General features: G+C 45.6%; 38 protein-coding genes across 50 annotated transcripts; 18 read left to right on the top strand and 20 right to left on the bottom strand.

Annotated features, from left to right (window-relative positions):
* Positions 1-9,839: 9,839 nt before the first annotated feature.
* Positions 9,840-10,389, top strand: LOC108099505. The gene has a single exon (XM_017203068.2). It carries the CDS (start codon positions 9,846-9,848, stop codon positions 10,047-10,049), a length of 204 nt encoding a protein of 67 aa, XP_017058557.1. The 5' UTR covers positions 9,840-9,845; the 3' UTR covers positions 10,050-10,389.
* Positions 10,390-12,547: 2,158 nt separating this feature from the next.
* On the bottom strand, positions 12,548-14,807 carry LOC108099502 (transmembrane protein 135). The gene is made up of 4 exons (XM_017203063.2): positions 14,696-14,807; positions 14,193-14,617; positions 13,153-13,929; positions 12,548-13,056 (listed from the first exon to the last, which is right to left on the bottom strand). The coding sequence occupies exons 2-4, from the start codon at positions 14,343-14,345 to the stop codon at positions 12,619-12,621; spliced, it is 1,368 nt and encodes a 455-aa protein (XP_017058552.1). The 5' UTR covers positions 14,346-14,617; positions 14,696-14,807; the 3' UTR covers positions 12,548-12,618.
* Positions 14,808-15,143: 336 nt separating this feature from the next.
* LOC108099503 (transmembrane protein 135) lies at positions 15,144-16,955 on the bottom strand. 2 transcript variants are annotated; one of them, XM_017203065.2, is made up of 4 exons: positions 16,832-16,955; positions 16,526-16,783; positions 15,688-16,464; positions 15,144-15,628 (listed from the first exon to the last, which is right to left on the bottom strand). In XM_017203065.2, exons 2-4 carry the CDS (start codon positions 16,676-16,678, stop codon positions 15,191-15,193), a joined length of 1,368 nt encoding a protein of 455 aa, XP_017058554.1. In that variant the 5' UTR covers positions 16,679-16,783; positions 16,832-16,955; the 3' UTR covers positions 15,144-15,190. The 2 variants fall into 2 exon arrangements, with proteins under 2 accessions (XP_017058554.1, XP_017058555.1); XM_017203066.2 differs by having other exon boundaries at positions 16,526-16,714.
* A 300-nt stretch (positions 16,956-17,255) lies between these two features.
* On the bottom strand, positions 17,256-20,675 carry LOC108099501 (transmembrane protein 135). Of its 2 annotated transcripts, none has more exons than XM_017203061.2 (5): positions 20,167-20,675; positions 18,085-19,028; positions 17,888-18,028; positions 17,658-17,824; positions 17,256-17,597 (listed from the first exon to the last, which is right to left on the bottom strand). In XM_017203061.2, the coding sequence occupies exons 2-5, from the start codon at positions 19,012-19,014 to the stop codon at positions 17,468-17,470; spliced, it is 1,368 nt and encodes a 455-aa protein (XP_017058550.1). In that variant the 5' UTR covers positions 19,015-19,028; positions 20,167-20,675; the 3' UTR covers positions 17,256-17,467. The 2 variants fall into 2 exon arrangements, with proteins under 2 accessions (XP_017058550.1, XP_017058551.1); XM_017203062.2 differs by lacking the exon at positions 20,167-20,675 and adding an exon at positions 19,324-19,460.
* A 4,431-nt stretch (positions 20,676-25,106) lies between these two features.
* Positions 25,107-26,393, top strand: LOC108099504 (odorant receptor 85c). Its single transcript, XM_017203067.1, has 3 exons — positions 25,107-26,063; positions 26,120-26,275; positions 26,337-26,393. Exons 1-3 carry the CDS (start codon positions 25,107-25,109, stop codon positions 26,391-26,393), a joined length of 1,170 nt encoding a protein of 389 aa, XP_017058556.1.
* A 327-nt stretch (positions 26,394-26,720) lies between these two features.
* LOC108099252 (odorant receptor 85b-like) lies at positions 26,721-27,996 on the top strand. The gene is made up of 3 exons (XM_017202623.2): positions 26,721-27,680; positions 27,728-27,883; positions 27,940-27,996. Exons 1-3 carry the CDS (start codon positions 26,721-26,723, stop codon positions 27,994-27,996), a joined length of 1,173 nt encoding a protein of 390 aa, XP_017058112.2.
* Positions 27,997-28,637: 641 nt separating this feature from the next.
* Positions 28,638-29,908, top strand: LOC108099253 (odorant receptor 85b-like). The gene is made up of 3 exons (XM_017202624.2): positions 28,638-29,591; positions 29,640-29,795; positions 29,852-29,908. The coding sequence occupies exons 1-3, from the start codon at positions 28,638-28,640 to the stop codon at positions 29,906-29,908; spliced, it is 1,167 nt and encodes a 388-aa protein (XP_017058113.2).
* Positions 29,909-64,296: 34,388 nt separating this feature from the next.
* Positions 64,297-179,709, top strand: LOC108097521 (irregular chiasm C-roughest protein). Its single transcript, XM_043209067.1, is given in 18 exon segments — positions 64,297-64,531; positions 78,490-78,545; positions 102,275-103,581; positions 136,427-136,554; positions 143,151-143,391; positions 143,499-143,642; positions 144,022-144,216; positions 144,666-144,814; positions 144,965-145,076; positions 145,151-145,271; positions 147,901-148,064; positions 149,484-149,642; positions 150,824-150,997; positions 151,551-151,664; positions 152,942-152,975; positions 154,189-154,429; positions 177,511-177,597; positions 177,600-179,709. Coding segments are annotated over 16 exon segments (3,513 nt in total). The 5' UTR covers positions 64,297-64,531; positions 78,490-78,545; positions 102,275-103,442; the 3' UTR covers positions 178,911-179,709.
* Positions 127,049-128,213, top strand: LOC108097523. Its single transcript, XM_043209183.1, has 3 exons — positions 127,049-127,059; positions 127,408-127,555; positions 127,615-128,213. The coding sequence occupies exons 1-3, from the start codon at positions 127,049-127,051 to the stop codon at positions 127,993-127,995; spliced, it is 540 nt and encodes a 179-aa protein (XP_043065118.1). The 3' UTR covers positions 127,996-128,213.
* Positions 179,710-179,789: 80 nt separating the features above from the next.
* On the bottom strand, positions 179,790-181,798 carry LOC108097522 (angiopoietin-4-like). The gene is made up of 4 exons (XM_017199854.2): positions 181,671-181,798; positions 180,688-181,608; positions 179,980-180,582; positions 179,790-179,921 (listed from the first exon to the last, which is right to left on the bottom strand). Exons 2-4 carry the CDS (start codon positions 180,792-180,794, stop codon positions 179,792-179,794), a joined length of 840 nt encoding a protein of 279 aa, XP_017055343.1. The 5' UTR covers positions 180,795-181,608; positions 181,671-181,798; the 3' UTR covers positions 179,790-179,791.
* On the bottom strand, positions 180,943-181,761 carry LOC108097403 (zinc finger protein 470). Its single transcript, XM_017199657.1, has 2 exons — positions 181,702-181,761; positions 180,943-181,608 (listed from the first exon to the last, which is right to left on the bottom strand). The coding sequence occupies exons 1-2, from the start codon at positions 181,759-181,761 to the stop codon at positions 180,943-180,945; spliced, it is 726 nt and encodes a 241-aa protein (XP_017055146.1).
* Positions 181,799-182,154: 356 nt separating the features above from the next.
* Positions 182,155-185,286, top strand: LOC108097718. Its single transcript, XM_017200210.1, has 6 exons — positions 182,155-182,278; positions 182,348-182,899; positions 183,132-184,550; positions 184,605-184,783; positions 184,848-185,050; positions 185,112-185,286. Exons 1-6 carry the CDS (start codon positions 182,246-182,248, stop codon positions 185,261-185,263), a joined length of 2,538 nt encoding a protein of 845 aa, XP_017055699.1. The 5' UTR covers positions 182,155-182,245; the 3' UTR covers positions 185,264-185,286.
* A 269-nt stretch (positions 185,287-185,555) lies between these two features.
* On the bottom strand, positions 185,556-188,929 carry LOC108097719 (LIM and senescent cell antigen-like-containing domain protein 1). Of its 4 annotated transcripts, XM_017200213.2 has the most exons (7): positions 188,806-188,909; positions 188,458-188,570; positions 187,016-187,135; positions 186,436-186,741; positions 186,239-186,380; positions 185,921-186,179; positions 185,556-185,860 (listed from the first exon to the last, which is right to left on the bottom strand). In XM_017200213.2, exons 2-7 carry the CDS (start codon positions 188,469-188,471, stop codon positions 185,664-185,666), a joined length of 1,038 nt encoding a protein of 345 aa, XP_017055702.1. In that variant the 5' UTR covers positions 188,472-188,570; positions 188,806-188,909; the 3' UTR covers positions 185,556-185,663. The 4 variants fall into 4 exon arrangements, with proteins under 4 accessions (XP_017055702.1, XP_017055703.1, XP_043065004.1 ...); XM_017200214.2 differs by lacking the exon at positions 188,458-188,570 and having other exon boundaries at positions 188,806-188,929; XM_043209069.1 differs by lacking the exons at positions 188,458-188,570; positions 188,806-188,909 and adding an exon at positions 188,760-188,776.
* Positions 188,930-192,914: 3,985 nt separating this feature from the next.
* LOC108097733 (autophagy-related protein 13 homolog) lies at positions 192,915-195,968 on the bottom strand. The gene has a single exon (XM_017200234.1). The coding sequence runs from the start codon at positions 195,654-195,656 to the stop codon at positions 194,085-194,087; it is 1,572 nt and encodes a 523-aa protein (XP_017055723.1). The 5' UTR covers positions 195,657-195,968; the 3' UTR covers positions 192,915-194,084.
* Positions 195,969-196,460: 492 nt separating this feature from the next.
* LOC108097613 (inner centromere protein) lies at positions 196,461-198,400 on the bottom strand. Its single transcript, XM_017200022.1, has 3 exons — positions 198,305-198,400; positions 197,328-198,213; positions 196,461-197,271 (listed from the first exon to the last, which is right to left on the bottom strand). The coding sequence occupies exons 2-3, from the start codon at positions 198,183-198,185 to the stop codon at positions 196,732-196,734; spliced, it is 1,398 nt and encodes a 465-aa protein (XP_017055511.1). The 5' UTR covers positions 198,186-198,213; positions 198,305-198,400; the 3' UTR covers positions 196,461-196,731.
* A 97-nt stretch (positions 198,401-198,497) lies between these two features.
* LOC108097610 (dipeptidyl peptidase 3) lies at positions 198,498-201,593 on the bottom strand. Of its 2 annotated transcripts, XM_017200019.1 has the most exons (4): positions 201,517-201,581; positions 200,979-201,197; positions 200,606-200,912; positions 198,498-200,489 (listed from the first exon to the last, which is right to left on the bottom strand). In XM_017200019.1, exons 2-4 carry the CDS (start codon positions 201,134-201,136, stop codon positions 198,594-198,596), a joined length of 2,361 nt encoding a protein of 786 aa, XP_017055508.1. In that variant the 5' UTR covers positions 201,137-201,197; positions 201,517-201,581; the 3' UTR covers positions 198,498-198,593. The 2 variants fall into 2 exon arrangements, with proteins under 2 accessions (XP_017055508.1, XP_017055509.1); XM_017200020.1 differs by lacking the exon at positions 200,979-201,197 and having other exon boundaries at positions 201,517-201,593.
* A 53-nt stretch (positions 201,594-201,646) lies between these two features.
* LOC108097615 (cytochrome c oxidase subunit 7A1, mitochondrial) lies at positions 201,647-202,278 on the bottom strand. The gene is made up of 2 exons (XM_017200025.1): positions 202,151-202,278; positions 201,647-202,094 (listed from the first exon to the last, which is right to left on the bottom strand). The coding sequence occupies exons 1-2, from the start codon at positions 202,175-202,177 to the stop codon at positions 201,810-201,812; spliced, it is 312 nt and encodes a 103-aa protein (XP_017055514.1). The 5' UTR covers positions 202,178-202,278; the 3' UTR covers positions 201,647-201,809.
* A 59-nt stretch (positions 202,279-202,337) lies between these two features.
* LOC108097612 (uncharacterized protein F21D5.5) lies at positions 202,338-204,207 on the top strand. The gene has a single exon (XM_017200021.2). It carries the CDS (start codon positions 202,438-202,440, stop codon positions 204,004-204,006), a length of 1,569 nt encoding a protein of 522 aa, XP_017055510.1. The 5' UTR covers positions 202,338-202,437; the 3' UTR covers positions 204,007-204,207.
* Positions 203,989-204,803, bottom strand: LOC108097614 (ADP-ribosylation factor-like protein 2). The gene is made up of 3 exons (XM_017200024.2): positions 204,633-204,803; positions 204,220-204,574; positions 203,989-204,161 (listed from the first exon to the last, which is right to left on the bottom strand). Exons 1-3 carry the CDS (start codon positions 204,695-204,697, stop codon positions 204,027-204,029), a joined length of 555 nt encoding a protein of 184 aa, XP_017055513.1. The 5' UTR covers positions 204,698-204,803; the 3' UTR covers positions 203,989-204,026.
* A 41-nt stretch (positions 204,804-204,844) lies between these two features.
* LOC108097616 (cytochrome c oxidase subunit 7A, mitochondrial) lies at positions 204,845-205,872 on the top strand. Its single transcript, XM_017200026.1, has 3 exons — positions 204,845-204,972; positions 205,124-205,470; positions 205,717-205,872. The coding sequence occupies exons 1-2, from the start codon at positions 204,955-204,957 to the stop codon at positions 205,373-205,375; spliced, it is 270 nt and encodes an 89-aa protein (XP_017055515.1). The 5' UTR covers positions 204,845-204,954; the 3' UTR covers positions 205,376-205,470; positions 205,717-205,872.
* A 6,583-nt stretch (positions 205,873-212,455) lies between these two features.
* Positions 212,456-227,688, top strand: LOC108097741 (paired box pox-meso protein). Its single transcript, XM_017200248.1, has 2 exons — positions 212,456-213,111; positions 225,812-227,688. The coding sequence occupies exons 1-2, from the start codon at positions 213,102-213,104 to the stop codon at positions 226,909-226,911; spliced, it is 1,110 nt and encodes a 369-aa protein (XP_017055737.1). The 5' UTR covers positions 212,456-213,101; the 3' UTR covers positions 226,912-227,688.
* On the bottom strand, positions 223,510-224,849 carry LOC108097740 (odorant receptor 85a). Its single transcript, XM_017200247.1, has 3 exons — positions 224,089-224,849; positions 223,669-224,026; positions 223,510-223,617 (listed from the first exon to the last, which is right to left on the bottom strand). Exons 1-3 carry the CDS (start codon positions 224,847-224,849, stop codon positions 223,543-223,545), a joined length of 1,194 nt encoding a protein of 397 aa, XP_017055736.1. The 3' UTR covers positions 223,510-223,542.
* LOC108097742 (high affinity copper uptake protein 1) lies at positions 227,491-228,890 on the bottom strand. The gene is made up of 2 exons (XM_017200249.2): positions 228,665-228,890; positions 227,491-228,250 (listed from the first exon to the last, which is right to left on the bottom strand). The coding sequence occupies exons 1-2, from the start codon at positions 228,734-228,736 to the stop codon at positions 227,786-227,788; spliced, it is 537 nt and encodes a 178-aa protein (XP_017055738.1). The 5' UTR covers positions 228,737-228,890; the 3' UTR covers positions 227,491-227,785.
* Positions 228,891-229,792: 902 nt separating this feature from the next.
* On the top strand, positions 229,793-231,676 carry LOC108097689 (4-hydroxybenzoate polyprenyltransferase, mitochondrial). The gene is made up of 3 exons (XM_017200157.2): positions 229,793-229,997; positions 230,057-231,047; positions 231,105-231,676. Exons 2-3 carry the CDS (start codon positions 230,079-230,081, stop codon positions 231,312-231,314), a joined length of 1,179 nt encoding a protein of 392 aa, XP_017055646.1. The 5' UTR covers positions 229,793-229,997; positions 230,057-230,078; the 3' UTR covers positions 231,315-231,676.
* LOC108097688 (eukaryotic initiation factor 4A-III) lies at positions 231,595-233,234 on the bottom strand. The gene is made up of 4 exons (XM_017200156.2): positions 232,990-233,234; positions 232,562-232,928; positions 232,315-232,506; positions 231,595-232,254 (listed from the first exon to the last, which is right to left on the bottom strand). Exons 1-4 carry the CDS (start codon positions 233,120-233,122, stop codon positions 231,747-231,749), a joined length of 1,200 nt encoding a protein of 399 aa, XP_017055645.1. The 5' UTR covers positions 233,123-233,234; the 3' UTR covers positions 231,595-231,746.
* Positions 233,235-233,523: 289 nt separating this feature from the next.
* LOC108097692 lies at positions 233,524-234,279 on the bottom strand. The gene is given in 1 exon segment (XM_017200163.2): positions 233,524-234,279. A coding segment is annotated over 1 exon segment (756 nt).
* LOC108097691 lies at positions 234,206-235,781 on the top strand. Of its 4 annotated transcripts, none has more exons than XM_017200162.1 (3): positions 234,206-234,321; positions 234,378-234,453; positions 234,510-235,381. In XM_017200162.1, the coding sequence occupies exons 2-3, from the start codon at positions 234,385-234,387 to the stop codon at positions 235,224-235,226; spliced, it is 786 nt and encodes a 261-aa protein (XP_017055651.1). In that variant the 5' UTR covers positions 234,206-234,321; positions 234,378-234,384; the 3' UTR covers positions 235,227-235,381. The 4 variants fall into 4 exon arrangements, 3 of the variants coding, with proteins under 3 accessions (XP_017055651.1, XP_017055650.1, XP_017055649.1); XR_001771803.2 differs by adding an exon at positions 235,401-235,781 and having other exon boundaries at positions 234,269-234,453; positions 234,510-235,279; XM_017200161.2 differs by having other exon boundaries at positions 234,269-234,453; positions 234,513-235,381.
* On the top strand, positions 235,243-237,534 carry LOC108097690. 2 transcript variants are annotated; one of them, XM_017200159.1, is made up of 3 exons: positions 235,243-235,279; positions 236,355-236,548; positions 236,616-237,534. In XM_017200159.1, the coding sequence occupies exons 2-3, from the start codon at positions 236,506-236,508 to the stop codon at positions 237,527-237,529; spliced, it is 957 nt and encodes a 318-aa protein (XP_017055648.1). In that variant the 5' UTR covers positions 235,243-235,279; positions 236,355-236,505; the 3' UTR covers positions 237,530-237,534. The 2 variants fall into 2 exon arrangements, with proteins under 2 accessions (XP_017055648.1, XP_017055647.1); XM_017200158.1 differs by lacking the exon at positions 235,243-235,279 and adding an exon at positions 236,235-236,297.
* Positions 237,535-237,882: 348 nt separating this feature from the next.
* On the top strand, positions 237,883-239,065 carry LOC108097424 (THO complex subunit 3). Its single transcript, XM_017199691.1, has 3 exons — positions 237,883-238,049; positions 238,107-238,641; positions 238,709-239,065. The coding sequence occupies exons 1-3, from the start codon at positions 237,960-237,962 to the stop codon at positions 239,044-239,046; spliced, it is 963 nt and encodes a 320-aa protein (XP_017055180.1). The 5' UTR covers positions 237,883-237,959; the 3' UTR covers positions 239,047-239,065.
* A 2,547-nt stretch (positions 239,066-241,612) lies between these two features.
* On the top strand, positions 241,613-242,445 carry LOC108097731 (protein SGT1 homolog). The gene has a single exon (XM_017200232.2). It carries the CDS (start codon positions 241,745-241,747, stop codon positions 242,285-242,287), a length of 543 nt encoding a protein of 180 aa, XP_017055721.1. The 5' UTR covers positions 241,613-241,744; the 3' UTR covers positions 242,288-242,445.
* A 269-nt stretch (positions 242,446-242,714) lies between these two features.
* Positions 242,715-244,051, top strand: LOC108097730 (GDP-fucose transporter 1). The gene is made up of 3 exons (XM_017200231.1): positions 242,715-242,883; positions 242,944-243,667; positions 243,724-244,051. Exons 1-3 carry the CDS (start codon positions 242,807-242,809, stop codon positions 243,934-243,936), a joined length of 1,014 nt encoding a protein of 337 aa, XP_017055720.1. The 5' UTR covers positions 242,715-242,806; the 3' UTR covers positions 243,937-244,051.
* On the bottom strand, positions 243,979-245,284 carry LOC108097729 (50S ribosomal protein L1). The gene is made up of 3 exons (XM_017200230.2): positions 245,033-245,284; positions 244,670-244,979; positions 243,979-244,611 (listed from the first exon to the last, which is right to left on the bottom strand). Exons 1-3 carry the CDS (start codon positions 245,221-245,223, stop codon positions 244,048-244,050), a joined length of 1,065 nt encoding a protein of 354 aa, XP_017055719.1. The 5' UTR covers positions 245,224-245,284; the 3' UTR covers positions 243,979-244,047.
* A 495-nt stretch (positions 245,285-245,779) lies between these two features.
* LOC108097704 lies at positions 245,780-252,909 on the top strand. 3 transcript variants are annotated; one of them, XM_017200190.1, is made up of 13 exons: positions 245,780-245,900; positions 246,826-247,489; positions 247,546-247,803; positions 247,859-248,022; positions 248,082-248,486; positions 248,586-248,762; positions 248,836-249,192; positions 249,257-249,404; positions 249,465-249,694; positions 249,746-250,064; positions 250,129-250,390; positions 250,448-250,568; positions 250,625-252,909. In XM_017200190.1, exons 2-13 carry the CDS (start codon positions 246,876-246,878, stop codon positions 252,538-252,540), a joined length of 4,971 nt encoding a protein of 1,656 aa, XP_017055679.1. In that variant the 5' UTR covers positions 245,780-245,900; positions 246,826-246,875; the 3' UTR covers positions 252,541-252,909. The 3 variants fall into 3 exon arrangements, with proteins under 3 accessions (XP_017055679.1, XP_017055678.1, XP_017055680.1); XM_017200189.1 differs by lacking the exon at positions 245,780-245,900 and adding an exon at positions 245,924-246,036; XM_017200191.2 differs by lacking the exon at positions 245,780-245,900 and having other exon boundaries at positions 245,938-247,489; positions 248,586-248,636; positions 248,706-248,762.
* Positions 252,910-253,079: 170 nt separating this feature from the next.
* LOC108097705 lies at positions 253,080-254,372 on the bottom strand. The gene has a single exon (XM_017200192.1). The coding sequence runs from the start codon at positions 254,367-254,369 to the stop codon at positions 253,215-253,217; it is 1,155 nt and encodes a 384-aa protein (XP_017055681.1). The 5' UTR covers positions 254,370-254,372; the 3' UTR covers positions 253,080-253,214.
* Positions 254,373-254,685: 313 nt separating this feature from the next.
* Positions 254,686-255,439, bottom strand: LOC108097404. The gene is made up of 2 exons (XM_017199658.1): positions 255,392-255,439; positions 254,686-255,336 (listed from the first exon to the last, which is right to left on the bottom strand). Exons 1-2 carry the CDS (start codon positions 255,437-255,439, stop codon positions 254,686-254,688), a joined length of 699 nt encoding a protein of 232 aa, XP_017055147.1.
* A 454-nt stretch (positions 255,440-255,893) lies between these two features.
* Positions 255,894-257,045, top strand: LOC108097443. Its single transcript, XM_017199713.2, has 2 exons — positions 255,894-255,955; positions 256,015-257,045. The coding sequence occupies exons 1-2, from the start codon at positions 255,908-255,910 to the stop codon at positions 256,681-256,683; spliced, it is 717 nt and encodes a 238-aa protein (XP_017055202.1). The 5' UTR covers positions 255,894-255,907; the 3' UTR covers positions 256,684-257,045.
* Positions 257,046-258,268: 1,223 nt separating this feature from the next.
* On the bottom strand, positions 258,269-259,026 carry LOC108097448. The gene is made up of 3 exons (XM_017199720.2): positions 258,963-259,026; positions 258,612-258,824; positions 258,269-258,551 (listed from the first exon to the last, which is right to left on the bottom strand). The coding sequence occupies exons 2-3, from the start codon at positions 258,748-258,750 to the stop codon at positions 258,337-258,339; spliced, it is 354 nt and encodes a 117-aa protein (XP_017055209.1). The 5' UTR covers positions 258,751-258,824; positions 258,963-259,026; the 3' UTR covers positions 258,269-258,336.
* Positions 259,027-267,683: 8,657 nt separating this feature from the next.
* LOC108097462 (protein atonal) lies at positions 267,684-268,872 on the bottom strand. Its single transcript, XM_017199736.1, has one exon. The coding sequence runs from the start codon at positions 268,790-268,792 to the stop codon at positions 267,857-267,859; it is 936 nt and encodes a 311-aa protein (XP_017055225.1). The 5' UTR covers positions 268,793-268,872; the 3' UTR covers positions 267,684-267,856.
* Positions 268,873-274,671: the final 5,799 nt, after the last annotated feature.

The raw sequence follows: 274,671 nt of genomic DNA, 5'->3' as shown, positions 1-274,671 counted from the left end.
TTGAACAGGAGAAGAATGTTGAAGGATAAATAACCTAATGTTGAATTAAGAGCAAGGATGGTCATAGATGTTATAATTGTTAAATATAATTTTCTAAGAATAATAAGTACAAATCATTAATCTTACAAGTTATATATTATATTTTGGGAGAATTATTGCTATTCAAATAAATGCAAACATTAGCTTAACACTTCCCCTAACCTCAAATTTTGCATGCCTCTGTGTGGTCCACCCCCATGACCACACACACACACACACAATCGGGAGGTGGCAAGTAGGTGGTCAGCGTTTAGGGCACGAGTGGCATGGGAGCAAGTGGCAACCACCGAGTGAAGTGAAGTCATTCCACATAGTTGCGTTAATCAAGCAGCTCTCGGCAATCAGTGGCCTTATTCAAGCGAATGGTGAGTGGATCCACGGCGGGTGTTTTCTAGTCACGATCACAGTCTGAGGAACTCACGATTAAACTCTCTTTTCAGTGTGATTGCATAATGGACCCGCCAGGTGGCGACACCACCGACTTAATTTCCTGTACACAAGAACGAGGGATTTTTTGCGTTTAAATTACATTTCATTGCTTTGTATTTGTTATTTGTGCGGCAGTATTTAACTTGGCTCGTGAACTGTTTACGCGCTTAATGTGTATGGTGAGGGGGGTGGTGGTGGAGGGGAGAAAGGGAGGAGGGGGCGTGGCAAATAAACGCTTAACTGCAGCAACAGCCGTCGGCATTCGCCGTAATTACATGATGTAAGTTTATTATGCTCTAGCCTCGCTCGTTCGAGGATAATAAAACAACCAGGGACTGCATCATGGCTTGTCCTGATTAAGGATTCCCGAATCTCTCCAGGCGCCGAAATTCAAATTATGACAACTCAATTTGTCTTGACAAACAACCAGGATTCTCGGGATTCCCCTTCCGGAGCACAATACATAATACACCGAGCCATCCATCAATCAATCTCTATCAACTCGACGAAATTTTCCACTTGCCGGGCGTTAATAAAAACCCCGGTGGATCGCTCATTCCATCTCCGGAGCCATTCCATCGAACCATTACTCATTTCGGCACTCTCCTGCCTTATAATCACAATAAACGCTTTTAATGACGGCTTCACTAACTGACTGCGGAGGTGGCATCGCGATAAAATTCATATTAGGATTTAATCGGGTGTTCAGTCATAACTGTAAAACTGTTTGGCTTCGCCAGCCGTATCAATAAACTCCAATGACTCTGTCTCAATAATGCACAGGGAGAAATACATCCCACAAGTTTCTAAAAGAATTGCAAATGAATAAGTCTAAAAATGAAATAAACAAAAAGAATATGTAGTTATTTGCAAAAACCATCTTCATACGCTCCGAATCAGAAGTTAAATTGACAGTAAATCATTCGGAATTGATGAGATTTTCCGCTGGTATTTCCTCTCCGTGTGAATGGAAATGGAGATGGAAATCGTTCCGCTTTCTGTTGTCATTTGCTCATCGGTGCTTACACTGTGTGTATCATTACAATTGCATTGTAAACCAGCAAACACTTCAGACATCCCTCCTCGCCTCCTCCCCTGCGACCCTCTTCGTTTTTATGGGCCTCCTGCTGATAAATTGATTTAAAACATTGTGCAAATACTCGTTCGGCTTTACTATGCGCACACACAACATTTTATTTATTGGCATTGCCAGAGGACGAGGCCAGGACAACGATGTCCTGGCTGGCTGCGATAAGGAGACGCCCTTTGTCGTCCAATATGGGCCTGTTTACCTGATTGGGATTGGGGAGACCTCCCAACCCAGATCTGTTTAAATGGGCATTTCGGGCTATTATTGTAGTTGGACTTGGGCGGACATCTAGCCATCTCCCATCTCCCGAAGTTTCCCCCTGCTGACAGCAATTGATTAATGGCACGGAGAGACTCGACCACGCTACGTTTACTTAATTTATTTGGTAGGCCGGTCGTAAGGATTCTTTAATAACCCGGGCACAACAAGTGGCCGAGGGGGGAGACTTTAAAGGGCCGTCGGGGCGAAACTAACCGCCTTGAAGAATTTCGAAAGTAGCACTCCCACAAACGGAGTCCTTCCGATGAAATCATTTGCGGAAGGACGTGACTCTCGTCTGGCCATAATTGCCAGCTGGCAGCCACGATGTGCTGATGGTGTCCATCATTAGGTGTTGATGTTCTTGGGGCCACCACATGCTGGGCCGAGGAAAATGAAGCCCAAGATGGCCACATGTCGTTCCAAAGTCAAACGATATGAAGTCATAATTTCGTTTTGGCCACGTTATCCTGGCTACAGTCGTTTCATTAAGTCCTGTGACGAATGGAGGACGTTGCCTCCTTTTATCCGGGCTGTTGGAATAATTAAATAATTTCCTGTAACTGCAACAAATGAAGTCAACACAGACACTTCCGCCACCCGAATGTCCTTGGGCTGGGCGAAAAGTTTTCGAGAACAATCCCAGTATAGCTTGAATATACAAATTAAATCGCATCCGCCCTCTAACATCCTGTCAACAATTTCCTGCTCTCTGCATGCTCAACTCTTGTCCTTCAACAATCAAGTTTTTAGTTTAGTAGGCAAAAAGTTTTGAGGTTTTATTGCCTCACAGACATTTGAGCAGCTCGGAACGCAGCTGCATTCCCCACTCCTCCCCTTTCGCTCCATTCCCACATAGATTTGATTGCTGAATGAGGCTCATCACGCCATAATGCCATACCTTGGCTCAAGAAAATTACCCGGCTCTTCCCCCGCCTCATCAGCAGTGATTGCCGTCGGTTACGGCCAGAAAGGTGGTCCTGTCGACTGTTGGCCGTGTAATTGTCTGCTGCACACGCACTGACCGAGCCACATTAGAGCCGTGGCGGAAGTCTGGACTTGGCCCGAAAGCCCCTGCCCAAGAGCTCTGGCCGTAAACTGTTTAACGACGGCCAGGATCGGGACAGTCTGTTTGGGGCTTACACTGCAATGCAGGGCAAAGCAGGACAATTACCTATGTCACTATGCCCTTCCAAGGGGATACTGTAGTTGCTGTTGGATTGGTATCTACAGGGTAATAAGTTGCATATAAGTAAACGATAAGCTTGTGTTAAATGTAATATTAACTTGAAAGGGGGAAAGAATAATAAATTTAATTATAAAGATATTTTTTTTATTAGAAATAATTTAAAAGAAAGCCAGGGTATTTGCAACTCCCATCTGCTTCTCAGCACTTCTTATTGGTTTTTGGCTTTCGTCTGGCAAAAGGAAATTTCTGCGGGTTTCGAGTGGCAGGTGGTTATGGTTTGTGGTGCTCAATGCCGGTCAATCTGTACGGAAACAATCTGCAGACATTTGATTGTTTCGTGCTACTCCGAACGTTTTAGGTGGCTTTAATGCAGCTGCACTTAAATTAGCCTGATTTGGCTTAAAGGTCTGCGGATCAGCCATGCCCGGTGGGCAAACGATTTCAATTAAAACGCGAAATCCACTTAATTTTCAATGACAATTAGTGATGGCTGACAAAGTAAACCACCGTTCCCAAACCCATTCGACGGGTGTAGAAAAACTCTCTATAATGACTAAATGACTGACAAAATCAGCAACAAATCACGACAAGCCAACAAGCCAACAGCAACGTCAACAACAAATCAGACAAATTGCATTAAAAATTCCATGGCACTCGAACAGTTCTGCTCTCCCCTTTTGAACCCCCCTTCGCCGTCTCTGTGTTGACAGACAGATACATGAGTGGCCTAGGGGGGATGGAAAGGGGGATGGGGAGGGGGAGCTGGAGGGGAATGGTTCTGGGTAAGTGAGCGATTAGTGTCGCCTGGCTCTGGCCAAATGTCCATTAACGATAGCCATGACGTCGACAACAAATCAAATCAAATCAAATGTACTTTAACACGCTCTAGCCCAAGTATTTAGGCGATGGCTTAAAAAAGGGGGCGATGAAAGTGACGGCCAGAGACCAAAACAGCAGGAATGGAAAATGGCAGATGGCAAATGGCGAATGGCGGATGGCGATTGGAACTCGGCCAGGCCGAGTCCGACTTTTCGTCTGAGCTTGACAATGGCAGCTCACTCGGCGCTTCTCCACTTCCGTTTCCGTTTTAAGTGCTCGAAAAGCAGAGAGGTGTTGGCGGGTAAGGTATTGTCACAAAGTCATACCTGGCTAAGTTGAACTGGTACAAATACTATCCATTTCTGGTTTATTACTTTCCCTGTCATAGGACGACATATTAATCCGGGTGAACGCATGGCAAAAAATATTTGCAAACAATAAGATTTAATTACATTTATAATTTGCGTTTGACAAAAACGGCAATGTGCTCAGAATAACTAATGTGAATTGCAGAATTGTAATTATTTTTTTTGCTTAAATAAACAAGCGTATTGCGCAGAAATGAACACAAATGCTGCGGATTTAGTTATCCCATTGCTTGTTCCGAGAGTTGAAGGGTTTATTGTACTATTTGTTGAAAACATGACAAAATTCAAACGAATCATCCAAACCCTTTATTGAAATTTAAAATGGGTTAAAATATAATGAACTTTTATATATACCAATGTATTGACAAAGGAGATAGAAATATTGTACATTATAACAATAAAATTTTAAAATGGAACTATTAAACCGGAAACTCTTTCTCATAGGCTCCACTGTAGATGGCGGAACAGTCCATCAAGTGGCTGTTGAGTCGTCTCGAACTCGTTAGTTACAAATTGCGATGACTGCGACGCCGACTCGAGCAATTGATAAGAGCTGGACAAATGTTTGGCCAAGTGTGCGACAATTTTAATTTGCTGTGTTTTCGCCCGCTTCTGTGTGGGTCTTTTTTTTTTGTGTTTTTTAGATCCGTTCAGTTCCTGTTGGTGGCCAACAATGATTGCTGCACTTAGCCGTTGTTTAAGCCGTAAATCGTCGCCTCCGCTTCCGCCATCGACGGAAGTGCAACATTTAATTACGTCCAGCATGGCAAACGATTCCGTTTCATTTGATGTAGAGTGGAATCAGCGATTACGGGGGAACACTTACCCCATTCCCAACCCAGATCCCACTAACAATCAGTTGAGCGTTAGAATTGAGTATGAATATCGTGTATACGCCATGAGGTACCGCTGCGGATGAAGTCAACTGAGAGGACAGCGCGAACAGATGGATGCAAATGTCCGCTGCAGATGGCGATGTCCAGGCGAAGTCATCCAGAAACTGGGTTAATTTCGGTGCGCGACTTTATTGCTCTCAAAATGGAGCGCAACTATAATCAGCAGAGCGGAAATGCCAAGTGGGGTTCCTTCTATAGCACCAACTCACATATCATGAGCAGCCATGGGAATGGCGTACGGATTTGGGGGATCAATCGTGCGTGGAGTTTTAGACCGGCCAAGGCGCAAAAGCCGGCATCGGTGGACGGCGACAGCTGCCTGCTCAATGGCCGCGTCGTAATCTAATAGCCATGTGCCCGGTTTCGGTCCTATCCGATGCCATTCTGGCATTCTGGCCTGCTCTGCTCTGGTTCTGGTTCTGGCCGGTCTGCAGCTAATGCATCTGTTAGTGCCGCTCTTTTCGCCACAGCCATTTCGCTCCACGCCGCATGAGCCGCGAGCATTATTTTTGACCGCACGAGAAGAGTCCTGGAGTCCTGGAGTGTGTTTTTGCCCCGTGGCGACATCGCAATTGGCCGGCAAGGAACGGGCACTAAAAATATCCCTGGACAAGGCTATTTCAAAAGTTTCGCTCGCATTCAGCTTTAAAAGAGTGAAAAGTTTTGCAGTGGAGATTAAAACTGAAACAAAAATTTGTCATACAAAGATACTCGTACATTTCTGCAGAATGCTCGAGGTCAGTATAAAATACTTTGCCTATTGTGGTGGCTACTTAAGTGAAGTTTGAGAAATTTTGTTGTTTATAAATGTTCTATATTTGCCCACCTTCAAACTTTTTCTTCAGTATGCCTTGACCGACTAAAATAAATCCCTTTAATTTTTTTTCTCTTTGAAAATTTAATAAAAAAGCCATACTCATAATTTCTGCTGCTAAGGATTGCCACAAATCTTGTCAATTTTGCCATAAAAGTATCGGTTATTTTCATTTATCAAAACTGACCAAAATTCTAGCTTTCAACCAGAACAAGAATTTATTTGGCTGCCATGGCTATGCAAGCGCAAATTCATTTTCATATTTTATTCAGGCAAAGCAATTAAACCGGTAGAATTTCGGCAAAAGCATGTTGAAACATGTACTCCGACCATAAAATGTTTTAAACTAGTGGGTTTATGTGCCATATGAATAACGAAGTTTTCATAAAATTTCCCAAATATTCAAATTAATAATATCAGGCCATTCTCCTACTCGCCCATTAATATGCCGGCCTTTCTCGCTCAATTTAGAAGCGCAGTGCGGCAGTAGTTTAATTTTGCAGGATTCATCCGTATCGGGCAAATTAATTGATTCAGATACGGAATAGGGGCGGGGTCGTTGGGCCAGCACTAAAAAGGAGTTGCAGTTGGGTGGACTCGGATGGGTCGGGTGGATTTATGGGGCTTCCCTTGGCGACGACGAATTGCAGCTGAGTTTGTCAACGTTGCGTATACGCCGCATGGGCTTGGTGGGGCTTCGGCCTTCGAAGGAAAAATTTGTCAACATTTTCATGTCGGGCCGGCATTTGTCGTACCTGACTGTTGTTTATGGTTGCCCCGGCGGCAATTTATGGCTGCCCATCTGGACCTTGTCTAATGACATAATTGGAGGCCGTCCGGAGTGCAGCCTAAAGTGCAACAAAGAAACTTTGAGGCTGCAATTAATTTACGATTCTTTGTGCGGGTGACCCCTTTTTGCAGCCAATTGGGCGTGCGGAGTGGCAGTTGCCAGCTGCCACAAGCTGGGGCATATGCTGCCGCAAATTATAGCCACATTTGCTGGCAGCCGCATTCAAGTCGAAAGCCGTTAAAGCGCCGGCCCTGCGAAATTTGCCTGCGCTGCATCATTTGCCTCAAATTGAATTTAAAGCCACTGCTCGCCGGGATCGGGCTCCTTTTCCAGTGTGTTTCGGTGGTTCGGTGGCTCAGTGCCAAGATGTGTGCCCAGTGCTGCTGCTCTTTTCGTCCTGGTGCTTTCTGTCCGCCCCAGGATCAACATTTCGCCTTTGTCCGCTTGCCAGGCATCGCAGACTAGAACGTTTTTACCGCAGATGCTGCAGCTGCAGCTTCCTTTGTGCTGCAACGGCTTAATCCGCTCGCTGGCCGTTAGCATTTCCCATTTTCCACGCAGCATATCGGGTCGACAGCAGCAGCCATGTGTTTTACAAAGCTTAGTATGCGGCGGCTAGATTAATTATACCCTTCCAAAAGGTGGCCATATATCACTTGCTTTTAAATTTTAATTAAAACGAAAGTAGTTGACAAAAGGCAATCAACTGATTTTTTTCCAAATGAGCTTAGGTTAGGTATCACAATTTTGTAAAATAAAAGCCCGAGTGGTTGGGAAAACATAGAGAAAAACTTTCACTTCTTAAAAGATTACTTGGCTTTCCTTATTTCTTTTCAAGTCAGTTGGCATTTCCGTTGCCATTGGCGAAACAGCGGCGATTTTTTCCAGGGAATGCCCAAATGAATTTAGAGCAATTTTCAATTATTGCACAATCGAAGCGTAAATAAGTTGTAAATCATCAATTACCCGACAAAAAGAAGCCGGCTTCCTCCCACGCACGAGCATTGCTCAGTTACAACAACTGCAATTGCCAAGGAATCGCCAAAGGCGGATACGTGTCCTATCGCATCCCGAAAAGCAGCAGAGAGGAACTCAGATATGAGAGTCCTTTGGAGGGGATTTGGGGGAGTGGCGGGGGAACTTGGTGCTCCGGCCAGACAATGGGCAATCGTAAAAATAGCAACTAACAATCCAGAAAGCACTCGGCCACAGTGAGACCAGGACGAAGGCGACCAGGAGATAAGCAGCGCCAGCTGAGAAGAAAGAAGGGCAAAAAGTGCACTGCGGAGAAAGGACATGCGGCCTGGAGAAAGGTGCTCAATTATACAAATTACAAAAGCCGTTTGGATTATGTTTATAAAAATATTTCCCTTTTTTGTGCACACCTTTAATCCAATTAACAACAAAAAAGGTTGCATAATATGTTCAAAATGATTTCAATTATTTAGTATGCTGAAAGGGAACTCTTACAAAAAATCTTTTACGTTAACAGCATGTTGATTTTTAAATTTATAGCCCAAGGTCTGATATAAAGTCCCATAAAAACGCATACAAATGACTATTGTTTCAACATGCAAATAATCATTTTTTGCTAACTGCAGTATGCATATTAATTAGCACCTATTATACATGTTACTCGTTACTTTAAAACTTTTGTTAATTTCTCCCAGTGTCGACGAAGGAAGTGCTGCTAGTCGGGCAGTGAAAACCTTAAGTAGATAGATATAGCAATGTCTCTCCGTCCCTGCCGGCATGTGATTTATGTGGTAAATAAAAGAAGGACGAGAACAAGAACTAGAACAAGCTAGGGAATCAAAGCCGACGATGGAGATATAGGGATAGATATAGAGACAGGGCCTCGAGTCGGCTGCAACATGCGACTGCAGTTGCAACAAGCAGCAGGCGGCAGGCGGCAGGCGGCAAGCGGCAAGCGGCACAGGCGGAGAAGCCAAAGACAAAGAACCCCCAAAGAGAGGGAGAAAGAGAATCAGAGAGAGTGAGGGAAGATGGTTGAAGAAGGAGACGAATAGACGGCAGTACGGCGGCGAGACGGAGTAAAAGTTTTTAATATTATTTCAAGTCTGAAATGAGGGCAATCAGCAAGTGCAATTGTCGTCGAGCGGCTGGCATAACAAAGGAAGCGTTTTCGGCAGTAAAAGCGGGTGGAAGGAGCTGAACCGAACGGAACAGAACAAAGGCGTCGCTGAGATGGATCCCGGGATCCCGGGATCCAGGCTTTGCCAATAAGCGATGGGAGTGCCCCCTGTCAACGCCAAATGATGCATTCCACACACCGCTCTCCGCCGCGCAGGATAACGCTGGCTATATGTCGGGGGAGAACAAACAAAGGCCCCGAAAGGCAAAGAGATTGGGACAAAGACCGCTGCGGAGCAGCTGCAGATAGGATGGCTTACAAGTAGGTAAACGATGTAGTTTCAATTAAGGATGTGCCGGGAAAATGGCGGCTGCAGTGTGCAATGAAGCGCGAAAGAGCGGGATAAGGAGTCGCTTCGCTGATGAAGTCGGTTTCCTTTGAGGCAAAGCGGGCGCTGGTTATTCAGTTAGTTCGCATTTGGCCTGGCAGAAGGATAAGGCCATCGCCGCCATCGCGATGCACATGTCTCTGCCGAATGCCGAGTGAGCGGAACGCGCGGTAGCGGAACAGCGAACAGCATCGATAAGGCGAATGCGTCAAACTGAACTTGTACCACTAACCCAGTTAGTAGCGGAACGAATGGCAATGCGAATTTCACGGAGCGGGGGACGCGTGGAGCTGGGCCACATGTGTCCTCGCACAATGCGCATCCTGTTGCGAGCCACACACGAGCTCTAAACCCGAAGGTTCACGAGGGCGGCGGAAATTGCAGTTAGCCGAAGTGCCCCCCTCGAAACGAACGAACTTGGAACGCTGCCGCAGAGGTTCGATGGAGCAGTTCGAGTGGAATCCCCAGCAACACAGCTGCAAAAGCACCGCAACATTGTTGCCATTCGTGTGTAGACTCAAAAGATAACGGTTGTGCTATCGGTCGGAGGTGGCATTGTTTTGTACCCTTATCTCCCACCGGCGGCACGTTTTTGACGGGGTTGAGAGGGGTCCACCGCGTGCCTGATCCCATCGATCCCACTCAGTAGGTCTACAAACTTGACTGCGACATGACGGCTCCCTTTGGCGGTGGTACCAGCTTCTGGCTTTGCCTGATTTGGCTCCAACTGGGTCTGATCAATGCAGCCCTGGAGTTCCTGCGGGTTTTCGTTCCCCTGAACCTCGTGAGACTGAGAGAGATCGATGACGAGGAACGGGACATCGAGGGCGAGTGCACTTTTGGGGCCATCAGCATACGAATGTTCGCATTCTAAGATGTAAGGGAAATGTGATCTCTTCAGTAACTATAAGTTAAGTCAACTACACATTTAACCATAAACTATGTAGAAAAAAAAACACTGATTGTTTGTAATGTATTATACCTAACTAAAAACCTGAAGACAAAAGTATACTATGAACCTGTTATTGTTTTAAGCATTTTTAACGTAATATTTTAAAGTTTTCTATAAGATTTGTAATTAATTAAACGACTACCATATCAGATATGAAAAAAATTCCTTTTTTTATGAGGTTTATAAGTAAGTAGGCAAACAGTAGCGATATGAGTAAAACAAAGAGTAAGCAGGCAAATAAAAATGAAATATATATTTTGTATATGCACCGCGAGTTAAAGACATGTAAACAACTCAACATTTGTACTGGTTTCTTTTTGCGACCTAAAAAGTTCATGGCTACAATTTGTAGAGGTAACTGAAAGAAAGGAAAACAACCTTAATCGCAAACAGATAATGCAGGCAAGCAATTTAAGATTGTAAAAGAACGAAACAAGAATTTAGTCGAGCTAAACCTAGAAAGGAAAGGGATTTCCAAAATACTTTATTTAAAAGTATAATAGGGTTAGTCCATTCCAAGGTAAAACAATTGCATTTATTTATTATGTATATGTATGTTGTAGAGCGCTGTAGAAACTCGCATTCAATCTTGGCACAACACGACTGCAAGTTTTAATTAAAAATTCATCTCTTCTACGGACTTACAAAAAAGTGTCATTTATTTGGGGCAGTATTCGGACAGCTTGGGGTTGCTTATCTTGCGTTGACATACCTTGTCAGTTCATAGAAATATAAAACGAAATTTATGGCAAGTAGAAAGTCTTGGCCAAGTAGTGAAAAGTTCCTTGCTTGCGGATGGCACTGCTTTTTGTCCTCTCCGCTTCTCCATTTCGCCTTTTTTGACAGTTGAAAGTTCATTTTCCGTTCGATTTGCCCAGCGAGCTTCAAGGCATCGGCTCCAATAATATTTCATTACGCTGGGGCGGAGTTTATTCATTTGCATAATTCCCTTGTTTACAATTTGTGTGCCACAGAAAAGAGCGATTGACTTAAATGAAGTTACAACTTGGCAGCAGCAATAGCACCACCAGTAAAAGCAGCAGCTAAGTGAAAGCAGCAGTTGCAAAATAAGAAAATTTATAATATTCAATTTATATGCACTTTTTGCAGCTTCATCTCCGCCGGAGCGCCCAAGGAGTAACAACAAGTAGGAGCTGCGAGAAACAACAGAAACAACTGCAACTGCTAAGCTGATAATCCCAGATTTCAAGGCGCCAACAGCTGCACCCACTCAGGCGGAGCCACGCCCCCTAATCCGCCCCTTTTCCGGCGCTGTGATTAATGAGATTTGTCACGGGCTTCATTTGTATTTTCCATGCTGTTGACTGGGCCAGAAACCCCGCATTTCCCGCTTCCCCTCCCTAAAAAAGACTGAAGCCCACTGACATGCATATAAATTTCATAAATGCCAAGCAGCCTGCAATTGCAGGACTTTCCCACCCAAGGAGCGTGTCCAACAGCAGCTGGTCGGCGAATTTGCATTTTCATTATTTTCAACTCAATTTTAAAATGAAAATCACCAAAGACAAACAGCGGCGGGTCAGGCTGCGGAGCGGAAGGAAGTCGCTTAGCCGGCGTGCCTTATTATGATTCGCATAAAAATAAAGGCCGGGTCCTCCGCCCATCCTCCGCCGATAACTAAGTGGCACATTAAATTTACCCGAGCCTATAATTCATTTGTTAAGCCTGCCTTGGATTCGGTTCCACTGCCAGTTTAGGTTCCCTTCCCAAAGCTGGCCAAAAGGATCATTAGGAGGGGGCCAAGGACCGCTACTCCTTATTATACGCTGCTCATTGAGTACTGTGAAATTTTCCTGTAAAGAATGCAGTGCTTAGAGGAAGGAAATACTTTGGAGATAAAAATGATTGCCCATCAAAGTTTTAGATTGTTCCCGATATAAATAAGCTATATATTAGCAACTTAAAAATGTACTTTTGAAGAAGTTACTTTACCGAATTATCTGTAATAAGAATGCAAGATTTGCTTCAATAATAGTTAGGGTATCTCTACCTTCGACGTTATTGAACCACACACTCTCCTTTATTCATTTCCTTTGTGTTTTATTATTATTTTTATTTTAGTGAATTTGTAGCTGCATTTCGGGTATCTCCACTTGGTCTCAGCTCAACTCCGCTCAGCCAGTTCGCCGGCTCGGTCGGACTGAGTTATGGTGGGCAATAAATTTATATGACATATAAATGTAAATAATTGAGCATCGCGGAGCCGCCGTCTAGAGTTGTCACGGCGGTGAGGCCAGTGGCTCAGGGGTTGAGAGGGTTTTTTCGAGGAGGCTAAGGGGGGTGAGGGGGACCAGCGGCTTGTTGACTCTGTGATTGATGTTGGCCCACTCTGCGGCTCCTCACTTAAAAGTCCTTAATGGCCATTCTGCGTCGCGCATTTAATTTAAAGTTTTGCTGCATCGTTGTGTTACACATTTATTGTATTTGGCTATTTGTTTTATTATACAGTGTGTGCGGTGGGAAAAACCATCTACACAGTCAGGGCGAAATTGGGAAAGGGAGAGGTCATGTCGATGCCCAGCTTCTTGATCACAAAGTTGATCTGGTCCTGGCTCTTGAGTCCGTAAGCCTCGAAGGGCTTCACATTGAAGCGGCTGATGCGGTTGCCCGAGATGCCCATCAGGAACTTGTAGTAACTGGGACGCAGGGATCGGGCTTCCAGGATCGCCGAGTGGAAAAGGACTGCCGTGAAGAATCCATACATGAGCATCGCAAAGTTTGGCACTTCGGGGACTTTGCCCTCGGAAATGCCCCAATTGTAGAGGAGGTGCAAGGACTTCCACATCAGGTAACACGCCACCGTGGTGTTGGGGAATCGCAGGAAGCCAATCGATCCGAGCAAACCAGCCGGAATTGCGAAGAGAGCATTGTCATATCCAAGGGTGTGGCGCAGACCGCAGGAAGTTGTCTGCAAAATGAATAGGAAGTGATAAGATATTGGTTTTGCAAAAATAATGAACAATAGCTCTTAATTAATGAAAGCGTAGATTTAGGTTTAACCAACCTTGAAAAGGAACGAGAAGATGCCCAAAGCCAGACCCAACTGAAGGGATCCCTGGTTAAAGATCTGTTTGCGCCACTGCATTTTGAACTGGAAGATCTTGGGAATGTTGAGCAGCAGCTTGAGACCCACTGATAAACCAACTCCTCCTGCGAAGGGTTTCAGTCCTCCGAGGAGAGCGTATCGGGCACAACCTCGTTTGTGAGGACAACTGGGATGTTTGGCCTTCAGGAGTCGATCGTAGAGCTGCAGGTATGAGGATATGCAACGGAAGTTGAGTGGAGCCTGCCGGGAACTTTGCGATGTGGTCACCACCGGGGTCTTTAGAGGACCCTCCTCCTCCTTGCCCAGAACCAGACTCAATGCCTTGAATGTCGGGTCCTTGGCCACGGTTTTGTGAAGTCCAACTCTGTATAAATACATCAGGGCAGTGACACTGAGGCCCATGATGAGCACCTGCCCGTTGGGAATGGATCGCACCCAGCCCCGGGACTCCATCATCTTCCACAGCGTTTCGATGCCAACATTGGCCACATACAAGGCCAGTGGAGCTCTTCTCTCGGGACGCTCGAAGGCGAGGCAAGCGACGCTGGAGAGGAACGTGGGCAACCAGGCCACTGTGCCGAAGTAGAATCCGCCGAGCATCTGGCGCAGTAAGCAGACGCAGAACACAAATAGGGATCCATTCATCGTGAGGAAAGCTGTTGACTGAAGGATTCCGGTGACAGTGCGTCCGAGGTCCTTGAGTGAGGGAATGCGTCCTCGCATTACGAGGGCCAACTGTAAGATAACAAAGAAACATTAATGATGATCTTTGAGTTATGCTTTTGAAATTGAAATAAAATAAACTGCTTCGTAATTGTGCTTCCATAAGTCACAATATTTATCAATATTTTGGAAGTGCTAATTTAAAAAGTAACTGTTATTTAGAATATGACCTTTGTACTTGAAACCTTCATATCACCCCTTCTGCGATATACAACGCACTTGAAGCGTGGGGGATTTCTAAGTACTTGAGGCCTAATATTACCCCATTAACTCACCAAGTAAACAGTGGTGTAGGTGCGCAGGCTGAAAGGAAACTCGGCGAGTAACATGCCCGCTGCAGCACAGGCACAGCTCGAGGTCCATGGGTGGTTGTACTCGTAGCAGGTGGCATGGAAGGCCACATCAGCCAGCTTACTTTGGGCCGCCATGATCCACTTTGAATATTGGCTAATGCTCCGAGGGGTTCGATAATCGAATTGGCTCAAGATGATAAAGCTTATCAAGAAGGCGCTTATCGCCTAAGGTCCGAGTGTGAACGAAATACTCTGTCTTAAATCAACTTCCTGGATTTGTGAGAATTTAATAGACGTGAAGGTCTTTTCGGTTTTCCAAGTTCCTCTTTTCCCAGTAAAATTCTCTGGGCATGTCTTGAATCAGCTGCAGCTGGTTATCCAATTGGTTCCACCAGGGGATTAAATTGCTTATAGGAAAAGATAAAATTATACACTTCAAATAATGGCAAATTGATAAGAAATTGTTTCTTGTTAAGTATGCTCACCAATGCTATATTTTAGTAATTTTAAATTTGGCCTAACTGTTTTCTTTTGCGAGGAAATGACGTTCTGGCCTGGTCGGCCATCAAATACAACTGATGGCCGTTAGCCATCGACGGTTTGGCCAGTTAAGGTCCGCGTGTAGACGCACTTTGGGAGCTCCATACCGCCGTAATCAGCTATTCGGCCCACTCCCGCAAATTCCCCAAGTGGTTCGGCTGGAGTGCGTCGGATTGGAAGGCACTTATCGCATACACGCGAGCTGAAAGTTGGCTAACTTGCTCAATGGCGATCGGTTTGTTGACGCTGCGTCACCTCCAGCTGGTTGATTTCTTATCAGTTTATAAGAGCAACCCGGCGTGTTATTTTCTGGAGCTAAACATCTCTTAATGCTTCTCTTAAGACGCTATACTTGGTTGCAATATGAAAGACAGGAAATAACAAAACATATACTTTATTTTCTTATGTTTTTATTTTGAAGTTAAGAAGGAAAACAAAGTTTAAACAGCCAAAGCAAATAATGGGTTAGGTGACTTCATGACAATTCCCAGCTTCTTAATTACGTGATTAGCCTGATCCTGGCTGTTTACTCCAAAAGCCTCAAAGGACTTCATATTGTACCTGCTGAGACGACCTCCCGAAATGTTCTGGATGAACTTGTAGTAGCTGGGCCGCATGGATCGAGGCTCCAGAACGGTCGCATGGCAGAGCACGGCCGTAAAAAATCCGTACAAGATCAGGGATAAGCCTGGCATCTCGGGCACCTTTTCCGCTGAGACTCCCCAGTTGTACAGCAGTTGAAGGGATTTCAACATCAGATATAAAGACACCGTGGTGTTGGGGAAGTGCAGCAGCCCAATTGATCCTATCAAGCCAGCCGGAATGGCGAAGAGAGCCTTGTCATGTCCAAAAGAGTGCCGCAAACCGCAGGAGGTTGACTGAAATGCAATAGTTTATAAATAAATATTGAAAACAATTAGAATTGATTGTTGTTTACCTTGAAAAGCAATGAAAAAATACCAAGTGCAAGTCCTAGTTGCAGAGATCCCTTATTGAAGATCTGCTTGCGCCACTGCATCTTGAACTGGAAGATCTTGGTAATGTTCAGCAGCAGTTTGATTCCAACCTGAAGTCCCACGCCGCCCAGGAAAGGTTTTAGGCCACCTAGGAGCGCGTATGGAGCACAGCCCATCGAGTGTGGACAACTAGGATGACTGTAGGATAGCAGAAGATCATAGATCTTGAGGTGCGTAGTAATACAGAGGAAGTTAAGTCTTCCTAAGCGGGGTCTTTGCGTGGTGTTAACCGCTGGAGTTTTAAGAGGACCCTCCTCCTCCTTACCCACGATCACACCCAAAGCCTTGAAGGTAGAATCCTTGACCACCGTCTTATGAAGTCCTGCCCGATATAAATACATCAAGGCGGTGACACTGAGGCCCATGATGAGCACCTGTCCGTTGGGGATGGACCGCACCCAGCCCCGTGACTCCATCATCTTCCACAGGGATTCGATGCCCACATTGGCCACATACAAGGTCAGCGGAGCTCGTCTCTCGGGTCGCTCGACTGCCAAGCAAATGGAGCTGACCAAGAGCGATGGCAACCAGGCAGCTGTTGCGAAGTAGAAGCCTCCCAGAAGTTTGCGTACCATGCAAATGGCAAATACGAAGAGGCTGCCATTCAAGGACAGGAAAGCTGTCGACTGTAGAATGCCGGCTGCAGTGCGCCTAAGATCTTTAAGTGATGGAATCCGCATACGGATAAGTAGGGCAAACTGTCGAAAGTAAAATAATGTAAATTGTTACCCATAAAATATAAAATATTAATTTACTTACCAAATAGACAACACTGTAGGTGCGCAGGGTAGCAGGGATCAAGGATAATAACATCCCTGCCGTCCCGCATGCGCAGCTTGATGTCCATGGATGAATGTACTCCTGACAGCTGCAATTGAAGGCGATCTCAGCGAGCTTACTCTGGGCAGCCATAGTCCACTTTAAATACTTTTCAACTAGGAAATTGCTCTTATCGAATGCAGACAGGTGATAAAATTCCACTCAATCACTTAATCTTTTACTTCGTTTACAGCTGGTCTGCGGTGGTTTAGATTATTCAAATGCAAACCCATAACTATTACTCACCTTATTAATCTCAAACTCATTTGCTATCAATTCATGCGGTGTCCAGTTGTTTTTCGTGGAATCATTCTTAGGATAAGCACTTATCCGGCAAGAAAGAATACCGCCATACGTTTGCACCTGAGCAGGCATTAAACTCTACTGACTGCCGGCCAAGAACTTTGCTAATACTTCCGAATATACATATATCGGCTTATCGCTTTTAATCGTTTGTTTACGTTTGGGGTTCCTATCAAATTTTGGAAAGCTCTCTTTAAAAAAGGTGTGCAACATTTTTTTGGTGATTACTTGTTTAGTTCTCTTAAGATTTAGTCCGAAAGAATAAAGCTTTTAAAAGAATATAGGTGGTTCCAACTTTGGTAAACACTGCAGGAAGAAAATCCCGAACATGCTTTAACCCAATGCCTTTGTATTTAATTGTATTAAATTATTTTTGGTAAAGTTTTATTGATACCAAGAAATAAAAAAAGTCAACATAGCTTACAATCCACCCGTTCTTGCTTAAATTAGTAATCGTTGGGCGCTCTTTGAGCGCGGGAGACTCTTGAAGTATATACAACTCGCTACAGAGCGCGGATATATAGAGATATAGTGGAGCCTTTGGCAAAGTCGACAGCAGAGAGGTCGATTGGAAACGGTTCAGGAGGCGAAGGAGAAGGCGGGCAGCGGGGCTTTCTCCACAATTTTCAGAGCTTTGATGGTATCCCACGCCTGTTGCTGACTGTTCAGCCCAAACACATCGAAGGCGCCCAGATTAAACCTGCTCAGACTGCCAAAGATAAGGTATCGTTAGTAAGCTGCTTACGCAGCGTGTGCGAACTTTGCTCACCGATCGCCCGAGATGGCCTGCAGAAACTTGTAGTAGCTGGGGCGAAGGCTCTTGGGCTCCAGGATTCCCGCGTGGAAGAGCACCGCCGTGAAGAAGGAGTACAGGAACAGCATGAAGTTGGGGATGTGTGGTAGTATGCCTCTCTCTTGTCCTTTTATGCAAAGTATCTAAAAAGAGTTATTACAAGGGGGTTAAATAAGCTCGTATGTCTTTAAATACAACTTGCTAACCTGAAGTGCTTTCCACATGACATACAAGGCCACTGTGTTGTCTGGATACTGAGTGAAGGTCACAGAGGCTACCAATGCGGCAGGAATGGCAAACCTGGCATCATCCCCGTTGAAACTGTGCCGAAGAAGGCAGGACATGGACTGTAAGAATGAAAAATGGTTACCATTTAAAAAAAAATAAATGAATAAATTCTTACCTTATAAAGAAAAGAGAAGCTGCCCATGAAAATGCCCAGCTGCAGAGTGCCGCGGTTGAGGACCAGCTTTTTCCAAGGCATCTTTCCAGAGGTGATCTTTTTCACGTTCATCACAACTTTGAGGGCCACCTGCAGTGCTACTCCGCCCACGAAGGGCTTAATGCCTCCGATGAGGGAGTAACTTAAGCAGCTCTGTGGGTGCCGGCAGCTGTCGTGCTTGGCGCGGATCAGGTTGCTATAGACGCGCACCCAGTCGGAGATGGAGGAAAAGCTGACCGTTGGACGTCGGCGCGATGGAGTTGGTTGTTCACCGGGCACCACTGGACCTGACTTGGAAACCGGTCCCGCCTCCTCCTTGCCCACGAAGATGCGGAGAATGTTGAAGATGGAGTCTTTGCAGGCGTCCGTTCTGTAGAGGTACAGCAGCGCCGCCATGCTCAGCCCGAAGATGATGGTCTGTCCATTCGGAATGGAGCGAACCCAGCCCCTGGCCTCGGCCATCTTCCACAGCGTTTCTGTAGCTACATTGGCCACATAGAGAGTGAGCAAAGGTCGACGTGCAGGGCGCTCCACCAGAATGGCCGAAAACGAAGCAAAGAAGCACGGTACAAAGGCCACCGTGGAGAAGTGATAGCTGCCCAAAATGTGTCGCAGTGCGCAGTTGTACAGGATGAAGGTGTAGGCATTGGTCACCAGGAAGGCCGTGGACTGAATGATTCCCAACAGAGTCCTGCGCAGATCCTCGCGGCTTGGAATGCGGTGACGCATCAGCAGGGAGAGGGCGTAGACCACTGTGTAGACCCGCAGGCAGTAGGGCGTGGCCGAGAGCAGGATTCCGGCTGTGGCGCTGACACAGTGGTCTGTCCATGGATGCTGGAACTCCTTGCAGGTGATGCACAGCGGATTGATCAGCTTGCTCTGACCCGTCATTGTGAAAAGTCAATCTGCAATTAAGTCAAATAATGTAGTTTCAAATACAATTTGTAAAGATATCTAAACAATGTAACTGGCATGTCTACAATTATTATCTTTGTTTTGCATTTTCATATGTATGACACTTCAAACCATTTTTATCACCGTTTATTTGATAATATTGTCTTTTGATAAGAAATGTTTGATATCTTGTTATGGTTTTATGATTACAGCCATGCGTTTAACAAAAATTTAAAATTTATTCTAATCAAGTACATGCATTTAAGTTATGAGTCACGTATGGGGTGGATGGGTCCGTTTTTTAACCTTTAATCTTATCTTGGGGCTATAACAAAGTATTATTATTATTCTTTCGACGCTATCGGTTGTTCTATTGAACTTGAAATTCTGCCAAAAAATTTGCTTTGGTTTATGGTACTGGCTTATTATTTTTTAATTGCTGAGGGCGGACTGCACCTGCTGCTGGCCAGGCCAGAACTGACTTTTTCCCCAAGGCAACCAGTGGAAAGTTGGTTTAGACTTGTGGATTACAGCTGTTTTGCGAGTATCTGCGATTATTTACTGCTGTCTGTCGATAAGATACATGCCAGATTAGCCACTGCGGGGGATTTGCCATTGGCAAGTACAAAGGTTATACATAAAAGGGTAGGATTGGTTTTTGGAGAGATAGAAATACCCTTGAACACTTTGAAATGAATTTACTATAATATATGATTAAAAAAGTTGACACCAAGCTCACATATGTAATTATATTCAGCATTGTCTCAAATCAAAAATTACTATTTGACGTTCAGTTTACATACGATTATGCTCTCTTTTTGGTTTGTTCAACATTAGCAACTATTGGGAAATCTTTTGATAGTATTTATGATTAAGATTAACCTTAACCTAAGCCACTTTAGATTACAGTCAGCCAATGAAACTATTTTTTGAAGTACCCTCAAAATCGAACCACCTGCTCTGAAGTGTTGGCGAGTTACCCCGTTATCTCTCAACCTGATTTGCATGAGAAATATGGTTTTAGCCAAGTCATTGACCGAGGGGTCACGTCGAGATCTTTGCACAATCTTTCGGAGTACTACGACTAATACCCGGTAGTGGAAAACCCGCAAGCCAATCTGCATTATCGGTTGTCGGGGAGGTACTTACGTTTGAACTGCTCGGGCACTTAAAGGTGGGCAATAAACTGATGACTTAATTCGAGTGTTCTTGGGTTGTTCAAAATTCTGCTTGATTTTTGTTCAGGACTGAGATTGATAGAGTTACAAGTTTTCCAGTTCCGGATTGAGAAGTTGACAGTAAGTGACAGCAAAGTGACTGGAGTTCCAGATTGTGATATGAGTGTGTTTCAAGCCCCTTCTACTCAGCGTCGTATGAAATCGGCTGATTATATATAAAATGGAGCTGGATAATGGATGTTTTTATATGGGCGGCGGCAAAGTCCAACAACAACAAGTGGTTGGGCGGTGAGGAGAGCACTTTCTGAGTCCGCTGCCATTTAGCAGCGAATGCTGCGACTTTTAACAGATCTTCGCCAGCATTTGCCCAGTCGCTGCTCGACTTTTATCACTTTTTTATCTGCTTAGTTTTGACGACAATTGCGCGTTTTGTAAACAATAATAAGAGAACTGCTGACTATCGGCAGCGCACGTTCACCCATCGAAATATCGATAGACCGACGCACATATGGCACCAAGTGCCGTAGTAACCAGCTTTCGTCCGCTGCAAATGGGCGCAAGTTTAAATTGATTGGTCTTCAATTTAGTAAAATCAATTTGTTATTGTAAAAATAAATTATATTAACGATTTGTTAACTTAATATAAGATATTATATAGGAATTATTTTTACATAGAAACAAGTTGATTATTTTCATAATTGCTCCATTAAATTACACAGCTACTAACTTATAAAATTATTTTCTGTCTAAAGCGCAATTTAATTGGCTGCAAATTATCCCGCCCAGCCGAAGGTTTCGCTTTCCTACGTTGGCGCCCACGCGTGGCTCAAATTTTCATTTGCGAATCCTGTGGCGACCTCTGAGGCCACAACTCGTGCCACAACCAACTCAGCTGCCTGACTACCAAAAGCACTTGGGCTGCCAAATTGTTTGCCGTTCGAGCAGCAAGGAGACTCTGCCAAAGACTCTGTGCCTGTGCAATCAATTGGATTTCGGTTGTAGTTCATAAAGTGTATCTGCGCTGGTTGAGTCCTTGTTCCACTTCCACTTTCGGTGTCCTTATGCTCCTTCTTCTTTTCATTTACGCATGCACTAGGAGAAAAGGATACCATTTATGCCGTAATATAAAGAAATAAATGATGAAATAATTTATATACATATTATAAAAACATAGTTGATTAATAAATGTTTAAACTATTTTCTACATTTAAGATTTTTAAAACAACAAAATTATTTATAAGCAGTACTTAACTCTTTTTTATAGGGCTAAATACAGACCTAAAAGTATGTGCTTTGTTTTGCTAATTAATTTTTTTCTCTAAGTGTAGGGAAGCTCTTTGGTTTCGGTTGACACGGCACCGCGGATATACAAAATATTTCGTTATTGTTTGTGGCTGCTCCTACTCCGGCGCTGTTGCTCTTGCCATTTACCTGTGGCACGGCTTATTTTGAAAAGCCAAAGCGCTTAAGTAGTTCATTCACCATAAGGCCCAAACAGACGGCTGATGGGTGATGGGGGATGGGGGAGTCCTGCTCAGATCCTTTCCTCTTTTGTGGTCGGTGCGTAGCTTCACTTTTGCCGTCTCCCGCTCAAATGCTTAGCGAAATTGCGGCTGCTTTGTGTGATTCGCCTGTTCTTGCCTGGGCTTAAACAGAGTGCTGTTTTTTCGGGGGTGGAGTGCCGCCGTGTATATCAAATATACTTGACTCTGTCAGGACCTGGCACTCACTTAATTTGCTCGAGGTGTTTACGGGGGTGCCCGTTATCCCGAAATAAATCCTTGTTTCTGACGTGTCGCTAAGTAAGCACTTAAACGGCAAGGAGGTCCTTTTGTTGCTGCTAATCTAAAGTTGACCCGCTTTCTTTGGGTTCAATTGGCAATTAACCTGGGCTGCAGACCGGCTTGCAGGTTGCAGGTCGATTGCAGGATAATTGTGGAGATTGCCAGCGGGCACACGCACACCCGCACACTCTCGCACACAAGGAGCTTGTGAGCTGTCAATCCGGCAGCCACTTAGGAATCAATTTGTCCAGCGGGCCGTGCGTTTAATATGCAGCGGGCTACAAGGAACGGATTTTCCGATTCCTCAACCGGCCTGGGATTCAGTTTGGGTTTGGGTTTGGGTTGCTTCATCGAGTTGCTTGACCACACAACACTCCTTCTACTTCTCCGCCTGCCGAAACGCTCCGGCATTTATAGACTTGTCTTGGGCTCATTTATCCTGGGCTTGTGGACCAGCAAGCCCGAACTCAATCTCCCAGCCCGAACCCAAACCCAAACCCCTACGGCACGGCTTAATGCGGAGTCCTGCTCAGGATGCCGCCTGCATGCGGCCATTTGTTTAGGCCCTCTATGTGTGCGGTTGCGTCCAAATGTGTTCAATTAAGCGGTAATAAATTGTTCATTTGCTCATCGGTGCGCACGGCCATTACAGAAACAACGCAATCGGGGAGTCGGGGAATCGGGGAATCGGGGGAAGGATCTACGGCTGGAGGAGACATTGTCGTCACTGTAATATTTCATGGGGACCAGCAGCGTACGTTGATGCATATCCTGCCATTAGCAAGCCTTTTGCATAATACACAATTAATTTTGCACAAAGTTGTTATTTTATTAATTGCTTCCATTCGTTTATTTTCCTTTCCCCGATCACAAGTTGGTTAACCGAGAGTTGGTATTTTGGCCTGGTCCGAACAAAGGCGTCGGAGTCATCAATAGCTGTGGGCAGACGTTGACCAAAGAGTCAGACTCAAAACCGATAATGGTGACCCCACCCGTTGTCCACTTTTCCAACCGAAAATGTGGCGACTCCACTGCAAAATATACATTTTGCGGCTTCTGCTAACGAACGAGTGCCAAAGCAGACATTTTCCCAAAACCCCAATTCCAGGCTTTGTTTTCTTGGGGCAAAGTCACACATGTTAAATGCGTCAGATGTCACACTGCCAAGCAAACCGAGAGACAATTGCCACAATGCCACCGAGTTACTTGTCGTTCGGAAGTGGTTGCAAAATGTAAAATTAGCATTGGATTAGGTTCGAGTTTCTCTTCATTTTTCCTATTATCGAATACTTATGCATAAGAGTCAATATTCCTAGCCAAGTGACTTCATTTCTTCATTTCTTCTTGAACTTTAATATCTTAACCATGTGTTTAAGCTCTGGCATAAGGTATAATGATTTCCTCATAACATCGAATTGGTTATTACCAGTTATTAGGAAAACTCAATAGGTGATCAAGATTTTTGTGGTATTTTTAGAAGGAATTCCCTTCCTGGTTTGCGTATGCAAATTTATCTACTTGGGAGCAACAACAGCACCGTAAACAGGACCAAAATCAATTCCCGTCGTCCCAGCCAAGGTGCAATATCCCCGAAGCGAAGTCAAACGAAATTAGTTTGCTGCTCATAAAACTTTTCCCCGAAGTTTGCGCTGTCCACATACCCACACTTACCGATTTTCATCCTGGGAGTCCGGGTAAACTTTGGAGTATGAGTGCATACAATAACTTTGGCTTGCCGCCGGTTCGTGGATGAATTGGGGGTGGAAGGTGGGAATGGCCGCCGCAAACCTTGTTACCTTACATGGCTCTTCACCTGAGATCCGAGACTTGAGACATGAAAAGTTTTTTGCGCCCGACCGGTCAGTGGGTCCCAAAGCTTTAATTGTATTTCAAGTTCCAGGTTGTTCTCGTCCGATCCGCCCAGCCACCCACTTTTTCCGCCCACGCTTCCATTTCCATGCGTGATAAATGGCAAAAATGGAAAATTCGTTCGTTTGCTTTTGACCGGCTTCGTTCGCTTTTAGCACTGCGATTCGCTGTCCGCGATGGAAGCAACATTTCAGGGCTTTTGTCCTTCAATTTGGCCCAAAAATCTCTTTTGGCCAGTTGTGGTACCACATAGCACCCCGAACCGCCTGTTTTTCACTTGTAATCGCTCTGTTTGCATTTGCTTGGCGTAGTTTTGTAGGGCAACGCACATGGACAGAAACAGTATCAAATCGGGCATACTTCTGCATACAGTAAAGCGAGTGGAATTAGAGTTTCATTTGAAGAGAAGCCAGATAAAACTTTTAGGTCCATCAACATTATATTAAAACACAATGTTTTTAGGAATTTAACCACAAATTTTGTAAAGTATTTTAAATTCGGATTAAAAAATCAACCATTTGAAGATGGAACATTTTGAATGCAGTTTTATCAAGGATCCGATTACAAACGTTTAGAGGTATGCCACTTTGAAATCGGTTGAAAATTGCAAAAGTTATAGGTTCCGAAGGTGCAGTAAGGGGTTACCTTTTGGCTAACCATCGAAAACTTGGAAAAATCGGACATGAAGATGGGTTAATGGCTTCACTGCAGTTATTTTACTCAGACCGCACTGTATAATTGGGCTAACGTGCTCTGCGGGTGTAATTCATTCTCTTAAAGCCAAGCAAACTAAGCTGAATTGTTGAAAACTGAACGGATTTAATTTATTTCAAGTGCGAGCGAAGAAGACTTCGCTTACTACGGATTGGAGTTGGGTTCGATACGCTGGTTCGAATTGCATTTATTCAAACGTTTCAATCGCTTTCCGTCGGATTCAATCTCCAAGTGATTTATTGTGTTGCCCAGACAAGCTAAAAAGGATGTGGGGATCGGGGATGAGGAAGCTTGGAGCTCGGGTGGGAATCGTGATTGCGTTTGCCTAGGCATAACAATTATCCGCAGTTTATGTAAGCGAAATCAATAATTAAGCTGCAAACGAAGCCCTCAATTAGACGCATTATAAACACAAATCCATACAATAACCGTAAACAGTTCTATAACTATGTCATTACTTGGCATAACAAATACTGCGGGTCCCTTAAAAAAAGTCTATAAAAGAGCTCCCAGAAAACTCATTCGATTAGTCGAACGTCGGAAAATGAAGTTTATGAAGTACGCAGTTTTCTTTTACACATCCGTGGGCATTGAACCGTATACAATGGCTTCTCGGCCCAAGAAAATCGGTCTGTGGTCAACAGTTCTTTTCTGGGCCAACGTGATAAACTTGAGTGTCATTGTTCTCGGGGAGTTTGTCTATCTGGGAGTGGCTGTTTCCAGTGGAAAGTTTATTGATGCCGTGACCGTGCTGTCCTACATCGGATTCGTGTTTGTCGGCATGAGCAAGATGTTCTTCATCTGGTCGAAGAAGCCAGTTCTCAGCGATATGGTCCAGGAACTTGAGCAGATATATCCAAAGGGGAAGGCTCAGGAGGAGGACTATCGTCTGAGTAGCTACCTTCGATCGTGTTCCCGGATCAGTATTACCTACGCGCTCCTCTACTCGGTGCTCATTTGGACCTTCAACCTGTTTAGCATCATGCAGTACCTCGTCTACGAGAAGTGGCTCAAGATCCGAGTGGTTGGTCAAACGCTGCCATATCCGATGTACTTTACCTGGAACTGGGAGACCACCTGGTCGTACTACCTGCTGCTTGTCTTCCAGAACCTCGCAGGACACACCTCGGCATCCGGACAGATCGCCACGGATCTCCTGCTCTGCGCAGTGGCCACCCAGGTGGTCATGCACTTCGATCACTTGGCCAGAGTGGTGGAGCACCACGAGTTGACCAATGACTGGAACAAAAACCTACAATTTTTGGTCAAAAGTGTCCAATACCACCAGCGTATTCTCCGACTGATGGATGTGCTCAATGATATATTCGGAATTCCCCTTCTGCTGAACTTCATGGTCTCCACTTTTGTCATCTGCTTCGTGGGTTTCCAGATGACAGTGGGAGTGCCGCCGGACATCATGATTAAGCTCTTCCTGTTTCTGTTCTCATCGCTGAGCCAGGTGTATCTGATATGTCACTACGGCCAGTTAATTGCCGATGCGGTAAAGGATTTCCTTGAATGAACTAACATATTTTTTACAAATTAATTTTTTTGCAGAGTTCTGGCTTGTCGATTGCAGCCTACAAACAGAACTGGATTAATGCGGACTTACGCTATCGTCGGGCTCTTATATTCTTTATAGCTCGCCCTCAAAGGACAACCTATCTGAAGGCCACAGTCTTTATGACTATAACAAGGGCCACCATGACAGACGTACGATTTAGTTAGACTTAACCTAACGCATATAAACTAATTAATTTTGAAATATTTGCAGCTACTTCAGATATCCTACAAGTTTTTCGCTCTGCTCCGAACCATGTACATTAAGTAATTCTTAGCAGTTGTTTTTTATTAATAGTTGCCCTTAGAAATAGCCACGAATCGTTGCAGCTGTCACGACCCTTTTCCTTTAGTTGTTTGTTTGTCCTTTACAAAATAAGCATTACACGCAAGTGTAGTTCGTAATAATCTGCAAATGTCATATTTATCGCTTGCTTAGTCACGGAATTATTGGCCATCAAAATCAATAAAGAGCCGTTAATATATAATTAAATTGCATGAATGCTATTTTGCAAATGGTTATAAAGCAACTGAGCCTTCAATGAAAGTCTCATTCCAGAAGGACAGTTATCTGGTTCACTTTAAAAAAAACTTCGGGATGGAAAAGTTTACGCAGTACAGCACCTTTTTTTACACAGCCGTGGGCATAGATCCCTATGTCAGAAAAGGAGACTCTAAGCAGTCTACGCTGAGAGCCCGGATTGTATTTTTGGCTAACGTGATCAACCTCACCATCGTTGCAGTTTGTGAGAGCATCTACGCTTACAGTGCGTTTCAGGAGAAAAAGCTTCTGGAAGCCGTAACTGTGATGTCCTACATTGGCTTTGTATTTGTTGGCATGAGCAAGATGTTTTTCATTCAGTGGAAAAAGACGGTTTTGAACGAAATTCTGGAGGACTTGGAGGCGATCTTTCCGAAGGGCAAAGTCCAAGAAGAAAAATACGACCTTCCAAAATATCTGCGCACCTGCTCGGGAATTTGCCTCACCTACGCTTCACTGTACTCTCTTCTTATCTGGACCTTCAATTTGTTCAGTGTCATGGAGTATTTGGTCTACGAAAAGTGGCTTAAAACTCGCGTCGTCGGCAAAGGTCTCCCATATCTGATGTACGTCCCGTGGAAATGGGAGGACAGCTGGTCCTACTACCCACTGCTTTTCTCGCAGAATTTTGCAGGATATACGGCAGCTGCGGGTCAGATTTCCACGGATCTCCTCTTCTGCGCCGTGGCCACCCAGTTGGTAATGCACTTTGACTTCCTCTCAAGCAGAATGATGACCCACAAGCTAAGTGGCAACTGGAAGAAGGACTCCAAGTTTCTTTCTGACATGGTCAGGTATCACGAGCGGATCCTTCGTCTCACAGATGTGGTCAATGATGTGTTCGGTGTACCACTGCTACTCAACTTTATGGTTTCCTCGTTTGTCATCTGCTTTGTGGGATTCCAGATGACCGTAGGGGTTGCACCGGATATGGTAGTCAAGCTTTTTCTGTTCCTGTTCTCGTCCATGAGTCAGGTTTACCTGATTTGTCACTATGGACAGATGGTGGCGGATGCGGTAAGTCTTTGGCCAGAAAAAAGATTGTACTAACTCCTTTTTTGTAGAGTTTTGGCCTGTCGGTGGCTACCTATAGTCAGAACTGGGTCCATGCTGATGTCCGATATAAGAGAGCTTTGGTTATTATTATTTCTAGGGCCCAGAATGTAACGTTTCTGAAGGCCACCATTTTTTTGAACATCACCAGGTCCAGCATGACGGATGTATGTGGCGGCTGTACAATCTCTAAGCTCATTTTTCAATAGAACTCTTTTTTCAGCTGCTGCAGATATCGTACAAGTTCTTCGCCCTGCTCCGCACAATGTATGCCCAATAGGGCGTCCATAGAATATCCCTAAATCCCTAGTTCCTATCTGTGTGACTTATACATACCAAGGTTCCACGCGAAGTTAATTGCCGATGTAGTAAAGGGTTTTCTTGTGTGTACTAAAATATTGGTTGAACATTTTTTGTAGAGTACTGGCTTGTCGATTGTAGGTTTCAAACACTAGCTCTGTTATTTTTTATAGTTCGCCCAAAAGCCTAATGCATATCAACTAATTAATCTTGAAATATTTGCAGCTGCTTCAGATATCCTACAAGTTTTCCGCTCTACTCCGAACCATGTACATCAAATAATCCTTTAACAATTTTTTTTAATGAATAGTTACCATAGGAATTACCTCGAATTGTAGCAGCTGTCAGGGTCGCAAAACACGTTGTCCTTTTTCTTTGGTAATGTGTTTGTGCTTTACCAAATAAGCATTACAAGCAAGTGTAGTTCGTAACAATCTGCAAATGTCATATTTATCGCTTGCTTAGTCACGGAATTATTGGCCATCAAAATCAATAAAAAACGTTAATCTATAATTAAATGATTGCTATTTTGCAAATAGTTGCTTATAAAGCAACTGAGCTTTCAACGAACGTCTCATTCGAGAGGGACAGTTTCCTGGTTCACTTTAAAATAACTTAGAGATGGAAAAGTTTACGCAGTACAGCAACTTTTTCTACACCGCCGTGGGCATCGATCCTTATGACAAAGGAGGAGACCCCGGAAAATCCAGGCTGAGAGCCCTTTTTTTGGCTAACGTGATTAACCTGACCATAGTGGCAATTTGTGAGAGCATTTATGTCTACACTGCGTTTCAGGAGAATAAGCTTCTGGAAGCCGTTACTGTAATGTCCTACGTAGGCTTTGATATTGTCGGAATAAGCAAGATGCTCTTCATCCGGTGGAAAAAGACGGGCTTGAATGAGATTCTGGAAGACTTGGAGGCGATCTTTCCGAAGGGCAAAGTCCAAGAAGAAAAATACGACCTTCCAAAATATCTGCGCACCTGCTCGGGAATTTGCCTCACCTACGCTTCACTGTACTCTCTTCTGATCTGGACCTTCAACTTGTTCAGTGTCATGGAGTATTTGGTCTACGAAAAGTGGCTCAAAACTCGCGTCGTCGGCAAAGGTCTCCCATATCTGATGTACGTCCCGTGGAAATGGGAGGACAGCTGGTCCTACTACCCACTGCTTTTCTCGCAGAATTTTGCAGGATATACGGCAGCTGCGGGTCAGATTTCCACGGATCTCCTCTTCTGCGCCGTGGCCACCCAGTTGGTAATGCACTTTGACTTCCTCTCAAGCAGAATGATGACCCACAAGCTAAGTGGCAACTGGAAGAAGGACTCCAAGTTTCTTTCTGACATGGTCAGGTACCACGAGCGGATCCTTCGTCTCACAGATGTTGTCAATGATGTGTTCGGCATTCCACTGCTACTCAACTTTATGGTTTCCTCGTTTGTCATCTGCTTTGTGGGATTCCAGATGACCGTAGGGGTTGCACCGGATATGGTAGTCAAGCTTTTTCTGTTCCTGTTCTCGTCCATGAGTCAGGTTTACCTGATTTGTCACTATGGACAGATGGTGGCGGATGCGGTAAGTCTTTGGCCAGAAAAAAAGATTGTACTAACTCCTTTTTTGTAGAGTTTTGGCCTGTCGGTGGCTACCTATAGTCAGAACTGGGTCCATGCTGATGTCCGATATAAGAGAGCTTTGGTTATTATTATTTCTAGGGCCCAGAATGTAACGTTTCTGAAGGCCACCATTTTTTTGAACATCACCAGGTCCAGCATGACGGATGTATGTGGCGGCTGTACAATCTCTAAGCTTACTTTTCAATGTAACTCTTTTTTCAGCTGCTGCAGATATCGTACAAGTTCTTCGCCCTACTCCGCACCATGTATGCCCAATAGGAAAGTCCAGAGAAGATCCCCCAATCCCTAAGTCCTCTCTATGTGCCCCGTACAATACATGCAATGCTTTCAAAGGCTCAACGCGAACTTAATTATGCGGCGGCACGGGCTCCACGCATGTCCATCGTCGCTTCGACAGAAGGCAAAAAAAAAAAAAGCTTAGCAATCTTTTTAGCGCAGCAAGCTCCCACTGAAAAGGCAATTCTACGGCTCCGCTGGAGAGCGAGAAAATATGTTGCTACAAAAGAAAATTGCAGAGTACATTTAACACTTCACTGCACACAAGTTGCGCTTATGAGTTTTCACTGCTTGTTATAACAGAGTTTGAGAGCTACTTGCTTTTCTTGTGGAATTATTCTCGAAAGTACACTTAATACTAAGGCTTAATAAACAATGCTGCTTAAAAACAATTGCTTTTAATTTGTATAAGTACAAATAAATTCTTAGGTAGTTCAGAAAATGTTTACAGAAAATATTAGCTGATTTGATATGTTTTTATTTGCTGAAGTTAGACTTAATTAGTAGTATTTGTTAGAGGTAAATACTTAAAGTTACATTAAGGGTATATAGCTCTTCGACCCTCAAAAAGCTTAGTTTGGGATATTTGCTAGCTTTTTTTTTTCAATTTTGAGTTTGGCGCTGGGAGAAAGGCGGAATGGGGAAGCTTCTTTGGAGGCGGTGGACAACAAAACCGTTTGACGGCATATAATGCAGTTTGCCCATGATGTGTGGCTGTGTGCACGCACTCAACAATATTAGCAATTTATGCGCTGGAGCGTGTCCTGTGGAAGGTGATGGAAGGATACGGAAGGAACGGGACGGGATGTGGGCGGTTCTCACATAATATTTTCATTTTGACGGACTCCGACATCAACTACATAGTTATTGTTTGAGAAGGCCGCGTGCATAAAATGTATGAAATGTATGAAACCTATTTTTTGTCCGGCAGTCGCCCCGCAGACCTCCTCCTCACGGTTCCCTGTCAATTTCCCTTTCTCCGGCGAATACGACATTTTTTTGTGTGCCAGGTTTACATTCTTATTTATTTTGTGATTTTTTCCCTCGCTGTGTGCGCTTTGGCTCTTTTTCGGGATTTATTTTTCATTTTTGTGAAATTTTTATAATGCTCCAAATGTGCTGCGATTTAATTTCTGGTCACGTTTCGGGCGATTTTCAAATAGCAACAGTTACAGCAACAACGCAGAATAAGGTTGCAAAAGTCTTTCAATATCTCACTCTGTCGTGTTGCATAATTTAAGGCTCCCTAAACATGGTCACGTTTATTATCATGTTTATATGTGAGCTCCCATCTGTCCATCTGTCCAAATCCAGGGCTTCCCAAAGATCATATCAGGTGAAGTCAATTACCGATTCTGCCCTGGGTATCCCGACGCCAGGAAAATTATCCACGGCAGGACAGCGATTGCAAATTAGTATGCAACTGCGGCTTACCAGTAACAATTAAATAATTTTATATGATAAATCAATAGCAAATTAGCTAAAAGCCAAACAACGTAACTGAGTTCAGTTCGCATGATAAGGGTCGGGTAAATTTTAAAATTACTATAATGCAATTGTGGCCAACGATTAGCAATTATGAAATGAAGCTATGGTTTCGACCGAATTGAAAAATAATTAAAATCTCAGCAGGACTGTTTTTGAATTATCACTAAAGTTACGCTTATTTGCCATCAAAAAACTCTTGATTCAGTTGGTTGTTTTTGAAAATAAACTATAGTTTTGAATACACAAAAGCGGACAATTACTCAGATTGTAATTCATGACAAGGCAAGGTAAAAACTCAATTACATCAACAGCATCGTCGCTGTGCGAGATTCCGATTGCGATTGCTGTTTTATTACGCCAATATTCAATTTTAAGGCCATGAACAGCCGAACGGCTATCAACATAAACATTTTTGTCATTTATGAGCAAATATGAATTTGCATTTTCCATGCATCGCGAATGCATCGTGACCAGCAGAGCGAAAGGAGCGGAGCTGCAAAAAATCGCATCCTTTTTCGGCATAATGCCGCTTCCACCCGCTCACATTGTACGAGTATATCCTCCGCCGGCGGTTGTTAAGTCCACTTATCAAAACGTGCAAATAACTCAACTCCCGGGATAGGGACAAACACGTGATGGCAACTGGTGCCATGATGACCCAGTGGAGCGTGTTCAATGGCCAATTGGCAAAAAACGGTTGCCATTGTTGCAGGAAAGCAGAGCAAAAAACCGGTGACCCAATCGCTGAACAAACTCGGCCACTCGGGCAGTGCATTATTGTTGCCGCACACTGGGTGCTCTGTTTTTTCAATTAGCTGCCATTAAATTGAATTCAAATATTGAAACAATATGTTGCCGGGCATCCCGTTTCCTGTTTCCCCCGATATCGCCCTTCGGTCGCCGGGTTTTAGTTTCGGCTTAGCGCCAATCGGAGCCCCTCTGCTCCCCTTCGCCATGAACTAGTGTGATTTATTGATTTTGAGAGCAGTTTTTCTTGTCAAAATTTGACTGCGGCTCACACGCTTGAGTGTCCACAGAAAAATGCTAAAATACTAAAAAATGGCCACTCGAAAATCGCACTAAAATTGTTTCGATTTTCGTTTAGTTTTCGCATCAAAGGAATCGTGCTCTGTGGCGTTTGGTGAATGTGTGAAAATCCACACGTTTCTGTGGGGAAAATCCTTTTCAATGGCACAACCTAAATATGAAAACGCTATAAATGCGGACTAAAAGCCTCTAAATTAGTTTGCCAGAAATATTACTCATACGCAGTGGGGACGCAGCGATATTTTTATGGCCTTGCATTAGGCAAATGGCCAGGCATTCTATGAATATCACCCGAAATGAAAGACACTCCCCTGCTCCTAATTCTGGGGAAGACAACATTTGTTAATGGCCAATGCTCCGGTTTTTTGTTGCTGCTATTTTGAGCTATGATTGCCGATGATTTAACGCCGGCTTATTGATTTCTTATGGGCCATTAATAGTGGCTTCCCCCGGCCAACTAATGGCATTCATATTCGGAACGATTTGTCAGCGCGGCCTTTATCTGGATAATTGTGACAGTAATGCGAGCGATAGTCGGGAATCTATATAAAAGTAATGCGCCGCAATCACTGAAACTTATCAAATGCGAAAAATGCGCGTTGCTGATGGGAATGCGGATGGCTTGGGATGTGGAAAAGGGGAAAGGGGGGAGGTGGGGGCTCGTAAGCAGAGCTTAGGCCTTAAGTAGGTTGCTGAGCCACACACAAAGCGGCCACAAAGACGCGCAAAAGATAAGCGAGGGGATTTCATTTGCTCATTACTCAACAGCTTACACGGAAGCGGCGGGGTAAGGCGTTACCGAGAGCCTTTTGCAGAAAGGAAGTAATAAGAGTGCGGCTGCGAGCACATAAGAAATGCATGTGCACATAATTCATTTTTTATGCTGGATTACAGCAGCAACAAAAATGATGGCTGCCTGCCTACAGTTGCGAGGCGCACCAACACCTACAGACCGCAGCACTCACACCGACACACAGTCACACTGACACCACCGTGCAAAAACTTGTGAGTAAAGCATTTAGTGGGTGTGTGTGAGTGAGGGTAAGTGTGTGTGTGTGTGGAGGAGGTAATGGGAACGGGCGCTTGTCATCGTCTGCAGCTCTTGCAGCGGAAACGGAAGCGACATCCAAGTTTATGTTAAAGTTTGATGCAAAACCCCCAAACTCGCACATACTTACACTTTGAAAAATAAAAAAAATAAATCAATTTGAATATTTATTAAATATTAATCGTAACCAATTCTGTATTCTTTAGAATGAATAAAAAACTAAATAAAAAATATAATATCTTTTATACTGAAAATTCTATAGGTTCTCTGATTTCTCTGCGTGTAAGTAGCTCGATGAATGTTCTCGGAAAAGTTTCGCTCCGTTCTCTCCTCGTGTTGACTTTTGTGGCTCCTGTAAGTGTTGAGACTTGCGGTGGTGTCCGTTGCACGTCTGTGCGTGTGTGCCGGTGTGTCGGTGTGGCGCTGTGGCCGTGTAGTGGTGTGTGTGTGCTGCAGGTGGAAAGGAAATTAAATCAGCCTCGTGTGGCATGCACATCATTAGTATGTATAGAGGCTCCTCGGGACAGGCCTGATGATTATGATGCGGCATAAGACTGCAACTGCGACTGCGACTGCGACGCCTTTCTTACAGCAGGAGCAAATTGAGTTTGCATGAAACTGGCAACGGCTTGATTAGTCGTTGCATATCGAATTGACTTCAGCCCTGTCTATAAGTTCTGTGGTTACTACTCCGCCCTCTTGGCCAGCTGACCAAACAGCAAAGCTCTTTCGATGGCGTTCCTTGCCTGTTTGTTCGCCGGCTCAAAGCGTCGAGAGGGGCAGGAGCTGCTCTATTTGCCCACTGATGCATTCAACGCCTAAGCTCCTCCTTATGACATTTATTTTTATTGACTGCACTGCAGTCAAAGACAGCAAACGCAACTCCATCGAGTGGCAGTGCTTCGACTCTAAGCTGTTTGTCAGTGGTTCCCGTAAGAGGCTTGCCTGCCGGCTTTAAAGCCAACTGCGGCCCGATGGCCAAGTCATTGTGTTCAGCCAAACCCTGGATTCCTACATGGAAAGAAATCGACAATCATTTAAAGTCTCTAAAGGTTGCCTAGTTTGTAAAGGGTCACATAATTCAGCTCACCTTTATCAAGTAAGGAAGGTAAGTTAACAATTAATTATCTTGGTTTTTCGACGGGTTAATAGCATTACCGAAAATATTTCCTTTCCGTGTAGCAGCCCGTTGCATCGTATCAGTGCTTCTGATATGAGAAACGTTCGCATTCGTGCTGCGAAATTCATAATTCAGTGGCAGAGACACAGCAGTGCGTGCTCCTTCCTCTCCGCCCCCCTTTTTGCATCCTGGTTATTTATGCATTTAACGAGCCAAAGGAGCCCGGCCAGCGGAAATGAGTGGAACTTATTGCCTTGTGTACGACAACGCAGGCACTGGCCTTTTCTTTATTTCAATTTTTATTCATTATTTTCACCTCACCCTCGGCAAGTGCATACCTTTTGTTGTTTAATTAGAAAAGTGTTTTGTGGAAAACTCTGCACTGGCAGTGCCAATAGATACAACAACATCAGGAAATTCAACAGCAACAAGAGCACGGAGTAATTTCATTTTTGTTGACAAACTCGAGGCTTTTGTGGCCTGCCACTAAGACGACCACGCCCACTTGCCACGCCCACTGTCAGCTATCAATGAAAATGCAGGCGGACAGGCAGACAGGCGGACAGGCGGTCGATCCTTTTGTTGTTATTGTTTGTTACTGGCCTTGTTGGTGGCTCAGTTTTAATATCATTTTCGTTCCACTCCAGTTGGCATTTTAATTTAAGTTTCATTTTCAATTTAAGACTTTGACTTGCCAGGCACTTGCATTGCGGCTGCATCATGGTCGCACTCCGCTCCCTCCCTCTTCACTTCTCCCTCCCCTTTGTCCTTTGGTTTTCCTTCCCCCCGTTGCGGAAAATCCTCACCGCCACTCCCCATTTTGTCCCAGTTGTTTTGTATTTTCGCGCTTTCACGCTCGCCTTTGTCTGCGTTTGTGTTTCCCGCTTCGCAGCCATTTGGCGGCCATTTTAAATTTATTATTTGTATTTGCCGTTGTGGTCGTTTCGGGCGCTTTGTTGTGGTCCACGCCCATAATCCGCCAACGCCAACGCCCCCTTTTCGTGGCCTTCTTGAGCTTGCATTTTCAATTAGAAAAACTTTGCATAGCAAATGCCTGACAATAATTGCACTTGTCGGCGAGGGCGGGCGTGCGGGGGCGTGGCTCTTGTGTTTTGCATAATCAGTTAACGAGGCAACGATTCGCGCTGTAGTTTCTTTGAAGTAATTTATTGGCAGATTTTTAATTAAAACTTGGGCCCGGCTCAAAGGCACGGCGAGCCTTGAGCCATAAATTTGCATTATTGATAGAGCCCAGTCGAATTATCCTGCGGCGGGGACTCACTGCTCTCGCCGGCCGATTGATTAATGGGGGAAAGCGGTTGGGATCCATGTGTCAACTGCTTACCCTAAATTATGGCTATCCTGGCCCAGGATCAGGCGACAGGTGTGTGTGAAATTCCTGTCAGCCCGAAGTGACCCTTCCGTTCACCTGCTCTTTTCAACAGTTGTTTTTGGGGTTGCTTAGTGAAGCAGGCCAAAGGGGTGTTCTTGCTTTCGAAACATCCAATAAAACATTCATAGTTTTACCTTACGTTTATGTGCTTTTATATTTCGTAAAAAAAAATATCAACATTTGAGAAAAGTTATGTGGCAAATCCATGCTTAACTACTTTTTCCTGAAAAGTCACCACAGATTCGGATGAAATCGCAAAAGTTTTCGGAATCCGGAGCTTGGCTGCGGGACTTTTTTAAGGTGCTCGCTGATCTGTGTCATTTTCCTTTGAGTTTTCCCCCAGTTGCGCTCCATTTCAGGTGACATCTCCCAGGCGATTCCCCTCCGTTTCAATGGCTTTATATCTGTCTGTGAGTCGGCGGAGCATGAGGAATATGTGCCACAAATCATTACCAGCTGAGCCCCAGAAAGGATGGGCGATATCTCCACCGATGTCTTTCAAATGTGTTGTGCGCTTGTGTGGGGGCAATTTGCATTGGATTTTATGCTAAACTTGTGGCAAATTTTCGGACCATCAACAAGGCATCAGCAGCGTTGCAGCATCGCCTTGGCAGAACGCATCAAAAACTCAGCGACAGCCCGACTGCAACAGCAAAAACAACAACAACAAGAGAACCATCTCGATAAACAACAAAAACAGCAACAGCAATAACGACCACGAGGCATTTGGCGAAAAATGCAACTGCTACAAATTATGTGAATTATGCGTTCGGCTGCCGCATGCGTTTGCATAAATTTCCCAACTGCCAGCCAGCATCGCTCGAGGCTCTCTTGCAGCAGCAGCAGCAGTAGAAGCGGCGGGAAAAGCTGGAAAAAGGGGTGGGGAAAACGGCGGACTAGGATGCAACATTCGTGGCGCGCTTGCCACATATCTTGTCTAACAAATTGCATTCGAGTGTTTAACATGCGCCCAACAGGCGTTGATGTTGATGTACGAAGGATGCGAAGGACTTTTCCATGTTTTCACCCGGCGACGCTGCATCGGTGGTGGCAAGTGTTACACTGCCACCGCAGCTGGCGCTACAAGCTGTATATCTCCCCAGTGTGCGTGTGTCATAATTTACTTTGAAGTGGCATTTATGGTCGCCTGTGGACGCTCGGTGCCAAAGTAGCGGCTGCATCGCCAGCAAAAAAAGCAAAATGATTGCTGCAAAATTTAAATTGCCACAAACGAAATCAAATCAAATGCGGAAAGTACACACACACATACATACACACACGATGACAGGCACTAGCACAAACAAATATACCACAATTGCATGCATAATTGCATCAAATGATCAAAAATTTGATTTGAAAATGTTGCTGCATACTTTCGGGCGCCGGCCGCTCAGCTGCTGTGGCCAGTCGAAAGTCACACGCAAACATCAAACAGCCCCAAATTGTGCAAATTTAATACGCAATAACAAACACCCACACACATACAAACACTGATACACTCGCACACCAATACACTGGCAGGACAGGAAGACCAGCGCAAAAACACAAACACATTTGCACGCATCTGAATTTAATTAAAATTCGCAGTTATTGGCCAAAAGTATCGAAGCACCATTTTTTGCCTTCGTGGCTATTGTAATTAAATTAGGCTAACAGGAATACACACTAACACACTTTCACTGCCCGACACAGATACAGTTGCAGATGCTCACCCACATTTATTGTTTGCACAAGAATAACAGACGATTTAATTACAAACTGAAATTGGAAGTCGAACCTTATGAATTCTTTCGCAAGCATTATTTTCAGGCGACCATAAAGTAAATAAAGTAAAACCTTCCAAACAAAATGTAAATAAAACTATTATTGGCATTTTGATCATTTCGAAGTGAATAGAACTTCCCGCTGTTAATAAATAAATGTCACCTGTCAAAATTACCTGGGATCATTACATTAGCTTTCGGTTAATATTTACATTAAATTTGAAGAGGGCTTAGCTTTCTAGGGCAGGACGTGTAAATAATTATAAGCCGAAAATCGGCCACCAACTGTCAGCGGTTGTGTCCGCTGAGTTTTCCACATGCATTTAAATAATGCATTCGGTTGAATAAACTGGAAAATATAAACACCAACATTCATGTGTTTGTACTCGTGCATTTATTTATAAATGATATGTTTACACTAATCGAATGCAGGACGACTGTCAAGCGTTATGGAATCGGATCAACTTAATTATTGTTGGACTTGCTTTCGCTCTGAATCTCTGCCTCTTTTATCGGGCCACATTTTTAAAATATGTGTATTTATTCGACTGCTGAACGAGAATGGAATCGCTTCGGCCAACTTCACCCGCGGTAAATATTTACATATGAAAATCAATATTGTTTAACATTTTACGCCTACTTGCGTTTTCATAGGCTTAAATTAGATTTAGTTTCCGCACATTTTCTTTCTGCGGTTTTCGGTCTGTGGTACATTTGAGGGTGCCTGAGTTTACTCATTTTGTTTCGAGCACTTCAAACAAATCTAGGCCTAGTCGACAAAGTGTCTCTCGGAAAAATGTTGACAAATTTTAATTACTTTTCAGCAGCTGCTTTCGCTCAGTTGGCGTTGCAATTAAGAGTGGAATTCTTTTTCATTATTGCTGTTTGCCCGAAAACAGGCAAATATTAATAAAACAAACTCGCACACTCACATCCACACACACACAAACGCTGCTATCCAAATGATGTGGCTCCCCTCGGCACTTGCAACTTGGCAGCAGGCAACACGCATACGCCATGTTGGCCGTCAGTTTGTGTCATGTAAGTGGGTTACTAGCCACTTTCCACTTGCCGATTCTCCTGCGAGCCTGGTGCTGATTTTCGGGCTAAAACAGGGCTTTCTATGTGGGCGGTACTTTTTTTCCAAAACTGGTTTTAGAAAGAGAGCTGTTTTAGTTTTATAGGCAAACCGACGAAAATTGAATGAATTTGTTTTTAGGTCATTAGGCAGAGCTTATTTCTGTGAATGTAATATGTAATTATACATTTTTTTTAAGGATTTCTTATACTATATAATGAACTACATATTTTTTAAAATGGATTCTTTTCTTTTTTATGAGATGCTCCTTGAGCCTGACAAATCGGTTCCTGGGTCTTGTTCTTCTGCCCTTTAAAGTACTCTGCACTTGGCTTCGGAGAATGCTTTTGCCCTTGTGGTCTCGAGTAGGGCTTGTGTGACAATTGTCATCCTGTCACTTGACTCCCACTACTGGCCCCAAGATGGTCTATTCAGCACGCAGTGCAGTGTAAAAAAAGGCGAAACCAAAATGAGCAGCCAAATAGAAGCCAGCCAAGTTGTGGAAAATTTTTAATTAAAAAATTGCAAACGACATTATGCAGAATGTCGGTTGGTGGGGCTGAGTGCCCGGGTGGCTCTTATTCAGCGCTCCCCCTGCTGCTCCTTGCTTCGTCCTGGCTTCGTCCTGCCAAGGCGAATCACAGTCAATGCCATTGAGAGACGTGGGAAACAAAGCGCACTTGACAACCGACTGGCAGAAGGAGAAGCGCTGGCATATTCGGCATCGGCGAAATTGCAGCCGTTCTAGGTAATGAAAATGTCAGCGCGGCTTAGGGGGAGTGCTGCGGGCACTTTTTTATGGGTGTTTATTAAAATTGACGTATTTTATGAGCCATCGTCGTTATCAGCACAGCAATTACGAACGCTAGACTGCTGGGATCCGTTCATTAGTTGCATGGGTTCCTCCATGGGTTCCTTAAAGGAAAGACTCCTTGCTTGACTGCTTTCTTTTCTATTTAAAAGGCAAGTGCACTAAAAAAAGGAAATACATACTTGAAGAAAAACCATACACTTTGTGAAAACCATTAGTAGAACTACCAATAATCGAGACGTTCTTCTGAAATACATTATTACAAAATGGTATACCTATTTTTTATTCTCATTAAATAGAACTTCCCTGCTACCTCTGGGCTTTTCCTCTCAATTCCTGGGCTGCCTGCTCCGGCGGAATTTCCGAGTGCGATGCCGAGGAGGACACTTCGCGGTCAGTGACAGTGTCAGCGGCAAAAGCGGCCATCTAAGCATTAAGGGCCCATGCCAGAGGGCCAAAACAATGACATTGAGGTGTCGAAGTGGCGAGGCAACTGAGGTAGTGTGTGTGTAGGGGGGGCAGCCGTAGTAGCCGAGGCAGCTACATCCTTGATAAGGATGCAGGTGACGTGGCAAAGGCACCCTTAGACGGCTATCGCCGGACCGATCCGGAATAAAGCCTCAAATTAGCGCGAGCGCTTTGCAGAATTTACTGCCGCAGGCGAAAGAGGGAGTGAGTGGCTGAATCTGCAGCTGTTGTTGCTGTTGCTGCTGCCGTTGCCGTTGCCGTTGGTCTGCGGTCGCCGTAACGGGCCAACAGACCGCAACAAAAGCCACGCAACATGGCCAATCTGTGGAGTTCATAAAAGTGTCAACAACTTGCCCTGGCAGCCAGGAAAAAAAACGCCCGACTCGACTGAATCCCGGACGTGGCGAAGGTCCTGCATTGTGGAGGCCACGTTGCGTTGACCGCTGATAAGGCGAACACCCACACTAACACACTAGCAAACTTACACACCCATACACCCACACACCAACACACACTCTTGCAGACGCACAAGTTGGCTAACTAACGCGCGTTCGTTAGGCAAGACAAAGTTAACTGGCAGTCACGGATCCGGCAGAAGAAGGGTGTCCTGGTTTTGCGGCTCCCTGTTCTCTGTCCTGCACTCCCTACTATTCCGTACTTTGCCGCACTATTCTACCGTTTTCCGAACTATTCCGCACTGTTTTGTTTTGGCCAGGCAATCAACGAGCCGGCTTCTCACGGGAAAGGCCAACGCTTTGCGTCTTATCAGCTGCAACCTCTATCTGCTTTGTTGTTTCGCATTCTGTGTGACTGAGGTTTTTTTTTTAGGTTTTTCGTACCACCAGGTCACACTTTCAACTATTCTTTTTCTGCAATACTGTTGCAAATTTTAAAGGAAGTTTATGTACATAAATACATATATAAAAAAAAGAGGTTACAAATTGATTAAAGTTCTTTAATAATTCCGAACTACCATTAGATGGATTTTCTTTAGAATTTAAACTCTCATTCCTTGGTAAATGCAATCACATATCCAGGCAGTTTTTCCATGAAAGCTTTTTCGGTGAATGGATGGTGTTCCTGATTTTTTCAAACCGCTAACTTCGCTGCCCTGACCACAAAAATAAGTTATCGCTGCTCCTGGCTGCCACATGTTGCAGCGACTTGTGTCCGCTTTTTCGGATGGAGCTGAAAGCGCCGCCATTGAATTTTGCGGCTTCCAGCGGTTGGTAATATTTTAGATAACCTTCAGTCCGGCTGGTTAGTTAGTTTGCCTCCTCGCCCGCGCACCAAAGGATCTGGATGCTCCGTCGGCCGCCGGATGGGAAAAGTCAAAGCCAAAGTCAGCAATGGTCAGCTGCTTGTGGCACTTCGTTAGCCGCTTTTGTGCTGCATCTCCATCAGGTGCAGAATGCCCCTTTTTTTAATGAAGGGCATTGCAACTGAAGCAATGTTGGCGGCGGCAACCAATTAAATTTCCTGGCCATCAAAGGCCAAAGCGAATGCTTGAGTGGTAAGCAGTGGAGCAGGAAATATTGAAGGTTGCTGCTTCAGATAAGCTAATTAAAAACGAAGCCAGCGAGCGGCTTTAAATCTTTAATATTTGTGCCTGGCATCAGCTGGATTTGCTTCCCTCGGTCGGAGGGCAAACTAGAGCGAAAATTGTCATATGTAGATTTATAGCGAATGATAGGAATAATATTTACAACGCCCAAAGGTTTTCCAAACACACACACACACATACAGTGACAGCCAGCTGGACTCACACACACACACACAGGAGCATACAAACAAAGTCAACTTTATGGCATACTTAATGCCCAGTCATAGAACGGGGAATATCCAGGCTGATGGCACATTATGGCACACGACGCCCCTCAAATTACGTATACGCAACGCTGGCCGGACATAACCGAGTGGTACTTAGTGGCCATCGACGGCAATGTGTCCGGCCGACTTGGAGGCGCTTGTCGAGCTCCGGGCTTAGTGTACAAGTTAATATCTGAATTGCTCTACACTTCGATCGCAATCAGCGATTAGATGGCCGAGTTGGCATAACATATTAAAGCGATGGATGGAGAGCAGTATTATTCAACTGGAAACTTTAATCAGCTTTGGCTTTCCAAACTTAAATATTTACATTTTTTTACTGGTGAACCAATGTTTATTTATCAATGAACTACTGCAGAGTATTCGAGTGGAATTCATGTTGCAGTTCAGTGAACCCACTTCCCAGGGACTTCGGTTCGTTGGTCACATGTCCTTCCCGAGGATATTATCATATGGCACACTAATATGTGAGCCGGTCAAACCCCCGCAGGCTCACGTAATGTGCAGCTATCCTGTTCCACCGCCAGCTGCTGCTCCTTCGAGCAGCGAGAGTAATAAAGTGTTGCGGAAGTTGGACATATTGGTTTTTAATATTGAGTTACTTGTTTGTCTGGACGACTTTTGAGTGGAGCTAAGCAAGCCAGCAGGCGGGCAGCAGGCCAGCTCGTTAGGGCCGGGATCAGATGGCCGATGAAGAGGAGGCCACCAATCATACGCGAAAGCGGATTCTGTTTACTCTCGTTATAATCGCTTCGCCTGAGTCAGCTCCGCTTACCGAATAAATTTCCACGCTCCCTGACCAATTTTAAAACAACAAACGACCCGATTTCCCCCTCCTCTTTCCCGCTTTCCTGCTTTCCCTCTCTACCGTGCTGATTTTCCTTGGAGGACTTCCCTGTCGCCTGTCGCCATGGCCGCCCCAAATTGGCGCCATTTATTTACTTGTTTGTTTCAGCTTCCGTTCATTGCCACGCCGCAAAAAGTGTAAGCTGGATGGCGCATACCTCAAACGATCTGGCACGCTGCCCCCTCCCTCTGCACCTCCCCCTCCCCCTCCCCCTCTCCTTTCCACTGCCACTGTAACTGCCCCTTTTCCCAACGCTCCGCGCATTTCCGCTGCCATTAGCCGACAAACTTCATTTGTCATCTCATTTTTCTGCTCGCTCGACAGTTTTCTTCCCTTTTTGCGCAGTGGAAATTTATGTAAACGGACATTCCCATTCTCGTCCGCCGGACACTGAATCCGGCGAGGAATCCGATTCCGATTCTGATTCTGATTCTGATTCTGATTCGGATTCGGATTCGGACCCGCTGCGGTTATGATGACATAAAAGGCGCTGCTGATAAAACGTAAAGGCAAACAAGGCAATCGCACCAGGACGAAAACAATTCTCCGCGGCGATTGTGATCTGTCTGTCTGTGTATGTGTCAGCTGGTATGTGTATGTGTATGTGTGGGTGGACCGGATGGGGAACTCAGAATGGTGCAGCGGAAATAACATGCTGTGATTTAAGACTTCATTTTGCCGGCAATCCCGGCGAACCCTTCAACCTTTGAGCATCGCGGCTCTTTAATAATTACAAATCCGAAGATTGCCAGCCATTGTCGGTGTTCATTTGGGCGCTCCTTTGAATAATTGAATTATTTAATGCCGCGCGATTGTAATTGTAATTGTAGCAGTAACTGAGACAGAAACGTAGCGGAAGCGGATATGGAAGTTGGCTGCCGCTGTTGCCACGCGATTCGTTTGGTGTGTCTGTGCGTCTGTGTGTGTTTGTGTTGGTGTCGCCTTTGTCATCCGCGAGTCCTGACATTGTGTGAATTCATTTAATTAGCGAAGCAGCTCAATTCGGGGCGTTAAATTTCGCGCTTCTGTAAATGTTGCCCGTATAGATTGCGGTGGGGTTTTTGGAAGGGGGAGGGGGAGTGGGGGAGGAGTTTGGCTGTTTCCCAGAATTTATCGGTGGCTTTGGCCAACCCGCGCGCCATTCAAAGCCATGTGAATGTGCTGCTTTCAACGGGGAAATCTCGCTGGGGCATCAAATATCACGTGCGCTGCTGCAGTGGCAGCTCCATCGGAGCGGGAAACTAAATTAAACCGTTTTGTTGCCGGCCAGCGATGAATGAGGCAAGGGGCAATAAAAGGAGCCAGTTAGCTAAGTGCTGGCTGCATTGTGCTAAAGTGCGTTCACAGATGAGTGGCCAGCTGGGCAGCAGGAGCAGCAGAAAAGAACCAAAAGGAGCGGGAGCAATAGCAAAAGCTGATTTGCCCCTCAGAAGGCAGAACCCACCTCGTACTCCTCCTCAAAATCCTCCTCCTTTGGGTGGGCAATCAATTCATACGGCTGTTGCCCGGCGAAAACCAATTAAATTTTATAAGCCGTACAACTTGCATAGAGCGATCTTCGCCTGCCCCCGGGGTGCAGTTGAAAGTTTACCTACTCCGCCACACATCTTAGACGTCTGCGATTCTTTAACTACTTTTCGGCTGTGAATTTCAAAGTCATTCCGAAGGCAGAACCGCCAGAGCCGCCACAACCAGGAACCCATTGAACAACAACAATGCCGTTAATTATTCATGAATAGAAAGAATAAGAAGTGGAACTTCTTGGCGGATGCGGATTTTCGATGGGTGTGTGGGATGGATAGTGGATAGGGGCATAGTGGGGGCGGAAAAGCAGAAAATCCGAGCTGGAAACTTTGGCACCCCGCAACCAGCCAGAAAATAAAGTTTTGCCCCTTGCCGAAAAGTTGATCCCTCGGACTTATCCAACTAGACAATTTGCCAGGGCTTTGTGGCGTGTGCTGCCCATGTGTAATAATGAAATGCTCCCCTGGTTTTCTTTAGGCCTTATGTATTCATCATACGCCCCGTTGTACGCACAACTTGCATATCTTGTAAATACTTTCGGGGACCGAAAGCCGCAGCTGGGCTCGAGTCTCAGAATGCGAGAGGCTGTTGATTGATTGATGTTTGGCTTGGGGCCGCCTCGATTTGGCCAGCACCGAAAGGATCAGAAACTTGCAATATGTTTCCAAGTTTTGGGCCATCCTTCAGGCATCTCCGCTCCCCGCGGCTGTTTGCAGTGGCCATTTCATCGGAACGTAATTTAATAGCCCGCCGATGGAATTCCAAATTAAATTCCCTTAAATTAGCATTAAAAATGCGCAATTTTCGAATTATTGATAGCACACAGAAATCAATTTCGGTATTTGCCATGGTTTTTGCAGCTTTGCCGGCTGGTCGTTGTGTGTTGTGCGTTGTGTGTTTTGGGTACACAAATCAATGCAATTTAGAAAATTGCATTTATAGACGAAATGAATTCGAAATTAAAATGGAGCGGCCCGGAAAGTATGGCGAATATTGAATGTTCTGCAGGATCAGAAGGGGAACGGCATTTGCTGCGATTGATTGCATTCGGTCAGAAATTCCCACACAGCCACACACGAAAGAAACCCAACCGCATAATAAGGCATAAATTAGAGCAATTTTAGTGGCCAGTTGACATTGCCAGCAAAACGTGTTTATATATCATTTCGAAATATATACACGCAGGAGCAAGGCAATTCCATTTGCATATTTGCCGTTCTGCTATTGTTATTAATACTCCGAGTTTCCAGCAAATCCAAATTTAAGGCAAACAATGCGACTAATTAAGATGTTTAAACGCTTTCCTCGGGAAAGGCTCGGGAAACACGTATATGCCCGAACACCGAAAGTGTTTGGTCAGCAGCCATAAAATCTGCCGCCGGCGTGGCACTAACAACTCACAGCTCACTCAAGTCAAAGGATCGCAAACAAGCCGTAAACAAAGGCCCAAAGAAGTGGCCCAGAGAGTCCTCGCAGCCCCGTATCTCCTGTATAATTTATTCATGTCAAAGAATTTTCATCGCCTCGAGGCGTTCAGCTTGTTTGTGGTAGCTTGTGCTGCACTTGCCGCTTGGCCAGGTGCCTTTTTTTTTACTGGTTCGGGGATTTGGAACTCAAAAGTGGGGAATGGGTTGGTGGCCCCGAGCTCTGCTCCTCAAGCGGTCTGCTAACGAAATGTCCCTTTGAAACGTTTAACATAAATAATTTATAACATTCGGGCTCGGTGGTTTGTTTTTAGTTTTATTTTTAGGCTTGTCGGCATAATTTGACGAGTTTTTGTTTACCCACCGGAAGGATTTTCATATCAATGTGTTCCCAAATTGAATTGGTTGGCCTTTTATTTTTCACTAATGGATTCACCCGCAAGATGTTTTGGAAAGCATATAATGTTTGATTGACGTTCCAAATGGAAGTCTTAAATGAACACACTTAGCATTTTACTTAAATGAAATCAATACCTGAAAGCCTGCCATTTCCCAGGTCTCCATTCGAATACCAATCTGCATCATTTGCACTAACAATATATATACAAATTAGCTCTTGGCTTTAACAAAACAGATTTGGGAAAACACGGACAGGTATAAATTGCCCAGATAGCCGTTCAAATTAAAGACACTTTGTCACAATAACAGGAGCAGCAGCAACGATTACAAGAGCAGGTTGTGCTTTACTTTGCGATTTAATTCGATTTAGCCGAGAGAAATCCTTGGCCATGATGGCAGTTGCGGTCAGTGTGTTTGTGTTCGTGCATGTCCTTTCGCAGCAGGACGATCGCAACTGCAGTGGAACGTGGAATGGCAGCAACTGCAATTTGCAACCGAACTCATTAAACTGCGTGCACTGCTGTTGCGGCAGCTTGCGGTCGGCATTTTGGGGTTTAATTTTACTAATTCACATGATGGCTCACACACGCACACACACACACACACTTGAGAGTGTTAATACATATACAAGTATACGAGTATAGAAGTATATGTGCACTGCAGCTTACAGACAGACGGGCTCATTCGGGGTGACCGAATGTTAATTTTAATTTATGCGGCCGCCTCGCACATTTGTCGCATTAGTTGTGGGTCTCTTTAATGACTGATTTATTGGTCAGGAGCCGTGGAAAGCAGCGGGCTGGTTGCCCACAGAACGAGCGAGCTTCCAAATTGAATTGAATTATTTATTTATGCTCATTTGCAAACATTCAATAAAAACGCAAAGCTGGCAAAAATAACCCTTTGTGGGCGAAAGACGGGGGAGTGCGGTTCGAAGGGCCGTGGGAAAGCGGCTTTTTAAAGTAATTAGGACATTTAACCAGCAAATCGAGTGCGGTGGTGAATTTGTGTTTTGTTGGCGTTGCCGTCGGTTTCTGCTGATTGATTAGAGACCCGCATTGTCCGACCCTTCGTCCTTTGAGCCGAAAAGTGCCCGGAGTGGCAATGCCAAAAGTTTTCCCATCCGCAGTTAGCACTTAATGCCACACACACACACGCACACACCACCAGCATCCGGGGATCCCACATCGCATTTTCAGGAGCCAACTTTCCACGGCGGCGAATGCACAAACGAATTTTAAACACTTTCGACACCAGACCCACTTTACAATTTTGTTTGCGTATTTCAATTTCGGATTTTGATTTCGCATTTGATTGCCGAAAGCGATTTTTACAGCCATACTATACCCCCTTTCTCACATGCACTCAAAGAAATTTGATTGGAATTTATCTCACCTCAGGTATATTTCGATAAAACATGGTGAATCTGCTTTTTACAATAAACAAATTAAAGTTGCGATGTTTTCTTTATTGAACTTGTGGAATTCTCATGGAGTATTTAAAACATTTTAACACTAGACCACAGAACGAAATGCCAAATATGTTTAAAATATACTTTTCTGTGTATGATAGGAATGTATTAGAAGAGTGGACAGTTGATCTAGTGACATGAATTTGAACCTTTTTTGCTGTGCATACATGTTGATACTTGACCTGCGTCCTGGAGCCGAAAACTATTAATTTGATTAAAAGTCTGCACTTTTATTTGCCAACAGCACACGCGGAAAACTTTACAGTTTCTCGCTCCGGCACTCCGTTTTCCCGTTTCCCCCCATCCCCCCGCTTTCCACTGTTTCCCCCGTTTCCCGGTTTTCCCGGCCGGAAGTGCAGCGCACGAGGGATTGGCGCAAAGGGACGAGGCGGGGGGAAAGTTGTTTTCCTGTTTGTGTTTTCCACGCACATTAAAATGTCGTTAAAGCTGGTGAAAATCAAATGTACGAAATTTTCCATGGAAAATTTATTGCGCTCTGCCGGCGGAGCAGCATCGAGAGCCGCGCTGTAAATGCCATTTTAACGCCTGGTTGGGACCACAGGCCCCAAAAACCACCCTCCTCCTCCTTCGTCCCTGCGTCCCTGGAAAATCCTCCTGTGCACACACCTCTCGGGCGATTGTTGTTGCTGGTTGTTCGCTGGTTGACTTGTGGTCTTGTTTTGCGGCTGCCTGGCACGCCCCCTCAACCCAAAAGCCACCCAACCACCGCCCCCTCGCACCTCATTTGCATGCAATTCATTTTCTTAAGTGCAATTTCCATTGTTTTGCCGAGTTTATTTGGCTGTTTCGCTCCGCTCAGCGCAGGTCTTCTCGCCGCTGTGTGCAACCTTTTGTTGCAAATTACATTATTATTATGGCCGACTTAGAGGAACAGCAGCAATGGCAGCGGCAGCAGCAGCAATTCCCTTGGATTGCAATTCCGCACTAATCTCACCGTAAATATGCTCCTTGCAAAAGGGTTTGAGGTTTGTTTAAAAATGTTTAAAGGAACCAATGAAGAGTCTGCCGCAGAAAGCAGGGCGTATGACAGTTTCCCCCGCTTTGTAAGTCATTTCCCGCCCTTTGCCTTATCTCTCCCCTTTTTATCTCTTCGCCCCCCTCCGAATTTCATTTAAGTTGGACTTTTGACGAGCTCGGAAAAGTGTCCCCGTTCCCCCGTTTTCCCCGCTCATCGCTGACTTTCAAGTACTAGCGCCGGAAAATTATTTGTACTTTTCTTACATTTTTGTTTAATTAATTTTACAAAACAGCGCGCTGTTGTCAGAGTTTATGACACTCTTGCTCGGGATTTTATGCTGACAACATTGACAAAATGTCAATGCTTTTTTGGCGGGCCGAGGGAAACTGGTTTTCTGGAGAATGCTCCGCATAATTAGCCTCAAACTCTTGACAGTTGTTTCGGCGGGGGACATTTGCATGAATTAATTAGCAAAAGTTTCGTTCTCGAACTCGCAGTTCGCAGTTCGCGGCAGTTTGAGGGGAAATCCATTGGACTAGTGGCGGAAATTAGCTGACCAAGGAGCCACGCCCTCGCCGCACTCAATGTAATTGAAATATGCTGTCCAAGGACGGCGCTAAAAATGGAAAACTGGCGTCGGGCTCAAGGAATTCAATCAATTGCAAGGTGAACTTCAAATATGTATGCACTTCCGTTGGGTTTTTGTTTTCTTGCTTTTTTTTTGGTTTTCCTTTTTTTTTTTTTTTTTTTTACTGGTGCTGAAGCGCCGTTGCATTTTAATTAAAAGCACAAACTGCCGCATGCCGCATGCATATTTATGAAAGTAATGCAACCGAAGGCAACAACAACAGCGACTTTCGCACACCTTTATTGTGCACACACACCCACCAGAGCATACACACACACACACACACGAATGCACCTTGCTGGACGCACGCCTAGTCGAATTATATATGCGCATATTTTATGCATTTTTCCCAGCGTTGCTCACTTCGCTTTGCCCGTTTTTTGCGACTTTCCCCGCGTTTTTCTTCTGGCCCAATCCACTGTCCTATGCCAAAAACGCAAAATCGCTTTGCGCCTGAAAGTATGCAGCAAAGCGTGAAGCATGCAAAAGGGCGGCATACCGATTGGTCTTTCAATCCAAAACAACCCGCCCACTCACACACACACACTAACACTGACACACACAAAACACACACTTATACACGCGCTGGCAGTGACGGGCGCTGGAGATGAAAAAGTTAAATTTGTTTCGTGTCAAAGCGTCGCCGCTGGCCGCCCAAGCCAACTCCTAAGCGCGTTCGACATTTTTGCACAGAATTGAAAAAATGAAAGGAGCGCAAGGACGACGGCAGCGGAAGCAGCAGGAGCAGCAGGAGCTGCAGGATAGATGCCATCACGCTGCGTATCTCTCAGTGAAAGCGCGTCCTTTTACCCCGCTCCTGCTCCTGGTATCGCTGTGTGTGTGTCTGTGTGTGTGTGTGTGTCTGACAGGCTGCATGGCAGACATTGCTTATACGCCATGTTGACCAACAGCGGCAACAGTTTTGTGTTTTACTTTAAATTGCATAAATATGAGCACATCATTGTGTGCAGCGGACAACACTGTGAAAATTAAATTAGAAAAAAATAAAAACTTAATAAAATATATGAACTAGACAAAATTAACCTTCTTCCTATGTAATCTATCAGTACATTATTAAATATTTTCTGTCATATTGTTTTGCATTCCCTTGAACCTCTTTTTTTTTTTTAAAGGTTTTATTGTTTTAATCCATATATAATATTTTGTAAAGATAGTTGCATAGCCAACTAAAGTTGTAAATCATTTCTCTCTGTGCCAGTTTGCGTGTTGCGTTGCATATTTTGGCCTCAAAGTGTGTCCTTCGGAAGGCTGCGCTGCATAGGGATCCCATAGCTGTAGTTGCAGCTGCATTTCTAGCGGTCTCGCAGTGGACAGCTGGTCGTCGGTTTGGGTTGACACCTGCAATGCTCGCATTTTATTACATTTTATGCGCCTGGTCATGTGTGCGCGTGTTTGGGCTACCATGTCAGTTGACAAAGGCAGTGGACCGAATAAACAAATGATATTCAATTTATTGTTCTGGAATGTGCTCGGGTGTCCGGCTTTCATTTCCCATGGCGCCCGAAATTATGAAATTTATTCGCTGAAATGTGTTGAAGGTCGGGCAGCGTGAAATGAGGAGCGAAATCAGCAGCACGAGCAGCAGCAGCAGAAGCACCAGCTGTCGGTCGCTGGGAACTCGTTTAAAGGGATTAATTTGGGTAAGCTCTGCGGCGCTTAACGGTTCGCAGACAAAGTGTTAGCGCCGCAACGGCAACTAAGCCGCATCCTGCGAAAATAATTGTGGGAAGAAGAGTGGCAAGGGGCGAGTGGGGGTGGTGAAAGGTGTGATCTGCTCTTTGGATGAGAACCAAATGCAGTGAGTGCCAAAAATGGCCTGCAACAAAAAAAGGACAACGAACTAAGTTTCAGTTCTGTGCGAAAGTTTCCTCACCGCAAGTTTTGCCAGCGCAGACAACACTTTCCTCGCCCAATCTGCTCGGCAAACTTTGCTTTGTCGCGCATATGATATTCCCTCTGACATTCAATCTGTGTGTGTCTCCAAGGGGACTCCTGGTACTCCTTGTACTCCTGGTCCCCGGAGTCCTCCGAATCCCTCTCGATAACCGGACTGAAGCGAAACGAACCGAAGTGAACCGACAGCAATTTGCCAGAGTACGTCTTGCTCTTGCTGCTTGAGTGGATTTAAATTTACTCAGCCAGTGTTTTTCGCCCTTCAATGGCAATGCAATGAGCTGGAGAAATTCCTTCCATTCGCATCGCATCCCAGATCAATTCTGATAGAAATAGAGGGAAAGTTCGTGAGGAGGCGGAGGAGGGGAATCAATGGACTAAATACCGCAGTAAATGCAAACAGACCGGGAGCTGGTTAAAGCCAGAGCAACCTGTCCGGTGGGTTGAGATCTACATCAGCACATCGCCGACGTCAAAAGCTAACAACTCGCACACACAGACACCCACACACACACACATTCATCAGCGGACATCGAGCGCCGCCGGATGTGGCCGCTGTGTTCGGGTACTTAGTAAGCATATCCGTTTTGGTTTTATTTCCGCTTGGGCCACCCACAAACACATATACACTAACACACAAACACACATACAGGAGTACACCTGCTGCCGTTGCTTATGTATGCACACAAAGCAATTGCAATTGCAATTTGATGCGCAAACAAAAGCCAAACTCTCCCCATTCTCCCCCTTCTGGCCATCCTGCCCATTCTGGCCATTCTGTGCCCTGATCCTTTTTCGGCTCGGAAATGCAATTTTTGCCTGCGGTCAGGTTGATTGCCTGCCTCGAGCTCCTGGCTACGCTCTTTGACGCCTTGCAGCCGAAGCTCATTTCCTCTGCCACAATTAAAATGTTAATCCGTCGGCGGCATGTGGCAGGTGGCAGGATGGAGAAGGCAGGTGGCAGCCTTAACGGACAAGAACATGATTATGCTAATCACTTCTTTGTAGTGCACTAGAATAGGGTATAACATGAGGAAGTTAAAGCTTTTTAAATAGCATCGGTTTTTATACCCTTCTCTGGTTTCAAAAACTATACTGTGTTTCAGTTTTTATCAATTCACTAAAGGTTTAGTTAAAAGACAATCAAATTTTATTAGGTGGTATAGATAGTTGCTTCTCTGGTTTTCAAAACTATACTTTGTGTGACTGTAAGTCTTTTTTGACGAAACAAGAGACAAAAATCTAATAAATATTAAAAAAAATTGCTGATTTTTTTCAATTTTTAAGATGCTAAACCTTTCCGCATTTCCAACAAATGGGTTTGCTGAAAAGTGGTTACTAATTTACTTTTTTTTTTTTTTTCGATATTTATTTTTGTCGCCGGAATCGTTCAGAACCATCTGAGCATAACCGGGCGTTTAGAAGATGGGGTAGGTATGGTACATAACTTTTCTTATTTCAATCAGTTTTGAAGTAGCTACCTCTAAAATAAATTTTTGTATTGATTTTTTAGAAATAAATAATTAAATTAATTTCATGAACATCGGACCACTATATCATAAAGCTTTCCTTTCTAGTTATATAAATATACCTTTTACAATTTCTGATTTTTTTTTCCAAATCTGATCAAATCTTACAGAAAATAAGACCTTATTAAAAAGTCAAGTTAAAATGGACTAATTTGCATGCCCAGTTCTTCCAAGATTTTACAAAATCTGTGAAATTCGACCGGTTTTTTTTCCCTTCAACTAAAATTGCAGAAGGGAGCAACTAAATTTTTCGTTAATTAAGGCGCATTCTGGCAACTTAAGCGCAAAAAGCGAAAGCAAATATCGGCATGCGGCTGCGGCGGTGGCAGCGTGAAACTTAAATAAGACAAGCTGCCATTTCCCCAGTTTTTCGTGGCGCACATCAGACCCTCGACGACCTCGGCGCATTTGCTGGGATGCAATTTTAATTTAGCCACCGAAATGAGCAGCAGGGCGAAATGAGTCAGTGGAAACTGCAGTCGCGGTTCAACTCGAGAGTTGGGAGTCGAGAGTCGAGTGTCGAGTCCTCCGTCCGGGCAAACAAAGCGGCCCCCGAATTGTTTCGCGCATTCATTTTAAGTCATTTCGGAGGCGAGTTTGCCTAATGCACAGCTGTGGTCTGGAAGGGCGAACGGCGTACGGGCGTACGGGGCGTATGCGCAACTTATGAAGATTGCCGCGGCTGTTGATGTTGCTGCCGCTTTTTGTTGGCTGTGGGCTGTACGGCTGCCACCGCTGCTGCCGCCACAGTGGTAGCTGCTGCTGCTTCTGCATTTCGCCTAAAAATGTCAAGTCACAAGTGTTGAATTCACACTTGACAAAGCAGCTGCCTGAGGGCGTTTGGGCGTGGCGTGAAGTTGGCGAGGGAGCGGCGGAACATTGCCAACTCGCAGGCACATTGCAACTGACAGTTTTCATTAAAATGTTATCAAAAACGCAGTTCCCCGCTCGCCAAACCGCAAATGTGCCAACGCTGGCGGAAGAAACTGCACAACAAATGGCTCTGAAGGAGCTAGCCGAGATCTGGGCGGGATATCTGCGACTCAAATGACAGAGAGATACACTAATAACAGCAGCCAGGCATTCAGGCAGCCAAACAGCCAGGCAACCAGGCAGTCAGCCAAGAGCCAACATGTGTCCTTCCCTGTCGCTCCGCAGGACTAATCTCGGCCAGTCAAAGTGGAGCGCGAACATGGCAGCTGCTCCACTCCCGATCCATCTGTCATCCCCTTGCCACATCCCATGGCCACGCCCCCTGCGAGTGGTGCTTATTAATTGCAGCCTCCTTGTGGCAAATGCTTTCGTGTCATTGCCACAACTCTGGCACATCGCTGGGTTTTGTTGCAAAAGTAAGTCATGGATCAATCAATTTGCACTTGAAAATGAATAGAAATTGTAGTAAACATCTAACCAATGCATTTCCCTTTGTAGTTTTCCTTTAGTGTATTTCGAAACTCCTCCGCTCGACTCATCAACCAACGCTAGCACCAACATTTTGCTTAACTTTCTTTACTCCTAAATACTCCACACGTTCTCGAGTGCAAAACACGCACACTCACACTGCTTAGATAATAATTTATTTAGCGTAAAAAGAAAATGAATGCAAATTTTGGTGGCGTGGCAAAAAGTTTTTGATTAAAGTGAAAACGAAACTCGGCTAAGTTTCATTTGGCCAAAAGGAGGGGGCTAATTCCTGGCGTGGGCGGATGGGCGGTGGCTCATGTTATTCCAGGTGCTGTGCTGGATAGTTTTAGTTACCTGACTTCCCCCCTCAACCTTCCCTTTTTCCTTTATTTCCTCCCCTTGCTGTCAATTTTCATAGTTGCTTCTGCTGCTCTCAACCTGAAATTTATGGTGCACAAATTCCCCTAAAATGTGCGTGTGTGTGGGAGAGTAGCATGTTTTGTATTTTACTATTGCCTCTTTATTTCCCTCTACATATTTATGTGTTTTATTATTTCGGTACCCAGCACTCCTGTGAAGTAGGATGATGCTTGAAAACATATACGTCCGTAAGTAGAAGGTAAATATTTATCTGCTCTGCCTGGGATGCAAAGCTTTAGATGTTCCTTAAAAATCGCAAAATAATGTAGGGAAAATTTTAGTTGGCATTTACTTAATTGCGTAACTTAGTGTAGAGCTTTTAAAAAACTAGTGAGCAAGAGTAAAGGTAATAAATTCCCAGAATTCTTATTTTCTGCCCAATAATCAAATTCTGTTGTGATGGAAATTAAAAGAGCGCTTGAGCGGCGGGCTTTTGTCGAAATTGGAAATCCCGAGTTTTGACACAAAACATTTTTGACAGAGCCAGGAGCCGCTGACATGGCAAAAACTAGCACGAAATCAGTTCGGGCAGACGGTCGCTGTGGGTGGACGCTTTCCGCGCGGAGCTGTAACTTTTCTAATTGGCATTTTTCCGCAATGATTGCAGTTGAACACGCTGCGATAAAAGCTAATCGAATTATGCTTTTGGCAAATGCCACAACAGCTGCACGAAGCCAGCAAAAACTAACAAACAATTATGGGAGTCTTGAGGGTGGCCCGGTTTACTCAGTGGTGGGGGGTTGAGGGGGGAAGGGGGATGGAGGTTATAACTCTCGTCCTTCGCCTGTTATGTGCAGCGTCATGTCAACGCCCAGCCAACCAGCAAGTGGGCCAAAAGGAGACGCAGCGGCACGGAGCACGGAGTTTCCGGCAAAAAGTTACTGGCCAAAGGAAAAAGCCAGAAAGGATTTGTGTATGCGAAAAAATTTTACAAGCCATTAACAAAAATGTTGCGCCTCGGCATATGCCACATAAAATTCACTCAGCAGCAGCAGTAGCAGCAGCAGCAGTGGCAACAATGGAGGAGTCGGGCGTCTAAGCCAGAAAAAGAGAGATAGCGAGTGAAAGGGTCAGAGCATTTTGGGGTTAACTGCATGATGAATGCTCTTTCTCTAAATGAAAACTTAGATAAACAAATAAACAATCAATTGGTCAATAGATCTTATTTCGATTATTTCTATATATAATATTATTTCTACTTAAATGTAAAGTTCAATTTATAATAATTCCATTAATATTCTTTTAATAAAAGTTTCAAGAGAACCGCATTTAATTCTTATTCTCTCTTACACATTTTGGAGTAAATGGTAAGTGAAGAAAATGCAGAAATATTGTACCTTCCTTTGTGAGGAGATGTATTAATGGAGAAAACTCAATCATCCTTCGAGAGGGTATTGAAAAGCGAGTGGGAGAAAGAGGGGAAAGGACGAAAACGAGTCGAATGCCAAAATGTGCAGTGGTAGCGATCTTGGCGCCGCTGCGTCCATTGTGGGTGAAAGTCCGAGGATTGGGAAGTGGGTGGCGGGTGATGGGTGGGAGGATTCGGGGCGATGCATGGGGAGGAAACGCCTGCCGGAAACAGGAAAAACAAACAAGAGAATGTTATGGAAGGAAGGAGGCGCCAACAACAAAAAAGCACATAAAAATAAAGCTGCGATACGAAAAGGCATGTAGGAAACAACAGCAGCAGGCAAACAAAACCGAAAAAAGAGGAAAAACTACAACACAACGCCAACAACAATTGCTGTACAACTCGCGCCTGTCGAGGAAAATGATAAATTTAAACGCAGTGACATGACAAATCGCCGCTCATTTGTATTAATCAGACAAAACAGCGAAAAAGAATGCGTTGAGGCGGCGGAGTGAGCGGGGGGAAAGGGGAAGCCAAGGACTCCAACCCTTTGGCCCCTTAACTGATGTTGCAATTATTGCTTTATGGCTTGCTTGGCTTAGCCTTAGCCTTCTTTCTGCAGCTGAAGCTTCAGCTCGGGTCCCTAAGTGAATTTCGGGGCAGCGGGCACTTGGCATTTGCATTGCACAACGTAATAATTTGAGCAGAAGTTAATTTTGCGAGAAATTAAAATTCCTTCTCGCAGTTGCAACTCGCAACTTGCAGCTTGGCTCGTTAGGGGGCGGCGGCGGCGGCGACAAGGGGGCGTGGCAGCCATTCGAGTGGGCCAAGTTCATTATGTGGGCCAACAGAATTTACTTCCGAGTGATTTATTCCCGACTCGAGCCAGTGGAAGCTGCCACAATGTCCGATTCCTTTGCACTTGCTGCCCGCTGCCTTCTGGATGCTGAATGCTCCTGCTTCTGCTCCTGCGTCCATGTCCTGCTTGCTCCTGGCACTCCATTCCATTTGCCGTTATCTGGCTGCTGTCAGCATGTGTCAATTTAATAAATAAACAAACAAGAACAATGATAAAACGACCGGTCTGCCAGTGGGCAGGCAAAATGAGAGAGGACCCCACAAAGACATATGGGGGAGTTCTCGGAGAGACTTCAAAAATGAAATGAAATAATTCCAAAAACATGAACTGAAAACGGAAACGGAAACGGGCAAGTGTCAAATGAAGAAACATGCCCCGGACAAAAGAACTTGCCCACACTCGCACGTCACAAGAATGGGAGATGGGATGGAAGGAAAGCACATCCACACACACATAAACTACGGAAAATGAGGAAAATACACAGCACTACCAGGAAAATCATGGCAATTTTTAGTGCAAAATAAATCTAGTTACTGAAAAACAGATTCACTCAAAATAAAGGTTTTTAAATTTTATTTTCTCATTTTAAGTCAACACATGCAAGAATAAAAATTTACCAAAAATATCAATAGGAAAATTGCCTTTTAAACTGTAAAATAAAGTTATCGATGGCTGAGATTTTCAACCGTAGATTATAGAGAACCTTTCTCTTTTTGTTAACATTTCTTTGAGTGCACTCAGCAGTAATATTTGTGATTAATTTGGTTTGCTTTATTGTGGGTTTATTTTTCCCCATATTTTTGCTCATTCGGCCAGCGCGTGCAGCAAAACATTACGCAAACGAAACCGGCGGGAACAACAGGCAGCAGATCTGGATTTTCGGGCAACGTGGACGTCATCAACATCGTCCGTCGAACGTGAGCTGTCAACAACTTCTGTGTGCGAGCGATGGGTTGCCCATTGCCCATTGTTGTTGCTGCCCCAAACGGACTCCACGAAGTCATCAGGCAGCAGGCAGCCCCCTCCCCAAAAAACCCCACTTTCCGCCCAATGTTGACTTTCGCTCGAGTGACGAAATTAAATCGATGGCCAGCAAATGGCAATGCAGCTGGCGGAAAGTGCTTCAAGCCGACCCAAGTCGCAAAATAACCCAAAAATTAAATCCCGGCCAAGTTTGTGATAAATTTGCTTACGCTGGCAACTTAATGGAGACTTTGTCGAGGAGCTTGCATTTTTTGCCGGACCGCAAACGGCAGCCGGAAGCCGGAGAACTAAAAGTCAACAGAAAGCCATAAGTAGCCAGTAGCGCCGAGAAGTGCGCAAAAGCTTAACAGCAAATCACTGAACAGTGTGAAAAGCGAGTGCGACAGAGACGGAGAGTAGCTGGTGGAAAGGATTTCGCAAGAACAACTCGGGCCGGGCGACCAGGCTAAGACAAGATTTTGCAGTTGTCTAATAAAGCTTAGTGCCAAATCCCAGAATTCAAATGAAACCAAGTCGAGAGCAGAGTCTTAATTGTGCCATTGTCTTCTGGTTTCCAGGCAGCACTTCACTCCTCCAGACGAACTTAAAGATACTTTAAGCAACTGAAATGCAAGTTCGGAAGGCGAATTATTTGCCTGAATAGTTAACAAGTTTGTGGCATCCTAAGGCAGATAAAAAACTATCAGGTGTTTCCTTGTTGCATTGAACAAACAATTACTTTAAGCCCACTTTAATCTTTAAATTAAATCAAATATGTACAAATATAAATTTTTATTGTGGAGCTTTACCTTCACTTAATTTAATGTTTGGTAAGCGTACTCATTTTCTCCAACTTGCTTTGAATTAAAAGCAAATCCTTTTTCATTCCCCACCCCCTAATTTGGCGCTCTGGCCTGTTGTCCTGTTAAAGTGTTGTGGAGGGACACAGTGGCGCAAAGCGGCACTTGCCATCCCCTCATGCCACCCACCCCGCCCCTTGTGACCACTTGTAAGCGCACCTGAGCGGCAGGCCAGCCGTCAAGCGTCGACTGCCATTTAAATTGTGCACGCCGCAGAATGAGAAAAAAGTTTCGAATACTTTTCGCCACATGTGGACACTTGTGGGGGGTGCAAAGGAGAGGGGGCAAAAGGGGTTGCAAGCTGCACCAACACAAGTGCCGCGGCAAAGTGCAACGACTTCTGCCGCTGTGACAGTCCAAAACAATTTGGGGATGAATTAATTTCAGTGAGCGCCCTGCTGCATGCAACACTTTTTAGCTTTCTTTTTTAGCTTATGTATGTGTGGCTTGCGTAAAGTGAATTTACCATCAGCCTAATCTCAGACGGGCTAGAACCCCCCTTCCTCCCCTCACTCCCTTCCCCCTTTCCCCTTCCATCACCATGGCTGACATGACCCACCTCTCGTGGGGCCAACGAACGACTTCATCGCACTTAGTTAAATGAGAAAGGGCAACAAATGAGCAAAAATGTTCGCGCTTCCTGTTGTGCGGCACGTGTGTTTGTGTGAGTGGGTTTGGTGGTGTGGGTGGGGGTGCGTTGGTGTGGGGGCGACAGTGGAGCTTGTCTGCCCACGAGGTGGAAAGCACTTAACAACGGTGATCCTACAGGCTGCATCTCAGTGCTGTCACAATTTTACATAAAGTCTGAAATCAGAAAATATTTTATGTGTTGAAAGGCAATCTTTTAGATATGTAAGTATACTAAGTAAGTATTATTGTTGAAACTAATTAGCAAATGCCTGCTACATTTATAACAAATCAATAAAGGATAAGTAACAACAGGTTTTTATTACATTAAACGTCAATTGCATTTACAATCTATTTTGAAGTCTATGTTTATTTAAAATAACACGTATATGCTGGCTGAATTAAGCTATAATAAAATTTTTTCAAAAACTGAAATAATATATTAAAATATTTATAACATATATATATATAATTGTAAGTCTTTAACTGATTGATTTCCTTTCATAAATAAGAAACTGTATCCAGAAAAAAAGGCTAAAACGGCAACCGTGTTGCATGTCCTCACAAAAGCGAGATGCCGCAAGTTGCAGGGGCGGGTGGAACGTTCGCGGCTTGGCAGGGGTTGACTCTTGTTGTTGTCACCGGATGGTTGATTATGCTGCATAATAAAAGGGAATGCCACCAGGCCACTTGCCGCCCCCGTCTCACAATTATTTCCCTGTTTTTATTGGTAAATTTGTGTTTTCATCGGTTTCTATTGCACAAAAAACGGAAAACATTCCCATGCTTTTGCCCGTTCCAACCCTGAACTTTGCTTTGCGGTCACCGCGGACCTTGTGGGCTGCGGAAAATGGGAAAAATGGGGGAAAAAAACGAAAAGCGAAGGCGAAAAGCGCTAACGGAAAACGTTCGACAGTCGACGGTTCAGTCGAGCGGACCGGTGAGTCAAAAATTGTAACCGGCCTGGCTGCCTCCCTAGTTTCCACCCTCCCACAAATTACCCACCCTATTATTCACACTGAAAAAAATGTTTTTTTCTTGAAAATAATTCCGAATATTAAAAATTTTTTCATTATGTTTAAAAAAATGTGCCACTTGTATTTTTGTATAAATTTTACAATTTTACTTTCATTTGTAATATTTTCGTTGCAGTTGGCTTGCCAATGTTTCCTTGGCAACCTTTATGTATTTTTTTCAGGCTCTTTTTTGCTAAAATATACTTATGAAATGCATGTTTTTTCAGTGCACCTCCCCATATTTTGCCGGTGACGTCGGCAACGGCGCGCAAACGCAAAACCGCTGGGGCGTGAACTCCTGGCGACGCCCGCTCCCCGCTCCCCTCCCGCTCCTCATCCATCTATCCGTCCATTCCCCCGTCCGTTTATCCAGTGGCGTATCTAGGGTTACTGTCGCCCGGGGCAAAGTGGAAAATTTGCGCCCCCCTACCCCTCTGCCTAACGAACGTGACAGATTATTGTTTTTCAAATTAATAACATTTAAAATATTTTGAGTATTTGAAGGTTTATTAAGGGTAAAGTTTTTTTTTTAAATATTTTTTTTTAGTTTTATTTTCTAAAGACCAATATGTTGAGAATATTGTGTAAAAAATTTTAGTCAGAGTCAAACTAACGGAGTTACAGCGTTTTAAACGACCGAATTTGGACGTATTTTAACGTATAAAAATACTTTGAATCGATTTTCCCGAAAACGTTATTTTGAAAGTCGGTAAACATCAGAACTCAAAATCTACCGAACCAATCCTCTTCAAATTTTTAACACAAAGGCTCCACATAAATATACAGGTAATCAAGAAGAGTTTTTTTTAATTTTTAATTTTTTACTATTTTTTAAAAATAAATTATCTGCGATTTTTTGAGCTAAAATCGCACTTTTCACTTCCAAGTGCTATAATCATATAGAAAGATCAAAAAATATATATAATAATATATATAACGTCGTTGTTTTTAATCCCACGAGCAAAATATGGATTTTTTAATGACCCTTGAATTGATTAAAAAATTTCATTAAAATCTGACAACGTAGTTATATTGCTGCCATAGGAAAGATCGAAAAATCTATATAGAAATTATGGAAACTAAATTATGACATCGTCGTTTTTCATCAGAATGGTTTTGGTATATAGAGTTTTCTATCAACTCTGGAAATACGAATTAAACAATAGTCGAAAATTTGAAAAATTTATAGAAAAATCGTCATAGCTTCGATGATGTTTAGCCTTTATGCATTTTTTCCGACATATTTGATGACTGGGCATATAAGCTTCGGCTTGCCGAAGCTAGCTTCCTTCTTGTTATAATTATTTTGTTAGATGAACATGATTTTTCGAAACATACAGTGTAATTCAAATACGATTTTGCGCCCTTTAGATTTGGCGCCCGGGGCACTTGCCCCTTTCGCCCCCCCCTAGATCCGCCACTGCGTTTATCTAGCCTGTTTACTCTGGCGCGGCTTGTCTAGCATAAAGCTACCTTCTTGGCCGCCGTTCGGAGATTCATTTCGCCGAGTCGAGTCTCGGATACATATTCAATTTTATGCTTGGCATGTGCCGCCAAGGTAAACTTTGCCCCAGCGTCTGGCGCGGACTAAGATTCAGACTCAGACTCGGATTCAGATACAGATACAGATTCGGATTTGGATTGCGACTGAGAGTGAGACTGCGAGGCAGAGGCGGATTCAGATGCCGTTTTCAATTCCCGTTCGCTGTGGAGACTTTGCCCGCTGATTACTTGACATATGTTCGAGGTGTTTGCTTTGTGCGGCGGCGTGTAAAACTGTTTTGGTTACTTCTTCCGGTTCATCTTGGCTTTTCGGGTTTCGGGGCCAGTCGAAGGTTAATTTTGGCCAAGCTGCGCTGGCAAACTTCCTTCCGACCGCCCCCATCCCCATCCCCACTTCCATTTTCCGCCCCACTCACCTTCTGGAAGTCACGGTTCTGCGTCTTGCGAAACTTGACAGCTGCGTGATAAATGAAGCGCATGAACGACACAGAATGCAACAGCAGCAGCGGAATCGCAAGACGCCGCGGCAACAACAAGCGACAAAATAGCAAAGCAGCCCCATTGACCTGGCCAAGAGTCCTCTTTCTCAGCTGGCCAAAACAAAACCCCGCCCGCCCTCGGGCAACCCCTTTCTCTGGACAAGTTTGTAACAAAATTTACTAATTTAATTTTTGCAATTTGGTCGAGTTTTTGCCTGCTCTTTTTGCCGCTTCCACCCCCTCCCTCTTTTGCATGTAGTGCAGCCACCGCTGCCCACTCACCACCACCCACCGCTTGGCCCATCGCTTGCCCCGCTCAAGGATGTCGGCAACGTGCTGCCAGTGGCACTTGCAACGTTTCGCGACTGATGCAAGGGGCACGTTTCGTGAGCTGAACTGCGACTGGGGCGACTGACAAAAACTACACAAGAGAAAAGTATTAAAGTAAGCCACTACCTTTCGTTGATTTTCTCTTAAAAGTTTTCGTAAAATTCTTTGTAAATAATTAGGAATAAATAAGAGATGTTTATTGTGTGTTCATTAACAAGTTAATCTATTTAAATTACCCAAGATGGTTTCAAACATGTTTTTATTTAGAAATTTCACTATTGAAACCCTTTTTCTTTCTGTGTAAGCTAGCACCATCATCGTGGCAACTAATGTTGCATTATTAAGTTTCGAACTTTGTTGTGGGGCGACATCGTGCTTCCGCCCCACAAAAACAGCAGCAGCAGCAGGAGCTACATCCTTTCGCCTCATTGCTCGGAAGATGCAGCTGAAGGTGTCAATTCTATGTACACGTATATATAGAATGTGTGCACCTTGTTAGATCATTAAGAGTCCATTAGTCATTAAGTACGCCGGCGAATGTCAGTGCAGCTGTTGTCATCCCCCCACCCAATTTTCCATCTCCTTCCCATTTTCCCTCCCTCCCTGCGAATATATGAAATTCCATTTGATTTTAATGGGAAATTTGTTGGGTAAGCGAGCCTTGGAGCAAGTTTAGGGGGTGGGGGAGGCTTTTGGGGGCCGGTCGCATGGTGGCATGCTTCAAAAATCTTGGCAGTTAATAGACACCTGACTGCCGGCGCTCATGTGGAAGGAGCGATAGGAGCACGGCAGCCGATGAGCATGTGAGCCACTCGGCTTATCTGCGCCGGAAAATGGGTTAACAGGGTGTTTCGGCCGGGGCTCCTGCTACAAATTAGCTTGGGATCGAAAACAGCGGCCAAGACCATAAAAATCCCGGTTACTTTCAGTTACTTTCGGTTACTTTAACGGTTTTACGACCAGCGTGCGGGTCCCAAAACGGTTAATTAAACGTTGTCTCCTTAACAACAGGGTGTGTATGACCGATAAGGAGGCCAAGGGGTGCGGGGTTCCGGGGTTCCGGGGATCGGGGCTCGAGTCACTCGGGCGTGAAAACTAATTGTAGACCAGAGCGAGCCAAGTCGAGAACGTATTCGGATTACCCACTCGAAAGAAGGTTGGACGCAGAGCCAGCCAAGCGTTTAAAGCGACATAATCACGGAGAAAATGAACTTGTGGAAACAATAACAAAATCTTGGGATGGCATGCGATAAACGAAGTGTGTTAGATATGTCAAAAGACTTAACTTAGTAATTATGGAAAAATCAAATTCTAAACTTCTCTACTTAAAAATAGAATATGAAAATAGATAAATTAATATAGATTAATTTAGATCTAAAGAGAACTTATCATATATAAAGCTTTAAGAATGCAGTTTAAAATAATCTAGTAAGAAACCTCAAAGTAAGGCTTTGTTATTTCTGTACTGCTTCTGCTTGTAGGTAAAAATTTCACTCATTTAGTCACTGAAATGTTGCCAAGCCAGAACGTGCAACATGGCAATCGGAGTCAGCAACACGCTCGAACCTTTTCGGGTGGCTGCCACATTCGAGCGCATGAAAAAACGTAAACACAACAGGTTCGAGTGGGTTGGCGTAGGTCGCTCGTGTTTCATCGGGTTGGTTCCCAGAGAGAAGTCTCTCAGTTTCTCTCGGCCAACATTCCCCAGTCGGATAACAGTGCTGTTAGCGAACGACGGGGCTAACATTTCGTATCTGTGAAGTACGTATCTGCGAGGCCCCTAGTTTCAGTTCCAGGTTTCAGTTAATTTCGGGACATCGTGCGGATCGAACGTCTGGCGCTGCGTTCACGCGACTTGTACGCTGCAGGGAACCAGTAACCAGTGACAGTGAGCACTAACCAGTAACCAGTAAACAGTGACAGTGACCGGTGAACAGTGACTAGTGAGATTCGAACAGTGAACGAGTAACAGGCCGAGAACCGAGAATTGTTGCACATACGGGGAATCGGAATCGCATGGATATTGAATGAGGTATAGCCGAAGATATATGGTAAATAAAGTGTTATGCGTGCGTGTTGTTTTTCCTGGAGTCACGTGTCAGCGGATTTTGATCCGGATTGTTTTGTTAACCTTGCTATTAGCAAGTGTACCGTGTGCTGAGTGCCATCATCTGAATGCGAGTGTGTGTGGAGGTGCCGGGAACACTTTGACACAGTTTTACTTCGGGCCCAACTCCCGGCCATCGGTTATGGCGTGTCCTCGAAAAAGCAAAAAGCAAAAAAAATGAAAATAAAGTCACAACTACAGTGAACGGCGAACGTGGAAAGGAGCAGCAAGGACGAGAGTAAATCTCGGCGAGGCGAAAGCGTTGTGTTTTCATTGTCGTCGTTCGCCTTTGGCTCATCAATAAAAATTTCCTTGACATTTTATGAGCCAAAGGATTCCGAGCTCACTTTACTTACTCCATTCAGCGGAATGGCCAATATATTAAATGCGACAACGGATTAAACGCTCGGTTGCCCTTTTTATGTCCGCTTATATTTATGGACAATTATTTAAAAAATTGCCATTCTCCGAAAGTTCACACACATTTACGGCCAGTGAATGTTTTATGGGATCGCCAAAGGAGTTGAAGTCCTCCGCAGAAGTTTAGTTCCTTCGCCCGAAAATGGTGGGGGAAATTTAATTAAGCCTCTCCGCGATTGTTTATAAATTCATGTTAATGATATTTGGGCGGCCGTGGGGAAACACTTTCCCCCCTCGAAGATGCCGAAAAGTATCTGCAATTACGTCGAATCGCTGGGCGCGAATTCCGCTGGCAAAGTTGAGAGAATTTTCCGCTAATTGTTTTCCGTCAAGGAGCCGATTCGCAATCGTCGCCAGCTGCGCGGCAAAAGGACTCTCGCCTCCCCTCGGTTTTGATATGCAAATGGCCTTAAATTCCACACTCGAATTGAAACGAAATTGCCTAAAAGTTTCTGTTTTCCGCCCCAAAATAAAACAGACGGCACGTGCGGCGGAGTCGTTTAATTTTAAATGCCAAACATTTTTATTAATGGTTATTGCCGTGAGTGGCGAGAGTGCCTTTGTGGGTGTAATAATCGAAGATTGTTCTGCCATTAGGAAAAGCCTTCGACAACTTAAAGTCGGCCCTGCGAGTCCTTCGAAATATATTCCTGCAAGTGGCAAGTGGGAAGTGACTCGAACCGAGATTGAATCATCATGCCGCGCATCAAGCAGACATTCATTTAAATATTTTGACAAACTTTGACGACATTTCGCGCAATTTCAACGCAATGTGTGCGATCCATCCTTATTCGAGTCCCCTTTTTCCCCCCGCAATGATGTGCGAGTTTGGCCCGGCATTTATATCAATTTCTTTATTCCTCACGGCTTTCGACTGCCGCCTGCATTTTGGCAACGAAAATCTACGGTTTTTCGGCAGGCAGGAGTTGCTCTAGGAAATTTATGTCGTCTTTTATGGCTACGTGGCTCGTAAATAAGAAAAATGTTGCAGCACCACCCGAATATCGGGGTTTTATCTTTTGCACATGTGGTGGCAAGTTAGAGCGGAGTTAGAGGAGGCTTTCCTTTCATCCACCGTCCACATCCGTGTTGCCACCCAATCAGCATTTTCCAGGAAAATCTTAGGACGATAGCAGGAACAATTTCATATTTCGCACGACATTCGGTCCGAATAACTGCCTGAAATGGCACATTTAATATTTGATTTGTTTATTTGATTTCCTTTACTACAGCCTGTCCTTGACAGCAGACTCCTGAAAAGGCTTACTGAAAATCGAATTAAAAATTTTCGCAAATCAAATTGGTTTTTGCGAGACGGAGCAGAAATTACTTATCTCCAAATGAAAATAAACGAAAATGTTTAGAATTGCGAAATTGTGAAAATGTGAAAATGGGGAACGGGTGAATGAGGGAATCAGTGTGTAAGTGTGTAAGTGTATAAGTGTGTGCGTGTGTGTGTGCAGAGGAGCATGAATGGAGAATGAGGAATGGGGGAAAGGGGCGGAAGCGAGGGCCAAATTAGTTTGTTTGGCGAGTACGGGCGAGTAGAGTGGACCAAAAAACAAAGCCTAGTTCGTTAAACCCGCCCGCTTATGAATGTATAGTATAGTACGAGTATATGGCCGACACACTCACATGCCGATTTACCTTTTGTTGTTGCCGTGACTGGCCAAGCAGAACGCCTCAGCGTTGCGTTGGATTTTATTCCATTTTCGGTTCGCTTTCAGTCTGCATTTTATGCACAGAAAAAAAAAAAAAACATTTTTACTTTTTAAATGAGAATAGAGAACTATAAAGGTGTGCTGCAAAAGAAATTGTAATAATGAAAGCTGCTTTACATTTTAATTATATAAGGTTTACTTAGAAATAACCATTCCCTTTTGAAAGGACCTTCCTTCGAAAGGAGATCTAGGTACTTCATAGTTTTTAATAATAAGCAACAGACTTATGTATTGGCAAGCACTTATGAATATTTTCCCATAGTGTATGTGGCGTAAGTTTGGAAAAGCAACACAAACTTCCACCCCTCGTGTTTCGGCTGGTGCAACTGCTCGGAGTTGCATCAACAAATGGAGCTGCAGAACAGAACAAGCTATCCGAACCGCCCTCCGGTATTTTCTCGTTTTTGTTAACCAAATTTGAATATTAAAGCAGAATTAGCCGAGTGCAGCAAGTGCGGCCCGCCCCCTCAGTTCGCCCTCAGTTAGCCGGAAACGGAAGTGAGCCTCTGAAAAGGGAATGAGAGGAGGAGTGCTTACCTAGACAGGCAATTAATGGGAATTATTGATATGCTCGGGAGGACGAGCATGGCCGTGTCCTGCCAAAGGGTCCTTGAGTCAATAGCTGCCCTACTCCAGTTGGCGAATTTCCTGGGAATTCCAATCTCGGCTAGGCTTTCCTTTGCCTTTGAATGCGGCCAGTGGTGTTTTCCACGAATCGATTGCATCGACTTGCGTTTTCGCGGAAAAATAGTGGCAATTAGTTGCGATTTAGTTGGCCCCGTCAATTTGCATATTGAATGCGGGCAATCGGAAGTCGTTTTCCGAGATCCACTTGCTCTAATGAGCCACTCCGTTGCGGGGGTGTTGAAATCCAATAATTGGAAATCTGAACTAGCCACCGTGAAGAGATTGCAGAAAAACAAACAAACAAACACCTAACAGCTAACAGCCAAACAGAAACATGGCAAAAACAGAAGAACAAGTAACCGAGCCAAATGGGCGGGGAAAACAAAAAAAAAAAATAGGCAAAAAGTGAGCAGTAAGCGTTAGAATGGCACCTGCCACAGAGTCTGCGGCTAAAATTTCAAATTTCCATTTAGAAAAACACAACAGTGGGATGCAAATAAAAACAAATTTCTGTGTGTGGCAGCTGCAAGCGCAACTTTTCCATTGTGCCCCTAGTTTATTTTGTATTTTTCTCATATTTTTGTCGAATTTTCTTTCCCCCTTCCCCGCCGCGCCTTCCACAACTTTTCATTTCGTATATTGTTTTTTCCACTAGGCACAAATTAATTAAATGCACTCGACTGTGATTTATGCGATCCTAAGGGGCATCCCGAGTGAAAAAGGGGGAAGTTTCACCCGGGGCAAGATAAGTCAGTAAACAGGGGCTGCTGCAATTAGGCGGAAATATCGGGGAGCTGGGGTTTTCCACTTGATCCCCTCCACGGGCGGGCTGTGATCGCCCATCATGTGTCTGGCATTTAAAAGCCAAATCCACTTAAGATTAAGTTATCACTCTGCTGCCTCATTGTTGTTGTTATGTGATGATGATTTAGCCCTCTGAATATTTCGTTGGGGTATAATGTATTTATGATACCATGTAACAAAAACAATTTGTAGCTGAACTTATCAGAAACATTTTAAAAGAGCTTCTGAATCATTGTAGAAGTGCTTAAATATGTTTCCTTTATTATCAATGCTATTTAACTTTCTTTTAAATACAAAATTCAACCTACATAAAACTGACGGGTATCTTTCAGGTCGAGCTTTAAATTCGGATTGTCTCCGATGGCAATCAAAAGCGAGTTGGAGTCAAATGTCTAATAATTTTCAGCTTAAAAATTCATTAGATACAAATAGCCGGACCCATATCAAAAGCCACAAAGCCAAAGCCACAATGGACCACTGGGAAGGTCCGAGATGATTTACTCTTGGCGGAGCGAGGGCTTGTCCGCTTTTTGACCCTGGCTCGCTTCTCCTGGCTAATTTCGCACTAATTGATTTCTTTTTGGACCGGTCGACTGGGGGAGCGATGCCGAAAGAAGCTTTAATTGAGCGACGCCGCCCTCCTCGGAGGCGGCCAAATGGTTTCTTCCGCGCTCGACACGCGTTGACAGTTGGGCCCGTCATAGTTTTTGTGCGTAGTATTTGCCTCCTGCGGCAAATCGAAAACTGAGCGCAGTCAAAGTCTCATTAGCTGATGACTTTGATGGCCGCACCACACCCCCTTCCCACTTCCCACTTCCCCCTTCCCTCGGTTGTCTTGTCTCGCCTCTGATTGGGTTTTAATGCCTTTTGGCAGCCGAACATTGTCCACGATTCGTTTACAGAAGTTCCATAATTTGTCGCTGCCTCTGATTGATGGGCCGCGATCCCGATCCCCCTCCTTCTTCTTGGCTTTCGGGCCCCGTCATTTGTGCCAGCTCATAGTCTGTCATCTGTGGCCATTACCTAAACGATTTGCCTCTAAATCAGCTCCCCAAGATTCCGATCTTCGCCCGGCCGCTTTCACATTTTCCACGCGCAATTTGCCACGCACTGCGAATGTGGAGGCACGTGTTGCAGAAACGCCTTCGTTTCGACCCCTGAACTGGCGAGTACTGATTGTTACTACACTGGAAAATAAATAAAGGTGTGAATAAGATTTTAAAGTTTACCATACAGTAAATTTATCAAAGTAAAAGAATATTATTAGAAACAAATCTAGTTAATATAGAGTTCTTTTATATTCCACTAATAGTTTTGCATATAGTTTGGTACTAGTATTATAAATGTTTACTATTTTGTTTTAAATTTTGACAATCAGCTTAGAGTTCTTGCTGAAAAACCTTGACTTCCCCATTAAGATCCCTTTTCCAAAGGGCACATTTTTTGTCGGAATGCAGCCAATTTGAGAGGCGTCTTAATGTCCCTCTTGGACGGCACACATTATTTGGTTAAAGGAGGAGAGGAGCAGATAAATTTAGCACTTTGTTTGCCCGACACGCCCACATTAATTAGCGGGGCGGAGTGGAGTGAAGAAGAAGAAGCAGAAGAGGACGGCTGAGGATGGCTGAAAAGTCCGCCAATGGATATTCGGAATGCAATTTGCAGCGACGACGTGACTCCAATGCCATCAGAGTGGGCTAAAGTGCCGGGTCACGCTGCTGGAGTCGAGTTGAGATCTTGGAGCTGGAGATGCGGAGCTTGCCGCTCTGCTGCATGCACCTGTACTCGGGTACACATGTGGGCAATTTAGTGCCCCACGCCACCGCCCCCATCTTCTTCTCGGCCCCCCGAAATCACAGGCGAGCACAAAAGACCGGCAGACGGACTAACTGCTTTCGGTTGGCTCCATTTCAGGGCCTTCTTCTGGCCTGTAAATTATATGAAAATGCAGCCAGAAAAGAAGAGTTAGCTGAGTTGAGCTGAGTTGAGTTGAGCGGAGCAGAGAAGCGAGTCGAAATCGGCGTTTCAACGCTCCAGTTCCAGTTCACAGACATTGACACACTTTTGCCTTTCCGCGTCGCACAGTGATCTCCGATCACGTCTCGGATGTGTAGGAGCAGTGGAGCCTCGGCAGCAGCAACGGCAACGGCAACGTTCACATTTCTGGCTGCAATCTAATTAGCAGCGAGCAACGTGCAACGTGCAGCGTGCAACGTGCAACTTGTAATGATCCGACAACTTCGTGCGGCTGCTGAATGCTAAAATGCCTCATCACAACTGGTTTTTCATCCCGAAAAAAATGACGAGACCTCGTTGCCTTTGCCTCGTTTCGGGGCCTCATAAATCTTCAATTGTCATTATTGTTTGTCCGTTTATTTAACTTTATTATTATGCTGCCTCGTTCGTGCCCCCTTCTCCAAAAAAATTTAAGCCGCTTACCGAGATTCCTGGGAATGCAGCAGAAAATAACCTGAGTGGATGGATCTTCGAAGCTGGCTGCTAATGAGCTTGGACAGCGGAAGAAAACAGCTCGGTCATATTTTCCACCCATCCACCCGTCAACGAAAAAAAGTCACAAATCTGTGGCAATTATGTTAATTTGATTTGATGCCATTCACATTGCTTTTTCGGGCATTTCATGGTCAAATAAAATTTGTTGCCGCAATTGCATTAGCACAAGAACCGAATAAAAAGCGGCCCAGCAGCAGCAATATACACGAGAAATGTGTTAAGGTCAGAGGTCAAGAGGAGGAGAGAACGGGAGGAGGAGCATCAGAAATGAGCAGAATAAAAAGATTGTTATGACAAAGAAAATGAAAATAAATGAGGCCGCAAATGCCAGTTGGGGGACGCCGAGTTGGTCCTCAGATAAGCGAATCGTATACAAATGGTCAACTTAACTAAAACAATAACTACCCCTCCCCACTCCCCCCATTTCCCCACTCTCCGCTGAGGCGGAGGAGCAGAAGAACAACACTGAAATGAGCAGAGGAAAACCCCCATAAAGGAAAAGCGAAAACAAAAGCCGACAAAAGCGGGCGCCAGTTGCAGAAAAAACAATGAAATGGGGAGGAGGTTGGGGGAAAAGTCCCAAGGAAAGCCAGCGAGCTGCAAATGTAAAATTAACAAGAAATCAATGCGAAAAGCCAAAACAAACAAAATCTCGGAAAAACCACGAAGGCGAGTCGTTGATGGCCGAAGATGGGCATACTCTAGTTGGGAATTCATTTGTTTTTATGGCTGCAGACTCAACTACAGCTGAAGAATTTTATCGGTTGCTTAACCATATTAAAATTAAATAATAAAATGTATTTCGTAGGAATAATATCTTCAATTTTAGCTTGGATTGCCGTAACCAATTGGTGTAACCTAACCGCGAGTGTAGTGAAACCAAAGCCAATGCGAAACTCGGTTGAAATGAAAGCCGAAAGAAGTCATAAATAAAAATTGAATGAAGCGAATTTCAGTTGGTAGACGCTTTTGTTATTTCGCGGTTATCAATTCCGACGCACAGCTGGCCGAAAGCAGGCATCGCCGCACTATGGATGGCATTAGCCAAGAGGCCCCCCTCCTACCCCCATTCCTCCCTCCTGAGTTGGAGTCCAATGTAAGCCACCCACCAACCGATAGACCCGCTTCCCTGGCCAGTTTCCACATTCGAAGCGCTCCCACGCTCCACTGCACAGCTGAAGGGAAGACGAGGCAGCGACGAAGATGTTGCTTGGCTGGCACATCAATTTGCGATTATGAAAGGCTGCCTGGCCAGCAGAAGCAGCAACAGCAGCAGCAGCAGCAGCAGTAACAGAAGAAGCAACAACAGCCACCAGAAGAAGGGGCAACTCTTTATTCAATCCGAAGAAATCTGAGCGTTTAATGCGCAGCCAGCATCGTTAGCGGCGTTCATCGCGGGGTCGAGGGTGCCACACGGAGAATAATTTCGAAAATTATTAACTGATTAGTGGGAGTGAATAAAGAACATAAAAGTTGGAAAGGGAATTATTAAAAATAATTTATAAATTTATTTCAAATATTTATCTATTACGATAAAGCGATTGAGTTACTTTATATACAGTTTATGCTGATTGGTGGAACTAGCAGGTTTAGTAGAACTAACATGTTTTTTTAGATTACTTTTATGATTAAGAATATTACTTATTTTATTTATTAGCTTTTTCTCTGTGTAGTTGGCCTGCACAGCTGCATTTGGCTATTCCGAATCGTCTCCCAGCGACTGAGCATCGTTTGGCATTTCTTTGGCAAAGGCATGTGGCCTTCACATTTAACAATCCATTCATGTTGCTGCTGAAGCAGTTGCCGTTGTCGATGCTGATGTTGCTGTTGCTGTTGCTCTTGTTGTTGTTGCTGTTGCTGTTGCTGTTGGTGTTGCTGTTGCCGCTGCGACTGCGCATTTATGAGTCTCTGCTTGGTTAGATGTCGTTCGTTTGACTCTTCTGCCGATCAGTGAGAAACTGGATTTGCCCGAAGTAGATTAGGCTGTTCGTTCGCATGGTGACCTTTTCCTACCAGAGGGTAAATTACTTTCGATGCACTAAAACGGCCTGTAAACAGTTTGCTAGGATTTTCAAATGCTGCCGAACAAGTTTGCAACAGGAATCTTTGCCAAACAGCTAACATCTTGCCAATAAACGCTTAAAAGTTAAGTGTTTCGCAACGGATTATGTAATTAGTTGGAAAAGGAAAATACATTGCGTGAAGTTCCAGCCTTACAGAAAATGTAAGACATCCTTTCTGAGAAATCAAAAAACAAGAAGGAGAAAGTCTAGACGATTGAATAAAATCAAAGGAACTTAATGAAAAAACCATAAAGCACTTGTCAAAGGCGGGAATTCTCGGAAGGAAATTAATAACTTGTGACTGGCTGAGGGTATCCATAGCTTCGGTCCACAAATTAGCCCCCTTATTTATTGTTTTTTCTATCGTTCTGCGTTTGTTTTCTGCCGGCTTGTACAACATGGCACAAAGCAGTGCCTTGTGAGTGGTTGTTGCTGCTTTTGATGTTGCAGTTGCAGTTGCAGTCGCATTTGTAGTTGCTGTTGTCGTTCCGCTGCAGTGAAGCGCATCACCGCTGACTGCCACTTCTTTCTGTTTTTTATATTATTTTTTTTTTTTTTTTCCATTTAAGCTGCTGCAGCCGCGTGCTGATTCTTATTTATGCAGCAACACGCTCCTCCAGTCCGTCCCGCTCCAGGGTTTCCGATTCTGCAGCTCTCCGGTTTCCTCCAGATTAGTTGCCATCGGATCCGAGTTTGCTGAGTTATGATTAAATGGCATTTCGTGCGAGTCTGCTCCGCCGTCTGCTCTTTCCAGACCCAGAACCCACGGAACCTCCGACGCTTTATGGTTATTCCGTGCCTCAAACGAATCGAAAGAAAGAAGTCCAAGTCTCTTGTTCCCGAGAACGAACGATGTTTGTTGCTGTTAATTTAACGCTAAATGAAGTGCGAAATTACAAAATAAAGCCCCGCTCGATGTGAGGTTCGTTTGTTTTGGCTATGAAAAATGAAATCCGGTCTTGTTTCTCTTCAGCCTCGCACAGCTTGACTCATTCTGATGATTCTGGGCCCCGCCCCCACTCAATAAACAAAATATAATACAACAAAGCCGGAGTGATGAGTTTGTTATTCGAGAGGGCGAAATTAGTTTCTTTGTGAATGCCTTTAATTGTTCGTCCGCTCTGGGAATGTCATGATTGGTTTCGGGGACCCTCCAGCGGATCGGAGGAGTGCGGTTCTCCATTCGCTGCTCTCGGTTCTCGGTTCCCTGTTCCCAGTTTTCGGTTCCAAAGGAAGCGGGATTTATGCGACGGCAGCATTTCGGGCGACACTTTACGCCTCCCTGATTACACACGTGCGGCGGAAATGACAGCACGACAATTTGAGGAAATGCGAGCCTGATAAGCCGGGCCATTGACTCGGGTTCGGACTGTAGTTGTAGCTGCACTGGGGGAAAAACATTTAATTGGTTTTGTATTTTGTTTGTCAGTAAAGAAGGGGAAAGTAAGAAGGGGTTCTCTTCAAAAAAATAATACCAAACATGACCAAGCCTCTTTTTTTGGGGCTACAAACAGTTTTGTAAACAAAACACTTGTATTTTATTTCGGTAACATCCAAGTAGGATCAGAAAATAATGAAGTAAATTTAAACAAACTTGACAAGCACAGTTATACCATTTTCTCTAAAAGAAAACGGTTTCATGCTTGCCTAATAGCTGATAAAAACCACTGCTTTAAATACCCAACTGCCCGAGTATTCCTCGCTGTGTAAAACAATCAGCCAGCCACGGCGACCTCAGGTAGGCACTAATGCACACTTAATGCACTCCCTCTGATAAGAGGAGAAAAACACAGGTAGACCGCGACTGAGTCACCCGAGCCAACTGGTAATGACCAGCAATTGCCCAACAAAACGCTGCCATTCATGGCGAGTCCTGTCCAAACAATTTGCCCTGTCTATAAATAATTAATGCCCTCGGGCCAGACGGCAAATCGGGAAGCGGAGGCTGAGCGCCTGCCAATTATCAATTCAGCGAATTCAGTCTGCGACGCTCCTTTGAATTCTTCGGCGATAATTGCACAGAGAGAAATCTGTATAATCGATGACGCAACTTACTTTTAAATAGTTTGATATACGAAAGTTCAAAGTTTTGTTAACCGAATATATCTTACTATATATTTCAATTAGATTCTCTGCATTTAATAGTTAATATCTTGAGTATATGGATATTTTTCTTTGTGTTAATACCGAAGTCATCTTGAGTTGAAATGTTAACCCGGCTGGAGAACATGAATATCGATGATGGCTCCCACTCCTCGCATGATGAATCAACGATTGGCAGCGCTCCCCTCAATCCTCCCCCATCCCCTTAACCCCCTTAACCCCTGTTCCCCACCCATGGCTGATTGCTCCTTGGCCGTTCTGCCGCTTTTTCTGTGTGTGCCGGAATAATAAGCAGAAAATAATGCACTCCCTCCGGGGACTGCTCCCAGTCCGAACTCCAAGGGCAATCAAAGTGATTTACTCGCATCCCGGTCGACTCATCTGTGTGACCTGTGGCAGCTGCAGTTGCGCCGGCCGGAGTTTCAAACATTTTTGCATAATTTATGCAATTTTAATTTCCAAAAGCTCGACCGGAGTCATCATTATCGCAGCGATGGCCACAGATAGTGACGAGTTTTTCGAGCGGGGTGCCGGGCGGGTGGAATTTGCACTTTTGCCTTTTATATTACTTTCCCAAAAATTTATATCTGAGGTCGCACGAAAGTTTGCCCTTCGTTCTGTGACCTCCCTTTCGCCTCCCCTCTTCACAATCTCAGCCCACTTCTGTTACCAGTTTGCATTCAATTTTAGCCCTCCGTTCGTCTGTCTTTCTGTCGTTGTCATCGTCATGGCTGGCTAACAGTTTTCGCCATTGTTAGTCACCCAGCCGGCCCCTCCCCCATTTCGCCCATTTCGCCCAATCTTTTTGGCCCTGTCTATAACTCGGTGTTTGGTACACCTTTCTCTGTTTGCGGCTTTATGGTCTATGGCCACGTAATTTACCTGTTTCTTTTTTTCACCCCACCGCATTCGGAATCGCAGTCGTATTCGTATTCAGATTTAGATTTAGATTTTCTGCAGAATTGTTTCCGAAAAGTTCATTAGAAAGTGTTTTGTCTGATGCGGTGCCATGAACAACTGAAGCTTCAACTATTGCGGCACGGTCATGGTTAAGCTACACTGGAAGAAAATGATTTTTTGTTTGGAAAATTATTTTAGTAATTATTTAATTGCATTCGTTGGTTCTACTAAATTGGCTATAGTTGAATTAAATAGTTTAATGGAATTGAATGATAGAAAAAACACTTTGCAAGTCATATGATTTTTTTATTGATTTACTCATGAAGTTTTTGTACCAATATAAAACATACTTAGGTGATTTTTTCTATTAGAGGGGTTACTATATATTTTGTTTACATATCTATTTTTGGTTAAACTCCCTTTTGTTTCCTAATTTTCTAAGCAATTGTCTTCGCTGTACAAAACTGTTGGCCCTGTGGCAACTTCCATTCTTTGCCATAGGTCAAGTCAAGTTGGAGTTTCTTTTTTGTTGGTTAGCCAACTTCCCCGTCGACCCCCTCATCCCATTTGATTTGCCAACGGCTCACGGCCAGTTGATCCGAGTCCTGTTTGCAGGCAGTCAGGTGCTAATTACCCTGCCACCCGAAAGGATTCCATGTTTGCCCGCGGTATCTTGATTCAGCCATGGCCGCAAGTGTTTTTGCATTTAAGTGTTTGCGTTGCTCACATTTGGCTGTTGTCGTTAACAATGGTCGCTTAATTAGCTTTTGACTGAGGGGGCGGTTGGCGATTGGCGGTGGGTGGTGGGTGGCCGCCGGGGGAATGTGTAATTAATATTCAATATGTGAGACCAGCTCGTTCCGCGACTATCAGCAAATTAATAGTGTTTGGCTTGACTGCTCGCCCACTTTCCAATGGATATACATATGTACATATAGTATGGAATGTGTGTCTGTATCCGGAGGCACGCGAGGAGAACCGCAGCTACCACAACAATTCGAAACGCACGAGAGTGAAACAGAAGCCCACTGAACTGAGCGGAACTTAATTATCAAAATCACGCAAATATTTACCCAAATAATTTGTCAACTTGACACGAGAACTTAAACTTAAAGCGACGAATGCGGTGGCCCCACGGTTCAGTTAGCTCTGCGCCGCTTAAGGATATGAGACCACTCACCATCCTGGCATAAAAAGCCACTGAGGCGAGCATAATCCTTTATGAAATTTGTTTTCACCTTTCTGGCTGCTTGCGGCCGCTTTTCGAGCGCCTTTGGCTGTTGGCCATAAAATTAAAATTTCTTTACAAGCATTAAACGCTAAATGAACCTGAAAATTACGCAAATCGCACAGGCCAAAGCAGGCCACACACACATAGCCGCTGAGAGCTGGAAAAAGAACAACAGGGCGGCGATAAAAGTGGGCCAAAACCTCGACAGCAGGTGGAAATGGGAAACGGCGAAGTGGGGAAATGGGAAAGCGGGAAAATGCGGAAATGAGGGGTGGACGAGTTGACATTGACATTGCGGGGTCGAAGGGATGACAGAAAGCTTTGCGCGGATTGAACGAATGAATCTGGCAACAAAATTTCACGCCTCACTGTGCCCTCACACACACACATACGCACTCCCCCCGAGCACAAATACAAACGCAAACACACACATCCTGTTGCCAAGTATCCGTGCGCACGTCAAATTATGACAGTCGCTGGATTAAGGACCACCTGTCTCCTTCCTCCTCTGGCACCCACTTTTCGGAGGGGAAAGGACAACCTGTTTTTGGGCCAGCTCACAAATTTCGTTTCCACTAAATGCAAATACCTTTGCCAGCGGAAAAGGGCAAAGGGTTCGCCAGGTTGAACTTACACGGATGACTTGTTACTGCCGCAGTGGAACGAAGGAGCTAAAGAGATTACCCTGCCAAAGAAGGGGCTTAGCACCTAGAAGATGGAACAAGAAATCACTTTAAAAACATTTTTACAGGATACCAAAAATACTTAAAAAGAGCTTAAGAGCTTCACTTATATAGAAATATAATTAAAATGTAAACAATAATTTAGGTAGAAAGGTTTTAGCATGCAAGCATTCTTTTTAGGTAATTCAAATGTTAAACAGTTTTTCGGTTTCCCATTTACAAACCCTTTTTTTGCTGTTGAAGGATATCGCAATGTTTATCAGACACAAACTTTTGGCTTTCTTCGGTTCGCTCAACTGGGGAGCGATGGCTCATAATTTGCTTATGCGTGTGTACATGTGTCTGTCGCCCTCTGTTTGCCTCCTATGAATATAGATTTTCCGTTCCGCCCACTGCGTTGGCACAAATATGCGTCCCGAGCCATCGGAAAACATGTTGTCCCTAAAAGCAGAACACGCAGAGGGAGCCGAAATCGAAGGAGAAGGAAAAGCAAAGGAAACCTTGGCACAGAGGGACCCATTTTCGTAGCTTTTCTTTGGGGTGTGGCAACATAAAGGTGTTGACACATTCTGTGTTGATTCTTATTGGGCTCTAAGCCGATTTTTATTCCAGACGAAGACACACACTTACACACACTCACACACACACTAGCAGGCGAGTCTAATGGGATTGTCCTTGGTGGTTGGGGATGGGAAGTGGGTGGTGTGTATATTTTTGGGCCTGCAATCAATTCTCATTTGGCTGCCTCTTTTGTGTTTGGCCCAGCCGACTCCTTTTATTTCCCCTGACTAACCCGAGTGCATTTTCCTTCTGCTTCCAGGTAAGCCAAGTGATGAAATCGCACAGATCGCGAGTGGAGAGGCAGAACGCTTTCTGGTAAGTTGCCTCCGGGGTTCCCACTGTGACAATGCCACAAAAATACTCGGCAAGGTGTGCATTCTAACGAAAAGTCTGGCCAAGTCGTTGCACCTGTTGACGGTTAAGGGGAAGTCACAACAAAAAGAAAACAGCAGAGTAGGTATATAAACCATTTTCGCCAGATGAGGGACACATTTCGCTGGAAATTTAAGCGGCACTCGTTCGAAACTTAACAGTTCGCTCTGATAAATCTTAAGTGGGGAGAACAGCACAGAAATACTCTTGCAAATAAAACAAAATGAAAATCTAATTTAAGGCGAGCCAAGCCAGCCGGGCGTCAATAATTGCCCCGAACTGAAATTATGCTGGAAGATTAAAGTCATTTATTATAATTTATTTATTTTTGTTTTCTGCCCCGCCGTTGCCATGCGCTCGTGTGGATCCAAAACGGACAAGCGGCACTGGGGCACAGGATCTCGGGCAGGACGGTCGTCCTTCGTCCTTCGCAATTACTTTGAAGTGGCGCACTAGCCCAACTATGTACTCGCAGGGCCGTGGCGCCCCATTAAATTTGCCACACTTCATTGGCTCGCACAGAAATAATAATTTATTATTTAATTTCGCTCGGACAGCGGCGGCTGCTGTGTCCGGGGGCGTGGCACTGGGCGGAGTTGCTTTAAAGTAATTAATTTCGGGAAGTGTCAAAGTTGCTGCACGGCCACGCCAAACTTTTCGTCTGGCCGTGCAGGAGGATTCCGAAATTGGAGCGCTGGTAAATGTGGAGGTGGAAGTGGATCCGGATGTGGCCGGGGGTCACTTTTTAAACCAATCGAGCACTGCAAAAAATATAGCTTTCATTAAAAGCGATGCGGGAAAACAGCATCGACCTGCGAAAGTTGAAAATACTTTTGCCATTTCCACTATTGAACTGCATTGAACTCTTAAACTCACGTTTTATATTTATTATTTTTGTTTACTCTTTAAAATAATGATATCAAGAACAGAAAAACAAGTTAAAATAATCAAGAGCAAATTACTGAAATGTCTAAAACTAGTTAAAGGAAGAGATTGAATTAATTAGGTTTCTTCGTTGGTTAATATTAATCATTAATGGAATCAGGTGGTAATTAAAAATGCCTGATGTAAGGTTATGGGTTATCAACAACATATAATTATGCTGTTATAAATTGCGGTTTTTTTCTGTTAAAATTAACCACTTATTGAGAACGTGACCAATTTTACTGCCATTGTTTTACAACATCAGAATTATGACATGTATTTTATTGCGCCTGACCGAGAAGCTATCTAGTCTGCAGGAAAATGTGTTTGATGGTATTTTTAAACATGTACTTTCCATAATTAAAGCGCGAGTCTTGTGCCATTTTTTCAAAACGCTCTTCGTGTATTTACTGTTTGCTTTCCCCGGCATTAGAGTTTCGCTCGGAACAGCTCATCTGCAGCTTTTCCGCACGTTTTTCCTCTGACCTCGCCTCCGGCTGCTCGGGAAACTCGGGAAAGTCGGGAGAGTCGGGGAACTGCGGCAGCAGCAAGTTAATTTCCACTCGCGATTGGCCGGTGGACAGTGTGCACAAAGACAGAAAATAAATACATTAAAAAATGTAAATTAATTTTTAATACGCCTCCGTCCCGCCGGCCGAGCAGTTCATCATCTTCAAAGCTGCAATTAGCCTTTAATTTACGATGTGCCACGTCCCTGAATATGTTTTAAATGTATTTAGGTAGCCGGGCAACGATCATAAATTAAAGGCGCCCTTTTTGCCTTCTTTTATCTGCACGGCAGTCTTGTTGCACAATCATCTAAATGCGTAAATTCTCGTAAGGTATTTGCTTAGCATTTTATGGCACTCGCAGGACGGAGACAGGAATCCGGGGTGGCCATTATTCAAGGTAATTTAATTTGAAGGCAGCCCCAAATCGAAATCGAAGTCTTCTCGGCTGTCAGCCCTCGAAATGGGGAGTGGATGGCCCAAACCGCAGGAGGAATGGCCATAACCGAGCCAAATCCAAACAAATAAACGCTTGACCCACTCCGGCCAACAATGAGCAATGTGCCAAATGAACGGCCAAAGTTCAGCCTCAACTGGAAACTGGCAACTGAGCAGGCGAAAACATTTTAAATGCAAATGAAGTGCCGCACTTAGAAAGCCGTCAGCTGAGGAAAAGAGTGTTGGGTGGTCAGTGGGTGGTGAATGTTGAGTGAAAAGTAGGGGGAAGAAAAAGGGAGAAGGAAAAAGGAGATGGGAGATGGGAGAACGCTGAGAATGGCTGATAAATTAGAGAGCCCGGCACCATGGCTCGATTTTAATAAACTTCAAGCCGAAAAGCAGCAGCAGCTCGAAAGTATGTCAAAAAGTGCCTAAAAGCAAAAACAGCCCCTCCACTCAATCAGCCCTCGAGCATCTCCCCTTGAAATTGCAAAGTTTGGCAGCGGGATTCAAAACGTATTTTTATGATAGAAATTTTTAAAAACAATTTTTTGTTTCCCAGCTTCGTTTCCCCCACTCGTTTTCTCCGCTCCCCTCCCCAAATATAAAGTGTCCGTTGTCCGGGAAAATCGCTTATGGCTCCTGACTGAACAATCTAGCAAATTGAAATACTCGTAAATATTAATCAGTGGCCACAGGACAGAAGACTTCTAGTCTCCGAAAGCCCGGGATGGGTCAAGTTGTCAAAACTTTCGCATACATTGAGCAGAGCTTAGGTTGTGATAGACTCTGGGTTTGCTCATTTCGAGGAATTCGCGTGATTTATTTGTTGCATAACTCGACCAAGACGGACCAAAGTAAACTGGAGTGGAGTGGGTCGCGAAACTTGCAAAATAAATTGAAAGCAACAAAAGTTTGTCAGTCGCACCGAGCAATGTGGAGTGGAGTGGAGTGGAGCGGAAAAGTTTTCGCCCTGCAAGTAATGTACTGTGGAGGCGCTTGTAAAAAATTACTTGCATACTTTTTGGCGCGCTTATAATTGTTTTCCATTCCCGTGTCCCCAACAGTCTAAGTCGAGCTTTTGCAAGAGTAAGACGTGTTTTTGGTGATCTATCAAGTGTACTTGAATAAAAAACCCCAAGGCTTTCGGGTAGTTCCATCGCTGTAGGACTGCATTTGTCCTACCGATCTTCACGTAAGCAATCCCCAAGTGAATCAGCTATAGGTGATTCCACAGTTTTCTCACAAACACTGGGCCCCGGCAATTGCTGGTGGTCCACTGATCTCCACGAGGCGATCTACTGTTGAAGCTTTAAGCTCTCAACCGGTTTGTGTCTAAGCTAAGCAACAGCGACACACTTCAGAGGACATTTTTCCTGCATAAGTCTAGGCGGTCGTAAGACCGGCTTAGCATTTATCTCCCATTTTAGTCAATTACTCAACTTTATTTGGTAAAGTTTTTGCTAATTGCTAAAAATGGACAGATCTCACCAGCAACAATCCATCGATTTTGAAGCGATGAGGAATGCTGCTGGAGCAACTCCCGCCGAACTACGAGCTAGTCTACGAGACAGTTTAACGGACAGCTGCTTAAATGCTGGCAGTACAACCAGATGGGCTCCCACAAGCTGCATCACAACCTGTACTGTGACGTCCTCGATCTCATCTCAAATGACGTTCACAACAAGCTCGAATGGCAGTTTGTGTTCCGCTGCATCCAGTACGAGGCATGATCCTGCTTCTACTAGCACACCATCATGCAACCCCACTCCAGGCTGGCAGAAAGTCACCGCAAAGCCAATCAAAGGAGCCGCTAAGAAGAGAGCAGGTACCGTTCTCTCTCCCAAGGTCAGGCAAAAGAAGACTATCTTCTCCGCCAATTCTGGAAACCGCTTCATGACCCTAAGCGACGAGGAAGAAATGGACGTCGGGCCTTCCACTTCGCAAGCCGCGACAAACCGCGCCACAAAGAAGTGCGACGCAACTTTGCTGCCGGCAAAATCCAACAGCTCAGGACAAGCCGCCGCACCACAAGCCGCTCGATCTCCCAAGGTCCCAAGGATTATGGTTCCTGGTGTGGTCAGCTACTCTGCTTTCTGCAGTGAGCTGGATGCTCTCATTGGAAACAATTACTCCATCAAAGCGCTGAACTCAGGTGACTGTGCCGTTCAGTGTAACTCCTCCGACGCCTACAGGATCGTGGCCAGACACTTCCGCGAAAAAGGAACTGTCTTCCACCACCACCAGCTGCCAGAAGACCGACCCTTTCGCATGGTAATGAGAAACATTCACCATGACGTCCCATCGGAGGACATCATTGAGTGCCTGCAGGAAGAGGGTCACTGCGTTCTGCGCATCTACACCCCTCGAAACAAAGCAACACAGCTTCCGCTCAACATGAGGTTCGTGGACGTTAAGAAGGCTGACAACAACAAGCTTCTTAAAAACATCACTGCTGTCTGCAGACACATAGTGTCCTGGGAGAAGCCACGCAAGCAGTCCGGTCCTGTACAATGCCAAAGATGTCAGGAATACGGACATACAAAAGCCCAAAACCCATCTTTCTGCAAACGTTGGTAAGGAATCATTTGCGAGTGTAGCCAGAAGAAACCTACCCATCGCACAACGCAGCCACCCTCGCAAAGAGATGGAAAATACTCCCCCTCAAACACATTCCACTGAAAACGCCGTTCTGAATGCCAAGCTGGAACAGCTTTTTACGAGGCTCGACAGGATGATGTCTCTGGTAGAGACGCTAATGCAAGCAATCCTGCAGACGCGTTCTTCCTCCTCTACTCTCCACAATGGGAGTTCTTAAAATAGCCTGCTGGAACCCCAATGGGCTAAGCTCGAAAGCAAATGAGGTGATTGCTTTCATAGAGCTACACGAGATTGACATCCTCCTGTTGTCAGAAGTCCGTCTCTGCTCGCGGTCCACCCTCAGGATCCCCGGCTTCACCTTGCACAAAGCCGATCATCCGGACGACCAGAGACATGGGGGCGCAGCGATCTTCGTCAAGTCAGGCATAATCCACCAACTCTCTTTCACTCTTTCGGAAGAGCATATTCAAGCCGTCTCCATCGAGATATCTTCAAGAAGAGGGAGGTTTAACGTGGCCTCGGTGTACTGCCCACCTGCTTTTAGGTGGACGGAAGCAGATTTCACGCTTTTCCTCTCTAATCTCGGAGATAAGTTTCTTGCTGCAGGCGACTGGAATGCCAAACACGGATGGTGGGGCAATCACAGAATGTGTGCCAGAGGTCGGACCCTCAGCTCTGTCCTGGCCAATGTCAATATCGATATAGTTGCAACTGGAGAAGCCACCTGCTATCCCTATCGCGCAAACGCCACCCCCAGTGCAATTGACTTTGGCATCTCTAAAGGGTTCAGACAGCAGCAGGTCTCCGTCAGACTACTCACCGAGCTATCATCTGACCACCTCCCGTTGCTCTTCCTCTTAAATGAAGAAGCTCAACACCACAAAGGAGTCCCCAAAATGCTACCTGCACATGCAAACGTCGCCACCTTCAAGTCATTCATTGATGCTCACACCGTGCTCAACGCACCAATAATAACTTGCAGCGATCTGGATGCATATGTTGATAGCTTCACCTCCACAATTATTGAAGCCGCCCAAAGAGCTACGCCACCTCAGCGCCAATCTGGTCTCCCACGTAATAGGAGGGCGCCCTTACTAACTCCGGAGGCAAGGGCACTGCTGGATCAGAAAAGGCACCTCAGAAGGCAATTCATTGTGTCAGGCGATCCTGCAACTAAGCAGCTTCTATCTAGCATTACAAATAGACTGCGCAGGTTGCTAGCGAAAACGCGTCAAAAGAACATTGACACCCTGCTGGAGGGAGCTGGCCCGGACAACTGCAGCGATTTTTCGATATGGAAGCTGACGAGAGGAATCAAAAGACAGCCGCTTGTCCAATCCCCAATACAAAGCCACAGTGGCCGCTGGCTTAAGAGCGACTCCGACAAAGCTAACGCTTTTGCAGAACATCTGTCTGACACCTTCACTCCTTTCGATCTTCCAGACGCTTCACACCGCGACGAAGTTGCAAACTTCTTACGCGCTCCCTTGCAGCCAGCACGCCCTATCAGACACACCACGCCGCAAGAAGTCATGCTGCAGATAAAGGCGCTCAATTTAAAAAAGACTCCTGGACCCGATGGCATCGACAATCGAGCGGCTAAGGCTCTTCCACCCAAAGGAGTGCTAGCACTGGTGAAAATTTTCAACGCCATGCTAAGCCTGGGTCATTTTCCTAGACAGTGGAAGCAAGCCCGGATAGTCATGATCCCAAAGCCAAGCAAGCCACTATCCCAAATCGACTCCTATCGCCCAATCAGCCTGCTATCCACTTTGTCGAAAGTGTTCGAGCGGATTCTACTTAGTCGACTGTTGGAACTACCACAAGTAGAAGGCCATATACCACAACACCAGTTCGGCTTCAGAAAATCCCATGGCTGCCCAGAACAAGTCCATCGCCTGGTCAACCACATCACCCACGGACTCGAGCATAAACTGCACACTGTAGGCGTCTTCCTTGACGTAAAACAAGCCTTTGACAAGGTGTGGCACCAGGGCCTTCTGTACAAAATTAAGGAACTTCTCCCTGCACCCTATTTCGCCATCCTGAGGTCTTTCATTGCCGATCGAACCTTCATTGTAGCAGTAAAGGACTCACGATCCAGCTTGGCACATATTCACGCAGGAGTGCCCCAAGGAAGTGTACTTGGTCCATTCCTATACACGATGTACACAAGTGACATGCCAGTCCCGTCGCCCACCACAGACGCTCGTATGCTCCTGGCTACTTACGCTGACGACACGGCCTTGCTTGCGTCCCATTCGTCTCAGCTGACAGCTTCGGCTGCTGTTCAAGACTGGCTAAGTGCGATGGAGCGCTGGACCAAGCAATGGAACATTGCTATAAATTGCAGCAAGTCGGCATGCGTCACTTTCTCTTTAAGACTAGTGATCGGCATCGTGCATACGTTCAATGGTGACCCCATTAAAAACACCACCTCTCACTGCTACTTGGGTGTACACCTAGACCACTGGCTCATATGGAACACCCACATCACGGCGATCAAAGCCAAGTGCGTTCGCAAACTCCGACAGCTCGATTGGCTGCTGAGCTCCAGAAGCCTCCAGCTCTCGACGAAAGTCCTGCTCATCAAAGCAATCCTTACGCCAACATGGACGTATGCGATCGAGGTATGGGGCACCGCATCCAAGCACCAGCTAAACAAGCTGAGGGTAGTGCAGGCACGTGCTGCTCGACGGGCATCCGGACTTCCCTGGTATGTGACAAACCAGGCGATCCAAAACGACCTACGCCTTGTCCCTGTGGGCGACCTCCTCAATCAACACAGTCGGCGGTACACGGATAGGCTAACGAGCCACCCTAATCCATTGGCTAGCAGGCTGGCCGACCCGCAAACCCTTAGACGTTTGAAGAGATTACACCCCAGCGACCTGTCTTCCCGTGTTGTACACTAATACTGTAAATATATGTAAATAATTGTAAATTAATGTAAATACTCTAGGCCCATATTCCATACATATGTACCATACACACCCCATCTTCTAAACGCCCGGTTATGTTCAGATGGTCCTGAACGATTCCGGCGACAATAATAAATATCTAATTAAAAAAAAAAAAAAAAAAAAATTCCCGTGTCCCCGGACTCGGTCGATTCTCCTAGCGGCACTCACCATTTTCTGCTCCCCGGCAGTAGTTTCCATATAACTCATTAGGCGAAAGTTTAATGCGGATCCCCAACAACGAAGCGAAACCAAGGCTCCCAGCTGCGGGAGTTTATGTTGAGATTTAGTTTAACTACTCCTGCGCCTGCAACTATGCAATAAATTCTGCGAAATTTTTGTCCTCCTCCCGTTCAGACCACATAGCCCTGACCCACATAAGCCACTGCAGAGTGGGTTCGGCTGGGATGGCTGAAAGTTATATAATAAGCAGCATTAGCTACACATGTTCGTGGTAAATCGCCGAGGGGCGGCGCAGGTCCAGATGCCGGACGTTACTCATTGGACTTGGCCGTTTAAGTGCAAGTGCTGCAAAGTCAGACGATACTCACTGCCAGCTCCACTACAAGGAACAACTCGCTTTCCCGCTTTTCCGCTTTCCCGCTCCGCCGCCCAGCTGGACTGTCGAAACTTTTCCAATCTAAGCTAAATAAAAGGAAAAGTCTCTCGTGTCTATCATGTCAGTAGGTATTTTATTATTTTTAACCTCGTCGCGGCCCCACCACCACCATCGACACCACCACCCTGAAAACCACCGCCCGCACAGCTGTCGCTCTTTTAACCCACCCACTGAAAATAGCGGGAGTGCTCGTGTTGTCTTCTGCAACTAATTTGTCAATGTCAAGTGTTATTTCTTATATTTCTCTCCGCTTTTTTCAGCGTGAATTCTGTGTTGTTGTGTGTTGCTGGCTGAGCTGCAAAACTTTTGCGCACGCACACCCACAACGAGATACATCACTCCAGGTTTTTCGCTGACACACACACACACATACCGTTTGGTGTTGCACGTAATCTAGGATATCAATGTGCTGTGTGCTTTTAGGCGCTCGTGCATGGGGATCTCTCGGAGGCGCTAGACAAATAAAGACTCGCTTAAAATAATATAAAACTTAATCCTCGGGGTGCAGCCATAGAATTTTCAGTTGAAAAGATCTTAGCTACTTTTAGTTGAAAAGATCTTAAGTACTTTTAGACACTATCCGACTAAATATGTTTTATTTTGACTTATTTTTTGGCAAACTGTTTTCGTAAGCCTTTTATTAACCTAATTATTTTGCACCACCTAATTAGTTACATTTTCCTCAGGCTCATAAATTCCAATGTAATAGCTTTGAAAGTCGATTATATCACGCCATTGGAAAGTACTTAAATAATTATGCAATAACTTAAACGCAAAACGGCAAACAAGTTGCACCATTGTTTTCCACTTGTTCGTTTTTCGTTTCGTTCGTTTTTGTGTCATCAAGTGAAGTTTCAATTAGGCGAGGACCGCCTTAAAATAGCTCTCGAAGGATGAGGCGCTGGAAAAGTTTTTTGGCAGCTTATAAAAATCGCTGAACCAAGAGGACTCCGAGAGGACTCCCCGTCTGTTCGCAATAGTTTTTGGGGACCTGCCAGCTTCGCTCAACAAACAGCGTCAGTCGGCAGCCAGGTGACAGTTTTAAGGAGCCCTTCGTGCGGCGGAGGCTGCCTAATTGCTGTCTTGCTGCAAAATTCGCTAAGTAGATTTTCTTGTAGGGAATTTGGGTGGTGGAGCGGTACAGTTGACACTTTGTGTCAGAGTTCATTGCAGCAGCAGTCGGTCAGAGGTCGTCAGATGTCCTTGTTGTCCTCATTGTTGTTGCGTGCCCATGGTGAATATTTTTTCCCCCCTTCCTCTTGGTGCTAATTAATTGGATGGGGATGGGGTTTGAGTGGATCCTCCTCCTCCGCGCCATTTTGCCAAATTAATGGGCAACTGCTCAAGTGCTCGGGAGCGGCTCAAGCAAAATACTTTTTAGCGGATTTCAATGGAAAATGCCATAATTGTATGGCACTCGAGTGACGTTCGCATCACAATTGAATGGCGAAGAGGAGTGGGAGGTGGGTGGTAAGGGGGCAAGGGGCGTGGCATGACGAGGCATGTGAGCGATGGCACATGCGAACGCCCCAGCGTAATCACATGGGCCAGTGAATTTATTGAATGCCTGGCAAGGACATAATACGATTCAAGTACGAATATGTAGAATTTTGTCATGCCAGGACAACGCAAATCCCAAGAAAGTACAAGGACGCAAATAAGGCGGAGGCGGAGGTGGAGGAGGCAGGCAGGCAACTCAATGTCTATTAGGCGCAACAATTGCTTTTTACGCTCATCAACGGCGGCACCCAGAGTAATGCCCCCGGTCTCATCATGTTACCGAATCAGATTGTCCTTCCAAGGAGTCGGGGCTTTATGATGACGATGGCAATGGCGATGACGATGATGCGGATCCTGATGCTGATGTTGAACAGCTGCTGGCTGTTTTACAACAATGCGGAGATGCCGAAGTAGAGGCACATATGCTCCCCGAAAAGCAGTAAAAAATGCTGCGACAAAAATTGCCTCGCAAAGTTTATAAAAATTAAGCGTCGAATATATATTTACCAAATTACTGTCAAAAGCACAGCACGTAGCCAGAACATACAGAGGGAAAAATACTTAAAACATTACTGACAGCAAGTACATAAAGTTGGAAAGTTCTACCATGAATATTTCATTACCTTTAGGCTTAAAGAAAAGGTATTAATTCCTTTTCCTTGCTCGTTGAAAAAGCCATATACATAATGGGCTCGTATTAAATATTTTCCTGATATTATTTTAATTAGAAAACAAGAAGTGCATCTTTCTAAATTCAAAAATGCGAGATGAAAAACTAAGTAAATTGATCTATAAATCAAGTTAGAAAAGTTTGATAGCTTATAAGCGAATCTCGACTTGCTGACAATTTTTCCTTGTGCAGCAGCCCGGGGCAGACTACCTGTCCTTGCCCCTCCTGCTTCTCCCCGAATTCCCGACCTCCCGACATCCCGACTTGCTGGCGAATAGACCTGACCTGACTACTGCCATCACTTGCGCTAAATTAGATTTGGACCGTTCCAGACTCGTTCGGCGTTGTCGCTTCATTTTGTCAATTGTTTGGACTTGTTAGGCGGGGAAACGGTCGGCATCCAGCAGCCAGAAGCCAGAAATGAGGAAAGTCGGTGGTGGAAGGTGGGTGGTGGGCGGCAAGATGCCAGGGGGAATAAACAGGAGGACACAATGGCAGCGGCTCATTGTGGGAGCGTGCGTCCAGGACGGTCATTGTGTTCGGGGACAGCGGGCCTCAATGCCTCAATGCCAAGAGCTAAGTAGATTAGGGCCAATTACAGCGGCATCAACATCACCGTCACCGTCACCGTCACCGTCACCGTCACCGTCAGCGGTCGAGGTCCAGTCCCCATTGTTCGTGGCCTCTGCCCGAGATCCTTGCTGCCCGGCCTTGTTTTTTGGCAGAGGAGAAGGGGAACAGGGGAAAGGAACCTGCTCCTTGCCAACCGCCTAATGTGCCAAAAAGCCAAATAAGTTTGCCTGCACAAACACAAGTCACCGCCACCGCCGCCGACTACTGGCAATGCAAATTGTGCAAACTCCGCTGCCGATGAAATGCAATCGTCAACCGCACCAGGGAGCACGTGCAACGAGTGCGGCTTCTCTGTCATATGGAAGCCAGGCAAACACACACGGCGAAGCTTGCGGCATGAATACGGAATGCCAAAGTTGCCGCACACGGGAAAACGGAGATTCAAAGGAGCCCGAAAGGATACCCTTTGCAATAGAAGGTCCTTTTTTTAGAGGGTGAAAATTCAATCGAAGTTCGAAGTTCAGCATCTGAACGAACTGAGAACTACTTTATATATTGTGAGGCTAATTTGTAGATACAAATTTAGAACAAAAATAGTATCAGAGAGCAATAGTATTTTACTTTTCATGTTTCAAGAGAGACAACACCCCAAAGATAGCAGTGTATCTCACAAACAAGACTTTGCCTTAATGAACTCGGAAGAGTATCCAATGATCCGTATTGACATTTGATTTTCGCCGTACTCGTGTGTGTGCACACCAACTATGTCGTGAAAACAAGAACAACAACATCAGTTCGGGAAACGTAATTATTCATAATTCAATTTTCCATCGCTAGGTGGCGCATGGCAACAATTTCCCGACAACCGCCAACGACACAATCTCCGCATCTGTGTGGGTAGTTGGCCAATTGAGTGTGTGTGCGTGTGTGTGCATGTGTGTTTGTGGGTGCAGTTAATGTGCATTTGGAATGCATACGGGGTTATGCAATATTAAGCATACGCATTCGACGTGTTTGCTCGGGAACAGGCTGATTGTTTGGTTTTGCCGGCCAGGTGAACGTGTGGGCGTGGCCAGGTGACCAGGTGGGCGGGCTGGGCGGTTGGGTGGCTGGGCAAATAGTCAGCCGAACAGGAGGTTAAACAAATGTCAAAGCAAACCAAAATTCACATCTCGTCCCCGACATTATATTGCCGTGTGTTTATTTAGTCGAGAATGCAGTGCGGCGTCATCCAGGCGATCAGGCGATGCAATGCGTCCTGTTGCCACTTCCCAGGAATTATGCATGGCATTGCCGTTCTCCATTCGGTGCTCGGTGTTCGGTTGTCGGGGCTGGCCAACTGATGCGGCTCAACTAATTGTGTTTCGTGCCGGCAAACAAACCTAAGCTCGGCACGTTGCGTGCGACGGCAATAAATTGCCATCAATTTATGCATTTATTTCGTTGCACTTCGCCTCGAAAGCAGCTGCTGTGCAATTAGAACAACAGAAGACGTTTGCTCAGCCACAAATCTCTGGCATATAAATACTTCAACATCATAATTAAAACTGGGTTTTGGGCCAGGCCGCTCCACTTAGCCTCCCCAGTCCGGAATCCAGCATCCAGGCATTCGCTTTTCAGCATTCTCCATTCAGCATTCAACATTCTGCGCGACATATCCGCTTGCCGGGCATTTAGGTTTCATTCAGCCAGTGCAGAGCTGCAGCTGAAATGGCAAACTGCAGCAGCAGCAGTGGCAGCAGCAGCAGCAGCAGTGGCAACTGCAACTGCATCTCACCTTCCGGCTCTCTGCAAGCGGATATCCGTCGAAGGCGGAACGCTGAGCGCGACTCACGTTCCAGCTGCATTTTTCTCCAACTCGAGAAGCGCAAAAAGGAAAAGCGGCCAAAGAAAAGCCGAGGGGGAAGGCCGTTCTTTGTTGGCGCGGACATTGTAAAACAGAAGGAGCGACAACAAGGACCCTGGCGAAATGGAAATGGCCATTAAAAGGAAACACTTTGCGCACTTTAATTTTATATTTAGCGCCTGCGAAGAATGTCAGAAGGAGCGAAAGGCGAGCAGGAAGCCGAGAATGGGGGAAAAACTGTTGGAAATTCGGCATTACACAATTACACAAGTTTCCCTCATAAAAAGTTCCTTCCACCGCGGGATCCTTTGATTAGCGCCGAAAAAGAAGTTGGAGTTTCGGCGGCTGCTTAGCAAATATTGACTGCCGCAAAGTGCAGTTGCTATCCTCGCAGGACTCGCATGTCTAACCGCCATCCTTCCATCGCTCTGGCTTAATTTAAATAAATGTCACACCATGTGGCCAGAGCCCAACCTCTTGACCGCCCACTGGGGCACCCAGTTAAAGGTCGCCCGCTGGGTGAATCGCGACATTTCTGTGTTGCCACACAGCTCAGGCGAGGCAATTTGTTGCTATTATTTTGGTAACACTTTAATTTCTGTTCGCGACCCGCCACACGACACGCAGCACACAGCGAACAACAAACACAGCGTGAACTAGTTAGGTGGCAATAAGGATATGGCGTTATCCTTTTACCAGCTATTTAGCATTTAAATGCTTTGAGCCCTGGCCCCAATTCCATCCTGTCTGCAGCGGGTATAATGGATTCGTGGAAGCGTTAGTAGCAGCGGGCTTAATTCCGGAATTTATATTCTAACCAAGTTGGTGGGCCATAAAAGTCGATTAAAATAGACCGAATTATGACAGTTAAATATTTGTTATTACATGAATGTTATGTTGAAAAGGGAGAAGTGAATTAACTAAATTTAGAATGGGTTACTTTTTATAAACTAGCTAGAGTTTATAAAGCTGATGAACTTTTGAGGAAGGGAGTTTTTCAGTCAAGCATAATAGTTTCTATATTTTTGCCCTTTATATTTGTCCTCGTTTTGAGTTGCATTAACCATAAAAACTCCCTGTGTTGACTACGTGATGCCAATTTTCGAGAATATTATCCAGCGCTTATCGCGATTTAGTCGCAGATTTGTAAAGAACCTCGTTGATGCTAACTGCTAATGAGAATAGTGAGCAGAAGCTCCACTCCGATTGCTGCAGATTTTTCCTAAGCTTTATTACGCATACGACTGAGTTGCCAATTTCTGTGAGCTTACATATCAATTCCACGCACTTCATCAAGCTGCAGCCAAAGTTGGAGCTGGTCGAGGGTTCATTTTCCACATGAGCTGCTCCGAATCGAGTTACATTAGTTGGGCGGGCTCCCTAAGCAAAGTTAACTCTCTCATGCGATTTTTCCGCCATTTATTTAAATTCTTTGAGTGTGTTAGTGGGTGTTTGTGGAACGTGTGTGAGTGTGCACACTCCTTCGGTAAGCAGATGTAAGCCCGCGGCAACAACTCGAGCCATTAAAATCATTTCTTTTGTGATTCACAAAGGGAATTTCGGCGGGGAGAGAAGCGAATAGAAGCTGATGTCTGATGCCAGCGACAGGCATTCGCAATTTACTTGCCACATGGCACAACTAAGCCCAACCGCCCAAATGTAATAAGCAATAACAGTTACCAGAAATGGGGGCGGAGCGGGAGGAGTGGGCGGGGCTGTGGTTTGTCAAGGCGCGAAACTGAAATGGCGCAACTTTATTTAATATCCGTAAGCAGTGCCAGCCAAACAAAGATAGCGCCACACAAAGATGGCGCACAACCGGGCGTATGCGTAATATTCGGTCGCTCGGGCGGCGTAGCAAAATGTTTGCATTCGCCAAATTGCCTTGCGTGTCAACACTAAATAGCAGACAAGTCTAAATACTTGTACGCGGGACGGGACCCAACTTGCCCCCAACTGAAAAGTTTTGAATGTCGCGCAGTTGTTTTGCGGTTCGCTCTTTCAAAAATATTTTCGAGCGAAATTTACGCGTTCTTGGCACACACTTTGAACATCCTTTTCAACTGTTTGTCCACACACATAAGCACTTGTGTGTTTAGACAGACACTGAAAACAAAGGAAGGGCAACAAATTGAAAGTAAAATGTAATGTATATATTTTTGTGGTAAAACAATAGTATTTATTCTGTGAAATAGAGCAATGTGAATTAAAGAACTTAAATGCATCACCTCATTTATCAAAGTGATTATTATTTAGCTCTTAGTCTCTGCAGTTTTTCTCTCTGCTTACGCATTTGTTAGCCAATATTTGTTGTTGTTGATTTTAGCCGAAAAGCAAAGGAAAAGCAGCTTAACTTATGTCAACCCGATAACATCGTGGGACCATAAATGTCTCCCCAGACAACCCCCCTCCCCCCTTTTGCTCCCCCCGAAAACATCGAGACAGAAGAAATCGCTGGGACAATGCGAAATCAGTGGAAAGCTTTTCAGAAAGTTTTTGTCAAACATTTGTGTGGCACTTGTAAATTTGTTGTGATTTCTTGATAGCTCCTTATGCCAAGCGTTCATGTGTGTGTGTGTGAGTGTGTGTGTGTAGGGGGTGCATGGCCCGCCCCTTTTGTTCAGCCCCCCAATGTAGGCTGTGAATTTTATGAATTTTCATGTGCTTTCAAGCGTGGCTGGGGAGAAAGCCGAGAAAATGCCGACATGTAAAGGAATTTTTCCACTACACCCGACCGACGAACCGACCGATGTGATGTGTATGGGAAAAGTTTTTCTTTTCAGGCTTGAGTAACTTCATTAGAAAGAATTTAAAGCAGCCGCTGGCGTTGATTTATGGCAGATATGTATCCTCGAGCGGAAATGATTACGAAGGAGCTGCAGGAAATGAGAAACGAGAAATGAGAACTGAGAAACGAGAATCGAGCCAATGAGAACTCCTCCGCTGGCAAATTATGAGCGGTTCTGATTGAGTGCAAAGTGCAGTGAAATGCACGGGCAGAAGGCAAATTCTTATCGCATCCCCAACAGTCGGAGTACAAAATCAATTTCCCCAATGCAATGACATCTTTTTTTTCTCGTTCGCCCCTTTTAGCGCTTTTGCCCTTGCAGTTAGCCAACTTTGCACAGCTTGCGGTCAGCTCGACATTTTTTTTTGTTGCCTGCAATCTGCGGAGGAGAATGAAGAAATTCCTCTGCAGCTTTTGGCACTCTATAAAAGCAGAGATTGGAGGAGAGTCCTTGGCCAGTCCCGGCCACGCCCCTTCGCTGCTGGCACTTCATCATCATTTGGCCCCCGCCATCAAAATGAAATGTCAAACTAAATGGCAACAATTTTGATTGAATTTTTTGCCGGGCAACCACCGCTCGCAATTTCGGCTGACCAAAAATGAGCTGGCAAATAGCAACACGTTCCGTCGTGGAAATCCATCTGGGGTTTTTCCACTCGATTCGGAAGCGGAGACTTTCGGACTTGGACGCCAAAGCCAAAGCCAAAGCCACCGGGAACGTGACGGGGAGGCTCCCAGAAACGTCCAGAAATGCCCAGAAATGTCGACAATAAAGTGCAATTCATTCTCTAAACAGGCTGCATGTCCTCCCATGCAAGTGGCACACCGAATGGCGGAATCACAGTCCTGCGGGGCAGGCTGTGCATCCCCTGTATGCTGTATGTATGCCGCATGTGGCACGGCATTTTATGACAATGCCAATCTAAGCGAAAGCGAGAAAGACGTTGACATATTTTTCTTGACAACGTGCAGTGCATTTCTTTCCAGGCCGCTGACAAAATGTGCCCGTTACCGCAATGCAATGAGCCAGTGGCGGCGAACCAAAGGGGGTTAAGGGGGTTTGGGGGAGCGTTTCGCCCAATTCCATTGTTGTATTGCACGGGAGCTTAGAAGTCCCACATTCATTACCAATCATCAACCTGTATTGAGGCGAGCAGTCAAAATATTGGTGCCGCTTGAGATTGAACCCCCTTTTCCTGGGGGCTCCTGCCAACCTCCGACCCCCACATCCTGGCTGACTTCGGATCCGACTGGGGGCTCAGGCTGCCTCCGCCTGCACGAGACACAAATACTACATTAACCCAAATGCAAAGCCGTGCCAAGAGCCTGGCAAGTAAATGCCCACGGGACGTGTGCATGTGCGAGCACTGAGCACTGAGCACCGAGTATCTGGTGTATCTGCTGTATCTGGTGTATCTGGTGCATCTGCTATATCCGCCGAACATAGTGGTGTATATCTGCAGTGGAGCTGCTGCATCTGTATGTGTGTGTGTGTGTCGCCCGCATCTGACGAGTGGAATTGATGAGGATGCAGAAGGCTGCCAGTCGCAGCTTAAAGCGAATGCGAGCACTTATGCACTTCCCGGCAGCCAGAGGCTCACAAGCCGATGATCACATTAGCTGAACCACTCGCTAGTTGACCTCAATTGGCATTGGAAAAACCATTAGAGCCGTTAAAGGCTTTCCCAGGCTAAAGTTAATCAAGATAATTTAGTGCACGACATCAGAGCGAATCAAACTGGGATTCAATGCAAGTTGCATAAGCAAGATTCGCTGGCCATTCATTTGATTGATTGCAGGAGTAATATAAGTAATTTATCAATAATCCTAATAAGTGTTTACAGATGACTTAGATACCTCAATCGAATTAGGCATTAAGCCACAAGATTGCAAGTAATCCTTGCCTTTTAGGTAAATTTAATTTGTAATCCACTTAGAACCTTTTGAAAGGCAGTTATCCTTAAAGTTGCGATACTCACTCTAATTGCTACTTGACGGCGGACAAAACTCTAATGCCGTGCAAACAAAGGCACATAGTTAGCACTAATGGCAGCGCCCTGAACTTGAACCCAACTGTTTCGGCCACTTCATTTGCATTGGGCTTTAAATAATTCGCAGCGAGCGAAACGAGGACACCCAAACGACCGACTGGACTGGACTGACTGGCAAGGACAAGTGCCAATGGGATGTGTCACCGAAATATGAAATGGCCAACGAGGCCGGAATAAAGAGGCCCGAAAACGGGACGGAAGGGAAAAAGGTCAGAAACACTTGGCAGTACATTATCTGGGCCAGTGGCCGTGCTGCCAAGAACAACAACATCAACAACAACAACAACAACAACGACAACAGCAGCTGACAACTGACGACGGACAACACACTGATGACAGACGCTCCGGCCGACATTTCGTTATTATTCTTATTGCCATTGAAGATGGAGATGGAGATGGAGCTGGAAGGAATGGGGATGGGGATAAGGATGGGGATCCGACATCAGCTTCATCTATTGCTGATGCGGCTACACTCCGACTAACGCTGCTTCTGCTGCTCCTGTTATTGTTGGCTCAATTTCCTAGCCATTTCCGGCTGGTCTTCTTCTGCCCGGCGAAATTACGTAAAACATACAAAAACAGAAGTTACGACAAAGGGCATTTCAGCAGCGGGGGTTTTCGGGCGGGCAAAGGCACACAGACCGTGCGGGTCATTCCACTTGATTTCCGAAAAGGATACTGGCCACACACAGGGCAAAAAATGCCCAAGATCGAAGGATGGAGGGAAGGGGGGTGGCTGGGGCAGTAAGTGAGGATTGGCAGGGGGCAACCGCAAGTACAAAAGAAATGAACTGCTCGGTAACCACCCACCAAGTCATTCCGCACTCCAACCAACCGATTTCCCCCGCTGGAAACGGGGAGCCTTCAGTCATCGGCGTTCTTGCTGCTCACTCAATGGTCCATAAATCGGTTGTCAACTATTCAAATGCAGACAATTGATTACAGCGATAAAGCTGAAGAGCCTTTTGTGAGCGATTCACCCTGCCGCTGCCACAGCCGCTCCTCCTTCGTCTAAACTTGGCTCTAATGAAAGCAGCTGTGCCATTCACAGAGATATATACGAAGTGAGGCAGGACCGGGCGGGATATCTAGGTGGTATTTTCATTTTTTCCTTTTATCCTGCCTGCTTCCTTGGCTTTGCCCCTTTGATGAGCCGAGGTCGTAATGAGATGAGTCCGGAAGCAGGGAGAGTTGGCTTTGGGCCGAAAACGGAGGAGGCGCAGAAAGTCAATAGACGGTAAAACCATTTAAGCCAGCCGCAGAATTAGGTTACACATTACTACAGTCAATACTGGCGAGTGCAAACTGCAGACTCGACACGTTCTCGAGGGTGGCTCCCATCGGGGGTGGGGCCTGTACTTCGATCCCCCCTGTTGGAGGTGCTCCAAGAACGGCAAAATATTTATTCACAGTTCGATAAATAAAACTCCATGTGCCCGGCAATGTGCAGAGGCAGAGGCAGAGGCAGAGGCAGGCAGCCAAGTCATGGATCTAATGGCCTGGTATCCATCCATCCAACTACCCGGCCATCCATCCATCCATCCATCCGACGGTTGAACCATCCAACAAGCGGTAGTTTTAAATAAGAAATGAATACGACGCCTTTGTTCGGGCGCGGCGACTTGGACTTAACTCCAAGTTGCTTACGGAATGGGATTGGTATAGGGATTGCGACTCGGATTGGGAGCAGACGGCGCTGAAGTTGCAGTTTGAATTTGAGTTTTAATATCGGGTATACACTGGCGGAGCGGTATTTGCTTAGCTTATGCCTGCTCCGCCCGAAAGCCCCGGGCATTTAACACTTTGTATTTACTACCGCAGAAAAAGCAATTGAATTGCTCGTTGCCAAAGCAATAGGAATGGCAAAACGACTTAAGCACATTCGCTGTTGCCGTTGCAAGGAACGTTGCACTCGGGGAAAGTTTTCGATTCGAAATGGGTAAACATAGAACAGTATTCGGGGTTAAATAATCAAGAGTAGAGTTGGAACTTAAAGATCCATGAAAACATGTAAAATGTGTGTATTCTTATTTATTAAATAGATAAATTTTACATTCTCAGTTAACTAAAAAGTAAAGGGTAAACATATTCTGTAGTTATTCCAAGTGTAGAAAAGCAGGGAATGGGATCTTCCAGGGCTTACAACAATAATGTTGCAGCAACGTTGATTGGGCTGCATCAGAGCGTCGCAAGCGGCATTAGGAAGTGCGGCCACGTCTGCATCTGGAACTCAAAGTGGATGTGGATGTGGATGTGGATGTGGATGTGGATCTAAGAACTTGGGCTAGAGAAATTGTTATGGCCCATTGCAAGTGAATGTCCGTCCGTCTCTTCCCATTTATCTATCCGCCGTGTGTATATGTGGCTTATGGTTTTCCTTCTGTTTGCTGTGCGTCTCCATTCCAAGTGACTGGAAGACAACACGGAACCGAAGGAGGAGCAAACAAACAGCCGCACGTGATATGCAGCCAAGAAACAGGCGATGGGTTATGGCTAATTGGGGAAACTTCATCGAGCCATCCAGCCATCGAGCCATCGAACTGTCAATTGTCAAAAGGCAGCGGGTTGAATCAGGCCGCAAACTAAGTTCGGAACTTGGCAAAACATAATTCGCCCGCCCTTTTGGGAGAGCTCCCCGTGCCGAAAGTGAACTTTCGTGGGCCTGCAGTTTATATGGATCCCAGGCCAATAATTCAAGAAGTTCACGCTACACAAAGTTCAAGTGAAGTATGCCAGGTCTGCCTGCCTCGTCCTGAAAGATGGCAAACGGAAATTTACTGCAGGCACGAACGGCAAACGGAGCGGGGAGTCCTGAAAAGGGGTGAAAAGGATTCGCGGAGTGGGTAAATACAGGGGGGAATTCTCCGCGGAGCGAAATATGCACATTTCCACACTTAATAACAAAATATGTTAAACAAAATCATTTGATGTAGGGCGTAATTTTTTCAGCTCCACTGCTTGTGAGTGAGTGAGGTTGTGGGTATGTGTGTGTGTGTTTGGCCAGAAGGCCAACACAAACACCAGCGCAGCCTCATGTACGCGGAACACATGTTTACATGCAAATTACATAAAGCAGCGGCAGCAGTGGCAAACAAACGCAAATTACATGCTGCATACTTTTAGGCCTGCGACTCAGACCTTCCGTCGTGTATCGAGTTACCAAAGTAAATTGTATGGCGACTCTTCCCCACACATCCACATCCATTTCCGCAGAAAAACGGCGTCCAGACAATGTCGCGTCGCTTCCTGGGTCATTTATGGGTGTTTCCCCCTCTCCTTTCGTCCTGCAAGCCACCACTTTGCATACATTTAAAGTATTTTGGTTTTTTTTTATACCCTTGGAGAGGTATTATTGGCGAACCTCTCAAGAAATGGTTAAGTAGGTCCTCAAGTTTCGAAAACATTGTGCTGAGAAATATATGTCTAGTTGAAGTTAATATTTAGCTAATAGCTTTTAATAATTGGGAATGGTTAAACTTGATATTTATTATCATATTATAGTTATACATATAGATCAATTTTATTTGTCTAAATGGTATACTAAGTCAAATACCTGATTTGTTCCATATTTTCTAAGGGTATTTTCTTTTCGTTCTGTAAAGTTTTCCTGCCATTATTCCGTTTTACCGCCCTTGGATGAAAGTCGTTTGGCTGAAAAAAAAGCCACGGCGGCGTAACATGTAAACAAACTCATTTAACTGATTTTCAGAAAGGAAAACGTGGCTCCTGGGCATGGTGGTTGGTAATGGGCGGTGAGATTGTCGGCGTAGGGAAATCGTGGGAAGTGGGAGTGGCAGGTGGAGTGGAGGTGGGACTGGAACGGCCGCATTATCATCATCATCTCGGCGCTGTTTTTGCCCGCAACTCTTTTCCAGGAACAGCAAGAGCAGCAGCTGCCGTGGCCGCAGCCTGAGGCTAGATTTACATGTCACTCGACTTAAGTTGGTCCTGTTCCCCGGCTTGTAAGCTGCTCCTGGTCCAGGACCTCACCTCACCTCACCTTCGCCGGCAGTCGTGACCACGGCGACAAGTTAACTTGCTCCTGCTATCTGGCATCCAAGGATCCCACAATCGGGATCCCCCAACCTCCTGCAACTCCCCACTGGGCACATAATCTTTGCATAATTTCCAACTCAGCTTTTCTTTCGCTTCGTCTGCGCCTTTTTTACTTAACTTTTTGTGGGTAACAAAAACGGCAAGTGTCAGCAGAAACAGCAAAAAAAGAAAAACTAAATACAACTCCATCCAGTTTTTTGTTTATTTTTTTTTGCTGCTGGCCAGAAAAATCTGGACATGCCCAGCACCATTTGTTTCTCCGGGAGGATCCGACTTATCCAGACACATATAGTAGTTCCGTATGCGAATGTTTGGATTATGCTGATTTTATTGCCTGCTTTCGGTCCGGCAAATGAGATATTCAAACGTGTTAGTTTCGGCTCTCAACTTTTTAATAATAACTGGCCTGCTGAGCGGTAAGAGGTCGGTGCATCCCGCTCGCTCGCTTTCGGCCACGTTTCGCTTTGAAATTGGACCAACAAAAGCGCAAAACTTTGGGGGGCGCTTTCATGTGTACAAAATCAAAAGGATAATTGAGACATGTGAACAATATCCCTAAGTGCGAGCGCCCAGAGCACCAACAAACCAACAACAAGCCCAGCCCAATGAAAGGTCGCACATCAAAGGTGCTCCCCAGACATTTTGCCAGCTTACCCCAGATGAAAAGCAATTAACAAAAGTAAAAGCAAGAGAGCACTGAGTGGGACGGTTACGCAAAAAAAAGAAGAAAAGTATAAAAGTCGGGAGAAAAGAAAAATATTAAATGCTTGAAGAGGGGACTTTCGAGGGGCACACGCAGACGTGGCTACCTCAAAAAGTGCCAGGCACTCACAAAACTGCTCGAAGGAAGGGGTTGGGAAAACGGGGATCTAGAAGTGGATGTGTGCACTTCAAACAATTTACATGTTTGTACCGGAGAGAGATTAAAAAATATAAAATAGAATATAGGATACACAGATGCAATTTAATTAGATTTAATTTATTTTGTTTATTATCGCTCAACATTTGTTTACCGAATAATAAAGTTTTACCTAACCAAAAACTCATTCAGAAGTTTTTAACTTTTATTAAACCGAAATTATTTTTGCGAGTGCTCAAAAAGTGGAAAGTGGGAGCCTCCACGCACACATGCACGACAAAGCAGAATAATAAATTTCAATTCAGACGACGACATGACGTCTCTGCCTCACGTCGACGTGCATGTTGATAAGAAAGTGTACAACCCTTCCAGCTTCCCAACCCACCAACCCAGCACCCAAAACTCCCCCTTATCTGCAAGCAGCTGGGGGCAGTCTCTTTAGCCTTGGCTAAGCCCCTCGGCCAGGTCGGAATAACGGGTAACGGTAAAAAAAAAAACAGGCTGGAGCGAGCGGGAAAAAGTAGCGCATAAATGCCACGTGGGCGAGCACGAGTTGAGCGGGTGGAGAAGGGAAATGCGCAACGCAGCCCAAAGGTGTCAAGCGGAAAATAAAGCATAATAATGGCTGCAGATGGGGAACAAAGGCCTGAACACTGGAAGTGGGAAGTTGGGGCACGGCTCCCAGACACACGTCACTCATTTAGGAGCTGAAGAGGCGATGGTTAGGTGCGTAGGTGACGCATTATCCGCCTGACAATCCTGCCATTCTGCTGAGTTCAACATTTAATGTGAGGTTATAGTGCACGGCGGGCGGAGGGAAAGCCCCGAATGTGCTAATCATTTATGCAAAAGCCCCGCAAAATCCATCAAAGAAAATGCCAAATGAGCATAGCCTCCTTCTCGTTCACTTAGCATAAGCCGCAAAACGCAAAAATAAGCAAAAATTTCTTAGAAAGCGGAATATCTCCAGTGATATGAAATCATTCATGCAAATCCGATGACTTGTAATTTTGTTAGTATTTTTAGGGGTCATGCAAAGTACTTGTGCCAAAGTTTATTTTCAATCACTTGAAAAATAATCTGGTCATAAAAATCTTGCAAAACTGAAGCTCAAAAGGTCACAAAGAAAGTGATGTAAAATAAACATTTTCAAGGCGGCTTAAAAGGTTAAGTTAAAATGAAGTTTGATTTCTACCCTTTTAATTCTCGCTTTACTTGAATAAACGGATTACCTGAAAACATGAGTTCTAACCCGTTATCTCTCTCCATTATTTTCAGGTATATGTGAAGAAGATGCGAAGGCTCGACTCCTGACAGAGTCCAGAGTCCCAGATCCGAGTCCTTCAGCAGGACAAAGGCCACTTGATGAGGGGCCGAGCACTCTGATCTGATTTGCAGGATTGAACAAGGCGAGCGATAACCATAACTGGAATAGCAGCAGAAGTAATTTGAATTTGCGAGAGCGAATGCGAATGCACCGGAGGGAGCGAGAGCGCTGCAAATTGTGTACATATTTTGTCTCTGTCCGTTCCCGGTCGCCTGCGAAAGTGTTCGTGTGTGTGTGAGTGTTCCGTGTAAATAAATGCAAAAGTGCAATGCAAAAACAGAAACAGAAACAGCAACAATTGCAACGGCAGCGGCAACATCAGAAGGAACAGGAATAACAAGCGAAATGGCAAAAAGTGCAGTTAAGCGTGGAAATTGCATTAAAAATTGAGCAAAAAATTGGGAAAACAAAAAGCGGCGAAAAGACAAAAAACGGAACAAACAAAGACGTAAAACGTAAAACGAAGCGCTGGAGTTAACGAGCGCTAAAAAGCAAAAAAAAAAAAAAAGAAGAACCCAGCAAAAGCCGCTACACAGACAGTCGCGAAAAAAAAATTCGGGAAAAAAGAGTGGAGTTTTGATTGAAATTTTCACTGTGCTTTCATCCTTTCTGGATTGTGTAAATTTCTGATTAAGCAACAAGAAACCAACAAATCAACAAACGCGTGGCGCGAAACGTAAAACAATAGTCTCCCCGAAAGGATTCCGGCCAAACAACCGAATTCGATCTACCGAAACTTAGAAACAAATATCAAATATCAAAAATCGAAGAACTTTCGTTATCGTTATCGAGGCAACAAAGCACTCTGCAGTTCGTGTTTCGGTTTTGTCATGACAGTTCGGGCCAACGTTTTGCTATATTTTTTATTGTTTATGCACAGCCAGATCGCCGTTGCGGTTGCGGTTCCCCCAGCCATAAACACAACTGACTGATACACAAAATTGAGCCGTGAACACTGAAATTCGAGTGCGACACAAGCTTGAAAGCGAGCGAGTGAGTCGTGCAGGAAAAGTCAAAGTCAAAGCCAGCCCCACCTAACGTCCACACAAAACAGCCCGAGAACTCGGGTCGTTGACAAAGTAACGCATTTAGTGATAAGAGCCAAACGACTTTGGCAAAATGAGCAGCCAGCAGAGGAGCAGAAGGAGCAGCAGCAGCAGCTGGAGGAGCAGCAGCAGGAGGAGCACAAGGACTCGCAGCACGGAGATGGCCCAACTATTGCTCCTTATCGGCATCGCAGTCGCATCATGTTTGCCGGGTAAGTGTCAACAGCAGTCCTTGTATCCTGTCCCCAGTCCTCTGTCCCTAGTCTCCTGTTTCCTGTTAGCATCCAGCTGACTTATCAGCCAGGCCCGGAATTAATGCAAATATTTAACGTGCTTTTTTATGGATTTGTCGTCGTCATGCGGCTCAGTTGCCTCAGTTGCTCCTCCCAGGCAGCTTCTGTCATAATAACGAGCTCTGGAGACAGAGCCTCTGTAGCTCTCCACTTGACATGACTTGTAAATGGCTTTCGATTAAGTTGTCACATTAGCATTAATCTCGAGCTCCGAGGAGCAGGCATCTTCTTCGGGCTCATTGAAGTTCAATCAAGTTGTCTGGCTGCTCCCATTCCCATTCCCTCTCCCCTTCTCTTTCCCCCCATTGGAAACGTGCTAATGAGCCGTGAGCTGATGAGTTGGCTCTCCCTCTCTAGTCGAGCATTTTGTTGCCAAGGACCTCGAAGGTGATCTGGGTCAGCGGGAGATCTGGCACTCACCATTCGGGGCACTCACCATATAATTGAAATATAATTACTCGACTGAAAGCCGCTTAAAGCGTTCGTCCTGTAAACTCATATATATTCATTATTTCATTATTAATTCAGGCGTTTCACGGCAACGCCGCTGAATTTTAAACGCGGGTAAAAGCAACAACTGGAATCGTTTTAATAAATATGACTGGCGGTTATGAATATGCATTCGCCATTATCCCGAATCTTGTTTCCCTACAAGCGTAATCCGATAATCATAGGGGTCTCTTCAAGAGCTTAAGGCAATTACAAAACCAATTGGTTTTAAACACAAGAGGTCATTCAATCATTTTTCTTTCGCCCCGCCGCCTGCGCTTCTAATTTAATGCCAAGTTCACATGGGGATTACGTATACGCAGCGTTTGCACGGCCATAAACACATTCCGGCATGCAAAACAATGGAACGAACGATAGTTTCATTCATTTTATTTCGAGGGGGAACTCTTCTATTTGTCCATCACAAATCAGCAGCTGGGCCCAGCGTTTGTCATTTGATTTCGGTCGCACGGTTCGGAGGCCCTTTCATTCCATTTGGCTTTGTTTTCAGCTCGCCTCGTTTGATTTGCAATATTTTCATTTACGGCAACAAATTCGAATTCGGCGCGCTTGTTTGTATTCCTGTTTGCGCTTTGTCTTCGCCCACTATTTGCTCTCCGTTTGTGTTGTTTTGCTAATTCGAACTATTTGAAATGTTTTTTTTGGGTTCGGGGTGGCGGCGGGGGTCATTCACAATATTTGTTGTTTACCCAGCGAGCATTTCTAATATTGCTGTTTGTCTTTGCGATCCCGAAACTAGTTAATGCGAAATTAATTTCCAAATTGAACCGAGGCTATAAATAAAACATTCGATTCCATTCCATTCGATTCGATTCGGACGGACTTTTCCTTTCATGTTCTCCGCTTTTATGGCAGCGACAAAAATTGGTCTCAATAAAAATTTACGTTTCATAAAATTTATTATGTATGCAATACAATGGCCTTAACACACTGCGGGGGCAAAAACACACATACACACACAGGGGGCAAATCAAAGCAGGAATGACCAAAAAACAACAAGCAATGAACGACTTTATATGCAGGATAATGGCCAGGACATCATGGGTCGGGAGTTTTTCACGTTCGCCTGTCTGTGTGTGTGCGGCACTCAAGCAGCCGGAAATTTATTACTTCTCCGGGAGCGAGTGAGTGTGATCGGATCGGATCGGACAATCCTAGCCCCAGTCTGGGTGGCATTCTGGCATTCTGGCACTTGAACTCCGGACAACTATTGGGCTTTATTCGAAATCATTGACCAAATTCTTAAGTAATCAAACTGAAAGTTTCCTCCTATCCCAACTGTGGCCGATAAGAGCCTTCCACTCGCCCAGATAAATACAAATCATGCAAACTGGCCAAAAAAGCTGCAGCAATGGAAAAAGTTGAGCATGACTTTTCAATTTTGGAATGTGTTTAATGGCTCCACTCGGAGTGTCCGTATCTTTATGCCATGTGTGTGTTAGTGTGTGTGGGTGTGTGTGAGAGTGGGTGCAAACAGCTGACCAGCTGACTGTTAATGGAAATTGGAGCCATATCACCCGTCCCCAATAAAATCTGAAAAGTTCGGATGGGAAAAAGTTAAGCGCCCAGCTCCCCCAACTTGGGGGGCAACTTTTAATGGCCCACTAAAATAATGAAAGCCAAGACTTAATCAAACGAGTTCCAGGTACCAGATTTCAGCTCCTTTCCAATCGATATTGTGCCAAAGTAGTGATGGAAAAGGTATCACTTTTTATGTCCCAGTAAAAGGAGTCGGAAAAAACACACACTTATTTTAATTGCATTTCTTCTCACAAGAAAGCTTATTAAATGTTGTTTTTCGAACCAAAAGTAGGATACCCGATTCCCATAAAGATAAAAGGCACTTAGAACAGAATGTACTTATGGAGGGTATAAAATTACAAAACTTTTAACCAAGGACACCACCACACATAAATCGGTGTCACGTGTGTGTGACAATTAAAGAAAATCGCGACCTGCAGAATTACGTGGCGAAGGTAGCGGAAAATATGGGAAAAATTGTCGCCAGCGGTTGCCTGGTTTCCGAGCACGTAATGAAAATATCGCGCACATGTATGTTCATTTATATATATGTTATCCTGCTGAGGTGGGCGTGGCTCCGCCTGATCCAAAGGGATTGTGGGAGACGCCTGATTTCGCCTAATTAAATTAGAGAACGCAGCAATTCCAGCTCAATTGAGGATGCAGATGAGGACTGGGATATCGAACACACTGGATGCCAGAAGGACAACAAGGACAACAGCATCCTGGCAGCCTAATCCGCAAACAAAGCAAGTGTAAAGAGGGCTCCCAGCGGGAGTGGGAGTGGGGATCCGGTTGTGTCCTGTCATCGATTTCCCTGCCTTCTGCTCCTCAAGGACCAAAGCATATTTTCGCCTAGCAAAATTATGCACAAATTTTTCAACTGTAGTGCTGTGTGCTTTTGTGTAGGGCTGTGTGTGTGTGTGTGTTGGCAAACAAAGTCGAGCAAATATGTGCATACACATCCAGCAGGAGGTGCGGATAGTCGAAAGGGCTCCACTTTCTGCTGGCGCTTTCTAATGCAAAATAAGCCAAAAAACAAAGCAAAGGCCAAGGGAAGCATCTATCCAGCTGCCAGTCATGGTCACATATAGCTCAAATCCCTTCTCCACTCTTAAATTGCCGAAATTTCCCTGCACAGGAAAAAATATGTGTATGTGATGTATTGTAAATTGGAGCATGGAGAAACTTTACATAACAAGAACAGCTTCCTGTTAAATGTATGACTGTTTCTCTTGTTCTATCTTATATCTTTAAAATACTTGTCTATAAACATGGACATAGGTTTACAAACTGTAGAAAGAACGCAATAAATAACCTTTCAAATTACTTGTTAGAGAGCCACATATATTTGCCATACCCATTATTTTTTCAGCATTCCCATTGCATTCCCGATTTAAGCTGTGTTTTGCTAAACTTCGCACAGATTAAGGATTTTTCCAGCTGCAGTTCAACTCGAGTTGAGTTGTTGTTGTGTGTTTTATTCCGCTTTCGGGGCTTCATGGCCGGGGGAAGCCAAAGCCGAGGGGCATGCCCCAAAGGCAGTGGGTAGAAGGGTGGTCTTGGGTGGCTGAGGTCATGGCCGTTATCCCCCCCGCCGACTCCCCGGGCTGAAAGTCTTTTGGCAGCAAACAACATTCATTATGCATGCATTTTAAATTGTAAATTTCACTACCTTGCATCCAGCGAACCCTTGCCGCCTTGCCTCCTTGCTTCCTTGCCGCCTTGCCGCCTTGCCCCCGCTGCCAAAATGGATTTGGTGGCAGCCACAGCTCCTGTTCCGGCTTTGCTGCTCCTCGTTCCGGCTAAGATGCTGTCAGCTTTGGACCGGGCTAAGACCTACTGATGCGCTTGATGAGCTTTTGGCCATATTGTTTGAATGTTGAATTTTTACCACCCCAGCGGCTTAAGGCGCCCCTTCTCCGAATTCGGCAAGAATAATTCTGTCAAATTCAATTTTGCCAAAATGGGGCAGGGTACAAAGCAAAGTTTGTTAATCGGCTGAAACTTGCAAAAACACTCTGCCATTAAAAGTTCCGGCTGAATTTGTTAATGAATTGATCATTTTCATGCAGTGAAGCCCGAGTGCTTGAGTTAATTTGATCAAATTAGCTGCAACATCAGCATTCCGACAACAATTTGTGGCCATTTAAAGTGGCCCTAAAACTTCAAACTGCTTACCAAGTATTATGTGGAGACGAGGAGCCAGCCAAATTGAATATCTCCTTTCAAAATTGCCATGACAACTGAGAAAGGATGGGGGATTGGGGTGTTGGGATTGGGGGAAAATTCGAGCGGCGGCAGGGCCACCAAAAAGTTTGTGGCGCCTCAAAACTTTTGTCTGTATGTGAGCCATTGGATTTTGGGGCATAGATCAAAAACGCAAAAAGGGGTTAGGTTGGGGGCTCAGACCTAAGCTCAAGCCGGGTCTCTGATGGCGATGATGGAGATGACGATAATGGGCATTCAGGCAAATAGGCAAATCCGAGCCAGGGATATAGACTCCTTTCTCCGGAGTCCGGAGTCCGGAGTCCGGACTTTGGACAGGTTGCCATTGTTGGCAAGTGGCAACAAAGTCAGGCAAACAAAATCCGGCCAGGGGAGATATATCTCTGTCTATGGACTCGGAACTCCTCCTTCTCCTCCCTTAACACACATGCCAAAGCCTTTTGGGTCAGAAACTTTTCAAATACCTAATCCCCATGCCGGTGGCAAGAAGGAGCAGCAGCAGCAGTGGCAGCAGCAATTTCAGTGGCAGTGGCAGAGTTAGAGGCTTAGGTCTCCGATTCAGCCTGATTATAAATAGAAACCCGTCCGCCTTCTTGGGGGTCAAGCGTGTGTGTGAACGGCATCCCCGTAAGTCGGTCGTCTAAGCTGATTCTCAGCTCTATTAATAGCTGATTGGCCCGAACAGCTAGCCAGCCAGCCAGCCAGCTGCACCTGACAACTGCCCCGGGTCGAATTGATTCGGTTATGACAGCGGGCGTATGCCACCTGATCCCCGAGAAACCCTAAGTGGAAAGTCCTGTTCTGCTACGGAGTTGCGTCCCTCTGTTTTCACCGGAAAAGCTTAAAGAGTTTTTTACGACCAGGCCGTTTCACCTCTCGCTGTTTTTGGCCAAACAAACTTTTCGCCCTGCCACCCAAATGAGTTGGCCAACCAAGCAGCTTGCTCGCATTCGTCTTGCCGCCACTACAGAGGAAATCTATTTGGGGGAATTCAAACTATTTGGCTGCCGGTCGGTCGGTCCGCCCAAAAGCCAGTGTAAATTGTTGTCGGCAGCCACATGAAAGAGAGGACTTAGATAATTGAAACTGCGAACGGTTGCCCCGGCAATGTCCGCCCGAACTTCGCCCCGCAGTATCAGTAAAAATTAACGACGCCTTCCCGGTTTTCCAGTTTCACCAGTTTTCCCTTTGCGTTGAGCCAAAAGTTTGCGCAGATAAGGCCAGAACAACAAAGTGGCAACTGGAAATTGGTAAGCCAGCAAAACGGATAGTACACAGCGAAAAGTTCTGGCAAACGAGAGTCTCTTTTTGGTGGCACAAAGAACCACAAAGTTAAGCAAGTCATTAAGCCCGATGCACAGCCGATAAAAGGCCATTAATTGCAACATATATAATAGCAGGGAGTCGCCTTCTTTGATCCAATATTTCTCCGTGTAGCTCGTAAAACTAGAGCCAATCGATACTCCGCCCAACGTCGCGTCACGTCAAAGCCAAGCGAAAGCAAATAAATCACAATATCTTGTGCCGGCGGACAAGTCGCCAGTCGCTTGAGGTGAGGCCTTGACCACAGGACACAGGATACGGGACACGGGATACAGGACACAGGATACGTGGGTGGAGGCGGAGGCGACTCGAGGGCGGAAGGCAGCGCGTCAAGTTATCAAATGATTTATTTACGAGCCCGCCAGGCAAACAAACAAGCCCGTGAGGAGCTGGAGTTCCGTTCCTTCGCCAATTTGCCCGAACGACAAACGCGTGCCAAGCGAGGCGAAAGTGTCACAGACTCCGCCGCAAGTTCAAATATATTGAACCCTAGAAAATAAAGCCGAAAAATGTGGTTTAACTTAAAGAGTACAAGCACTTAAAGGGAATTCCTTTTACAAATATATCACCTCAATCGAACCGAAAGCGATAGCCAGCTGTCCAACTGTCCGATTGTCCGCCTGTCACAGCAGCATATTTCACAAATGAAATCTAATCATTTTAAAAGCCACTCGAAATTGACAAAGGGACGGGACAACTGGTGCCGCTTTCCAGCCAATAACTTAGCAAGGCCTTTTAAATCTCTTCATGGGAAGCGAGAGGCTCTCCATGTTTATGAATATAAATTAAGATGTCCTCCTCCCACGCATTAATTCATTTACCTGCCGCTGCGTCGAAAGAGCGAGAGCGCGTCTTAAATTGAAAAAGTAATTCAGGACCCGCTGCCATCGCCACCCAGCTTGCAACACCCGACGCAATTTGCGGCAGAAACCACAGAAATTTATGTTTTGGCCAAACGGGCGTACGGAGGAACTGCGATTCGAGTGCGAGTCGAGCGCGCACATACAATAATTTTCAATTTAAAGGTAATTTTAACCCGCACACACACACATACGAACACACACTAACACACACTTGCCAGAAAGGACTGAAACAGCAGCAGCCAACAGCATTTCGGCCATAATTTAGCTTACAACAAGTTTCAATAAGCCATAGGTGGAAGCCCCGTGTCCTGCTTCCTTCCTTCCTCTTCCACTTCCCCGCCATTTGTGAGTGTGTAGGTTGTGTATGTGTGTATATGGGTGTGTGTGTGTTGGCAAAGTGGATTTAGCCATAAAATGGCAATGTGCCGCAGCAGCAACTACGACGACGCTACGACGAAAAAGCACAACAAAGTTAAATGCAGTTGATTTTTGTTGCCCCTTTGCCGGCGGCGGCTCCTTGCGAAATAGCCAGGCGAGCGAAGGAGATTTTTGAAGTAACCGCAATTCATATTTCATACAGCCGGTGGCCATAAAAAGGGCTGAACGGGCCGAAAGGAGGCGAAGGGAGCAGCGGGCCAAGCGGCCGGGAATAGCGTGAAGAAAATGAAAATGACGCAAGACGAGGGCAGGACCTTAACCCACCTCGCCCCTTGACTTTCCCGCACTTCCACCTTAGCAAGGCAGGACTCGCCACGCGAGGATCTCCGAGGACTGTGGACTGCGGACTGAGTGGAGCGAAGGTGGTGCAAAGTGTTTGCAAAGTAATTTCCGTTTCCTGCTCGCCTCGAGTGGCAGGCGAGAGCGTTCTCCTCCTTCGTCCTTCCTCCCCGCTGCAAAGTCCTGCGAAAGGAGCGGGGGCGGGGGAGAAAGGTAAAGCTGGGGAGGATTACGCCTGGCGCGCTCATTAAATTGCCGTTTCAGCACATGCATAAACAGAGCGAACAGCTCCATGTACTTGTCACCCTGACCAAACCGCACTAAGCACCTAAACCCATGCTGAACCCAAGGCAACTGAGAGCAGGCAGCCAAGCCAAGCCAGCCAGCCATCGCCCATCCGACTTGGACACTTTAATCCCGAACGGCACTCAGACGGGAACGGCGACGTAAGTCCATAAAATCCAGAAACGGAAGCGAACTCGCTCGCTGCATGTGGAGTGCATTCGAAACGTGCTTCTCGACAGGATTTCGGGTTCGAAAACCATTTAAATTTCAGTTGAAATGCAGACACAACACAACGAACCAACGAACGCCCCTCAGGCAGCCACGAAAATCAATAGCCCAATGCCATGGAGGGGCTCCCAAGCTGGATGAGGAGCTAACTGGGCCAGCGAATGAGTAACCAACAAATATATAGCACAACTAACAACAGAGGAAGCTTACGAATGTTTGAGAGCGGGAGGATACTTATCGAGAAGTAGAGATATGTTTTCAACATCACTAAAATGGTTAAAGATCAACCGAAAGACTTTACTAATAGTAATATTTTTCAAACATTTGTAGCAAATAATCAGGTTATTTCTCTTGTTTATTTGAGAGTTTCTACTTTTTCGTTTGCAAAGAGCATTACAAAAATACATTCAATGTAAACTGGCTGAATAACAGCTGGCCCCCAATCGATCGGTCTATCCGTATAACTTTACCAAGTTCAATCAAACCCGAATCAGCCCCATCAAAAAGTCGTTTGAGAAAAGTTATGTTTTGCCCCACAAAAGGGGCGCTTGATTATGCAATTATAGGGGTGTTTTTTTGAGGGGGAAAGCGGGAAAAGCGGGCAAACGGATCCGTGTAAAAAAAAACTTATTTGTCAGCAACAGCAGCAGCGGAAAAGCGGAAGTGGCAGGGCTCGCATTCAGTTAATTTGATTATGCGGCCAAACAAAAGTAATCATAATAATCCGAAAATAATAATGGAAACGGAAGGCGGCAAACAGTGGTAGCGGCAAAAACTCCATTAACTCATAACTATTAACAACTACAGCGACCGACAACTCGTAAACAACGGCGAAACTTATAATGGACACATGTACGGGCCAGTTGGCCACACACACTACAAACACACACTCACACACACACTGATGAAACTACAAACCGCATTACACACGGGCACACGCACACTGGCGCGGGCTTACAGCCACAGGCTCATTATCCTTTTTAATAAAGCTTATCAATGCCAGGACATGCGAGCTGCCAGCAGCAGCAGTCGCAGTGGCAGTGGCAGTGGCAGCAATGGAAGCAGGAACATCGCCAGCAGGACCAGTTGCCCAGCCAATTATCCCGACTCACACTCACACTCGCACACTCACACTCACACTATCCTGGCGAAGGGATCCTGTGACAAGACTCCTCCGGTGGCAAGAACAACGAACAGCCAACTGGCGGCAACAACATTAACAATGCCAACAACCGCAACAACAACAACGAATACGACAACGACAACGAGGACAACAACGAACAACGATGAGAACGACAAACAGTAAATTCAAAGATAATTTATTATAGCGACACCTGTAATTACCATGAGCCATAAAATAATACACACAGCCATGTGCATGTGTTGGTGTTTGTGTGTGTATGCTGTTCCCCAGCAGAGATTAATTGTGGACTCAACTGGCAGGACACCCTCTTCTTCTTTTTTCGTCCCTCTGGATGTGTGTGTGTATGCCATCTTAATCAGAACACACACACACTGGGGAAACTAAATATGAAATTGCCACATTTAATTGTGTTGCGGCAACAATGCTGTTGACTTACACAAACTCATAAACGCTTCCTTCGTTCGTTTCACTTTTGAAAGTTGACTCAATCTCTTTGCTTTTTCCCTCTGACTGCCCTTTAACAAAAGGCATTTTGTTTTCTTTATGCCAGGAAAGGAATTACTTTTAAGAAGTCAATAAATCAGTTGGTATTGTTGCGTATTACTTAAAATATTACGTTTTATAAGGGCTTCCCTTTAAATGCCTTTTTAATATTTAAAAAGCCAATATAATCTTCAATGCACAACGAACTTAAAATTCTCCACTTCAATTATATTATTATATGCCGATTATAAATTTTAATTAGTGATTGTGGTTTCGGTATAACGTGTTTGCTATTGAACGCAAAAACATACGTTATTATTTATTTACTTTATGGTCTTACAAAAACTACGTGTTTTAATCACTCGCCGTGTTGCAGTATTTCAGCTCGCTGTTTCATGAAATATGAAAACACTTTTTCGTTTCATTAATTTGGTTTTTTTTAGGAAATGTGTCAGGGTATTCCCTGTTCTGCTCACCTAAGCTTGCCACGTGCCCCCGCCCAGTTTTTTATTGTTCCTGCCCCCAAACGCTGGCAACACTTTAATCTTGTTCAGCGCACCGCAACACACGCACGTACATATTTTATATTTATGTCCGTGTTTGTCCGACTGTCTCTCTAACTGACTGACTGGCAACCGACTGGCAACCGACCAGCAAACCCCCTTCCCCTTCCCCTTTTTGTGGCGCCCCGTGACTTGTAGGTATTTTGTGGTCGGCGGTGCGGCATGAAACTAACAACAAACAACAAACAGCAGCGGTTCGGGGAACAAAAACACAAATGCACACGGGGCGAATACTTTCTTTCGCACAATACGCTTATCCTTTCGCATCCGGCACCCCGATCCTTTGGATGTCCCTTTGCCCCCCTTTCCACCGTTGATTGATGTCCTTTTGGCCCGGCTTTAGTTTTGCCATGGCGCGGTTTCTCATTTTATTGCTTGTCGCTTTTTGTTTCGCTCCGGTCTTTGTCTACGATTTGGTTGGTTGCTTGATTGTCCTGCGTTCCAGAGTCCTTCGTCCTGAGTCCTGCGTCCCTTTTACCCTCGTTCCGCCTTCCGTTTCCGTGAGTCGTTGCGCACTGCAAGTTTCCGTAATCGCATACGTCAGAAATTATGTTCTTTCGCCATTTGAAATGACAACAATTTCCCCAGCAATCGTGTCACGTCACCTGGGCGCTCGGGTGTGGGAAATCTTTTCAGCTAAAAAGCGGAAGCGGTGGAGGAGGAGTGTAGGGGTTATCCACCAACTGAGTGTGGCAACTACTATCAGTCGACTGTCTGCCCGGATATCTTTTTAATTACACTAAAACGTGCCGAGTCCCGAATGGAGGTCACTTGGGCTAACGAGCGCCAGTCGCACTCCCTCAAAATATCCTTCCGCCGTGAACAAGGACCCATCCGTCACACGTGCAAAGCGAAAGGAGAGGAGAGGAGATACATGGGGGGCGGGGAGGGAATACAAAAGCATCAGGGGAGTGGGACACACTAATCCGATTAGTTTGGCCTGACATTCTGGGCCGGCAGAGTGCAGCCGGCGTCCCCAGTCGCCCCCAGTTGGCCAAAGGATCCTCAGGCTCATTCATTCATTTCATTCAAATGTGACAAGCCGACAAAATCCAAAAATGGAAAAAGAAAAAATATTAAAACCAGAACGAGAACGAGAACGAAAACGAGAAGGAAAAGGAAAAGAAAAAGTCGCAGGCCAGACAACAAAAGTGGGATAATTAAAAACAACGAAAAAGCGTGAAGCGGAGAAATAAATTTTATCCCGGCAAACATGGCCCAAAGTGGGTCGACATGGAAACTAAATTTGCCAGCCAGACGGGTCTCACTTTGATGGCACTTTTTATTTTCGGTGCATGCTGGGCGGCGAGATTAAAGCAAGTGCAGGATGCACCCGACCAAATCGCCATATAGACGTGCTCCACTCATTGCCCGCCTTTTATGGCCGGGCACTTAAGCGACAACCTTTCGCTCGTCCGCCCGAGAACGGTTATTTTTATCACATAATATTTTATTTTAACGGCAATAAAGCGTAATTTAATGAGCCTATAAAATGAAAATACATTAGAGGGCAGACAGGCGCATTCGAGGAGGTTCTCCCTTCTCCCTTTGCGACATCAGCATCCTTGGTTCCTTGGTTCCTTGCCACAAAAGGACTACCTGCGTCGCCTCCCACATCATTCGCTTGGTAGGTAGGCCATCTGTCAGCGCGGCTCATTTTTATGCCAAATTAAATGTCTTTCAGCCCGGCCGAGATTTTTCCCTACTTAGAACAAGAGGAAAGACCTTTTGCATAAGAAAAAAATACTTTCGTGCTTTAATAAGATCTCCTTGTCAATGTAAGATGTATTAAAATTTCTATTTCTAGAAACATATTTTCATACCTGCCCCCTTTGATAGTTTACTTAGAAAAATAATATTTTATTCAAACACTTTATTGTTTCCAATTAAGGAACATCATTCTCGTGTCCACAAATTCTGTTTGTGAAACTTAGCTTTGAAACTTAAATGCTCAACATATATATATTAACAAACTTTATTTTCCGTGTGGGAGGACATTTATTAAACGACGGTCGACTCGCTTTGCTTTTGCAATCCAATTCCTTATACAATTTTCGCTGTCGAGCATATTACACATACGCCCCATATTTCTCGTGTTTACCAAGACCGTTGGCCCCGTCTGTTAGTCCTTGGGAGTCCTTTCCTTGGGCCCGGCTCGTGCCAGCCGGTTGCCTGGGAACCCCCTTGTACCCCCGCAACCCCCTTACCCCCTGCCACCCCCTACAACCCCCACTTGCATGTCTGGTAACCGTTCAGTGCCTGAAATCCTGACTGCGACTATTTATTCGCTGTCTTCTTTACATGGCATGACATTGACTTTTATTTAAATGATTTCTCCTCACTGCAGGCCGCCTTGGATTGGAATTGCATGGGAGGAAGTGGGGATGGGAAAGGGGATAGAGGGGTAAGGGGAACTGGTTGGGAGTTCGACTGCCTTTCGGATCCTTGAATGGCAATAGACTGCTGCGCTCTTGCTTTCAGCTGTTTGTTTTCGCCTGGCAGCCATTGTGCTTGTTGACTGAATGCAACTTGTAATAAATATTGCAGCTGCAGCTATTGCGCTCCACTTCCTCGGCTCGCTGCTTCCTTTTGCCATAAATATTTGTTAGCCGTTTACTTTGCCATTGCTGATTTGTGATATCTGCTGGAAAATGTTCTCCAGCTGCAGCAGAAGCTAATGCCTTGCGCACTCCACACAGCTTTCGGAGGCAAATTGATCGCATAAATATGGACATGTCCTGTTCCTGTAACGAGCTGCGCTCTTAAGTATGCAACACATTTGCAATGAATTCATATTAATTACCCCGATAAGAGCCGCATTCCCGCCCATTCCCTATAACGCCACCGCCAAAGGCCATTTCAATATGAAAACGACATAAATTCGGCCGAAATGCAAAATTGATTGCATTTCGCAACATTTGCCAAGGGATGGGCATATGCAATGAGCCTAATGCACCCACACAAACATACATACACATATGTGTGTGGAAAACGGACATTGAAGTGCGCTTGTGTGTGTAATCAGAGCGGCGCACAATAGTCCGAAATAAATTTTTAATTAACCCAAATTTCGAAACTAATAAAATGGCACAATGTTGTACAATCGAACGGACAGCAGTGACATGCAATGAGGCCTTAATAATTTACCCAGACACACACATATACTCTCACACAAATAAGCAAATAGTACAAGGACGAAGGGGAATGTCCTGCGTGGCTGCATTGTTTGTTCAGCGGGCGCAAAATTGATTTGACGCCGGCGGCCAACAAGTAGGAGAACATTGTTATTATGCAATTACAAGGCGGCCCCGAGTTAATGCACTGGCTGATTATTAAAATATTTTCGAGCCCCTAGACAAACACAGACGCACTCCCCACAGCCCCGCATCCCCCTTTCCGCTCCACGAACTCCGAACTCCGCTCGTGTGTACATTTCACATAACAAATCATGTACAAACAATGTCACAGCAACACCTACCGTATCCCCGTTTTCCCCCGCGCTGTGCAAACAAATATTTGCACACTCACACACACACACATTTGCAGGATGTGTTGGGGGTTGAGGGGGTTGAAGGGGGATGGAAAATGGCCGGAAACCGCTGCTAAACGCTAGCGGATGTGGGACGCAACAAGCGGGGCTGCTGGCCAAAAACTTTGCCAATTAAACCAGAACCACTTAACCCAAAGTGATAACCCGAATGCCCCAAGCAAATCATGACAGCGCCAGGAAGCAGCGGCGCATTTCCATCGGCGGCGGGCCAATTCTCCCAACAATTAACTGCGGCAGGACGACCCGGGCCGGGTCCTTATTCTATTAACCGATGGCTGAAGCTGACAGGCGGGACGGGACAGGACAGCCGTAGTTTACGCTCAGTTAGCCCCGGGCAGCTCATAAACAATTTAAAATGTCATACATGGCGTATGCGCAACGCCATCGCTTACGCGCGCCAATTAAATAGTAGGTTAGGAATTATTTAAGCCCCGCCAGCCAGCAGGAAGCCAACCTCAAGAAGGCGAGTCGTAAACAAGGCCAAAACACACACACACACACACCAGAAAGCACACACACTGAGACACACATTAGCACTCCCACACACTTGCTTAAGTTTACGAGCTTGGGCGAAATACGTAAAGTTGTTTTTACGGCACCCACGACTACGTTGCGTCGCATGAATGACATACAAGCTTTGGTGTGTGGCCCACGCCGCATATCCTTGCGTATCCTTGTGTGCTGTGTTTGTGGTATCAGTGGCCAAGTAATTAAGCAAAGTACAATTTCGTACCATTAAGTAATTTCGCTCCATTCATTGACTCACCGACCGACTGGCCAACTGGCACTTTGACGCAGATCCCGTACCCCCTACCCCCCTCACAATCCCCCTTCGATGTTGTTGCTGTTGTTAATTTATCGCCGGAGCAAATGGACTTTCCTGGCCGGCAAAAGCGAGTGCATAATGCCCTCGCCGGACCCACACTGCGTATACGTAATGTGCTGGCTCATTTACGTGTTCGTTTCGCTTGCTATTAAAAGGGATTTCTCTGGGCAAAGGCAATGGCAGCGGCAAAGGCAATGGCATAAGCTTATGCTCCAACGCGGCGTCTGTTTAACATGTGGTGGCCTGTCCACCTGTCTGAAATCCACCCACCTATATCCCCCCATCCTATATCCCCTCCCCCTTTCAGCAAATGTCAGCCGTAAAGCGTGCTATACAGCAGGTCAGATGTTATCCTTTTTGTTTTGGCCGCTCTGGGTGGAGTTCTGTGTGTTTATGGTCGGTTAAGCCAGTAAGTAAATTTTAATGCTCTTTTCGGTTAGTTTATCTTTGCCTTATTAATGTCTTTGGCAAGTGGAATGGATTATTGGGGAAGAACGAAGACAAAGGGGAAGCGAACTCCTTACCCTCGGTATGCATTTCCTCGAAGACTCCAGGATACACAAAACAAACTTCGAGGAATTACAATAAAGGCATCGAGAGAGTGAGACAGGGAGAGTCGAAAAGGAAGGCCATGTCCTGTCTGTTTGCTGGGGCTCCATGTTGTTTGTCCCCACTCAGCAGGTTCCGATGCCACACAATTGGCCAAATGCCATGCCAACAACGGAGGGCCAAGGAAAACACACAAAAATTGAAACCAGTCCCGCAACCGCCGGTTGGCAACTGCCAACTGAAAGAGTATCAACCACATGCACACACACATACACACACACAAATACTGATACCACGACTAGCGCACAATGCAAATGTGGCCAAGAACAGAATGGAGACGAAGTCGACTGCCGGATTAGCCAAGTGTCCTGCATGTAAATCGAAAAGTAGTTCATGTTGATCGGTATTTGATTCGGCCTACAAATTGCCGACAAGCGAAAGCACAAAACTCCTGGTAAGATGTACCTGGCCCAAATGATTCACACACACAGACAATTGGCACTTGTGTGTGCGTGTGTGGGCGTGCACATAAATAATGATGCAGATGTTGAGACGGAAAAATTTATGAGCTTCGAAAACAACAGGATTCCGAGCGACGAGCCACATAAATTAAACTCACTGGCAGACAGGACAAAAGTGCTTTAGTTGCGCATATTAATTTGATCGCAATTACACCAGAGCCGGAAAATGCTAAAAGTCAGCAAAAAATAAACAACAAATCGGAATTCAAATCAAATTAAATTCAACGTCAGTGCCAGGATGCAGGCGACGGACACCCGATCCGAACGGAAATGGCCATCGGAGTGAACCCGGCAAATGCACCGCACTTTGCGGCCAGCTCCTCCAACCGGGATCCCTCCAATCGGAGGACATCGACTCCGGCGGACCCGCTCAGCATGTGTGTGACAAGCTGATGAATAATGTTGCCCGCCCGGCTCTCCAGCTGGGAAAACTTTCTCCACCCAGACCGAGAGTCCTGCCAAAGGGGTCAGGGCTGAAAACAAGAGCCAAACAAACTTCTATACATTTAAAATGTTTTTCAATAAAACTTTATCGTGCTGCAATTGTTTTTGCCCGCTCGCTCGCACTGCTCTTATTTTCCTCGCGACTCCACTTCACCTTCAACAAGATGTCGCAGCTTCAGAATTGAGTTTATGCACTGGAAAAAAATACCCTTCCTGCATACGTTGTACTATTTAATACATAAATTAAATTCTTATTTGGATTCCGGCATATTTTGTTGTAAGCAATTCAAATGATATGGAAATGGTATTTAGTTATTATTATTATAGATTCAATGTATTTTCTCTCCGTGCAGTGCTCAGCTGTCAGTTCAATTGTTTTGCACTTGAAGGGCAATTTATCTTTGCAGCGAGCGGAGAAAAGCAGGGCGACTGCTTACAATGCATTTCCGGCACGGAGTCCGTCTGAGTGCCGCACACGAGTGCATAATCCTTTTAAATACAACTTGACTGCAACTGCTACTACGACAAGTCCTTGCCAAGAACTGGAACACAACATGCTCTCCGAAGGACTTATGTGCTCGAGCTCCAGTTGGCTTAGTTTTCTGCCCCCCAAGATGCGCGGAATGAAGGCGGGTGGAAGGTGGAGTCTGCGAAATCAGGACAATCAATTGAAATTAACATTTAATTAGGCGGAGAACTGCCAGCGGTAATCGCGGACTGTCCGCCCGAGCCATTCAAAAGCCATTTTACGCCGAAGGACATTAACAATTTTATGACTGGACGCGCAGCAGAGCGGAACCGGCCAGGACATAAAACGGGACAAACAATGCGAGCCGAATGTCCACCCAATAAAAGGCAGTTGGCTGTGAAAAGCGGGCATTTAAAACTTGATAAGTAATTAAAACTGGGCGCGCTGCTAGATAGGGGATATCTCTCTGGCCAGCAGGGCCATAAAAAATATGAGTGAGGTGCGTTTTGGCGTCGAATGGCCACAAAGTTGTACGCAATGAAGTTGCCAATGGATGGAAGGGGAACGCAAAGGGTGGGGGTCAGCCCGTAAAGTAAGGAGTCGGAAAGGACATCGGATAGTGAAGCGAGTGACTTGTCAGACATGGCTAAATAAAACATGAAAACTATGTGACAAACTGACACAAACGCACTCGCCGGCTGGCTGGGTTATATGGTGGCAAACGCAAAGGCTTACACTGCGATGTCAAGAAAATAAAAATAATAAAAGTAATGGCAACAACAAACTGTGACACACTCTCAAATAAAAGGGGAGCGAGTGAGGGAGACGGATTTAGAGGGAAAGCCAACGAAAGGAGCTCGCGAACGAGTTTCCCATAAAAACTGGGAAAAAATGAAAGAAAGGGGCTTGGGGATTCCCCCCGCATCCTCGCTCCTTTGCAAGGCAAACTATTAACAGAGGACCCAAGTGAGAAAGAAGAAAGGGGTGTGGAAAATCGGTTGGAAAAAGGGGAAAGGAAAGGGGGAGTGAGTTAAACTAGGTGAAAGCCGCACAAAACGACATCGTTGACAAAGGCAACTGGGGACTGGGAAAGTGGAAAGCGGAGCCGAGGAAAAGGTAACGCTAAAAATGCCAAAAAGTGAGGACGTGAACGAGTGTATCCATGTGAGCACCCACACTAACACACACACACAAACACACTTGCGAAGGATGCCTTTTATGTGCATGGAAGCCATTTGTAGTTTATTGTTAGCTGTGTGTGTGTGGTAGGTGTGTGTGTGTGCACCGTTATCACTTTGTGTCCTGTCTATGAGCAGCAGCATAAAATATTATTTTATGATCTGCGGTCGTTGCTCCCTCGAGGAGATTTTCGTTTCCGAATTTGTTGCAATAAGTTGTGGAGCGAATAAAAAGAAAGGGCCAACAAATCTGACCCACATCCCACACACCACACGCAACCCATTTTGTGTACTTGAAACGAAGATCCCGGCTTAAGTCAACTGAGCTTACACGTAAATTTCACATTCCGTGCTCCGAGCTGCTTGTCTTTCCTTTCCGTTTGCCAGAACCTGAAGCTTATTTCTATATGCTCTCGCTACGTGAACGCATTTCGGATACGAGTGTTAAGAGCGGTTGCACTCGTCTCATCCTTCTGACCGGATTTCCCGTCTCGGTTGTTGTTTGCCCTTTTCATTTGCTGCTCTCTTGTTTTTCCTCGGCAAATATTTGCCTCGGCCGCGTTTAGCAGCTGCACTTGCACCTGCATCTCCATCTCCATTTCGCCTGGAGTGTCATCTCGAGGTTGAAGCACTTTCCTGACCCTTTCGAGAGCTCAACTGGGGCTATCAAGTGGCGAGAACGGTGCGTATGCGTAATATTTAATTGCCTTGTTACACTCATTGTCTGCCTGCCTGCCTGCCTTGGTTTCCCCAGCCACTCAGCAGTTCCTCCCATAATGCCAATCAAAAGTCAATGCTATAAGCATTCAATTGTTTGCCACCGCACACACACGCAGACACACAAACACACACACACCCACAGGCATGCAAGCGCTCACACGCACGTTCAAGGACCCACGGGCACATGATTCATGAGCATGAATTTTTACCACGATTGTTATACTCTCGATGGGGGGAAAGTTATAACAACTTCATAAAGTGGTTGGTTTATTATTAAATTATTATTCCTATTAATACCGCCTTCAGGGTACAATGATTCTAGAATCTAGATTATAATATTACTTTTTCATAAATGTTATTTATAAGTTAATTTTTATTTAATCAAATTTTATCTCTTTAAATGTTGAGCTACTTACCTGGCAATAAAATTAATTATTTAATTAACCCTGTGCTCTTACCAATTATTTTAACTTTTCAGCGTATTTGAGCTTCGATTAACAATTGGCACAATGTTTCTTTTTCGTTCTATTTCACTTTACTGATTTTCCCAATCATTTTCGCGAATGCGCCGCCGAGAACAAAGCCATTCGAGGCGGCATCCGCTCCCCTTCCCCCGCTCCTCCCCCGAATTCATCCTGTGCCGCCACTTCCGTCGCCGACATCGTGCAAACAAATGCGCATAAAAATCCATTATTTTAGCAAACACAACACGCACACACACACACACACACTCGAACACTCCACTCCACACCACTTCTCACCCTTCGCTTACAATTCCGCAGCATTGCATTGGTGTTGTGCAAGAGGGGCAGCTACAAGCGATTTTTTCCCGTGCACAAAATAAATATAAAAGCGTTGAAACGAAAACATTTTGGAACAATATAAAAATTGCAAAAACGAACGCTCTTGGACGCTGGGGAAAGGAGTTGGGGGCGGAGGGTACAAGTCCTGCCGGCGAGTGGGGTCAAGGGTCAGGGTGCAAAGGAAGGGGGAGAAGGGAGGTAGCAACGTTTATTGGCAACAGTGTTGCTATTTGTGTAAACGACTCGTAAAATTTTATGTTGAAGCTGTTTCATAGTAGTGGCGCTGGCTTTTTCGGCGCTTCTCTGCGTTATTCCTACCCCTTCGCCATTTTTTCGACTACGTACACATGTTGTGGGTCTGGGGTCAGGGGTCAGGAGTAAGGGGTCAGCCTACAATTGAGTTGCATGCGGTGGCGGTGGCTTCTTGTGAAGCGTTGCATACTTTTGGACGCCGCCTGCGTTTCAATGGGAAAAATGGCGCAAATGATTGTAAACACTGATTACAATTATGCGGGAGGAAACCGAAGGTGTGTGTGTGTTCGCTTATCTGTCCATTTCCCCGAGCGCTCTGCTCTCTGTTCTGCTGCCATTTTCTTTTCAATTTGTTTTGTTGTCAGCTGCAGCGGAATTGACATCTATTTTATGTTGCAGCTGCATTTCAATTTCGCCCCCTGCCCTGCCATTCCACATGGAATGGGGTACGGAATACATGTAAATATTGGATATTGATTGCATTTCGCTCCGCCTGCCAACTTGTCAATGTCAACAGAGAGAAAAGGGGGGAAGCAGGGGAAGCGGGTCTCGGCGGTTTGGGATTCGTCGCGGCCGGGAAATGCGTGATAGATCGCTCAACAATGGCGCCAGCGGAAAAGGGGAAAACTTTTATTGAAATTCATTAGTCGAACGCTGAAAAAGTTTGCATATTTACTTCCGCTCTGTCATATAATTTCCCGTCCTTTTTTTCGGATTTAATGAAGTGCAACTGACATGGCGCTCGGTGTCTCCATTTCGATGTAATTATGACTGGCACACTGGGAAAAAAGTGCCGAAAGTGCACACACACATGCTGTTGAGCTGCAGAGCAAAGATTTAATTTGCTGATGAAGTTCGTGTGTCTGCTGTCTTTCAGCTGCAGCTTTCCTGCTCTGCAAATAGCCAAATGTTGACCTGTCACTACTGCAAATATGATCCAATGCCGAAGCGCTGCAGCTGAGGGCCAGGCGGCAATGTGTGCGCTCCGGATTCTGTGTGCCCCAAATTAGAAACAAATTTGTTTAATTCAATAGAAAAAAGTTGATTAAGAGCAATGCAGCTGGTAGTTGACCGAACCCCCTGCAAAAACACCAGCATGCAATGATTTTACGACTTCCAACAAAAATTAATTTAATCTAAAATTCCTGAAGTGCAATCCCCTTTTTGCTATCCCATGGTAAACAAAAACCGAATGAAATGTAACCGAAACATCTGCAAAAAGCATCTGTCTAGTGTGTTGTGTTGCCTTTCCCTGTGGCTTACTTATCATTGGCTGCACAAACAGGGCAAAGCGGGTAATTTGGTTATTTTTTGGCTGCCGGCTTCTGGTTTCGCTTGCGTACGAAAGTACAACTTTTCCACTGCATATACCATACTCGTATATTTGTTATATCGGGGTGCCCAAATGTCTGCGTGCCAGGAGGAAATGGTTTAATCTTGTTTGCCACGAGTGGAAATATGGCCAGGGCAGGGTTAAAAATTAATGACGCGTTCCGGGGACCCAACACAAATGTTGTCAAAGGCATCAAAGTGCCTGCTGCCCACACACACTCACATTCAGGATTCGTGCGGAGAGCGTTTCCAATTAAGCCAATCGAGCTGCAAAAAGCCAGCCAGCCAGCCATCCCACCAGAAATGGAAAAGGACCATGTTGATGGTGGGTGATGATGAAGGGGAATGTGGTGGGGGAAACGGGGGAAGAGCGCGTAATTAAAATTTAATTTGCGCCCAAAATTAGACTATGAAATTTCAATAAGGCGCTTCGGATGTTCGCGAGTGAAAAGGCAAATATTGCCTTGCCAAAAAAAACGAAATGGTTACAAAGTAAATTAGTTGAATTTTGCAATGAAAATCCCCTTTGATTAAACGCAGCCAAGTGGATGAGGCGCTCAAAGGGAGACTCCTCTACACGGGTAAAAACAATATTTATGCTCAGTTGCATCATATTAATGAAAACTTTTGGATGTGATTCTTAACATCTTCATGTTCGTAAGAAGCATTTTTAAGTCAGCTTAAAGTAATAGAGTTATCAAACAACTTAAGCTAGTGTGCAGCTGAAAGTAACCATTTATTTTTGTGGCTGCTTCCTACCAGATTTATATCATAAAAACGACAGCTAGTAAACCCAATTTTCCTCCGTGCACCCAAAGCTTAAATAAATAACCAAGTCGCCGCTAAGCAGCCAAGATACAAGACAAACATGGCGACACACTCACTCGTGTATCCTTGTTCTACACTCTCTTGGCAATCTGCGCGCATAAATTCTAGAAGCGGAGTGCTTGGATTAAGCTGGGAGTTGCGCTCCTCGCCACAAGGAGACCATGACCTCGCAGTGGCTCTTCTTGGTTGGGAGTGCACCACCACCACCCACCTGCTGGCCAATTTATTTATACGCATTTAAAACTGATTTATGTGCGGACCAAGGCGACAGCTTCCCGCCCCCTTTGGCCGGAAACCACGTGAGTTGCGTCTTTAATTTAGCTCCCAACGAAATCCTTCCCACTCCTCCGAATTTTTTCGGCCACAAATGCATTTTCAATGGAATCTCTCACTTGCAAACGTGCGCTCAGCTTTCGGAGCTCCACTTTCCGTGAGCTACCGAAGATTTATGCGCCCCGTTCTCGTGCAACCAGTTTGCTCCTCTTAAAGTCGGACTTACCTTAAATCTGCTTTGGCACAATGGAAATACCCACACTCGGCTAGGCCCTTTTTTGCACGGATGCCAGGCAACCAGGCCAAAAGAAGCTTTACGTGGTGCACATTTTGGAGGAAATCTGTTATCGCATTAACAATTTCCTACTAATTTCGACACACAGGCAGGGTCGCTTGGCGATGGGGGAATGTTCTAGATATAATTAAATTGCGTGCAAAACTAACCGGCACTTGGGGGAGAAAACAAGGCAAAAAACAAAGATGCGAACAACGAAATGCTCTTTAATGAAATCAAAATTTATTTTGTATAAACAGAAACAATTCCTTCAATTGCTTTCTGTTTTTCTTGCTCATTACAAAACATTGATTTGATTTTTATTAATTTGTATGTATATTATGGATAGAGTATCCATAGATTATCATATACTTATTTAATTAGTAAACAGAAGCTTGCCAAGCAACCAAAATCAGGAGAACCCCTAATATTTCCCACTAGTATTTAACTAATTATAATGAAAGAAGTCCCCAGAGGAAAAGGCACAAATGATACACGTTGTCAGCAGGGGGCTTAAATATTTGCCTCGTCATTTATTCACAAAAATCTTCGCTATACATAAACATGTTATTTATACGGCCATCGGCAACTCACAAAGCGAACTAAGCCGCTTGGCAGGCAGACACTGAGAGAAAGGGGAAGCGGATACTAGCAAGGACATTCGGGGCACGCAACGCAGCAGAAATCTGCGGAGGAGAGGGAAAGGAAGGCCAAGGCCTCGACTTAAGGCCTTGCACATCAACCCAATTGATGACCCTTTGGCAGTTTAACTGCCTCAACATCGCTTAATGTGCACTCCATCAACATAAATCACTCATACGTCACGTTAAACACGCTCAAACTTCAAATGACGTGTATTTAAGCAGAGAGGAAGGCAGCGGCGGGGGATCTGAGGGGATTGGAGGGCACACAGCCATGGCCATAAATTAATTAAGCCTGCCCGCTGCTCTCGCGAAGGTCCGAGTTCGCGGCCCCTCCCCCTTTCCGCCCCCCTTTGCCCACTACGCCCCTTAAGCTGCAATTAAACTGTAAAAGCGAAAAGCGAACGGAGCGCTGGCGATGGCGATGGCGGCAACAGCAAATTACAACCATTTACAATTAATTTGAACAACACGCTGCCATGCAAATGGCTCATAACTTCCAATGGCCAGCAGCGCGACCCACACGCCGACGCACTCCTTTTGAGCCATTAAAAAAGGACCAAGGCGGCCAACGTGCAAATACTCAATTAGCATATCAATAAATCAAAAAAGAGTGTCGGTGGGCCCACGCCCATTTCACCCACTTCACCTTGCCCTTCGCCCTTTTCGGGGTAATCAAAATTTAGTTAACAACGCCAAACAATTTATTAACTCGCAGCGGGCCACGCGGCTCGACCTTGAGGCGGGCAACGGGACGTATACGTAATCTGATGGCGTGCCAACCGAATTAATCAAGATGTCCTGCGGCTAGGCCATATTGGATTGCACTTTTGTCAGCTCAGCTTCACATGAGTGTGAAAATGGGGTCAAGGTGGGTCTTTTTTTCAGCTGTCTGTCAAGTGTGTCAAAAACAGTGTTTATTAATTGATTCCCCTCTGGTCAATTAAGCACATCTTAATTGTAAAGGTTTGCGATTAATTTGAAACGCACCGAGTTTGAATACCAGTTGGTTTTAAAATGTCAACTTGTTCGGTGGTTCTCTCCATTTTTGTGAGTAGAGAAAACAAATTGAAAATAAATTCCAGTTAATTTAATCCTGGCTTATTCTTTTAGTTAATGATTTGCTTTATTTCTTTGATGAACTGCGAAATAAATTGCACATTAAACAGAAAAAAAGCAGCAGTATGTAAGGTAAACAACTCTCACATAAATAATACAGCTTTCACATATCCCGCCAGGATTTATCAATCCACTGTTGTCAGTTGACAAGACCCAGCATGGATAAAGGCAACGCAGAATGTAGAAGAAGTCTTCATTTGCCGAACAACCGAAAGTTTAACTTTGCCGAACTATATACGATAAATATGGTGAGCAGGGAAATGAAGTTGATCAAATGAATCTGCAATACCTCTCACTATAAAAACAGTGCATTGAGGAGTGCAATTACATCAGCTCCGGCTACATTGAAATAGATCCACCCTATCGATTGGATCTGGTGAACGTCGCCATCAACCTGAAGTCAGTCGCTCCACATCCGCAGCTGGAATCGATTCACTTTTTGCTGGATGCGTACAAGAAATGCGAGGTTTTCCGATCTCGGCACGGAGGGAAATTCACTCTCCACCTGCCGGATATTGAGTTCATCGAGGAGCGCTGCAACCCCTTCTCCCTGCAAATAACCATATGTCTGCGCATCCATGCCATGCAGAAGTGCCCCAGTCGGTTTTTCGTGGACAGCGAGCAGTGCCGAGTGGCCAGGAAATACTTCACCCAGTGCGTCGGGGATATCGAGGGCAATCTTGCCTAGGCATCAGCCAAAAATATGCGAAAGTCCACGGACTGTCCTTTGAAAACTTCAATTGGAACCTGCTAAAAGTGTGTTGGAAAATAAAAGAAAGAGTCATAAAAGTCATAGATGAAATATGGCAATTTGACTGCCGAGTCCTTGGTGCGGGCGACTGCCACTCTGCTCCTGGCTGCACTGTCACAACTGCAAATTGAATCACACTCACACACACACAAAAACCCCACACACACACACATAACTGCTCGCATGTCAATGTCCTCTGCTGACTTTGCATAACTTCGTCTGCATCCTCAACTCCCCAACTCCCCGGAATCTCTCTTCCACTATTTAAACTTGTTAGTTTTTTGACACTTTTTTTTAACACATGCACATTACTGGTAACCAAAGAGAGGGTATGCTCGATTTGGGAATTAGCTATAACTATAATTATACTATATAAAGAAGAATTTTAAATCAAAAATTATCCCCTCAAACATTTTTGTTACTTATGGGATGCTGTTTATGGTATCAATATCAAATAATATTTAATGGGTATTCTCCATTCGATCACTTCTTTACCTTAACACATCTCTAGCCAAGTCAGCAGCAAAAGTTGCCGTTATATATAACACGTCTGTCGGTCTGTCTTCGGGTGGTTTCACTGTGTTTTTTGTCGGTGTCGCAGGACATGTTATGCAACTGGAATAAAGGAGCAGAATTTATGTGTTAGCTGGAGGACTGTGCCAGCAGTTCCCTTCCCCTGTTTTCCCCGCTCAGTTCGTCTGGCTTTGCAGCGTCAGGTTAAACGGGATTTATGTCCTTCAAGACATGCAGTCTCAGCCTGTTTTCTTAAAACAATTAACGAATTACGGCTCTCTCTTGTTTGGCCTCTCCTCCTGCCAAATCCATCTGCGCTCCCTGTTTGTTTCCCTGGCAGAGAGTTGGCTTGAGCCGGTCCTGATTTGCATTTCCAGCCGGGAGGAAGGAGAAAGGAGCTGGCTGGCAAGGCGGTCTTTCTGCTTCGGGCCGACAATCAAAGGACTTTGGCTTGGCTTGGCATTTTTCTTTAATTACGCCCTCGAGTCAAATTAAAAGCAAATGATAGTTGTCTCTTCATTCTGCTGTATCCTTTCGCCGCCTTCGCTCCTTCTCCTCCTCCTCCTCGCTCGTTTTGTGTGGCTCCTCGGGATTTTCCAGTTTACTTAGTCAAATCAAAGCTTTCAAGAAAATTGTTTTCCTTTCTTTCTGCTGGTCAAACTGCTGACCAAGCAGCCACTCTCGCAAATCCACACATTCAAAGCTTCTACAGCTACACATAGCTACATAGAGACTGCTTTGTTAGCTGCATGTCCTTGAGTGCACTTCAGTCGGAGCTCCGAGCTTGAGGTTTTTGTGGCAAATAATTTGTGTAATTAAGTGACCACCGACAGCCCCCACCCAGTTAATTGCTTATTTGTGTAGCTAATTAGTTGGGTATTGCCAACAAATGGGAGATGCTCGGTCCTCTCTTCGAGAGGATGATGCTGCTGATGATGCCACTGCTCCACTCTGATTTTCCCCCAACCATCGGACTCTGTGTCTAGCACTCGTAATTAAAAAAATCCATAAAAGCGACGGGCAAACACAAAAGTGAGGCACGTGTGGCCCTCATCCCGGGGAGTCTGCATTATGCAGATCCTGCACCACCAATGCAACACCACTGCACCACCACTGCACCACCACCACCATCACAACGAACATAACAAGCTGGCGGGGCAGGCGGCGTGCAATCAAAATTATTATAATTGCGACGCGTTCGCCTTTGTGCGACAACAATGACTTCCGCTTCCGTGCTGAAATTCGCCTGTGTCTGCTTGTCATTCCGCTCGCCCTGTTCCCACTTTCCATTGTTTTCTGCAGCAGAGTGGGTGGTTGGATGGCTGGATGGTGGGAACGGCGCATTAAGTGCCTGCAAAAGACGAGCAACAAAGTGAACAGCCGCGGGGAGAAGGGAGTTTTGCTAAAGGATGGGGACAACGTGCTCAAGTCCTGGCTGAATGCAAAACGAGGAAAGAGCGGAAAGATCCGGATGGGACACATTTTATGCAACCAGTTAGGATAATGGAGTGCAGGCAGCTCTTCAAAAGAGAGAGCTTTCCTGATATGACCTGGCCTAAACTGCTGGCCTGGCATCTAATCAATCAATCAAAAGCCAAATCATCAGCAAACATCAGCCGCACTCGCCTCCTAATGAAATAATTCAATTTGCGCCTGCCTTCGCTTCGCTTTGATTGAGATTATTATTATTATTATGCGACTCTGATTATCGGCATTACAACTTTGGCAGGCGGCATTAATTCGGACAAAGTGCTGCTTCTCCTGGCCGAGGCAAGTTCTCAGCTCGAATGTGACTGGTGATTGGTGGGCAATCAATGGAAGTGCCAGCCACACGCAACGTGCAATTTAATCAGTTTAATTAATAAGCAACCGAGTTGACCTGGCCCGGAAATCGAGTGTCATTGTTTGTCATGGCCACAAACTGTTGCCCAAGTGGCCCAACTTGACTCTCCTTGCACCGAAGTGGGTGTGGAGTGTGGAGAAGTCCAGATCTTGGGCTAGGCCTCCTTTAAATGTCTTATTTATGGCCACGAGTGTGCCGCGGTAATGGCTTCATTTGTCCGGCTCCGGCTGATTTATCTAAATGAATTGTTACTGCCGCGAATTTGTCACAACTTCAATGGGCTTTATCGGCCAGTTGGGATCCTTTTGCTGTCCAGTTCGCTTTTCGCTGCTAATTGCCTCGCATGCGACAGGTAAATCCTGCCGGGTAAAACCCCTTTTTGCATATTTAGCGAGCCGTGCGAGGGGCTTAGTGCCACGCCGGGAAATATGGGCCACCAATTCGCTGTGGTAGTGGGGGTGATGGTGGGTCGCTTTCTGGATTTAAAACGCAATCCTCAGTTTCGTGATCGATGGCCATAGACATTAATGGTGCTAAGTGGGCCATAAAAGCAAATGAAACTTTGCTACGACTGCAGTTGAAGGCGGTCCTAGGAATTATATAAAAATTACATACATAAGCTCGAGTGCCCACTTTTCCTACTTGACTGCCACATGAATTCGCAAACACACACACACACCAGCACACACACACACACCGTTCGAGTGGGGCACTCAGACACAAATATTACAATGGCAGCGAGTACAATACAATAAATCAACGACCCGGGCCTGCTACAAATAAATGCATAAACTTCGAGTGTCAAACAACAAGGAAAGTGGAAAAGCGGAAAAGCGGAAGAGCGGGGAAGGGGGAAAAGTGGGGCAAGGGTAAGCAGGTTGAACCGTTCCGAGCCATTTCGCCCGACAGTCAATGAGCTATGAAAATATGAAAAATTTAAGCGATAAAACGTGTCACTCATTGTCTGTCCCAAAATGCCGGGGGATTTCTATCTGCTATCTGCTATCTGCCATCTGCTAGTTGAAGAGGGCTTTGCAAATCACTATCCACTGTCCACTATCCACATGCATTTGACTGGTCAGCTGGCACTTGACAGGCGTTACGCATAGGCAGCGTTGACCGGGACAGCAACCTAAGTCCGAATCACCGCTCATGGATGTTGGCAAACTCATGAAACAGTACAAGCACGCATCGATTTAACCTCCATCCGAAAAAATAAAGGAGAGGAGCTCTGAAATCTGTTGAATATCAAATAACAATCACTTGGCAAGCTAAATATATCATTATGGCTAAGTAGGCGGTTGGGCGAGGATTTCGCAGTGAAGAGGCAGCAGTTTTGAGGCGGCAACAAAAAGCTTAGCACATGCGAGCATTTCGGATGGGGAAATGGGATCCAAACGGGGGTTGTTTGCTGCCTTTCTTTATTCTCCTTTTTTTTGGGGTGGTGGCTGTTTGTCGGGGCTATCCTTTTTCGCCTTCTTTGGCTGCTACTTTTTATAATCCTCACAGCTTGCATGTTTGCTTAGCACCTTCGAGGGAAAGGAGGAAAGGCGTCGGATGGGTCGATGATGCGGAACAGGTTTAAAAAGTTTAAGCCGGCGAATCCTGTTGTTGCGGCTCCATCGCAAGGAGGGGACTCTCGTTTGTTGGGCTTTTTGTATAATACATTTGGAGAAATTTACAAATCATCTTGCATATTTGATTTGCATACAAGATTTTTCATCGCAACTGCCAATACCTTTCTTTCCCATGGATATTCTCCCAGGATATTATCTGTGTGTATGTGTGTATATGTGTTTGTGTGTGTGGGTGCCCTTGAGCTCGTTTGTGTGTCGCCGAATTGCACAAGAGATTCACAAATTGCTTTCATTGATTGCCGACAAAGCCGAAGTGAGTGAGGTGAAATGGGGACCTTGTGTGGCACCTCCGGTGGGTGAAAAGTGGGCGTGGCCGGGATGAGTGTGTGAATGGGCGCTCAAAGCACCTTGACTGCCGGGGGGAATTTCTCTTAAATTTCCGCCAGCTTCTTCGTGATACACAAAAGTTAAACTGCTGGGGAGCAAAATCCCTGGGCCACGTTGCGTATGAGTAATGTCGCTGTGGGCCGGCAGCTGAAGAGCCCAAACAGCATTTTATAACTGACCAGCTGCTAAGAGCTCAGGGCCGCGACCAGTTGACCCACTTGATTTTGGCCCGCTGGGTACACTCTAAAAAATAGTTTATTTTTCGTGATATTATTTCTTGTACCGAAAATAATGATTTCTTTCTGGAAGATATTTTAAGAAGATATTTTCTTGCTAGTATATGTTTTTTGGGTTATGAAAAAGGGGAAAACTAGTATGTATATTTTTTGAGAGTGTAGTTCCCCTGGCCATTTGTCGTTGGCTGCGTGCCGTGGACGTCTACGTGAAATTATTACGCTGCAATGCATCATCAAAAGTAAACAGCAGCAGCAAAGCGAAAGCAAAAGCAAAAGCAGCTCGGCACTAGACAGCTTGAAAGAGGGAGGAAGTGGGTTGGAGAGGGGGAGGTGGTTCAAGGGAGGGGGCGGTACTCAAAAATGTGCGTCTGACATATTGGAGAGCGACAAGGGCCGGAAAAGCGGAAACCGGACAGCGGGGGCAACTATAAATTCGGACCAGCACAACAGAGGAACAAAAAAGAAAACCAGTGAAATGTATTTAAACAGTTGTTAGTTGCTAAACCATTGAAAATAAACAACTCCAATATTATACTCTCCAAAAATGTATTTCAAAACAAATATTTATACCCTTGCAGAGCAAAAGGGTATTATAATTTCAGTCAGAAGTTTGCAACGCAGTGAAGGAGACACCTCAGACCCCATAAAGTATATATATTCTTGATCAGCATCACGAGCAGAATCGAAATATGTATGTACGTCTGTCCGTCTGTCCGTCTGTCCGTCTGTCCATCTGCCCGTCTGTCCGTTTCCGCGCAAACTAGTCTCTCAGTTTTAAAGCTATCGTGCTGAAACTTTCCCAAAAGATGTGTAGTTGTTGCACGCAGTATATAAGTCGGAACGGGCCGGATCGGACGACTATATCGGATAGCTCCAATACAAGAGAATTAAATAAAAAATTCTCATTCTGTTGTTTTTGATCAGATCGACTTGATTTCTTTAAGATGGCGTTTTCTAACTGTTATTGAATTTCGGATTAAATTTGAACAAAATCGGATAACTCTATCATATAGCTGCCATAGGAGAGATCGAAAATTATATATAGAATTAATGGAAATAAATTGATAACATCGTTGTTTTTTATCCCACGAGCATGATTTTTGAATATCAAGTTTTTTAACAACGATATAAAATTGAGAAAAAAGTTTCATAAAAATCGGTCATATATATCTTATAGCTGCCATAGGAAAGATCGAAAAATCTATATAGAAATAATGGAAATAAAATTATAACATCGTTGTTTTTATCAGACAAGCATGATTTTTGGAATATAGAGTTTTCTTACGACTCTTGAATTACGAATTAAATTTGATCAAAATCGGACAAGTATATCATATAGCTCCCATATGATCTATAGTCGAAAATATGGAAAATGAATAGAAAAATCGTCTTAGCTTCGATGTTGTCTAGCCTTTATGCGTTTTGTTCGACATATTTGATGACTGCAAGGGTATATAAGCTTCGGCTTGCCGAAGCTAGCTTCCTTTCTTGTTTTATTTAAGCTAGCTTTTTCCATTAGAAAACAACCTACAAGCTGCTTAGTAAAGTTGTTAAGCCCTAAGCTCTGTTAAAAGGTTAGTCTACATAGGACTTTAAGTAAATACATGTTTTGAAAAACCCGCTTTTAGGAGTTCCAATTAAGCAATTGGCCAGCAGTGCAGGGTATCTGCGGGAGGAATCAGCAGTTAGCGAGACACAAAATGGTGGACACGCCACTAGAGTAATTGTTATCCTTGCTGGCTGTGCACAGGCACGTAAAGCCCTTAAAGCGTGGACAGCAAAGGGGGAAGAGCAGGAGCAGCAGGAGCAGGCTAAACAACAACGCCACTTCACGGCACGAGCCGTGCTGCAGGAGCTGAAACAATCCTATAAGCGGCACTCAGCGGCACGCACTTGAAGCCCGGGATTCCCGGACTCCCGAACTCAAACCCGAACCCGGAGAAGTGGAGCAGTCCGGGCAGCTAAAACTGCAATCGCAGCTGGCTCCGGAACACGGATCCTTGTCTATTTGCCCCGACTGGGAGGCTGAGAGGAGACTTTCGCAGCTGGGACGGCACTTGTCCTTTACGACTCTCCTTTTGCCAAGGCTCGAATTTCGCTGCTCCTGCTGTTGCTGCTGCCGCTGCTTATTTATTTTTAATATTTTTATTTGCCCTGCAAATAGGCTGCGGCGGTTTCGCTCCGGCGTATTTACTTTCGCTGTTGCGGCAGCGCTTTATTTTTGTTTGCCAGTTGTTTTCCGGCTGGGGCAAGTCTTTGCATTCCAATGCGTTTCAATTAAGTGGGCCGGCGCCCGTTTGGTCACGCAGAAATTAAGCAGCCCTCCAGGAATTCCTCGAGCACAAGGCTCATAAGCAAATGCCGCATAAATCAGCCCTCAAAAGGCAGAGCGAAAGTTGGGTAACTCGGCTGTATAATTGAAATACAAAGCCCCCTTTATACGCAGCCCGATAAAAGCGGAACCGGCGTCGAGTTGATACTAAGTAGCAAAGTGGCAATCACGCCAATCACGCGTAATAAATCATTGCGTGAGCGAATGCCTCCAAGCACCCATGCACCCATTTATACACATACATACTACGAGTATATATATATAAATACTTGTTTGCCCAGCGGTGTTTGGCAGTCACGTGTGGCCGACACACGCAATAAGGCCAACTCGATTTTTTATACCCAACACATTCATACTCGCGTGGCTGGAAAAGTGGCCAAGCACGCAGGAAAAACTCAAGTTGACAGCCAAACAAAAGCCGAAAAGCGACGGTGGCCCATTGTGAGCGATGACAAGTGCGGATTGGCTACGCAAACAGCAATTAAAAAGCCAAAAGGCTTCAATTAATCCTTGACCTCTTGATAGCAGGCTAAAAGCAAAGCCAAAGCCACAACCTGCTGACCAACTGAATGACTTATTTACCTAGGAAAAGGAAATTAAAGGAAATAGATTTTGAATTAAATTAAAGTTAAACAAATTCGGTTGTTTCCATAGGAAGATAAGGTAGAAGGGTAGAAGATCTAGGTTTTTTTAATCTTGTGAAAAGGTATTTATCTTTTTAATACATTCTTCCCAAGAGGTATTTCTTCACAATTACCTTGAGCTCGCTCAAAGAGCCACTATGGTTAATAATACGCCTGTCGCTCCTGGATGTTTGTCGGTGAGTGGAATGTCTCAGCAGGTTCTTACGGTTCTCGGAGCCCTTATCATTAGGCAACCCAAACTTGTGGACCACGCCCTCCTTCGCCGCCCACAGACCCACATCCATTATCTTGAGCAAGCAGCGCGTGTAATTTTCAACCTGTAATTGGTGTAATTGAGTGCAAGTGCGGAGAAAATATTCAACATGCCAGCAATTAACATAAATTCTCCGCTGCGCGTACAGAAATAAAATAAAAAAGGAACAGGGAGCGGCCAAATGATAATGAAAGAAACCCTCACCCACACACACACACACATATATATATATAAATACTATATATAGATGGGGGGAAGGAAGGGGAGTGCGAAGATAAGCAAATGGCCGCCATTCTGTGAAGCGTTCATAATTGCCCGCGTTCCCGGTGCAAAAGTGTATGGGTGTGTGTGTGTGGGTGAGCTAAGAGGCTGTATTGGTGTGGGGGGCGTGACAAATGCAGCCAGCGATTCCGTAGAAGGGTTACGGAATCGCAGCATACTTACATGCGCAGCGGGCTGAGCCGGAACCCTCGGCGGAAGTAGTTTATGTTAATGACAGAGCCAGCATTTCACTTTTCCCATTTGCCATGCCACTCGACATTTACTCACCGCCATTTCTTTTACCCTCCTCTCCCCGTTGCAGGAATCGAGGGCTTCCAGCGATTCTCCGAGCAGCCGAAGTACACGGAGGTGAATCCCGCCGAGGACACGCTGCTCACATGCAAAGTTATCGACAAGCGCGGCACGTGTTCCTGGCAAAAGGATAACAAGGTAATTATATCAGCTCACGGGACCCATCTATCGATGGCCCTTAGTTTATAAACATTTTGATTAAACTCATAACTTGGCCGAAAAGTCTCGCCCGGCACAAACAAGTGAACTTCGTTCGCAACGCACACCAACTCACAAACACACGCACACCGACGTGTCCTGGCTAGAAAACTCATATCATATGCGTGGCGCGTCCTGCGGTTCAATTAAGTGTTGTTCTTTTGGCCTCCACATGTGGCGAATGTAATTTACACCCTGACCAGGACGAGTCAATAATGAAAGTTGCCCGTGGACACGGGACGCGGGGGTCAGAGGTCAGGGGTCACAGGACATGGGAACAACACCCCAGACAGCCTGCCTTTGTTCGCCGTTGATTAGAACATTGGCCGGCGTAACTTTTAATCGAAAGTGCGTGACAGCAAAGGACTAAGGGAATGGTCGGCTCAATTGGATTTCATGCCAGCGCAAACATGAAAATATCGTTTGGCCCCCATTTCAGCAGTTGATCCTGCAAAAAAATCAGCCTCTATTGTTTTAATTGATTTGGTTTATGTTGTTTATGTTGTCATGATGCCAACTTTTTATAGCCACATTTTGTTTAATCCCAATTGATCCTAGTTTCGCGCTGCACTTCAGCCATAAAAAATTCAACTAAATATCGCTTTAAAACTTTAACCGTTTCGGGTATGATTTTGTTCAAAACCTTTGAACATTTTTACACAATAATGTCACCAATCCAACTTAAAAACTATTACCTTTGATGATTGGTCTACGTATTGATTTTTAAAATTTACTTTTTTAAACAAGTATTTGCTTGAAACTCAACCATAACAAAAGGAAAATTGTAAACGCAGATCGTTTATGATTTGCATCACAAGAATTTAGAGGTATCCCACTTTGGTATACAAATGGCAATGTTATGATCTGTGGACCTCGAAAATTAGGTCTCCTATTGACAAAATATTTGATAACTTGGAAAAATCTGACATGCAGAGGTGTAAAAAATCGACCATCTGAAAGAGGAATATTTTGAATGTAGTTGTTTTCAGGATGCGATTACAAACATTTAAAGGTAAAATTGGCAAAGTTAGGGGCTGTGGACCTCAAGAAATTGGTCTGCTATTGGCGAACCATAAAACTTACCAAAAAGAAAAATTTAAACGCAGTTCGTTTAAGAACTCCGTCATAAACGTTTAAAGGTATGCCGCTTTGAATTCGAATTGGAGTTGGCAAAGCTAGGGGGACTGGAAATTCTGTTATTGTGCTCACAAAATGCATGTTTTCGCCGTTCAATAGGATATATAAATATGTTATGGGATGTGTGTCCGTCCTGGCTTATAGTTGTGTCTGACCGATTGTTGTGGCGATTGTGGGAGGGGAGTTGATCTGGAAGCTCGACCGAGGTCGTTTGCATACCAATCCAAAGTGGCCTCATTATGGATCAGCCGGAGGCACGGGGACCGGGAATGTTTTGTGCCTTTGTTATTCATGGCAATTGTGTGCGTTTGAAGGATAACTTTTATTTGCCACCCTGCGCGGTGCCCCCCGCTTCCAGCTCTCCGCTCCCCACTCGCCACTTGTTGTGGTAGTTGCTTATGCAAATGCACGCTGGGACTTCAGGGGTCCGACGCCATTGTATGACAAAAATCAGAAAGCATTTCAAATGTCCTTTTTCATATGCTGCGCATCTCCCGCTCTGCATCACATACTTAAATGTTTACATGCTTTGTGTCTCTCCACTCGAACTCGAACTAGTAGAGGAAGCGCAGGACGAAGTAGGAAGGACGAAGTACAGAGGACGAGGGCAAACAACATTTGCATGCATCGAGCGTCTCACACACACAAACAAGCTGATGTTGCTGTTTCGGGCTTCATTTAAAATTCCTCTTATTTTTGCATACTTATTCCACAAGGAGGTGCAAAAGCCAGTCTGTCCGTTATGTAAAGCAGATATTAAGGCAGCAACCGATTTATTTGAAACTGTATGCCATCACGAATTTACAAGAAATGTATTGAGGCACATTTGAAGAAAAGTGAAAGTTTCGTCCAGCAGTGCAGAATTTCTTGCAGGCCAGCAGCCGAGAGTAAAGGTTTACAACGCGATCCCAATCTAAAAGTCGTGGCACAGAAAGTATTGATGATAGAAATATATCTGAAAACGTCCCTGGCGGTCATTGTGAGGCGCTTCATAGTAGTAGCAGTAGGGATGATTCAGCTAATGTTGCTAATGCAATGACGTTACCTCAATGGAGCTAGAAGACTGCTCACAGTGTTGTCAGAGAAATGACTGAGTTAATACAAACTTCAGTGAGTGACAGTATTCAGAGATTAATCTCCCCTCCATCTAGCTCCAATGCGAATGACAGAGATAGGTCAGCTACTCCACCACCCTTAGACCGACCAATTTTCTGGCAATGAACATATCCAAAACACAAATTTTGTCAGCGCCTAACTTAGGTTCTCCAAGTTCTCATATAGAAGTATCCCTTCTGATCTCTTAAATAGACCTGACAAGGTCGTGCATATCCTTGAATGGATGGAAGATAAAAATATTCCGGATCAGGTGTGTATCGATAGACAATTTTATTTACAGAGTCGAAGCGCTGACGCATCAGACACTTGAAGGCAACTTCTCAGTGCTTTTGCAGAAATGCTAGCGTCTTATTCGAGGGCAAAGCCAACGAATTTTATTGGCGTTACCATAAATCGGTAACCGAAGTACGTTGGGATAGATTATGTTCTGCCTTGCGATTGCAATTTCGTCAAAAAGGGACGATATTGATGTAGAAGAGTTAATCAGAGCCGAACAAAAAGCCCAATGAATCTTTTGATAGTTTTTACGATAGTGTAAACGTATTAGTCGATCAGTTAGAAGTACCATGGTCGCCGAGAAAACTTGTCCGAATTCCTCAAAAACAATTTGAGACCCGAAATACGCCATGAATTGTTGAATGTTGACATTTCTTCAGTATCTGAGTTGAGAGAAACTTGTCGTCGACGCGAAGCTTTTCTAGACGATGTCAAACGCTCTCACGGAGCCACAGTAAAAACACACCGTTTAGACGAGAAGTCTCAGACATTTATTCAAGAGCCAGATTCTCAGAATGGGTCCGAATCCGAAAGTGAATTAGAGGTGGATCGCATTTTCCTTGGTATGCTGGAATTGCCGCAAAGAAGGCAAGTACAGATACCAATGTTTATCAGAGAAGCGCGTATTTTGTTACGGTTGCGAACCGCTAACACCTATAAGCCAAACTGCGTTATGCTCAAAAAACTTAAAGCCCGGCAGTCTGAAGTCGCAGTTCAAACCGAAGACTTGAATGCCTCCGTCACTAATCAACTATGACCGATCAGATGAATACCATTAGTCGCATCACCAACTTCCCGGACGTATCAAAAGCAATGTCGGCTCTTCATTGCATTGTAAACTTAAAAGTTACCCAGATTTTAACTCCTACTGTGTTTTCTGAACATCTCTTAGAAATCCGTAAGTCTCTGCAGCGCCGGAAAGAATTAAAAGGTTTTGGCAGAATGTTGCCGGCTCGGGCTGGAAATATATTTGTTCTCTCCCTACGGGATCAAGAGATCCACGACCATTTCTGCCGATCTATTTATTAGACCGTACTGTTTTTGGTTTGCTGGACTCAGGGCCTCAATAAGTTGTATTGGAGGAGATCTAGCTAAACATAGTTATGGGCGAATGATACTGAATACAAGCCATTAAACATTAAAGCCAAACAGCAGATGGACGACCCTTGAAAGTAGTAGGAAGAATGGAAATTGACGTGTAGAATATGGAGACAAGAGAAAACCTTTTAAATATTTACCTAGTACCGTCTTTTTGAAACATGATCTTTATTTAGGCATAGATTCTTGGAGACTATATGATCTTCTCCCAAAACCTTAATATATCAGAGTTAGAAACTACTATCGAAGCTAGCAGCAAGGTCGAAGTTGATCAACATCACTTGTCTGCTGAGGAAAAAGCAAAGCTTACAATGTCATTGCAATTGTTTCCCGTCATTCACGCAGGAAGGACTTGGAAAAACGAATTTACCAACCTGGCGCAATAGATGTGGGTGGAGCGAAGCCGATTAAACAGCCACTTTCCAGTGTCGCCAGCTGTTGAGAAGAGTATGCTACGCCGAAATTGACAGGATGTTGCAAATGGGCGTAATTGAAGAATCGGAAAGCGCTTATCTTCCCTATAGTGATGGTTACCAAACCTGGTAAAGTTAGAATTTGTTTAGGATTGTCGAAAAAGTCAATAGCTTTACAGAGAAAGACGCATATCCGCTTCCTCAAATCAGCGGAATTTTGAGTCGTTTGCCTAAGGCGGAATATATTTCAAGCTGGACCGGGAATGTTTTGTGCCTTTGTTATTCATGGCAATTGTGTGCGTTTGAAGGATAACTTTTATTTGCCACCCTGCGCGGTGCCCCCCGCTTCCAGCTCTCCGCTCCCCACTCGCCACTTGTTGTGGTAGTTGCTTATGCAAATGCACGCTGGGACTTCAGGGGTCCGACGCCATTGTATGACAAAAATCAGAAAGCATTTCAAATGTCCTTTTTCATATGCTGCGCATCTCCCGCTCTGCATCACATACTTAAATGTTTACATGCTTTGTGTCTCTCCACTCGAACTCGAACTAGTAGAGGAAGCGCAGGACGAAGTAGGAAGGACGAAGTACAGAGGACGAGGGCAAACAACATTTGCATGCATCGAGCGTCTCACACACACAAACAAGCTGATGTTGCTGTTTCGGGCTTCATTTAAAATTCCTCTTATTTTTGCATACTTATTCCACTTCCAGTTCCCCTCCTTTTTCCCTATGTGTGCTTAACGTTTCCCAATTTCCTCCGTTTGGGTATATAGTTCTGTGTCCATATATTATACGTGTAGTTATCATAAGAAGCGACATTCGCAATCGTTTGTCCCCAAAAAATCCAGAGGAGGAGAAGGGTTTTTGTCCATTCCCGAGCTGCATTCTAATTTAGCCAAAGGATGTCTGTCGAGATATTTTCAATTCTCTTCATGCCTCATCTGTGTTTTCTTTGCAGTGCATTTCCTGATAATGCCGAAGCACAAATGGAGAGTATTCGAGTATGATATCAACAACCGAGCTCAGCCATTTGAATAAATGTAATTTTTGGGCATCGCACATTTTTTCCCAGGCAAACAAAAAAAAAAATGCTCAACAATGTGGATGCGCAGGCTAAAACTCCGGAGTTTTGCCTCGACTTTGTTGCTTACAGCTTGCAGTTTAGAGTTCGATGTTTGAATATGCGGAGAATTATGGCGATACGAATATCGATTGGAGGATTCGAGAATGTTTTGGCAGAAAGAGCAGCAGCATCAATGGGCCAGAGCCAAATATTTGTTCGGTTTGATTTTTTATCTCCCGGCTGAAAATTGTTTTCCTGGCAGCTCGGCATTCTGGCATCCTAACAGCCCAGTCGCCCATTGAGCTCATATCTTTTGTTACCGCAAGGCCCCCCAAACTAAACTTAACCCTTGGCGCCCGGCGACCCAGCATTGATTATTCCCTGCGGCCTGAGGTCAACGGAGTCAAGTGGAATCGTATCTCGGCCATCTGACATGCATGCCAGCCGCAAGCTGTTTAATAAACCAGAGATACTCTATTTATGCTGGCCAGCCAGCCAGTCAACTCAAGGTGGTTAGATTCGGATGCATGTCACACGTTACTCGTATTTTATCGGGTCGGGACAAACAAACTGCATTTGTGGCCATTTGCGCAAATTTAAACAGCAATAAATATCTAATGGCATTCCCAAGGAGATTAGATTATACTCTTGCACTTTGTTCGGTTTTCTTTCCATAAATTTGAATGCTCCTTTTAAGCGATTGCCGGCCATGGCACAAATTCAATGTAGCAATTAATTTAACCCATTACGCCACGAACAACGCAGACAACACTCAAAGCCGAAATGCAATTAGGCAGCTCTGTTTCGGGGAATCGGAGTTCGGGGTTCGGGGCAGTTCCCATAAATACTTAAATGCGAACGATGCCACGCTCAGAGATCACTAATTGTAATTTAATTTCCAATTAGCAAACAAACTAATGCCAATTTACAGACAGAAGCGACTGGAACGACGACTGAAAACGGAGTTAAATGACACGTAGTCGTGGGCAGAGAAGGAGTAAGAGGAGGAGGTGATTGTGGGTGGACTGGGCGGTGGAATTCGGGGGAAGGATATCTCCTCCTGCCCCCAAGCTCCTTTCCGATTTGTCTGTCTGCTCGCCAATTTGTCTGTGTATGTTTGGCCAAATCGGAGACCAAATTAGACGCCTGACTGCATCGAAAAGTTAAACATGCTAAACATGTCGTAGACGACGCCCAGTTCATTTCAACGCCATCACTGCCATTTCATCCCTAACCACTCACTGAAAAAAAAATAAAGCACTATTGTTTAAAAACAGAATTAAGGAACCAATAAAAACCATTTCATTCCTGACAATCAATCGCAACAACAAAAGAGAGCATTGAACATATTAAATGTATAAACTTACAACCCATATTGTTGATTCTTTTTTCTGCCAGTGGAACTAAACCAAACTATTCTTTTCCCCACAGCCCGTTGGCATCTATACCAAGAAATACGAATGGGCCTCACGTCTGCCGACGAGCGACAACGGGAATGTCCTGCATCTGGACCTCCATCCTCCGCCGGTGCAGCTCGGCGGCGACTGCTCCCTGTGGATCCGCTCGGCCACGCTGGACTTCGACGACGGACTGTGGGAGTGCCAAGTGACGGCCAGTGATTTCACCACCCAGGACGCCCTCACCAGCCAGCCGGTGCGCCTCGTCGTACGTGGTAAGTGCCCCAAATCGATTCGATCTCCATTCGCCATTCCATTCACTCCACTCGCCATGCATTCGGAGACTTAATTGCCAAGGACATTCCCCTTCTTCTGCTTGCAGTGGCGCCGCAGCGGCCGAGGCTCGAGTACGAGGCGGTACACGTGCCGCCAGGACACAACATCACCGCAGACGCCGGCGCTCTGGCGACGGTCAAGTGCGTCTCGCATTACGGCAATCCGCCGGCCACTCTCAAATGGTTTTTGGGTGAGTGCCCGACATGCATTCCTCTGGCTCACACGCATCAAAATGTTTGCACTTTAAAGTCGGAGAACGAGGGTTACACACAGAAAAAAATCAAACAGAAAAACTACTTAAAATTTAGTAAATTATAAAAGAAATATAACAAAGCTAAAACAATGCTTAAAAGCTAATGAGTTTATTACAATTAATATAGAGAAAAGTATTTCGGTAGTTTCTACATTGTTCTAGTTATTTTTAAGCTGAGATAATTCCTAGATAAATTCTGTTCCCAACTACACAAAATAATTTTCTTAAAGTGCACTATTAAGCGTAACCCCATTGCAGTTGTTATCCGACTGCTGTTGTTAATGTTAATTAATTCGCATTTGTTTCCCGCCCGCAGGCGACCAGGAGATCTCGCCCATCCACCCGCAGACGAACGCCACCGAGCCGGATAATCCGCGCACCTGGTCGGCCACCTCGGTGGTGCAGGTGTCGGCGATGCGGGAGCGCCACGGCGATATCCTGCGGTGCGCCGCCTTCCACGAGTCCTACACGGCCAAATCGGTGGTGGTGGAGGCGCGCTTGGACGTGAAATGTGAGTGTTGCGATAACGATAGGCGATACACCAGCATCCTGGTCTGAAATCTGAATCTGGCCAACTAAAGCGCCTTCATTCGATTTGGCTTAAAGTCCAAGGGAAAGCAAAGCAAAAACAGCACACAGAACCCCAATCCGAACCGGAGACTGAGAGCTGTAACAATTAAATTAACAACAATTTGCCGTAATTTCCTGTTTTGCTGAGCAATTCAAGAGTTGACTTGTCCCAAAGGACGTGGCCAGGAGCAGGAGCAGGACTTGCCCGGCTTGTTGACTCTGCTTGCTCGGCTGCCATTGCTGTTTCAATTGCTGTTTCAGTTTCTGTTTCAGTTTCTGTTGCTGTTTCTGCAATAGTTGGCATTGCTGTTTTTGTTTTGCGAAGCCAAGTTGAACGTCTCCGTCTCCGTCTCCGTTTGTATTTCTATTGCTCTTGCTGTTTCCTTGCAGACGCGCCGAGCATCCGTCTAATTGGCTCGCCGGAAATCGACTTGGAGGAGGACAAGGATGCGCTGGTCCTGCGCTGCGTGGCCGATGCCAATCCGCCGGCCAGCATCGTTTGGCGGCGGGCAGGTCGCTCCGAGATAGCCAGCTTGCAGGTGAGTTCGGTGCCTGCTCTTCTTGCCGGCTTCTTGTTTATGTTGCCTGGTGTTTATCTGAAGTGTAGCACAAATTTGTAATTGTATTAAATTGCCTGCTGATCCCGGCCTTATCCTATCCCACTGCTTTCCACTCCGCTTCTCCCACAGGAAACCCTGCAACTGCGTCCCGTCGGGCGGCGCGATGCCGGACTGTACACCTGCCAGGCGCAGAACTCCGTGGGCACCTCGGAGCAGCTGTCGGTGCAGTTGGACGTCAAGTGTACGTATCCCTCTCTATTTACCCTGGACAAAGTTTCGACTAACTCTGCTTTGCCCTCTCTTGCTCCTCTGCAGATCCGCCCAAAATTATTTCAGCTGGCCCGGACCGCCTCACCACCGCCCCGCTCTTCAGTCCCGCCGCCTTCGAGTGCCTGGCCGACGGTAATCCCCTGCCGTCCTTCAAATGGGTGCAGAGGTGAGTCCATACACAGATACTTACACTGAGCAGGTTTGGTATTGAAAAGTTAATAATCAAATAAATTGCTAAAAACATTGCCATTAGGAAAGGTTATACACGTATATTCTAAGAATTTGACTTTAGTTCCCACAATCAAATATATATTGTAAAGATTATACTACTAAGCCTTAAAGAACATTTTATTGCTCGTCAGGAGACTTAAGTATTTTTTTTTAGTTCCCAGAACCAACTACATTTCCCAGAAGGCAGATAAATTCTAATTTTTTTTCCGATTTCTCAGAATTTTGTTTCTCACCGTGTGCATAAAATTTTATAGGTATCCCACCAAAATTCTTGGCTGTTTGTGTAGCATACTTTAGGTGGCCTCTTCTTGGCTTATGGGAAATCCTGGCTGGCCTCGCTGAAAATACATGGACCTCGTGGTCTCGGCAGTGTTTATTGTTTACAGCTGAATGGCGGAGCTAATTAAACTTGGCTCATTCCGCGTACTCACAAGATTTTAGCAACAAATGCAACCAAGGCTGAGTATTTTTCTTTTAAGACTGCTCGCCTGTAGGAACAGCATTTTCCTCTTACGTGAGCACGTTTCCTGTTGCACATTTTCCGCTTAAAAGCCACCACGCCCATTGCCACAAGAGCTGATGATATTTCGCGTAATTTTAATTAGCTGTTCGGCGGAAATTGTCTGAGGCAAGGAAAAACTCGAAGGAAAAAAGCAAGCTTTTTGACATACTGTGGCTGAAGTACCCTGTAATTTATCATTCGAAGTAGACACGAATGGGACACTTCATTTTAGTTAAAAGTTAAGTGGGAGTGAACTCACTATTGTAACTAAAAGCTTTTTCAGACAGAAATTCAAGTTTGCTAAAGTTTGGTTAGTGAAGATTAGCTTTCTAACATTCTATTATTTTATGGATATATGTAGCAAGCACAGATGAATGGCCGCACTTTGTTAGGGTATCAAGAAGCCATCCATAATGCTGGCAGGATTAGGATCCTTCCGCTTCTCCTTTCGCCGCTGATGGCCTCGTGCATTAGTATGCAAAGCAGGCAGACGATGTGGAAAAATCGAAACACTCCTCATGCATATGACTGCCAATAGTGCCATCTCTCTCTCTGTGGCGGCATTCCATCTCTTTCTGGCCCTCAGTGGTCCTTGAAGCTGCCACGTAAGTACGTGATTTTTGTGATTCCATTTGTTTGCACTTGCCCCCAGACAGTCGGGCATAAAACATACACACCGCCATCGCAGATCGTGATCGGGAGAATATATAACATAGGAATATAGAAATTCAGAAAGGGAAGGGAATGAGGGGAAGGGGGAGGAGCAGGGGGGAATGGCTGTTAGGCGAAGGTGTCGCCATCTAATAACGAATGCCACATGCAACACATTGACGTGTTGACTTAATGAAGCGAACGCGCGCGTGTTTATCAGAAATTAAATGTCAATTGTTGAAAACTAATTTCCACGCATGTTCCCCAAACACGCCCACCCTCCCCATTTTCCACCCTTCGGAATGCGGCATTAAATGGCGCGTGCCGCGCTGAATAAACAGCGGGAGTCGCCCATCGGCGGCAACTGGGGCAATAAATCAATGCCACGAAGTGAGCCGCTGACAGGACGAACGACGTATGCTCCTTAATCTCCTCCCAGGTGGTGTGGTCCTTCGTCCTTGGTTCTTGGTCCTTGGACTTTGGGTTGTACTGCAAGTGCAGCTGATGGGCGGACGCCTTGCAAATGAGCGAGCCAAGGACACGACACAGGACACGGAGTCCTGTCACTTTGATTTACGTGATTTCAACGCTCTCCCTGGAGCGTCGAACCCCAAACCTCCCCGAATCGAAATGGAGCCGAAAAGAAGAGCGCTTGCCAAACTTTTTCGACTTCGACTTTGGAGATTTGCATTTGAATGGCTTCCTAATTTATTGCTTTTAATTGACGGCCGCCAAGGACCAAGGACTTAAAGGTCCTTAAAGGCAGCGCCTTAAAGCGTGAATGTGCTGGCTGAATCACCAGTTCTTTTTTTCTCTCTTTGCGGCTCCCTCAAAAGAATCTGTGGGCAGAGCCAAGAGCATTTCGCAGCTTGAAAGGCATTTCTCATATTAAAAATGTATCAAATATTTCTCTGCGCCAGCTCTTTGGCCCACTCACTCGTCCGTCTGAGAGTCCGGGCAGCCAGCGCCGAAAAATAACTCATACGCATACGCAATTTTCAATATTGCCGAGCAAGGATTGCTGCACCAGGACAGCAGGACAGCGGGACACATGGGGAAAAGGGGGAAGGGGAGATCGAAGGAGGGAATGTGGCCTCTGCATCAGTTTCATTTTGGCCCGATTGAAAGCAGCTCAAAGAACGGACTGCAGAGTGTGCACCAAGGACTATGGTTCGTGACCAGATGGAATCCTTCTATTAGTTGCACATAATCATAATCAATTGCTTGCTCTTCCCATCTGAAAGTGGAAGAGGATGCGTTGTCGCCAGGAATATTCAATCCATCAGAGATAATAAAACAAAATATGTAAAGAATATCCTTCTCTGTGCCAATAAAATGTAGTTTAATTCAATTTACTTTTAGTATTTCATTTTATAAACAAGCTCTTGACATACTTTCGTTTTACTTTCAGGATGTCCCATGGATCCAAGTACGTGGAGCGGGGCTCCGAGTCCAGATTGGTAATCGACAACGTAACCTACGAGTACCAGGGAGAGTACGAGTGCCGGGCAACCAGCTACATTAATGGTCAGGAGCGGGTGGCCATATCCGATCCGGTGTCCCTCCAAGTTGTGGGTAAGTCCCATATCTATGTATCTGCTATATGCTATCTGCTATCTGCTATCTGCTGGGTTCTCTGCCACGGCAACCGCAATGCCGCAAAATATGACGACAGCACGGCAACATGCACTTTTTTCCCCACCTGCCACGCACCGAATACGTACTCTAGAATCCGGGGAGGCAGATGCAAAAGAGTATCCAGGGTTAAGGAACGGACCGCGTTTGCGGTCATAAATCTGAATCCCGGCTCTCCTTGCTTTTTCGATGTCAATTTCTGGCCCGGCCGAAATGGAAACCAGTGCCAGAGAAGGTGACAACGCAACCGGAAAACAAAAAAACAAACGTATTCCGCCTCGGGCCACTCATTTAAGTCCTGTCCCCGTGCAGATCCCGTGCAACTAATGCACACTTAAAACAACTAACAAAACTCCATTAAAAGCTGCAGCCGGAAAGCGCCTGCAAAACATTTTAAGCGCTTGCGTTGCCACCTCCTCGCCGCTTTTCCGCTTTTCCCACTTTCCCCCGCCACTTTCCCTCGCCGTGCAATTTCGCGGTGGCCGGCAACTTGCAAACGGGCAACGGACTAAACCAAAACGTAGCACAAAATCAAAATGAACTTATGACCGCAGCGCCAGCGGAAAAAAAATGGAGCTGCAACTGCCGAGGGCGAAAAACCGGACACCAAACTGGCAAAAAAAAAGCAAGGAGAACTCTAAAAAAAGAGCTGCAAGAAATATTTAAATTTAGTGCTGAATACCACAGCACGTACATAATTTATGACCAACCAAGGACACGAGCAATTTAGCAGAGCCGGGGACGCAAAAAAATGCACAAAAATAAACATGCACACGAACAATACACATTATACACAGAAAAAGTCACCACCACATTTATAAAGATCCACGTGTGTGTGTGTGTAAGTGAAGAGTAACTAACTAACTAACTAACGAACTATAAAAGCGCAAAAGAGTGTCAAAAAGTGGGAAAAGTAGCAAGGCCTCATTATTTGATAAATATATGGCTTTAATATAAAAATAAATAAACTCCCAAAAGATTTGATTTATAATTACACTTTAAGAAATTTGTTTAGTTTACATATTAAAACAAAATAACAGAAGTTCTTAGCAAGCGTATGATAAGTATATATTTTGATGTTACTAAGGAAAAGTTTATCAAAGGGAAACTTTCTTTTTTGATGTTTCTTTCAAAGCTTAACCAAGATGTTTTGTTTGACTAGAAGGGAATATATTTTTAAACTTACTTCCATTTCCATTTAAAGCCACTGCTGCACCCTTCAACCACTCTATATAATTATCTTCGACAGGGCGGCTCGGCGAATGCGTTGCGCCGCAGCAACTCAATTAAAAAGTCATCTGGCAGCACTAGACGCGACTCCTTTATACATTTTTCACCTTGTTTCCGTTGTCCTTCCAGGTGCCCCGCAGGTCCTGCGGCTCCATCCGTCCCTGCACACCGTCTCCGTGAAGCGAGGAGAGGCGGCCAGCCTGACAATGGTCGTCTGCGCGGATCCGCGGCCACAGCGCGTCGCCTGGGAATGGGGATCCCTGCGTCTGGAGGCCGGCTCGGGCATCGGTGCGTATACTTGTTTGACAGACGGTTACCCTCCATCCATCTACCCATCCACCCATCCATCCAACCATCCACTCATCCGCCCCATTGGCGACCGCTAATGGTAATGCAATTAGGCGCTGGACTTAGTTTTGCCTACTCGCAATTCAATTAGCGCCGCTTTACAGGACGCGGAGTGATGGCCTTCCCGCTTGAGGGCTCATTAGATTAACCATTCCCGCAAAACTGCCTCGCTCCGATCCGAACAATCGCGACCAAGGGGTTGTTCCGCAAATCAAGACAAATTACATGACCGAGCGCAGTCAGAGTCGGACAAGAAACTGCCAGTGTCATGTCCGATGTTGCAAAAGGGCCAGAAGGGGGGTCGGTAAGGCGGTCATAAGGGGTTGGAGAAAGGGGCAGTGCCTCCAGCAGACTTCCCACGCCTGTCAGCCGCCGGTAATCCGAGCTTCAACAGACAGGCAACACACACCACCAGCTCATTTTCCAGCTGAAACTCTTTCGGGATGAACATCCTCCAGCGGATGCAGCTGCATTATCCCCTCCTTTCTCCAACCCTCCATGAACTTGAACTGCATCACATCCGGCCAGAGTTGCCAGCTATCGATTACCAGCTATAAGTCTACCAGAAAATTGGTAAATTAAATTAATTAAAGAAACAAAGATTAAACAGCTTATTCGTTCATTATTGTGATTATAATTACAGTAAATAATTAGCAAATTAATCACTTGAATTACAAACTTATAAATAATTCTTTTAAAGGAAATACTGCCAGCTTTAAGAAATTGTTTCTAGTGTGACCTACTTCTTAATAGAGCAGTATACCGAAACGTGTATGCTGGCAACACTGTCCTTGGGTCGCATTATTCTTCATTTTCAGCTTGTCTGCCCGTGTCCATCCTTGGTCGTCCTTCGTGCGTGTAATCCTGCGTGCTTTCACTGCCACTGACACAAATCAAACGGAGCGCATTCCCGTCCAATCCGCCCTCCTTTTCCGCGCGTCCTTTTCTCAGAGTTTTCAGAAGCTAGTTGGCCCATCGAATCGAATGATTAATGTCGGCCGCCGACAAATTGTGTGCAATTCTAGTGCAATTACTTAGCCCACTAAGCCAATTCGCAATTGGCGCAGTAACAAGGATTCTCCTGACTCTCCTCTACTCTACTTCTTCTTTTTTCCCCGCAGATCGCTTCCGGGCCGACGACATGCAGCCGGACACGAGGGAGGACTGCTACCTGTCCACCCTGCACATCCTTCACACGGACGAGCACGACTCGAGGCCCTACTACTTGGTGGTGGAGAACGAGCGGGGCACCGATCGTCACGCCATTCACCTGATTGTGGAGGGTACGTTTGCAGGTGCATAGACTTTTCTTTGATTTTCTTTGCCCCCCACCCACGTCATCATCCCTGCCTACAACACGAACCTCACACTTGAGTTACGCTCCCAAAACCCATTCAACCTGCACTTTAGCTGAAGTAAATTGGCTTGAAAACCAATTAAGTAATAACCCAACTAGTAAGTTTATTTTAAAAAGTATTATCAGAGAGTAATTAAAGAAAAACTTAAATCTCAACAACGAAAATCAAATATTCCATTTCAACTATATTTCTTTCCAATTTGACAAGGATATAATGTTTCAGAATTCTACATTTTTATAAAAAATCTATTTAATGACATATTTTTTCCGAACCGAAATGATAAATGAAATACACCACCAGGGAACTCATTAAACATTGTCACATCCCGCATGCTTTTAATTAAAACCAATCACACATGCAATACATGCATTGCAATAAATATCTCGTACATATGAAAATGAAAATTCCCCTTAATGCTTGCATAATCGCCACCACCACCTGCACATCGAACACCAATCCGTGTATCGAATCGAATGGAACTTCCGGACAGAACCCTACGAGATGAGCTATTTGATGGGCGTGGCCGGGGGCTGCATGGCAGCCATCCTTCTGCTGGTTTGCCTGTGTATCTATGCGATCAAGAGCAAGAGATGCTGCTTCAAGGGTAAGTTGAAAGGGGAGGAGTTCCTCCCTTCCACCCCCAAAAAAAAACGAAAAACGAACCATCTAGGAACAATCATCGGGCCCGTATTAATTGCACAGGCAGTGCTGTCAAGGCCGCGACAATTAAAACTTCCTCCTTGATTATGGCGCCTGTTTTTTCCCCCTTCCCAGAACCCAACCCCAAACCCCAACCCCAGCCAACGAAACCCCCAAGGCCGCTGTCACACTAATTGCAAAAACACAAAAACTTGCCAGCTCACAAAGCATTGAAATGCGAGAAGGAGGCGGTGGTCATGGCGGAAAAAATGGCTGCCAGGATGGATGCGTCTCTTTTTCGCTTTGTGTGTGTTGTGTTGGCCTTCGTTTTTTTTTTTGCTGCGCCATTCCATTCTCCTTGAAACTCGAAACTCAAATAAATCTCATAAAATATTCATTAGCGTCCAACGCCTGCGGTCAGTCTCCGTTTCCTGTTTTCCTCGCCTCCGCTCGCCTCTGCCCTTCTGAGCACACAAAAGGGTTAAGGGTTTCGAGGCGGCTTTTGGTTAGTTGCGCCAACATTTCCATCTCCTCGTCCTTTTGCGGGAAATGGCTTTAAGCCAAAGCGCGCTGCCTAATTAGAAATCAAAACGCAGACAGAAAGCGGCGAAACTTTTTACAATTGTAAAACAATTTGCCAAGGAGCAAGGGGAAAACTTTGCCATTGCTGAAGGACATTCGAGCCGTTCCAGCCGCTCCTGCAGTCACACATCCCCGCGATCTGTAAACACTCTTTCGGGCTGAGCCCCAGCCACCTAATCGCAATTTCTCAGTTGTCAATCAAGCTGTCAATTTGACTGGCTGACTGGCTGACTGACTGCTGCAGCTGCCTTCCAGTTGTCAAATGCCGTTTGACAGATCTCTCGAGTGCCACCCGATACTGCGGCACATATATCTCCGGCTCTGGCTCCGGCTGAGGAGCCCTAACCCTTCGAGATCCATCAAAATTTGCAAGCACCTCCTCGGGAATTTACACGTTCCTCGCAATCAATAAGTCCTCGCTCATTTATCACGGCGAATCCAAGGGCGAGTATCTGCAATAAAAAGAATATATATCCGACTGTCTAACTGTCTGTTTGTAAATTGCCAGCGGTATTTTCACAGCTAATTTCTACTATTTTGCAACCAGTCACACGACCACACCCTTTACAGAATAATGGGTGGAATTTATATTCCTGAATATTGCAAACTCTAATACGAAACTTCCCCCTTATTTCTCCCTTCGCTTCTCGCATGGCACAGGTTCCACGGGCTATAAATCATCGGATAAAGACAGGTAAGTTGAAGCGTAATACGTACACACCCTTTCCCTACCCACACACACATACTCTCGCATCGTATATACACACAGAAATAGGGAGAAAGGACCATAGATAAATGACCATTTTGATATATTTTTATGCAGCCGCATCCTGCAGCCAACAGGTGGCGCTGGCGTGCCAATTTATGCGCCCCTACTGGCCGAGTACAGGAACTCGCTCACCAACACAAACACACACACACGTACAGCATTGGAACAATGAAAAATGTTTTCCATTGCACGTGCATGTGTGTGTGTGCGGGACATAAAATATTATACATTTTTCATATATTCAATATATTCGTCGGGTGAAAGGAGCGAGCATTTTTGTTTTGGCAAGAAAAAGCTGAAATACCCTGACAGGAGATTTGCAAAAGTAAAAAGGATTAGCAATCACTAAAATCTGTTAAATGGAATCCTAATTCTAGCTAGAGATGTGGTTGGTAGGTGTATAAATGCTAAGAGTGAACTTTAAAAAAGAAAACAAATTCATTTAGGGTTATATCTGTCTATCTGTTAAAACAAAAGAAATTGCATTTCCTTGAAAGTAGCATGTATTGCAACCTTCAGTTCGTACTCCTTTACGAATCCAAAGGGTATATGAATAATTCTTTGTTTCCAATAGAAATAACCGGAAGAGAGGGCACAACCTATCGCTCATTGTTGCAATTCGCCACCCAAAAGTATGAGTTATGGGCGGTCGTTTCGGTTATTCGCCTTTCTCCCTCCATTGTTTGGGATTTTAAAATTACTATATTTTGTTTATCAAACTATACACACAACAGCTCGAAGCTCCAGAGAATGGATCAATATGAGAAAGAGAACGGAAATGGATTTTGAATTTCCGCTTCGAGTGCGTTTAGGCCAAAATTCGTTTTGTAGGCTGAATTTCTCTAGTCCCATCCCGTAAGTAATTCCAGGGGGAGGAAATAGGGCAAGGGGAATATCTAATTTCCTAAACCCCAAGTAAACAATTGCCTGCGGCGAGGCGAGGCGGCGACAAAAACTAAATAGATGTTCAGATATGCGAGAGGGATACAGTTTGCCAATCAGCGATGGCAGCCACACAACCGCCCAACCACTTAGCCACCACCCACACAATTGTCACTTGGGCAAACAATTTTCGATAACGATTTAGTGTCCCCTTCTCATCCTTGTCCTCTTTTCCCTCTGCTCTTCTCGCCCGCAGCGAAAAAGCTGATTTGAAATCACGCTCGGATAGCACGAGTGGCCCTCAAGGTGATTCGATTTACACCACGCCCGCGGGCTTCCATCATCACCAGCAGCAGCAGCAGCAACAGCAGCAGCAGCAGCAGCAACAACAGCAGCAGCAGCAACACGCAGCAGCGGCAGCAGCAGCGGCTTTACATGCCGCATCACAGCATCCGCAACAACAGTACCCGGGACACGGATCGCCGGAGGCAATGAAGGTACGCATGGCTGCAATGATATTACAACCGCCCACTAGGGTCTAGCAGGCAATTGATACCTCCACTAGTGAATCCAACGAACAGCCAACGCAACAGCAACAGCAACACGAACTGACAGACCAAAAACAGCAACAGCAACAACTAGAACAGGAACAGAAACAACAACAACACCATGACACACATAACAACGAACAAACGAACGAACTTGATGACAGTAATGTAAGCCACAATAACAACAACAACAACCACAAGGTCAGTTCCACATCGCCCAATGGGCTGACCAGTAGCGACAACAACAACACCACCTCGGAGGTGGCCAAGAGCAGCAGCGACAGCAGCAGCAGCAGCAAGAGCAGTGAGGGCAACAGTTCGCTGACTAGCAGCAAGAGCAGGAGCAGCAGGCGGGATCAGCTGGAGAACAACATGAACATGAACCTAAATAGGGATTCCAAACCTTCGACGGCTGCCAAGTTGCTCCACCTGAACGTGGTGAGCGGGGAGCAAGATGCTGCTCCCCCGGTCATCCTCCCAGTGGGTCCCTTGACCCCCGAGGAGACCCAGGTGCTGCTCCAGAAGCTGAGCATCAACAATCCCTTCTACCGCTTCCGCAAGCAGAGCAACTCCTTGAAGGAGCTGCGGCGGAGGATCAGGCTCGCCGCCGCCCCGCCACTCCGCTCCCGATCCCGATCCGAAACGGATCTCGGCCAGGTGGCGGGTGCGACTGGGCGGCAGCAGCAGCACAGTGAAGCCAAAGTCGTAGTTGTACTAGAGAGTAAGCAGAAGCAGCAGCAGGAGGTAGCCATAAGCAGTAGGGGTAGGAGTACCAGTAGGAGTAGGAGTAGGAGTAGCGTTAGTAGCCTTAAGACTAGATCGGTAAGCAGCCTGATGAGCCCCGCGGCGAATCAGACGGGCGACAGCTCCACGGTGATCACGAACCCCTTCTCCATATTCCACGACGACGAGATCCTCACCCTGAGTGTGAACACGCGGCTGAGGAATGCGGCCAGTGCCAGGAGCTCCCGTCCCCCCCAGGCAGAATCGCGGGTTGAGGAGGCTCTTCGAGAGCAGCCGCAATCCGAATCCCCCCTCCGAGCACCACTATCTGCACGGAGTGCCGGTGAGACGCTTCGAGCGCCAGGACTTCGACAACGACTCGGGGGATCTGCTGGGCAGGAGGACGAACACGGCCAGTGGCAAACCCAAGCGATCGAGGGCCATCTTCAAGCAGCTCTCGCTGAGGAAGTTGCACCACCGAGCGGCAGTCGAGGATCCGCCCTCGCTGCCCAAACTCAAGCTGAGTTACCCCAACAGGACGCACAGCATCCAGAGCATGCGGGCCACTGGAGGCGGTGGCTATGACATCCAGCACACCACCGCCTACCACCCCAGGTTGAACCACTCCACTTCTCCAGTCACCAAAGCCAATTACTTCGAGCGATTGCAGGCCAAAACGAGGCAGGGAATCCAGAAGATACGCGACAAGTGCCGCAACTTCAAGACGAACACTGCGGATGGAGCATCCCTGGGTGGTTCCGAGTTCAGTGGCTTTCACACCCTGGCTAAAGATGAAAGTTTCCGCTTTATAAGTGATAGGGCACATATCTCCAGCTACGAATCCCGCTGCAAACAGGCCACCATCTACAAGAGCTACAAGTCGGAGATCGATCTCAGCAAGAACCTGCACTACTTGGACGCCTACTTGGAGCAGAACTTCGACCACCAGCTGAGCGGCACCAAGCAGTCGGCGCACTCCGTGGGTCGCGTGAGTGGAGCCCAGCGGAGAGCCCTGGCCAAGCAGCCCGATCCTGCCCAGGAGTCTCCTCGGCAACTCAAGCACAAGCGGAGTCAATCGCAGGCGGCAAATTATGGAGCCAACTACGAGAACCTCGGTACTCTTCCGATTGCGGCCAAGTCGAAGGTGCGGAGCTCAGCTCTGAACTCGGACTCGATGAGCAGCTCCGACTACGCCTCCGTGTTCAGTGGACCCACCTCGAATCGGAGGGAAGCGGAGCAGCAGGAGCGGGAGGCGGAGGAGGAGCAGAAGGACTTCAAGCTGCGCTACGAGCACCCGGACAAAATGTGCGAGTACTACTTCGACAACCTAACGAGCTACGCGATGGCTCTGGAGGAGAGCGAGGACCTTCTGCTGGCGGAGAGCGCCAAGTCAGCGAGATTCTTCTACGACGACGAGGAGGAGGGGCAGGCGGGGGAGGAGGAGCGGGTGGAGGAGGGACTGGAGGTGGGGGCGACAGCCGGCAGGCCGGATTACATGGCCCGCGACATTCGCATCCGCGTCAGCGTGAACGAGTGCGAGGACGCTGATTGGCAGCAGCAGCCGGCGAACGCGACATCCTATAATGAGAATCTGGCCGAGAGCACATTCTACCAGTCGCTCAATCAGCACTTGCAGCGCCAGGAGGCGGAGGAGGGGGTGTCCCTGGAGGAGCAGAGCCTGCTGGTGGGCGGCGAGAGCTACCTGGAGCACTTCCAGCGGCAGAGGGGAAGGGGAAACTACGAGCGGGGAGGAGGAGACTCCTCCGCTTCGTCGCTCTACCAGCGGGGCGAGTTCTACGGATTCGGAGGAGAGCAGCCGGATGCGGTGGCCAGGCAGCGGAGGGCGGACCTCATGGAGGCCCACTACGCCCGCAGCAGGACGAAGGGCAGGTCGCGGGAGCGACAGCAGGCTGTGGCAGCCACCGCAGTGCCAGTTGCAACCGGCAGTGTCATCAATTTGGCGCTGCCGGCGCAGAGCGTGGATGTCCTTTATGCCACCAGCAGCAAGCAACTGCAACAGCAGCAGCAGCAGCAGATAACGATGCCAACACTGACGACCGCAGGGACATCGCAGTTCCATCAGCCAAAGCCAGAGCCTGCGGCATTAGGAGGAGGAGCAGCAGCAACATCAGCTGCGGCAGCAACAACATCAGTTGCTGGGAGCTCAGCCGGAAATGCAAACAATCGCTTCATGCTGGAGAATCTGCGCAAATACTATGCGAATCAGCAGCAACACCCGCCCGCGCACTCCGTCAACTCCTCCTCGCTGTCCAACTCCTCCTCATCGAACTCATCAATGTCACAGCAACACCAGCAACACCAGCAACTGAAGCTGAATTCTAACCTGCAACCCACCGCGCCCAAAGTGCAGCAACAACATTTGGGCAACCGCCGGAACTCGAGCACCTCGAATGCCTCCTCGACCGCCGACAACTTCGACACCTTCATAACGTTGCGTAATTCCGCTGCGAGTTCGAGCACGCAGGATTATATGGCCAAACAGCAGCAGCAGCAACACCAGCAGCAACATCGCCGTGGCAAGCAGCAGCATCAGCAACAACAGCAGAATTCGGTGCCACTCACCTCCGCTCTCAACTATTACGGGCACGGGGCCACGCCCAGTTTGACGCCCGCCCTCGCCTACAATGGCAAATTAACGGCCACCGCAATGTTGTCACAAGTAAATTTAGGCAGAGCGGCCGCAGCGACAGCAGCAACATCGGGAATAGCAGCAACATCGTCCGGCGGAGCGGCAGCAACCACTGCCCCGCTGTTGCTGCCACATCAGCAACATTCGAGGTCCACTTCGAAGGGGGAGGGCTTCATACTAGAGTACGAGTGTTAGCGCAGAGGGAGGTTTATCCATCGATCGGGGGGGAATTGCTAGTTCTCCTTCTCTATTTGTTTGCCCTGCCAAAAATTACAATTACAAATTGGCACATTTGCTTCTACGCTGATTAGGACTCGTGTGTACAGATAAGGAGTGTGTAATATATGCAGAACGGAGAGGGGAAAAGGAAAACGAGGGGAAAAAGCAGAAGAACAGCCAATTATTCGCATCATATCAGAGGGTATAGTTAAATCGTTTTGCATAGAAAGATGCTTATCCACTTGATTATGCTAGGAGATAAATTACCGTAAACTACGACAATAATGCAACAATTCAATTAAAGTTGACAGAGATATGGATGAAGATAAGGATAATGAACTTGCAACTCGTGTTTAGCCTAGAACAAAGCCTACACTTATTAGTCACAATCTTAGCGAAGGACACACACATTGAAGCAGCATAAATCAAATTTATAGTTAAATCAATTAAACATCCGTGTTAAGCGTTCTCCTAAATGTACGTGTATGTATATCCGTCAAGTGTACTATACTATATGTATTCGAAAGTAAGCGTACGAGTATGCATCCTATAAAGATAGCGAATTTTTCGAGTGTACTTCAAACTCAACTTTAATTAATCGCAATCGCCGGCCCAGTTTTGCATTCTGTTTTTCGTTTTGCAAATCAAACTCGTGCAAAGTTACTACGCAAGTACCGTAAAGTACATAACTACAATTATATAAAAACTATTTACGCTCGTATTTAAATGAAAGTTCTGGGCAAAGAAACTCTTGCCGAAGTTCGTGGAATTGCGGAGGGGGGAATAAAAACAGGCACTCAGAGCTTCCACTCGATTAAACGAACCGAAAAATTAGCTTGCGATGGAGGCGAATAATTTTGTTAAGTCAAATTGATTTGCATAAGGGAGCCATGCTGAATTATTCCCATTGTAAATACAACTACAGCTAGCTATTTTACCGGGCGAGTGCCATCAGCGATCGCCTTTAATGGGCGCACACTGCGTATGCGTAATATTTTCTCATTACACGTCCATCGGAGTGTCGGTGTTTTTGCAACCACATAAATATTTGCACAGCGGCCGAAAAAGGAAGCCCACGCACACACAGGAGAGTCACAAACATGCCGATTGCTTTGGGACACACACTCGCACACACGCACACTCGCATAAAAATTGCAAAGAGCTCACAGAGGACGGAAAAAAACGCGGCAACGCGGCGTATGTGCAATGTATTTCATTTCCATGCCACAACGCCGTCTGGGGGCCTCCATGCAATTATCTGTGTGCGCGCAATTTATCTCATTTGCGGTTGAGTTATTTCCGACTGCAGCAAATAATACTGCCAGCCAGCGTCCAGATCGCATTGCTCTGTGCGAGTGTGTGCGAGTTTGTGTGCTTGTGAGTGAGAGTGTTGCCTTATTTTTTGCGCTCCAGGACCCACTGGCACCCGAAAGTCCCCCCTCCATTTCATTCCCATCTCCATTCGGTTGCCGCAACACACTTTTCCGCTTAATTTACTGGCAGGCGGCAGCTGCCTTCGCTGCATTGTCAGTTGACAACAGCAATTGCTGCATAATGCATGCCCAGGACTCTCTGCAAGTCCTCCTGTCAGCGCTCCTGTCCTCTCACCCATACATATGTATGTGTGCATCTGTGTTGGCCAGGCTTAATGCCCAATGCCGCCTCGATGGCTGTTTGCTCGCTCGCAACAATAATAATTCATTGGCTGCTTTATGGCTGACCATCAACTTATCGGCACAGCAGCCGCCCTTCGCATCTCGCAACTCGCATCTGTCGCTCTTCCAGCGACATATAAATTAATAAAAGTCAAATTAAAATTACATACTTTGATGACAACGGTGCGTTGCGATTGGAGTGCAGATGGACGAAAGGCTGGGGAAGAGTGAAAGGCTAGGACGACAAGTATCTTATCGTTAAAAGCGATCGCTGACATGGCCAGCTTGCCGGGTCATAAATCTCCGATGGTAGAGCCGTACCTCAAAGGAAACAATAATACTATATGTGTTCGATAGCTTTTACTTTATCTGAGCTTCAAGTATAATCATGAGTTTGAGATTGTTTACTATGAAACCGAATTTTATTAGTCGTTCTAGGTAAAATAGGTAATCGATTTCCTTGAGTTGAGTTTTATTTAAATGCAGAGAAGTATATCAATCGAAAGAGCCTGCCACTTCAGCTAGATTTTAGTTACCGACTGAGGACCGACCCAAAACATTTACTGCTGACGATAAAGACAACCGCACACTCACTCGATTTGAATAAAACCTGTGTTCAGGACAAGAACTGCCGCCAAGCGTGCATTTTGTACAACTTGAATTTTTTCCACCTTTCTATATATTTCTATATACTTATATACACATATATACTTATAATGCCTAAGCCCTATGTTCGTGTGTTTACGTTTGTTTACGTTTAAGTAATGCAAGAAGAAGGAAACCAAAAATGACAAAAAATATGCGGCCCCCGGCCGAGTTTACTTAAGTACGATATATATATATAGCATTTTCTACATCACACACACATATATATATACAGTACCTATTGATACATACAGCGTATGTATGTGTAGGTGATCTTGAACGCATTCATTATGTTTTACGTTAACATGCTAATGCTCATTTAGTTTACATTATGTATATGTATGTATAACTTATGTTAATGATGTTACTACTACTACTACAAATACTACTACCAAAATTTATTCGATTCGATTAGTTTTCCTTTTCGATATGAGATTGAGATTCCCAAAGGTGCAACAACTATATTGTAATACTCGAAACAAAAAACAAAAAAAAAAAAAAACAAAACAAAAAAAAAACAAAAAGTACTATACTCTACACCAAGCGGAATGTTTTCCTTGCCCGCCCCTCAAAGAACCATGTAAAGCATTAAATCAAAGCAAATAATCCAGTAATCAGTAATCCAGTACTCCAGTAATGCTGTAATGCTGTAATCCAGTAACCAACTGTCTGTGCTCGATGCATTTTGTGCAACTCAAAACAATTCCAGTTACGTTCCCAAACAATTTCTGTTCGGTTTAGTTCGGTTCGGTTTGTTTTACTTTTTCGTTTTCGTTTACGGTTTCAGTTTTGGTTTTGGTTTCTATTCCTGGTTTCTGTTCCTGTCGATGTTACCATTTCCGTTTCATATATGTATTTGTATTTGTGTTTGTGTATCCGTCCAACACAGTTTTGTATGTGACAGTCTTTAGCAACAAGAGTCATGCGATGATGCGAGTCAGCAATGCGAATTCCATAATCAAGTTTTTATTGCCTGCTTTTGGGCGCGCGCGCGTGTCGAAAATATTTACACTTTCATTTTGTCCAACATGCAACGCTAGCTTGTCGTGTGTTTGTCTGCCTGCTTGTTTGATTAACAACCTGCAACATGTTTTGCCTTATCTTATTTTCCCCTCTTTCGGTTTTTCATTCCATTCCCGCCATTCCGCTTTCCTTTTTTATCCCCCCACCCCCTTTGGTTTTATTTGGCTCTTGTCTTAGCTGGAACGCAGCCAAACTGAGAATGTAACCGCAACGAATGTGAATTGCTATAACCTGATTTTTGTGTGTTTTACCAACTCTCTATATATCTCTCTCGCTCGCTCTCTCTCTCTCCCTATATCTGTCTCTGTTTGCCATTCGCTAAAACCTTATTCGTGTTGTTCTTGTTATGATTTTGCCTTGCTTCCTGCCTCCTCGTGATTATTTTTATTGCCCCAGGAACATACATCAGATTTTACTACTTGTTTACTACTTACAATATACACTTTGCGTCTGCGTGTGTGTGTGTGTGGCCCAAGTGCGTGTCCGTGTACGTGTGTGTGTGAGAGTGTGCGTCGTGTACCAATTTGATCCGAAAGTTTTCTTTGCGTTTTAATTAACCACAGAACGGAGAAGGCCAGCAGACGGATTGAAGTCGGCCGACAGCCGAGAGAACAAATACCATTATCTTTTGCATACTTCTGCATTTGTTGGCGCTCCCAGTGCTGCGATCCAAAGCAAAACAAAACTCATAAATAAAAGGCCCAGACACGCACCACAAACTGTCAGTGCATAAATCACAAGCAACTTGCAACTTCTGCCCGACAAATGGCCCGAACCGAACCGAGTCGAGTTGGCCAAAAGTTTTGGCCCATCCGTCTGCCAGGGCAAACATTTCCATGCAATTTGTTAAGCGCAGCGCTATTTGGCCGAATCAACTAAACGCCGCCAGTGCGCCTTTCAGCCATTTAGCAATTTCACGCGCCTTTTGCGGAAGGCAAACATCGTCAGTTGCAAGTGGCAAGTTTAAGTTGATCCAACAAAAATCGGACTGGTGAACTTTTGCTAATCGCATAATCCAATTAGCTGCTGCAGCTCTGCTGCAACATTCTATACTCCTTGAAAGCCACTCTCGAAGTTTTCCGAAATATTCTGTTCTGTTGGTTACGCAATGCCAAATTAATGATTGGGTAAATGGCTAACGAGCTGGCCAGGTCGATATCCACCTGCAGCTTGTCTGGTATTTCATGCTATCTTTTTGGCCAGCACACACACAACACACCCATACACTCGCAACACACCCTTACACTCACACCCACACGCATGAATGCACTCGAAACGCTCACCCTCACAAATGCAAGAGAGCACCGTTTACTAAAATTATCCCAAATTCAAGTTACTTTTTGAAGGGAGCTTCATTTTTCACACATTTCACGCGTTGTGGGTTCAAGCGAAACTCTGCGCAATTACGAGTGTATCGGTTAATTACAAGCAATTAAGAACGTAGATGAGCTCTCCGATGGTCCGAATAACTCAGATCGTGGCGCAAAACAAATCAGAAAGCAGTGCAAATAATAACAATAATAACCCCATTACCAGAGCAGCAATCATCATAATGCGTAATTTTAATAATTTCATTCCGCTGTCAGTCATAAAATTGGTTTGCATTCATGGTCCAGCAATAAACGAATACGCTTATCGCGAAACGAAATTCTCTTCAAAAAGATTCCAAACAGAAATGAATTAAAGCCAAAAGCGAAAATGTTGCGAAAAATCTCATCAGATAATTAATTTAATTAATAATCACAAGGGAAGTCGGAATTCGAAAAAGAGCAAACGCGCCTCATTTATATTACAATTACTGAATCTTTTCACGGCACTTTGTTTGCAACGTATTTATTACGCAACTCTCTTCCGTTTCATGTCCTTTTCTCCTTTTTTTTTGCGTGCAAGACAATGAGCAACAATTTGTCGAGTGTATTTAATTCCGTTTATTTGCCAATCCCATTTGTATGGTATGATCAAGGTTTCCCATCTGTGTGTTTAACCAATTTTCGGTTAGTGGCTCTGAGCTTGATTATTTGTTTTGATTTGTATGTTAAATGTTCATTATATACCTACTACCACACCTTTTGTATTTGTGTGTTATTTTATACCAAACTAAGTATTAAGCAAACCTACATTTATCCCCTTCCGTTTAGTTGAAGGTCAAAATATACGAAACCGAGCGTTTGCAGACGCCGATTAGAATCCAAATATCGCAGTCGAGCCAAGATCTGGCTGGGCCCAAAGATGAGCAGTTGAGCAGTACTTGATCCAAGTCAAAACGATTTTCGTTGAGCCTCAATTAAATGCAATGTATAAATGTACGCACCTTGTATTAATTTATTTTTATGTACAATAAATTATTAATATTAATCTTAGTCTTTATTTTAGCAAAGCGATTTTATTTCAATAAAATGAATCTGATTTGTGTAATCTCATTACGTTTTCGTTTACTTTTTATTTGTACTAACTAATGCAACTCCAAAGTTTTACTCACCCCTTGTCAAGTTTTATATCTGCACCAAGTTCCTTATATTTTTATTTACATTGGGATGGTATCCTGAGTCGAAGAAACATTCCCCGCAGGTCGAGATGTTCGTATTTTACTGAGCGAAATACACGTAAATTAATTAATTTTAGAAAGGTAAATAAATTGGTTTCAATCTTTTGAAAAAACATATATTTGCTAGCAAACTTAACTATTAGTTCGTACCACTAAAGATTCATCTGGAGCTTAGGTTGAAAACCCCTGAAACATATCCCAATCGGAACGTAGGTATTGATAAATTCAATAAATATTTTATCATAAAAAGCAGCCCTCTGATTTTTAGACTAGTAGAGAACTTTAAATTACCGTCCCTGCAGAGAAAGTTAGTTAAACTAGTTAATAGCTCTATACTATTTGCTCCCTTCAGTAAACTCACTAATCGCATATGTATGTACGTATCTATTTAGTTTAAATATCCATTATATTCCCATTTTCGCTCTAGCTCTGTCTCGTGTTTGTGGCATTTTGTCTATTTTGTTTGTACTTCATTTATAGCAATCTTCATGGAATTGTTTAAGCAAGAAACTGAAACAAAGCCCGGCAAACAAATAAGTTATATAAATATTTATACAATAATTATTAATAATGCAGAGCAAGTAATTTATAGAAAATGCGAAAAACAAATAAAAAAAAAACAAAAACATACCGAAGAGGGGAAGAAGCATAAGTAACACATTATGAATGAAACAAATTTATAACGAATAAAAACAATTTAATTGCGAATGCGTGTGTGCGTGTTAATATTTATTCATACTCGTATTCACATGTATTCAGTTTTGTGTGCCTTAATACTTTTGCAGTTGAGTTTCCCATTAATATTGCATTGGGCATTATTATTAATATTGATTTCGTTCATTGTATTCCCACTTTGTCGCTGTGTGTGTGCGTGCGTTGGTATGTGTGTGTGCCATGCCTTGTGCAAACGTTTGGATAATTTCCTCTTTGTATGTATGGATGGATATGGAACAATAAAACATGTTTTTTCCCCCGATTTTTTTTCAGTTCTGATTTATTCATGAGAGCGCAGAGCCCTCAGCTCCACCCCCCACCACCCCCTTCAGCACCCCCCTGCTCCCCCATCTCGTTATGAATTTTTAAAAGTCTGCGCGCCGAATACCCCTCACCATCCACTCTTAGTTGATTGAAACCAATACTTTTTACACACGCAGCAGGCAGTTTGTTAAGCTGTCGAGTTAGTATATACAACATCCAGATCGCTCTTGGATCTCATCAACTGGCCACGCCCACTTCACGTCACCACAGATAACCGCCCCCAGACACCCACTTAATCACACACGGACACACACAGACACAAACACTTTCACGCACACTGACCACCTGGCATATGCTTCAATTTGAATTTGATATTGACTTTGAATGCGAATCCTTTTTAAGTAATGTCTGTGATTTGTGTTAACCGAACTTAGTACTAATCATTCACCAATTTCCACGTATGAGATTCTTTCAAGCGGTTCAAAAAAACATCAAGGGAACACCAAAGGAAACAATCGAGGATTCATTCGGCCATAGAAAAGCCTTAATTAAAATCTAAAAGCAGCAGTAAATGAAAGTCCCGCCGAAGTACTTACAATTTTTGAGTTACCCAGTCGAAGCCTTAAATGACGAGTTAATTCGAAGTAATTTTGGTTTAAGTGTAATTTTGATTTTGATTACGTGGACTTGGTGAGCAAACCCCACCCAGCCAGAAAACCCCTCGTCTTGCTCCTCTCTCTCACTCTCTCTCTCTGTCTCTTGTCTCTCTCTATATATTATATATATATACATATACGCATACTTGTAAATTGTTTAATTGATATGGATTGATTGATTGATGACTGACCTTGAATATATATATATAAAATCCACCTATACGACATGTATACCTTATATTAATGAATATGAATATTTATGTAAAGGATTACCTTTTACTTTCTCTTTTGATGAACTTTCGATGATGTAATAATAAGCGAATGAACTGAATTGAATTTTTACTTTGATATTTATACCTCCAAGCATACACACCACCACAAGTCACACCCAGACACCCGCAAACACATATACAAATATATCTCTATACGTATATTATCCTGCCGGAAGTTGCTGCCGTTCGTTCCTCGTTCGTTCGCTCGCTCGTTCGCTCGCTGATTGATGATTGATGATCGTGGTTTGCCAATTACAATACTACCTACCAATATATAAATACTATATACTCGTACTCCCCACACACTCTCCACAAGATTTCGATGAGCTGAGTCATGATTTGTTATGTGGTGCAAGCGGCATTCGAACGTTTTATTGGAGTTTTACTTTCAACTCATTTTCGTTTCGATACTTGTGTCCAATATATCTACATCCACACAATATATATTATAATATTAACCAAAACGATGAATTATCCTACAATCTAGCCACTAGTGTACGCTTCATCCAGTGCATAATGTAATGTTAAACTGAATGTCTTTCTTGTGATAACCAAAGAAAAGTCCCCACAGAGAAACTGAAACTCTAACTCCATCTGACACCCCCAACACCTGTCCCCGAAAAAATTAACACACTTTGGAGACTCTGACACACTCTACACACGGCATTTCATACATTTTCCAAACCCTTGCTCCCCGATCATGGCACACACTGCGCATACTTGATATGTCGATTCGCCTAGTTGCACCACCACCCTCTAGACATCTCTCTCCCTCTCTCTCTCTCTGTCTCTCTCGCACTGACGCGGAACAGATGCCACTGAAAAACTCATTATAAATTAATTAAGCAAGCAATTAATAATTTCACGTTCAATTTAAGTTTGTAAATGAATTAATGTTTTCCCAACACCACCATACCACCACTTGCACCAGAGACAAGAGCAAAAAACAGCCGAAAAACTAGCCACATGCCCGCCCCAAAAAAAAGAAAACCAAGCCCCCTCCCAACCACTGCAACATTTTTTCGAATTTTCGTTGTCGTAGCCTCTAAGCCAGGCATAATTACCCGTGCATTTTAACACCCTTAGCCCCTTAGAGCTTCAGATGTGCACCACCTCGTACTCGTTTTTGTACTCGTACTCGTACTCTCACACCCCCAAAAGTAATTTACATGCGGCAACAAGCAACTTCGTTTTAGCGTTCTTTTTTTTCCGTGTTGTTGCCAACTAGTTGGAGAGAGAAAAGTTTTTAATTGTACATACATACCTTTTTGCGTTCTCAGTTAATTGCATTTTTAAATATTTTAGCTAGCGAAAAAACATTAACATAAATTGACTGAAATTGAATTAAGCATTTTACCTGCAGCATATTATAATTTTGTATTATTATTATTCGCCATTCTCTGTCTCTCTCTCTCTCTCTTTATCTGTGTTTCTATCTGTCTCGTTTCTGTCGCCCGTTTGTTGTTGTGCTTTAATTTGAAACCATTTTTCTGCATTGGCCAAGTTGATTTCGCTTTTGTTACCAGTGATTATAAGTTTTCTAGTTGCATTATGATTTCACCGGTCCGTCTCACCTTCTCTGCACCAATCTTGCACAAAAAACACAAATAAAAAGCTAGTTTGCACTCAGCACCACTTTGATTAAAAGTTTTTATGGTATCTGTAGACTAGGCATAAGAGATTTTCCAGCTGAAAAGCGCCTTGTGAGCAATCAAACGAACAGCAAGTTTATTTCCACCACTTTCTACTTTCAGTAGAATTCGTAATAGCGTAAGTACTTGAAAAGCTCCTCAAAGAATTCCAGAAACATCGCTTCCTTTAACATTGAGTGCGTTTCAACCCGAATATATGCTGATAAGATGATATGCAGATATGATTCATTCCCCTCGATAGTTGACTCCTACGTCATTGCCTTCTTATGGCCTCGTTATTTGTGAGCCTGCCTTCAACGGAGCTTTAATGGCTCATTGCACTGGCAAACACACGGCGACAGACCGAAACATACTGACAAACAGGGAAAAGAAGACATAATGCTGGGGCATTAATTTTATTATATGTTCTGCCGGACTTCCTTGCCGTTCTCGTCCTCCTGCGACATTTGCCTTCTGCTGCTCAGGCGTGGGAAAAAGAAACTCGGAAAATGCGGAGTAAAATTATTATCCAGCTCAATGGTGGCGAGCACTAGCAGCACCCTATAAAAAGAACACAAAGGTTTTATTTATTCTCCGATTCATAAAAAACACATTTAACAAATGGTTTTCATGTACACAGAACTTTAAAAGTGCAGATGTACTTTTTTGTGGCTGCCATTCTGTTAGTTAATTATTAATAATATAATATGATTAATATTAAACAATATTTGATATAATTTTCGAGTTCGAAAAGGCATCTGCAGTTCAGTGACCGACTTTAATAAATTTTATTATTTTATGTTCGTTGTTTCCGTCTGAGAGGTCCCGAATCTTCGACGAGCAGCATGCAGATTTTATTGTATTTCGCTATAAGTTCAATGCACCATAAATTTCCAAAAATGGATTTATGTTGCACAGCCGCCCTTTCTGCTCCTCTGCTGCTCGCCCCGCTCCCCGAAGCCATAATTTATTGTGTGTGCACTTCCGCACCGAGTTCATCGAGCCAGTCGATGGCCGTCGCCTTAAAGAGTTTAATTCAGCCATTTGGCAATGAGTTGTGTCGGAGAATCGGAAAACAATTCGAGCAAGAGCCTGGCAGAGGAGCGGAGGCAGGAAAGTTTACTTCTGGGCCACAAGCCACGTGAAACAAAACAAGTCGGGAACATAAATCCCTGCAGCTGCTGCAAGAAGCAACCACTTCTGACACCGCCGCCTCCCACTTGCAACTTCCAACTAATGACAGGCCCCGCAAAATGAAGAAACAATGCGCGCATAAATTACCCTCAAGGCGGTGCCCGAAATTGCACAGCAATGGCTTGGAAGCGAAAACTAAACGCAGTGGCAAAAAGAATCTCAACTGACAGGGGAAATGCGGAAGGACTAGGGGGGATGGGATGGAAAAGTGTATGGAAGGGGGAAAAATCGCTGGTGCAGTGGGATTAAGGAAAACAATGGCGCATCAAATTACAGCTAACAACAAACAGCGAGTCGAACTCGCCTTGGCAGACAACTGCCACGCCCATCGAACGAACTTTGCATTGTCGTGGTTCGGTTTTTGTTTCAAAGTGCCACACGCCGTATACGCAATTTGCTGCCATGTGTTTGCGACGCTGTTTGTGTTTGTTTGTGTATGTGTGTGTCTGTGTTTGTGTGAGAGTGTTGTCTATTGTAATTTGGCGCTATTATTAAAAATCCTTTATGACGCCTGGCAGCGGCAGCAGCAGCCGCTCAGATTTCAGTAAACGCATTCTGTGCGCTCTAATTGCGCCATTAAAAGATGACAAACAAAATCCCCCGGACTCTGGATTCCACATCCCAGACTCCAGAGCCTGGCTCATCCGCAGATTCTGGTTCGGTTCCATAGTCTATAGTCTTACAGGGCTCCGAAGACAAAGGCGACGAGCAACGGCGAACGGCAGAAAGGCATTTAATATGCTTTTTTATGCGATGCCGTCGCTCCTCCTCGCTCATCCCTTCCCCTTTTTTTTCGGCACTTTAGCGCGGATGTCATAAATGGCATGCTCCATGGGAAAGTTAAGTTTCCGCCGGCTGTACCACTATAAATGTAATTTATGTGTGCGTGCAAGGCTCTCTGTTTGCAGGTGCATTTTATTTTTTAATATGCTCCAGGCAAACACAACACATGAAATTTGAATTTTACGGCTTGCCGTCTTCCTTTTGTCGGTTGGCCAAGTAAACTAGTGAATTTGCACAACTAGTGGCCGCACAACTAACTCAAACACGCATTCCCCTCCGCGTCTTTTTCACCTCAGCCAGGATGCTGTGTGTGCTTAACCTGCGCTTAATGTACTCGTTTTTGTCATCAGTGGAAATGCAACATCGCGGAATTAAGTCATTAATGTTGACAGAATTTTTTGACAACACACCACACAACAAACACAGAGTTTAATGGCAGGTGTTACGCTTTCCGATACATTTTATTTAGATCCTAGTTTAAAGGTGCCTTTAAAATAAATGGGTTCCTATACCTTTTGAAAAGATCCACAATTCCTTTCAATTGGGTTTTTAATTCACTAAAAGGCCTCCATAAAAACAAACAGAAACTACCAGGTGTACCGGAAAGTCCTTGCCGGTTTTATTCGGAAAGAAACTCGTTAATTGTTAGAATATGGTAAAAAATATTTTATTCAAAGTATTGCCCATCGCTAGCCACACATTTTTCCCAACGTTCTGGCGATTTATGGATGCCACGCCAATACCACTCTTGGTTCTTCGTGGCGAACCATTCATCAAGCCATTTTCCGACTTCCTCGTAGCTGGCGAAGTGTTGCTCTTTGAGTGCATGCGCCATCGATGAAAACAAGTAGTAATCGGAAGGCGCCACGTCTGGTGAGTAAGGCGGGTGGGCTAGGATCTCCCAGTTTAATGTGTCCAAGTAGTTACGAACCAATAATGAGTTGTGCGCCGGTGCGTTGTCATGCTGGAAAACTAACTTGTCGTGTCGCAGCCGGAATTCGGGCCTTTTTTCGTTGATGGCCTGGCGTAATTTGATTAGTTGTCGATGGTAGCGATGTGCATTAACTGTTTCGCCCGGTTTCAGCAGCTCATAGTACAGCACACCTTGCTGGTCCCACCAAACACACAACATTGCCTTCTTGCCGAATCGATTGGGTCTGGCCGTCGAAGTTGATGGTTGGCCGGGGTCAACCCATGATTTTTTCTTCTTGGGATTCTCGAAATAGATCCACTTTTCATCCCCAGTAACAATTCGATGCATTCAGCCGCTTTTTTCTTTTGATGGAACATGAAAATCATCACTTCCCGCAAATGGCCATTTCCAGGCACGAAATTACTCATTTTCAAAGGCAAAAATTGGCAAGACCATGATAAATTTTCGATTGTTGTTATGCACTGTTTTGACACTTATATCAGTGGCAAACAAAACGTCATAGAGGTTATTAGCAAAAACAACGCGTGTGGGCTGGCGACATCTATTGGGAAAACCGGCAAGGACTTTCCGGTACACCTGGTAAATAATAATAAACAAGACCTAATGATGAACTAATTTTAAAGATTGCAGAATATGGCCCGCTCGTTTTATCCCTTTTAAAATTCAATGAAAGCCGCAAAAACGGCTTCGTCTTAGATATGCCGTGCCTGGATTTCCCTTTTTCCCGCTAACGCGGCCTTATTGAAAAATTAAACTTGTAATAAAATTTAATGACTTGGCGGTTTTTAATAAAAAGCGCCAACGCCTTAACCAACAGAGGCGAGCGGAAATGCCCGCAATTTAAGCGCAAATTTGTGTTCATAATCACAATTTTGGTACCTTTTTTTCCCTTGCCAGTGCGGTAATGACCACACAGAAACAGAAACACAGAAAATTTGGGCTTTCCTCGGCCTCGACCTCTAACTTGGCGGTGGCGGTGCGTGCAATAAAAAGTAACGAGCCTGTTAACATTAAGGCAAACGTTTGCCTTTCACTTTGGTCAAGAAGTCAGGCGGAGGCTGAAACACAGAAAAGCCCACGGAACAGGGGGCAGGACCTCGCAGGCAGGACCTCACAGGACTGCGACGGCGATGGCGATGGCGACTCATCGACGTTAAGTCGGGGCGTTAATATTTAAATTTATATTGCGGCCGGGCTCTGGTCACGGCAGTCGCACGGTGCCGTTTGGCCATCAATTCTGCGTTTAATGCCTGCGCAAATATTTGCGCAATCAGCAAACAAAACAAACGCCGGCCAACCGCCGACTGTCGACTGTTTAAGCAAAGCAATTGACCGTTGCCCAGGACGCCAGGATACACCAGGATACGAGGACACAGTGTGTATGGAGCGAGACACAGGGGGATCAGGGGGTGGCGATGAAAGCGACACGGCCGCAACTTGTATTTCCTGTTGATCCATGTTCGTGTGCGCCGTTAAAGCGGAAGTCCTTGCAGGTGCGAAGCCCTTCTTTTTTTCGCCTGTCTCGTGCTGTAAATATCTGTGTTAATCATTTAATTAAACTGCGCTGGCCCTGCATATTTTTCGGACATACATTTCGGTAATTTATGGCGTGATTTGGGTCTCGACAATTACTACTTCAATATGCTATCTTTTATGGGCCATTACGGCGTATTTACAACGGGGCGTATGCGCAATATTTCGACAGCAAATAAACCGTTGCATACTTTTTCGGGCCTCCCCGTTTACCACAAAAAACTGGCGATTTATGTCCGACTTCAAATTAAAAATAAAATAAGGACTATTTGGGATGCAACATTCTAAGTAAATAAGCTTTTCATTATAATTTACTTTGATATATAGATCTCGCAAACAGTCACTTCCAATATTTTTTTTTAAATAATAATAAAAGTAAAGTTTTCTTTTATCTGGGTAATATTGCTTAACAAATCAGATATTAAATTTGTTGTTAACGTAAAGGTAAAGCTCAATATTCCTGTTCTGCATGATTACTCCGAATTCACAATGGAAAATTGCACAAGGACATTTCCTTGGAGAAAAAATAAAGCGCTGCACACTATTTTGGACATCTTTTATGCACTACAGCAGCGTGCCGTTTTATTTAAATCTGAAATAAGAAAGTGACAGCCCCGCAGCTCCCCGCGAATGCCAGAGAATAAGAAAGCAAGCCGTAAACATTCCTGCACTTTCGCAACGGCAGAGCTGTAAAAAGTTTTCGGTAAACGCATTTCAAACACTCGCCAAGATAGTTATTACAATAGTGAACAAAGCAGCAACAACAAAGGCATGCGTGTGGGTGGGGAGTGGGTGGAAAGTGGGTGGTAGGTCGGTGGCTGAGTGGGTGGGCAGCAGCTGTGGGAAAACTTGTATCATTTCCCCCCAAATGAAATGCGGAAAGAGCAGGGCCATCTTGCAGTTCTTACACAGCAGCACAAAGTAATATTTACAAAAGAATATTCTTTTAAATTTATTTTTTCTCTTCGGCATCTCTACTTTGTAGTGTTGTGTATGGCAGATAGAAGCCATTTTTGAAGTGCAGTTAGCTTTGATCGGTGTGTGAGTGTGCGTGCACTGAGGGAAAGATTTCCTAAAACCAAATACATTTTTATATTTCTTATATAACTTTATATGATTCATTTTATCCGATGTTCTAGTCAAGCAAAGAAATAATTGACTAAAAAAATGTAAAGAGTAGGATGATGAAACAGAGATAGTTTCCATGAATTTATTTGTTCGAATTTGCATAGCTTTTTTTCTCTGTGTAGCAGATAGGTCGGTGATTTGGGTGGCGGATGTTGCCGAGCTTAGCGGAAGCCTGGCTGCAACTGTCGTTGTCGTTGTCGCTGTCACTGCTCACTCTTTATCTGAATCTCTGGTCCTTTGCCCCCATGCTCCTCCGAAAACCCCGCACCACTCTGGCTGAACTCAACATCCGCTGGACAATTGATGAACGCCTTTGTTGTTGTATGCAGAGTGGATTCCAGTTGAACTCCAGTGGCTGTCCTCATCCTCGTCCAAGTTTCGAGCAAGTTCAGTTACCATTTGCCGTGTGGAAAACTTTGTGCAGTTGACATCCAAAGGGGAAGTGGTGCGGCGAGGGCTCAGCCATTTTTATCCTAAAGGTCCTGCGGATCGTCGCCTGATGTTTTTCGTTTCGTTTCGCGCCAGCAGCAAAAGTGCCGAGTTCAAAGTTTTGTTTACAAAGTTTTCAAATTTTTGTGGCACTGAGTTGAACTTCCGCCTTCCCCTTTCCCCTTTTCCCGCTTTTCCTTCTCGTTCTCGTTCCCAATTTTCCCATTTCCGGCTGCTGTTGATGATGTTGCTACCGCTGTTCCGCCGCTCCCTGATTTTTTGTGGAGCCCTCTGGACAGCGGCGGCGGCAGCTGGTCTTCGATTCGCAGTCATCCATCATTAGCCACAATTATGTGGCAGCTCTATTAAATTTCCATCAATTTGCGAGTGCAGCAGCTAAACTAAATGATGCAGAAAACGCTGTGGCAGTGGCATGCAGCTGGGGTGTGGCACTCGTGATCTCGAGGACGAGGACGAGGACTCGACGTGCAGACACATCCTGCGGCTGCCTCAAGTCGTCATTGCGCGTAAAATTATGTCAATGCCTGTCAACTTTTCCGTTGAGCCAAGTTGCTCGACAAGTGCACCCTGTAGTGTCTTTGAGAGTGCATTGAGTGAGCGACTGAAAGTTTTCCTTAGCCCCCAATGCCCCCATTGCCCCTTCCCAGTGCGTTTTTTCCCATCGCGGCTTTCATGTGTGTTATTGACTATGCATAAAGTGCATTTACAGTGCTTCCCGGACAGAAGGAAGCTGCCAGGATGGGAGAACAGTTGCGCTTAATGCCGCCGAGGGGGCGGAAACTTTTTTAATTTAATGTAAAAATTACCTACCACGCCAGCCGCAAACGCATACAGAAGTCACTGAAAGTCCTTTAAGGCGACAACTTCGTTTAACCCAACTTAATGCAAACTTGGCGCTCGCTTTTTCAAATTAGCCCGGTTAATTAGCGTAATATGCATGTGTAACTGTGTGTGTGTGTGTGTGGGTGTAACGTCGCTTGCAGCTTGACTTGCAGCTAAAATTTAATAAGTTTCGCTCGCCAATTAGCCCATCCCCTTAGCCCCGCCTGCCTGCAACTGCATCCTTGCATGAAACTCCCAACGAATTAACCCCAAAAAGCACCTGCTAATTGTAAGTGGAACGTTTTGCATATTCATTGTCTTGAGGCTCACGAGGCGCTGGCCAATTCCGGATCCGTTTCGTTTCTGCACCTAGATAAGCCACCCAGAACACTGTGTAAATACTTACTATAAGTAGTCCACGAATGCTTGATTTTGTTTCATTTGATTTTACTGTACCTCTTGAGCACCACGTAGTCCAGTCACTTGAACGTGAGTCGAGCCTATCTATAGCTATATGTATATATGAACAGTCGACTGAGACATCAGTCTGTCAGTGACCAAAAGAAAACACAGTAAAGACGAAAGTCAACGGACGCACTTCCCGATCCCCCGAGAAATATTCAAACCGAACACCAACTCACCAACTCACAACACGACACCTACGTATACTCTTCTTAAGCAAAGATATTTAAATACTTATATCATACACAACTTATATGATAAGTGTCTATTCTTTTCCTTTTTCGTCTCTTTTTACGCTCTGACATTTCATTTTCCGATAACAACAACCAACCAACCAACCAAACAACCAACAACCAATGCGCATTTAACCAACACACGCACACCACAATTGTAATGTGAACTACAACCCACCGAAACACCACCACCCACCACCCGCCACCCACAACACCACAACAACCCCTCCGATAAAAAACCACAACAACACCACAAAAATCAGAGCGTGCCGGTGCTTCGAACATTTGGCGGTCATCACATCGCGTAGCGCGAACGGGAGCGGGAAGTGGGCGTGGCCAGTTCGCCGTCGACAACGATAGCCACGCCCACCGGTACGCCGCCCCTGCTGCCGCCGCTGCCCAACTCCTTTGTGGCGATCAAGACGAAGTCGGACTGCAGCAGCAGCAACCACAGCAACAGCAACAACAGCAACAGCAACAACAGCTTGACTCTGCAGAGCGGCAACAACAGCTTCAAGTCCAGCGGTCAACGGAAGTCCCCGCAGCCCCCGCCGCTGCCCATGAAGAACGGATCCAAGCAGCAGCACCAGCAGCAGCAGCAGCAGCAACAGGAGTCGCACTACCAACATCTGAGCTACCAGCAACATCCCGGCGGCAATACGCGCAACACTCTCGATCGCAAGCAGCAAAACAACGGCGACTACTGCACCCAGATCAATCCGCACTATCTGCAGACTTTCGATAGCTTGGACCACTACAGCGTGGCCACTATGCAGCAGCAGCCGCTGCGCAGCCAGTCCAAATCGCAGATCTACAGCTACGGCAGCAGCGGCACCGCCAGCGACAACAGCAACCACAACCAGCAGCACGTGCCGCACCAGGCGCACCAGCACTACCACAGCAGCAGCAACATCGCCCACATCGAGCACCACTACCACCCGCAGCACGGCGGCGATCGCTACAGCCACCCGCACGTGCAGCAGCAGCAGGTGCACCAGCAACACCAGCAGCAGCAGCAACACCACAGCCTGAAGCACACCAAGCACGGCAAGGGGCACAAGAACGGCAAGCACGGCGCGAAGGGCGCCAACAGCAAGTCGCAGGATGACTTCAAGATGTTGCACAAGCAGCAGCAACAGCAACAGCAGCAGCAGCAGCAAAAGTGCAGCGGCAACAGCAAGTCGGCCAAGCGCAACGGTTGCAGCAACCAGGTGTTGCCGCTTCCCCCGCAGCAGCAGCAACAGCAGCACTACTCCAGCTCCAGTGATAGCCTACCATTTGATAATAATTATTATTAGACACTCGCACACTCAGGCACACACACACCCACTAACACTTATTATCATTGAAAAGGATAAAGGGTGTCCCAAGAATACAGCAGTCTAAGTATTATATCATTAACATAAATTCACTAAATATTGATTTTAAAATACACACATAGATTTACCCATATACTCATATATTCTATTATTTATAATTTGTCTAACACAACCAGTTTGCAAACTAATTTATATTAAATTTTCTACAGTACACAAATATGATATTTTTTTAATAATTGGCAGACACTGAGTTCTCACTCATTTCAAAGGCACTCACATTTTATGCACATCAATTAATTCCTGTTTTAGTTATTTTACATTGTAGTAATTGGATAATCATTAATTAATGTCCCAATGAAATGAGAATCCTCCGGAAATTCTGACAAATTCGCATATACTCTAAATATTGACCACATTTTTGGGACATCCTTTATGTACCTGTGTTTGAGGAACGCACACAATTACAATTCCACACATTTGTGTTCGCCAAATGGTTGAAAGTTTTCATTTAATTGAGAGAATTCGCAAACAGAATTTGAGCTGCAAGATGCATTCCTGATTGCAATGCAAATTTGATTTTGCGGCTCCAGGAAGACGATTCCTGGCATTTTTTACAGCTGCCGCATCAGAAGGCTCAGGAGGTGGAGATACATAGGTGTTTTGAGTGCCAACTGTTTGGGCAGCTTGTTGTTTTCGAATAATAGCCTCTAAATGAATTGAATTGAATATTTACCTAGTCTATAAACTAATTTAGTTCTTAGTCAATGTCGGATCGCAATTGAAAGCCATTTCAGATGGCAGATACAGCTTATTGTTAATTGTGTATATAGAATTTGTAAGCGTATAGCACTAGTTATATCTATTGTAGACTTAAGACAGGCCCACCAGTTCCCAGTCCCGCTGACCCTTTAACCTCTGACCCCTTAAGCCCTGAACCCCTGACCTCTTGACTCCAAAAAAAAAAAAAGCTCACCAGCCACCAACTTTGCGCACCCGAAAGCAGAACGTGTTCTTTGGCCCCTCAACTCGGCTAATCAGATTTTGTTTATTTGTTTCATTAACGAATTGCTTGAAATATCTGCCAACAACTCAACTCAAACCACACAACAACAACTACATCAACAACAACAACATCGACACACCCAAAACCACACTGCTTATGCAAACACCCCCAGTCGAGTTCCCAGGCGAGGAGCAGCGGCCACGACGAGCTGGGCAACCTCCTGTGGCAGCAGGACTCGTGCGAGTTCCTCGAGCAGTTTCCCCCACCGCCGGCGGCTGTCCCGTACCGCCCCTGCGTCACTGCCACGCCCCCGGCCACGGGCACGCCACGAAGACGCTGACGCGCCACAACGCCGACCTGTTCAGCGGGGACCTGGGCATTCCCGAGATCAACACCCACGTGGGCAGCGTGGTGCACACGTTCGAGACCCTGGCGCTGCAACGCCGCCTGGCGGAGGAGGAGGACCGCCACCCGGACCGGGAGCTGAGTAAGTATGACAGTGGCAATGTGGCTGGCACCACCCAGAGCAAGTACAGCCAGCTGAAGCGCCGCTCACAGGAGATGCGCCAGCGGCTGGTGCAGCAATTGCACCGCCAGCGCTTGCAGCAGCAGCACCACCAGCTGCAGCAGCAGCAACACCAGCAGCACCACCAGCAACACCAGCAAAGAGCACGCTCACGAACACAGTCGCAGCCGCAAAAGCAGCAATCCTTGCACGAGGGGGTCCTGACCAACAGCTGCAGCACCCAGACGCTGGCCTCCAGCTTCTGGCAGCAACCAACTCTGCCGCGATCGCAGGATCGCTCGCGGGAGGAGCTGCAGCAGTCCACCTTCGATGACTATCGCAAGAACCTGTTCGGCACGCTGCGCAAGCACGCCAGCCTGGAGGACAACGAGGAGCTGCAGGACGAGTCCTTCATTGTGAACGCGGCCTTCGACGAGATCTTCTCCTGCTACGACGACGAGAACGAGGACGACAAGGGAACGCAGACGCAGACGCAAACGCAGACGCAGACGCCATCCAACACCGACGATCTCTTCGAGGACGAGCACATGCTGGTGAGCCTCAGTGAGCTGGACGACGAGGTGTTCGCCAGTCGGGCCCAGACGGCCTCGACCACGCCCACCGCCAGTGCAGGGGCGTTGGCGGTTCGAACGCCCAAGCACAGCACTCCGCAGCTGAACCTCAACAAGTACCCCGCCCCCTCGCCGCCCCGCTCGCGCACCCTCACCAATCTGTTCGAGCGCCTGAAGCCGCAGGAGCACAAGAAGCTGCAGAAGTACTCCGGCGAGGCGGCGCTAAATGCAACGGAGGACTTCAACCGGGGCTCCACCGTCAGCAAGTCCTTTGTGCAGCAGCTACGCAAACCCTCCCACAAGCAGAAGCGGGCACCCAGGCCGCCGCCCAAGCCGCAGTCCCGCTCCCAGGTGGCCATCGCCCACGTGACGCCCCTCCGCAAGGCCCTGATCTTCCCCAAGCGGTCCAAGTCCTCCAGCGAACTCCTGCTCGACGATCTGGGCGTGCAGGCGCGTAAGTATCAGCGCAGGATCGAGCAGGGATCGGCGCTGTAGACAGGACCAGTGGGCACCCCGTTATGCACCCGTTTCTCACCCGTTGACCAGTTGCTCAGCCCCACCTAGATATTAAAACGATTCCATTTCGCATTTCGTATTTCCGTTTACCCAGAGGCGACGCTTTTGTAGACTAAGTGACCCCCACCAAGCCAATCCCAAATACAAAACGACCCGACCCCTTACCTTCGACTCCGATCAAGACCCAAATCCGAATCCGATGTAGATGTGGAAGGAGTGCAGCTATCCCGCCGCCATAATGGAAGACAAAGATACGACCCGAAGCAAATCCAAAGAGAATTGAGCCATACGTGGAGTAGCACCCGAACTAAAGAACTAAAATAATTTCGTAACTTACCCGTAACTTACAATTAAATTAAGCCAACGTACGTTACTCGAAATGCATGAAAATCAAATCAACGGATGACTAACCGTATTTATATATACAAGCATATATAAATATATACATATACATTACTGTACAAATAGGATCGCAGATGCCCCGAGATCGGGTATAGATATGGAAATATGAAAAACTGAAAATCAAACGACAAACAGTGCTCTCAACCTAGTAAATAACGAGTACAATTTGTCTCTTCAATTATTATTTAACTTCATCAAGGAATATACCATAGTCCCGATATACATCTATACATTATTCGGATATATATAGCATATAACTGCGTCACTTGTTGTAACTTGTAGGATAATTGCAAAATCAAAGCAAATGTAAACCAATTACAAAAAGGAACATTACTAACTCTTACCTGCATGCAATAAAATATTTGAAAAAGTAAAACCAAGCACAACATTTTTGGGCGGGTGCAACGTAGATTTCCTTTATAATCAGTAACAAACATTAGTCAAACTGAATCAGGGAATCATGGCTCTCGAACAGTCCAGTAGGCGTTGGCTGGACGCAAGAGCAGCTTGTAAAGTCGAATGGCTGGACGTCCCATTATCGGATTAAGGTTTTGCTGGGCAAAGTTCCACTTCAGAAGGAAGACAATGCTGGGAGAAGAGAATACGGTTGGTAAATGAAAGAGGTTTGTATGCAATTCCAACTCACAATCGCTCGGGGCCACACAGACTGCCAGGACAGCTGTCGTGCAACTCCCACGGCACTCCCGCTGGCAATCGGGCGATCTCCTGCTCCCACAAGGACCAACTGTAGCGGGCGGTGTCCTTCTCCATTTCCCAATCCAGATGGGCGGTGGGGCTCTTCAGCACGAACCGCTGCGCCTGGAAGGTGCGAGTCGTCCTGTCCACAAACTCCATCACGAAGAGCAGCTCGTGGTCGCGCGAGTGGGTCAATGCGTATAGTTTGTCGGTGCCCAGGAAGTACTCTCCCGCCTCGATGCTGTTGTAGCCATCGCGGTACTCCTGCGCAGTGCGGTGAGTGCCGTTGAATCGCTGTAAGACCAGCGTCCAGCCGCCCTCGTTAAGAGCCTGTTCGCAGAATACGTCGAACGGCTTGCTGCCCTCCTCCAGTTGGATGCGGGTGTAGCCGTACTTTTGAGTCAGCGCACAGTTGCGCAGGAAGCCCAAGTCCTGCCTAGTTTCCGCCAGCTTCTCCGTGGCATTGGCCAGGCGATTAAGCACGGCCGTCTGCTGCTCAATCTTCTCCTTCAAGTTGCGCACGGCCCCGGACACAGAAGCGGTGCTTGCAATCCTATAAGTAAGTTAATTAGAATACCATTTTGTGAACTTTGAAGCTGTAGATGCCTATTGGCCATCTTATAACTTAAAACCTATCTACATCCGTTGATATTCTTACCCTGGCAGTTTAACATGAACTCCGCGCTTTCTACGATGGGATGAGAGGCTGCCCTCCGCACAAAGCATCAGCAAAATTATTCCAAAGACCACACGACTTTTGTACATCTCTTCGCTTTGAGAACTCGAACGTTTGTGGGCTCCAATCCTAACCTTTACATTCGAGGAAGCCTCCGAATCCACTGATAAGGCAGCTGATAGCTTTTACCTTGACCGCGAACTGAGTGCGTTGGCCAAAATCGGCGGCTGCAGCTTATCACTGTGACGCCCCTTGACGCATCTCGTGCTTGCAGAGCTGCCCCGCCCGACTGAAGGTCTTGTCGCACACTTTGCAGCGATGCAGCCCCCAGTGGACCATCAGTGATCCGTTGGTTTTGAAGGTCTTGGGGCAGAGATCGCAGGCGAAGGGTCTTTCTTCGCTGTGCTGGCGCATGTTGGCAGCCAGGCTGGAGAAGGATTGTAGCCACTTGCCGCTTTTTGGGCACCTGTATCTCTTCACCTGAGCTCCCGCACCCGGCCTGCAGCGCATGTGGCTTTTGAGGCCACTGAGATCCGTAAAAAACCGCAGCTCGCATTCATACGTGGAAATGGAGGCATGAACTTTTAGCATGTGGAAACATAGTGCCGCGGATTGCTGGAAAACGGCCCCACAAATCTGGCAGTTGTTGTTGGTCACTTCTGTACGTTTTGCCTTGCAATCCTCTGTAGCCGATTGCAGCATCTCAATGAAGTCGCTGGGATCCAGAGAAATGATTTCATCCGCATGCAGGGGTTCCTCCATGTCCAAATGTTCTCTGGAAGCCTTATCCTTTAACCTTTTCTTCGCCTCCGCGCACTTTTTGCGAAACTTGGCGGCGATGAGCAGTTCGTTGGTGCACTCCTGGCCCAAATACTTTGAATGTCCATCTTTGAGGTCCACCTTCTAAAAAATGAATGCGTAAAGAAACTGGAATCACTCTGGAATTCAATAAAAAAAAAACTCACTTTGAGGTCTCCACAAGGTGGAGGTGGTCACCCAGGATTCTTCCTGTTCCAGGCAAACTCGGCAAAGAAGTCCTCCAAGTTGCAGAGACATTGTAATCGTTTTTAAACGGTTTTATAAATATTTTAGTTCAAACGCCGGTGAGAGTCAAGATAGCGGCGCAGCAAGTCTGAATAACAAACCGAACAGCTGATTGCTCGGTGCAGACTTTAACGGACTTTTCCCCAATTAAATTTGTTCTTAATTCAAAACTCTACACAAATTGTTCTCTTAACCGTTTGGTTACGGCTTTGATTTTTTGCTGGCCTAGGACATTGATGATTTTGATTTAAATACCAATTTTTTCTTATTTGGCGCGCACAGTATTTTGTTTAAAAATGGGCGCACAATTTCAGTGAAAAGTATCGATAACCCAAAACGGTAACAGTATTTTATTTAAAAATAACCGCACAATTTTAGTGAAAAGTATTGATGACCCAAAACGGTAACACTTTGGGGCTTTATATTTTGTTGCTGGAGCTTTGACGTAGGAAAAGTCGTCCCTTTAGTAATTTAATTGGAAATCCATCTCAAGAAAATGCCAGTGAAAAAGGCAATCGCCGAAGCCCAGGTTAGAATGAAACGAAAAAGAATCCTCAAGAAACCATATTATGAGCAGCTTAAAATCGAAACATTTCAGTTACCGGCCGGAAAAGGAAACTGCGTCCTCTGCGCAATCGCAGCGGAAAGGATCTGTCAGCGTTGCGGGGACTTCTACTGCTCCAAAGACTGCCAGCTGAAGGACTGGCCACGTCATCGCTACATCTGCTTTCCGCTGCCTGCCTTAGTGAGTCCCTCTTCCCATTCGGTGCACCAGGGCAGCGGGGAATTATCTCCAGAGGCAGCCTGTTTGGTTCGTGCCGATAAAACCGAAGCGATCGTTGCATCTCAAGCTCCTTCTCCGATACTCAATCCTAACCCAAAGCGCGATAGTATCTGCAGTGGCATTAGCAATGCTAGCAGCCTCACACCCAAAAACAATAATGCTCCCGCTCCGATCGCACCCTCCATCAATTACGTCTCAAATAACAGCGACAACAAAGCGAAAAACAAAATTACCTCGCCGCCAAAACCGATCATGCCACCAAGCAAGAGTCTTGTGTTCATCACTGCATTCCGATCCGCCAATCGTTGCTGTATCCGCGATGCCAGCGAAACTGCTGACAAGGCATATACCCAAATGTGCGAGAAGGTTTGTATATATTCAGATTTCTGTACCCCCAAAATAAAACAAAGAAACACAATCCGTATAACCGGAAAGCGTTTGGCTTAAAAGTTTTCAAAAAATTGTATTAAAAATTAGAGTACAGTTTTTTTTTTTTGCCAAACGAATTTTAATTTTTTAAGTTGATGTTCCTCACTGCAGCATTTACCAACGGAAATACAGTACTTTTTGATATTGAACAATTTTAAAACCTCCACAGGTCAATGCCATGGGAAGTCAGCTACCCAGAGTGGCTAAGCCACGTCCTGGTTTCTGCCTGGCCTATCACAACGGGATGTTCCTGCGGGCCAAGATTACGCCCCCATACAACAATTACTCCGCCAAAATACTATTTGTGGATCTGGGAGTCGTCAAGTCGAGATCAGTCTCGGACATGAGGGAGATTAATGAAGAACTGCTGTCGCTGCCCTGCTTCAGTGTGCAGGTGCAGCTCAAGGATGTGCCAAATTATGCCATCACCGACGAAGTCATCGCATTCGTATCCCAATTTGAGGGCGCAAAGTATGTGGCAGTTTATCAAAAAACACCCGGTGCCATCTATGTGGAACTAATTCATCCGGAGACCAACATTTCGCTAAATGAAAAAATAAATGAGTTCTGCGCCAATAAGGTAAATTTGTTTAATACCGTAAACAAAGAGCCTTCTAAGCAGCAAAACTCAACAACTGGACATATGTCCAATAAGCCTCAAGAACCTTTAGCTGTTCCTGGAATTAGTCATAATAACCAACCTAAAAGGGAAACCGTGTGCCAGGATGTTTTAAAAAAGGTAGAGACTGAAAAGGAAAAGAGTTTCAGCGAGTTAATCCCGCTAAACTCTAAAGCCATATCTTCATTGACGGACAAAAATAATGTTACACCCAACCTGCAGAATTCCCTAATTGGGTGCGAGTCAAATACACCCAAACAAACTAAAATGGTTTCTGATATCGAAAGTAATGATCCTTTAAAACAAGGGTCTCCGACAAAAGAGACAGTGGATCAGAAAACTTTAAAAAGTATAGGGTCTAAAATTGATAGTAAAAGCGATTCCGTTCAAGTGGAAAAGTTGATTACCGCTGACGAGCATTTAAAACAAATTAATCCAACAAACCTCTTTACCGAGTTTTTCCGATTCTACAGTAACAAATCCGATGATAAAGACCAGGTTGTTGTTCCAAGAGAAATCTTTTCTGATTTTTTACGTTCCCACGTAAACGCCATTGATGCTCCTCTATTCAACACTTCAGCTGAAAATAACAATACAAAGATTGAACCAAAGGCAGATGAAATCGTCCAGACTTCACAGCAAGAGCCAATCGCTGAAGAAAAATCTAACAAACTCAAGTATAAAGAAGACTCCAACTGTGCTCTTGGATTAATAGATAGTGAAACACCCAAAAAGGATGAAAAAATGACTGCTTCCAAATCATCAAAACCAGATGATGAATATAAAGATTTTTTTACGAAATGTTTGACTTCAACATCTACTTTGCCTAGTGCAAATGTAAATAGTGAAAAGCCGGATCAAAAAGAATTATCAAACCTGAATGAAATATTGGATTCTCTGTGCATCGCTAAAACAAAACCACAGGAAAACGGAACTGTAGGGACCAAAAAGGAACCTGTGCTGAAAGCTGTGAGTAGGTACTTTTAAGTGTAAACGTAAAATATTTATTTTTATTTTTTTTAGCCGTTTGATCTACGCCGCTTCTCAATTGAAAGTAAGGATGGAATCAATGTATACGTCGTGGACAACTCCAAAATGGCTCGAGGAATTTTTGGGGCATTTGACAGCAAGTACGCCACTGAATTTTCCTCCTTGCACTCTCGCCTGTCGGTAATCAGTGACTCGGAGCCGTATAAGCCAGCGTAACTATTTCCTTACTATCTCTCAAGTTATAGTAAGTGTTTATATTTTTGTCTCCTTTGACAGTCTTAGGGAATATATACTAGCCAGATTTGAGGATTCCTGGTATCGCGGCAGAGTGGAGCAGATTATTTTCTCAAATCAGTCGACTCTCTACCGCGTGTTGTACCTGGATTACACAAATGTGGAGGATATATCTGAAAGCGATATTCGGCGCTATCCATCGGACTTCAACACTCCTTGTAATACCAACCTTTGCGTTATTGAAGGTTCGTTACATTCTTCGATAAATTCTAATTGTTTTCTAACATTTAAATGTTATCTTTACAGATTTTCCACATAAGACGAATGCAGCACAGATTTCCTATTTATCGGAGGCCTTAAAAGTTCACCAACAGGTGCACGTTGATGACGTTAGATATATCAACAATATAGCGATGATCAAATCCCGAGCGCTAATCAACAAGCTCATGAGTTTGTAATCCGTTTGTAATGCATGACTCCCAGAGTATTGGTTATGAAAGAGATTCATGTTTACTTTCGTCGAAATCATTTTATGGCTGATACAAGACTTTGCCACAATCTCCAACCAGACCAAATAATAACGTTTTTATCAATTAAAAACATTTATATATAAATAAATTCAATAAAATAACAACGTTAAAAGCTGTTAATACACAATTATTATGTTCCCTAGCTAGCTGCCGTTGATTCGCGATTTTTGCATTAGAAATTACACACAACAGGGTTACAACAGATTAAAAGACGTGCACAAAGGGTTTTAGTTTGGTTTTTGTTTCTCGAATGTTAAATGGTAGAGAAAGCGGGTCAACAACGACAAGGCACTGTTTGGTGTGGCTCCAAGGCTATGGTTCCGGGCAATTAAACGTTCTTCTTCATAGTCATTTCGTGGGCGGTGCGCAGGCGACGTCGCAGCTCGTTGGGGAAGCGCTCATAGCACTTTTTGCACACCGGCTTTTCGTCGTACTCGTAGAACTTGGACTTCTGTGTCATCTTCGTATCGCACACAGAGCAGGCAAAGTGGTGAACACACCAGGCCTTGTTGAGGGCAGTGAAAACTGTTCAAGAAAATACGGCATCAAAGAACATCCACTAGCTTATTTTTGCAATGTACTCACCATCGCCTCCGATGACCTGGTTGCAGACGAAGCACAGGTTACCGAAGAGCTGATGATAGTGCGTCTCGCAGTAGGCCAATCCCCGTTTCTCGTAGTGCCGGTGTCCCAGGAAGGGCTTCTCGCACTTGGCGCACACAAAGTGCTCCACATGCCAATGCTTGCCCAACGCCGTGACCACGCGCTCCTCAATTGGCCGACGACAGGCGCCACATATGGGAATACCCATTTTATCGTGGCAACGGAGACAATACAATTCGTTCTGTAATGATGTAAACAACAGTCAGTTCCATTACACTTTGGGAACTTTCATAAACCAACCATATCGTTTGCAGCCAATCCTGGTCGACTCTTGACCTCTCGAGCCGTCGAATCCAGTTCGGTACCACAGGCCGTGCAACTGAAGTGATAGCCGTGGTAGACTTCGCCCCGGAATCGCAATGGCTCCTCGTCGATGAGGCCGCTGAAAAGAAGGCAAATTAGCAACGTACATTTTCGCACTGACTGTCATAACTCACTGGCATTTTTGGCATACATAGCGGCCGGTGATCTCCGCCTTAACCTTGGCATTGCACTCGTGGCACAAGGCGCGGTTCTGGTTCTTGATAAACCCGCAGTCGGCCAGCTCCTTGGCGCACAGTTGGCAGCGGAAGCACTGTGGATGCCAGCTGGCTGACATTGCCTTGATGACCCGCCCGATGACGAACTCGCCGCACTTGTTGCAACAGGGCGCAAAAAGCACGTGAAAGTCGCGCTCACAGTACTTTCGGCCTTCGAACTCGTAGAAGATGCCATCCTGGAAGGGTCGAAAGCACTGAGCACACCTAAAATATGATTTCATATTATTAACCATTAAAAGAAAAACCGTATTCTAAAATGAGAATCTCTACAGAATTAAAAAAATGAATAACTTTTGATAATCATATTATGGAAAATAGCTCTTGCATTAATCATGCGAAATTTTTAAACGAGAATAAAAACACTTATCGCTTACTTTCTTCAAACATTTTTAAAAGCAAAAAGGAAAAATATTTTAATCGCATTAAAATAAAAAGTTGTAAACATTTTTCAGAGTAAATTTAGCCTCTTTGGACTTACACAAAGCATTGGGTGTGCCAGAGTTCTCCATTAGAGTTGACAATCTTTTCGGTAGGTTCGAATCCATCGGCGCAACGAGTGCAATGCATTGCACCCAGCGACATGTTTGCTGCCTGGACTCTGGAAATTCACGAGAGGATTTGCATAAGTTATTTGTATAAGTGTAATATTCCAGGAGCCTTTACACTTCAGCCTTAGAATACATCATGATGGAAGCTTAAGCACGAAGGAACACAACTTTAGGGCAGGGTTTTAAGTGAGAAACTGGACAAAACAATGAGACTTATCGTTTCGACGACTCTGTCGGCGATGGCTGAATCACATTTCAGTCTGACTGTCCAGTCAAAGAGCTTTTTGGCATTCCTTTGACTTGCAGCTTTCGTCACAGCGAGTCTCGCATGTCAGTTGGACATCAAGCGTTAAACGGTGCGGGTGTGAGACTTCAGTGATGGGTAAGATATCAATTTTTATCAGGTAGAATGCAATATACATATAGATATATATGCGCAAAAAAGATTTCGATATGTAGTTTTCTACCTGATGGTATAGGCAGCCATGATTTCAAAAATATAGGAATGAGACCTGGCTTGACGTAATTCTGTAATCTTGAATCGTCTTTATGCATGATATATATGATTATAACATGATTATAACTTGATTATAACATCTGATAGATAGAGGTACGTAGAATTGACATTCACTTAAAAATTCCGTCACTTTGAAATCGGTTAAAATAATGTTGTGGGCTCTGACAAGTGCAATATTGTGTCACCTTTTTGTCAAACATAAAAGAACTGGTAAGTCTGGAACTCTAATAAATCAATTAGAAATTGGCGACGTTATACGCTTCGGATGGGCGATTTTGAGAAACCTTTCATAACCATTACGATCATAACCATTTGACTTTTTCCAAATCAATACTTTGTAATGTTTTTTTAAGGATTAGTCATTGTTTGCTCACGATGTCCAACATAAAAATGGGAAAAGTTACAATTTTAATGAATGAGTCTCAAGTTCGGAACTAGAATTCGATTTTGGGTTTGCCGCCAACACAATAACGGCCCACTCATCAAATCCGACAAACACAGACGCAGAAACAAATAGTAAACATCACACGGACACGTTCGCACACAGTCCCAAGTGGCGGCGTTTAAAAATAAGTTTGAATGTGGCCATGACGTCATCGATGGAGTAAACATCTGGCAGGAATAGTGCATCCCATAGGGGTCTAATTTACCCGCATGAGTTCCTGGCGGTAAAAGTCGGATGCGGGCATAAATGAGTGACATTATTAGCCTTTAACAGTTAATTTTTCTAGTATTTAGCGATATGCGAAATAATGCGAAAGGGCCACGATGATTTTTGGGTTGCCAAATGATGCAATAAATGGGCGTTTTTAAAGCCAAGGACGTTTGAAAAGTGGAGCGGAACATTCTTCTTACTGCACGGGCGGCATTCTGTGGATTTTTCTTTTAGCTTTTCAACTGGCTTTCACTTGCGATCGGCACCTGTTGCACCTGGTCTACGACTTTTTTGGATCACGACGAGCGAAACACTGCAAAACATATAGAAATGATCAATCTGTGCCTTCTGGCTTTCCGGGATGTCACTTTGGCGCGCTTCTAGCCAGATCCGGTTGATTTCCAGCAAAGTAGACAAGCTGCACATCTCTCACTCGGCACAAAAACAACAATGGGCCTTGCCAAAATGGGCAAAACATTGGAATTTCTCTAATTACACTTGCCATTCGCTTAGTTGATCAACATATTTAAAAGGAAAAACCTTTCTACCTTTTAAGAACACTTTTTAATTAAAGCCTCTGCTTGAGTGAACAAATTGTTAATTAATTAACAGCTTCCGTGGAAAAAGACGCAGAAAAACCAACTCTATTTGGGCCTAAAAAATCCCAATAAAATACCTGTCTATCGATAACGTAATCAGATCAAGCGTAAGGTAGCCCTGTAAAATCAATCGAGAAATAACCTAAGCGCCAATTCAAAATTATAGTATCTACAAAACTCGTTGCGATTAGTGTTTATTACCAAAATATATTGTTAAAGAACTTTACTATTTACGGCGCCAAGCTTATCACTTGCTGGCATTTTTTGTTCTTTGTCTCACGCTCTAATCAACTGCTGACCAACTGTTGATTTTTTTAGAAAAGGTTTCGTAACGCATTCTTATCAGTAAAACTGACATATATATAAGCAGTCATGTACAATTTGTTTATAAACAAGCGCTGCTCTCATGTTAGTTTGAACTGCAAACAGCAGGAAACCCCTTGACATTGAACTTGATTGATTTTCATGCAATGTTATTTTGCACTAAAGAAAACAATAATTCAATGTCGCATTCCCATTTTATGATCATCAGTATGCATAAAAAGCTAATTTTTAAGTGATATTATATAGAAAATTAAAAAAAAAAAAAAACAAGTCTTGTCCTTTCGTAAATATGTTTGTTTTCAAAGATCTTTACTTTAAAGTTTATTATTTAAATTGAATTTCCGGTAAAATGTATTTTTGAGTGCACACCGTAGGCACATATAAATGCATTATTTGTATGTTTTAATTGTTTTACCGAACGGTTGTTTGCCTGTATTTGTTTGCGCCAAACTTCCGCCTTGTGGGTGTGAGGGTCATATTTTCGTAACACCCCTCGCCGACTTCCGCAATGTGAAAAGAGATAAAACCTCCAGCTGCAGTTTCGGGTTTGCTTTATTTGTATCGCTTTATGGAGCGTTGTCCCGTTAAAACGGGTTGCCAGGCGAATCGATCAGCGCTCTTTGTTTATCAATCTCACTCTTTTGTCAGTCGGCTTTATTTGTTATTATTAAATGAGTTTTTTTCCAGCATAACAAAACAAACAAGGAGGGCGGCAAGGCCGTAGAGCGTGTGAGCGAGACGGCAGAGCAACAAGCCCCATAAGAACAACATGGCTTCCACTCCACATACCAATACCATCCAAAAACACTTAAAGAAACTCCATAGGAAAACAAATACATACGAGTATATGTATTAAACCACTTATTCTCAGTAACAACAAATTCTTGTTGAGATTAGTTACGTTTATTTATAGCAGCAAACAATGTTACTTGTTCTTTAAATTATTTGATAATAATTTTAACCTGTAATAAATACATATGTATATGTATTATAAAATTCTTTAAGTTCTTTCCGTGCAGACTGTCACATGCTTGAAAAGGGGGGTGGAAATGGAGGGGGGCAGGTGGAATCGGAACCTGGAAACCGGGGACCCGGTCTTCGAGACTTTCGGCACGTAGCGACGCGTAGCTGTAAGTTTATTACGCATGTTTTTATGCTGTTGTTTACCAAAAATTCGCCAAGGCAAGCCCTCAACCCCAAGCACTCAAACTGTGACTCGGGCGTATGAGCAACGTACTCAGAAACATATGGCAATCGGTGGAATGTGGAAACTACAAGCGGATGCAGATGCAGTTGCAGTGGGTGTCTAAAAATAAATTCAATTATGCTCTCTATTATTGCAGCTGGGCTCCAAAGCCGGCAAACCAGATGGACAACTAGTACCAATACTGGCAGGGCTGTAAGCTGAATGTTTTCCAAAGGGGGTTTTTAAGTTTCATTAAGTTAACATTTTTTTATATTTTATACTACATATGTATGCTTTTAAGAATATGTATTTATATAGCTAAGATCTAGGATTTAACGGTGTTTATCCCCAAGGCTGTGCCCCCCTTACGAAAAGCCCCTGTATTTTTGTGTGGGTTTTTTGGAGTTGCACAAACCATGCAGCTGCATGGAAAGCTCACAATCGGAGCTTCGAAGCTCGTCCATTCATCTTTTTGGCCGATTTCTGGGCGTTGAGCTAGAGCTTGGCATAAAAATTCAAAGTATGCGGTCGCGTTGCATAAAAACGCAATTATAGCGCTGACCGCGTCCGCATTGCATTTGGGCCCTGTCTTATCGCCGTTTGCTGTTTATCGTTATTGCTCGAGCGAGCTTATCAAGAAATTTCGAAACAGAAATCCACCTTACGGGGGACTTTACTTGAACTGAAACGTTTTACCTCGGCACGTGAATACAATCAAAAAATTCCGTTGCCGCAAGAAGATACAGTCTGACCCCCATGCCCCAAAACACTAAAATTAAACACATTTATCATTACCATGGAAGCAATGTCTTGGGTTTCATAAGGTTATATACATATATTTTCTGCTTTATTTTGACAATTTTTAATTTCACCTTTTCGAGATATTTTTTATATGTATAAATTATTTATATTTGGATTTGCGAGGATTGACTGTAAATTATTCGATTCGCAGTGCGTGGGCGCCGGAAAAGGGGAAACCCGGGGAAAAGAGTGCAATCCGGTTCCCGTGGGCTGCATATTTGGAGCGTTGGCACCGGTAAAAGCAATTTTCCCGCCTGCCAAAGTTTACTTTCCATATGCAGTCGGTCGGCAGCCAAAAGGCGAATAAATACAATTTTTATTTATTTCTTGGCAACGCGTCACCTTTTGGCGCTTGGCAACAGCGAATTTCAAACAAAGGCAGACGGCGAAAATGTTGACAATTAAAACCGAAAGCCAACACAAAATCTGTGTGCATACATATATTCGAGTGGTGGCCCCACACAAATGCATTGCCGGCGACCTGTTGTCGCCAAGGTGCGATCGTTAAGTTTTATCATTCGGACCTATTACAAAGTTCATTACCAGGGAATACTAAAAATAGCCGGTAAATTCTGGACCTTTCCGCTGTTTCTATTAAAAACTAGCCCACTCCAACACTATCTGAGGGTTACGATAGCTAAAGCTAAAAGCTTTTTCGTAATTTTTTTACATTGAAGATTAAAGAACAGAAATAGTGTGCATACATACATATGTATGTCGCTCTGAAAATATCAACAAATTTGAAATTCTGTTTATAGAAATTTGAGCAAGATAAAAACGTTTTAAGCCAAGGGTAGTTAACCCCAGAACTAGTTCTAGAAATTCCTGAAATATGTCAGCTAAAGTTTAAATTGGTCATTACTCAAAAGAAACACAACAAGTTTATTTAAATGCTGAATATTTGAGAACAGGTATGTTTGTTTGAACTATTAACTGAAGTAGTAGTATTTCGAAAGAACGGACTTAAGCACCCAAACTTCTAATTCGACCCACTCACGTGAAGGCAACCAAAGCGTGTTCAGCTGTCCATTTGTTTTGCACCGACAATGTCATTAGCACTCGAAAGAAAGAATCGGGCACAAAGCAAAACAGCAGATAACTTGCGGATCGCCGAGAACAACAAAAAATAGTAAAAGTACATATACTCGTATGTTAGTATGTGTGCTTAGTTAAAAATAAAACTATTCAGCCTCTACGATGTCGTTGCCGTTGCCAGTGTGACGTAATTCGCAATGGAATGGCAGCTGAAATGCGAAAAATTGCAATCTCCTAGTACCAGAGATTAGCTCAAAGATACGTACTATATATGTACATATATAGACATCTGGGAGAGTCGTCAGCTGTGGGGAGATCGAGCCACTAATCGCATGTTAATTGATAACGAGCACAACAAACTGCCAGGTAGCCAGGTGCAGCGCAACACTCTCGACTCTGACGCACATTATACAATAGCCGGTTGAGTGATAGAATGCCAAGCAGCACGATAAAGTGAGCAAAGTAGGTATGCAAAATAAAAAACAAAATAAAACCAGTTTGAGGCGGTGGAAAAACCCTTTGGGGGAGTGTGCTGCCTTCCCCCCAAATAGGTGGGGTCACATGACCTCGAGTCTTTGGGGAGGTGCGATCCGGTCTGGTCAAGATACTGAAGATCCAACGAGCATATGCTTTTAGCAAGGGTAACTATAGGGCAATCACTACTCAGAATCAACAAGTGACACGCCCCTCCCCAGCGAAGTAAACATTTTGATTAGTGTCTTGATTAACAATTGCTTTTATTCAGTTTTTATATGTATAAATGTTCTTATTCTCTTATTTTTAGCGTATTTAAATATGTATACTCGAACTTCGATTTCCATATGTAGGCATAATTTTGCAATTTCAAAACCAATAAATAAGCAACAGCGACCAACGATTAAAGATAAAAGAAAACACTAGCTGTTCTTTTCAACTTCCTGACCGTACCAACTAAGTTAAGATAGATATATGTATTTCGTTACGCTTCAAGTCTTTCGATTAGTTTCGCTCTTTCGATTATTGGCTATGCATTTGCATAGATCAAACAGTACGGTTTATTTTTCTTTACTTAAATTTTTAACTCGTTTACAGCAAAAATAAACCTTTTGGCTTTTTGATTAATTGCTGTTATCTATAGTTATTTATGTATGTACACGATTTTTTCACTTACAAGCAGGCGAAAGGCACTTGAACAAAGAAACAAACAAACAAACAAGCGACGAGTACGCCCAACTTACTACCATATGCACAAGATATAGCCGTCTATATCCGTATGCATGTGTCACCTATTTATGTATTTGTGGCTGGTGCTAAACTGCTGCATCGGAAACTTTGAAACGTGACATGAGCTCTCTACTCCTATGTACAACTTAGATGGACCAGAGCCTACAAAAGCTTATATATAGTATTTACATAACTGATAATAATAAATAGCAGCCTATTAACTCAACTTAACACAATGGCATACATAAATAGTGGGGCGGGTCAAATTTCTTGCCGACAATCTTTGGACATTCTTCAGCAAGGGCTCAACGGAAACGATTGGTCTAAGCTTCTTTTCTATCATTCAGGAAAATTGCTGATAAACATAAACCATTTTCTAGCTGATAAGGAACAAACTGCATCAAATTACTGAGCGATTTCCGTTTAAAAATAAAAATTTAAATTACAAAATTGTTCAAATCAAATCTTTTATCAGAAAATTAGTTTATTTTATCAATTGTATCTTCCTGATCTACTTCAAATATTAAAAAATCTTTTCTTCAAATAATGAGCCCTAGACCCATGGTTTCCTAGGCAGTTTTCCTATGTTTTCCCCTTAACTTTTCCTTGCCTTTCTTAAGCTGACCGCCCTCATACAAATAAGGACTAACTAATGACACTTCTGGGGTTATAATCCAAATCAGTTGCTCATTTGGAGGCCGCCGCTGCTGCGACTGCCCGTCGACGAGGAGCCCGTGAGCCCGAACTGCGAGACCAGCTTGTCGTAGTCCTCCAGCGAGGTCTCGAACTGCTCCAGTTGGCGGGACAGATCATCCATGGCGCTGGCATCTGCGGCACTGGTGGCAACTGCAGCGGCCGCCGCAGTTGGGCCACACGCTGCTCCTCCGCTGGAGCCATTGGTTACGGGTGAGGTCGAGCAAACTGAAGAGATCTCTGCCTGCAGTTCGTTGAGACCCTTGAGCGGTGGCGCATGATAGCACTCCCTGTAGAACTTGGCCAGATCGTTGACATGCGAGGTGGGCGAGGCGAAGGGGAAGTGCAGCTCCTTGAGCAGGTTGTCATCGTCTGGCGTTGGCTGAAGCGCCGGTTCCGAATGGTGACGATACGTTGCTGTTGCACTGGCGGGGATTAGCAGGCTCTTGATGGGTGACACCGAGTTTCCGGAGTTCTTCTCGAAACTCTTGAAGCCCGCCGAGTTATTGTTGAGATTGCTGCTCTGGTTAAATTTACTGTCCTGTGTATTGTTGTTGTTATTGATGCTCAGCAAACTGCCGTTGGTATTGTTGTCCAGGCGGTTGAGAGACTCCACAGAGCCACGTCCACGCAGGAGCCACTCGAAAGGCGGCGTTTCGGGCAGCACAAAGTCGTCCTCGGTGTACTGCTTTAGTTTGCCCATATCGGTGAAGGCTCCCGGTCGCAGAGGCTTCTCAATGTCGATAAAGCGTCGATCGCCAGAGCCCTGGCCGGGATTTAGGGCACCCAAGCCCAGTTTCTTGGCCACAGCAGTGCCGTTTTGGACTTGCTGCTGGTTGTTCGGTGTGCTGGCATCTGTGGCGGGCCTGAAGTGATCCGACTTCAGCATGATGGTGTTGCTCTCTGCCTGCGCTGCCGTGGGCGAAATGGTCAACTTGGTGCGGTAGGCCACGGACATGACCAGTGAGCCCACAATCGTGCTCAGCTGGCCGATCTTCACGTGCTTGTGGCCCTCGCCCAGGGTGTGCACCTGCGGCCTGTCCACGTAGATCCTGTAGAAGATACCGTACGAGTCAGAGCACTGACGACGCGACAACTTGTAGGCGGGCGTGGTGCGGGTCAGGGAGATGAGGGACTTGAGCATAATTCCCATACGGTTGTAGATGGCGTGGGCCGCCTTCAGAGTCTGACCGTCGGGGTTCAGGTCGTTGGCGACTGGGGAGGACCCGTTCTGGGATTGAACGAGGTCGAGGGACCACACCTCGAGGACCATCTGGTCGCCCTCGGCAGTCTTTAGCGAGATTTCCACGCACAACGGCAAGCGCTGCAGGATGCTCTCCCCAGTCTTTAAATTTAAGGCTCTCTTCGTCTCATCCAGGACCTCCGGATGGTCCTGCACGGCAATGTTGAACCAATCGCTGCCCGCCAGCGGATTGCATTGCGTCTGCATCTTCTCGCCCAGCCGGGATTGAACCACCACCTGGGTGGATTTCAAAACAAGGAACTTGATGAACTTCTCCAGATCCCGCTCTGCTGCGTTTAGTCGCTGCGCCGACATTTTCTCGGTTTTTCTTTGTTTTCCCTCTGTGTGTTTGCAATTGTCTGTGTCCAAAGTTCGCTGTCTGCGTTTTGGTTTTTCACTTTTCGATTTCCGCGTTTGTGTTTGTTGCGATTTTCGCGTTTTCAGCGTCGCGCACTTTACCTTCTAGGCACTGCTAAACGTAATTAAAACTTGCCCGGGCATTTTGCCAAAACACTCTCATTTGTGCAACGCCCTTTCACTGCGATTCCGTGTTTTTGTTTGTACGCAAGATCACTCCCACTATTTTCGTAAAATCAGCGTCAGCGTTAGCCATTGAGAAAACAATGTGACCGTAGCACAAGGCAAAGAAAAGCAAAGGACTGGAAGGGCCTAAAAAATACCAGCAAGTGATAAGAGTATTCACAATGATTTCGTGATCGTGACTGCCCACCTATAATTTATTTTGTTAAGCAAATAAATAAGATTGTATAATATTCAATATTTTTCCCACATTTTCTCATAATCGGCATTTTTGTCCGATATTTTTTTTAATTTTAATTATGGTACCCCTTGTCAAATATCCGAAAAATGGGTTCGTAGAAAAACGACCAAATCTCAGCATTTCCATAACCTTTTCAATTGTGATCCGATTTAGACGCGGCATATTTCCTAAAGTTTGTTATTAAATTTCCCAAATACCTATATTAATAGAAATTTTATTTAGTAGCATCTGGCGTAAAGGACTGGATTAAGCAGAACAAAACAAAAATGCCCCTAATAGATTGGTACAGCTAAAATTAAAAAAACTATCAAACACTTTATTGGGGTCTCACCCCATTCTAATGTTTCCCAAATATGTATTTATTATTTTTTGGGGACTGATTACATTGTAGGCAGTTCTTAGCTAAAAATCACTTAGTGCTAAACGCACCCATTTATCCGAGGTGTGGCTGTTGCTTGGAGAAGTACAACCTTCTGGCAACGCCATGTGCCTAAATGATACACGTCACGTACGCAAAATGGCGCGCGTTCAATTTAAAATTCTATATGTTGGGGCCCTATAAAAATAACACGACCTTTGAAAATATCACCTTGGAATAGACCCGGAAGGCTAAGAATCGCCGCCACCCCTTGCCTGATCGTCTTGCCGACAGAAGACCTCCCGATCTTGGGAGGTCAGGACATGTTTGGGCAGATATCGAAGAACTGATGCGGGGACCTTTCCCAACATGGCCAGTCGCTCCTCCTTGATGCGCTCCTGTTGCTCGGCGTCCGATTTGGCCTTCATGTCAAAGTACTGGACACTTTCCGCCGTGGCATCCGCCCGCTTTCTCTGATTATCCTCGATCATGGCTAGCAACATGGCTCCGTGTGCCCTCCGCTTGCGGTAATCCTCCAATTGCTTTTCTGTCTCCTGGTTGCTAACTTCCGGCGACTCCTTTTGACGCTTGGCTATCTCCGTCCGCTTAAGCTGCATCTGGGCCATCTTGCGGTGCTCCACCTCCTGGCGATAGCGATCCAATTCTTCTCTGGTGCGCCTGCGCTCCATCTGCTCCTGCTGCATCTGCTGGCGGAAGCGCTCGTCGCTCTTGGCCGTGTACTCCGCCTCTAGAAGATCCAGGAGCAGATGGTCCCGATGGCGCTTTTGGTTCTGCAAAGAGAAGGGGTTTTGGTGGGGATTGCATTTCTTTTGCCTAGACCACTTACCTCTATTTCCAGGACCTGCTGGCCCAGGCGAATGCTGATCTCCTGCTTCTTACGCTGCACCGCCTGGCGTTCTTCCTCAAGCTGCAGCTTTCTGCGCTCAATTTCGGTCTGTTTCTGGAACAGATCACCTAACTCTTGGTTATTCTGCGCCCGCTGCCTTTCCCTGTGTTCTTGGTTCTCCTTGATGGACTGCAGCATGTCCTGGCGTTTTTGCAACTTCTTTCGCTCCACTTCCAACTGGCGAGCGCGATCCTCATCCTCGATTTGCTTCTGACGCAGCAAACTAAGCTCTCTGTCGTTCATCACCTGGGCTTGCTCCTGTTGGCGACGCCGACGGTTCTCCTCCATTTGTTTTGCAAGGGATTCCCTGAGACAACGTTGCTCCTCCTTAAGAGCGGCTTCCTTCTCGCGCTGTTTGGCCTCCCACAGACATCGCTCCTCCGCCACTTCCCGGGCCTCCACTTTGACTGCCAGCTGTCGCATGCGCTCCCTCTCCGCCAGGTTCTCAGCTATTTCCTTGGAAATGGCAGCAAGACGCAGTTGCTCCGCCAATTCGCGCAGTTCTTCGCAATCCCGGCGCAATTGCTGGCGGCGCTTCTTCTCCACAAACTCATCGCGCTTTAGCTGCTGCATTTCCTGCGTCATCACCGACTTCTCGATGAAGTCCCTGGTCATGGGGTTCTCCCTGGAGCGCTCCATGCTACGGTTTACCTTCTCCAGGTCGTACTGCATCTTCTGCAAGAGCCGCGAGCTATAGAAGTCGTGTTCGACGCGCAGCGACTGTGGCACTTTGAATTGCGGTTTTCCGATGTCGAAAAAACCAGACTCCTGGTTAACGCGACTTCTACCGGTTGCCATGGTGTTTCAAAGGTGCAATCAAAAACAACTTAAAAGCAATAAACAAAATAAAGTAAAAAATCAAATGGTTGGGTAGTTAACTAAAAGAACATTTAACTCAAAGATAACTATGTCGTTACTCTTAATATCTCCATTGTTTTTCCCGTTTTGTAATAAATCCTTAATATGTAAAGTTTACATTGTAAACATTATAAAGGTCCTTGTCGGCGGCTGCTGTGAATGTCAAATGCGATCGAAAGGTTAATAAAATATCATTCACTACGAAACCTTGCGGATTTTTATCCCCCATAAAATGAATTTCAACTCCTGCACTAAATTTAAATAGACGCTGTCATTTAATGACTTTTTATAATTTGTTTGAAAATCATAGTTAACAAAATGGGAGAAATTGTTAAATGCTAAATGTTTTCAGTTTTTGAAGGCAGTCGGGAAGTACTGCTTGTCCTTCTCCACGATGCTTTCCAGCAGGTCGTCGATGTCCGTTGTGGGATAGCGCTCCACCCAAGACTGGATGTAGCCCTCGTGGCTGGGCTCGTAGGTCTTCAGCTGCACCTTCTGGTCCTTGCCCACCACCGTGTTGGCCTGGACAAGGATCATGCGTGGCTTCTTATGCGCCAGGCAGATGTCGCGCCACTTGGCCCACGGATGCGCACCGCTCTCGTCCACCTTTGAGTAGTGTTCGTACATCTTGGAGGCCGCCTCGATGTCGGCCGTCGATTTGTAGACCTGCAGCTTGGTCAAGAAATCGCCCAGCGCCTTCCTGCCCACAGTGTCGATCTTGCTCCGGTCCACTGTCAGCAGAAGATTCTTGCCGCCCTCGGTTTCCTCGACCTTGACGAGTCCCTCGCCCGCCTCGAGCAGCACCTTCATGATCACGAAGCGCGCGCGGGAGTGCGCCTGCAGCCAGAGCTTGGACTTCGGGTTGAACATCTCCAGGGCCACGCCCATTCCGTTCCAGATGAGGCTCAGCCAATTGACGTAGATGATGTTGTCTTGCTCCGCCTTGTCCTTGAAGCCAAAGATCTCCAAGATATCGCGCTGCAGAGAGAGGTAAAGGCCTACGGCCTCGGCGCGGCACTCCTCGTAGGAGGAGCCGATGGCTCCGAACTTGGTGTCGTAGGTCTCGCCGGGGAGGTACCACTTGGAAATGGGTTCGCCGGTGATCAGGTTCTTGGTGTTATCCTTGTCGAAGTTATACACGCCGTCCTCGTCGATCCGGAACAGCTTGCCGCTGCCGTGGCCCAGCAGTTCGTGCAGACCCACTTGTACCTCGAAGGCCTTCACCTTGTACTCCTTCATTAGGGCCTGGTCCTCCTCGGAGAGAAAGGGAATGGGATCCTTGCGGTTGATGTTGGCCAGTACGTTGCCTAGCGAGACGTTCTTAAAGCCCTCGTCCTGCCGGATCTCGTCGTAGTTGGGAATATTGATGCCAGCAGGCACCCCGCTGCCAGCAAAGGTGAGAACATCCAGGGAAGTGAAGTCCGGCTTCAGGTAGGAGTCCTTCTCGTACGGCTCCGTCCAGGGTAGGTACTCAATTAGTTTCTCGGCACGGTTCACCAGCTCGGAGAACTTGGCAGAGCTCTCCTTGTTCACCATGGCCACGAAGCCCTCGAATTCAGCTCGGCCGCCAGCAGGATCCCTGTAAGTCTCGATGAAGCCGATGTAGGTTTCGATTACAGGTCCCTTGTCCTTGATCCACCACCGCGATCCATTCTTGTGCTCGGCCAGCGAGCCCTGCTCAAAAGACCGAACGTAATGCTCGATCATCTTAGACTCGTTTTCGTTGGCCGCGTACTTTTTTGCCTCCAGCAGATGCTGGTTGACGCGCTGCAACAGCTTCTTGTAGTCGCCGCGGGTAACCCGGAACTGGTTGCCCTTGAACTCCTCCAGCGGGAGCGTGATCCCGTCCTGCGAGGACTCCGCCACCGAGCCAAGCTTGACGTCGTAGATGGTCTGACCATTTTCGACCACTTTGAAGGTGCGGCACATGTACGGCTCGATGCGCTTGGAGGTCAGCCAGTTGTTGACAATCTCAGAGTCCTCCTTGGTGCAGTTGTCTGACCAGTAGGTGGTGATTCCGTCGGGGGCAAAGCCCAGGATCTCGTTGCGCGACTCCAACGCATAGATCAGACCCTTGACCTTGTCGAAGATCTTTCCCACGCGGGGCTCCTTAGCATATGCAGCCGAGGACTTGACTATGGCCTCAAACTTTTCCTCGGGCAGATTGGGCACGATCTTGCTGTCGCCCATACCCTTGTAGTTGCCCGCATTGGCGAACACACCGCAGGTGTATACCAGGAAACCCTGAAAATTTAAAGAAGCCATACATTGCAAAAGTGCAGACAGAATGTATATCTTGCTATCGTAAAGGAACCTTGATCAGGGACCTTAAGACCCCATCTCAACTGTCTCCATCTTACCGTGTAATCATCCGCAGAGACTCCCGCCTCCAAGGCCTTGGCTTTAAGCTCGGCGGGCTTCTCGGCCACGAAGATGCGGTGCAGAAGGGAGAAGATGAGCGGCGCCTCAGGGCTGGACTGTATCAGGGCGATGAGTCCGCCGTCCCAGGAGGCCTGGCTGAAGTGGTGTGCGTAAAGCTTCTCCTTCTCGGTAAGATTCTCGAAGGCACTCTTGCAGTCCAGATCAGCGATGGGCTGTGTGTTGGGCAGGACGAAGTGGGCGGTTTTACTGGCCATGTCAGCAGGTTGGGGGAGATTGGCGCTGCAGCTGTAAAGATATAAAGAACCCGGGATAGATTAGATATCTGGCCGAAAGATACCACCTGGCAAATACCTGTAGCGAACGAAGGAGCTACTAAATCCCGAGCTTCTGAAGATTGGCGGGGAAATGTGCCGGATACTGGGACTGCGCCCGTAATTTAGACGAGTACGAGACTGGTAGAGCCTGTTCAGTTGTTGACGGGACCTCTGTAGCCCTCTTAGCCAAAACATTACTGGGGAATTTCGATTCGATACTTTTTTTTGAGGATTTTACATTACTTGTGTAGCTTTACTGGAAAATTTGAAAAGGCAACTTAAATTTTGAAAAAGGCCAAACACATGAAAACTTGATGATGGATGCACTTTTTTCTCTGGCTAACCCACAAAACTGCAGATGTGGCAGTTAAGCGAAATTTTGCCGAAATAATGTAGAAAACAATACTCTGGCTAAAATGGAGTTCCAAAACGTGAACAACTGACAGATCCAAACGGAATGTATGGGGGTTTGAAAAACTAAGTGGTTAGTCAACAGCAAAGCAAACAAAACCCCGTCAGGCAATCGTGTTTTTTTCGGGTAAAAGTATTAAAAATGCAATTTCGTGCTTACGTACCTTTTAAAAGTAAGAAAAATGCAGTGGAAAATGCCGACAAAATTGCAAGTTGTGTAAGAGTGTGACCAGTATCAATGGTTTAAAATAAGATGATTTCTCTATGACATGAGAATGGCAAACAGATGGCGGGTTTTTTAAACACCAGTTAACAATATTTTATTGATTTGCCGTATTTAAACCACTTATGTACAGAAACGATTATAGATTTGCTTTTAGAGAAAAATAGTGCTCAACTAGTTAAAATCAGGTTTTTGATGAAAACAAGTGTACACTTTTCTTTAGTGTTCATAAATTTAGGCGATGATGAAGCCAAGCCACAACCAAATATCACCAGCCAATCCTAGAAAACACAGCACCCAGGTTAATCTGTACAATATGTTGTCCGTACTGCCGCCTTTGAGAAAAATTGGTAAATCGTTGTCCGCCTGAAACTGTTTTCGCAACTTGGCCATCTTCGGAGGTAGCTTTCCTGGCTTTGTCTTTCCACCGTCAGCGGCATACTTCAGAGCAGCGGAGTTACGAAGTAGACGGGCAGGAGTACAAAATGCTCCAAGTTCTCCAGCTCTCCAGAGGAGGGGCTATAAAACAGAAGAATTTAAATGCTTTATTGTTTTAAGATAAGAAATGTACTTACGCGCAGTAAAAGACAGTTCCTTTGCATTTTTGTGTCTATATGAGACGAAATTTTGTCGGCTATGATAAGAGTTCTGCCAGTCAAACAGTTTGTTGAATTTTAATAAGCCTACTTGGCCTACTTGCGATAAAGAAAAACGAATTTTTCAAAAAATATATCACAACAAAATCGATATACACTATTTTTATACATGCACTACCAACAAACCTAAAGTTAGGTCACACTCGGACGCGCAAATTTCTTTTATCGCCAAAATCAAAACATGCTTCCAATTTGCAAGCCACACAATGTCTATGGCTAAATATCTTAATCGATCAGTTGCCAAAGCTGGCATGGATGTGACCGCCAGGATCTGCACCCTGAAACCCACGGAACCGGAGCATCAAGCTATTCACCTGGCCGCCGGCGAAAATTTCGTGGGACGCAGTCGGGAAACCGGAATCCGGGATTCCAAATGCTCTAAGCGACAAATCCAACTGCTCGTTGATCTAAAGAAGGCTGTGGTCGCTCTGAAAGTCCTGGGAGTAAACCCTTGCGGCGTGAATGGCCTTATGGTTATGCAGCACTCGGAATGTGAGCTGAAGCACGGCGATCTGGTAGAGATTGTTTATGGAAGGCATCCGTTCGAGGTTGTTTTCAGTCCTTCGCCAACGGATGATAAAGAAGAAGCTGTTACCAAGGGTTCTTCTTCTTCGGGAACCGAATACGAGAAATGGGACTCCGCTGGCAATGGAAAATTAGTGATTTACACCAGCGCTGGAGTTGTAGCCTCTGAAAAAATAGCCGGCTACGATATGGACGGCACCATCATTAAAACCAAGTCTGGGCTAGTTTTTCCCAAAAACACCGACGACTGGCAAATCATATTTCCCGAAGTCCCTGAGAAACTAAAGAATCTTCACAAGGACGGTTTCAAAATCTGTTTCTTCACGAACCAAGGAGGCATTGCTCGCGGCAAGATCAGCCTAGATGACTTTAAGGTGAAGATCAAGCAGATTGTGGCCAAGCTGGCTGTTCCAATTCAGGTGTTTATAGCCATTGGAGATGGCTTCTACCGCAAACCGCTGACTGGAATGTGGCAGCACCTAAAGAACGAAATGAACGAGGGTGTGGAGATTAAGGAAGATCGTTGTTTTTTCGTAGGCGATGCAGCTGGAAGACCGGAAACGGGCAAGGGAGCTACGAAGCAGCGCAAGGATCACTCTCTAGCAGACAGACTGTTCGCTAGCAACATTGGACTGTCTTTCTACACTCCAGAAGTTCATTTTTTGGGCAAACGAACGGAGCAGTGGAACAAGCCGGAGTTTGATCCCACAGGCGTGCATGAGGAAGTAGCTTTGCTTGATCCAGATGACGTTACTTTCGAGGATCACCCCTGCGAAATGGTTATCATGGTGGGGCTGCCTGGTTCCGGAAAGAGCCACTTCTGTGCCGCCTTTCTGCAATCAAGGGGCTATAAAATCGTCAATGCGGACACCTTGGGAAGCACTCAAAGCTGTGTGACTGCCTGCAAACGATTCCTGGACTCGGGACAATCCTGTGTGGTGGATAACACCAATGTGGATGCTGCTTCCCGCAAAAAGTTCCTGCAGGTGGCCAGTGAACTAAAAATTCCATGCCGCTGCCTGGTGATGAATGTTCCTGTGGCTCAAGTGAAGCACAACATAGCCTTTCGAGAGCTTTCCGACTCAACGCACTCCAAGATCAAGGACATGGTATTCAACATGATGAAGAAGAAGTACCAGGAACCTGCACTGGATGAAGGTTTCAAGTCCATACACAAAGTAAACTTCAAGCCGAATTTCGCCGACGAAAAGCAAGAGAAACTATACAAAATGTACTTAGTGGAGAAGTAAGGAAGTAAAAGAGGTTATATTTAATCCAAAGTGAATATGCGCTTGGCTATGTCGTCTATTAACCAGTCCATAGAGCTGAGAAGCTTCTCGCCAGTCACCGCGCTTACTCCGGCAACCAGCCAATGATGCGTGGTGATTTCCTCTAGATGCAGTATCTTTAAGGATTAAAGTAATTAAATATTTCGTCTTGTTCGAAAAAAATATATGTTGTACCTCCTTAATTTCATTTGATGAAAGGGCACCAGGAAGATCCTGTTTATTACAGAGAACAAGTAGAGTGGCTCCTGCGAGGCGCTCTTCTTGGAGAAGGACTTGCAGCTCCTGGCCGCAGGACTCCAGGCGCATCCTGTCGGCACTGTCTACCACCCAAACTAAACCATCTGTGCACTCGAAATAGTTTCGCCAGTAGGATCGCAATGACTTTTGGCCACCGACATCCCACATATTGAGTGTATAGCCATTGTGCTCCAGGGTTTTTATGTTAAACCCCAAAGTGGGCGAGATGGTGTCTATGGGCTCTCCATTGAAGCGCTTTAGGATCGTCGTCTTGCCGGCATTATCCAGACCACTAAGGAAACATCAGGAATGAATCACTTATCTTTGTTTTAATATAAACGCAAACGTACAGCAGCAATATACGCATTTCCTTCTCCTTTTGACGCATTTTTTTCAATACTGTGAGGAAGCCCATGTCAAAGTTTTGGTTTTTGTAAAGCTACGAGATTATAATTTAATACGTTTAAAGGCAGCTGCTTTAAAATTTCTTTATTTTGTAAATAATTTCCGGGTGAATGGCAAAAAGTGCTGGAAAAGTATCGGGTATTGATTTTCAGTTATCGATATAAAATCGAATATCTTCCAGCTGTAGCTGTCATATTCGAGACCGATATTTTTCGCCCAGGAAAACTGCTCGCTTTTTGCTAAATATTAAAAATAAACGCAAGCAAAATGATGAACTTGTCGAGAGTAAGTAAATTGGGAACGATAACGTACATCATGGGGTTTGCTGGAGTATTACCACGCGTTTCCGGCCTCCAAAAAACGTAGAGCCTCCGCGTAATTACGTAAGTTGCCTGGAGCTCCAAGAACTAACCGCACATTTCTTGTTCTTCCGCAGGCTGTTGTCCGTAGCTTCGCTACCACCGCTGGCCGTAGGTCCGCCGCTGTGCCCAAAGAGCAGATCGAGAAGGGATACTTCGAGATCCGCAAAGTGCAGGAGCACTTCCAGAAGAAAGACGGCAAGCCCGTCTTCCTGAAGGGATCCGCCGTCGACAGCGTGCTTTACCGGATCACCATGGCCCTCGCCCTCGTCGGAATCGGCGGCATGGGCAAGCTCTTCTACGAACTGAGTGTTCCCAAGAAGGAGTAAAGTCGGTGTCCCTCCGATCCCTAAGCTAAGCCACTAAACCTGCAAGATCCGTGATTCAGTGTAGTCGCCACCTTATATTTCGATGTTTTGATTGTGTAAGTCCACTGGAAATCCTACAATTTTCTGTTTTTGTAGTAATTGTTGTCGTTACACTTTTAACTGTATGGCATTAATCATTTAGAAACCATTTTTGTTAGAATTTTTGGTGTCAAAATCCTATACAAAGGGTTTCCTTATAAAATCAATACTAATCATAATATTTTTGTTCACTTACACAACTATTTTTGAAGTCTTCAAAAGTAATTGATAAATGTTAAAACAAATCCCCCTTAATCTTTCAGAGCTTTGTCCCGCGGATACCTGGTAAACATGGAACACCCCAATCCACAACCTGGCTTGTTGTTTTGTGTTAGAATAGCTAAGATTTGATGTGTAAACTGAACATTCGCAAGAGCATTTAAAGCGTGGAAATATAAGAGAAGCTGGCTGTAAACTAATGAGGCTGCTTATTTGTTTTAATGCACGGTCGCTGGCGATGAGATATTTGCCCAAAAGTATTTCCCCTTAATTGCATTGACATTAAGTAAACAAACAGCGGCGGCCTGGAGTGAAGATCTGGGATGCGGTTGAGTCTGGGGTATCGGCTGAGGCGGAATGGCCTGTTTTATAAATCAAAGGGCGGCAACTCGGCGCGTTGCCATTGGCATGGAAATGCATTTTAAATCGAGCGAATCATGTTGCGCTTTAACACAAGCACAGGCCCATGCACGCCGCCCGTTTATTAATACCCGACTGCGGCGGAATATGCAATTCAAGGCGTTTTTCATTAGTTATTTCTCCATAAACACTTAAATAAAACTAAAGCATTAAAAATTAAGAAAACATCCGCCGCTTTATGAATTTTCTCTTGCATTTTCCACAGAGCCGCCGCAGAGGGACAGTGCGGCACAAAACTAAAGCTAAAAATTCAATCAAGAGAAGTAACCCCTTTTTTCTTATTTAAAATTATTTATTTAGTACATTTTTTTAATAGCCGTGAACTATAGAACTATAAAGAGGTTTTTCCCACTAGAAGTTCGAAGTTTCGATAGACGTTTTCGTAAAGACTTACATTTTCTTTACGCACTGTAAACGAACTCCCACAGGAGAGGAAAAACAAGAAAATCTCAGTCTTTCTGTTCTGTTGTGTTGTGCTGTGTTGGTTTGCCATTATTCCGTTACGGCCCATTTGAATTTTGGGATGTGCGCGCGAAACGCAACGCATAAAATGGACGCGGGCGGCTTTACCGTTAACACATTTCGAACGGCAAGCAGTTCTGCGTAGGTGGTTCCAAACGGAACTGAGTCTGGAGATCTATTGCAGACATTGTAACCCATTTCCTACCCACTCCACAGCGGTTTATCCTAATGACATGGACTCCCCGAAAACGAAATATCTCGCTTTTTAATTAAAGTTCGTTGGGCTAATTGTGGGCTGGGGAAATTGGCGGCGCACATGTCGCAAACTTATTATATTTCATAGACTGTGAAAAATTTAAATGAACACAAAATGCCAGATCGCTGGCGGGGCTCCATCTCCCTGTGTCCCTGTGTCTTTCGGTCGGGATCTTTCGGAGTAACTGCAACTGCAACCGTTCCACTCGACTGCCCACAGCCAAATTACAATAATAACTCAAGAAGCATAGAAGATGCCGGGCTAAACGCTCCGCCTTCTCTTCCCAGCGACCGCAATCCTTTGCCGTTGGCTTTGCCAAAAACAATATGGTAGAAGTGAAACAAACAAAACAAACCCCAAAAAGGGGGGATTGGATGCGGATGCGTGTAGAATCGGGAATCGAAAAATGTGTTTCATTAAATGTTATTTATAGTCGGCAATTTTATGCATTTAAAGCGCGTCTATCAGCGCTGCATCTCAGCGGCATCAAGGCGATGCGGAAACGGCAGCGACGCCATATTGGAAACTCAAAGGCGGCGTGCTTTGATTCCGGGCGGGATTGCAGGAAGCAAGGGGAGTAGGGTCAAACTGATTTCCAATCGGGGGATTTCCATGGTGGTGATTTAACTTTCACCTTTCCCTGTTGTTTGTTTTCTTATTTTGTGGCTGGATTATTCGGTATGATACTTGCGGGGTATAAAGGTATAATAGGCTTGAGTATTTCACCGACTTTCTTGAACGCATTTTCGTAACTTAATCCATAACATTAGTATCAGCTTATAAACATGTCGCATAAAATAAATTATTATATCTTACATAGTTTTTAATTCTTATGTGAAATAAAGATTACAATTACAAATACTATCACAATTCTTGTAAATTGCTAGAAAGTATGCAATAAAATGTTACTGCATGATAGAAATGTATACTATTTAACATACCTAAGTACCTCTTAGTCGAAACGATTCCGAACCACATTCACTCGTTAGATGCTCCTCACGTGAGTTATGGCCACGTCCTGGTCCGGATCGGATCAGATCGGATCGACTTGGGAGCCCGGTTCGCAGTCCTCACTGAACAGCAGCCGCAGCCACAAATCAGAATGCCGTTGAAGCGTTCAAGTGCAACGAGCATGAAGCGAACTGGCTGCCGCTTTCGTCTCCAACTCGATTTGCGTCCCCAACTTCGTCTCCTGCCCCTTCCGCTCCGCTCCATGGTGCCCCAATCTCCGACTGTTTCTCCATCTCTGCGCTTGAGGCTGTCGGCAAATCTCGGCAACTTTCAGATGAGTATTTCGTCAGATTGTCGTTGGGGCTGATGCCTGAAAACAGAATACTGAAAACGGGTGAAGTCGGACCTTCGGGCGATTTTTTGACTCTTTGCCCAACGAAACCCGTTTGGCCTATTAACACTTCGATTACAACTCAACTTTTGTCAGCACCCCGGACGCACGGACATGGACCCACTGGGCACTGGGCACTCTGGGTGGTCCCATCGCACTATTAGTTAGATTTTGATTTATTTGAGCTTCAATTAGTCGTTGAGCAAATCTGTTTATTTATTTGCTTTTAATTATTGTTGGAAACCACAAAGCCGTGCCACCGCTCTTTATGCCTTGGCCCAAGAAGGTTTTTAATTAGCACCCGCTGGATAATTCACAAAAAAGCCGTATCCAAAGAGCCGAGGATTTCTTCAGACGTTAATGGAAGCGAACCCCCCGAATCGCTCTAGCCAAGTAAACACATTTTTGTCTTTCGAAATCACAACCGAAAACGAATGCATATTTTCGGCGTTTGCTTGCCAATCTGGAATCCCCATTAAAGTGGGACGGGATTCCATCCCGGAATACCTGCAATCCATCGTAAAGAACTAAGACTATTTTGATACAGTTTCGCATCCATGGAAGAGGGATTCGGCTGGCGTAAACAAACAAAAACATGTTGCATGCCTTGCCGGAGAACCGGAGGAATGCCGTAATATGCAGGCATCGGCGATTTATAGGCCGTAACAGCCCGGCCCCGTGGAAGATGCGCCGGGAAACCGAATCCCCGGCAAACCAGAAACACATGTCCGGACTCTAAAGACGTTCGGGGGATGGGAAAACATCGGTCAGTGCTGGGAACAACGTCATCTAGTCAGGAGTCTAAGTGCGAACGTGTGGGATCAGGTGACACTTGGGTCGTCGGTTGTGGTGTGTTGCCTCTCAAGTGAGCCCGGTATTCGCTTACACCAATAATTCATCCTCAACTGGAGTTGCGTCGATCCGTTTCATGTAGCGCCCGAGGTCCAGGTTCCAGGCTCCAGGTCCCAGGACTCAAGTGGATCGCATAATCACGTGTCGTTGCCTATTTTGTCCGAGATTTATGCGTGTTTTTGGGAGTGCCGCTGCCGTAGACAATTTGACGCTTCCGCCTACAAATGCACTTGGAAAAAATGCTTACTAAAAAGATACCAGCTCGAATTAAATATAATTTCAAATATGCTTAACTTCTTTTTTTAAGTTTTTAACAATAATAGTATGTTGGCTATTTAGCCAAAAAGAAGACTTGTATGCATTTGACTAAAATTTTCTGTGTAAATTGAGTATTGCAATAGCCTTTCTAAAACTCCAGATAACATTAAAACACAATTTTGTTAAGGAACGCCTTGTTACATTTTTCTCAGTGCACAATTCACGCCCATCTGGCGCAATTTTATGTAAGTTGCTCAACGCCTCTGACCGGGATGTGTCAATTTAATAGGGCATTTGCCACTTTATGACATTCGATGCTGCTCCTGGCACTCGGCCTTCTTCTCCGACTCCTTCTCTCGATCCTCTGGTGTTATCTCCTTTGTTTGCTCAAGTGCCCTGCCTGAACCACTTCGACTCATTTCACTCCTTGTTGTTTCACAACACCAAAAAATACGACTGGGAAGATCGGTGAAGGAGAGAAATAAGCGGAAAAGGCAATGTATACATTTGTTATGCTTGTCATTTGTCTCTGGCTGCCGGCAACTTCAAAGCCTGTCACCCAATTTGTTAAACGCGGAGACAATTTTGTCATCAGCTCCCCATATTACCCCCAATTCTTCAGCCATCACTCTGAGGCTTCGGCCGCCGGGGAAGAATTCTTAGCTTTCGCATGTGGCCAATTATTTTGTAAGTCGATCCATACCCAAGTTCGAAGAGATTTTTCTTGGACTTAAAGCCAAAACTTTTTGTATGAAAACAAATATTTTGAATTGAGTTTTTATAAATACAATTTCAAACATTTAGTGGTATTCTATTACAAGTATTTGTCAACTTTTGGCAAACCACCGAAAACTTGAAAACATGAATCTAATGAGAGCAGGGGTCAAAAAATCGACCCCCACCAAAATGAAAAATTTAAACGTAAATCGTTTTGGATTTCCATTACCAACGTTTAGAAGTATGCCACTTTCGAATCGGACTAAAATTTCCTGAGTTATGGGTTTGGGAAGGACAGTAATATACACAATTGTAAAAACCATCGGAATACTAGGAAGAATCTGACATGAATAAGGGTCAAAATTTCGACCCTCAAAAAATGGAAAATTTTGACTGCAGTTTTATCAAGGATGCGATTACAAACGTTTAGAGGTATGCCACTTTGGAATCAGATCAAAAATGGCAAAGTTATGGGTTATGGAAGTCCAGTTTTGGATCACCATACTAAAAACCATTGAAAACTTGGTAAAATCTGACAAGAACAAGGGTCAAAATTTCGACCATCGGAAAATGAAAAATTTTTAATGCAGTTTTATTGAGGATGCGATTACAAATGTTTTGAGGAATACCACTTTGGAATCAGATCAAAATTGACAAAGTTATGGGTTTTGGAAATCTACTTTCGGGTCATTATGCTGAAAACCATTGAAAACTTGGAAAAATGTGGCATAAACAGGGGTCAAAATTTTGACCATCGGGAAATGAAAAATTTTGAATACAGTCTTATCAAGGATGCGATTAAAAAATGTTTAGAGGTATGTCCCTTTGGAATCGGATAAAAATGGTCCAAGTTATGGGCTGTGGACCTCGAGAAAAGGGTTTCCCGTACTAGATACTTGGAAAAATCTAACACGAACAGGGGTCAAAATATCGGCCACTACATAATGGAAAATCTAGAATGCAGTTATATTAAGGATGCGATAAAAAAAATTTAAATGTTTTTTAAATTCTGTGTAATATGCGGAATGGCGACCGTCAAACCAGAAACCGTAGAGAATTTCAGTCGGGAAAGAGAATCATGAAATCAGAGAGCGACAGGGAGAGAAGCCAATTGGATTCGCAACAAAAGGTATGAGCAGGTAAGCGTAAGCCAGCTCAAGGAGGTGTGTCCAACGTGCAGGTGTCTGTGTGTAGGTTAAATCGCAAACAAACCTCACACACATGTGTACACACAAGCGAGCAGAGCGAGGGCAACAACAAATTGAAGAGGCACATTTTGCCCATTTTAATGAGGGAATGACAACGAAAATTGGCATCTATCATTAAATGACGATATTCAGGATTAGTGACAATCAGATGAAGACGGCATTTCTTATAATTAACTCTAACCAAGCAAGACGCAACGCCTCAGCGAGAGTTGGCATCACGCATACGCCGCATTGGCCGGGAGGTGGAACTCTGGGGTCTACGGGGTTAGCTGTCTGTGCCGCTTTATTAGCGATATGGCTTTCTTAATGAACCAAAAATAGATGCACGCGCACCGAGAATTCCCACAGCCCCGCCCCTTTCTTCTCGGTTCCTTATCTTCTCGCTACTCTTCGATACATTCCTTTTATTTCCTTTCTTTCCGCATGTGTGTGACACTAAGAAGTCATGACATCGCTCGCCCACCCTGCGTAACGCTACGGATACGCTTACTTGCTTCAGATTGGCCATTCAAGCATTCAGAAATTAACTCCGCCCGGTTGCGTGTGCTCACTCACTCGGTACTCGGCTGTATTGGTATTGCAGCGGAGAGAGAGAAAGAGAGAGAGAGTGCGAATACCAGTGCGCAGCTCGGGCTCATGGATACACATGGATACACCCACACATCAGCTGGCGCATGGACTGGGGGTTTTTCAGGAGTGGTTAGAGGTGGAGGCAGAGACTATCCATTCAGATGATCATGGTGGTGTGTATTACTCTTCTGATTAAAAAAATCATTTTTTGAAGATTTACTTTTGACATGACAGGGAAATTTTGAATGTATATCTGCGAATCTCTGAATCATTCCATAGTATTAAACATCCTCAATATTATTCCATTTTTGTATCTTTTTTACTTGGGGAAACCCTCAATTCTTCACTGCGCTCCTGTTCGCTGAAAGACATTCTTCATTTTTATTATTTGCCCGCGGACCACTAGCTCACGCACACTGGTGCACGAGCATCGCCATTAAAACCAACAAATACAGTCGATCGACCGCCCTCCTCTCACAGACGTCTGTGTGTGTGTGCGCTAGAGGAGAAGCGGAAGAGGGAGTGAGAGAGCGAGAGATCTTGGGATGCTGCGTCGACGCGGTGGCTTCCACTTGAGCATGGGTGTGTATGTGAATGTGGAGGTGAGTGCGAGTGTGGAGGCGATATTCGGTGTGTGCGTGGCCGTGGATGGTGGGCGATCTCGGCAGCGCAGCGGGCAGCGTTAGTCGCAGCAGACACGGGTGACGAGCAGCAACGATCGCTTTTGGAGAGCGCGCCAGGGTTTCCCGATCCAAGTCGACCCAACCGTTCCCAACCGATACGATACGATTCGAACCGATTCGCTAGAGAACAAAAGGCCAGCGGAAGATCGAAGGGTGCGCGCACGGATCAGTGAGTGCGGTTCAATCGGTCCCAACCATCGATCTCACGGGCGGTCCCCCAGAAAAACAAACCGATGTAGTCGAAAACCAAAGCATAGCAAAACCATTGTAGTGTCATTAAGTGTGTGCAGTTCCCGGCTCTTCAATAAGGTGTGATAAGTGCGTGATAATTTTCGAGGCAACCCAGCCGAGAGCGATCGTTTTGGCCCGAAAATGTGCTAATCAGATCTCAGTCTTGGTTCACGGCACCGCGGCCCCGACGCTGCCCCGCACAACTGGCGCCAATTTGTATACAAATTTCATGCCTTAATTGAAACTCACATTATAGCCAAGTGCGAAAAGTTAACGACTAGGTAACCACCGTCAGTCCCCAGCAACGCCAAGCCATCCATCAGCCAGCGAATCCAACCAGAGAAAGTTTCACGGCGGAGTCGGCAGAAAGCGAGCGGAGAGTGCGACAATTGCAGCTCTGGAGTTCTTCAATCAACTGTCATCGGCCGAAATGGACCCAGGTAGGTGTCAATTCCTATTCCTATAAACATAAGTGGCCCCAAATCAAGTGCCCTCTTACTTTGATTGATTTATAGCAGTGAGAGTTGCCGACGGCATTGGGAACTTTAAGCTATAAGAATTAATATTTCTCAAAAATTAGGGAAGTAATCTTCTATATTATTGTAGTTTATTAATAAAAAACAACAAGAATTTCCTTTCATTATCTGAGCTATATGAAACAGTACTAAATTGAGCTACTTTCCTTGATCTTAACGAGTTATTTTTGTGACAGTTATTTGTGTTCACTCAAATCCGCGGCTCAAGTGTTTTGCCAACAAAGAGCTTTCGTCCGATCCTCCAAACAAGTCCTGATGGCTCCCCTCAACCTGGGCTGCAATCGCGATGTGGTAAACACAATCGACGGCTGGATAACCCGACTTTGTTTTTGGGTCGGGCCAAGAGGCAGGTGTTTGCTTTTGATTTTCGTTTCAAAAGGCTGCCGTCGCTTTGCGCATGATCGACAGCCTCGCGGTAGCCGCGGCACTTGTTTGACTTTCGATGATGTCGCCGACATCCGTACTCGAACCCAAACCCACATCCACATCCACATCCACGGCGAAACCAAAACCAAAACCAAAACCCCAATCCAGACCCAAACTCCGGACCCATGGCTCCTAATTTAACTAATGACCGTTGTAATGTTTGTGCCTTTGTCGTGCGGTCTTCACTTTTGGCTCCAAGGTTCCGTGTCTCTGTTTGTCCATATGCTTTGGGCCAAAAACAAAAGCCGAGTGCAAGACACTGCCTTATGGCCAAAAACTACACAGGTGTGTAAAGATTTGCCCTGTTGGATCTATTGACAAACATCTGCGCAATTGAATGGTTTGGCATGCGTCGATTTACTTTTACGAATTTTCAACAGCTTGGATCATCTTCCAAAATAATTGGCTATCGGTTATGGATTCCGTGACATAATTTTGGAAAATTATAATAAGCATGAAGCAGTTATATACATTCTGTTGGTTTTGAGATCTTATTTATTGCTAATTCTTAACCGCAAAGTATCAGAAAGGTTTAAGTTAAAGGATACATGTACCTTTTCTCACTTGCCGGGCAAAAAAGAAGGAAGAGAATGGCTAGGAGGTCCCGCACTTTGGTCCATTAATGACTTGCTTTCGATGTTTTGACATTCTGTTTGTACGCCGGCAGTGTTTGCTCGGCCGCAGACGTCGGAAAAGATATAGACGGGTGCGCAGACGCCGAGAGGGCGGCGGTCCCGATCCCAGACTCCGGACCAGAGGTGCAGAAATGCGTGACTAACGGCCACCGGTAGCCATCTACTTCGGTAGCCAAACATGAAAAGCCCACCAGACGCGGCCGCAAGTGCAAGATGTTGAAGCCACCGAACGGGGCACTAAAACAAAAGGCGCAGACGACGGCCACGAAAGGCAGGCAAACACTTGAGACCCGAGGAGGAAAACGTCGCGTCAATGTGTACACGCCTTAATGGAAAAGTCTATACAGTGGTTTATTATATGTGTATGTATGTAGGTGTCCAGAAGCAGGGGGCAAGGGGGCAAGGTGGGGTGATCACAAAGCCCGACCTGCAGCTTCCTCCCGTGGACACCGATGATTGCGCCCGGGTTTGGGAGTACGCTTCACTGGCACGGCTTGATTGTGTGGCGTCGTTTCCCCCGAGTTCTTTAATTAAATCACATCCCCGCTCGCTGATGCGGAACTCACACAAAGCGCATTTGCAGTGGTTTCGGGTAATGCGGTTTCTCTGGGAGCTTTAAAGTTAGTGGTAATCACCACATATGCATAATCCTCCCAATACCATTTATAAAAATTTGTAAATAGGATAAACATTTTTAGTTACAGTTTTGTCAATTAGTATATGTTTGCTCTTTAAATGTGCATCCACTATCACAATCAGGACCTTCAGCTTCTAGAGGTTAAGTTCCCTTCGTAGATCAGTTGACATTTTTCACTTGGGACATCTCCCCACGGATCCAACCTCTGACATCTGACAAGTGTTCTTCATGTACAAGAGGATAAACTCAGCTCATTACCATAAATTTAATGAGTTTCTAATCGTTAGGGGGCACGTGTTTGAGCCAGTTCACTCCGGGATAATGAATGCGATCGCATCAATAAGCGGGTGGATAGCATCTGGTCCTAACCCCTAACCCCTAACCCCTTGACGGCCTGTGGCAACTCCCACGGGAGCGATGGCGACCCACAACCGGAACTGCCTCAGGAATTCCGACTCCATTTCCCAGTTTCGGGTTTGTAGTGCTGCAAGCTTGGCTATTTTCCAGCCAATTTTGGGAAGAATAAAAAAAGAAACCTTTCAGTTTGAAACTGTTTGAAAAGTTTTGGTAAAAAAAAATTCATTAGGATATAAAAATTCATTTTATTTAGCCTTCTTTTCTTTTAAATTTTGTACTTTATTAAATTTTGGAGAACTGTTGGTTTGTGTAGTAGCGAACCGAAATGTATTTCAGATATTTTTCCAAAGTACCAACATCAGCTACTTCTTGTAATCCCCAGTGGGCATCCCTACCCAGGATTTACTAGTGGGCGAGCTGGAGAACACATGGCTAGATTTATTTCCATGTAGTGGCTGTCAGCGACGGGCGGAGCACATTGCTCGAGTGCCGGCGAACCCGAACCGCGGCGGAGTTGTCGGTTCTAGAACATTGGCAATGATTGGTCGGATCTTCGGATCTGTAAATCTGTGGATCTGTGGATGCCTTGGATTCGGAACTCTGGCCCAGGGTTTGCATCGCAATCGAGCGCATTTCGGCTACGCACTCGCATTGTGCGCATTCCTGGTACGCGTAATTGAAGTCGCCGCGGCATGTCTCTTTGCTTTGCTTTTTGGCCGGGGTGCGACACCCCTTTCGAGTGTCTAGAGTTTCGGGCTAGAGCCGTCATATTTCCTAGCTCCCAGTGCCCCCGTATCCCAAGGGGGCGGAACAAGGAGCGAGTGCGTCCCTCCGCTATCGTGGCGGTGGCTGCCGTGATTTATGGACTCATTAATTTCTGTTGACAGACAATGCTGTTGACGCCGCAGGAATCTATTTAGCTTTATGTACTCCCGATTCCCACTTGCTGGGGCGCCTATTTTATGGGCTTCATTTATAATTCCGAACTTCGAACTTCTTCGGTTTTCGTCTAATTAATGTACGCTTCAAAGAATATAGCATAGCTCTAGCTTTGTTTTCCATATTCAGTATTGAAACTTACATTGAATTTCCTCGACTTGTTGAGCACAACATCGCACAACATTGCAGTTAAGAAAGCATAACGCAATTCCAATCACGACTCTTTTCCATTGATAACACTCGGGTCTGAACTCTGCAGATTAAAAGGAAAATGGCATTGCCAGCAGATCAGCAGATCAAAGTGACAGACGGGAGTGGCTTCCTCTTTCTCTTGGCCCGGCGACTCTGTGAAATTCACTGATAAATAAATGCGATTGTGCGGCAAATTGTGCAACGCTCCGAATGCAAAATTGTCGACAAGCCTCGTGGTTACTATATAGATGAGAAGAGGAAGAAATCGAAGTGGAAACTAAACTATTTATAAGTCGATGAAGAGCGCAACAATGTTGGCGACTGACTAAATATTCACAATGCGAGCAGTGAAAAGGGGCGGGCCACGCGGCGTATACGCGACGCGCTGGCTGAGCCTCAGCTCAAGTCAACTGAGTTGTTAAATTAATTTTTTCTGCATGCCGAATGCATATAAATTTATATAGGATGCCAGCAGCCATCAGCCAGCGGCGGAATCAAGAAATAAACATATGAAGGAAGGCATCTCCCTACCGCGAGGGCGCTCCGTCAATCAACCTGCTGGGGTCTTCCGAAGGAGAAGAATTGCTTGCCAAGACCCAAAGATTTATGGGAACAACACGCATTCGAAAATGCACTCGTACATAGTCTATAGTTATGAGAGGGGAAATCCGATTCGCCATGCGCTTTTATACCCTTCCGATTAAAGTAGATTATCCCATTTAATTCATTTCAGAGATCAAACAACTTTCTAAAACCTTAAAAACAAATAAATGAAATTTGCTTATCTACTTAGAAAATTACCATCATTACAAATAGTTTGTGAAGTTGTTTTTTTAATGGGTATCCCACTTAAGAGCATTTAATCGTCGAACTTAATATTTTTTCATATTTTTGGGGATGTCTTTTTGATGCGATTATGCCGGCTGATCCAATCAAACACCAAACCAGAAGCCCCCAAAATTATTGCCCCCAATATCAAAAACATCATTTCATGCCAAATTTATATTCAATTCGGGCCCAACGAACTAAAAATAAGTATCAAATTGGCAGGCATTTTGGTATCTTGGTATTTATTTTATTTGTTTGCAGTTAATGCTGTGAATATTCAGACAATTACTCAAAGTTTTCTGCGATTTAATACAATTTAGTGGACCATTTTCGTAGAACGCATCGGTTAGTGTGAAAACGTGTTAATTGACGGGCCGCTTATTAATTAAAATGAAACTTGAATGGCATTTTTTTATTTTCTACAAATAAAAGTATCAAAGGCGTGATAAGTATTATTGTCATCATCGGAGTCCGATGAAATTTCGCCTGTGCATTCAGATTCAATTCAAAAGTTATAAATCATACAATGTATTTTAATGGTCGCATAAACAAAATGTCTTATCAGCTGAAATGTTTGAATTTGTTAAATTCAATTAGGCAGAAAATAAGTTCATTGCCTCTCGACATTTGACATCGAAAATGTTCTTAGCAATCAAGTTTGTGAAATAATCACCAAGTCAATCGAATGCCTTGATGAAGTTGATTCAAAGTATTATTTTTATTGCAATATTAGTTGCAACTTATCAACCAGACAAGACAAATAGGAAAAGGAGACAATCTCGATTATCGCTTGTGTATATATATATATTATTTTCCAGTTGATAAGAGTCAATATAATTATATGCCAGCTTGTAAGCTTGCAATGCAATAAATACTTTTAGTGTTTAACCAACCATCTGTAATAATAAAATTATAAAACAATAACTAACTTTTGTTTATCGTTTCCACTTTTTAGCCATAAAAGAGGAATGCAAATCTGCAATTAAAATATCATTGTTTTAAAAAGTTTAATATTTTTTTAAATTAAACACGGGCTTTACTGTACATACATATACTAACGTACTGAGGGTTTTTCCGTGCATTTTGTTTAGCGAATATTATTTTTAATTAGTTCTAGTTAGTTAACATTCGTTAATTGCTCCTGTAATTGGATTTACGCGCATCAGTGGCTTTCGTGAATACTTTAATGATATTTTAATAAATTATACAAAACTTAAACTGCAATATGTGCAACTTTAATTGCCGTCGGCGAAACTTTGACGAAAGGGCAAGTGTTGAAAAATTTCCGAGAAGAAGAACCAGAAATAAAAAACTCCCTCAAACAGAGGGACATTAAAGCCGACATTTCTTTCTGGATTGCGTTTGTAATTTGCTGATCGTTGGCGGAGTTCCAGTTGAAACAGTGGTCGCCATTGTATTCGGCAATTTCCCAGAATTTATGAATTATAATTTTGCCATATAGACAATTTTAATTGAGCTTTTTATGGCATGTTGAAAGCGAGGGAAAAGGGTCCAACGGGTCCAAAAACGGGAGCGGCTCGGAAAAGATCAGAGTTTTAGACCGATATCGCTAGATTTATTCATCAAAATTGTTATGCAACTTTCGATTTTTTTAAACTAAAATTTTGTATTTTTTTAACTATTTGTTTAAAAGGCTGTTGAGAAACCGTTCGATTATCGCCAGAGACAATTTCTCTGCGGGTTGTTTTCGGATTGCGAGCCAAGCGTGACCAACTAAGTAAAAGTGTACGATTTCAAAGCAAACAGAGCCATTTGTAAGCCATTTGTACCGAGGCACACAGATACAGAAGCGTCGGCTACCGAATCCGAGTCCGCTTCCAGTTTCCGCCGGGGATGCGAAAGGACTTCGAGTCCCGAGACGAAAATCCATCGGCAAATATTTACCGATCAGGCAGAATCAGACTCAGTCTGAGTCTCCTTCTCCTTTTGCTTCGGCTTCCCTGTCTCCATTTCGTTTCAGAGTTTATGATTTTTTAAGCTGTTTGCCCGACCTCTTCACAATTCCCCAGCTGTTTGCCTTTCATTAACAGAAGCTGCTCAGATCGGATCGGATCGGATCGGATCGGTTTGGTTGGAATCGGATGGATTGGGTCGCGATGCCAGTTTGTTTGCCTTGATTAAGCGCTGACTAGCGGAAAGTCGCTATGCCGGAGAGCCAGAAAGCCAGGAAGGATCCTTATTAGAGCTAAAGTAGCCCAGTCGACTTGATCGTCCGCAGCAGGCGTTGCTTAAATTCAAACAAACAGAACCCGCCTCTTAGCATTCGAAGGTTCTCTCCCGGAGGCAAACAAACAAGCCAAACAAACTCGAAATGCGACGGCGACCTGGGTAGCACCTAAAACACACTGCTCCTCTGATCGTGACCGACACTGGGTATTCGATTCGACTGCCCACCTCCAACTCCTCCGCCACTGCCACTGCCACTACCGATTCCACACCGGTGGCATGTTTGCACCTTTAATAAGACCAACAATCAGTGCCGACGCATCGCCCAAGTAGCCGTGCAGAGGCGCAACCAAATGTTGCACTTGTGATCCCCCGAAAAGGGGTTTGATGAAATGATTTTGAACTAAAGCCACACCGGGAAAATAAACCAACTGTTGCCTTGAGAAATTCTTAAGGATATATTCAATTTCCACCTTTTTAAATCAATTTGTTTGGAAGCTGCTTTACTTGATAACATTTCAGCAGTTAATCTAACTATTAATGTATGCAGATGTTTTCCTTGGTCGTATATCTCTTGTAAACTATGGCTCACTACTGTCGTGGTCAACATTTATCAAATTCGCCTTGGACACTGGGCACGTTGCAAAACGTTTGCTCTTGACTCATCTCATCAGTCCGCTCAAAGGGGAATCGAAGTGCCGCTCTAATAGGAATTACGTGACTAATTTGCATGTGGCGGGAAGCATTTTATTCTGGCCGGATGTCGATTGGCTGCCATAAATCACAAGTGCAAAACTTACTCACAACTTTGAAGATGACTACCGACTGGGAGGCGAGTCGAATCAGTATCAGCATCTCGGAGAACATTCTCCAATCGGGCAGCCAGCCGATAGTTGGTCGATTCAATTAATTTTCCAATTTCTCGGCTAGGCGGAGGTTCGATTCTTATCGGCAGTATAACTCACAGATCATAATTGAGCCCAAGTGCTCAACTTTGGCCGCCATTAATCTCTGGTAATTGCCCAAAATTGATGTCATGCGTATTTGAAAAGCCATTAAAACCACGCAGCTATCTTCAGTAGATCCAAACAAGAAGTCCCGTGGAGAAAACAAGAGCGTCGATCTTTGTCAGCGACAACTAGAAAGTATTTGTTGAGACAAATTTATGGACGCTCGGCGCAAAAGTCAAGCACTCGGAGATAATGTTCTCGAAGAAGCCAACAAATTGCAGCCTTCACTGGACATTTTTCGAATAGTTTACATGCCGAGGCAAATATTACAATAAAAAGTAACAGAAGGCAACAAAAAATACGAAAATTCTGGGGATGTGAGACTTTATCCAAGATAAAAGAAATGTGATGAATCTTCCGCTTAGTATCTTTTACTTTTTAAGAGAATGTAATTTGTTTGTTTCCTTATTTTTATAACAACCTCTTCTGAGGTGGCGAATATGTCGTCTCCGTGATCTTTGACTCCACTTCTTGTCTTCCTGGCTGGCGATGCCTGCCGAGGATCCCCTCTGTTTGTAACTCAATTCGTAAATAATTAACGATCACGAGATTACAAATGTCAAACATAATGTCAAGCTGGGAATGGCGCCCTCCCTGTCGCGGAGAACCAAAGTGGCTTCTTTCCCTGGCACAAATGTTCAAAGACCGAGCACAAAAAACCACCGACTTGTTCCCCGGATGGATGTCATGAGTCCCCTGCCACAAAACTCAATGCGTGTGGGTCTGCGGCGAGTGCCAGCCGATCTGTTGTGACTTATGTCAAGACAATTGCGTTGCAACATCTTGAAAATTCCTATTTCAAGGGAACGGGGGCCGCACAGATTTATGGCTTAAACTGAATGAACGCAGTTTTATTCGAGGCGGGTTGTTCCTCCACCGATAATGTTAGCTTATAGTATACCAAATCCCAGTTAAAAGCTATGGTTATGGATGTGTTAAGATATATCCCGGTGGTTTCTTATCCTAAAGGAGGAGGTGCAGGTGCTGGGGCTGCTGCTGGATTTGCTGGTGCTTCTGGTGATGCAGGAACCGCTGGAGCGGCAGGAGCTGCTGGAGCAGCAGGAACTCCTGGAGCTGCAGGAACCGCTGGTGCAGCAGGAACCGCTGGAGCAGCAGGAACCACTGGAGCTGCAGGAACCACTGGAGGAGCAGGAACCGCTGGAGGAGCAGGAGCCGCTGGAGGAGCAGGGACCGCTGGAGCAACAGGAACCGCTGGAGGAGCAGGGACCGCTGGAGCAACAGGAACCGTTGGGGCTGGAGGAGCCGTAGCGGGTCCTGGAGGAGGAACCGGAGGAGCTGTAGTTCCTGGCGTTGTGGCGTTCGCAGCTTGAACTAAAACCGTACAGTTTCGACAGACCACTAAAAAATTGAACATTTATGAATACTCCATTATCTCAAAGCTACTCCACAACATACATGTGTTTTCATTTTCGACGTCATCGGTTTCACTGTCACTGTCATCGACTAAGTCCTCCAGAAAGGACCACCAATCGGTGTCTCGCTTCTAAAAAGACTGGCTTAGAGGTTTAGATTCATTTGAAATTAAACCCACTTACAGTTTTGTTAGATGATTCCTCGACATCGGTTTCACTGTCTTTCCATATGTCCTCCAGTTCAGTCAACCAATCGATGTCTCGCTTCTAAAATTAATATCTTAGAGGATAAGATTTATAAGAAATAAATTCCACTAACCGTTTTAACAGCTGATTCCTCCAAGGATCTAGCCTGAATGCCAAGAAAACTGAGCAGTAGGCAGCAGCTCAGTATACATAGTATATGCCTTCTGGCCGACATCCTAACTACAACTGACTAGTTTGGCTTTAAAACCCTCTTATATAGAACTTTAAGTTCAGTATTTTGTAATATTTTGTGCTGTTTACTGAAGGGTGCATCGAGTTATGATAATTTATGATGCGTTTTGAGTGGCTTAGACACGTAGACAATATAACATTGATTTTAAGGCACAGTAGATTGAATTATTACACATACGAGAATAACTGAAAAGTGTTTCATATTGCAATAGGAATAATATTTTTATTGGCAAGAGAAGTGTTTGATAATATTTTTTGAAGATTTTACTAACGTTACGTTGTTGTATGTGCTTTTGGGTTGGCAATAAGTACCTCCTGGTCGAACCGAAGTCCCCATCTAATGCAATTACCTTTTATGTGGGGAGATACCCATGTCGATTGCCTCTATTTCGAATGGCTTTCCTATTTATGCAGCTGCACGTTCGCTTTGTCTGGGGCTAAAAACCGACCCCGAGTTGGTGCATTTGCTGGCAATGATCGAACTGCAATTGACAAGTGCGCAAATCCATAACCATTAACTATGTACACGAAATTCGACACTGCCGCGGATCATTTGTTCGGGATCGGTGGGGTTGTGAAGTCCAAGTGGATGTCGATCTCGATCTGGATGTCGATCTCTATGTCGATGTCGATGTCGGGCAACAAGTGGGATGGTAATGCGATATCCGAGCGGCGGGAAAACGAGCTTGTAAGTCGCAAAATGCCCTCCTGAATGGATGGGGCACTACCGAGGTCGATATACTCCGTCTCCCCGTAGATTATCGCTCTTTGTCCGGTTCCTTCCTGATTTCTGATTTCGGATTTCTGACTTCTGACTTCTGCAGATCGCAGGCACGAGTAAGCCCGGGAGCTCCATTGTGGTTTTATGGCGCTGCACTCCCCAGAACGTGTTGCTCTCGGTCTCGGAGTTGCTGTTGTGCAACTCGATTCGAAACTAGAGGACGGCGCAGATGTGCAGCAGTGCCTCTATTTGCCCACAATGCTAATGGCCCGAACGGCACTTCCAGACGGAGCGAGCGGTCCAGTGGCAGGTGCCAAGAACAGAGTCTCCAGATAAGGGCTTCCCCATTCACCGTCGGATAATGGAAAGCCATTTGCGTAGGCCTCTTGCTTTTCATTGTAATGCAAAGCGAAATGCAATGATTTCACTTAACTCTTAAAACTAGTTTACTACGAAGAGACATAACTGAAGTTGTACTTGCTTTGATTAGGTACTTTATTTAATGTTTGTGCCAAATAACGAAATCTTAGTGCTGCTAGGTGAATAATAATCATTAAAACTACTTCAAGCTAACTGATAAAATAGTTCCATCCTACTCCCTTCTCAATTTCTCTGCCAAGTCCATCTCATTCACAATGGTAACCACGGAGAAAGCGAACTTGGCCATCTGAAAGTTTAAGTAGTAATACCAAATTATTTTATATTATAATAATCCTACCTTAATATTGGTGTTCAAGCAAATGGGAAATATTCCGCCAGCTGTGAACAGAATCGACTGCTGGACATTGTGAATGAAGTACAGCATCGTGGTTCTATATCGCCGCTCAGCTCCGATCCACTTGGAGTGGAACAATGTGTTACTTAGAGATTCGCAGTCGCTGCTCAACTGCTCACAGACATAGCAAAAGGGAAAGGTCTGGGTAAGAATGGCGATGGTGTAGACCCCAGAGACTACCCGCTCCAATATGGTATTGTAGAACTGCATGGACACCGCTGCCAAACCCAAAAGAAGTCCGACGGAGAGCAGCTGAATGAACATCGTGGCCGAGATCATGGGACGCAGCGAGTTTCCATATCTACTCAGAAGAAAAATATAGATATGTATTCTATATATAGTAAATGGTTTATCCTTCCTTACTCAACTATCAGCTTGTGATCCTTGACGCACTCCGTCAACTCCGCATAATGCTGATCATCATCTTTGTCCGGATCGGATCGCAGGTTCTTGACTCGCTGGCTCAAGAGCTCAAGATGGGTTCGCAATATAACCACATAAATGATTGGATAGACGTCCAAAATAAGGTTCGCCAAGATAATACCGGCCATTGTGACGCACTCAATTGTAGTGGCCAAGTAGAAGTGTTCATTGGGGTTGACCAGTGGATTGTACAGGCAAAACGGAGTCTTTCCAATCACCAAAGCTGCTGTTGTGGCCATGGTTAGGTAACCGAAGTATATTCCATGGTAGATCACCACCACTCGGTTGCCCAAGGCCGCCGATCGGTGCACCTGCACCTTCTCCTCCATCCTGGTGCAGCGGACGTCCATCTGGTCCATCATCTTCTGGGCCTGGAGGAACCTTCCCCGCATGAACAGCACGATGATGCCCTTCATTATGGAGGCGTTGGTGTTGACCGGCACCTGAACGTAGGTGAACAGATCGGTGGTCGTGAAGTTCTTGAACTCCCTCACTCCCGTCATTATGAGTCCGTAGGGAATGAAGATGAAGACGAGTACTATGACCGCCAAGCACCAGAGGTAGTAAAGCCACCAGAAGGGTTTACTTCTTGGCGGCAGTCTCCATCCCAATTGACTCATGGACCTGTGCAAGTAAATCAGCGAATCCCGCGAGCGGAATAAAGCTCCGATTGTTGGCTCCTGGATGTACTTGAAGATCATTCTTGATTTTGGGTAGTTAATTTTCACTTGAACTTTGACCCGTTGACTTTGACCGACTGAAGTTTAAGTTTTGCATAAGCTGCGTTTATATAGGTTTTTAAAATGCGCCAAAAAGTATAATTATTATTCGTAGCAAATGACTCAATTGTGGGAAGGAAACAATTATTCTGCAGGAAAATTGCAGACTGTTGTTAAGGGGCGTGTTAGTTGACACATTGTCCTTTTCACAGGGATTTTTAATTGCTCTGTTTATGGTTTTAAGGGGTTTATATACACTCACTGCTAATTCCAGTCTTAGAGCGAATAAGAATAGAATGGACCGATGTCGATGTGCACCTATCCCTAGGTGGTGTTCTATGCGCCAAGGGGAAATCTTTGCGTCATCGCTCAAAGTGCATTTCCGCACGTTCCGGGCATTCAAGTTGTGCCTTCCCAGTCGCAATCTGCGGCAAGATGCCCGGGGCACCCACATCCGCAGTTCTGAGAAGCAAATGGTGCGGTTTTCAGCCGAACCAACGGACGCACCCCGACCCACTCATCTCGGCCCTCCACTCCATTCCTTTCCAGAACCCCTTCTCTGGCCACTCGGCTCACTCACTCATTTGCCACTGAAACTAATTAGACGCAAATGTGCTTTTGTTCGCTTCTCAATCCCAGGGAGTGCTCTTTGTTCGTACTCTATGCTGGGAATCGGGAAATGCTATCGGATAATGCAGTTGGCAACATTGAGTAGGAGATTAAACATTTCCGAGGATCAAAGTCTTTGTTGAATTAATGATAATTAACTTTCCGTTTAGGTAGGTTTAATTTTTTACAATTTTATTGAAACATTATTTATATTTACCTCTTTAAATTATCCCCTCCTTTTCGTAAGAGTACTTAAGTGTCGGTGCGAATCTTCCCCATTCCTTGGTGATTTTACCACTTTGGCTAATTCAGAACCCGTTTCCGTTCCCTTGCAGAGTCGCAGTGTCCGCAGTATGGCGAGGTGAACCAGCTGGGCGGCGTCTTCGTCAACGGGCGTCCGCTGCCGAACGCGACTAGGATGCGGATCGTGGAGCTGGCCCGCCTGGGCATCCGGCCCTGCGACATCTCCCGCCAGCTGCGAGTGAGCCACGGGTGCGTGTCGAAGATCCTGGCCAGGTACCACGAGACGGGCTCCATCCTGCCGGGGGCCATCGGGGGCTCCAAGCCGCGGGTGACCACGCCCAAGGTGGTCAACTACATCCGGGAGCTGAAGCAGCGCGACCCGGGCATCTTCGCCTGGGAGATCCGCGACCGGCTGCTCAGCGAGGGCATCTGCGACAAGACGAACGTGCCCAGCGTGAGCTCCATCTCGAGGATCCTGCGGAACAAGCTGGGCAGCCTGGGCCACCAGCATGCTCCGGGTGCGGTGATGGGCAGCGGGAGCAGCAGTGGCGGCGGTAGTGTGTCCAGCAACGGCGGTCAGAACAACGGAGGCAGTGCCTCGAACAACATAAATCTGGGTAACCTGGGCAACCCCGGAGGAGGAGCGCACCACCCGCACCATCCGCACCACCACCACCAGACGGCGGCGGCGGCTGCGGCCAGTGCCCACCACGTCCACGCCCACGCCCATGCCCACGCCCACCTGTACAACTCGATCTACCAGCCGTACAGCGCGGCGGCCGCCTACAGCATGAAGGCCGTGTCCTGCGGGAGTCCCTCTCCGCCGCAGGGAGCCGGTGGCCAGGGCTCCGGGCCGCATCCCCACCAGCTGCGGAGCGTGGCCGCCGCCGCCGCCGCCCACTGGCCCTCTTCGCACTCGGTGAGCGACATCCTGGCCCACCACCAGGCCGTTGCACTGAGGGCCAGCTGCCAGGTGGGCGTCGGAGTGGGCGGGATGGGCAGCACGGTGTCCCCGCTCCCGATGACCCCCTCCCCCGTGGCGGGAACTGCGGGCGGTCAGCCGCTGCTCGACTGCGAGGGCGGGGCGGGCCAGCAGTCGCCGTACAACTACTACATGTACTTCCAGAACAGCGGAATGCACCACCACCACCACCACGGCGGCATGATGGCCGCCGGAGCCACGGGATTATGAGTGGGCGGTGGGCAGTCCACTGACTGTTGGTTGCGGGTCTAGCTACTTTTGATCGCGGTTGTTCAGTCTAGGTTACTATCTTCTAAGCGCTAGTTAAGGATGGTCATATCACGGCACTCACTTATCACTCGAATAAAGTAATCAGTTCTTAAATAAAAAGTAGCAAACGGAACTCATTTCCCAGGAATTGTTGTATAAATTAAAAGATTGTAAACATTTCGTTGTGACTAAGCAAATGTAAATAGATAAAATGCAGCGAAGAATGTCTAGAAGATTACTTAAAAAAGCTCAAGGTTTGTTTAGTTACATTTCCCATATCAACCAGTCGTTTAAAGTTGCCAAGAAAAATTTACTATATGTGATTACTTAAGGTGAAAGCTTACAAAATAATTTTAAAATGTTTCCAAGTAACTAGTGAGTGCCAATGGATATGCCATCAAATGTGAGTTGTGGACTGTCGGGACTCAGACCTGGCATTATCCCCATATCATTACGAATTTCATGTAATCCTAGAGATTTTCACTTGCGTTATTTTTTTTGCGTTTCGAATTGGTTTGTTTGTGCTTTCAGCAGTCAAGATTAAGTTACGAAATAAACCTTTATTGTTAAATGGAAAGTATTGAGTGGTACGTTAATCGATTGTATAGGTTCTTGTTCTCATAACTACTATTTGTACAATATGCTCACTAAGTAAACTAGTTGACTAATTTATGCTACGATTACATCAATTACGATTAAACCAAGTGTAACTATCGAATAAATTGTATTTTTAGACAATTTCTGTGGTTACTTTGGGGACGGGACTGTCTGATGTGCGTGAGCCAAAACTGACAAGGGCTGTGGGGCTTAACAATAACGATGGAACATCCTGCTCTTAGGGACAGCACTCGCTCTCGTCCGGATTCTTCTTGTTCCACCCGAAGAAGAAGTAGCCCAGACCCAGTCCCAGGATGACGGCCAGGCAGAGCCAGTAGTTGAAGGTCATGAAGATCAGCATGAGCAGGTACGAGATGACGATCTGCAGCAGGTTGAGCAGCGACTGCAGGATGTGCGACGAGGCGAACAGGAGCTGCCAGTAAGTCTGCTCCCTGGGCTCCGCCAGTGGGGTTTCCGAGCAGCATCCTCCGGTCGATGGCGTCTCGGCTTTCCTGCGCTGCTCCGCCGCCAGTCGCTCGCTCTCCTTGCGGGCTTCCCGGCGAGCAAGCTGCTGGCGCAGGAACTTGAGGGCCTCGTACAGGAAGGACACCAGGAAGATGGCCAGCGCGGAAAGGACGAACTCCCACACCGTGGAAGCCACCCAGCCTCGCCACAAAATCCGTTCGCAGTGTCCGCCATGGAACTAAAAACAAACAAAACGGGTTAATTTGAAATTATATTATACATTAATTAGTTCTCTAATATTTCTAAAGTGATCACAAGACATTTAGAAAGCCGAAAATTTGTCAATTGTTGTCACCTAATTCGAACAAAACACCCTGTACGAGAGCATATTTTATTCAAATACTTTGAGAGCGACCGAAAAAGAGCAGGAGAGCAAATAAATCATTGTGCTGCTCGACTCATAAGTATATATACTAGGGAGTGACTTGCCAGAGAATTAAAATTCCTCGTCGCGCGAGATATTTGCTCTCCGGCTGAATCTCACGCGGTGAAACTGGATGAGTGACTTAAAAAATTACAGCGATTAGCGTGCGGGTAAGTGATTTTGTATTTGTGGAATCAGATATTGGGGGTTGTGTAACGCGGTACTCACCACCATGATCATGGGGCAGGATTTCTCCGTGCTGGTGGAGTCGTCAGATCCGTGATCGTGGTCGTGATCCATCTTGGATTGTTATTGTTTGTTGGCACAGATACAGATACAGATACAGCAAAACAGAAGTGGAAAATCCAACTGCCGATCGGGGACGCACTGTGATAAGAGCTAGACCTGCGGAGGTGCTGAGAGCAGAGCGTTGACTGCTTGGAACTCGCTGCTCGCGAGTGGTTTTTTAAAGAAAATCTACCCTAATCCCGCCGAAGCGGCGATGGGACGTGTGCTTATCTATGAGAAATGGGAAAGGTTCGTTATCAGCCAGTAGCGCCGATACCAACGATAGTGGCCCCCAGAAATGGGCCTAGATAAAGCCCTCCAAGCGAATGCATTCGAATCTCATAGGTGTAAAGCAAAACAAAAGATACTCATATTATTATCTATTACAGGTTTTTATCTCAAAAGATAAAGTCCATCCTTGATCACTGATCTCTTCATTACGGTTTGCAATTTAATTTATGGGGTCATGACAAAGGTTCAACAATCGATTTGAGTGCAGAATTTATTGCAATCCAGATAATCGATCATGGGTTTATAAAAAATATACGTTGTTGCTGTAATACATGATGTCGAAATTTTTCCATTCTTTCGATTCTTCGAGTACGGTTTTATGGTACTGGCCGTATACGTTCATACATAGGTGGTTTAACCGCCGGAGCGATAGCAACCGTCGGACGGACGTTTGCCGGAGGTCTGCCTTAGGCCACTTGGCTTTCCTAGAGTGTTAGTTCCAACTGTTCTATTTCTAACTGGGCCCGAATGTCGCTGAAATTGATGACCGTGCGCAAATCTTCTACGGCCGTGTGCAAAAACCTACGGACATTTCTCCGCCGTGTGCCAATTTTGAAAAGTTTGTGCCGGGTGCAAATCCTAACGATATTGCAGAGGGGTAATTGGTTGGTTTACTAGTTGATTTCGAAAGCTTTCCGTAACACCCATTTGAGGAGAAAATACAGGACCCGTTTCGTTTACTAATTTTTCATTGCCAAAAACTCCAAGCATAGTCCAATTCAGATTTAATTAAGTTTAAAACAATATTAAATAATTTATTAACTAGCTTTAACTTAACATAAACCTTGACAGAATGTCCCGAAAACTTATCAATCTTTTAATGAATTTTTAAAAATTTTAATTTTTGGCGCCTTTGTCTGGCAGCACTATGAGAGGCAAATACTTTCCAGCAATCTGGTGGCGTTATGCTCACCTTTCGCCCGGGTGGCAGCCCTGTGACAACCCCAACCAAAGCTCCACCAAAATCTTGCCATTTTTTTTCGTGAGTTTAACAAAAACTCCGTCGCAAATCGTGTGACTTAATGCTGTAACCATTCAAAGTGTTCCTGCAAGGTAAATTGCCATGTTTGCGCTACGACAGCTGCGCCTCCAGAGTGCGAGACACTTCCGCAGCTCTTATGCAGCGACGGCAACAACAAAACACATGCGGCTCCGGCTGCCAGCGCGTGTTCTGATTGGAGATTTGAGCCGCTGGGACAAACCGCAGATGCAGGACATCAGTTCCAGAAGCTCTAGTAGCTCCATTGACCCCGTTAAGCCCTCTACGCCGATGGAGGAACTCCTGGCGGCCACCAAGCCATATGCCCAACTAATGCGAATAGACCGGCCTATTGGAACCTACCTCCTTTTCTGGCCCTGCGCCTGGAGCATAGCCCTCAGTGCGGATGCAGGATGCTGGCCCGATCTCACCATGCTGGGATTGTTTGGCACTGGGGCACTAATAATGCGCGGAGCGGGCTGCACCATCAATGATCTCTGGGACAAGGACATCGACGCCAAGGTGGAGCGAACCAAAATGCGACCATTGGCCTCCGGACAGATTAGTCAGTTTGATGCCATAGTCTTTCTCTCGGCGCAGCTCAGTCTGGGTCTTCTCGTGCTGGTCCAGCTCAACTGGCAGTCTATATTGCTGGGAGCCAGTTCGCTGGGGCTGGTAATCACCTATCCGCTGATGAAACGGGTCACCTACTGGCCCCAGCTGGTCCTTGGCATGGCCTTCAACTGGGGCGCCCTGCTCGGCTGGTGCGCCACCCAGGGCAGTGTGAACCTGGCCGCCTGTCTGCCGCTCTACCTCTCTGGCGTTTGCTGGACCATTGTGTACGATACGATATACGCCCACCAGGACAAGTTGGATGACCTGCAGATAGGCGTCAAGTCAACGGCTCTGAGATTCGGTGAGAACACCAAGGTTTGGCTGTCCGGCTTCACGGCAGCCATGCTGACGGGTTTGTCCGCAGCGGGCTGGGCTTGCGATCAAACATTGCCTTACTACGCGTCAGTTGGAATAGTGGGTGCTCACCTTGTGCAGCAGGTGAACGATTTATAATGTAATTCCATGAGAAACATATTAAATTACCTCTCCATCCAGATCTACTCCCTCAACATTGACAACCCCAGCGACTGTGCCAAGAAGTTCTTCTCGAATCACCAAGTGGGCCTCATTCTGTTCCTCGGCATTGTGCTGGGCACTCTCCTGAAATCAGATGAAACAAAGAAAAAGCGCCAAGCCACACTGACAACTGCGACGGCCAGCTCCTATGTCCCCACGTTACCCCAAAAGCCAGAGGTTATAAGCTGAGATATTCCAAGCCGGTCGGAGTTCTGTGCTAATTATCGTTTATCGCGCGCTTTTCGTTCGCCAAAACCAAAGTCTTTAGGTATCTGATTAGGTAAAACCGTGTAAATAGGGTTATGACAATTTTTAGTTTATTAGCAATATTTTAAGTCAAAAAGATTGCTAAGTGCGCAGCTCACTTTAACATTAATTAACTTTTAATTGTAAGTGCCCCCTTGACGTAAGAACTTACGTAAATCACCCATCCCCTCAAACCCCCTTTCCCATTTCTAAAACAAACTGGTTTCTGTATTAAATTCTTATGTGTTATTTATTATTATACAGATTTTGGTTGTCTATTGAAAGCCAAATACTCTTCAATTGTATTTACTTCATTTGTTGGTTTTTACTGCTAGGAAAAGGTGCGTTACATAAAAGTAAAGATAGAATTGTAGTTTAGATCAAGTCGGCCACGTTCATTGGCATTTCGTCGATTTGTGTGGAGTAGTACTGTTCAATATCACGCAGGATGCGGATATCATCGGACTTGACAAAGTTGATGGCAACACCCTTGCGTCCAAAACGACCCGATCGACCGATGCGGTGGATGTACAGCTCACGGTTGTTGGGCAAATCGTAGTTGATTACTAGCGAGACCTGCTGCACATCAATGCCACGGGCCCACACATCGGTGGTGATGAGAACGCGCGACTGGCCTGCACGGAACTCCTTCATGATCTCGTCACGCTCTTTCTGCGGCATGTCGCCGTGCATAGAGCTCACTGTGAAGTTGGCCTCCCGCATCTTCTCCGTCAGCCAATCGACCTTGCGTTTCGTGTTGCAGAAGATGACTGCCTGGGTGATTGTTAGAGTATCGTACAGATCGCACAGAGTGTCGAATTTCCACTCTTCTCGCTCGACGGCCACGAAGAACTGTTTGATTCCCTCCAGCGTCAACTCATCGCTGTAAGGTTTAAGTTTTTTTAATACTTGGGATTATGGAATCATTAGACAACCAGCTTACCGCTTGACCAAGATGCGAATGGGATCTGTCATAAATTTCGAGGTCATTTCGAGAATCTCGTGGGGCAAGGTGGCCGAGATGAGCACCACCTGAGTGGCAGGTGGCAAATAACGATATACATCGTAAATTTGTTCCTTAAAACCTTTGTTGAGCATCTCATCGGCTTCATCCAGCACCAGCATCTTGATAGCCCTATAAGATTACGCCCAGTTAGAATATTTCTCGAAACTGCGGTTGTATAACCCACCTTGTTCGGAGCACGCGTCGCTTGATCATGTCAAATACTCTTCCTGGGGTACCGCTGACAATGTGCTGACCGTAGTCCAGTTTGCGGATGTCCTCGCCCAGATTTGTGCCGCCGATGCACACATGGCACTGCACGTTCATCATGTCGCCAAGGGCCAGGATAACTTTCTGGATCTGTACTGCTAACTCGCGTGTGGGCGAGAGGCAGAGCACCTGGGTTTCCCGAAGTGTTGTGTCCAGGCTCTGCAGGATGGAGATGGAGAAGGTGGCAGTCTTGCCCGTGCCCGACTGCGCCTGGGCAATCACATCGCGTCCCTTGACGATGGGTTTAATGCTTCTCTGCTGGATGGCCGAGGGTTTCTCGAAGCCTAAGGAACCAAGAGGTCTATGTTAGTCTGAGAACAGCATGGAGGTATACACACCACTTACCGTACGCGTAGATGCCGCGTAGCAGCTCCTCCTTCAGATTCATGGCGTTGAAGGTGGGAATCACCTCCACGTCCTCGCTAGTCTCGAACTCCACGTTCGACAGGTCCTCGGCCTGGGCATTCTTGCGCGCCATTTTCACTGCTCAGTTCTGTGCGATTGGGCTGTATTTTATAAATATTTACTAACTTTTCGGCGGAGGCGGCGTTTTTTCTTCCAACTTTCTCACGATGCGGTTCGGTGTTGCCAGATGGCAAAATGGCTTCTTGATGTCGACCAACCACGATTTGTACTAAAAATACCCCTATTGGCATCACTGCCCATTGGTTTGAATCTCGGAAACCAGAATTGCCATCCCTCGCGAAGTAGCCGTCCTGTTCAAATAACTATGTTGTTTGTTTTTTTCATTTTGAAAATATGAAATTTGTAAAATAATTTTTTAATTTGACATTTAGTGTGTTCTGTAACAAAATATAAACATGTTTTCGACCAATAAACACATGATTCAACTAAGTGATATTTGCTTCTTTTCCTTATTTACCTTCGCAGCAATCGCTGCAACCTGTGGATATCTTTTCGCTTCAGGCTCCTAATCTTGGAGACCAGCTTGCGTAACGTGTTTACCCTCTGCTTCGCCTCACAGGCGGCGGCGTTGGCCTTCTTGGCGTTCTCCCGGTTCCGATTCAGATCCTTCTGAGCCCGCTCCATGCACTCGTGGAGCTCGTCCAGTCGTCTTTTGGCCGCCTCGAGAAGGCTGCGCTTCTCTAAGGCCTCCCTCTGGGCGCCCTGGGCCACCCTTTGGAAGTTCCCCAGTGCTGCCGTCATTTCCTTAAAAAGGCACTGCATGTTGGCCACGGTTCGTTGGACGTGGGCCTGTATTCGCTGGGCCTGCTTCATGGAGCAGGTGCTGGAGGCAATGGCCCGTTTGATCTCCTCGATGACCCGCCTCGTCTCGCTCAGACTCTTGGTTAACTCAGCCAGCACCTGCCTCTTTCCGCTGAGAACCACCTCCGCAGACTTGGAAGCCTGCATAGCCCGATCGGCCAAAATGACCTTGGCCCTCTGACCCGCCGCCGAAGCGGCCTTCGGCAGTGCGTCCTTGGCGTCCTTCGCCTCCTTGGCCGCCTTGGAGGCCATCTGGCTGGCCTTCACGTTCACATTGCAGAAGACTCGCTTTGGCTTGTGACGGGGATCGATCCTCTGAACGGAGTGCGCCGTGCTCAGCAGGATGTTTACCAGCAGCAACATCGTAAGCAGGAACTTGCAAAGCATCTGGAATCTCGCATCTTACATGAATCTCAAGGCTCATTTGGAATGAGGAAAACAGACTACGCCGTACGTCGTGTCAATATCTGTCGTACTACATTTATAAGTTTTTTAATTTCTCAAAGCATCAATATGAAACCGATTGTCTTCCTACTTTGGCTCCTGTTCACTGGATTCGCTGAGGGCTACAAGTTGGCACAGGTAAGTCACAATGCTGGCAGAAATTCCTACAATTAAAAATATATCCGTATAAATAGCAGTCCTCCAATGAATTGGCTGCCCTGACGCCTGACCAGTGCGATGAGAATGACTCCCAGTCGAAACACTCATCCGATGCTCCAAAGAAAAACCCTCTCAAGATGGACGGGAAGGGCAAGGTAAAGGCCTTCAGCATTGCCCAGAAGGCGGCCAAGGAGGCAAAGGATGCCTCCGATGCCCAGATGGAGGCCGGCGAGGCGGCAGCCCGCCAGGTGAAGCAGCAGCTGGCCGACAAGGCGCAGGCGGCTGCCAAGGCGGCAGAAGCGGCGCTGGCGGGCAAACAGCAAATTGTGGAGCAGCTGGAGGCCGAGGTGCGGGAGGGAGAGCTGGTGGTTCAGGAGGAGACCACCCTGCTGCAGACAACCCAGGCCACCAGCGCTTCCGCTGGTCTGGCCGCCAAGCAGGCGGCGGATCAGCTGAAAACCATTACGCAGGCGGTGAAGAACGCCCAGGAAAACGTGGTTAACTCGGAGCTCGTTGCCAACGGAGCCCAGCAGGAGCTGGCAGAGAAGCAGCAGCTTGTGGATGCGGCCAAGAAGCGGGTGGAGCTGCTGCTCCGTCAGTTGGAAGTGGCTCGGGCGGATTACAAGACAACCAAGAACGCCGCCGAAAAGGCAACCTGCGCCGCCCAGGAAGCCAGGCAGAGGGCCACTCGGGAGCGAAGGAGGGCGGAACTGAGGCACTTGCTACGTCTGAAGAGGGGACGTACCCACTAAGATTACTCTACCATATACTTCTTTTGGGGAGAAAGAGTCGTTAACTAACTAAGGTATTATTCAGTGTTTGTTGTAATTATATTTTGTATACTTGTATAGCTGAAAACCAGATCTGAATATGTAATTCAAAACCCATAAAATTATTATTTAAATAAGTCATCATTCATAATTTAGAGACCGCGGGGCGTATACTTAATACACTTCGAGCAAACTTCCTACTAACGCCTCCGTGTTCACACGCGGATCCGCGAGGAAGCCAACAATCATCGGACACGGTCTTTCGTCATATTCAATCCCACCCGGAGCAGGCGTTTAAAGCGTCTCATGGCAATTAGAGGCTCTTCCATAATTGCGGCTACAAATTATCCAATCGAGCAGCCTGGTAGCATTGACCCAGCACCATTATTGTTTGTGCATGTGCAACGAAAACCATGAGCCAACGGGTTTGCACTTTCTTCGGCGACCCGACCAGCTCGTTTATAAATACATGGCGCCTCCGGTGGCCAACTCTCAATCGTCGCCGAGTCTCCACCGGATTTACTAGGCCCACTGCCGCTCCCAGCTTTTCCGAGTGCGAAAGTAAAAGCGTTTTCCACCGAACCAGTCCATCGCAGCTGGCTCCGTTCGGCGCTCGATCCTCCACTGTCATCAGAAGCGCTTCGACTCCACTCCGCACAGGACGTTCGTGTCGGCGGTGAACCTAATCTCGAGAGGTGCGTTGGTGTCCTCCATTCCGTCAGCCTGAGTGATAACCGAGTGATTTGTGAGCTGTCCAGTTTGGCTGGCCTTCAAGCCAAACTGGTTCTCCTGTGGAACATATCAGTCCGTGACACACTAACGACTTGCCGGTCATCCTAGAGCGAAGAAAGTGCACTGCTGTGTATTAGCTAATAGACAAGGCAGATACGCAACCGGTTGGGATTAATATGCACAGAGAAAAAAATGTGTGTTTATTGAGTGACTGCGACATCACTAACAATAAGGAGTATAAAAACTGAAAGGAAATATCTTACATCAAAATTAGTTAAAGTGATTAAATCATCAAACCTGTTACTTCCATATACAATTCGGGTATAAATAAATCCTTTGAAAGAGATTTTAATCTGCAAACCACTTAATCACTTCCAGTTAACTACATTTTCTTGCCGAATTTATCGACCGGAGGCATCAAATCGCTTTCTGCGACACAGGAACACAAGTCTTACGCCTAAGGTCGTCACGAGTCTTCCGGTTTCGGAGGCTTCCTTTCGCCAGCTGCTTGGTTGCATAATCGCCAGAGATGCCGTCGCTGGTCCACCTGCTGCTCCTGTCGCTGTTTTTGGGTGAGTCGCACACACCACTTCCTCATGCAAATCTGGCTGAACCTGCAGGTTTCCTTCTGTGATTTAGCGGCCATGCCAGCTCTGGGTCGCAAGGTGAAGCGGAAGGAGGCGCACTACCACCACCTTGTCAACGTGCCGCCACCGCCGCCTCCCCCGCCGGCGCCGAAGGGACAGGGTCCGGTGTCCCAGCAAACGGCGGTGGTCGAGCACGAGGTGCCGCCCTACACCTACGAGGCCATCAACCACGACGAGTTCGAGCCCGCCAAGGTGAAGCTATCGCACGCCGACTACGTGGTGCACACCGTGCACGGCGGAGGCGGATCAGGAGGCTACTTGGCCGACAACGGACTGCGCAGCATTGCCAAGGGATCGGCGGACCAGGCCCTGTCCGCGGTGGCCAGCCAAAATGCGGCGGGGAAGCAGGCCTCCTATGTGGCCAAGAGCACCTTGGCCCAGGCGGCTGCTCAGGCAGCGGGCACAGCAGTGGCCGTGCTGAAGGGCAAGGAGGTGCTGCTCCACCGCCTCGAGGATCAGAGTGTGGAGGCCCACAAGGCGATGGAGAACGAGCTGACCCAGTTGCAGCAGGCCAAGAGGTCGGCGAAGGCGGCCCAGTACGCCGCCCAGCAGGCCATCAACCACGTCAGCGTCCTGACCGCTGCTCTCAACAACGCCCAATCCGCCTCTGAATTGGCACAGAAGGCGGCCTCCGAGGCGGCTGCCGAACTGGCCTCCCAGATAGATATGGTGGCCCAGGCCAAGACCAAGCTGGAGCACGCCGAATCGCAAGCCTATGCGGCTCGCTTGGACTACGAGGAGACGCGGGATGCGGCGGAGAAGGCCACTTTGTCGGCCCAGGAGGCCCATCTGAATGCGAACGATGCAGCTCTGCATGCCAACGTAGAGCTCGCCGATTCGGTTCACATCCACGAGAAGAGCGACCGGAATGTGAGGGAACCACCGCGGAACCACCGACATCCATGAGGCACTGCCTCCACTCCAAGCTTTTAATCCTTATTTATTTGTTTTCCTTATTTAATGGTTACGTTGTTGCAGAGATTCAATAAAGTTTTGTTGATATTAAACTCTCTCTCTTCGAAAATCAATGTTGATATTCCAAACAATGAAGCAATTAACGAACATAAATGATCAAACCAATTGAAGGAGGTGGTTTTTAGAAACTTTTTTTATGTTTTGCCTTTGCATCCATAGAAAGGAATTTGAATCAACCGCCATTCTTCTTAAAGTCACCATTACGTAGGTTTGCATCATAGCTATCTGTAATATGTTCGGTATTTTTTAAAAGAGTATTTTTTTAAGTAAACTGCGGTCACACCTTTGTTTAGATTTGGGAAGCCGGCAAAAATATTACATTTGACTTTAATTTACCTGTAGTTTAATATAATCAAGAATTATGAGTCGCACAGAACAGATTTTCGACGATCTGAAGTCGTACTTTCGAGGCCACAGCAAGATTCGCGAGCAGCGGGCGCACATGTCCAAGGTGAGCTTGGCTTCCCTGCAATCCTTTGGTGCCGATCTGTAAACCTCCCTTTTATAGGTTCACTCTGTCTGCTGGAACGCCGATGGTCGCCACTTGGCCTCCGGATCCTTTGACAAGACGGTGGCGGTCTACTCCTTGGAGCGGGATCGGTTTCTGAAGGGCAGCATCTACCGGGGACACACTGCCTCCGTGGATCAGCTCTGCTGGCACCGCACAAATCCCGACCAGTTTGCGACCGCCAGCGGGGACAAGACCGTGAGAATCTGGGACATACGGGCCGGGAAGTGCGTCTCGGTGACCAACACGAAGGGAGAGAACATAAACATAGCCTGGTCACCGGACGGGAAGACGATAGCCGTGGGCAACAAGGAGGACTTAATCACCTTCATCGACACGCGCACGAACAAGATTCGCGTAGAGGAGCCCTTCAGCTTTGAGGTCAATGAGATCTCGTGGAACAACACCAACGATCTGTTCTTCCTGACCAACGGACTCGGGTGCATGCATGTGCTCAACTATCCCAGTTTGGAGCACCAGATGACGCTGAAGGCCCATCCCGCCAACTGCATTTGCATTGAGTTCGGACCGACGGGTATGAAAGTTATTCTCTTGGCTGCGAAATCTTTTTTTTAAGATTAAACGTTTTATTCTTTTACCAGGAAAATACTTTGCCACTGGCTCGGCGGATGCCCAAGTCTCCCTATGGGATGCCAACGAGCTGGCCTGCCTGCGCATGATCAGCCGCCTGGAGTGGCCCGTCCGCACCATATCCTTCAGCCACGACGAACGACTGATTGCCTCGGCCAGCGAGGATCTCATCATAGACATCGCCTTCACGGAGACGGGAGAACGAGTGACCGACATCCACGTGGATGCCTCCACCTTCACGGTGGCCTGGCACCCGAAGCAATACCTGCTGGCCTACGCCTGCGACGAGAAGGACAGCGACAGGCGAAGGGACGCTGGCAATGTCAAGATATACGGCTTTTCGGAATAAACTAAAACTTAGAGTAAAACCTTGTTTACCTTCCCATTCTGTTGCAGTGCAACTTTAACGATGAAGTGCCGTCCAAATGGTCGGCTTTAAAGTTGACCAAGTCACGTCGCTAGCCAAGCAACTGGATTATCAATTGCAGGGCTTCGTTGCCGGACGTGTTCGTTGCTGCAATTTGAGTTTTATCTTCTTCTGCCCGCTTTTATGGCACCGCAGGACCTGTGGGCCATAACCTCCCGTCTGCTGCTTAATACTGCATCAATCGGCAGGCGAAGGGCCACCTTTGCTGTGGCAACCACTTCACTTTTATCATGCAAATAACGACACTGCGGATGCTGACCTAATATAGGTTTACGGTTATGGCTTCCTACATTTTAAGCCATTAATCAGTGGTCGCACTTCGGAGCGGGCTTAGTCCGGGAAAGGATTGCCTGTGAGTGGCGTGTTGGTGTGTCAAACGGCTGTTTGCCCAAGCTGGTGTGTAAAATGGCCTCCATTAGCCAGCAAAACTTAAGAGGAGAGAGCGAAAGTTTTGGGGCGCGTGGGCGGTGTCAATTGTTGGTCTGCTGTGTCTGTTTTATTTTTCACCCTTGAACTATCTGCAAGAGGCACAAGTGACAAACAAACAGGGCCACCAAGACGGGGTTATCTTGTTTCTTACCCTCCCCCCATGTCCTCCTACTCATATATCCCATCCGCGTGCCGAGTGCAGCGGCAGGAGCTATTTGTATGCCAACCGCACTAGTGCACATTGCACTTGCCATCCACCCACTACCCACCGCCCACTCCCCTACTTGGAGGAACATCAATATTTGCTTTACTAAAAGTTTTCGATAAATTTCGGTTTTGAACTGCCAGTTCCGCTCGATTGGCTGGTGGATGTGGATATGGATGGGGAAAGGGTAAGGGGAAGGGGAAGAGGGGAGCTGGCGAAAATAGGATACTGCCTTTCAATAATGAATCACAGTTAATTGTTATTAATGGCCACATAGTGCAATGTTGGCGAGGTGCGGAAACAACTACCAATTATAATATCAACTGACTTTATTGAGCTGTATATTTATTATTCACACATGCTTAACTACTATGTTATTGCCCAAATAAGAATATAATTATTATTAGGTTTTAAATGTTGAAGTGACTTTTCCATGGAAACAATATTTATTTAATTAAAGAAAAATATTTTTGAAATCATAAATCGAATATTTACTAATATTTCCTAAAGTAAAGAAAATAAATAATCAAAATGATAAGATTTTTCATTCTACACAAACTCTACATGTAAGGCTGAACTTAACAGATACCTTGCATTCTCTCTCGCTCATTCAGCAAGCTGTTAACTGCAGCTTGGCTGCAAAGGTTCCCCGCCCACTCCTGTTAGGTAACAGATATTCACTTCTCGCATGCGATAATCCATGCGTTCCTAAGGCAAGGAATCGGAACACTGCTGTTACTTTTTCTCCTCCTTGAAAAAATGTTAGTTGAATGTTAATACGATTGTATTCACCGAGATTTCTGGAAATTTTGTAAAATGGCCATTATATCGCAAATAAAATTTAAAAATATCTTAAAAATTCATTAAATAAATATGAAAATTAAAAAAAATTCTTTTATTGTAAAGGAAAAACTGCCACTACTAAAATGTTAAAAAGAAGTTAATTTTAAGCCTACAGTTCTTGCAATTGTCAGATTTTGATAGCCTTAAGCCAACATTGTCCACTTGCGTTTCGCATCCTCCTTGATTTTCTCCCCAAAATGCATCATCTCGCTCTCATTGTTCTCGGGATTTGTAAAGAAGTCACAATTGTTATTCAATCCTGAAAAGATAATAGTCAATTGATGGGAAACGCAAACATGAAAAAATTTCGAGCTCGAGTCATAAAATTTAAAAGGAGAGAATACTTTCTGGCCAACTTGTTCTTGCTCTGCCCTCAGCTCTTCGACTTTTCATTTCTGCTGTCACTTTGAACAAACTTCGACAACGCAACGATATAGGATGCGGATTCCATTGGAGGAGTGGGAGGAGCAGGGGCTCCGGAATTTATGTCGGCTGTCGTCGGGACTTATGCGCTTTCGACTGCTGTTTTCCCCCAACCAACGTATTGATTGCCAAACTTCAAGTGCACGTAAATTGGCCAAAACTTTGTTTTCAGTTGCCTGCGGTTTGTGTGTGCACCATTTAGTTCTTGTATATTATACGTTTCTTGCAAATAGTTGTTCTATTTTTGTCGGCAAACACACAGCTTAAAGTTTTTGCGAGGATTACTAGAAATATATTTTTCAGTCAGATAGCTTCTCATTTATTTAAAAAATTAAGAATAATGGTATTAGTTGACAAGGGAAAAACAACTATTAATTTTAAAACGCGCGCCTTTTTTTTAATTTTTGCAGTGTTGGAAAGTACATCACATAGCAAGTACATCTTCCCATTTTAGCCGGGTTAACAACCTTGTAATCCTTGTCACATACCAGTCAAATCAGTACAGGGCTCCCTATGCAGACGTTTTCTGTATTAATTTTGCAGCACTAGTCTTGGAGCGTTTAGGAGCTGCTAGATCTAGCTTTAAATAAGCTTAATTAGCATCACTGCTTGAAGTTAACAGGCTGATTTTCTGGATAATTCGAAACAAAGTTAAAATATAATATTTTCAAAAGGCGTTAAAAGTAAAGTAAAATTTGCTAAAACCGGAACGCCAGCGAGATGTCCGTGCGCCACGACTGGTACCAGTCGGAGACCAAAGTGGTCATCACCGTGCTCCTGAAGAACGCCGCCGACAAAAACTACTCGGTGGAGATTTCCGAAAACCGGGTCCACATGACGGCTGATGGTTATGAGCTGGATCTGAAACTGCTACACCCCGTTGTCGTGGAGAGGTCCTCGCACAAGGCCTTCCCCTCCAAGGTGGAGATCACTCTGGCCAAGGAGACGGGTATCCGCTGGGAGAACCTAGAAGAGAAGGCCGTAGTGGCTGCGGCTCCCAAGCCCCAGAGCAAAACCAACTGGGACCAACTGGTCAGCGAGGAGGAGAAGATTGACGAGAAGGAGGCCAAGGGCGAGACGGCCCTCAATAACCTTTTCAAGAAAATCTACAGCACATCCTCCCCGGAGGTCCAAAAGGCCATGAACAAGTCCTTCTCGGAGTCAGGCGGCACCGTGCTCAGCACCAACTGGAGCGAGGTGGGCAAGGAGAAGGTCACCGTGAAGCCGCCCGATGGAACCGAGTTCCGCGAGTGGGAGAAATAGGATGGAACCCCCCCTGTATTTTTAAAGTCCGAGAGAGATTAAGAGAGAAGCACTATAATATATATATTTTTATCTACGGATGGTTGACTAGCGAGAGAAGATGTTATGAACAGAAACTAACAAGAATTTTGTTGAATAAATTTGATTTAAGCATTGCATATGTGGGTGCCATTTTTTGGGGCATTGGCTGCTACACCAAAATTTGCCATGGTAACACTATTGTTAAAGCCCGTGGAGGATTATATTCTTATAACTTGTTTATTTTTTCTTAAAAATTGTTTAACGTGTAGGAAAAACATATGTGATCACCCATGTCGATTTTGGTTATTATTTTATAATTATTTTATTACATATATAAGTTCTTTTGTAGTACAAAAACTTCTCGAACCACCCCCGCTTACAGCTAAAAGGTTCTCTTTGAAAACAGCTGATGGGCAGACCGGGTTGCAGATACGTATCAGAATAAACGCACCATTGCTTTCCCTCGCACAAATTGGACTACAATCCCGAAACTCCAACATGTACAAGAATCTGGAGGAGCACAACCGGCTGGTAAACAAATACCTAAAAATATTCTTCGTCGTGGCACTTTACTGGTGAGCAGTAGTAGAGTACCTCCATTTTGCGGGACATATGCAGTTCCTTGCCCTCCACAGGTGCACTTCGATACTGACGGTATTCGTGAACAAACACCTGCTGAGCAGCGACACTGTTAACCTGGGGGCTCCGCTCTTCATGTCCTGGTTTCAATGCGTGGTCTCTACCGTGATCTGCTTCGTGGGAAGTCGTCTGAGCAGAAAGTACCCCTCGGTCTTTACATTTCCCGAGGGGAATCCATTAGACATCGACACTTTCCGCAAGATTCTACCTCTATCCGTGCTCTACACCCTGATGATCGGGGCTAACAATCTGTCGCTATCCTACGTCACGGTGGCCTTCTACTACATAGGCCGCTCCCTGACCACCGTGTTTAGTGTGGTCCTCACCTACGTGATCCTCCGCCAGCGAACGAGCTTCAAGTGCCTGCTGTGCTGCGCCGCCATTGTCATTGGATTCTGGCTGGGAGTGGATCAGGAGAGTCTCACGGAGGTATTCTCCTGGCGGGGCACCATCTTCGGCGTTCTAAGCTCGCTGGCCCTGGCCATGTTCTCCATTCAGACTAAGAAGTCTCTGGGCTATGTCAACCAAGAGGTGTGGCTGCTGAGCTACTACAACAACCTGTACTCCACCCTGCTCTTTCTGCCCCTGATCATCATCAACGGCGAACTGGAGACTATTATCACGTACCCATATCTGTGGGCCTCTTGGTTCTGGGCCGCTATGACCCTAAGTGGCATTTGTGGCTTCGCCATCGGGTTTGTCACAGCGCTGGAAATCAAGGTAATCAACAGCAAATCCACGTGTTTACCGCTTATCTTACCCGATCGATTTTCCAGGTCACTTCCGCTCTGACGCACAATATCTCGGGAACCGCCAAGGCTTGCGCACAAACGGTGATTGCCACCCAGTATTACAACGACGTTCGATCGGCGCTCTGGTGGACCTCCAATGTGGTGGTGCTTCTGGCCAGTGCCGCATACACAAGGGTGAAGCAGTTGGAGATGCAGCGCCAGCACCAGCAGCGCAGCACGCCCGCCCAGAAAGCTTAGGAGCAACATAATGCCGCCAAAGTAACGTAGACTGTTTAGAACTCTAGGAGATGTAAGTTTAAAGTATGCACAAACGATCCATCAACAAAAATACATAGGCATTTGTATTAACTAATTGGAGGCCACGGCTTCCTGACTTTCCTCCGGTTCCTCTTGCTTCTTGGTTTCCTCCCTCTTTACCTTCGCTGTACTCTTTTCCCACATTTCGGGAACGTAGACAAAGGGATCGATTTTAAGCTGCTCACTGCTGGGCGGGCTCTTCAGCAGAACACGGGTGATAAATCGACCCTCGCGCTTCGGTCTCATAGAGTTGACATCCTGCAGCAGAAACTTTAGGTTATCCTCCAGCTTCTGCGCATCCATGTCCAGGGTTCCCACACTGGCGGTGATCAGTCCAAAGTTCTGCTGGTTTTCATCCTTGGCAGCACTGTAGCTGATGCCGCTGGAGAACTTGACAATCATCTCTGCAAGGTTTGTGCCCAGCGTCTCACTCTTGGGGTTGGGAAACTTGCGCTTCATCAGGCCACGCAGAGCCACCAGTTCGGCCAGGATGTTCGGATGGGCGATTATGTACTGGTAGTCGGAGAGCAGCAGCTCCCCGTTAGTTATGTCCTTGATGAGCTCCACGCCGCCGACAAGCGAGGCGCCAGCTTCCCTAGCCTCGAGAACTTCGATCTGTAAAGGATAGAAATGGAGGTAATAAGGGATCATAAATACACAAAGCTTTACTCACATTTCCCTTAGTAAACACTATGATCTTGCGCTCCTCGCCGTGCTCAAACTTATGCGGAATCATGGCCATGCGCTGGAAATTGTCTACAAAGCGGGTGATCTTCTCTGCCTGCATGTTCAGTTCGATGTTTACATTCAGGGGAGCATTGGGCACATTGTACATGCTGGGATGGTGTGTTTCGCGGTGACACTGGATGGCCTCCTGGACGGAGTACACTGGCCAGCGATAGTAGCGACCAACATAGCAATCGTCTTTGGGCACCTGCTTCCAGGAGTCGTCCACATGTTTGTCCGCCCGTTTCACATTGATTCTAGAAGAGGGGAGGATGTTAGTCCTGGATTTTGGAGCCATTTAATTACCTACTTCTTATTGCGCTGGTTGTGTGGGATGAATCCCACCTTCTTTACTTCCACCTTGACTTTTTTCTTGCGGGCCTTCTCTCGGGTTCCCTTTCGGGCCGCCTCGCTAACGGCGGATAGATGCAGCAAGCGGAGTGGCTCCACCGAGGTTTGGCGCAGTGCCAGAGCCCTCATGGAGCTTACGATGGACTGCATTTCTTTCAAAGATTAGCTTATTTACCGGACTCCAACTGTAAACCTCTTTGCATAACCTCGCCGCCAGGGCTGCTTAAAAAAAGGTGATTTTCAACACTGTTGCCGGCGTTCAGGTGGTCTTGTTCCAGAACAACGGTGTAAAACTTTGCTAAGACCGGTAAGGCTATGTACCGTTAAACTAAGTTATTCAAATTTCAAAAGAGTTCTTCAAAGGACTTATTTGATAACTGAAATAAAAACATAAAAACAATAATTATTTTCCCTTTTTAAGATACAACGCTTTAAAACAGTTTAATTTCATTACGATGTCCGTATGCTGATCGAGTTTTTAAAACTTTTTATACTGGATAACTGTAATTATGACCCTGCTTAAAGCCCGTTAGATTTATCATCCTCCAGATTAGACTCAAAATGCCACTGATAGATAAGATTTTAAGAGAAATCTGAAATCAACAAAGAGATCCGGCAGCCAGATCCTCTCTAAAAATAAATCTCACATTTTCCGACTTTTTCGAAGCGTTCAAAAGCGCCGTGCCGCTCAGAATAGCTTCGACCGACGAGCGGAACGGACGTATACGGAATTTCGAGTCGCGGAAAATCGCGAGAATCAGTGAGAGAGTAACCGAAGAAAATTCCGCGGCGAGGCGGACGACCGAGTGTGCATGGGAAAAGTGCAAGTAATAATTTGTTATTGTTTTTCCTTTCAACAAAACACTGGCGAACAACCGAAAATAGCCCGACAACCTTGCGCATAAACCCATAAAGCAAAAGAAGCGCAGCCAGGAAGAAAAGTCGAGTGGAGAAAAGAAAAATGTGTGTATTCAATGTGTGGCAACAGTTTCGATATAACGTTCGGAAAGTGGCGAAAGTAATGGGGGCCGCCGACTTGAGATACACATGATCTGCTCGCAGCACCACCCATCCACGCATTCACCCATTCACCCATCCACCCACTGGTCCACGTCCACCCATCCATCCATCCAGTCAGTCAGTCCATTTCCCCCGCTAGTGCGTGCACTTTCGCATAAATTGGAAATATTAATTGCGTGTAACCTAAAAGTGGAATAAAGGAAGTGTGCGCACTTTGCGCGGAGGAATCGTAAACGGGGGCCATGGGAGGAGCACTGGGTGTGTGCCGCGGCGCGATCGCCATGGGGAGGCAAACAAAAGAGTGTCAGCGTTTTAAAAATAGTTCGGTTTGGTTTGCGGCGTGATTTTATTTGTTCTTCTGCGGGCCGCCCGACGATCGATGGCATCCAGTTCTGAGTTCCGAGTTCTGGCTTCCAACTTACGGGCCAAAACCGTAACCAAGACCCAAAACACGACGGCCCAGTGCATTCCGGATCGGTTCTCCGTTTCGGTTAAGTGACCACACGCGTGCATATTTTTGGAAAATATTCAAAACTTTCGCACATGTGGGGAAACGTGCTGAAATGGGATTTTCGAAATTATTGTTTACATTTCGTGGATTTAATCGTTACACTTTAAGGCTCGTTTATGTGTGCGTTTGGCGGCGGACGTTCCACATCGGTCTTCCTCTTCTATAAACAACCTCCGGATTTTGATAATTCTCGGATTTTCTCGTCTTGTGTGCGTTTTTAGTGGCGTATCGGGCAGAGTAAACAAACAGAGACCGATTGAGCGATATCGAGATGGACTGGGACAAGCCACCGCCGCCGCCGCAGCCACCTCCGAAACCGCGACGAACCCGTTCCGGTCGCCACAATGTCCTGCACTACGAGTCCTTGCCCACGGCTCCGCCGGCGATGTGTGGTCGCGCGGAGGAGAACATCTTCCAGTTCCCGGCCGTGGCCTCCCGGGCTCGCAACCTCTCCGCCTCCCCGAAGTTCGAGAGACGGGAACCCAAGGATCTGCCCGTCTGCGAGCTGGGCAAGCACTCCTGCTCCAAGTGCCAGCCCTACCGGGCGGATCGGGGCACCATCGAACCGCTGAAAACTCGTCTGAATTCCGCCATCGAAGCGATGGACGAACTAACCCGGACGTATGCCCTGCTGGAGGGCTTCCTGGAGCACCGTCTGTCCACCATCGCCGACAACGAGGCGGGCGAGAGGGAGGCGGAACTGTCCGCCCTGGACGACGATGTTCCTTCCACTAGTCAAGCCGCCAGGCAGCAGCTTCCTCCCGCGAAGCCACCTCGATCCAACACGAACGACCACCAGTTCGACCTCGAGCACTCGCTCACCTGGCTGGAATCCCTTATGGGCACCGAGGTGGTTCCGCCCTTCAAACAGGGCAAGTTCAAGCGGTAAGGGTCTCCCATATATCTGTACTATTAAATATTTAAAACCTTTATTTTAATAGCATTCGGGAGCGCAGCAAGTCTATGATGGACGAGGACCTCAACATTTTCATGAAGGGCGATCGTCCTAGCATTAAGCTAAGCTCCTCGCGTCCTTATCTCCTGAGGCGCCAGAGCACCTACAGCGACAACAAGGCGAAGGTGTCCAAGTGGACCAAGGTCAAGGCCGCCTTCAAGTGGGAGCGGGCCAATGTGCCGCCATCGGGACCAGGTGCTCCGGAAACGCACGTCCTGATGCCACTCAACCACGAGGTGGAAAGGTTTGCATCAGCATTCAATATCCTGTAAACTTTATAACATTTATTTGTTTATTAGATACCTAAAGGTGCCCATCAGTGTGGCAGCAGGAAGCAGTTCTGCGGACAGCATTGTTAGTTCATCCTCCGGTCATTTCATGAGTGATACGGGCGGCACACCTGGGACCATCAGCTCGGCCAGCTCCATGGATGACTTAGAGGCGGCAAGCCGTCCGAACTATCGTAAATTCATTTAAAATATTTCCCTGAAGAACTTTAGATGTTACCTAAATCCTTTCCAGGTCGCGATTCCTCCAAGAGTGATACGCGCTGCGATTCCCGCTCCTCCAACTTTGAGGTGGAGCTGCGTAAATCCGCCACAGACGAACGACTGGACAACATCAAAGCCTCCGTTCCGCCGTTGCCAGCCAAGTCCTCGTCCAGCAAGTCGCTGCGAAGATCGAAGGCCTTCTCCGACTTCGAGGTCCTGCCCGAGGATCATGTAGCAGAGATAAAGGCCACCAGCAGCCGAAGGCAAAAGCTGCCGCCGAGTCCGCTGAATCTCAACCAGGTGAACCAGATGTACAGCGATCTGCCGCAACTGCACTTGCCTCTGAAGAGTCCCAAGTCGCGTCGCGTCCACTCGCCAGGAACCTCATCCGTGCCCAGCAGTCCCTCCAGGCAGTCGGATTTCTTCGGTGAATTCGGTGGGTGAGCAGTACGAAGGATTCAAGAGTAGATCATTGCGATACTCCCGAATTCTTTTCTGTGCAAGAGCCATTTTTTAATTCCGAAACCTCTTTCAGAGAGCGAGGATCTCTCCAGTGGCGATTTCTCGGAGCCCACTACGCCAAACTGTAAGAATTTCCCACAAACCGAAGATGAGGAGGTTTTTCAACATTATCAACTTCTCGTACTCAAACTAGATTCGGAGTTTAAGGACAAGCAGCGCGAAATGGAGCGATCCAGCGCCAGCAACCGCAGTAGGGATCTCCCTTGACAACCTTAAAGATCGATACTGTAAAACTCTTATTAAAAAAACTTTAATTATTTCAGGTATCAAGCTGGGCAGTGGAGCAGCAGGAGGAGCAGCTGGCAGTGGAAAGCGCAGCAGCGAGGAGCACTCACCGACGCAACTGCTTCACAACGAGCTCATGTCCACCGCCCAACTGGAGCAGAATCTCACGCCGCAGTTCAAGAAGAAGCTGCACAAGTGGCGGGCCAAGCAGCAGAACTGCTCGGGAGGATCATACGAACCTGCTGCCAGTCCCACGGCCAAGAGCCAGAGTGGCGAGGTGAAGCCCAAGATCGACTGGAACCTGTGGAGCACGGGCCAGATGAAGCTGGAGGGCCAGGGTCTGTGTGCCCTGCCCGACCAAAAGGATCTGCCCGAGAAGTTCCAGAAGAAGTTGGGTAGGTAACCAAACACTTTGGTATACTAGTATATATATTAATGGTATAATATGACTTTCCATAGAACAATGGAACAGGCTGAAGTGCGCTCCTGGTGGCGGCACCACTTCCGATACCGACTCCTTGAAGCGGGGCTCCAAGCACAGTCAGTCCACGAGAAGGGGATCCGACGACGATCGATGGTACAAGCACAAGCCGCACGACAAAGAGAAGTAAGTTGAGAGCCATAAACTCATGAAGCTTCTACACTAATCCCTTAAAAACCCCTTTAGATTGTCCCTGCTGAAGGCCATTGTAGTACCAGATCACACCAAAAACATCGAGGTGAAGACCTCGGACGGCGAGGTGATGAAGTTCGAGGGCATCTCGCGGAAGTTCACCAGGAAGCTGTACGAGTGGGAGAAGGCCAGGGGCATCGGACCGGAGGCCTCCACCTTTGCCCTGCTGCATCCGGGCTACTGTCCCATCGATGTGCGAAGGATCAACAAGGACTGCAATAAGGGTGAGTATCGGAAGTCACAGACAACAAGAGTTAATCCCAATCTCCTCTTAGTGACTGCGGATCACTCGCCCACTTTGAGTCGCTCGCTTTCGCTGGACAGCGTGTCGCCGAACTGCAATCCAATGCAGGCCATCTCCCAGCAGGCCTCCTCCTTGTCCCTGAACGACGTCAACGACCTGAAGGAGATCGAGGACAGCACCGACGCCCTCACCGACCACGAGTTCAAGAAGTACGACGAGCCAGAGGCGGTGATGGTCGAGGTGGAGGAGCACATCCACGACACCGCCTCGCCACTGGTCACCGCGCACACCCTGGTGGAGCAGCAGACGCCCATCTACAAGTACGAGGAGGTGCAGTGCAACGACTACGTGTAAGAGCTCCAAGGCGAACCCGATCTCCCGGATATTGTATTAATAGCTTCCCATCCCCTCCAGCAACTCGCGTCGCGTCCAGAGCTTCGAGTCGCACACGAATCTGGCCCCCTTGCTGGGCGCACTGAAACGTGCCGATGAGCTGTTCGGCCAGCTGAGGAATGCCTCGCCCGACCTGGTGGAGCACCCGTCCATGCGGGAGTGCCAGGCCGCATTGCTGAGCATTCGCAGCATTTATCCGTACTACTCGAACAACCTGATGAAGCCGGGCGTGCTCAACGCCATATCCGATGTCCAGAGCGAACTGGGACGCCTCACAGAGCTGGTAATGTGATTAGAAATATTTATTTAAAATGAATTAATGTTAAATACCACACGGCAGAGCCTAAAGTCGCCACTGGACGAGGCCTGCTGCCAGGAGACCATGCAGGAGCGCACTTTGGAGTACCTGGAGGAGCTGCAGGGACTGCAGGAATGTCTGCAGTGTCTTAAGCTGAGCATACGTAAGGATTTCCTTTGCCTAACCAATCGCTCAAAACTGATTTCACCTACCATTCAGAGGGCGGTACGAATCGCTATCCCCGGGACATAGTGCCCGACATCAACATCACCAGCGAGGATGGGCAGCAGCTGGACTCGAGTTCCGCGTATGCCACCTGCGACAATTCCAGCCGGGACCGCTTGGCCCAGGACGAAAGTGCCAGTGCCAGTGCAGCCTCGCCGATGGAGCACGAAACAGAGACCAGCACCACCACTGGCACCCTCTGCCGCTCCAGCTTGCCGGCCGTCAATGTGAATGCGAATGCCAACGCGAATTCGAATGCCAATTCCTGCGCCAAGAAGAAGCTGCTGCGCCTGCGCAAGATGGGTTCCCGGCAGAACAGCAAGACGGAGAGCGACAGCAGTGACGCGGACACCCACTCGGTGCTGGAGACACCCCGTCGACTGCGGCGGAAGAACTTCCGCCTGAAGCAGCGCTCCCTGGACGACGACTTCCGGCTGGACGCTGAGGTGCCTCCAGTCAGGGAAGAAATCGTCTACGGTTCGCTGAAAGTCAAGCCGGGGGAACTCATCGAGCAGAGTCAGAGTGTGGCACCCGCACCGCTTCCAGTGATTCCCGACCTTGCTCCATCTTCCACTGCATCCATCACGCCCACGACTTCATCCCCGCCTCCGGCTGTTGCTACTCCGCCCACAAAGCTGGGCGCCTTTATTCCGCCTCCTTTGCCGGAGCACAATCGAGCGTACAACACCAACGCGAATGTCTTCGTGAAGACCAAGCGCAAGATCTTCACCACCGTCCCGGAACCGAGAGCCGCGGAAGGCATAGCTGTGATCGAGAAGGAGCTGGACAGTCCCACGGAGGAGAAGCCGGAGAGGCCCAAGTGCCCCATCAAGCCCCTCAACCTGTACAAGTCCATCAGCTTGGAGCGCCTAAACCAACCGCCCAACAAAGAGGACCTGCGCAAGTGCCAGAGCAGCGAGAGCTTCCGCCGGGGAACCCTCTTCGTGCGTCCTCCCCTGGCCAGCGACAGCATGGAGAGACTGGCGGAGTCCAGGAAAACCCACGAGCTAAGTAACCCACCAGTTCCTCCCCGAAAGGCGCATCTCTACAAGAAAAACTCACTGCACAAGTCCCACAGTGCGAATGCCAGCAACAAAATCGAGCACAAGATAGCGAAAACCAGCTCAGGTCCCAGCTTCTCCCGGGTGCATCCTCCTCCACCGGCGCCAGTTCCCCTGGTCCTGCCCAACAAACAGGACAACACTTTGCCGCGAATCCAGCGAAAGCATCCCAATACGCCCACGAAGGCCAAGCAGTTTGAGTTCCCGCCTCCGCAGGTTCTCACGTCTGAGCGCCCAGCCACGCCCCTTTCGGAGAGGGCAATTCGCCTCCAGTTGGCCAAGGCGCAGTTCCTGCAGAGCGCTCCGGTCACTCCCCGCCAGGAACCCCTAACGCCGAGTAAGAAAACCGAGACTGTGGTGCTGCAGAAGAGCATCAGTGCGGGCAGCATGCGGGGAACAGGAGCAGCCGGAGCAGGAGCCGCTGTCCAGGATGCAGCGATGCAGCATCAGCACTACCACGAGGTGTCCACGGATCAGGAGAGCGTGGGCCACTCCAGTGCCTACGACAGTTTGCCCCGAGCGGTCAGCCGGAGTGCCAAGATCTCCAGCAAGCTGGGATTCGCCACTCTCACCTCGAAGTTGCGCAGGGGCCACAAGAAGCCCAAGGACCCACCGCCAAGTCCTGGCAGTGCCTTGTCCGCCCTGTGCCGCCAAACCCTGATGGCCGATGCCATTGCCTTGCCGCAGGCCTTCGGCTCGGAAAAGCCACCACCCAGTCCCACCGGAAGGAACGTTTCAAAGTCGCAGAGCACGCCTCAGGCGGCAGGTCCTGCGGCGATCAGTCTCGAAGGACTGAACAAGTCGTGGAGCGAGCAGTACGTCCGCCAGATGAAGGAGAGCGACGTCTAGTCAGAGTGCCCAGTCCCAAGTCCAGAATCTAGTCATAGGAGCCAAGTCATTGTCCGCGAGATACGAGTGCATTTTATAACTTTATAGCCACGGTTGCCACTGAGAGCGATATTAATGTCAATCGTGTCCAGCCAAAGTAAAGATACTCAAAGGAGCCCTTCAGGAAACAGATTGATCTGTGAAAAATCGAAAAATCCAAAGCCAAGTAGATTTTCAAGTCTAGTTACTAAAGCATTTTTTTTGCTTGCCTTTAATCTGAATTTTTAATACGTAACAAATATACATCATTTGAAATATACCTAACCACTATTTTTCAAGTAACCCAGTAAACCGATATAGAGCTACTGTTCCTTGTGTGCAATAAATTAATCAAATTATGCGATTGCCAATTTAGAGATAAGAACTTTCGTTATAACGCCTGAGAAATGGAGCATAATCTGTGGGAATTGTGTAGTAAGTATGACTCTGATTAAACATTCTTCAGGAAAATGTTGTTTACTAGTATAACTTTTACCCAAGTATGAACTTCTAATCACTTATTTCGTTTAAAACTTTATTTTAATCACAATCATTGCTAATTTAAGCGATGTATTATACTGTAGCCGAGGAAAGCATTATCTGGATGGTTTTTATTAAGATTTCTTCGCTAATCGTTCAGTGGAAATTCCACCCGCTTATCTATGATCCTCGTAGTCGTCCAACTCCGCGTAGTCCTCGTCGTCGTCATCCTCGTCCACTTCGTTCTCGTGGGGAATTTCCGGGGGCTCCGCGCCGGTGTTCCAGTAGCGATCCTCCTCCGGGTGGGTGAACTCGTAGTCCGGCTTCTCCGGATTCACGTAGGTGATGCACGTGGTCAGGTTCTGTACCGTTTCCAGCATTTGCGGTATGCTGTTGACGAAGATCACACCGCACTGCGCGGACTGGATTGCCTCCCCGGGCAACTGGTTGTTGATCTTGCCGTAGACATCGATCCCCACGGCGATTATGTCGTGAACCCGGCGAATTGCACTGAGAGCATTAATGGTGCCTGAGAGGATCTTTCCCACAGTGGTCTGCTTGGCAACGATTTTCTTGTAGATCTTCACCAGGCTGCCGACATTGCTCTTGATCTCCTTCACGGCGGCCACCGTTTCGTTCTGGATGCGCAGGATCAGGGCCATCGTGCGGGAGTAGCAATCGACGCCGTCGTTGATGGACTGCAGGGCTATCTGGAACTCCGGAACCTGCGAGTAGCTGCAGTAGGCCGCCTGACTTCCACGCCCCCAGTAGTTCCACATGTATCCCAATCCGACGATGGCGGCCGTCACGATCTTTGGTTTGTTGAGCTTTAGAAGATTTGTTTCCAGCTGGACAGCTCGAGCCACGAGGTCATCGATGCCGAGCTGGGCCTCGTCAATCACGTCCTGAATTATGTCCCTCAGATCCTCGAACTCCGCCCGCTGATCTGGATTTAAATCGGGACTGGGCTGCCCCATTATCTCCTCGACGGTGGGCAGTTGGGTGTCGTACACCACTCGAGGCTTCTCGTCCAGGTAAATGGCGAAACTGCTGCGAAAGTCCTCGAAGACCTGCAGGTAGTTGCTGTCCAGCTGAGGCTCCTCTGCCGAACTCTTATCACTTCCATCGCCGCTCTGGAGTTTCACACTGTATAGATAGTCGAACTGGGCCTGGAACTCCCGAAAGAGCGGACGCAGGGCCGCCACCTCATCGATGGACAACTGCAAGTCCGCCTGCTGTTTAAGCAGCAGATTCTCCAGCTCCTGGTGGGCATCACCACCAAGAGCCAGGAGCAGCACACTGGCCAATAGGAGCAGAGATTTTCCAACCATTTTGCCCGGCCAACGGATTCGGAGCAACTGAGGAGGGATTTCGAGCAGCTACCTTATCGGAATAACTTGGCTCGTAAAACACTATCGCTGATACCGCACTTGGATTTCCTTAAGTGGCCACGAGGTGATTAGAGCTCGATAATCGCGACTTATCGCCAATATTACGCTATATATATCTCCCCAAGGGGCAATGTTTAGGTAAACAGAGTTTACACTTCATGCGAGCTTTTTATGAATGGCCAACCAAAGGAAAAGCTATTACTATGAATACTACAAGAATATCATATCATATTGCGAATTACTTTATTTGCTTTACTTAGTTTCCAGCACAGGAATCAATCTGATCGAGGACCTCATCGAACTGCATCTTCAGGTGGTGGTAGAAGAGGCAGCTCGGGGTGTCCAAGTCCTCCATGGCCATCTCCAACAGGATGTCATCGCAGAGCTCCAGGCAGCCGGACATCCGCTGATTGATGCCTCCTATTCCGGCCACGGTGCAGAACAGAACTCCGGCGTGATTGAATCCGGACTGCTTCAGTTGCCAAGTCTTGCACTTTTTCGCAAGGTTAGCAATTTGAGAGGAAGCCTTGCTTAGGAACTCCGCCTCGAGGACGATTTCCTGCTGAAAGTGATCCATGACGTGGTCCAGCGAGTTCCGGCAGACGCTGTACTTGTCCAACAGCTCCCGATTGAAGTGGGCCACCTGGAGCTCGTACTTCTTGGCGCAGACCTGCCACTCGGCACTGTACTGACCCTCGAAGAATTCCTCCAGGCGGGCACTCACCCTCCGCTGCTGCTCATCGAGGTTATCCTTGGCCACCTGCAGTCGCTCGGATCGCTCATAGATCGCCAGCTGGGTTCTGTTCCATATCCTGGCAGCACTGGTGCTTTGGCCTGCTAAAAGTAGTTTTGTGGACTCGTAGAGCGGCCCGTTCTGACTCCAGATCCTTTGCAAGTGGCCATGAACCTGTAAAAAGTAATTATTAATCTTTATAATCCGCCTTCAATTATAAACTGGTTACACAAAGAATAGAAAGCAGCAACAGACAAGACACCCGTTCTACTCCCATCTCGAATATAAATTAAACTGTTTCTAAAATAAAGTTATGTTTGATACCTCCGATCAATCTTATACCTTTTCAAAAAGAGTTTCATAGCTACCAGAAGCAGCTTGCACACTAAGAAAAATAAAATAACTTACAAAAATATTTACATATGTATCTTAAAAGGTTTTAAAATGTTACAATATTTTGTAAGTTTATTATTATCATTATGTTAGAACACGTATAGTTTTTAAATTTTTAAGAGTACATAAAGAGGTCATTAAAAAAAAAACATATTTGAAAACATGCGTCGTTGCTCAAAATATTGATGTGTTTCCCGTAGAATAAATTTTTCATTATGTTAATGGGCGATCTGTGTTCCTAAGTGTGATTTTCCAGTGTCAAACTCTTATCGCATAACTATCCGATTGTTTTGCTATATATTCCCAGTCAGTTGGAGGGCCAGTCGCACTTGAAGAAAACAACGGAAACAAAATGAGTCAAGCCCTTGCAGTATTTAGTCTGTTTTTATTAACATTGGCAGTGAGTAGTGAAGTTGGCATATATAGAACCTTCTTAGATCCGAACTATATTCATTGCAGAACTGCCAAGTGATTCGCTATGAGTCCGAAGTGCAGACAGACACCACAGCCGACGGACCCGTCTCCATGGTGGTGGACAACCTGGCCGAGATTGCCGTGAATGTGAGCATCGACACCACCGTTCAGCTGGAGGCTAAAATGAATCGCACTCGCGAGGACATCGCAGGAAACATCGAGGTCCTGACCGCCAATGCGTTGGCCCAGTTGAGCGACGTGATCTTCGAGACCAACCAGGTGATGGTGGACAATCCCGATTGCAATGCCGCCTGGAACCTGGAGAAGCTCAACGAAAATGTGACCTTGCAATTGGTCGGCTGCACTGGCAACTTGGGAAGTCTCCTGCAGAACTTCAGGATCGAGGGCCAGTTGGCCTTGGCCAAAGTCCAGGAATTCGTCCACCAGATCGCCCAGTTGCCGGAAAAGTGCCAGACGGCGGGGATCTCCGCACTAAATCCTCTGGGCTCAGCGGGCGGAAGTGTGTGCTTCATCAACGGCATGGCCGGGATCAACCTCGGAATGGCCCAATCCCTGCACCAAGCGTCCCAGCTCCTGGTGAGAACCCACCGGAGCTCCGAGGAGCAGGTGGAGCTGGCCGAGCAGTGCGGTGCCACGGTGGTCCAGCAGATCGGGGACTATCTGCGCGAGGAGCGGGACCAGTGCCAACAGTGAGCCCTTCCTGTGCGCAACAGTCCTGGGCCGAGGCAAATTTATGCACCCACAAGATGACAGGGGCCGAGGACTCGCCACATCCTGTTCACTTATTGCTTATGCATGACATTTATTTGACAAGTTTTTGATTGATTTTACAGCTGCTGCAGCCGATCTGGTGCAGCTATCTGCATATTTGCAGCTACAGTGGAACATCTCTTGAAGGAACTCTTCCTAAGGCTGCGAGTTACACGAAAATGTTCATTTTTATTTTGCATGCAATTAAGGACTTATATCTATTAAATCCAAATAATTCGATTACAGTCGTTCGAATCACTTAAAAAAAATAGTATTTTAAAAAATTAAAGTTTGGATCACTTGTACTATAACAAGTTTTACTTTGTAAGAGAAATATCTCTTGTATAAGATTTCACATTCGTTGTCCATCCTAGACAGGTTTCACTGTATGTGCACATTTCGGGCAACTTTGTGGCTAATCGGAAGTTCACTTTTCAAAGTCGCATGCATACTAATTGGCCATTGTTCGCTCGAACTGACCAATTGCCCAATGGACTTGCCCACGACACGTGGCAGCCACACGATATATAGTAGCATACGGATCCGAATGGGCAACAGCTGGCCCTAGAAAGAGATAGGGATGGCGATCGAGGCCCAGATCGAGATCGGCCAGTTACTTTCCTGCTCCTCTCGCTTCCGCAGTAACCCAAATTATTTTGACCTGCCCCCGGCACACTGAGCGGAATTTCGGAGCCAGTTTCCGTCACGAACTCCCGAATTTTGCTTCGCTGACCCTTCGCATTTTTCTCGGTGCAGCAACGAAAATGTCTACGACTTTTTATTTCGGCTCTTGGCGCAATTTCACTTAGAGTCTGCATTTTATCTTATTTTTACTGCTTGTAACAGTTGTTGCCCCGCTGATGATCGTCGTTGCAGCAACAGCGCCTACTCCACTCCAACATCTGTTGGCAGACTCAGACATCTGACGGATTTTGGCGACGAAGAGCGCGCGACTCTTGTCTATTGGAGCGGCAGATCTATGAGTTTCTAAGAAAACAAATATTCAATACATCTATTTACATTGTAAACTTAAAAGAACCTATCCTACAATTTCAAACATCGGCCCAATTCCTTTGATTTCAGCCTGAGATATAATAATACAATTTTAATGTCATTAAGACACAAAAGTTAATTTTTCAAGTCTTATTTCGTATCATTACATCAGCGTTTTTTTATAAATAGAACAGATATGTATATTTGAAATCCTCAAGACTAAAATAGTTCATTTTCTTATCGTATTAAAACTCTCTTCTTATTTGTAGAAGCTTCTGATCTAAAACGATTTAGATAATATTCTTCCCTGTCGTGCAAAAAATTGATAACATAACCGGATATGGTTGCAGTTGTCTGAATCATTGTTAGCCGTGCAGTAATGCTTTTTATACAACAACCTAGAAGCTTAACTGGGAAAATGATTAATCAATCATTTTCATTTCTATACTTTACAGCTTTTTAAGCTCTTGGCGCTGACACTCCGACAAATCACTGAGATGTCCCTTATCAGCAAAGATTACATAGCCAATATTCATGGATTTTGTATGGATTAAAGCCACATAGCAATTTATTGAATTGATAATTAATCGTAATTTCTTGTGATTAATATTCAATGGCGAATCCCAAGTACTTTGTGAGATACTCCACAAGTGCATCCAGGGCGGCTGCTTGCACTTTTATCTCATTTGTGAACCACTCCAGCGCGTTTTGTCCGACATCGACCAGTTTTAATATGGCCACCATCACAAAATCAAAGAGTTTCTCCAATACAGCAACCGTTAAGTCGCTGATTATCCGAAAGATCCAGTCAACGATCCCTAGGTGTCATGATAAAAATTCTTTGTTAGAATGTACATGCATATATAAAATGTACTTGCCTTCGGTAAATCCTTCAAACTGTGAAATGTCTTCCTCATCTTCGACCCTTACTATGCGTTTTTTATCCTCTTCGGCCTTTTTCTTCCTTCTCACTGTGTTGAGAAGAGTCTTAAGAACATATTCCAAGTCAAGTTTCATGATTAAGGTGTTTTTTTAATTGCTGTAATTGTGCCTCCACTGACTAACAACGACTGAGTATGCCTCGTAGTGCTCTGATGGTTAAATGAGAAATTTACTTTACATTGGTATCAAAAGCTTTTAGTAAAGACTGCACATATAGCCACTGATTATAGTGTTTTTCTTGTGAGCATGTAAATATGCGTCCACTGTTGTATGCATTCTGCAGGTACCTTATATTATATATCAACAAGTGGGTAGAAAAAAAAGGGGTAATACCCTCTGTTTACCCGGGTTTCTATGTATATTCCGTTATCTCTCGCACTGAGGCTTTTCGCTGATGTTGCCAATATACTTAATTTAAAAAATTTTATATTTAGGAACTAAGTTATAGACGTAATTTCCAACACTGACAATTTCCGTTGTATTCTCTTCAAATTCAAATAAATACAACTCCAACATCGATTATATATTATACTTGGATACATTATTACAAAGCTAGTGAAACTTGGCGGTTGGTGGCCAGCCATTAAGCATTAATTTGAATTTAATGGCCTTTACCTTGAGACACATTGGCACAAGCTATCCCCACATCCATACAAGGCGGAAGATCTACCGAATAGCCGGCGTCCTAAGAACTCTCCCTTCGTGTCTGGATAGCGTTTAAGAATCGCTGCCGGATTGTCTTTAATTTTGATTGATGCAGCTTTAATTGCGTGGGCTCAGAACTGCTACCGCCAAACTTTCGGGTAACTGTAACTAGACCTACTGCCGACCGAAATCCAGCCAGGATTCGGTCCTAGCCCCCGGGACATCTAGCAGTTGACTCCTCCGCTACCTTCTTGAGGATCGAGGTTTCCGCCTTCGACCAACTGGCGCGCCTTGCACACACAATAAGGAATTATCGTTATTGTTATTGTTACTTGCTGCAGGACGAGCCGCGTGGCGTGCGAGTGAAAGCCAGCGAAAAGGATCCATTGCGGGGCGGTGGCCAAAGCGAGACGGAACCAAGGCGCAACATATGCCATCTTCAGCCGATCCTCCGCCCGAAGGACCTCTCGTCCCGTCCCTTTCTAGCCCCGTTTTGGCCCAGAACAAACGGACGGCGCACGCCGTCATCTGGTGCCACTTTTGACTTCGCAAATTGGGTTGCCCACGCTCCTTCGCTTCATCACTCGGAAAAAATATTCCATGCAGTTCGAAAAGAAGCCATCGCATTAGAAAATTAAAATGAAAACAAGTTAAATAGAACCAATAATAAGTAAAAGTAAGAACCCCCAATGCAATACTAAAGGGATTAAGGGCAAGAAGCCTAGTACTATTGTAAATAAAAACAACACTTATTTAAAAACTGATTTCAGAGAATCGATTTTCCATAAGTTAATTTTAGCTGCTTTAAAAACCAACAAAAATTCCATGAACGTTTATGATTCATATTTGGCTTAATTTTTAGTTTTTATACTCCTCCTAGTAACTCTATTTTTTCAAGTGCCCGCACCGTTTTCCCCCAGTTGAAATTATACTTCTTTTAGCCGTTTCGTTTACGGTTGGGTTTTTTCCTCGCTCCGTGCTGGCAGACAATTTCAAGGAAGCAGGAGCAGGAGCACTCGACCAACAGTTACTGTTGACTTCCGATCGGCGCACGAGTGCAGGAAGAGCGAGGAAGACAGAGGACCCCGAACGGCAACAGCAGGACAAGCGGCTTAAAGGACACAGCCAGCGGCTCCAAAAAAAAGGATAGAAAACAATCCAAAAGGGTTGCTCCTGGGGAAAGGAAAGAGAGTAATGCGTATTGGGCATTGGTTTTGGGGAAGGTGTGAGGCCGACGAGGATGCTCAGACATTCGGGGCTCGGCTTACAAATCCAAATTGAGCCCCGAAATCGCGCGCATGCCTGCCAATTGAACACGTGTGCGCAGGACCAGGCCAAAGGATCGAAGCGTCAGCTGGCCAACTCCAACTCCAACTCCAAAAGATGCCCGCCACAATAATTGGTTCGCCTATGAAGATGATGGAAAAATCTAGCAATTTTCGGGGTTGTGAATTAACAAAGTATCTCAAGTTAAAATCCTTACATCGAAGTAAACAAGAACGTAAATTAATTATTAATGCAATTTATTAACAATTACTATGGAACATGAGGAATACACGATTTCTTGTGATTTTGGGATTCCATCAATTTTTAACACCATTTTGATCTGAAACCCCCAAAACATTAAAAACTAAATTTCAATGTTTGCCATGACTAATCTTGGACTCTCGCTTTTATTTCTTGTATAATAAATCGACTGGACGAGCAAATTATTTACCAGCCAGGCGTGTAAATTCCCATATAATTTACCCAACGACCATAAACAAAACCAAATCAATGGCAGCGAAAACAAAAAGTTCATTTACATTAAACCCTAATATCACTAATATCCCACAGAAATAAATAATGAACTTTGCCGCGGAGACAAATGTATAATTTTACAGATCGCGCGATTCAATTAGAGAAGTCGGCTGGGCACACAAAAAATTAAGCAATAAAATTAGTTGTGGTTCACGCAAATTCAATGCATCAAAAGGAGCCTCAAGGACATGCCGCAGCTCGCCAGGAGCCCCAGAAATAGAGCAATAGCAATGAATCAGGACTGCGAGGGCCGTAAAATGCCCATTGGCATTCCGAGTAGTGTTCGTTTTCGTTTTCCATTTCGATTCGTGTCATAATGTGTTGTAAGTAGGGGCCTTTGTTTCACAAAGGACTCGCCATTGTTCCATTGTCCGCTCAAGGACCTGTCCTGGGAACACCCGCGCGGTTCTCAGCACCCAGAGATTTCCCTTTTTTGGGCTGCTGTGTCAGTTGCGACCGCAGTTTGACTCACTGACCACCAACATAAAATGTTGACAGGCGGAACACGCCTCTAAAATATTATGCGAAGCGAGTCCTGTGGGGTCCTCGGCGGATCCTTGCCAGCGCTGATTCCCTTATCGTTTCTGGGCAAACTGGGCTGGACCTCTGCGCAAATCAGTTGATTGGACCTGACAGTTATGAGCTGATCACATTGCTATCTTTCGATCGGCTGTCAGGAATTTATTGTTATTGACATTTTAGTTGGGTGGAATCACACGGATTATATCTGCTAATTGCACTTGTAAAAGATTTGATTCCTTAGATCTTTGGCGGCTAGAAGCGGCGCCCCTTGATCGGGCGTATTTTATTGGCAATCACTTAAAGTTATGGTTCTTCTACGAAATTGGTTACTTGTCGGGATCTAAACTATTTATATAAAGTTTTTATTAAGAAACCTTTTTAAGTGGAGTAAATAAAATCAAAAAGAAAACACGCGTAGGAACAATTCGTTTTTTTCCTAAGCTGAGCTTATTCCCGATATCGGGTTCAAGAAGCCCCACTTTCACGACCGTTTAAACACAAATCGGCTGGAAAATCACGGCTTGGCCAGCACAAAGCCGACTCACCCCTGGCCGTAGGTGATAAAATTTCGCACATTAATACTTAATTACTTGAATAATTGGGGCCAAGGGATTAAGTTCACACTCAGTCGCCGAAAAAATCGCAGAGTCGGAGGCCAGTCGATGTCAATGCAGGTGGCAGTCCGTCCCTGTACCTGAATTAAAAGTCACGGCCGAAAAAAAGGAGCAGAGATGAAGTGATGCCAACGCCACCGACGTCGTTGACATTAAATCGAAGGGTCCTGCCGAAAATGTGGTTCTTGTTGCTGTCTGCTGAGCCGAGCTCAAGCACAAAGTATGAAGGCTCGAAGTATGGGCGCATTTTTCACACGAAATCCTGATTAATAAATACATAAGTTCCCCAGTATTACTGATAATTTGAAAAGTCGTCAACCCGAGCTCAGGCTTTTCGGCAGGAACAGGGGTTTGCGGAGCGCAGGGGCTCCGCAGATTTCATGCGGAGTCTGGGCGAGACTTCGGTGCCCAATTACAAGCAAATGAGCTGGAAAACTGTATCAAATGACCCAATGTCAATACAAAATTACAGGCCCCTGACCAGGAATCTCTTGTTCGGCCAGAAGACGCAGCCCAGACCAAATCCTCGGGCCCTCCTCTTGACGTGACAAAGCGCTGGAGATGGCGATGGCTTGCGTGTGGCAATTTCAGTTAAAAAACGCTGACGAAGCGAAGTTTGTGTAGCCAAAATATGGAATACTCTTACTTGAATACTGACTACATAATGAAGTGGATAAATATATAAAATAGTTGCAGTTTAAGTTTGTTTGGATTGTGTAAACTATAATGACGCACTTTTCATTTCCATGTACTTCTTTACTTCTGTTTCTGATCTTCAATCATCAACTGTTAGCATTGTAGACTGTAGAGTATGGAAAATTCGGACTTAAAAAAATATTTATGCTTGCTCTGCGCCTCGTCTTGGTAGCATCTTAAGGTTTTTGCGTTGTGTTAATTTGATGCCTCGCCAAAAAATTGTCAAAAAATCGAGAAGGACTTTGATTTCTGCTGCACTTTCACTGTCGATCTCCGATCACCGTTGGCTGCAGCGTGAGATACTGAGAACTTTGGGTTCTGGCCGGGATGCCCACCTACTTGGATGAATCTGGAAACCGAAAGTCAGTCAACTGTGCCTGCCGATCGTCTCTCTGCGGCTAATTGAGTTACCCAGGCATTTTTGGGCCGTTGGCCGTGCGAATTGTTTGTCAAATGGGTAACGGTTAAGTTTGTTACTGCTCCCGATGAGGAGGACCATGATAATGACCTGGATGTGTAATCCGAGCCCTTTGCTCTCCGTTGATTGATGGTATTTGCGTTGCAAATCGTTTGACTAATTGCCGCTCTTGTGGGCCGAAACTTCCCCAAGCCAACGGTGACCTCTAATAGAGTCCTTCCTCCGCTGACTTTCCCTTTCCTTCTGGAGAAGATCTTTCCCCGCGGACCACACACAATTTCCGATAATGGGCTGGGAAAGGATATTAAAAAAGGGGCGCGGCCGGCGTGATTTGGTGTCGCTAATTACAGACTTTGGCATTTTACGGTGTCCGTTTTATGACTTAATAATTGCATTCAGTTGGCCCGGACTTTGAGTTGGTTAAAACCGACTAAAACCACACACACACACTCAGTTTGAGGGTCCACTAATTTCGCTGCACACGCGACTTGGAAGAAAGGCCTGGCATTAATCACCGCATCCCTGGACTTCCTCTCTCTGTCCAAGGATCCTGCGTTTTTGCCGGAGAACAGGAGAATGTTGCGCAACAATTAAAGGATCAGCGCAAAATGTTCACACAACAATGCCAAAACAAATCGGCGGAAGCGGAAACTGCACTTGAGCCCAAGGGAAAAGATACAAAGTAATGCTTGTGGTTAGACCTCTAAAATGAGGGAAATTGTGCCCAAAAAGGCATGAGAAAATCTATTGAGTAGGGATACAAAAAATCATTAAAAAAAAGAATGGTAAAAAATTATTTCAAAACATTCCAAAACCGCAATTATAGAATGCGGGGAACGTAATTGAATCTTACAGGAATCAATGGTTTTCTAGAGCTACCTGTTGCCTCAAGTGTTTATTTGGCAGGATTGTAAGACAATGATATAGCAAAAGTTTGTAAAATAAAAATCCTTGAACTTCATTTGAGTTGAAGCCGCACTAAACGAATCCATTTCTTAACGATCACAAAACAGCCCAAAGGACCAATTCAGCTGGCAATCAATGAACCCGGGCTCCAAAAACCGAACCGATCGAACCCAGTGCAACCCATTCAGATCCTGCCCCATGGCGACACTAACAAGAAGTGACAAATTGATGGTGTTAAAGCTCATTAAGTTACTTAACGCAGGACACAGATGCAGATGCAACTGTAGTACATGCCCACCAACTACTTAAGCCTCGGATGCGGCAGAGAGGTAAGCAACCTCAGAAACCTCAAAATAAAGCTCGCCAATTATCGACATGACAAATTTCGGGGCATTCGTTCCCCTTCCGAGTCGGAGTCGGAGTGCGGGAAAAACCCACAAAATATGCGGCCCCAGACCGGACAACAGACATCGGACATCGGACATCGAATGCATAATAATACGTGTTAATAATGCTCAGGCAAGCTGTCTATAAATTGACAAAGACATGCAAGTGGCTGCCGCAGCTCCTCCTGTTTCGGTTTTCCTCCTGTTTCGGTTCTGCCGCTCTGTCGGCACTGCCAAAAGCAAAAGGGCCAAAAGCCAACTCAGGACTCTACCGACTGGGGCCCAGTTGCCATTCATGAATTCTAACTAATTGTATTGGCAGGCAGTTGCATTTTGGGAGCCGAGTCAGAGTCCGACGAATCTGTGCAGCTGCATGCAGGTGGCAGTAGCCGCTGCCCGGGAATAACGACCGATATCGGCAGGAAGAGCCCCGAACTCCAAGCTCCACTCAGGATTGCACCCTTTTCTTTCGTTTTGTCTCCTTTTGCCTGGCTGTGTTTGGTTCTGTTTGGCTGTCTTTGGTTGGGGGACTCGATTCGAACAATTTGTGTAATTGACAAATTGACGGCAGCGCTTTGTGCGGAAGCGTTCAAAGCCGTAAATTGTCGCTAACAAGAGCGACACTCCGGGGATATCGGCAGGATATCGCCTTTGTGCCTCCGATTCGCATGCCCATATAGGGGTATGCTTACAAAATATAATTGCCTGGATCGCGAGAAAAACGCCCCCACCGCGCGACCACTAAATTAAGTCATTAACAATTTAACGAAGCCCTGCCGCTCAACTAATTATGTGAATTTCCTTTTGATTATGAGCTCCGAAATCCGAAATCCGCGTAGCTCTTGCGGCGACGCCCGAAAATGATTTTATAAAACAAACAGAGCCTGCCCACGAAATCCGGTCGTTGCCACGCCCCCTCCCCCGCCATACTCCATCCGCCTTCGGGCGCTCCAATTCCCATGCGGGAGTCGATCGTCAGCTATCAACAAATTGGCTTCGAATCTTCCGAATGATTGACTGACCGACTGAGCTTGGGATCTGCTCCGCTTTCTGCTGAATGAAAAGCCACACTGGCCGAAAAGTAAAGCACTTTAAGCACAAAATATCCTTTCTGAACAAAAACTCATTTCAGTATCACTTATAAGAAGTTTATCAAATCCAAAAATATGTCAATGATTGAACAAAGAACATCAGAAACATCATGTTCATTATATTTACACCTCTCACCCTTTTAAGATAAAAAAGCGAAAGTCCCATTATAACACCTCCTTTTTATTTTTAGTGTATAATGAGCTTATGGTTTTAAGCCGCCGAGCTTATCCGCCAGCAACGATCGAGGATCGAACTTCGCCTTAAACGATTTGCGAGTGGCGCTTGATTTTCGGGACTCGGACTTAAAGTTGAAAAGGTTTTGTTTTGGGTTTTTTTTGACAGGGACGGACGGTGCATGCGACCTGCGACTGCTGAAAGCAGATCAGCCCAACACTTAACTTAATTTGGCAGCTACACTCCGTCGCGCCGAGCCGTGTAATTATTGGCACAATACTGCCTTGGGGATTGCTGCCCGTCCGCCGAGTATTTGTTTTGGAAGGCCCGCGGAGCCGGCCCTAATTTTGTCGAACTGTCTACAAATTGATCGCGAAGCGCCAAATCGATCACCTTCCCCCATATAATAAAGTCCAATTCGCAGGGCGCGAGACGCTTAGCCTCGGAAACTGTGTGAGAATTGATGCCCCGCCGATAAGTGGGGAAGGGGCAAGGGGCAAGGGAGGCAAAACCGTTCAGAGATAAAAATATTGGGATGGCTTACTTAACTGAAAAGTCGTCCTGGAGCTTTCTCTGGATGGATTTGTACGGTGATGGTTTATTGAACAAAGGAAGCCTCTTAAAATATTAAAAACAAGAAAGGAAGCTAGCTTCGGCAAGCCGAAGCTTATATACCCTTGCAGTCATCAAATATGTCGAACAAAACTCATAAAGGCTAGACAACATCGAAGCTAAGACGGTTTTTCTATTCATTTTCCATATTTTTGACTATAGATCATATGGGAGCTATACTATATAGTTGTCCGATTTTGATCAAATTTAATTCGTAATTCAAGAGTCGTAAGAAAACTCTATATTCCAAAAATCATACTTGTCTGATGAAAAACAACGATGTTATAATTTTATTTCCATTATTTCTATATAGATTTTTCGATCTTTCCTATGGCAGCTATAAGATATAGATGACCGATTTTTATGAAACTTTTTTCTCAATATAAACGTTGTTAAAAAACTTTATATTCAAAAAATCATGCTCGTGGGATAAAAAACAACGATGTTATCAATTTATTTCCATTAATTCTATATATAATTTTCGATCTCTCCTATGGCAGCTATATGATAGAGTTATCCGATTTTGATCAAATTTAATCCGAAATTCAATAACAGTTAGAAAACGCCATCTTGAAGAATTCAAGTCGATCTGATCAAAAACAACGGAGTAAGAATTTTTTATTTCATTCTCTCGTATGGGAGCTATCCGATATAGTCGGCCGATCCGGCCCGTTCCGACTTATATACTGCGTGCAGTAACTACACACATTTTGGGAAAGTTTCAGCGAGATAGCTTTAAAACTGAGAGACTAGTTTAGGCAGAAACGGACAGACGGACAGACGGACAGACGGACAGACGGACAGACGGACAGACGGACAGACGGACAGACGTACAGACGTATTCCGATTCTACTCGTGATGCTGATCAAGAATATATATACTTTATGGGGTCTGAGGTGTCTCCTTCACTGCGTTGCAAACTTCTGGCCAAAATTATAATACCCTTTGCTCTGCAAGGGTATAAAAAAGTAAGTATTCATCTAATTCCATACAGTAGATTTATAATATTTATTAAAATTTTTATTGTTTTAACCTCTGAATTCTAAGCAGAAATTGGTCTGAAAAAGATAATTCCGTAAGAGATTCCACATCAATAATTAAACAGAAAGCAGTTAATGTTAATAATAGGGTTTTTATTTTGTCTTCCTTACAACTAATCATTGTCTTCCGTTTAAGCTAATTAACTAACCAATAAACAGCATAATACTTAAGCGGTAATTCACTACTGGGCCACTGGCTATATATACAGAGTAGGTACATCATTTGGCAAGCTCCAACAAGAGGTGTGGGGTGATCCCAGGACTGTTCTAGCGGTTCTAGCGCAGCAGATCCCCGAGGGCGGAGATGTAGGTCTGGGCCATCTGGAGGGTCTCGTGCTTGGACAACTGGCGGTCGTTCCCCAGGCAGGGGAGGTACTGCCGCAGGCGGTCGAAGGCCTGGTTGAGGTTCTGCATCCGACGACGCTCGCGGGCATTGGCGGCGAGGCGGCGCTTCCGCTTCACCACGGGCGTGATCTGCTTGCCACGCCTCTTCTTCCCCGATCCGTTGGTGGCCACATCCTGCTGCTCGCCATCCACGAGGTCAAAGGAGCCATCGTTGCCCTCGAAGTCCTCGCCGCCGCTGAAGAGCATCAGGTCGTCGTCGTCCTCCACGCTGTCGTCGAACAGGGCGGAGTTGTCGAAGTCGAAGCTCTGGAACTCCTCGGTGTAGAGATTCACGGGGGTGGCCTCCTGGGACGTGGCGCTGGACTGGTTCTTCTTGGTGTAGCTGCGCTTGGGCTTCTGGGCAGCCGGAGCTGGCAGGGTCTTGCAAGTGCCCACATTGGGGGAGCCCATCACCTCCGCAGGGGACTGCACTGGCGAGGCATCTGCAACTGGGAGAGGAGCCGGAACCGAAGCTGGCTCCGGGATCACTGTCTGCTCCATGACCATTCCATACTGCTGGCTGGGGAGCATGTTGCAGCCCGTGTTGTACATGGCGTTGAGGTCCACGTACTCGGGACTCTCCGAGCGGTGGCTGGCCGGTGAGGAGGAGATCCAGCCATCGGAGCTAGCCTGCTCGAAGCTGATGAACCCGTTGGCCGACAAGTAGTTGCTGCTGCTGGCCAGGGTGTTGCCGTTGAACTGGTAGTGGGTCACGCCGGGGTTGTAGGCCGCCATGGGGTTGAAGTAGGACTCGGGGGCAGACGCCTTGAAGCCCTGCAGGTCCTCCGAGGTCTTGTAGTAGTAGCGGTAGATCTCACTCGAAGACATGTTGCTGCTGTAGGTTGCGTGTTGCTGTGGCTGTTGCGTATTGCTGTTGTACGTTGCTGGTCGAACGATGCGAGCGCTGCGACTGCTGGCGGGTTTCTGACTGGTCTCTCGTCCTTTCGGCCCTATTTATACCCGCAAACCCACCACGACGGCCAGCAGGGCCCGCAGGGCAGGTAGGGAACAGGTAAACGTAAACGAGTTGCCTGTGCGGACAGCACGTGCCGCCCGAGTGGCGCAGCCAATGGAAAGCGGTGGTGAGTTGCACGGCTCTCTGGCTGCCTGCTGCTGCCTCAGTTCGGAGTTCTGAGCTTAAAATGGCGCTAGAAAAGGCACTATCTGGGCATCTAAAGCCGCTAACAAGATGATTACAGGGCGGCGGGCACGACCGGAACAGGAATATGGGCGGAAATGCAAACATAACTTGGCCCATGCAAACAATCCCTAAAGCATCCCTAAACGGGATTAAAGTCGAACCGCAAAGTGCGGCGAAATTTGCAAAAATCCCTCGACGATTTGTCAGCACCAAATGGCAGAGCCGATGAGCATTATGAGTTTATCTAATCTGAATCGGTTGCAAGTACCTGACCCTCGTTGAACCCTTACAAATTCACCGCCGTCAGGTCATTCGACATGCTGACCCGAAGGCGAGGGCGGAATATCGCAATGAAAAATCTTGTTTATTACAACTTGGCAAATTCACCGATTGATACGCTTGTTGCCGGCTTCTTAAGTTCCTTAAGGGTAGCTACGAAGCGCCGGCCTTCCAAGGACACGCTTGACGTGGCCGAATCCTCGACCGACCTTGGCTAACGAGCTAATAAGCGTGGCAGACACTAACTAAGAGTTGGGCTAACATTTTAGCGCCTCGCAATTAAAGCGGCCGTGGGTTCGATCGTGAGCGGGGAATTTAGTTGTGAGTCCCAGGATGACACAGCGAAACGAAGCGAACCCGGTGGTCCTCGGATTCTTGTAACGCCCTCTGATCCCTAATGATTCGCTGGAAATCATAATGCAGTGGATTCACATTGCTCATTTGTAGGAGTATCTTATGGATCTTTGAAGTTCCGCGGCCACCCAGTCGCATAACTAGCAGCACGCCCCAACGATCCCAGTTCGATCTTTTTGCCGGGCAATAAAAACGCTGTCAATTAGATAAAAATGTCACACAACAAACCGCACCAAGAGCACCAGAGCACCACGAATTTATTGGACGGGCACACAGGTAAGTTTGACCCGAGTCCTCGAAGGTCCTGTCGCCGGTGTCCTGTGTCCTGTGCAATTTACGAGCCAGTTGCCGCAACTGACAGTTGTTACACCTGCGATGTGTGTTCGCCATATCCTCGGATTGCATCTTCGCTGTAAAGTTTGCGCTTATCGGCATTAGCCGATGTCAAGGCATCCGGGCATCCGTAACTCGATTTGGAAATTTACATTTTCATTGCCGCGTTGCATTGCATTATGCACGTGCTGCCAGTTGAAGGGGCAAAAAGGGGCAAGTTCTTTTCCTTTTCCCCCGTTGAACAGAGTCGGGCGCCTTGCGTGCCTGTCAGTTATCGGGTAGCAGATCGATGTGAAGGAGTGCAGACCCACATACCTCCTGAACCAGTACCTCCGATACCTCCAATTGCTCATCATTGGCATCATTACGCTGGTAACGGGCCATTTCTTTCATGTCAATATGCATAAATGCAACTTGTGCATCGCAGGAGAGGCGATGGGAGTTTCAGTGCAACCGATGTGGAGCAGCTTCCAGAAAGCGCACGACCAATGGAAATATGTGACTGAAAATCTGCATAAAGGGGATCCGACATACCCTTACCATAGAAATTTAATATAATACAATGTGGCTTAATATACAATCCATTCTGACTTTACATTTTGGATTTAATGCAGCAAATTTGAAAGAGTGAAATAATTTAATCAGTACATTCCTACAACTTTTAATGAACCAAAAATGGACATATGTATTTTTATTGTTAGTAGCCAAATGGCTTATAAGTCGACTTGTTGCTTTCATATACCCTTTCCCAAGGACTCTCTCCGGCATGCGGAACGTGTAGGCGCAGGAGATGCCAATAAGAGGAAAGTGGGCGCACGTCAACGACTCCCATTAGCAAGTCGCTCTGGGCCGTGAAAGTGTTGTCCAGACCGAGAGTCCCATTCCCAGGCGACCGACCAGCTTCTGCTCGGCCCAGTTATTTTTTCATTGGCTGAAATTGAAAAATTTGTTTGTTACTTATTTTATTAGCATTTAACACTCTGTCCCATTTCGCAGACGAGAGCGAAAAGCGAAAGGAGCCGGAGAGTCCAGACATGCAATCGCTCGGACATGCCATCATCTCGTGTCCACTCCATCGAAACTGTCCCATTCCTCGGAATCCTCGACGTGGGTGGCTTGGTGGCCCCAAATGGAAGACCGGCCTCGTGTGCGGCATTTTGGCAATTGTCAAATTGAAAATTCATTAAAGGCAGATTAAATATGCAAATTCAGAGGGCCCAAGTCGAGGAGGAAAGCGCCAGCATTCAGCATTGTGGCCCGCTGTTTGACTTGGCTCTGCAAATATTGACCAGCGATTGGGGAGGCGGCAAGAGTGAAAGAGTGGAAAATATCATATGTACATATGCTCCTCGGCAGCGATAAAAAGTCAAGTGGAAATCAAAGCAAATACGACGGCTTCGAATGGAGGCAAACACTGGACGGGATTGAATTGGCCCAGGACATCGCTGCCCCGGGAGCCGTTCAAAATTGTTTAAACAAACATCGCATAAATTGCACATTGTTCGGAGTACCCGGCAAATTGGTTCGGCCATGGGTTGATTCCCATGAAAATTAAAACTAGATTATACACACGTCCACCGATTCCCAGTCCGAGTCCGAGTCCTTTGGGCTGAGTCCTTGCAGCGCCCACTGTGTCATTGTTTGGGCACGCCCTCACCTCCTGTTGAGCCGGCGCTTTGTCAAAGATTGCCTACTGATGGTTATCAATCGGTTGAGGGATGGCAGATCAGTTCAGTCCTCCTATAGCATATAGATCGCATCGGAGCATGTCAGAGCGATTTTTGTCGCCGACTTTGATGCGGCAATTGGAACTCGGTTGCCTTGTTTTGCCAACATTGGTAGCGATCGATATCTGAGGTGATCTTTCGCAACTGACTGGCGCCACAAGCGATCCTTTATCCCTTATCGAAACAAGACAAATTCGCTACACATATTAAAAGCAGGATAAGCTTGGGGCAGTTTATAAAATACCCAGCAAGATATGAGATTGTTTTTTAACTAGATCTTCCGCATATGAATCTAATCCATACTAAACAATATATGGAAATCATAAGAGTTACTTTGAAAAATGTTACACGAACAAATTAATCTCTAATAAGACAAATCCGTGTCATGATTCATAAGAAAACTCCTTCAGCCCGAAAACACATTCGATTTCATAAAAAGTGAACCCAAAACTTCGATGGCAGTAATGCGGCCATCAAACATTAATTTCATGGTGCATACTGCATCCTCATTTGGTGGCTCTACCCTCGTTTCCGAGTCGGAAGTTGGCTCATAACCGATCGACAAATTGTGATGGCCATTGTTATGAGAGAGGATCGGATCCCACGAAACCCTATCCCAGATCGCAGCCAAGTGATCAATTCAAATTTGAAACACTGCTCGCTGCTGGAACAAAGAAAACAGATGAAAACTACGCAATCACTTGAGAAAAATCAAAAAGGCTCTGAAGGACCTCGGCTGCGCTGCTCTGGGCTCCTTTGGCTCCCTGGTTTCTCGGTTTCTCGGGTTCTTGGCCATGGTCGTAACCATAACAGGTGGCACGGAAGCCGCACAAAATAAAAATGATTAAAGCAATAAAAAAGAAACGAAAACGAAACTCGCACACACAAAAGACGGAGAAAAGGCCGCGGCAGCAGAAACAACAATTTTTAATAAGATTTTGGAAATTTTGAAATAACATTGGCGAGTCCTAGGAGAGATGCTGTCCCTCCTGTTGCCCAACCACTTCCGATTCGGATGCAGATCCTTGGGCGTCTCCCTGTTCGGCGGGTCAAGTGTGAGAACATTTTGCGGAAGGAAGAGGTTGCGATGAAAAATGATTGAGAAGGCAAAGGCGAAGGGCTCAAGACGACTAGACCAGGGACACCACGTGGTCAAGATTCACTTTCGAGTGACTCACTCTCAAGATTGCTCACAGAATAAATGCATGCACCACAAAAAAAGTATTAAAACCTGTAGAAAGATTTTAATATATACGTCTTTTAAAAGCCCTGTTCAAATATATTTACAATCGTAAGGTTTTTCCCAGTGTGAAATAGCAAGAGTACTGAATGGCTTTGAAATTACCCAGGAATTCTCGTAGCGTAATTGAGCATCTAATTTGCGGCGGCAGGCGGCAAAGCAGCGATTGCAGGACCGCGAACGGGAACCCCCTGGCATTCCGGTCACGATCCTGCTCTAGATGCGCGCCATGAATGGAAGAGGACCGTCTGGAAAGTGTTTCCCTGAAGAGCAGAGGAGCACCTCGGAACGGAGAATCCGCCGCCCATTCAGACCTCTTGGCCACTCGAGCGCGAAACAATTAACAAGTTCGCGTAGCAATATACACAACAATTGCCATATTGTTGCACTTAAGATTTGTTCGCAGCGAAAAGGAGAGAGTGCCGGAGGGTTCAGCGAATTCCTTTGAATTCAACCCCCGCCCCGGGACGCTACTGACCTCCGAAGGGGGTGAGGGGCGGGGGGATCTCAAGCGATCGGAGGCCACTCGCCGATCGCTGAAAGAAAACGAAAATTTATAATAATGAGAGCTGCGGCGGGTGGGGGAATATAAAATGTAAACTAAAGATACTATTTATATGCATTATTTCGGCTGAAAAGGAAGTACCAAATTACATTTAATTAGGCGAAACAGCGAAATTCGCGTACCGTACGCGAATCGCAGATATAAATGGAGTGGGATCGGGAGCAGGAGTGGATGGCCAGTCAGAAGTCAGACCGATTACCACCGAAATCCGAGTCCCTGGAGCCCTCGAAACTGGCGACTGCCTTTGGGTGAAATTCGCACGTTTAACCTTTAGGCAAACAAAATTAACAGAACAGCAAAGAACAGCAAGAGCACACTGAGAGAAATTCCTTTGGGATCAGACTGATATGTTACATTTTCAAAGAGATATTAATACTTAAATAATATATTACACGTTTTTAAAATAATATCAGCCAAAAGAGTATGATGTATTATATGTACATAGTATATCAAAGTATTTTTTAAATTTTCAATACAAAGTAAATGAATAATAATTCAAGCTTGTTATCAAGATTAATGCCATTGCCTTGTTGAAGTTTGCACATATGAACTTTAGAGTAATTTTTTAAGGTGCAGGAGCCACAACGATCAGCAATCGAAAACTGCGAACCTGTTGAACCCAAACGCAATTTTCATATCACTTTGATTGCTGCCCGGGATGACACGCGTGCGCCGGCTAGAGAGATGAGATAAGCTGCCGATGATCAGGGCCCGAGAGTCTGGATGAAGATGAGCCGAAATTAGGGTAACAACCACAGGCGAGGGTATGCGAGCCGAAAAAAAGCGAAACTTTCAAACGGTTTCAAGGATTTTGGCCCTCGTCTTCTCCAGTTCGGTTTCTCCCGTTTTCCTTATCCTTAATTCAGCGGAGGTCAGTTTGTGATGATTATTCCCATTTCCCATAGGTGCCATCGCCACTTTTGGCACCTCACCTCACCTCACATCGCACCGTCGCACCGTCGCCCGTCTGGTGTAAAACTGGAAACACTGCGCCCGCAGTCAAGTAGCTCGGACAAAAGAAATTGAAATTAAACACAAACAAGTCCCAGGACGGTCAGTGTGAGAAAT

The sequence above is a fragment of the Drosophila ficusphila genome, unplaced genomic scaffold (genome assembly GCF_018152265.1).
Source record: "Drosophila ficusphila isolate 14025-0441.05 unplaced genomic scaffold, ASM1815226v1 contig_791, whole genome shotgun sequence".
In the NCBI taxonomy this organism is placed as follows: Eukaryota; Metazoa; Arthropoda; class Insecta; order Diptera; family Drosophilidae; genus Drosophila; species Drosophila ficusphila.
The sequence above is the reverse complement of the archived record's forward strand: the minus strand, read 5'-3'. Positions and strand labels throughout refer to the sequence as shown.

Excerpts from the sequence above, each read along its gene's own strand:
- LOC108099505 (XM_017203068.2), top strand. The coding sequence starts at position 9,846 with ATGACGGCTCCCTTTGGCGGTGGTACCAGCTTCTGGCTTTGCCTGATT.
- LOC108099502 (XM_017203063.2), bottom strand. The coding sequence starts at position 14,345 with ATGGCGGCCCAAAGTAAGCTGGCTGATGTGGCCTTCCATGCCACCTGC. Across the intron at positions 13,930-14,192 it reads CCTACACCACTGTTTACTTG|TTGGCCCTCGTAATGCGAGG; the intron begins GTGAGTTAATGG and ends GTTATCTTACAG. Across the intron at positions 13,057-13,152 it reads TCTTCTCGTTCCTTTTCAAG|ACAACTTCCTGCGGTCTGCG; the intron begins GTTGGTTAAACC and ends TTCATTTTGCAG.
- LOC108099503 (XM_017203065.2), bottom strand. The coding sequence starts at position 16,678 with ATGGCTGCCCAGAGTAAGCTCGCTGAGATCGCCTTCAATTGCAGCTGT. Across the intron at positions 16,465-16,525 it reads CCTACAGTGTTGTCTATTTG|TTTGCCCTACTTATCCGTAT; the intron begins GTAAGTAAATTA and ends TACTTTCGACAG. Across the intron at positions 15,629-15,687 it reads TTTTTTCATTGCTTTTCAAG|TCAACCTCCTGCGGTTTGCG; the intron begins GTAAACAACAAT and ends ATTGCATTTCAG.
- LOC108099501 (XM_017203061.2), bottom strand. The coding sequence starts at position 19,014 with ATGACGGGTCAGAGCAAGCTGATCAATCCGCTGTGCATCACCTGCAAG. Across the intron at positions 17,825-17,887 it reads TCATGTGGAAAGCACTTCAG|ATACTTTGCATAAAAGGACA; the intron begins GTTAGCAAGTTG and ends AACTCTTTTTAG. Across the intron at positions 17,598-17,657 it reads CAGGCCATCTCGGGCGATCG|TCTGAGCAGGTTTAATCTGG; the intron begins GTGAGCAAAGTT and ends TATCTTTGGCAG.
- LOC108099504 (XM_017203067.1), top strand. The coding sequence starts at position 25,107 with ATGAAGTTTATGAAGTACGCAGTTTTCTTTTACACATCCGTGGGCATT. Across the intron at positions 26,064-26,119 it reads GCCAGTTAATTGCCGATGCG|AGTTCTGGCTTGTCGATTGC; the intron begins GTAAAGGATTTC and ends ATTTTTTTGCAG. Across the intron at positions 26,276-26,336 it reads CAAGGGCCACCATGACAGAC|CTACTTCAGATATCCTACAA; the intron begins GTACGATTTAGT and ends AAATATTTGCAG.
- LOC108099252 (XM_017202623.2), top strand. The coding sequence starts at position 26,721 with ATGGAAAAGTTTACGCAGTACAGCACCTTTTTTTACACAGCCGTGGGC. Across the intron at positions 27,681-27,727 it reads GACAGATGGTGGCGGATGCG|AGTTTTGGCCTGTCGGTGGC; the intron begins GTAAGTCTTTGG and ends CCTTTTTTGTAG. Across the intron at positions 27,884-27,939 it reads CCAGGTCCAGCATGACGGAT|CTGCTGCAGATATCGTACAA; the intron begins GTATGTGGCGGC and ends CTCTTTTTTCAG.
- LOC108099253 (XM_017202624.2), top strand. The coding sequence starts at position 28,638 with ATGGAAAAGTTTACGCAGTACAGCAACTTTTTCTACACCGCCGTGGGC. Across the intron at positions 29,592-29,639 it reads GACAGATGGTGGCGGATGCG|AGTTTTGGCCTGTCGGTGGC; the intron begins GTAAGTCTTTGG and ends CCTTTTTTGTAG. Across the intron at positions 29,796-29,851 it reads CCAGGTCCAGCATGACGGAT|CTGCTGCAGATATCGTACAA; the intron begins GTATGTGGCGGC and ends CTCTTTTTTCAG.
- LOC108097523 (XM_043209183.1), top strand. Across the intron at positions 127,556-127,614 it reads AACTATATACGATAAATATG|TGCATTGAGGAGTGCAATTA; the intron begins GTGAGCAGGGAA and ends CTATAAAAACAG.
- LOC108097522 (XM_017199854.2), bottom strand. The coding sequence starts at position 180,794 with ATGTACAAAAGTCGTGTGGTCTTTGGAATAATTTTGCTGATGCTTTGT. Across the intron at positions 180,583-180,687 it reads GTTCATGTTAAACTGCCAGG|GATTGCAAGCACCGCTTCTG; the intron begins GTAAGAATATCA and ends ACTTACTTATAG. Across the intron at positions 179,922-179,979 it reads CTGTGTGGCCCCGAGCGATT|CATTGTCTTCCTTCTGAAGT; the intron begins GTGAGTTGGAAT and ends CTCTTCTCCCAG.
- LOC108097403 (XM_017199657.1), bottom strand. The coding sequence starts at position 181,761 with ATGTCTCTGCAACTTGGAGGACTTCTTTGCCGAGTTTGCCTGGAACAG. Across the intron at positions 181,609-181,701 it reads TGGAACAGGAAGAATCCTGG|AAGGTGGACCTCAAAGATGG; the intron begins GTGACCACCTCC and ends TTCATTTTTTAG.
- LOC108097718 (XM_017200210.1), top strand. The coding sequence starts at position 182,246 with ATGCCAGTGAAAAAGGCAATCGCCGAAGCCCAG. Across the intron at positions 184,551-184,604 it reads AGGAACCTGTGCTGAAAGCT|CCGTTTGATCTACGCCGCTT; the intron begins GTGAGTAGGTAC and ends TATTTTTTTTAG. Across the intron at positions 185,051-185,111 it reads CAACCTTTGCGTTATTGAAG|ATTTTCCACATAAGACGAAT; the intron begins GTTCGTTACATT and ends TTATCTTTACAG.
- LOC108097719 (XM_017200212.2), bottom strand. The coding sequence starts at position 187,223 with ATGATGTATTCTAAGGCTGAAGT. Across the intron at positions 186,180-186,238 it reads GATTGGCTGCAAACGATATG|AACGAATTGTATTGTCTCCG; the intron begins GTTGGTTTATGA and ends ACATCATTACAG. Across the intron at positions 185,861-185,920 it reads CCAGGTCATCGGAGGCGATG|TTTTCACTGCCCTCAACAAG; the intron begins GTGAGTACATTG and ends TTTCTTGAACAG.
- LOC108097733 (XM_017200234.1), bottom strand. The coding sequence starts at position 195,656 with ATGTCGGCGCAGCGACTAAACGCAGCAGAGCGGGATCTGGAGAAGTTC.
- LOC108097613 (XM_017200022.1), bottom strand. The coding sequence starts at position 198,185 with ATGGCAACCGGTAGAAGTCGCGTTAACCAGGAGTCTGGTTTTTTCGAC. Across the intron at positions 197,272-197,327 it reads AGCAGGTCCTGGAAATAGAG|AACCAAAAGCGCCATCGGGA; the intron begins GTAAGTGGTCTA and ends TTCTCTTTGCAG.
- LOC108097610 (XM_017200019.1), bottom strand. The coding sequence starts at position 201,136 with ATGTTTTGGCTAAGAGGGCTACAGAGGTCCCGTCAACAACTGAACAGG. Across the intron at positions 200,913-200,978 it reads AGCTCCTTCGTTCGCTACAG|CTGCAGCGCCAATCTCCCCC; the intron begins GTATTTGCCAGG and ends ATATCTTTACAG. Across the intron at positions 200,490-200,605 it reads TCTCTGCGGATGATTACACG|GGTTTCCTGGTATACACCTG; the intron begins GTAAGATGGAGA and ends TTAAATTTTCAG.
- LOC108097615 (XM_017200025.1), bottom strand. The coding sequence starts at position 202,177 with ATGCAAAGGAACTGTCTTTTACTGCGC. Across the intron at positions 202,095-202,150 it reads GGAACTGTCTTTTACTGCGC|CCCCTCCTCTGGAGAGCTGG; the intron begins GTAAGTACATTT and ends TCTGTTTTATAG.
- LOC108097612 (XM_017200021.2), top strand. The coding sequence starts at position 202,438 with ATGTCTATGGCTAAATATCTTAATCGATCAGTTGCCAAAGCTGGCATG.
- LOC108097614 (XM_017200024.2), bottom strand. The coding sequence starts at position 204,697 with ATGGGCTTCCTCACAGTATTGAAAAAAATGCGTCAAAAGGAGAAGGAA. Across the intron at positions 204,575-204,632 it reads GAAATGCGTATATTGCTGCT|TGGTCTGGATAATGCCGGCA; the intron begins GTACGTTTGCGT and ends ATGTTTCCTTAG. Across the intron at positions 204,162-204,219 it reads CATCAAATGAAATTAAGGAG|ATACTGCATCTAGAGGAAAT; the intron begins GTACAACATATA and ends TAATCCTTAAAG.
- LOC108097740 (XM_017200247.1), bottom strand. The coding sequence starts at position 224,849 with ATGATCTTCAAGTACATCCAGGAGCCAACAATCGGAGCTTTATTCCGC. Across the intron at positions 224,027-224,088 it reads GATCACAAGCTGATAGTTGA|ATATGGAAACTCGCTGCGTC; the intron begins GTAAGGAAGGAT and ends TCTTCTGAGTAG. Across the intron at positions 223,618-223,668 it reads GCTTGAACACCAATATTAAG|ATGGCCAAGTTCGCTTTCTC; the intron begins GTAGGATTATTA and ends TTAAACTTTCAG.
- LOC108097742 (XM_017200249.2), bottom strand. The coding sequence starts at position 228,736 with ATGGATCACGACCACGATCACGGATCTGACGACTCCACCAGCACGGAG. Across the intron at positions 228,251-228,664 it reads CCTGCCCCATGATCATGGTG|TTCCATGGCGGACACTGCGA; the intron begins GTGAGTACCGCG and ends GTTTGTTTTTAG.
- LOC108097689 (XM_017200157.2), top strand. The coding sequence starts at position 230,079 with ATGTTTGCGCTACGACAGCTGCGCCTCCAGAGTGCGAGACACTTCCGC. Across the intron at positions 231,048-231,104 it reads GTGCTCACCTTGTGCAGCAG|ATCTACTCCCTCAACATTGA; the intron begins GTGAACGATTTA and ends CTCTCCATCCAG.
- LOC108097688 (XM_017200156.2), bottom strand. The coding sequence starts at position 233,122 with ATGGCGCGCAAGAATGCCCAGGCCGAGGACCTGTCGAACGTGGAGTTC. Across the intron at positions 232,507-232,561 it reads CGACGCGTGCTCCGAACAAG|GGCTATCAAGATGCTGGTGC; the intron begins GTGGGTTATACA and ends GTAATCTTATAG. Across the intron at positions 232,255-232,314 it reads ATTCGCATCTTGGTCAAGCG|CGATGAGTTGACGCTGGAGG; the intron begins GTAAGCTGGTTG and ends TAAACCTTACAG.
- LOC108097691 (XM_017200160.2), top strand. The coding sequence starts at position 234,301 with ATGAGGAAAACAGACTACGCCGTACGTCGTGTCAATATCTGTCGTACT. Across the intron at positions 234,454-234,509 it reads AGGGCTACAAGTTGGCACAG|CAGTCCTCCAATGAATTGGC; the intron begins GTAAGTCACAAT and ends CCGTATAAATAG.
- LOC108097690 (XM_017200159.1), top strand. The coding sequence starts at position 236,506 with ATGCCGTCGCTGGTCCACCTGCTGCTCCTGTCGCTGTTTTTGG. Across the intron at positions 236,549-236,615 it reads GCTCCTGTCGCTGTTTTTGG|CGGCCATGCCAGCTCTGGGT; the intron begins GTGAGTCGCACA and ends TCTGTGATTTAG.
- LOC108097424 (XM_017199691.1), top strand. The coding sequence starts at position 237,960 with ATGAGTCGCACAGAACAGATTTTCGACGATCTGAAGTCGTACTTTCGA. Across the intron at positions 238,050-238,106 it reads AGCGGGCGCACATGTCCAAG|GTTCACTCTGTCTGCTGGAA; the intron begins GTGAGCTTGGCT and ends TCCCTTTTATAG. Across the intron at positions 238,642-238,708 it reads CATTGAGTTCGGACCGACGG|GAAAATACTTTGCCACTGGC; the intron begins GTATGAAAGTTA and ends TTCTTTTACCAG.
- LOC108097731 (XM_017200232.2), top strand. The coding sequence starts at position 241,745 with ATGTCCGTGCGCCACGACTGGTACCAGTCGGAGACCAAAGTGGTCATC.
- LOC108097730 (XM_017200231.1), top strand. The coding sequence starts at position 242,807 with ATGTACAAGAATCTGGAGGAGCACAACCGGCTGGTAAACAAATACCTA. Across the intron at positions 242,884-242,943 it reads TTCGTCGTGGCACTTTACTG|GTGCACTTCGATACTGACGG; the intron begins GTGAGCAGTAGT and ends TGCCCTCCACAG. Across the intron at positions 243,668-243,723 it reads TCACAGCGCTGGAAATCAAG|GTCACTTCCGCTCTGACGCA; the intron begins GTAATCAACAGC and ends TCGATTTTCCAG.
- LOC108097729 (XM_017200230.2), bottom strand. The coding sequence starts at position 245,223 with ATGCAGTCCATCGTAAGCTCCATGAGGGCTCTGGCACTGCGCCAAACC. Across the intron at positions 244,980-245,032 it reads CACAACCAGCGCAATAAGAA|AATCAATGTGAAACGGGCGG; the intron begins GTAGGTAATTAA and ends CCCCTCTTCTAG. Across the intron at positions 244,612-244,669 it reads TAGTGTTTACTAAGGGAAAT|ATCGAAGTTCTCGAGGCTAG; the intron begins GTGAGTAAAGCT and ends TATCCTTTACAG.
- LOC108097704 (XM_017200190.1), top strand. The coding sequence starts at position 246,876 with ATGGACTGGGACAAGCCACCGCCGCCGCCGCAGCCACCTCCGAAACCG. Across the intron at positions 249,193-249,256 it reads GAAGTTCCAGAAGAAGTTGG|AACAATGGAACAGGCTGAAG; the intron begins GTAGGTAACCAA and ends GACTTTCCATAG. Across the intron at positions 249,695-249,745 it reads CAACAAGGACTGCAATAAGG|TGACTGCGGATCACTCGCCC; the intron begins GTGAGTATCGGA and ends ATCTCCTCTTAG.
- LOC108097705 (XM_017200192.1), bottom strand. The coding sequence starts at position 254,369 with ATGGTTGGAAAATCTCTGCTCCTATTGGCCAGTGTGCTGCTCCTGGCT.
- LOC108097404 (XM_017199658.1), bottom strand. The coding sequence starts at position 255,439 with ATGGGAGTAGAACGGGTGTCTTGTCTGTTGCTGCTTTCTATTCTTTGT. Across the intron at positions 255,337-255,391 it reads TGCTGCTTTCTATTCTTTGT|GTTCATGGCCACTTGCAAAG; the intron begins GTAACCAGTTTA and ends TACTTTTTACAG.
- LOC108097443 (XM_017199713.2), top strand. The coding sequence starts at position 255,908 with ATGAGTCAAGCCCTTGCAGTATTTAGTCTGTTTTTATTAACATTGGCA. Across the intron at positions 255,956-256,014 it reads TGTTTTTATTAACATTGGCA|AACTGCCAAGTGATTCGCTA; the intron begins GTGAGTAGTGAA and ends TATTCATTGCAG.
- LOC108097448 (XM_017199720.2), bottom strand. The coding sequence starts at position 258,750 with ATGAAACTTGACTTGGAATATGTTCTTAAGACTCTTCTCAACACAGTG. Across the intron at positions 258,552-258,611 it reads GTTTGAAGGATTTACCGAAG|GGATCGTTGACTGGATCTTT; the intron begins GCAAGTACATTT and ends CATGACACCTAG.
- LOC108097462 (XM_017199736.1), bottom strand. The coding sequence starts at position 268,792 with ATGTCTTCGAGTGAGATCTACCGCTACTACTACAAGACCTCGGAGGAC.